Genomic DNA, 242,817 nt, shown 5'->3' with positions numbered 1-242,817 from the left:
GAATCATTTACTTGTCCAAAGTCATTGAAAGCCTTTTTTCACCAGAATGGTTATTTACAATGAAGTGTACATACCTGCATTGTATTGCTGTTACAAAACTGCACATGCCTTAAAAATAACAATATATAGTAAAGATTATGTCACTGATCTTGAGAGCAAAACTGAATGCTCTCAAAATCATAGATCATATCTAGATTCAGGTGGCTCTAATGTGTTTTTTTTCCTGCTCAAATACACCTGCTTAGATTATATCTAATTTGATTTGTTAGTGATAAGGCATTGTGTTTTATATTAGCAGCTTTTCTGAAGATAAAGATCCCATTAGTGTACTCAAGAACTAGAGGTGAGAAAACAAAACCATTTTTGGAATACATTATTAAGATGACTTGTAGTAATTGATCCATGTGACTGTCAGTAACATTCAACAAATGCACTTTTTGTAATTGAGGGCAGACTGCAAGATGTCTAAAAAGGACATTTAGAACACGGCTTTCAAATACAGGTATAATACCAGTGGGTCATTATAGCAATTTAGTGAGTTACAACTAGCATTAAAAATTAGAAAATGTCAGAGTCATCTTTTATTGTCTCACAGTCAATACAAGAACTGTTTGTGAGACTTGTTTCTATCATGGATGTAGGAATGTATGTATATGTGACATAAAATATAACTGGGTCATGGTCAAAAATCTTTGAGAGTCAATACCCTATCATGGCACCTAGTGTTGGCAGTTCTTAACTGCATTAGTTAAGTAGGGGCTGCATTGAGGGGTCATATAGTCTTTAGTGGTAAACAGCCTTGGGGATGAATTAAGCACTGCCATTTATTAGCTGTGTGGCATGAGACAAATTTTTTTTTTTTTTTAAGATGGAGTCTCTGTCACCCAGCTGGAGTGCAGTGGTGCAATCTCAGCTCACTGCAACCTCCACCTCCCAGATTCAAGCGATTCTCCAGCCTCAACCTCCAAGTAGCTGAGATTGCAGGCATGCACCACCATGCCCAGCTAATTTTTTATTTTTAGTAGAGACGGGGTTTCACCATGTTGGCCAGGCTGGTCTTGGACTCCTGACCTCAAGTGATCCACCTGCTTCGGCCTCCCAAAGTGCTGGGATTAATTACAAGCATGAGCCACTGTGCCCGGCAAATCTTTTCTATTACGTTTTCTCTGTAGTTAAAAAAAACCTACAGGTTGTCCATGAGTGTTAGATAACGCAGTAAAGCCTTCCTAGTTGCCTCACACATTCATAAAATAAGTAATCAATATCTCAAAACTTTTTATGGTATTCTATATGAAGCAAATTTTAAGGATCTGAAGTTAGAGCAATACAATAACAGTAGGAGACTTCAATATCCCGCTTTCAACAATGGACAGATCATCCAATCAATATGGAAATATTGGACTTAAACTACACTTTAGACCAAATGGACATAGATATATACAGAACATTTCTTCCAACAGCAGAATATATTCTTCTCAAGCACACAGAGAACATTCTCCAGGATAGGTCATTATTAAGCCACAAAACAAGACTTAACTTTAAGAAGATTGAAATCATATCAAATATCTTTTCTGACCTATGGTATGAAATTAGAAATCAATAAGAAATTTCAGAAAATTCAATAATATATGAAAATTAACATGCTTAACTACCAATGGATCAATGAACAAATTAAAAGGCAAATTTAAAATGTCTTGAGACAAAAATGGAAACACCATACCAAACCTTATGGGGTACGGCAAACCAGTTTTATGAGGGAAGTTTATAGTAATATACATTAAAAAAGGACAAAGATCCAAAATAACCTAAATGTCATACCTCAAGACATTAGAAAAGCAATCCCATTACTGGGTATATACCCACAGGATTATAAATCATTCTACTATAAAGACGCATGCACAAGTATGTTTATTGCAGTACTGTTCACAATAGCAAAGGCTTGCAACCACCCCAAATGCCCACCAGTGACAAACTGGATAAAGAAATGTGGCACATATACACTATGGAATACTATGCAGCCATAAAAAAGGATGAGTTCATGTCCTTTGCAGGGACATGGATAAAGCTGGAAACCATCATTCTCAGCAAACTAACACAGGAACCAAACACCGCATGTTCTCATAAGTGGGAGTTGAACCACGAGAACACATGGACACAGGGAAGGGAACAACACACCGGGGCCTGTCGGTGGGTGGGGGGCTAGGGTAGAGAGAGCATTAGGAGAAATACCTAATGTAGATGACGGGTTGATGGGTGCAGCAAACCACCATGGCACGTGTATACCTATGTAACAAACCTGCACATTCTGCACATGTATCTCAGAACTTAAATTATAATAATAATAAAAAAAAGAAAACAAGGACAAACTAAGCCCAGAGTTAGAAGAAAGGAAATAAAGATCAGAGCAGAACATTTTTAAAAAGTTATGGCATTCCAAATATTTTCAAATTGTAATAATTCACAGATGCTGGCAACTATATTATGAAAATTGGATTTTAAACCATGAGTGTATAAAATAACTAATTCATAGAAATATCTAACTGAAAATAACTATAACACTTTAGCAATTTTCAATTTCATTCTATTTTAAGAGTTTCTCCAAAATAGACTAATACATTTTGTAGTTGTTTATGTAAAAAAGAAAACAAGTAGACTATAAAAGCTAGTTATTAAAAGTAGCCAATTTGGATAGACAAGGTCAATTTTTCACAAATACAGTATTTTTTGTGAGCAGTTAATCCTTAGTGAACATTAAATTCAGTTGACTAGCCCCAGGCATCACTTTAGGCATCACCGTATTTAGGCATCTGTTCTTAACAACTAAGACCCATTAAAGAAAAGTCACTCTCTGAAGTAATGTGATGCTTTCTAAATTCTGTCCCATCCCTTTGCAAAATCATTTTATTCAGATAACATTCTACAGGTGTCAAAGGAGGAAATGAGTGAATAGATATCCTCTATTAGCCTGGTTTTGACCATGAATATGTATGTTTAGTTGTGTATCAGGATGCCCATTGAGTGTTAATTTGAAAGAGAAGACTGGGAAACACACCGAGAAGGAATGTGCAGTTACTTTCCATATCTAGTCTGCCTTTCATAGTGAAGCACTCATATCAGGAGTTGCCAGCTCAGGTTCTGGCCACAGAGTTAACTACAATGACACTTAACATCTCTGGCTTTAATGTCATCATGGTAAAAATTCAGAAGGTTTTTCTGCCTCCTAGAAAGAAAAACACAATGGAAAAATAAAAAATCCTGCAAGTTTTTCCAGTATATCCTGATACCTTACAGTAAGGGCATCAGCTATGCATATCACAAAAGTCATTTCAGTTGAATTTAAGGAAATCGAGAATATATTTCTCCTAAGCTAATTCAAATATTCACATCTACTCAGAGTGGCTTCAAACCTTACTTATTCATTAAAGTAATATCGTGCTAGGGACTAGGAATAAAGCATTAAGACATGCCAGGCATCTTCCATCTTAATAGGGCTGAGACAGTGAGTAAATAAACAAAGCAAGATAATTTTTCATTGTGTATGTTCTATAAAGGAAATCAGTATAGTGATGTATTAATAATACAAAGCACTTGGTAACGATCATGGAAGGAGGATTACTTTAGAGCAGAATGGTTCAAGAAAGGGTCTTCAGGGATCAGGGTATGTAGCAGCCAGGGTAAACAGCACTGGCAACTCTTCTTATGGAAAAATAGACAAGTGAGATTAAATTACATTAAATTAAAAAGCATCACACAGCAAAGGAAACAATCAACAGAGTGAAGAAGCAACTTACAGAATGGAAGAACATTTTTGCAAACCACATAGCTGATAAGGATTAATATCCAAAATATATAAAAAGTCAACTCAATGGCAAGAAAACAACCCAATTAAATGGGCAAAAGACCTGAATAGATATTTCTCAAGAGAAGGCAACAGGGATATGAAAAAATGCTCAACATATGAATCATCAGGGCAATGCAAATTAAAACCACAAGGATATGTCACCTCACAGCTGTTAGAATAATCGCTATCGAAAAAGATTAAAGGTAACAAGTGTTGGAGAGGATGTAGAGTGGCCCCTTGTACACTGCTGGTAGGTATGTAAATTAGTACAGCCATTATAAAAAACAGTATAGAGGTTCCTTTAAAAATTAAAAATAGGTTGGGCATGGTGGCTCATGCCTGTAATCTCAGCACTTTGGGAGGTTGAGGCAGGCGGATCACAAGGTCAAGAGATCAAGACCATCCTGGCCAACATGGTGAAATCCCGTATCTACTAAAAATACAATAATTAGCTGGGTGTGATGGCATGCACCTGTAATCCCAGCTACTCAGGAGGCTGAGGCAGGAAAATTGTTTGAACCTGGGAGGCAGAGGTTGCAGTGAGCCAAGATTGCATCACTGCACTCCAGCCTGGCAACAGAGCAAGACTCTGTCTCAAAAAATAAAAATTTTAAAAAAAGGAAAAAGAAAAAGAAAAATAGAACATAGGATCCAGCAATCATACTACTGGTAGGGCTATTTCCAAAGGAAATGACGTCAGCGTGTCAAAGAGATTATCTGTACTCCCATGTTTACTGTAGCACTATTTACAACTTCCAAGATATGGAATCATCCTAAGTGTCCATCAACAGATGAGTGGATAAAGAAAATATGGCATACATACAAAATGGAATGCTATTCAGTCTTAAGGAAATCCTGTCATTTGTGACAACATGGATGAACCTGGAGGACATTATGATAAGCAAAATAAGTCAGGCACAGAAAGACAAATACCACATAATCTCACTTACGTGGTAGAATCTTTAAAAAATATGAACTCATAGAAGTAGAGAGTAGAATGGAGAGGAGATTGGGAAGGTATTGCTCAAAGGGCACGCAATTTCAGTTAAAGGCTAGGCATGGTGGCTCACACCTGTAATCTTAGCACTTTGGGAGGCTGAGGCAGGTGAATCTCCTGAGCTCAGGAGTTTGAGGCCAGCCTGGGCAACATGGCAAAACCCCATCTCTACAAAAAATAAAAAAAAAAATTAGCCAGGTGTGGTGGTGTACACCTGTAGTCCTAGTTACTTGGGAGGCTGAGTTGGGAGGATGGCTTGAGCCCAGGAGGTGGAGGTTGCTGTGAGCCAAGATCATGCCACTGCACTCTAGCCTAGGCAACAAAGCCAGACCCTGTCTCAAAAAAAAAGAAAAATCAGAAGGGAGAAACAAGTTCAAGAGATCTACTGCACATCATGGTGACTACGGTTAATAATAATATATTGGCCATGCACAGTGGCTCATGCCTGTAATCCCAGCATTTTGGAAGGCTGAGGGGGGTGGATTATCTGAGGTCAGGAGTTCTAGACCAGCCTGGTCGATATGGTGAAACCCTGTCTTTACGAAAAATACAAAAATTAGCTGGGTGTGGTGGCAGGCACCTGTAATCCCAGCTACTTGGGAGGCTGAGGCAGGAGAATTGCTTGAACCCAGAAGGCAGAGACTGCAGTGAACTGAGATCGTGCTACTGCACTCCAGCCTGGGCAACAGAGCGAGACTCTGTCTCAAACAATAATAATAATCTACTATATTTTTGAAAATCTCCAAATCTACAGATTTAAAGCAATCCTAACCAAAATCTATGCAGGAATTTTTGTTTTTAAGAAGTCAACAAGCTCTTTAAACACATTTCTTCCCTTTTAATCAGGATTTTTTGGTGTGTCTTCTTGGTTTTCTGAAATAAAAATAGCACACAGATATTCAAGTCACTCTGACTTAGAGCCGAATTTTTTCTATGGTGACCACCCATTGATTGGGGGCCTTTTATTCTCTTTAGGAAGAGAAAACAGCCTGACCAAGTTTATTTGACTTTCAGACCTCTGTGCTAAGGGACCTAAACAATGATCTGTTTTCTTCCTAACAAGTCCTTCAGGGGGTATTTATGTCCAAATATAATAATATTTCCACCAAAATATTTTTAAGGAAGAAGCAGCGTGAGTTGGTTTTATCAAACGAGTTTATTATTCAGAACTTCCTGACAATTTACTTTACCTGGGCATTTTCAAGATTGGCTTTGTGAATAATGAAATTGGAACTAGTGTAATATGCAGCCTCTGTGTGGTGTAATTTGAGAGGCAAGGTGTGGTGTTCCTGCTACGCTAACCTTTTCTTCCTTATTTCTGAATTACATTATTAGAATGTGATATATTACATATTTTGTGATATGGTAAATAGAGAATTGAAGTAGTGAAACTCCTCCCTGTTCTGCCGGTGAGTGATTTGTGTCATTGACCATGTGACACTTTCCTGGGCCTGGATTTTTAACTTGGAACTAAGGTAGCTTCTAACTCCAGAATTCTTTGCTTCTGTAATTCATCAGGCACATCTCAAATAGTTGAGATTTCTTTTCCTGCCCAAATGCTGAGGGAATGGAATCAGAATCCTGCATTTAGTTAGAGGGAAGGAATCAGATACAATTGAGGAACGGGGGCCTTTAAGCTCAGGCGATGCCCCCAGGTGCATGTTGTTAAGTGGGGGGTAGTGACCAAGGAACTGCTGGAACCGAAGTGGGGAGCAACAAAGCCAAGGAAATGGGCCAAAAGCCGGAAAAGTGGACACGAGTGCAAAAAAGCAACACAGGCTGAAGATGAGCATTTTGGCAAAGAGACATTTCATTTGGCTAGTCCTAGCTGAGTCCAGGAAATTTAAGGGGAAAAAAAATGTTCCAAATATTTACTACCAACCAAACTCTGTCAGCTGCTTGAAGGCAAAGTCCATTCATACCTTACTCATTTATTTTGGCTTCCAATACCTAGTACTATCATATACAAGTACTATAGGAGATATATGTTTGACAAGAACTATAAAAATATGATCATCATGATATAATGGTGGTATCCTAGCCTAACCAAGAACCCATTTCAGTTCAAGTTCCTCTCAATTAAATTTGTGAGTTTCTCACTCTCACCACCTCCGTCACCACCACAGGTATCTACATGTCTATTATGTAGGCTTTTAGAACTCTTGCAGTCACATTGCATGGAGTAAGTGGATAATAGGAGGGCAAAAAACAAAGAAATAGAACTGGCCCTGTGGAAAGTGGGCAATCAGCCAGCAAACAGTGTATTCTCAGAGGTCCTGAACATCCAGACAGGGCCTCTTGCAGTGGTCTCTCTCTCTGGACACTGGCCTGCACCCATGGATTAGCTTCTCTCTTGAACCATGTCTTCTAATAATCCCCAGTATTTGGGTTTTGGCATTACCCAACCCCTTTTTTGATCTTCCTTTCTCACCTCCATCATTTCATACCCACCGAACCCCTTCTGCCTTGCAGAAGGTGCTTGGGTTCCTTTGATGCTTATGTTCTAGTCTCTCTCAAGAGTGTCTTCAAAATACTTTAGCCAGGCTACAGAATTTGAATACTTATTTAACCAACAAGATCGTAATTCTAACTTCCAGTAAGCTGACTGTCAAGTTACTAATTTCTGACATTTATTACACTAATTAGCAAAGGCTGTAATGTCAATCAATAATAAAGTTAGAGAAGTGTTTGTGGTAGCTGCCTCGGCATTCCTCTTTAGAATGCTAGCTGACCACTGCTGGGGCATGGATTTTTAATTAGGAAGTACTAAGTGATAAAGAGAAAATCTTAAACGTAGCCAAAGAAAAAGGCATGTTACAGGAAAGAATGACTTCCGATTTATCATAAACTGTATTCTGCAGAAGAAAATCAAATATTTCTGAAGTGCTGGAAGAAAATCAAGTATTTCTTAAGTGCTGGAAGAAAAACACTGTCAACCTAAAAACTTTATCTAGTGAAAATATCTTTCTAAAACAAAGGTGAAACACAGGAGAGGAAAACACATGATCATTTCAATACAGGCAGAAAAACATAAGACAAAATTTAACATTCATTTGTGATTAAAAAATAACTCTCAGCTGACCAGGAAGAGAAGGCACTTAACTTGAAAAGTACATCTGTAAAAAACAAACAAAATGAACACAGCTAACATTATGTTTGCCCCTGAGATCAGAAATAAGACAAAGATGACCACTTTTGCCTCCTCTAGTCATCATTGTACTTGAGATTCTAGCTAGTACAAACAGACAAGATAAAGAAAATTAAAGTTTGCGTGGTGAAAAAGTAGTAAAACTTTTTTTGCAGATGTGATTGATGTTACAAAAATTAAGGAATCTAAAAGTAAGCAACTAAAACTAATAAATAAGTTAGCAAGGTCATAAGATATAAGATCAATATATAAAAATAAATTGTAATTCCACATACTAGCAAACTGTAATTTAAGATATTTATAATAGCATCAAAATTAAGAAATATCTATGGGTACTTTAATAAAATATATAAGATGTGTACACTGTAACCTAAAAAACATGGAGATGTACCATGTCAATGGATGAGAAGGATCAATATTTTTAAGATGTCAATTCTCCCCCAAATAATTCATAGATTCAAAGCAATCTCCTTTGATGGTTTTTGATAACCTTTGCGGAAGTTGCAAAAAAACTTCTGATTTTTTATAAAAAATAATAAGCTGAACCTAAAACTTATATGGAAATATGAAGGATATAAAACAGTCAAAACAATTTTGAAAAAAATAAAGTTGTAGAATTGGCATTAACAGAAAATACTTACTATAAAACTACAGTAATTAAGATAAGGTGGTACTGGCATAAGGACAAATGTACAGATCCTGGAACAGAATAGAGTTCAAAAATAGACCCACTCACACATGCTTATTTTTTTTTTATAAAGTGCCAAAGTTGTTCCATGGAGAAAAACAATCTTTACAACAAATGATGCTGAAACAGTTGTATTATCAATAAATACCAATAAAAGAAAACTCCAATCCTTAATTTATAACATATATAAAAATCAACTCAAAATGGATGGTAGAGCTAAGCAGAAGAGCCAAAATTATACACCTTCTAAAAAATAGGAAAAAGCTTTTACCTCAGATTAGACAAGATGTCTTAGGACACAAAACACTAACAGTTGAATTTGCCTCCTGGCAACTCAAGCCACATCTAGAGAAGCTGATGAGATGCTTGGATGCCTCAACTTTTGCATTATTGAAAAATTCAAACCAAATAAGCCCCAGCTTACACAAAACAACTCTCTCTCCAGCCACACTACTCCACCACATAAAACCCCAAGTCAATTCTCCCTCCCTGTTCTCTCAATCCATTTTTAGACTTGCTTGGGAGCCTGGCCTGCTTTTCTCAGAAGACCTCATTTTATGAATAATAAAATTTTTAAAACCATCTTGAGGTGTATGTGTATATGTATGTGTGTATTTGTGTCATCATTAGCATTGATATCTGAACCAAATTTTGGGTGTGCAGTTCTAACTTCCTCTGTGGAATGACCACAACACTATCTTCCTTCCCATCCTTTGAGACACTAAATATTATTTTATACCTCACTTAATCCTGTAAATACTTATAAGTATCTTGGCCTTTAAACCTAATATTTATCCAACATACTTGAAAAGCATTACTCTGCCAACTAATCCTTCATACAATGTTCACAACTGGGCAGTCACGTCAGTCTTGTGGTTTGTATTTATTTATTTACTTCAGCACAAGCCTACACCCTGTTAAGACCACATCTACCAACTTCCCCATTCATTACAGCATTTGCACAGCCAAGATGGATCATTTTGTTTCTTCTCATGCCTTTCTTGACAGATGTACTTCATCATCTCTTTAGACTTTTCAAAAATGAAGCCCAGAATCATAGAATTATACAGTACCTTGGGGGCAGACTTGAGATTAGTCATTTGAATGTCTGCCTTCTAATTTCAAATCAAGCCACATTTCCCATCGGATATTGTCAACCTGTATATTGTAGAATCTAACCAGTATAGTCTCTTTAAAGACTCATCAACAGACTTATGCTTTAGGGGACACCATTTATATACATTTATATAGAATTCCATATGAATAATACCTCCCTTCGACTGAAAAAAGTGTCCACCTTCCCAGAGTATCTATCACTCGTGAACAAGCTGAAAAAAGAGTCTACCCTAAATTAAAAAGTTATTGCTTTAAAACCTCAGGTGAGTGACTTATCTATGCCAAAGTCAAGATGCACATTGCCAAAAATCACACAGATGAAGTATACAAGTTTCATAAGACTTCTAGAACAGTCATAATTCTTGAATTTTGAATTGGTATCTAAGTCTCAAACTTCTGCAGGGCACTTAGGTATTTGCCTTTTTATTGAAAATGTTTATTAAAATTAAACACTTTTAATACCCAAAGCAAGAATCTCTGAGGAAACTCATATGCCACACCCAAATATAAATAACTCTTCCCCCAATTCTACCACCACCACCACCCCCCCCAACATTTTCTCCATCTCCTGTCAATCATACAGTGAGCTAATCGAGCTGCTTATGTTGCCTGCTAGTCATGGCACTAATGAGATACTTTAGGAATCTTTCTTTTGGGCCCACTCTTTTTCCAGGTCAATTCTGTAGTTCCTAACATGAGAAGATAATTTTTCCCCTTTTTAATAAAAAAAGTATATCAGAAGGGTCAGTTATGCTATCTCATTTGTCCTGCCTTAATTTTTGAAGAAAATTGTGGGTTTAGTTGTGGGCACTAGATCAAATGGAGGGCAGAGAACAGGACCCAGTGTCTATTTCTCCACATCAATGATCTAGAAACGGGAGAAATCCAAGCTAGAGAACACATGTTAAGAAAATGATATATAACACATATAAACTATATTATTGTGAATATATTTTAAAATTTCTTCCAATTGAACAATCTTTTTTTAAAATTTTACAAATATACAGAGATAGAAAGTAAATTAAGTGTTGCTTAGGACTGGGAGAGATAGAAAGGACAGGGGCTGATAGTTAAAAGGAATGGGTTTTCTTCTTGAGGTGATTCTAAAATTGATAGTGGTGATAGTTGCACAACTGAATATACTAAAAGCCACTGAACTGTATACTTTAAATGGGCAAATTGTATGATATCCTATGTGTATGTGAATTATATCTCAATAAAGTTGTCATGCCAAAAAAACAAAACCCTAACAGGCCAGGCACAGTGGCTTATGCCTGGAATCCCAGCATTTTGGGAGGCCAAGGTGGGCGGATCACGAGGTCAAGAGATCGAGACCATCCTGGCCAACATGGCGAAAGCCCGTCTCTACTAAAAATACAAAAATTAGCTAGGTGTGATGGTGCACGCCTGTAGTCCCAGCTGCTTGGGAGGCTGAGGTAGGAGAATCGCTTAATCTTGGGAGGCGGAGGTTGCAATGAACCGAGATCACGCCACTGCACTCCAGCCTGGCTACAGAGTGAGACTCTGTCTCAAAAAAAAACTAACAAAAAAATTGCAATCCAGGGATGGTAATGCCTTTTTCATAGGCCACACACAATTGTTTCCCTCTTCATATGGCAATGATATTATAAAACAATACATAATTCAGTCTTGACTCTAGCAGATTTGTTGAAAGTTCATTTCAATTATTGCTAAGGTGGTGCTTCTAACTGTAGATGGAGGGGCCAGATGGCCATGTGTTTGAGTCATGATCATCTGGACCAGAAAGCACAATCTTACTCATTCATATTTTTCTACTTGGAGCAAAAGATAGACTTTGATTCTGGATGAGATCTACCAGGGTCAAGTAGTGGAAGTATGAGGGTACAGGTCTAGCTGGTGTAGGACTGTAGCACATGGCTGTGACTACTTCATTATCATGCAACCTCTGAGGAGAATATTTGGAGGTTTAGGGAGGGTCATTACAAGTGTAACTTCATGGTAAATTCCTTTGGCAGATCCTAATTTTAGGCCTAAGCGCTGGCCATTTACCTAAATTAATTACAAGGGTCTCTAAGAGAGGAGTTGGAGAGGAAGAGGATGGATTTATTAAGGCTTGTGTTATAGGAAGTTCACAGTTGAACTTGGACATGAGGCAGCCAGTGTGCTTCAGTGGTCCACAGACTGGCCATTTGGAGACATCAATCAAGTAATCCTTTTATCTTGTTTTATAGGTAAGAATAAGGAAGTCTAAATGTAAGAGGTCAGGCCAATGTCACAAGTGATTTAGCAATCACAAGCAAACTTGAGAGATGATTGAATAATGTTATGTGAACTTCTTGCAACCATGGGGAAATCAATTACCCAAGCCTTAGATGTTCCCTTGCCAAGGCAGGGTGGACAGTGTTTAGCCATGTTTATTCACCTGGCACTTGCCTAATGAAAAGGGATGGTTTTAAGAACTATTTGGAAAATGTTTTGGAAAGGATTGCCAAATCCTCGTGCTGGAGGATTATTGGATCAAAGATGCAATTGCTGGTTGAAATGGAGCTCTGAATGGCCTCTGTATGCAGACAGCCAGAGTCTCTGAGAATTGTAAGCCAAAAAAGTAAGAACCTTAAGTCAAAGAAAGGGCAGCTCACCTCTCCACCTCTCAAAGAATAAAATAAAGTACAAAAAAAAAAAAAAAAAAAAGCTTAGAGTTAGACTTATGGAGAATGGAAAAAGTGTTCTCATCTGAGTTGGAAAATGTTCTCACATGGAAGTTTCTACCACATCTGAGAGAGACTAAACCTCCCTCAGCCCTTTCCTTAACCACACTAAGGTACTGTCCATTTACCTCCTTTCCTCTATGACATCAAGGTTCCTGCCTATTCTCCAACTCCAATAGACCATATTTTTTTTTCAAGTGCCAACAACCCAGACTGCTGCTTGGAAGGATAAACACATCTTCATAATCCTAAAAGTAAATACTGTTAATACAAAAGGATTATTAAAATAAGTTCATGTTTTGTTGACCTTGACAAGGTTTCCTATAAGATGATGTCTTTTCGTCTGAAAAGAAGGCACCCTAATAGACCAATAGTAGCAACCTAGGCAAAAATTGGAGTGAAAAATTCGTTACCAGAGTTTACCACCAGATGGAGAGCAAAAAACCTCCAGAAAGGATATAAAAATTACTAATCATGAAGCATCTAAGCACTGGCTATGTGAGTAAATGACATCAGAGCAGTCTCTTGGAGGGGCCTATTTAGTTGGACAAGTGTTCCAGGACTTTAATTTCATTCACAACTATTAAATATTTACTGATACCTCTGCATAACACTGCAAAGCCTCAGGTGCATCAGTCAAGTGTAAAGGGTCTTAAATGTGTTTTCTTGACTGGAGTTCACGGTGTCGCATTAAAAATGAAGATAAGGAGGCTAAGCATAGCTAGTTGCTGGACTGTGTTGAGCTTTATCTGAAAAATTTAACAACAGTGAATAAGGTCCAAAGTGTATAATAGGCACATTTCCCAGAAATAGTAGTAAATCAGTTTTTAAGATAGAGGCCCTGATTATACAACATTTTGCATATCTTGTAATTTCAGGTAGTTTTTATCCCAAGTAACTGGAAAGGTGGAAGAGGAACTCATTATGGATTACTGAGGTGTGAAAATATTATTCCATATTACAATTCCATATTATAAACAACTGGAGTCTTATCCAAGTGAAGAATCAACATTCAACATTAGCTTCTTTACTGGTAAAATCAGATTAGATAATACAGCAGAGCTACCTCTCTTCCTCTCCAAACAAAGACCTTGACTATGATTTACAAACTCACTGGCAGGTGAGAAAACTAAGCAAATAACTAAGACCTTGCTCTAACACTACCATGTACCAAGCATATGTAATTTCCTACCCAAGGTTATAACTCAACTAGTTCATCACAGTCTAGAGAGCACTTATTAGTACAATAAGACATCATGGAAATGTGCAAAAAGGACAAAGTACTGTAGCATCAGTTATGCTTGAGAAACGGGAGAGGGCCCCAAAACTTCTAGGTTATATGAACAACATAATTTACCCAGTTGTATTTGTAATCAAACATATGAGACAGTAGATTTAAAGAGGGACTGAGCAATTCATTAGTAATCTGGGCATGAGGTGGTCACCATCCAGCCTAGATGAAGGCCTTGAAAGGCAGATTAAAAAGAAGAAGAAAGGTTTCTACCATACAATACTAGACATAGATAACAAATCTGTCACAATTATACCCACTTTATGAATCCCAAACCAAGCCACCTCCACAAAGTCTTTGAGTTTGTCCTCTCTTTTACCTACTCAGATACTCTATTCCTCTTCTGAAGTTCCATAGGCTTTATTTCTACCTCTCTTATATTACCTGTCATAGTCTGCCTTGCATCATAGGTATTGCTGTTAAGTTACACATTCCTGGATGGCAGAAATCCATTCTTATATCTCCTCCTGTGCTTCATACATAAGGCTCAATCAATGTATTTTTTTGTGTGTTTAATCAAATAAAGGACAAGTTACTAATAACTTAAGAATTATAAAACTGGGACAGCCTTGGAACCAGGAGTGGCATTAACAGTAAAGATATAAGTCACAAAATCTACCTTCTCTATTCTTACTACATCCTTCTAGAGGAAAATCATAGTCATGCCATGTTAATGCCACAACACATCACAATCCCTTACGGGACCCATTCTCATTGAGACCTTGTGCAGATCAAAGTCCTACCTTCTTTCAGTTTCTGCTCTTCTAAACCATCACTCAAGTTTCTCCAATTCCATTCTCTATTCCCATTCTAGCTAGAATAATCCTAATACTTCATACTTCAAAAATAAATGAGGCCACCACCTGGGAACTCACTTATCTTCCTGTTCTCATTTCTTCACATCCAGATCAGCCAGTTATATCAGGGTTTTACCATGAAAGCTCACTGCTCAGATGTCCAGAGCATGTGTAATTGCTGCTGACTTCAGCTGCTACACTCTGGGTCCCCCTCTGCATCTGCTTTGGGACCAGGCTTCCAGCATGCTGCTCCCAACTGGTGACTGAGAATGGAGGGGACACTTCCATGCCCATTTCTGTGGGACATGTGTCTTCTTTAACTGAAGGTTTTTTCACTCCATAGGCCTTTCTTGGAACTGTGTTACAGCTAGACACATTTCCTACCTGGTCCTTTCTTCCCCTCTCCTTCACAGGTGTCAGACCTCTCCTGAGATCTGAAGGGTCTCCCCACTTTCTCTTTCTCTCTTCTTTATCCTTTACAAGTGTTATCTCAACGAATCTCTTGCACATCTAATCACATCTTCATAGCTGCTTCTTAGAGAAAATGAACTAAACTACTTCTTATTACAAAAGATAATAAGATGAGACTTTTCCCTTTCACCTATACAATTACTCCAGGACTTTGCTCCCTCAATGATCTACTTGGTTGCCTTCATCTTCCCTTGCTGTGGATCTTTCCCTTGAGCCAGCATGTCACTCAAAAAGCCCCAATGAAGAGACAAAAAGGATCACCTTCTAACAACTGACATCTCTTTCCAGATTGTCTAATCCAGACTTGTCTTCCTCTCCTTTATTCTTTTATCAACTAAAATGTGCTCTATGCCCACTCTATTAGTGAAAACGCTCTTCCTAAAATCACCAATGACTGTCTGGTCTTCAGAAGCAAAAGGTAATTTTTAATGCCTTCAATTATTTTTTTAAATTTAATTTCTGGAATACATGTGCAGGATGTGCAGCTTTGTTACATAGGTAAAAGTGTGCCATGGTGGTTTGCTGCACCTATCAACCCATCACCTAGGTATTAAGCCCAGCACACATTAGCTGTTTTTCCTGATACTCTCCCTCTCTTTATCCCCCTCCCCACAACAGGCCTGCTCTCCCTCTCTTTATCCCCCTCCCTACAACAGGTCCCAGTGTGTGTTTTACCCCTCTCTGAGTCTATGAGTTCACATTGTTCGGCTCCCATTTATAAGTGGGAACATGCAGCGTTTGGTTTTCTGTTCCTGCATTAGTTTGCTGAGGATAATGGCTTCCAGCTCCATCCATGTCCCTGCAAAGGACATTATCCCATTCCTTTTTATGGCTGCGTAGTATTCCATGGTGTATGTGTACCACATTTTATCCAGTCTATCGTTGATGGGCATTTGGGTTGATTCTATGTCTTTGCTATTGTGAATAGCGCTGCAATGAACATACACGTGCATGTATCTCTATAATAGAATGATTTTTATTCCTTTGGGTACACATCCAGTAATGTGATTGCTGGGTCAAATGGTATTTCTGGTTCTAGATCTCTGAGAAATTGCCACATTGTCTTCCACAATGGTTGAACCAATTTACATTCCCACCAACAGTGTAAAAGCATTCCTATTTCTCCACAGCCTCACCAGCATCTGCTGTCTCTTGACTTTTTAATAATCGCCATTCTGACTGGCATGAGATGGTATATCATTGTGGCTTTGATTCCCATTTCTCTAATGATCGGTGATGTTGAGCCTTTTTTCATGTTTGTTGTTAAAGCCTTCGATTATATAGTGTCTGTTCTATTTAACATTACTGATCAGGCTCCTCCTGCCCCCATAAAGGCTTTCTCCTTCCATGGCCCCCATGACACCAAGTGCTGTTGGTCTTCTTTCTGCTCTGATGGTGCTTCTCAGCCTTCTTCACTGCAATGTCTTCTTCTGTTCACCCCAAACATCCAAGCACAGTTTACGCTTGACACCTCCTCTTCAACTCAATGCAATTTTCCTGAGGGATCTCATCCACTCCCATGGTTTGACCACTTATATGCTGATATTTACTAGCACTATATATGTGTGTGGTGGCTTGTAAATTTGATCTAATTGGCTGTGAAGTAGATGTCAGACAGTGACTTCAAAGCTGTCATGTCCACATCTGAACCTGTTTCTTCTTTACCTGCATGAGCTCCTATCCTTGGTTTCCTGTCTCAGTTGTCAGGAGAGTAAAGACAAACATGCAAATCACCCTTATTCTGTCCCTCTAAAAATTAGGAAGTGCGTGGATAGTAGTTTCTAACGTAAAATTCTGAGCTTGGTTCTCCATATCTCAATTTCAGGTGATGATGTCCTATCTACAAAGGACAGGACAACCAGAAAGAATTTGGCAAGAGAAAAGCAGAAAAATAAAAAATTGGGTGTAATAACACTTAAAGTTGGAAGGACCATGTGGTCACTCCTCTGCCTTTTGACAGATATGGAAATAGTATTCTTATCCCCAGTTTCCAGATGCATAGCTTGGACCCAAAGTGATTAACGTAAAGCTACCTACCAAGTCTGTTGTAAAGAGAAACCGAGGCCTACGATGCTAATGCAGTGCACCTCATTCTGCACTGACAGAGGGTACAGAAGTCACTGTTTAGCTGTGGAGGATATGTTCCAAGACCCCCAATGGATGCCTCAAATGGAATATAGTTCTGAACCCTATATACGTTTTTTCTATACATACATACCTATGATAAAATTTAGTTTGTAAGTCAGGCACAGTAAGAGTTAACAACACTAATAATAAAATAGAAAGTGTATAGCAATATACTTTAGTAACAAGTATGTTAATGTTCTCTCTCTCTCTCTCATTGTATTATACTCACCTATTTTCAGAGCCCAGTTGATCTCACATTACTGAAATCATGGAAAGCGAAACCATGGATAAGGAGGATCTTCTGTAAATGCGAGAGACGTCAGGTCTTGCAGCAGAGGCTGCTCCACAGTAATGGGGCACAGAGATACCCGTCACATGTCATCCTCACGCCATGCATCTCTGAGCTCAGGGCATAATCTCAAATATCATCTGACAGTGTGGCATGTGTATCAACAAATCAAAGGACAACCTAATCTCTTCTGCTTGTCACCAATGTGACAGGGAGCAATGGTGTCTCCCTGGATAATAGACCACGAGACCACCAACCATTTGGGGTGACAGGCCATTTGGGGCAAGTCATCCTCCCAATATGAGCATCATATAAACATCTATGAGCATCATTTCACACCAGAGAAATTTCACTGTCTGCAAGGGAAGAGAGTTCCGGCTGCCTTAAACTTGGCACAACAGAGCTCAGAAAATTTTGAGCAATCTGACTAAACATAATGATTCCATTGGGATATTGGAGAGCATGCTGAAGTCATTACAGATTCAATTTTTTTTTTTTTCCAGACAGAGTCTCGCTCTGTCGCCCAGGCTGGAGTGCAGCGGTGCGATCTCGGCTCACTGCAAGCTCCGCCTCCCGGGTTCAAGCAATTCTCTGCCTCAGCCTCCCAAGTAGCTGGGATTACAGGCGCCCGCCACCATGCCCAGCTAAATTTTTTGTATTCTTTTTTAGTAGAGATGGGGTTTCACCGTGTTAGCCAGGATGGTCTCAATTTCCTGACCTCGTGATCCGCCCACCTCGGCCTCCCAAAGTGCTGGGATTACAAGCGTGAGCCACTGCGCCTGGCCTACAGATTCAATTTTTAAAAGCTTATCAGATCACAACAATATTGTATAGTGGGCTTGTAGCAGAGTCTAGAATTAGTCCTTTTTGAAGAACAACACCTAGGCCAACCATGCAAATAAGCACTTTAAACTCACTAATCCTCAGAATAAGAAATTTACAATATTTTCTTCCACAGTGGATAATGATATCAAGTACTGACATTCTACAATATAGAAGGCCCTGTGACCATTTCATCTGATTTAATCTTTACTACAACACTATGGGAGTTATTGTTTGCATTTGAGGAAAATAAAGACCATGTAGATTAATTTTCCAAAGCCACACAAAACTTGTTCTACCAGGAAGGGACAAGGCAGGAGTTAAAATTCAGGTATTTCTGACCTCAAAGATCTTGTTCTTCCACTATGTTCCATGATAGACTGCAAAACGATAATTATCCTTTTGTTGATGCTCCAATCACTGGCTTAAGTTTAATTTTAGCTGACTACCACCATGCTGGAGAATGTCCTTGCCACCTCTCCCCAACTCGCACATGTACAAAAAGTTCAGAAGTGACATGGGAAGTATTTTCCTTACTTAGCCAGTCCAAATGTTTAGCTACCTCTGCTCAGTAGACAACAAAGGTATATCTTCACATTGAGATATTTTGGTTGGACAGGAATTTGGGGCTAAGGACACTCTAGGGTTACAAAATTAGGTACCATTCTCTCCAAACCCATCTCTATGTAACCACTGTATCTTCCTATATTTTCTTCCTTTGCTCATAGAAACCTACTCAAATGTAGGTACACACCAAAATGATAGAAGACAGACACTTTTTAAGATACAGAACATTTGTTCAACTTTGAGAAACTATGTTCAAGGAACTGCCTTTCCTTAAAGTATAATTCCACGTGTTTTGACAGTTGTGTACACCTGTGAAACTACCAGCAAAATTAAGATTTAAAACACTTACATCACCTCACGGTGGGTGTTTTTGTTGTTTTTCTGTTTTGTTTTGTTTTGTTTTGTTGGAGACGGAGTCTCGCTCTGTCTCCCAGGCTGGAGTGCAGTAGCAAGATCTCAGTTTACTGCAAGCTCCGCCCCCCCGGGTTCAAAGGATTCTCCTGCCTCAGCTTCCCAAGTAGGTGGGACTACAGGCCTGCGCCACCACGCCCGGATAATTTTTGCATTTTTAGTAGAGACAGGGTTTCACCATGTTGGCCAGACTGCTCTCGAACTCCTGACCTCAAATGATCTGCCTGCCTCCCAATGTGCTGGGATTATAGGCGAGAGCCACTGCACCCAGCCACCACGGTGAGTTCTTAAAAATAATTTTATATTTTGTGTATTATACTTTATTTACATATTATTTATGTAGGTCAATTTACCATTCGAAATATAAATTGTGGACATTTTTCTAAGTCAACAACAAATATAGCTCCCACACATTATTTTAATAGCTAAATTCATGTCCATTTATACATACACCATAAATTATTCATCTGTTTTCTTAACAATGGACTGTTTCCAGGTGTTTCTGGTTATTTTTGGTTACTTTTGCTATTGTAGTCAAGGCCACAGTAAAATATTTATGCTCTAAATTTAAGTATCTGTAATTTTGTTTCTGTAGGATAAATTCCTAGAAATTATTTTGCTATGTGTAAGGCCATCGACATTTTTAAATTGTGACCTGTAAAATTTGTAGAGACATCCTCTAACTCTATGCACCTTAGAACGTTCATCACTTCCTCCTCTCACATTGGGTAATGCTATACCATAGAAAATAGCAGGCGCCAGCAAGCTATGGACAGAGACTCTTTCTTCTAGTACTTTCAGGAAGTTCACAGTACCAGGAAGGACCACAGGGGCCTTCCTGACACTGCGCTGCCTCCCTGTTTTCCTTTGTCTCCTACAGGGCATCTTCTGGCTTACTAGGTTTCAACTGTCCTCCTTTCTTTTCTCCAACACACCACAGCTAGAGCTTTCCAATTTTCTTTTTCCAATTTTTGCTTCTACTTGAAAATATCTTCCAAGATCTTTACAAGGCTGGCGATTTCTAGTCATTCACATATGAGTGAAAACATCGTCTTCTCGGTGAAGCCTCTCTACATGCTAGCTACCCAATGAATGACCTTCCTTCCTACCCCCCTCTCCATCATGCCATGTCTACTTCATAGCACTTTCCACTCTCTGAATACCACAGGCTCTGTAGTCAAAATCCCACCCAAGCGTGACCTCTTCTCCACCCGTTGTCCCCTACAGTCCAGTACTCACACTGTCGCCAGAGGGTCTCCCTTTAAAATTCAAGTACATTCATGTTGCTCTCCTGCTCAAAACCCTCTGCTTGCTTTCCCATAGTACTTGGAGTAACAGCTCTTGTCATGGTTTACCAGGATGTTTGAGCCCCAGGCTACCACTCAATCCCTTTCTCTGTCCTGATTCACATCAAGAGGCCTCACTGGCCTCCTGTTCTTCCCAAATACACCAGGAACTTGCTCTCTTCAAGGTCTTTGTATCTGCAGTTCCTCCCACCAGAACACTAAACCCAAACATTCACAAGACTCATTCCCTGGCTTCCTTCAGAGCTCAGATGAAAAGACACAAAGCTCTCTGACCCTGCAACCATTTGCCCTGCCTCTTACTTCCTGATAGCACTTATCACTAGCTAATGTTATTTGTTTGTGTACTTATCTACTCATTTATGCATTATCTCCCTACCAATAGAACGTAAGTTCTATGAAGACATGGACTTTACTCTTTTCACCTTTTCATTCTCAGTGACTGTCACTTGGTCAGTTCTCAATATTGCTTTGAGAGCACAAATGAAATTGTACTTGTTTATCACTCTCCCAGCTAGAACATAAACATCCCGTAAACAGGGACCTTGTCCCTCTGGTTCATTATTTTGGCCCCAGTACTGCTCAGGACACATGATAGACTTTTAATCTGTATTTGTTAAATTAACAAATGAATAAATATAAACATGGAGCTGATGGAGCTTGGGACATAGTGGTGATTATTTATGTCTAAGTATTTATTTGAATCACATTTAGTTTTATTTAAATGGATTTATTATATTTAGAGGCAAACCTTCAAGACTACTTGCACAGAGGTGAATAGTATGCCCCAAATTCATGTCTATCCAAACTTGTGAATATGGCCTTACTTGGAAATAGGGTCTTTGCAAATTTAATCGTATCAACATGAGGCCACACTGGATGAAGGTATCCTTAAGGATAATAAGAGAGAAATTCAGCCACACAGAAGGAGAGTGCCATGTGATGGAGGCAGAGATTCAAAGGATACATTTACAAGCCAAGGAACACCAAAGATTACCAGCAACCACCAGAAGCTAAGAAACAGGAAATAATCCCCCACTAGAGCCTTCAGAGAGAGCATGGCCTTGCTAATATCTTGATTTCAGACTTCCAGAACTTTCAAAACTGTGAGAGAATAACTGCTTTTTAATCCATCTAGATTGTGGTCCCTTGTCACAACAGCCCAGGAAGCTAATACACTATCTCTTTTTAAAATGCTGTTAATCGAAATATATAATGGTGCCAATGTTGAAAGGATGCTAAGGAGTTTAATCATGAGCTGGAAGTTCCTCCATTTTGAATGTTGGAGATTCTGTAAATAACAAGATTGTTCAGGTCAAGGAACTAGCCATGAGCTTGTCTGGCCTGTTGGACCTTTGTCTGAAGAAATTTGAAGTTATTTCCCCATGCCAGGTAATGTGTGCTCAGTTGAACAGCAGATGAGGTGAGCAAGCACACGTTGCTATGGCCTCTACTGACAGGAAGCCAAGAACATAAAAGGCATTGAGCCATAGGAATATATTCTGAGACAGCCTTCAAGAAAGTTAAAACTTACGTAAGTGTAACAAGAAACATGCCTAGACAGGTATAACACTCACTAAACAGCATTCCCTAAGGGATGAGGATTATGTGGCCTACACTCATTGGGTACCAAAATCTTAATTGAGATAGTCAGTTGAGGTTATAGATATATATCATGAACAATACCTGAAGGAGTTCTTTACTCCAAGAAATTATGAAAACATAAGAATTGAGAATTAAAACCTACACTATGGCAAAATTTTATACATATAAAATACTCCCATATCCGCCCCACCCTCCCTCTGCCCCAGCAAATTTAGGAGGATTAATTAAGAGAGAACTTTAAGGGCTGAGCGTGGTGGCTCACACCTGTAATCCCAGCACTTTGGGAGGCCAAGGCAGGTAGATCCCTTGAGTCCAGGAGTTTGAGACCAGCCTGGACAACATGGCAAAACCCCATCTCTACTAAAAATACAAAAAAAAAAAAAAAAGCCTAGTGTGGCAGCACATACCTGTGGTCCTAGCTACTCAGGAGGCTGAGGTGGGAGAATAACCTAAGCCCGGGAAGTTGAGCCTGCAGTGATTGCACCACTGCATTCCAGCCTGGATGATGGAGACCCTGTCTCAAAAAAAAAAAAAAAAAAAAAGAGAGAGAGAGAGAACTTTGAGGCCCACTGGGGTAAAGAAGGCTGGATGGCTGAATCCCAGGAGAGAATAGGAATAATGTTCATGTCTCTTGAATACTTAAAGATATTTTTTGATATTGCAGAAGGATGGAGGAAGAGAAAACAATTTCTTGCCTATTCTAGAGGCAGAGCAAGTTTTACTCCCTTCTGGGAATTTCTGCTCAAATATAGGAGAAAGGAAAAAGTGGAAAAGGCCACAGCTCCCATTATAGAAGTTGATGATTCTATTGTGTCAATCAATATGGAATTGATATGTTTCTTCAGCAAAAATGGTCAAATATTACCTGTTTCATACGGCTCAAACTTGTAAGTTCTGCCTGGACTTTTCTGGGAGGTTCCTTCCCTCTCTGCTTCTTCTGGTGGGAGGAATAACTTCCACGTTGAATTCAAAGTGAGTAGGATTCTTCATTATACGTAATTCTATTAAACAAGTCCCTTGATTCAGAGCCTGGTAGTTTAATTCCTTCACCTTTTTATGCCTACACTTGTGGCAGGACACATTAGCAGAACTCAGGAATAGTTAATTTTAGAAATGAAGATGCCCGAATCAAACCTAGGAAATGGCATTTCTTTGTATTTTTCTCTAATTTGTATATGACTTTGTTTTTAATATAAATTATGTTTATGGTATTATTTTAATTAAAATGACCCTTTTCGTTTTAGAAGCAAAATGGATTTTTTTAATTCACTCCTAGCTGTCCTCCTAGCAAGCCTAAACAATGCCACTGTCCACCTGGAGCTGTACTCCAAAGATAGACAGAGGTAGAGAGAGGTCATTTCCTCATACATCTAGCTACACTCTGTCTTAGTCCATTTTGTGCTGCTATAAATAAGCAAAATACCTGAGAGTGGGTAATTTGTAAAGAATAGAAATTTATTTCTTACAGTTCTGCAGGCTAAGTCCAAGGCTGAGGGGCACACATTTAACAAGGGTCTTCTTGCTGAGTCATCCCATGGGAGAAGGCAGAAGGGCAAGAGAGCATGTCTGTTGCAGAAGAGAAGAGGGGAATTGGGGAACTCATCTTTTTATCAGGAACTCACTCCCTGGCTGATTAACCTACTCCCATTATAATGACATTAACCCAGTAACAAGGAATGGAGCCCTCAAGACCTAATCAGCTCAGCTGTTAAAGCTCCCACTTCTCAGTGCTGTTGCAGTGGGGATTAAGTTTCCAATAAGCTTTAGGGAACACATTCAAACCACAGCACCTACATTAACCTAATCCAGTGATGCAAAGTCACACTGGCCTGATGGTTTGTCAGAGGAAATCAAACTGGTTTTGAAAATAAGAAGTAGTTTGGCATAGCTGTTTTGTTATTGTTGTCTTCATAGCAAAAATAGCTTGAAAGCAGTAACCCATTTGGCTTGAGGGAAAAAGGAGACAACTTTCTAGACTCTGAGAAGATGTGCTAAAGAGCATTGGATAGAAATCAAGTATAAACAGCATCCAAGAAATACTTGCAGGACAGTTGCTTATTTTGCATTTATTAATATTCTGCCAGCCTGTCAGCTTAAGAGCAGTCATTTCCTGAGCTGCTCTACATGGCTACTCTGAAGAAAAACTCATCCATTCTGAGAAACTATGCAGGTTTGCCCTCCTTCTCCATGCTGCTTTCTGGACTCAAAGAGCTCAAAGGATCCAGGGCAATAATATTTCAAGAGGATCCCAGCACACATTCCTTTGGGGCCTCCCATGTTTGCCATGGGTTTTTATAACCCAGACAGCAAGAGCTGTGAAAAGAAAATTTAGTGAGAACTGACAAGATAATTTAATGGAAGTTCTTCCAACAAATAGGATATATCTTCAAATAAAAGAACCAAGCCCCTCTGAAAAACAAATGAACACCAATATAAAAGCCAAGGTCAGAAGTAGAGCCAAAAAGTTTGTGTGTGTGTGTGTGTGTGTGTGTGTGTGTGTGTGTGTGTGTGTGTGTGTTTTAAATGCTGAGAAGATAAACATGATGCCAGCTGGTTATGTTGACCTGGTCTCCTTCATAGGTGTATTGTCACTTTTGTTTTAATTTAAACATTATCCCAGCCTCTTCCCACAGCAGAGTGAAATAAAATATAATCACCATATTTTATGTGTCTTTCCTAGAATTGATTCCAGGTTTATATGGGAACTTTAAGGTTTGTATTAAGCACGTATTACTGAATATTAGCTTTTTTGCCTTTTTTAAGACAGAGTCTGGCTCTGTTGCCCAGGCTGGAGTGCAGTGGCATGATCTCAGCTCACTGCAACCTCCGTTTCCTAGGTTCAAGCAGTTCTCCTGCCTCAGCCTCCGAGTAGCTGGGATTATAGGCGAACACCACCACACCTAGCTAATTTTTTGTATTTTTAGTAGAGATGGGGTTTCACCATATTGGCCAGGCAGGTCTTGAACTCCTGGCCTCAAGAGATCTGCCTGCCTTGGCCTCCCAAAGTGCTGGGATTACAGACGTGAGCCACCATGCCCAGCCAGGTTTTTTTTGTTTTGTTTTGTTGTTTTTTTTTTAACCTCAAAGGATAAAATATTGTAATAAAAGACTATTTAAACGTACAAAAATTCCCTAAAACAAATGCAAAGTATAAATAAAAGCCTTAAGTGCCTTTGATTGAAATTAATTTTCATTCACTTTTTAAAAATGAGTCCAGCTTTCTCCAAGGATTCAACCCAAGGGTAATTTGTTACAAATTACATTGATCTTATCATGGAAAAGAATTAGAAATGATTCTTGATGCTGACAGAATAGTGTTCATCCCTATTCTAAACATACTTGTTTTTAAAAATTGTAAGGCTCTCATGTTATATTCATGTGATCCAAATCTCTGAAGCCTTTTGATGTCAGTGAACTGAACTCTTGGGTGAAATAAAGTTTATTTTCTACATGTTAGTTTTGGTAGTTGCTATCAGGTACTTCAGTTACAGAGTTAATGAAATGAGGTTGAATTTGAACTGTATATTGCATTGCTCCAAAGCCTAACACACAAATCACCTTTCTGTTTTCTCTAACTCTGCTGTCTGAAGCCCAGGCAGCCCCAAGCTATGAAGGTTACTGATTATATTGAAAGGTGAGTGGATTTGACTTAAAATAACCAACTTTAAAGAGCAACACACATTCACATCACCCGTCTTTTTTGTGATTGGAGAACAGTATTCAGACTTTCTTTTCAGACTTGATGTTCACTTGTTTTGATATTGCTGTTGACTGGAGTTGAGTCAATGCTGAAAATACTGAAAATCCCATTGGAGATGGTTAAAAACATACCTCTGCACAGAGGCTTGGCCCAGGAAAACCTTTAGGATTGCCTGGAATTCTTGAAGTTTGTATGTGCAGTTGTAGAATCTTTGCTACTAAAAAGTAGGAGATTGATATATAAACCATCTGCTTTCTAGGAACTAAAAATCCTGAAATGCCTTTCATTTAGTCAAACTTGATCATTTTAAAAGAAAAATAGAACTGAGTGCAGCACTATGAAACCCTATTTGAATAGCATGAAAGGGACTTATTTGGCTATAGAACCACACAAGAAAACTTTTCTACATTCTGTCATGGAGGCAGGGGTGGTGTATGAGCACGTGTACACAGCCAGAAGATGGGGGCATTTCTGTGACTTGTGGAAGGACCAGAGGAGGTATCAGAAATCAGTGTGAGGAAGTGAGGGGATTACCTCACACAACACTCTGCAGGAGTGACCAGCTGCAGGAGGAGTCACTCGCTGCCAGCATATGGATTCTTTTTGAGGATGGTGATTCAAATGGGCTCATCCCTGCCTGCATTGTCACGAGCCATGAGTAAAACATAAATCTGTTACGCTAGCCACAGTGAATTGAAGCAAAGATTGAGGCCCCTTTATAAACAGGATCATATCCTTTCGCAAAAAAATGCACACATGCTCAGACCCTCATTCTGGCACAAAATCCCGGGGCAGCGGGCAGGGTATGAATCCCTGAAGCCTCAGTTAAAACTCCTAATGCTGGAAAAGCTGACCATCACAGAAGCGACTTGGTAACCATGTCCAGTTGTAGAGCATTATAGTGAGAGATCAAAAGCCGACCCAATTGTGCACTCTCCATTGTGTGAGGGAAACAAAAGGAAGACAAATTACCTGCCTGCCCTTTGATTGGAGGTAAGAGGTCTGTTGTGTGTTATTCCAGCTCTGAAGCCCTGGGACCAGGGGGAATTGAACAGTGATGAGGAAGTTTCCCATCCTTCCCCTCCTACCTACTATTTGAACAATAAACTCCTATCATTGCAGGTGATGGGTATAGGATTCCTTCTTGTGACCTTGAAGAGCCCAGCTAATTCAACTGCCAGGATGTGAGGCAGGATGTCCCGCTGGGGTTACTCAACAAACTGAGAAAGCCAGACTCTCCCTCCCTACCTCCTCCCCGTAGCTTCACAGCAAAGATGGGACCAGCCCACATGCCAGCCCTTATCCTAGATACTGATTGTCTTTATTGCAAAAACCTCTTGTTTGCTTCTTATTGTAGGCATAGAAGTAGGTGGTTTCTGGGTAACTGAACTCTGAAATGAGTAATCCAGTAACTTGGAAAACAAGTGTCAACAAACATTGCCCAATAAAAGGCTATGAAGGTAGGAAATTGCATCTCAATTAGAACCTAGACAGACTCCTGGAATTTTCCAGATGTCCTTCAGTGCACAATGTTTTTGAAAAGAATATTTGTCAAGATAAGTAACAACCAAAAATCACATAGGTCATAGGAAATAGAAATATCATGGTGATTCATAAAGATCAGGTCTAAAGGGCATTCAGGACACCACTGTTCCCCTACATATACCCAGTCTCACATCCGTGATACATAACATTAAGAGGGAATGAGGATTGTTTACGATTTGGATCAATGTTCAAATCAAAAGGAGATTCCATAAAGAGGTTTTATGGAGAGAGCCTTGAAGAAAATGGATAATCATTTTTCCAGGATAAATTGTCTTAAGACAGAGGATTAAGACAGGATTCTTGGCCAGGCACTGTGGCTCACACTTGTAAACCCAGCACTTTGGGAGGCTGAGGCAGGTGGATCATGAGGTCAGGAGTTCAAGACCAGCCTGGCCAACATGGCGAGACCCTGTCTCTACTAAAAACACAAAATTAGCTGGGCGTAGTGGTGTACACCTGTAATACCAGCTACTCGGGAGGCTGAGGCAGGAGAATTGCTTGAACCCAGGAGGCGGAGGTTGCAGTGAGCCGAGATCATACCACTGCACTCCAGCCTGGGCAACAGAGCTAAAATCCATCTCAAAACAAAACAAAACAAAATAGAGTAAACAAACAAAAACAAGATTCTCTTTCATTTCTCATTTCTGGAATCGATAATTTTATGGAAAGTTTCAAGGAAGGGTTAAGGGAAGGCCAAGCAATTTTCTCAGCTGGATTATGGGGAAATTATTTTCTGTCTGCAGAAGAAACATGATCTCTGAAAAGTGATGTTAGATAACCTGTAGTTGCTTGGGTAGAAAACACTGAAGCTATCTGGAGTTGTTTGCTCTCCAGTATCCATAAAGCAGCAGTTTTCGTAACAAGAAGCCTGCCTCTTCAAGCCAGACCTTGGCACTTGAGCTCTCATCTCCTTAGTACCTCACACATCCCACAATGGGCTCTCATCTCTCAAACCTTCTCAATTTCCCCAAACTATCTCCTTGTGCCCTCCAGAGTCATAACCTTCTCAGCAAAACTTCCTGCATCTTTAAACAGTTCTTTCACCACATGGTCCTAATGAAAACCTGGCTGCCTTTGGGGAACACAGTTTTTCCAGAGGCCTTCTCAAGCAGGCTGCTTTCCTCCCCCAATATCTTTGATAAGCAGACATGGAGGTAGAGGATGATGGCCTCCTTGCTCCTTATTGTCACTTCCACACATTGTATCTCCCTCCCCGACAAATGCCCCTTTCTGAAGTTCTGACCTCAGACTCTACCACCAGACTACACTGGCCCTTCTTTGCATAGTCATGTCAATTTGTTGGGGTTATGCAACAAAATTTGCTACTAAATTTGCTTCATTTGTTCAACGAAGCAAATGAATTGCTGAATTTTACCTCCAGGTTCACTGTCACCCTCCTGCCATCACTCTTAGAGATTTTAATATCAATGTAAATAATTCTTCCAATACCATGACCTCTCAGTCCAACAGCCTCTTCTCCTCCACGGTGCCTCCACTTCCCACTCCCATATAACACCCTGACTTTGTCATTACCATCACCTGCATCTCATCAGTGATCAATTGCAAGCATTCTATTCTCCAGTCATCTCCTTCCCTCTCTTATCTCCAAAAACAGTGAAACCCCACAAAATTCAGAATCCAAACTACCTTTCCAATATTCCCTTCCTATTCCATGTCCTAATATCTCTTCTCACCTAGTTTATATTACATGATCATAATTAGTCTACACTTGGCATCTCTCCTCAACTCCCTCATCCCCTCTCTGTCATACTTGCTAGGCATAACCCCAAACTTAGTTAAATCCAGTTCTCCCCCTATTGCATTACTATACCTGTGTAGCTGAAGTAGTTAAAAATATGACCATCCTCACCAGCTCCTCTTCAAATTCATGAATTTCACTTCACATAAGGTATTTCCTGCTATCTGACTACCTTTCTGCCTGTCTCTGCTTTATTCATTCCCATCTCTTCTTTCAGAGCTCCCCAATTCATGTGTCAAACAGAACCAGGACGCCAGAAGATATTACTTTCTTTAGCCATCTGGGCAAATGGCAACCAGAACCCCTGAGCCATTTGCCTCCTGCCCCAGTAAACTTGGCCAGGGATCCAAATCCCCTCCTAGTTGTCACTCAAATATTCTCATTTTTTATGTGTGCCATGGCTTTAAAATGTTGGGGGAAACTGTCTTAAGTGACAGTTCATATGTTATTCCCCTTAAATCTCCAGTACCTTCTTTCCCATCCTCATTCTTAATTAATGACATTCTTCCCTTTACATTGATAACAACTGAGTCAATTGAAAGAAAACTTAAAATTTTCTATCCCCACATCTACCAAGCTACCTTTTCTCCTACTTCTAGGAGTGACTTTCCATCCTCCTCACAAAAGGTGATCCTTTCTCTTGTTCCAAGGGTTCCTTCCCTCTCAACTATTCAGGGTACCCTGGAATGACTCTCAATTCTCCCCTGTTCTGCTGTGGGCGGATATACCCAAACTTAGAAGCTGAAGCTGAAGGAAGAGTCTGATGTATCCAGTTTCTTGGAAAGAAACATTTAATAGAGACTTAAAAACAGAAGCCATGTCTGTATCTCAGTGGCAGTGAGACAAGATGCTGGATCTCCACACTCTTACTTTCCATACCCCGGGCTTATACACCATAGGGAAAGGATATATATGTGCTTCAGAAGGGATGTATAGAACAATTGATTAAGGGCAGGATTTATGGTAAGTACATGCTCTTACACAAGGAACAGTAGATAAAATAGAAATCTTAGAGGCATTCCCAGAAAAGGGGTTAATCAGAAGTCAAAATTGTGAATTAGCCTCCAAGACAGAGTTGCTTTGGCCTCCACATACCCCCAGCTCCACCAAATGCCCCACCCCTTAATTTGTTATCTATATATCCACTATGCCAGTAGGATGTTATTTCTCTCATCTTTTTTGTGTTTTGAGATGGGGTCTCACTCCATTTCCCAGGCTGGAGTGCAGTGTCGTGATCAGAGCTTGCTGCAACCTCAACCACCGGGGCCTAAGCAATCCTCCCACCGCAGCCTCCTGAGTAGCTGGGACCACAGGCACATGCCATCATGCCTGGCTAATTTTTTTTTTAAGTTTGTAGAAATGGGGTCTCAAATTCCTGGGTTCTAGCAATTCTCCCAAGCCTCCCAAAGTGCTAGGATTATAGACATGAGCCACCGTGCCCAGAACTTTTACCTGCCTTGAGTTTCCCATCCACTTACCTCCCCTTTCTCTCCTTTCCTTTAGAAAAAACTCATGAAGGTCTATCCTCAGTCTCTAACGTTTCTCTTCCCAATATCTTGAATCCTATTAAAATGCTCTTACAGAAGTAACAAATGACATTCATATTTCTATATCCAGTGGTAAACTAGCATTCCTCATTTTAATTGAGCTACGCATTTAACTCCCTCTTTCTTGAAACACATTCTTAACTTGGATTTGAACACTATTCTCTCTAAATTCCCCTTTCCTATATCATCTCAGTCTCCAGCTCTTTTCCAAGGCCTCCAGAGATAGATTGTCTCAGGTTCTCAGTCTTTCTCTTCTACATTCATTCATACCCTAGATAATCTAATTTAGGAATCCTCAAACTCTAAAGTACCTACAGATCACCTGGGATCATGACAATATCCTGATACTGACTCAGCAGTTCCGAGGTAGGGTCTGAGAGTCTTCAGTTCTAACAAGCTCCCAGGTGATGTTGATGGTGCAAGTAACAAGAATCTAGTTCACACTCGTTGTGTTAAATACAATCTCCATTTTGATGACTTTTATAATTCTGTCTCCACTCTGAATCTTTTTCCTGAACTTCAGACTCAGATTCAACTGCTTGCTTGTCATTCCACCAAGATGTCTCAAACTTAATGTCTAAAATGCCCTAAATCCTTCCCATCCCACCAACTTCTCCTTCATTCTTCCCAGTCTCATCCTTAAAACTCCTCAGACTGAAATCTTTCACATCATCCTTGAGTCCTCTCCTTCTACACTATATACAATTCATCAGCAAATCTGGATGCTTCTGTTCCCAAGATAAATGCAGAATCTGACCACCTCTCAGATATACCTTAGTTGCCATCTTAGTCCAAGCCGCTGTGGTCTCTCACCAGGACTATTACAATAGACTCCTAACTGGTCTCCCTGCTTCCATGCTCCACACTTTTCAGTCTGGTGTCAGTACAGCATCAGAGTCACCCTGCTATAATGTGCCTCCAATCACATCACTCTTCACTCAAAACTCCGAAGTTTTCCCTTATGACTTAAAGTAAAAGCCAGGGCTCTTACAGAGGCCCATATCATCTAAACCTCTTTTTCCCCAAGATTCACAGCACTTCCTTGCTGCTCCTCCAACATCCCAACCATGATTCTGCCTTTACATTTGCTCTTCCCTTTGCTTCAAACACTGTTCAAGACACCCACACAGCTGACTTCCTCACTTCCTTCATGTTTCTGCTCAATTGCCACCATACTAATGACTTTTTGATGATGTTACAGCAAATAATCTAATTCTCTGCTTTTTCTCTTTAGTTACCATCTGCTATATATTTTTCACATTTACTTACTTTTGTCCTCATCCACCAGAATGTAAGCTCCATGACACTGAGAACTTTGCCTTGTTTGCTGCCGAGTTCTTAGCACCTAGAACACATAGACGACCCTCAATTTGTTGAATGTCTGATTAAGAATTCTCGCTTGATGTCTCCTCCTCTTTTTTAATGAGCACCTCTGAAGTACCCTCAGGTGCCAGGCACCAGCCTACCGTTCTTGTCTCTGCTGACAGGCTTCAGTCTCCCCGGTCAAACTCCTGCCAGGCACCCCTGGTTTCCTGAGCATCGCAGTTCTTTCAGCCAGCCTGAAAAACCCAATAAAAAAATCCGTGCTTCTCAACTGGCTGCATATTAGAATCACCTGGGATGCCTTTCAAGCTATCAGTGACCTAACCCCATCTTCCAAGATTCTTCTTTAATTGATTTTGGATGGAGCCTTGCACCAGTGTTTTCTCAAAATCTCCAGATTTTCGTCATGGTCATCCAGGTGCTTATATCTTCCATAAGCAGACCCTAAGGGCTGACAGATGGAAACACTGTTGATATACAAATATATTCCAGCTGAAAGGATTCAGAATATGTCATTTCAGAACATGCCACTTCGGCATATTGATCATTTTGAGCTAAAAGAAACTGAGAATCAGCCAATACAGGAAAAGCTCTTTACCGACTTCTCCACTACATAAAATAAAATTCCCCCTTTTGTAAAGGAAATTTATATCTATAAAGGAAATGATCATGAGTAAAATGTCTGTACCATGAAGAGAACTACTCTTTGGAAACATCTTTATCACCTGAGATACTTTTATCTGCACAACAAGGCAACGTTTATTGATCATACATTTCCTCTCCTCGCCTTCCCAAAATTTGCCTCCACAACCCCCCAAAAGCCCCAAACCCTTATCCCTTTCTGTAGCTCAGGATAATATATAGGTCTCAATCATCTGGCTGCTTCCTTGAGTCTTACATTTTTGTGGGACTCCCATGTATACACACATAATTAAAGTTGATTTTCTCCTATTAATCTGTCTTATCTCAATTTAATTTGTAAACTAGCAAAATAAACTAAATGGGTAAGAAGTATGCAATTTTTCCTCCCCGACACTGCCAATGGTAAGAATTTCCCATGCCCTTTCCTTTTAGAATAAATGTTCTAGGCCAACCTTCCCCAAAACACAGGACATAAATGGCACAAGAAAATACGGTTATGTAGACAAATCAATTGAGAAACATTACACATGATATTCCACTCTTACAGAGTCAAAATGCACCTTTGCATACTAGAAACCTTGAGAGGTCCTGCAGTAACCTATAGTAGCCCACTAAACAGATCAAGAAACTGCAGATTTAAGACAATCTCACCCCTTGTTATTACACCTTTACAGACTTTGGGGTGTGTGAGATAGAATCACTTTGACATTAGCAAGACTATTAAAAAATCAAACACAGAGGCATAAGCCTGAATCTTAGTAGTGCTAGAAAAAATGAGCTTTATCCTGCTGTGAGCATTCTGTTTTTCTCAGTAGATTTCTGCAGTTTCAGATCCCACGGGGAAGTACAGCAGGGCTGGTTGACTCTCTACAGAGAGGAAAATGTAACTAGGAAGTAGTTATCTGACTCCCTGTGTGGGGCACTGTAAAATGACTTCCCTCTGATTAAAAATGAGCTAAGTTTTCCAATAAGTATATAAACTTTCTAAAGGTTCCAAATCTGGGAGTGCTGTGTAATTTCTGGGAAGATCCTTACCCTCTCTAAGCCTCTTAGTTCTTAGAACCTCCTTCACAGAGATTGTGTGAAGAACAAAATGAGAATTATACATAAAAGTTTCAGTCAATAATTTAAATAAGAGTTGTTTCAAAGAGTCATCCTGGAGGTAAAAGATCAGAAAAACTGAAAAATTCAGGAATTAATACTAAGCTAAAAGACAATTTCTAGAACAGCAAGGTGAGGAACTCTGTGGACCAACTACCCATCAAAATAACCATTACTGGTAACAATTATCAATCATTTAAAGTCTCTGAAAATGGCCCTAAGCACATACAGCAAAAGCAGCAGCGTTTATTCCAGAAAATATACTAATCTCAGTAAGAACAAAAGTTTATGGCACTTCAGTCACAAGCTGCTCCCTCTTCCCTCCCCCAACTTGGTGTGATAGAAGCTCTACTCCAGGCTGATGTGGCCAAGATGATGGCATTCCCTCTCCCTTGAGTTTACAGCCTGGAACTGTACTATCACCCTGGGAAGTGCAGGTCAATAGCATTTCTTATCCCCTCAAGCCCCAGCTCTTGTGTTGTAGTGGCTAAATTCCAGATGAGTGAAACTAAGAGGTCAGGGGCTCCCTTCCTGCCTGCAATCCCCCTTTGTCTTGATCTATTTTGTACTGCTATAACAGAATGCCACAGCTGGGGTAATTTATAAAGAACACACATTTGTTGGCTTACAGTTCTGGAGGCTGGGAATTCCAGTATCAAGGGGTCAGCATCTGGTGAGGGTTTTCGTGCAGTGTCATCTCATGGCAGAAGGCAAAAGGGCCAAAAGAGAGCAAGAAAGAGAGAGAAGGGGGCCAAACTTGTCCTTTTATAATGAACTCACTGCCGTAATGGCATTAATCCATTCATGAAAGCAGAGCCCTCATAGCCTAATCACCTCTAAAAGGTTCCCCCCTTTTCTCTCTTCCCATCTCTGGGCCCTTCCACCCTCTGCTATAGGTTGACCTAGCAGGAATGCCTGTCAGATGCCCCAGAGGAGGTGACATCAGCAAAAATCATTACCTTAAACAAACTCTTGGAGATATTTTACAACATTGAAGTCACGAAGGATACAATGTTGGAAGCTGGTCCTAAATTAGAAAGGAGTATGACAACTTGCCCAGGCATAGAAAAGATGCTTTCTTCATATTGCAAGTTACATAACCAAAAGAAACCAAGTATTGCTCAAACTACTCTTGATAAGTACTTTAAAAGAAACATTTTAATTCTCAGTGTTTCTAATGTTTTAAATTACTTACTAAATGTTTCACTATTTTTGTGTCCCTATTGTTTATAACCAACAGTAAGAAAGTTTTAAATTTTTAATATTTTTAAAGGTCATGGAACAATTTTTCCCCCATTAATTATTTAAATTATCTTGCATGGTGATTTTCATAGTGCCATATTAATGTGCAACATGAGGACTACCTATATTTGGGAAAAAACTGACAATGACATTTATACATGGAGTGAATATTTGAGGATATTAAAGATGACTGTTTTTCTAGTTCTGGTAAAGGTAATATGGATCAGTTTCAAAAGAAAAAGAATGATAGAGAAAGCCGTGTCTTTTAGAGACACATAGAGCTAAAGTTATATGCTGTTTGGATTTGCACAAAATAATATAGGAGGGAAGCATGAGGGAGCATAGATGAAATAAGATTGACTGTGAGCTGATAACTATTGAAGTTCAGTGACAGCGGTGTGAAGTTTATTATATTCTATGTCTATTTTTGTATCTACTTGAAATTTTAAACAATTAAAATTTTAATCGACCAGAAAATGTAAAAGAATGTAATGGTTGTCTCAGGCTCACTTGGAGTGTTTAACTTCTGTGGCTCAATAGCCTGTCAACATTGCTTGGTTCAAATGCAAATGCTTGGTGTGAGCTCCAAGCAGGAAGGAAGCTGTGTTTGTGTAAGGACACACTGGCTCCTGGTTTGGCTCCCCAAGGACACTGGAGTATCTGACCCAATTGGGAGATAAGAGAAAATAAAAATCAAATCATAATTTTTTCCTTACAAGAGGATTGCCTATGATGACAAATTTGCTCACACAACTTCTCTTTTAGAATATGAATAAGCCCATGGCACCTGCTGCCAATGAAAAGGCAAAGGAGAAGAGAGATAATTATATTTAAAATAGTCTTATTTTCAATTAGCTTATAGAACATTGACAAAAATTATGGCCAATGAATTGTGGCCAAATGTATTGATCCTTTCTTTTAATAAAACAGAGAAAGTTTATTTCTTTATATTATAATTTTTAGTAAATTATGACTTAAATTTCATAAGGATTAATTGCAAGGTAGATTTTTAAATTTCTTCTATAAGTATTTGTGTCAATATTTGTCAATTCAGTTTTGGTTTCATTTATCAGCACATCTGCCATTGCTGATAAAGATTGCTCCTTCTATTATTCCATCAGTGACAAAGGTGAATGGGAAAGAAGAGAGTTAAAGAGCAATTTGTGCCCCAAAACTATTCAGGCTTAACTTCTACTTTTCAAAATGGCTTAAAGATAAAATGTCGGCCGGGCGCGGTGGCTCACGCCTGTAATCCCAGCACTTTGGGAGGCCGAGGCGGGCGGATCACGAGGTCAGGAGATCGAGACCATCCTGGCTAACACGGTGAAACCCCGTCTCTACTAAAAATACAAAAAATTAGCCGGGCGTGGTAGCGGGCGCCTGTAGTCCCAGCTACTCGGGAGGCTGAGGCAGGAGAATGGCGTGAACCCGGGAGGCGGAGCTTGCAGTGAGCCGAGATCGCGCCACTGCACTCCAGCCTGGGCGACAGAGCGAGACTCCGTCTCAAAAAAAAAAAAAAAAAAAAGATAAAATGTCTTTGAGATTCACTTACATTAGTATGTGAGGCTCTGTACTCATTTCTGTTGTTGGCATTGGCTGTCTTAACAATAAAACCAAATCTCCACAAGGTGGCAGTTTTTGAAGATACAATTGTACTTTGTGTACAGATTCTGTACTTCAATGAATAGAAGATGTATTGGAACTGAATCATAACTTTTGATCCAAGTAGCTTTTTAGAATTAAGGCCAGCATTAGCATATTCACTTAAAAGTTGTTGACCACCTTTCATAATGTTCTTAACCATTTTACAACTAGAGAAACTGAAGCAGATTATTTCCCTGACGCCTTCACGGGACTTGAGACAGGGGTGCCTCATTTACCCATCCCGCCCCGTCTACCCCTTGTGGGAGGGAGCGTGCGAATGAATAAGTGCAGGAACCAGAACGAGCGAGTGCAGGAACCAGCCAACCGCTTTCAGGTGCCGGCAGTAGCAAACTCTGTGCGGGCCCAGCAGCCGCATCCAGGTAGGAGTGCCTGAGAGCCAGAAGGCCCAGAGGGTGTGTTGCAGTGCTCTTTCAGCTCTGCCGTCTGCGGAAGGCTTAAGTGTTAACAGCTCAGTGAGCTCTTTGCCTTTTCATGTGAGGTAGCTGCCCTCCACCAGCAAGGGCAAACAGCCAGTGTGACAGCCTTTTGTATCCATACTCGTGGCCTCCAAGCTCTTGTCTGGCGTCCAGAAAAAATGAGGTCACATGAACGAATTGAAGGATGGTAAATGAGGGATTTTATTGCTGATGAAAGTGGCTTTCAGTGGGAAATAGAGCTGAACAGGGGACAGGGCAGATAGGTAATCTTCCCCTGAAGTCTTGCCTTCTCCTGTCAGATTCTTCTCCAAAGTATGCTGTCAAGCTGTCGCTCTGAAGTCAAGCCACTTCTCTCCAATGTCCAGTTATAGTCCCATGTACCAACTGAGTCTGGGGTTTTTATAGGCAAAGGATGGGGGTGGAGCAGGCCACGGGTAGTTTAGAAAAAGGCAACATTCGAGTGGGAAAACAGGGATAGAAGTTCTCACTTTCGGTGGCAGTTTCAGGTTTTTCGGATTGAGGGTGGGGTTTCACCAGGGACCCGCCCTTTTCTGCCTAGAATTTCTCTGCCCCCTGTCCCTATCAATACTGAGTGATTAAAGAGCAATTGAATATTCCCACTGTATGGAATTAAGGATAAACCCAAAATTTTGCCAAGACCTCTCCTTTCTCTGAGAAAGTACACAGGTATTGAGTCCCCGCGCCCTGTCAACTGACAATGACTTGGGTCTCTTAGCTCTACACACTGGGAACAGCTTCTAATTCCTAACCTAACAATTTGGAGTTCTCATGCTCCAATGTATTTGTCTTGCATTTGTAGGTTTTTTCACTGTATTTTTAAATAGGGAATTGTGATTGTCCACACCTGTTTTAACAGGTCAAACAGGTTTTTATATTGAGCTCTTTAAACCTCATTTTAAATTGTCTTCCACATAGTATTTGAGGTTCTTTCTTTAGTGAAGTACTAAAATATTTACCTTGGGGGTTTTATTAGCCTTTCACTCGAATAGGTAACAATTTCCCAACCATGGAAGGTCCCTGGTTACTGGAAGGAAGCGTATTCATTTCAGGTTTTGGCTTTTTTTCCTCATAATGAAGATAAACAAAGTGAAACAACTAGGAAATAAGAAAGTGTGTGTCAGATAGCAGTGGGCATAGACAGGGACAAGTAAAGCCCCAAAATCAAGACTTCAATACAGAAAACGAATAAAAATAGAAAGTCTGTGGCTAAAATAGTTTATTTTATTTTTTTAAATGGGAAAGAGGAAAGAAAATCTGATATGAGGAAAAATCAAGTGTCGGGATATATATAAGCTAATATATAAATGAAATGAATACCTGAAATGTTAAAAGGGACAGAAGCTAGAAATTTGTAATTTAAGGTACTTGCACTAATATGAAATGGAATATTGTTATTTAAAGGCACATGGATCACTTGTAAATGTTTATTGCAAACTGTAGGGCAACCACTAAAAAAGTTTAAAAAAAGAAGAATTGCTATGTTAAGAAGGTGAGAAAATAGAATCCTGTAAAATGCTCAATAAAAGTTAAAAAGGCAAAAAAATGGGGAAAGTAAAAATAGGAATAAAGAACAAAGGAAACAAACAGAAAACAGGAATAAATATGGTAGATATTAATCCAATTATATCAATAATCATTTTAAATGTCAAGGGCTAAAAAACAAAGATTGTGAGAGTGAATCAAAAAGCAAGACTTACATGATGTCTATAAGAAACCTAGTTAAATTTAAAGCCCCAGGTAGATTAATAAAGGGATGGATAAAGTTATACCATGCTAACAAAAGAAATCCAGTAAAGGAACTCAACAACAAGACACAACCTGATCAAAACACGGGCCAAAGACCTTAACAGATGCCTTGCCAAAAAAGATACACGGCTGGCAAATAAGCATATGAAAACATACTCCACATCATGTCATCAGGGAAATGCAAATTGAAATAACAATGAGATACCACCACAAAACTATTAGAATGGCCAAATTCTAAAACACCGACAACACCAAATGCTGGCAATGATAAGGAGCAACCACAACTCCCATTCGTTACTGGTGGGACTGCAAAATCGTACAGCCACTTTGAAGACAGTTTGGCAGTTTCTTACAAAACTAAACATCTTTTACTATATGATCCAACAATTGAACTCCTTGGTACTTACCCAAAGAAATTAAAACTTGTATTTACACAAAAACCCACACACAGATGTTTCAGCAGCTTTATTGAAAATTGCCAAAACGTTGAAGCAACCAAGATGTCCTTTAGTAGGTCAATGAATAAACTGTGGTACATCTGACAATAGAATATAATTCAGCACTAAAAAGAAATGAGCTATCAAGCCATGAAAAGATACGGAGGAAACTTAAATGCATATTACTAAGTGAAAGAAGCCAATCTGAAAAGGCCACATACTGCGTAATTCTAAGTAGATGACATTCTGGTAAAGGCAAAACTATGGAGACAATAAAAAGGTCAGTGGTTGCCAAAAGTTAGGGGAGAAAGGGGAATGAATACGCAGAACACAAAGTATTTTTTGGGCAGTGAAACTACCCTGTAAGATACTGTAATGGCAGTTAACTTGTCATTACACATTTGTCCAAACCCATGAAATGTAAAATACCAATAATGAACCCTAATATAAACTATTGTGTTTGGGCAATAATAATGTGTCAATGTAGGTTCATTGGTTGTGTTAAGGAAAAAGTGACTGAGGCAGGTGTCTTAATCGATAGAGGTTTGTTTAGCCAAAGTTTGCAGATGCACCCAGGAAGAACACAAGCCAGAGGAGCATCTGTGACCTGTGCTTTTCCAAAGAGGGTTTGGGAACTTTAATATTTAAAGAGTAAAGTGCAAACACAGAGAAGGAAAAGAGGATAGAGGGTAGGCAGTGAGGCAAATGGTTCTATTCAGGTGAGGCTTTGGTTAGTGTTCAGTAAATCCAAATTTTATAGGTAAAAAGAGGGAGTAGAGGAAAAGTCAATTATGTGTTCATTGCAGGGTAGACAGCGCGATGATTTCTGGTCTTGCCCGCATCCTGTGCCTATGAAGACAAGCTGGTAATTGACATCATCAGGGTGAAATTCAACATAACTCAGTTTTAGGGCTATTTTATAGGAGGGATATGTATCCTAAAAGATAGGGTCTCACAAGGATTTTCCTTGGGCACAATTGTGAGGGAGGTCATTTGGGGAGATATGTGGCCTTCTATCATTGTGGGAACCTGGTTTATGGATGAGGCTATCACACAAGATTGTGAAGTTACGGCTGTTAGGGAACAAAAGAAGGCAATATTGAGTAATTCAGCTCTGAAGCTTAACTTGCCCTTTGGCATAGTGAGCTTGGGGTCTTGAAATTCTATTTGCTTTCACAGTTGTAACAAATGTACTACTTTAGTGTGGGATGTTGAATGGGGGAGGCTATCATGTATGGAGAAGTTATATGTGAACTCTCCATACTTTTTGTTCAATTTTGATGGGAACCTAAAACTGCCCTAAAAAAAATAAAGTTTAGTAATTTTAAAAAAAGAACTAGACTAGAACACGCTCTGAGACTGCCCTCTTGGGGTTACGTGTGAAAACAAACCTCTCCAAGAAAGAGAACACAGGGCTGGAGGGCCTGGCATTCAGTAGGGATCTGCAGTCCGTCCACCACATGCTAGCAACTGCACATTTCATGAAGAAGCTCAACAAGGAAGAAAAAAAGGAACTAAAGAAGCCTCATCAATTAAAAAGAGGGATTTGGACAAAGAAAATCCATGCAGGTGCCAACGCAGAAATAGTATTTTCGTTGATGAAGATTTTTAACTTATCAAGAGCTATGAGATAGCTACCACTTTTTGAATAAGCTTTAAAAGAAATAGATGGACACTTGCAGAATATAAATCTTTTGTGTTCTATAAGCCTCCATTTAAAAATAAAAATAACTTCAAACATATCCTAAGTAATGAAAGCAGGGACATGAAGAAACATTTGTACACCCACATTTATAGAAGCATTATTCACTATATCCAAAAAGTGGAAGCAAACCAAGTAGCCAGTGATGGATGAATGGGTGAGGAAAAATGTGGTACATATTTATAGAGTGGTCCCCCTATCCAAGGTTTTGCCTTCTGTGGTTTCAGTTACCTGTGGCACAGTATAATGAGATATTTAGAGAAAGAGAGAGACCACATTTGTATCGCTCGTGTCATAATATATTGTTATAATTGTTCTATTTTATGATTATTGTTGTTAATCTATTACTGTGCTTAATTTATAAATTAAATGTTATCATATGTATGTGTGTATGTATAGGAATAAACACAGTAATCAGGTTCAGTGCTATCAGTGATTTCAGGCATCCATTGGGGGTCTTGGAACATATTCCCCAAGGATAAGGGGGGACTACTCTATAATGAATATTATTCAACCTTAAGAAGGAAGAAAATTGACCCATGTTGCAACATGGATGAGGCTTGAAGACATTATGCTAGATGAAATAAGCACAAAAATACAAATACTGTATGATCCCACTCCTAGGTCCTTCGAGTAGTCAAAATCAGAGACAGAAAGTAAAATGGTGGTTGCCAGGCATTAGAGGAAAGATAAATGGGGGATTATTGACTAACGGGTAAAAAGAGTTTCAGTTTTGCAAGAAAAAAATTCTGTGGAAGGATGATGGTGATATTTGCACAACCAAGTGAATGTACATAATGACACTGAACTGAACTTTAAAATGGTTAAAATGGAAAATTTTATGTTATGTATATTTTACCATAGTTTAAACAGATAACTAAAAATGTGTGTTCTAATTCATGTGAATTCTCAAAAAAGGCTATATCTAAAAGACAGATTCATGTTTCATGTTCCATGAAGCTTAGAAATTGGAGAGACTGATGAAACATGACAAGTGAACGCATCTGAAAACAACGAAGTTTCACACAAATGTATGGATTTTATTGACAAGTGATATTTTCTTACAGTAATAAATATAATGCAGTCTTCTTAAGAGTCAGTTTGGAGTTGAGAAGGCAGTGTACCCTTGATGGAAACAGTCAGACTGGTGGTACCATCTTCTTCAGAACTGCATCTAAGAGGCTGTGCTGGCTGGGAATCATACAGCTGTGGGCAACAATTGCATCATCCCCAAGGCTTCCCTCCAGACCTAAAGGTGATTCATGGCCCCTGGTTAATATCACCCTAGGTTCTCCCCTGTCCCAGTTTTAACATAATATTTCATAAAAATAGCTAGTGCCATAAAAAGTCAACATTTCAAATATAAAAATTATTTTATACAAATGTAATTCATAATCATTCTTTTAAAATACAGCATTGTTATATATGTTTGAAACATTATTAAAATAAATATTTCCTAGAGAAAAAATTTTGCTTCACAAAATTATAAAACAGAAGCATATAAAACTAATTCATGATTGGTGCTTCTTCAGTGTGTCTCTCATTCTCTCTTAGTGTAGACAGCATGAAGTACATACATCTAGCCTGAAAACATACCACCATCACCCTATACATCTAAATGCTTGGACTTCATGTGTGTCTACCCACAGTGCCCATGGCCTATCTACTTACACACCCTCTACCTGGAGCTTCTGTGGAAAGAAGGGCTGTCCTGTGACAATTTGCACTAACATACTTTTCCAGCTAACCTCTAGTTCAGAGGTCTGTGAGCTTGTCACTTTCTGGAGTTTGGGAAAAGGCATATCAACTTCTTCATCAAGGGAACCATCCTGTCCCCTGTGAAAGACTATAACAGCCCTTTTCCCAGGTAAGGGATGTATTGTGATTATCTGAAATATTGAGATTTTTGGTAGACCTGGACAATACTAACCCTGATTTCCAGGATCTGGAAGTTCTCTTTCCTGACTGCTCACTAGATGTTAAATGGGGCATATTTTGATGTGCAGTCTTGTGGTTCCTGTGGTATTCTAATACTTGCTTGGAAATGAGATAGTTGGAATGCTTAGCAAACAATATAGTTGTGTTTCTAAACATCATGGGGAGAGGAGAGAAAAAGGAATACAAGCTTACATAAACCGCTGAAGTTTCCAGTTATCATTACTTAATCATAACCCTAAGAAGTATGATTTCAGTTCTTCTCCAACACTACAAATTGACGAGTTTCACTAGACAATAAGCTGATCAACTAGGCTGATTGACATTTAGAGCTGCCTTTCCAATTACTAGCACATGGCAAGGGTTTTCAGGAAAATCTGGCTTGCAAAACACAAGTGGTAAATCTTCAAGGATTTGAAGTACCTTTCACACAATTTGACTATTGCCAGGAAGCCATTTATCAAGACCCATATCAGTGTCCTCAATTCCCCTTACCAAATGTTTCTTTTTTAAAAAAAAACTTAATTCATCCTTGTTTTCTGAGGCAGAGGTTAACTGTTTCACGAGCTCCAATTCCATGAGGTGACTGTCCCACGAGCTCCAATTCCATGAGCAAATGTCCCATGTCAACATTTATGCTGCTCTCTAAAGCCTTGTATCTTGCACCTCTTCTTCTGTCTCCTCTTTCAGAGCAGCAATTTGGGGCTTAGACTTGCACTTGCTTGAGTTCCGGTGGGGAAAGAGCTTCACCCTGTCGGAGGGGCTGATGGCTTGCCGGAAGAGGCTCCTCTCGTTCAGCAGTTTCTGGATGGAATCGTACTGCCGCACTTTGTTCTCTTCTATGACCTAGGGAAATGGCTGTTAGTGAGATCTGGGACAGAAGGCAGGTCAGACCAGAGCAGGGACAGAAACTGGCACAGGCTCAAAGGAAAATAAAAGTCAAAGAATGCAATGTCCAGAGCCTTGCATTTTGAACAATCAGGTATGTCACATTTAACTGCTGTGTCCTTTTGCTCTAAGGAGGTTCTACCATCTGTGAAATTAGTTGTGATTTTCTACTCAGCAGCTGGAAGATTCTTCAGGGAGGTTTAGTAGAACTGAAGTTGCTTTGAAAACAAAATATTAGGTCCCTTATAAATTACCTAGAAAATGAGTGTAAGTCTACAGCACCATAAAGAGTTGAGCCTCTTCCACAGTGATCTGAAGCTTAAGAATTCCAAATTGGTCAGGATGTGCCTGAGTTTAATACACCTCCTTGGCTTGTTCAGGTTGAGCAAATCCAAGATCAGACAATAGAGGACTTTACTTAGATTCTTGAACTTGTCCATGGCAGGGCAAGAGGTTGTGAGTCTGCCCCCCTAATTTGTTACTTCAAGCTTAGTGATAATCATGGTAATAACAAGCCTTCAGCAAGGAAACCATTTACCTCCAGGAGGCTCAAAAGCCTGAACAGAAATGACGTGATACATCATCCTCAGAACTTCCTTGTGACTAAACCATAGGGAATTTGTAAACATCACTTGAAAGAAGCTGTGACAGTTTTGTTTTGTTTTAATAAAGACAGATGGGGCCTCACTATGTTGCCTGGGCTGGTCTTGAATTCCTGGCCTCAAGTAATCCCCCCACCTCAGCCTCCCAAAGTATTGGGATTACAGACGTAAGCCACTGTGCCTGGCCATGTGACAGTTTTTTTTAAGAACAGTGAGAAGGTGGTTGAGAAAGGTACTACCTGAACCCAAATCATGGCTAGAAAAATGAAATGTGCCTCTCAACTTTGTCATTAATACCATAAATCAGACTGTAAGACAACTAGGCCTGTCCCAGACCACATCCATGGGACATTTAGTTATTGAAAGAATCATAGGGACCTTTTTTAAAATCTTAAACAGTAGAGTATTTTGTATGACTTGGTCCCCAAATAAAGGGCTCAAAAAGTATATATATCCTATTTATAAATGTAACTTAGTAATATGCTGCCATTTTAGATTAACTGTATTTCAACCTCACCACATGGCTCAGATCAAAGAGAAAAACTTGTGCAGCTATTTTGAGTAAAGCTGGATGGCTGTATGACACATATTTTTGAAAAGAACTTGTACATTGTTGCAATTTGCAGGAACTATCACATGTGAGATTGTTATCAAGAATTACAAGGGAAATGAGATCTTAAGTAAAATTATAAAGACTCACCAAAAATTGTTGGCATTCCAGCATTGCTTCTATCCTGTGTTCACAGAGAATTACTGTGCAATCAGCAAATGCTTGTTTTAGAGTTCTTCTAATTATTTGGTATGTTCTAGAAAAGAAAGAAAATACCACACATAATATCACAGAACAGTAATGATCTGTATTTACCTTGATAATATGTCCATTGTTCTATTAATTTATCTCTTTAAATTACTTCTTTCTTTAAGTTCTTTTCACATAATGTTGATATAGCGTTAGCCACAATCAGCTTTTCAACCATGGGGTAGACTCTAAGTATCCATAAATAAACAGGACAAATATTTCAAAGAAACTTTAATAAATGAGTACATTTTTCATTATGTAGAATCACCAGTACTTCTTTATTTGGGGCTATAAACATGCTTATGGTATAAATGGGATACAAAGGCAAATCATGAGGATCAGATTAGGCCCATGTATTTAAAAGCTTCATCATGTGTTGACAAGGGGGAAGAGTTTGTATGAAACTAAAAACTATCTTCGGAAGAAAACACAAGACTCTTAGCAAGGAAATATGCATTTATGCTCATTTCCACTGGGCAATTATTTCATATCTTGGGGGAGACCCCCACACGCAGACATGACAGCCTAATAGAAATATGTGTCACCATGAAGCAGGCATAATGATTCTGTTCCCACTGTGCTATTAAGTAACAGAACATCTGAAACTCACACTGGATCCAAATGAGCACTGGGTTCATCAAGCAGCAAGATCTTCGCCTTACTGAGAACAGATCTAGCCAAGCACATCAACTGCTTGTGGCCATGGCTTAGGACACAGCCCCCATCCACAAGGACAAAGTCAAGCTTCCCAGGAAACTGTTCTATCACAGATCTGAGCCCAACCTGCAGTTAGAGAAGATAGTTCAGATACCACAGAGTTAAAAACACTCAAGCAGTTGACATTCTAAAAATAAACACAGGAGTTCTGAAAGCTTATGTTTTTCATACCAATCCCTCTACCCCCACTACCTGCCACCATTTGAATTTGATTGAGCAAAAGTCTATTTACAACCTTGACAGCTCAAAAGAATCAGTCTATAACTTGTTTTATCTTTGTACTTCATTCATTAGGAAACTTTCAATGAGTGTCTATTACGTGCCAGGTATCCCAAAAAGTAGTAAGAAAACAATACGTGGCACATGGCTCTTGTGAGGCTCAGCGTTTATAAAGGTGTACATAAATTATTCCAACACAACTGAATGCATGCTGGAAAAGATAATATGTATACATTGCAGATATGCCCTCTAGTATGACATCTTATGTAGACAGAAGATAGAATGTAGCATAAAGGATGGAGGTATGACATCATCCTTGGTGCTACCTCCCATCTTCTACTCTGTCATGATTGAGGACAAAAGATAGCATAAAATAATCAACTGTGGGGTTTTTTAAATTACATATGGAAAATTGCTATTCATCTCTTGAATTCATAAAAACTAACTGTAACAAATAGATAAAACTATGAAGTAAAAAATACTGGAGTTAAAATAGTGGTATAACACTAGGAGACATAAAGCCTCTTAGATATTGGGGTAGAATATGAGGGCTGTATTAGGGTCAAAGGCTTTTTTTTTAAGCTAGACAGTAAAAGTAAAGTTTGAAAATGCAAATGAGATATAGAAACCCATTCTATAAAAATATGACAAAGTTATTGAAGTATTGGATCTTATCAATTATTCAAATAAATGTGCATTAAATGTTTATTTTTGGCAAGTACTCCTGAGTGTATGAAGGCCAAAGAGATATACAGATGATTGTCTCCTGCCCTTGAGAAGTCTAGAATTTAGTATGAGGAGGTAAGATGGGCTCCACCTGACTGTAATATAGAATGAGATAATGGCTCAGAAAGAATCTTATGATTTCAGAGATAAATTCAGAAATGGCCCATAATACTGTGTTTGTTCACAAAAAATTAACTGTGTGCCCATCACATGACCAGGAGATTTTAAGCCTCTTTGATATTGGGGTAGAATATGAAAGTTGTGTTAGGACCAATGGCTTTTTTTTTTTTTTTTTAGCTGGACAAGAAACAAACAAGCAAAAAACATTTGAAAGTATATTGCAGATGATACTCCTTTCCTTGGTTGGTTTCTCATTAAAGTAATCTCACCTTGTAGAAATTCATTAAAGTTTGAGAAGAGTTTCTGGTATGGCAGGAAATGTAAACACATTTATTAGACAAGGGGGACCACTCTGATGTATTCCCAAAGACTCAAACATAAAACTTAGAAATACAAGTGCTGAGAATATGAATAAAGGGCACTGGGCAGGGAGTTAGAGGACCTGTGTCTTTCTTTGTGCCTTCAACTTTTTTATTGTTTCAGTCTATGAAGTTGCTATGGTCTATCTTTTTTAAAAAACAAAAACAAAATCCCTCCCTTGTTTCTGGGTTCTCCTTTAGCTATCATTCAACATCTGCCCATTTAGTCATCTAGAAATCTCAAGAAATTAATGTGTATCTGTCGTCTCTACTGCTTCCTACCACAAGAATTTTTCTTTCTTAAAACATCTATTCCTTGGCTTAAGAGAAACCACACACTCTATGGCCATTTCTTCCTATTGTCATGTGTGAACAACTCTCCCTGTTCCTGCCCCCTTGAATATTAGTCTTTGTCATTTCCAACTCTCCAGACTCTCCTCTGAGATCCCAGTCATTTTCAGGGTATTGATGACCACCTATAAGTTAATAATTTTCAAATGTTTATCTCCATCCCTAGAATTCTTCCAACTACTTTTTAAATCATTCTCCTCCTTACCAACTCTATTATAGTGACCCCAGTCTGGGTCATCATCATCTCTTAAGCATCATCCTACAAATCTCAGTTAGTCAAATTGCAAGTCCACCATACAAACACCCCAGGGATCTTCCTAAGATGTAGGTTTGACCATATCATTTCTGTTTTAAATCCTATGGTAGTTCTCCTCCTGGTGGAATAAAATCTAAGATCTCTCACCTGGTGTATGAGGCATCCAAATGGAGCCCCCTTCACTCTTATTCCCAGCAGAACCAAACATCTTGTAGTTCCCTGAACACCTTGATGCTCTCAAGTGATGCCATTGCTGAACCTGACATATCCTTCTGAATATCCCTGATCATCTCTTAAGCCATTCAACCAGGCACCTAGTGATAGTAGTATTTGTGCAAGTTCCCTTGTTAGACTGTAAGCTTCTTGAGGGTAAAAATGTGCTCTTCAGCTCTGTGTTCCTAATGCCAGTCCTGGGTAACTGTCAACCTCAACAATTCATTCATTTATCAAACAGGTACTGAGCTCCTAGAATGTGGGTGGCCAAACAAAACAGAGTTTTGATGAATGATAAATGAATCAAAACTTGAGGATGAATGAATGACTGAGCACTGGCTTAAGCTCTGCCATTGTAAAATGTTATCTAAGACATATCACTTTGCATGTGAGTATTCAAGATGCTATAAATTTCTCACAAAATCAAATTATAAAATTAAAATTTCCCTAACACTGATAGAAATGTTAGTACTTTAGATCAATCAGCAGTATTTGAGGGTTTTTTTTTTTTTTCCAGTAAAATTAACCAGCAAGAAAAGGTCTGGCTTAAGACTGCAGCTCTAGAGTCAAACACAATCAGCTTTGAATCTGCCCTCCTCAGCTCATTTGCTGATGATATCAGGCGCATTATTTTAAGTCTCATTTATCTCATATGTAAAAAAATGGAGAAAATAATAATATTGATGTCAAAGGGTTGTTACAAGGATTACCAGAGATAATTTGTGGAAAGCGGCTCCCACAGAATATGGCACATGGTAAGTACCTAATGTACAGTAATTATTAGTATTATTGGAGCCTGGGCAACTCCAAGGACATGGGCTCAGGAACTGAAACACTACCTTTGTGTGACAACAGCTTTGTAAAAATTTTCCTTCACAAGTTGCCTTGGGAACTAAGCTAGCAGGAAGTACTGCAATACTGCGAAGTTAGTGATGGCCATAGTAACAGGGTGGAGATTTTGGTCAGAATGCAGTATGCTCCCTCTAGATTCACACCAGTCATATACTAAGTTCCTAAGGCCGTACTAGGAAAGCTATTTGACTGTCTTAGACTTTGCACTTGTGGCAAAGAGCTGAGCAAAGTATGTTTTTCCCCAGATGAAATTCTTTATTAGAAGTAAACAATTACATAAATTTATATATAACTGTCAATATTTAGAGAACAGAATTTTTAAAATGAATGACACTAAGACTGACCAACACAGGGGACATTTTGCAATATTCCTATCTCACTGTTTTATTCACTGTGAAGTATAGTAAAAAGCTTTTTAGAATCATCTTCATTAGAGAAATGTCAACATAGTTAATAAAACTTAAAATTGAAGTCAGTAAATATTTAAGAAATTTATTAAGTATCTATTTTCTGCCAGACATGCTAATAGGTTTTGGTGAGATAATGGAAAGCAAGATAGATTAGTAATTGTTTTTGAAAAGTACAAAGTTATTGTTACCAATCACATGTGCTGATAAGAATTCTCCTACGGATCTTTTGGATGTAAATGACTGCTTAGTCATATATTCTTTCAACTGGCTCTTAATGAGAGTTTATTAAATTCTAGGTACTCTGACAGACCCCAGATTCAAAGATGAGTAACAGGAGGCTCTGCCTTAAAGGAAATTATGGTCCAAAAGGGGAGAAAAATAGTAAGTGGAAAATTACTGTTCAAAGAGATAAGCACTATGGGCAAAAAACAAACAAACAGGAAATTGCTAGAGATCATCTGATTTAGTGATCTGTGGCAGCAGAATCCTTTGTCCTTTAAATATGTAGATATATGTATATATATGTGTGTGTATATATATATATACACACACACACACACATATATATTCCCAATATAATCTTTCTTTCTTCCTTTTTGAGACAGAATCTTGCTCTATTGCCCAGGCTGGAGTGCAGTGGTGCAATCTAGGCTCACTGCAACCTCCGACTCCCAGGTTCAAACAATTCTCCTGCCTCAGCCTCCCAAGTAGCTGGGATTACAGTGCCTGCCACCATGCCCAGCTAATTTTTGTATTTTAGTGGAGAGGGGATTTCTACATGTTGGCCAGGCTGGTCTCGAACTCTTGACCTCAGGTGATCCAACCGCCTCGGCCTCCCAAAGTGCTAGGATTACAAGTGTGAGCCACTGCGTCCTGCCCCCAATATAATCTTGTTAATACTATCATTAGAAACCATTTTTCAATAAATTAAAAAAAGTACAAACTTTAGCTCAGTCCTGTCCAAACTAAGAAGACTTCAAAATTACTAGAATCTAAAGTTTTCTAATGATTTTCATTACAACCTAGCATTAAAAATAAATAAATGAAAACATCAACAGTTTGTAGATATAAAGAACTTTAGGAAAAAGAATTTGCCAGCTTCAGGCTGATGAGCTAATAAATAGTATGTACTTCCCAAACTGCTGTGAAAAAAGAAGAAATTTTGTTTTGTAACACGTTAAACTAAAAAAAAAAAATGTCTAAGAGTTTGTAAAGGATTCAAAATGTTGACTTTTGCTATTGCCGTATTCTGGAATGTTATTATGGAGCAGGAGTTTGCTCTTGTGACAGAGAAACATGAAAAAAAATCATAAAAGTGAATTGTGGTTTTACTGAATAATCCATAAGTGGCAGTTATAAAAATAGATACAGTCAACTCCTTTTGATACTCTGTTTGCTACTCTGTAGATTTTTCAGGGTAAATTTTCAACTTAAAAGGCCACTATTTCTGCTATTTAGCTTGTTTTCTAAAATAACTAACCTTACTATCAATGAGTAAGGATGGAAACTATTTTATAAGTATTGAAAAAGCAAACAATTACCCAAAAAGCCTTCAGTCCAAAATCAACAGACATTGTACTTAGATTACGGACAACCCTGAGATAGCCCACAGGGGTGATGCAGCTCTGCTTCTGCATCTGCCAGCTGTCCCAGTCAAGGCCCTCAGACATCTCAAGGCTCTGAGTCCTCATTCTAAAGTGAGGATGGTAATACCTGCTGTGTATCAATCACAAGGCTATTTCCATGATCTATTACATATGAAATGAAAGAACTCCTTATTCATTCAGCCAATATTTATTGAATACCATCCATGTATGCAAGACTACTCTAGGCACTGGAAATACAACAATTAATAGGATATAATCCCTGACCTCCAGGAACTTCCACTCCAGTGGGGGACATGGACAAGTTAAAAAGTAAATCTCCAGCCAGAGTGAGAAATGCTATGAAAGGGGTGGAGTTATAGGGTACACCTAGGAAACCGAGACCTGGAGTGTCAAGGCAGATTTTTGGAAAGAAGTGATGTGTAAGGAGAGGCCTGAAAGATGGTAGAAGGAGGCAGTGAAGGGCTGGGGGAGTTTCCCAGGTAGAGAACAGCAAGTGAACAAAAAAGCCTCTGCAGAACAGAAAGCACATGTGCTTTAGAGAACCAAAGAAATTCAGTATAACTGAATCATGGGAAGTAAGGGGAAGTTGGGCAGTGAGTGTAGAAAGCCAAACAAAGACAAAATCATGAAGGACCTGGTAAGCCACCTTAAGCAGTGTGGACTTAGTCCAGAAGGCATTAAGGAGCCATATGAAGGGAAGAAACAAGTGATCAGATGTGGGGTTTGGAAAGATCACCAGAGCTGCAAAGAGCAGAATGAACTATTGGGGGTCAATGAGGGAAATGAGCCAGGAACCTCAGAAATTTGTGCAAGGGTTAATAGTGGTGTCAGGTGGAAATGAAGAAAAGTGAATATATTTCAGATACTCCCCAGGGACAGCATTGACAGGATGTGACATGTGGGTACCCGTGGAGGAACTTGAGAGTGAAAGATGAGTCCCAGGTCTTGGCCTTGGGAAACTGGAGGGTGGGATGCCATTCAGTGGAATTAGGAACACAGGACAGGTATGTGGTGGGGCAGGGAAGGAACTCACTTATTGACATAAGGTGCTTTTCATGTGCTGAGATATCAGGTGGAAAGCTCTGGGAATAGGCAGATAATGGAGGTCATCAAAATAGAGATATTAATTAAAGCCAAAAGGACACATTAAATTTCCCAGGGAAACTAAGTAAAGTGAGACAAGAACTAGGATTCTGTCGGACACCATTTAAAGGATGACCAAGTGAAGTCCAGATTAAAAAAACATGATTATAGTTACTTTTACTTAGTACCCATATTTGCCAGGCACTGCGCTGGGCCCATTTTACATGTAAACTTGAAAAGTCACAACAATCCTACCAATTTATTGGGCCACAATGCCAGAAGTCTTTTTTTTTTTTCTCTTGGGATTCAGTTTCTTTTGAAATTCTCTTTGGTCTACACAGCTGGTAATTTCAGTTTGGCACCAATCTTGGAGAGAAGCTGTCTGGGCCTAAGCTGTTTTGGGATGGGTAAATTAAACTATCCAAGTTCTAGATTTTAGAAACTCTCTTTCCTTCCCTTGGACTTGCTTTAAATTCCTCCATCAAATGATAGGCAGACTGCCATGGTAAAGGTGTGGACCCAGGAAATAAGGAAAAAGGAGGCTCTCTGGACCAGCTTTTGTTCTAAGCCTTCCAGCTAGTAACTAGGTACAAGTCATGGCTTCATGAGATACAGTCCAGATCAGCAAGGATAAGATTCTACACTGGACTTGGAAGCCAAGTCCAAGCTAGAAATAAAGCATTTCTTGGCCTGGAATTATCACTGTATATATTTTTAATTTCCATTTGGGATAATGGGGAATTATGTAGGAGGTGCTGTTGGGATAAGATTCAGGTGTCTGGCTATTTGTCATTACTCTCTTCATTTACCTCTAGAGATACTAGTCATGGCAAGGACAAAGAGAGGACTCAGTGAGATGACATACATCCTGGTTTGCCCCGGAAAGTCCTGCTTTGCACTTTTGTCATAATGTCCTGTCCAGTTTAGTGTTTGACACACCCAAAAATGTCCTGTTTGGACAAATTATATTATCAGCTGTATTAGACTAAAGTCTAGGCCTTGTGACTTTGAAACCCAAATGCCTTTTCTGCTTCTCTAGGCTGATACTTGCTTGTTTGTTTGTATGCTGCTAGCAGGCTTACTCATCAAAAACCTATCACTACTAATCAAAAAAGCACACTACTACTCAACAAAAACTTAGCACTACTACTCAAAGCACTCATGACATTAAAGTTAGACTAACATCATCATCTTTGCGAATGGTAAATTATAAAAAAGGAGAACAGTAAAAGTATATACCTAAATATGAACTGATGAAATAAAAACCTAAACAGGTAAAAATTTTGCATTGTATTAGTATTTAAAATCATAACCACAGGTTCTAAGATTTTAGATTATATTTATGATCCTGCTTTCCTGTAAATTTTATTTTGATTTGGCAATACTTGCAGATTTTATAAAGGCTAATGTCTTCCCTCCCAAGTTTCCCTCCCATTGCATTGTGTTACTATAGTGCATTCTCTGAAGTCATATCAAAGATCTTAAAATGTGTCACTTGCAATTTAGTTAATGTTTTCTTTAAAGCGCCTGTGTTTGTTGGGTAATAAGGAAACTTTGATAATGAAAACGGTTAATCTAAGTACATTTTATTAGGGGCATGTTAAGGTTGGGCACTCAACGGTTAAGTGTTTAACACTCACAGGCATTTCAAAGCTCCTGGCAGGGTCCACTGTGAAGGGAGGCAGAAAAGGGAAGAACATTTGGCATAAACAGAAATTGGGCTAAAAGGACCAAAAGTGCTAATAGTGGAATACAGTTGTTCTCTAAAAAGACCTTTGAGGCTCAACATTTTAGGTCCCCTGATCCTATTTTGCCACAATCCAGACCTTTGGACTTAAGTTTAATAAAACAAAATAATTTATGTTCCCTTTTCTTTAATATAATGCTTATTTTTTAAAATTATAAGTTTATAGCTAGAGTATTCTGTTAAAGAAATCCAGAATTTCGAGAATTTCTCCAGCTCTCCTCCCCACCAAATTCCTTTGTATAATGCCCTCAAGTATAATGAACCACCTGTTGGATAAACATAAGGTGTTGTTTAGAAAATTTTATTCCATTTTAGTTAATATATTTCCTATATAATGTCCTAATGGCTTCGAAGGATGGCATATGCCTCATCTAGGTCATATGGCATTTTGCCCGGCAGTGCTCACAGCCACATACCCAAAGGCAGACGATTCCTGGCGACTTCGAAAGAAAACTATTGTCATTTGCAGGTGTTCTAGAATGAGCATCACTGTTTTGTGCTAAACCTGTTTCCCAGAGAAGTATATCAAGTCAAACCAAAGCCTCCTTCTTGTAGTGGAGAGCTTCAGAACTCAGATAGGGAGTAGATGAGAAGGTGTGGAGAGATGATACTTTATACTGGGAATAATCCCAGTATAGTAGAGTCGCCTAGGTCTCTTCTAATTCATGTTTCATTGACGCAAATTGATTAGGAAAGGACGAAGTAGTGCTACCTATGGGGTTTGCTATAAACTGAAAGCTTCTGTCCCCCTGCCAAAGTCATATGTTGAAATCCTAACTTCAAAGATGCTGGTATTAGGAGGTGGGGCCTTTGGGAGGTGATTTAGGTCATGAGGGCTCTACCCTAAACCCATGATTTGGATTAGTGCCCTTATAAAAGACATCCCAGAGAGCTAGCCTGCCCACTCTTCTGCCATGTAACAACACAGTGAGAACACAGCCATCTGTGAGGAAGCAGGCCTTCACCAGACACAAAATCAGCTGGCACCAGATTTTGAACTTCCCAGCCTCCACAACTGTGAAAAATAAATTTTACTGTTGTTTCTAAGACATCTGGTCTATGGTATTTTGTTGTAGTAGCCCCAATGGACTAAGACAGAATATTGGTACTGGGATCTGGGTACTGCTGTAACAAATACTCAATGTGGAAGCAGCTTTGGAACCAGGTAATGAGTAGAGGCTGGAAGAGTTTTCAGGTACATGCTAGAAAAAGCCTACATTGCTGTGAATGGACAATTAAAGGCCATTCTGGTGAGGGCTCCAGAGAGGAGGAGAGCTGTAGAGAAAGCTACTATCTTCTTACCGAATACCTAAGTGGTCATGAGCTGAATGTTCCCAGAAATATGGACGGTAAAGGCCAATCTGATGGGTTTTCAGATGGAAATGAGGAACATGTTATTGGACAATGGAGGAAAAGCTATCCTTCTTGTAAAATGTCAAAGAACTTGGCTGAGCTGTTTGTGTCCTAGTGTTTTGTGGAAGGCAGAACTTGAAAGCAATGAAATTGAATGTTTAACTGAGGAAATATCCAAGCAAAGTTGAAGGAGCAGCTTAGTTACTCTTGACTGCTCATAGTAAAATTCAAGATGAGAAATGACTTTAAAATGGAATTATTGATCAAAAGGGAAGCAGAACTTCAAAATTTGGAAAATTCTCAGCCTATCCATATTGTGAAAGATGAGAAAGCCTGCTCAGGAGAGAATACAAAGGGTGTGGCCAAATTTGATAAGTAAATTACTATGGACTAGCCATCTCAACAGAAACTAGGTGCTATGCATTCAGACAGTGGGGATATTAGTCAGCCACCTAAACAGAAGCCAGAATTTATATTCCAAGACAATGGAAGAATGACTCCAAAGCCATTTGGAGATCTTCCAAGCTGCCTTTCCCATCATAGTTCAGAGTGCAGAGGCCTGGGGTAGGGAAGAAAGATTTCAAAGGAGGGGCTACAACTGCCCCGTGCCACCTCACATTGCAGACTTCACATTGCCACCTCACACTGCAGTCTTTGCTCCTGTATTAGCACATTTTCACACTGCTGTAAAGAGACTGGGTAATTTATAAAGAAAAGAGGTTTAATTGACTCACAGTTCCACATGGCTGGGAAGGCCTCAGGAAACTTACAATCATTGCGGAAGGGAAGGAGTTATGTCTTACATGGTGACAGGCAAGAAAGAGGGTGCAAGAGCAGGGAAAACTGCCTTATGAAACCATTGGATCTCGTGAGAACTCACTCACTATCACATGAACAGCATAGGAAAACCATGCCCATGATCCAGTCACCTCTCACCAGGTCTCTCCCTCAACACATGGAGATTATGGAGATTATAATTCAAGACAAGATTTGGGTGGGGACACACTCAAACCATATCAGCTCCCCATACTCCATTGCCATACATCTCCACCACCCTAGGTATAGCTCTAGCAGACCCCAGCACTCATGCATTACACTCAGCAAAACTGTAGGGGGATGGCTGCCTCCACCTAGATTTCAAGAACCCAGAGAGTCACAGGACCCAGGTAGAGGCCCAGGGGTGAGGTCACCACATAGAGCCCACATTAGGGCAATGCCCAGTGGAGCTATGAAGGCTGGGCCACCTATGCAATCCCAGACCAGTAGAACCACCAGGCATGCAATTGCACACTCAGGGAGCCATAGGTGTGGGATTGGAGCACAGACCTGCCACAAAGAATGAGACACTCAAATCCATGAGGATAGAGCCTCCACCCCGGTGTGTCCAGAGGTAAGACACCACCCCAGTGAGCCTGGAGGCAAAGCAAAGGAAATTATTCTCAAGCCTTAAAGTGTTAGACTTATAGAGACCTGTCACTCCTTTTTTCTTTTCTATTTCTCTTTTTTGAAATGGGACTGTCTAGCCTGTGCCTGTTTCACCATTTTATTTTGAAAGTACATAATAGGTTTGATTTCACAGTTTCATACTTGGAGAGCAATCTGCCTAAAGAGGAATCACACCTTAAGTCCCACTCTACCTAACTTAGCTGTTTGTGCTGATTTAGCTGATATTTAGATGAAACCTTGGACTTTAGCCTTGTAAGTTGATGCTGGAACAAGTTAAGACTTTGGGGGCTATTGGGATGGAATGAATGTATTTTGCATGTGAAGAAGACATGAACTTTGGAGGTCAGGAGTGAAATGCTATGGTCTAAATATTTGTGTCCCCCCCCACCTCCTCAAATTCATATGTTAAAATCCTAACCCCCAAGGTGATAGTATTAGAATGTAGGACATGTGGGAGGTGATTAGGTCATGAGAACAAAGCCCTCATGATGGGATTAGTGCCATTGTAAAAGAGACACCAGAGAGGTCTTGCCCTTTCCATTATGTGAGGACACAGCAAGAAAGCACCATCAATGAACCAGGAAGTATGCTCTCACGAGACAGCAAACCTGCTGGCACCTTGATCTTTGACTTCTCAGCCTCCAAAGATTGCTTATAAGCAGCTCAGTCTTTGGTATTTTATTTTAGCAGCCTAAATGGACCAAGATAGGGCCTGATGGTTGGAGCCATACCAGTGAGGAGAGAAGTAGGCTCAGTCAAAAGTACTTGTCGCGCCAGGTATTTTAGGGTACTCCATTTTGAAGTTGTGCACAGAAATACATGCACACAAAGTGTGTAGAATGATCTTAGCCATATCAACCATTTGTGTTGGTATGAGTTACCTCTTTCAAAATCATTTCAGTTAGGGGTAGGTCCAGTCAAAAGTACCTGTTGCTCCAGGTATGTTAGGGTACTCCATTTTAAAGTTGTGCACACACATACATGCACACAAAGTGTGTAGAATGATGTCAGCTATATCAGCCATTTGTGTTGGTATGAGTTACCCCTTTCAAAATCATTTCAGTTAGCAGCCTTACCTCATCTGCAACTTTCCATATTTCTTGATCACTCCACTGTTCATAGGGATCCAAGTTTTTTCTAAATGTTCCAGAAAAGATAAATACTTTCTATAGCAAAAAAGAAAAGAAGAAGAAAGTATGAATAACCTAAATATCTTTTTATTTTTCCCTTATTGTATTGTAAAACATTTCAAGTAGAAAAATTATTTTAAAATAAGAAACACCCATGTACTTACCATCAAGTTCTCTCAAATTTTAATATTTTATCATGTCTGCTTTGTATCATTCTTTTAAGAAACAAATACTACAGCAATATTTGGAGTCCCTTGTGAACATTTTTCTAATCCCAATGTCTTTAGAATAAAGAAATTGAGATAATTGTTAATTGTAGAATATTAAAAAATTTTATTCCTAGCAATATTCCTTATTATAAGCAAATGTAATATAAAAGTAAAAAGTAGAAAAACCCAGTAAGTTTATGAGTTATAATTAACCTGTTAGAACAAATTCCTAGTTTGTTAATGTATTTCCCTGGATTCCTCTGATAAGCCTGCTTCCTAAGGGATTTTGAAATTTCTTTAACTTATGCTTATTCAAATACACATTTATCTCATCTATAAACCAAGGCACAACTCTACTTATCTGATCAGACAGGCACAAGAGAGAGCCTCAACTTAGAAATCAGTGGAAGAGCAGAAGTCAAATAATTGTTTAACTGAATGCATGTTCCTGGTAAGGAACAAAATGACAATCTAATTCCCTGCATGGAGCATTGCACAGCTGTTACCCTGAAACATCTACTTACCAGATCACCGTCTACTTAATTCTGCCTATATTATTTTAAAATGTCTTAAAAGAAAATCACTGTCTCATTGGGGAATGTCGGTGCAATAGCAATAATAATACTTAGTTCTCTGTGCCTGGGGTGAATTGAAAATAATATTTTTGATATTAACATTTAGAATTTTTTTTTACCCTTTTTTCTTTTGCCTTTGGTTAATAACATCCACTAAAGGGAATTAAGAATGAAATTTCTTGAAGTGTAGTTTTTACCAATTGCCTTGAAATGAGACTATTTAGTGGCCATCTGGTCCACAAGGAACCACACAAGTCAAGTCAATTCCCAATTAATGGTGTCTGTGTCTCTCAGGCAGATGGAGAGTATCCTCAGCAAGGCAGCCAAGTTTACTGAGGATCATGTTAGAAATTTCATACCCCGGGGCATAACTGATGACTTAAAGAAAAAGTTGTTGTCAAATGTCTCAGAAACTCTCTAGAGAGGTCAGCTAGGACCTCCATGCTGATATTTCTCAACCTACATCAAAATCACCTTCCTGAAAGGTACCTACATTGCTTTACAGAGGGAATATAAGAGATGAGCATATGACTCATAGGATCATAAGATATGTGAGGGATATGTTTGTGTATCCACCTCCAAACTTCTATGTAAATAAAAGTAATTTCTGAATAAACTGAAGAGAGTAGACAAAGGTCATTATTGGAGAATTCTGAAAAACTAAAGAGAATTAAACAAGAAGCAGTGCTGAGAACTTGAGTCAGTTCATTATTTAAGCAATTGGATTTATTTAGTATATAAAGTTAAAAAGCCTTGCCAATAGAATTTTTCCATTTGCTTTTTTAAATATATTTTTCATTTTATATTGTGGTTCTTTAAATAAAAGGTTTCTAGCATTATTGAGAAGAACAGGAAATGATAATTGTAAGGGTTAACAAAGTATCAAACAATATATTACCTGCTACAGAACAGTTATCTCCTCCAAAAGGATGGGACACATATCTCCCATTTATGGCAGACTTATCATGAACCATGTCCTGGGACAGGCTCATTCTATATGTTATCTCTTTCAATCTTCATGTCAACCTCATGAGGTAAATCCTATTACGTACATGAAGAAACAGCAGGTTGGAGAAGGTGAGTGACTTGTCCAAGGTCACTTAGCTAGGAGACAGTAGGAGCTGGAATTCAAACACAGGAGTGTTTGTCTCTAAACCTGTGCTCCTCATCACCACAGCAAAATGGCTCAAATCCTTTGTGGACCATTTTTTCCTTCCTATTTAAAGCTCAGGAAAGATTAAAGGTTGGGCAGCAGCAGCCTAATGGGTACATAAAGAGCCCATCAGTACTCAGCAGCATATTCTTTATTTAAACAATTATCCATCCCTCTAGCCACAGGCTCAGTTCCTGGAGAGATTAGCTTCCTCTTCCTATGCAGGACCTGAGTCGAAGCGTTTCATATGGGCTACAGCCTCATTATAACTTTCAAGGAGACTCACACATCCAATGGAAGCACACAATTTGAAACGGAATAATGGCATTATCATGGAGGACTGCGGGAGGATGGTAGGGGGAAGGCCAAAGATGTTACGGCATCAACACTGACACAGAGTTATGAAAGGCAATGTGGCTTGCAAAGATGTTGTAGTAATGCAGTTCTGGCCTGGAAGGTATGTCTACAAACAGGAACCCAGCCTCTTTGTTCTTCCATGTTTTATGAAATGGGGAAATGCTACCTTTCTTCTCAAAGCTACTCTACCCCTAGGCTTTCCCATCTCAGTGTATGGTACCTTCATTTCCTCAATCCAGAAACTTGGGAGTCATTCATGACTTATCTTTCTCCCTGATCTTCCCAAATAAAATTAATTATCAGTCCTATCTGGAGCAGGGCAAGAGCCTCCTAATTGATTTCTTCCCTTTCACTCTTGCATCTCTACCCATCCATTCGCATTCAGCAATCAAAGCAATTCACTACAACAGAAATTAGAACATTTCATTGACCTTTTAACAAACCTTCAAAGGTTTTCCACTACACTCAGGCCTTTAAGATGGCCTACACGACCCTACATGGTTTAGCCCCTCCTACTTCTCTGACTCATTTAGTGCCCTTCTCCATTCTCTTCTCTTTCTTCCTGCCACCACACTAGCTTTCTTTCACTCCCTCAGCTTCTTCACACATTGGATTCCTCTTGCTTGGGAATCTCATTCCCTACCTTCTTCCCATGGCCAACTGCTTTCTTTAGGTTTCAAATTAAATATCACTTCCTCAGCGGTATCTTTCCTGATCCTCAATACCAAATAAAATCTCCCAACATATGGTCTCATAATACTCACACTCTGCTTTCATAGCTTACAGTGAGTATTAAGATTATATGTGCATTTGTGAGCATTTTGTTTTTAACATCCATCTCTCCTACTAGGCCATAACTGCTGCATACCCTGTCCTTAGCAAAAGCTGTGTTCATAATATATGCTCAATAAATTCTTCCTGAATAAATAAATGGACTGATATGAAAATAGGAAGTAAAATACAAAAACATCAAACTCAGAGTTCAGCACATGTTGTTTTTCTTCCTTCTGAAAGAACAGCTATTACAACCTAGTATTTTGTTTTGGCTCAGAAAAAAAAAAAATATATATATATATACACACACACTATATATATATATGTACAGATATATGTATGTATGTATATGTACATATGTATGTATGTATATATACATATGTATATATACACACAGATATGTGTGTATATATCGATATACATGTATATATATATCTAGATGTGTGTAGATATATATATCTCTACTGCCATATATATATACACACACACATATACACACACACACACACACACACCCCATGTATAATTCTATTAAAATGTGGCCAAATATTTATCAGTATCACAATCTTTAAAGAAATAATACTAACAACCCATTAAAATTTTGATCGTTCTTTATAATTGCTTGGGAAATGGTGGGTCTTTTACTCATAATACTATAGTCTAATAGTTTATATAAAATATCTATCAAAGTATATTGATATATATTAAATTTAGCTAAAATAGATACACATATATTCAACATTATGAAGAAAGAAAGCTGTTGGTTGAAATTAGACATCCCAAAGTTTTAAGTGTGGTGAATTTGATACCATTCAGAAATTCTGTAGGTCTTTTGTCTACAGTTTACTGTCTAGTGTTAGATACTGAAGTAAGCACTCTAATTGAAAAAAAAAATTTAACTGAACAAACTGGTTCAGTTAGAATTCAATTTCATACAATTAGGTATTTCATTCCTGTATTACAAATAGTACCTGGCACTCTCTTGCTTCCAGGGGTGCCAGTGGGTGTCTTAGTTCTGTTTTCTAAACTGTTTGAACTTTCCACAAACTCATCTCCAAATTTGAAAGGTCTTTGGAGGTCACCCAAGTCCTTTTCTCTGGTTTACAAATGAAACAGTCAAGGCCCTGAGAAGTTACGTGGTTTGCCCAATGTGGTACACTCGGACTGACTGTGCAGCAAAAAATATACCTGAAACTATCAATCACACAATGGCCCTTTATCTCTCTTTTAAGAAACTTCACCAATAGGAAAGTTAGGATGTGCAAATATCTGATATTTATTTAATGCCATATATGTCATAAAGAGCACTTCTTGAGACCCAGAGAAAAATAAGAGCACCATTACTCACCCGGTGACAAACCTTTTTGCTACAGCTTGACTCCTCAACTCAACTCAGTGGCAACACGTGAGGCTATATTGAGTTCTCAGGGTTGCTCATGTATATTTCACTGCAACAGGCATTATGCTTTAGCATTGGATGTCAAACAAAAAACAATAAAGCAGTTTGGCTGGTGTGGTGACTGGATGTAATATAAATTACATAAGTGGGAAGTGTGACTGTTTTTCTTTAAGCATACAGTGCTGTTTGGCTTTGGCTCAGAAGGGAAATATATATCTGTGTGTGTGTGTGTGTGCGTGTATATATGCACACACTCACACAGTAGGTAGGTAAATAATGTGTACATATATATACACATATATAAATACATATATATACATATATACATATATATAAATACTGTGTGTGTGTATATATATATACACACTCCATGTATAGTTCTATCAAAATGTGGCCCAAATGCTTATAAATATCACAGTGGTTTGGACGTCCCTTTTTGACAATGTCTGCAACATTTTCTTATAAATTCAATCTGTATAATAAAAATCTGTTCAATGTGAACAAATCAAGATCCTAAGTTTATGGTAGAGAATGTTTAAAAATAAGTATTGGCCAGGCACTGTTACTCATGTCTGAATTCCCAGTGCTTTGGGAGGCCAAGGTGGGAGGATCACTTGAGGCCAGGAGTTTAAGACCAGCCTGTAGAACATAGTAAGACCATGTCTTAAAAAAAAAAATTTTTTTTTTTTTGTATTAGCTGGTGGTATGGTTTGGATCTGTGTCTCTGCCCAAATCTCATGTTGAATTGTAATTCCCAGTGTTGGAGGCAGGGCCTGGTGGGAGGTAACTGGATCATGGGGGTGGATTTCTCATGAACGGTATAGCACCATCCTCTTGGCGCTGTTCTCATGATAGTGATTGAGTTCTCATGAGATCTGCTCATTTCAAAGTGTGTGGCACCTCCTCCCTCACTTTGTCTTGCTCCTCATTCGTCATGTAACATGCCTGCTTCTTATTTGCCTTCCGCCATGATTGAAAACTTCCTGAGGCCTCCTCAGAAGCAGATGCTGCTATGCTTCCCGTACAGCCTGAAGAACCGTGAGCCAGTTACATTTATTTTCTTTATAAATTACCCAGTTTCCGGTATTTCTTTATAGCAATGAAAGGATGGACTAATACAGCTGGGCATGGTAGTGTGGGCCTGTAATCCACCTACCCAAGAGACTGAGGTGGGAGGATCACTGGAGCCCTGGAGTTCAAGGTAACACACTCAAGCCTAGGTGACAGTGCAAGACTCTGTCTCCAAAAAAGTGTTGCTTTGTTTTCAAGAATATCTATTAGTTAGAACAAAGTAGCTATAATTAGATGAATAAAATATTCCTCAGTCAAAAATATTTAAGGTTTGTAACAAATATAGAATAATTTTGTAATATTTACATATATTTGCATATAAATGATTGCATGTAAAATATCCAAATTATTGTTTCCTCTAAAATTACTTAATGCTTTACAACCTTTTTATACTACAACTTTTTAGTATATACATTTTCAGAGATAGCATAAAAGAAAATACTTTCCTGGTCTGACCAAATAATCAAAAATTTCACATTTTTAGGCTCAGAAATAATAAAATTGCATTGTACCTACTTCCATACCAATTATTTTTCTCTCCTCCCTTAAGTTCAGCACTCCACCCCTACTGTCCTTATATTACTCCAGACTCATCACTTCATAGCTGGAGAGTTTCCTAGCTCATGTCCCTGCCTCTCCTGCCACCTACACCCCATGCCATCAGCAGCAGCAGTGTCCTCCACCACCCTTTCACCAGCCTCTTCCTCACTCAAAAAGGCCCAACCCATTCCTCGTGAAGCCATGTTGGCACTTGTCAAGTATTAACTTCTTTTTCCTAATACTCCCTAATTTGTGGCCTCCTCTGACCTTTTGCCCCTCAACTTTTTCTAGTTCTCATCTTAGTACTTATCCATAATCTCCCTGTCTGGCATCCTGGAATACCCTCTCCACATCCTCATGCCCCCACATTTCTAAAATCTACAAGCTTTATGACCCTTTATGAACCGCCTTAATTATCACTTTCTTTGTGAAACTATATTCTTTTGTTCACTTCTATGGTATATACCTCCAATATTATACTAAGATGGGGACATTATTTCTTTTGCTCAAGGAACTATAAAAAATAATAACAACCACCACAGCACAGCATATTGTACTTACTATGTGCCAGGGAGGAGTACTAGTTATTAACTCATTTAATCCTCACAAAAACACAATGAATTAGTTACTACCATTATACTCATTTTACAGACAAGAAAACAGACGCACAGAGAAATCAAATAACTTGCCTAAGATTACACAGACTAAAATCCAGATACTGATGGAACCACAGTCTCCTGTTACAGAAATCAAGCATTTAGTGATTCAGCACAAAACAACGTACATTGAATTCTTATCAAGTTATTGTGTTATGCACTCTATAAGGGACAGAAAACTTAGTAAGAAAAAATCTGTTTTATCTAGCATTTCTATTACATTCTTTATCTAGCCTGCTTTAATTGGTGATGATTTTGTGTTTAAACCTTACTTTCTTAACTAGGATACCTGCAAGTATTTACAATGCTAAGTGGAAATTAAACAAATACAAGGATTACTCTAATATAAGATATATTAGAAGTGCCAGGTTTACAAACAAGGCTCCAAATCCCATGTGGGACTGGAATGTGGGGGTGGAATGTTGGGATTAGTCAAAAACCCCAAATTCACACAATGTTAATGTTGCTTTGAAAAGTCTAATTTGTATGACTCATATAATGGAGGGATGCAAGGGAAAAGATGAGGAAGGCACTGCAGTAGGAGTAGAAAAAAAGGAAGGATCACTGATGTTGGGGAGTAGCAACAACAGGGCTTGGGAGCTGGCCTTTCATAATTACCCACATCACACTCCCTAACTAGCCCATGCCTTGACCCATGACTATATTTAATCACCTATATTTAATTTATCATTTTGGTTAAATCCTTTCTTCCTTTGATCTCTGACTTATGACAATGAGTGTAATTTTGAACTTTTCATTTGAAGCTCATAGGTTGGATTGGGACCTCACTGTAACAGATCAAGGACAAGTGCTATGTATACCTTTTATGTAACCACAGAAGTTATCATACTTATAATGTTAAGCATGTAGGAGTTTAATAATTAATTATTAAGTTGTTAATTATTATAAAATGAGTGAGAACTGCTACACTGCTGAATCATCATTCAAATCTACAAACACTTGTTTTGGTCGCATTTGATATCTCCCAGAGCAAAAGACGCCCCAACTTTGAGGTGGGAGTTATGTGTGGACATAGATTCTTTTCAGATCATAAAGACTCATTGCAAGAATAGGCCTAATCATTTCCTCAGAATAGTTTGTCACCTTTCAAACTTGTAACTGAAGATTTAGACATACATTTAAAAATATTTTTTCTGTTTTTTATGAATTATGTGCTTAACACAATTCAAGGCTAATAAACCATTTTAGATCTTGTTGTTCTAATTGCCTCAACCAATGGGGCTCTCATGATTAGCCTCATTGTCTCCTCTTCATGACCTCACAGCTCACAGGTAACACAGAACAAATTAAAGGAGGCTCCACCTTGAAATTTACACAATAGTCTTCCAAGCTGGCGCATTCTCCAAGATCGCTGTCTAGCTACAGGAGGGAAGAACATTAATAAAACAAAACAAAACACCTGCAAGGACCTGCCAAAACTAATGACATGTTGTGATTCCACAGCTGATGTCTCAGGATCACTATGAGAAAAAGAGGGGAAATTTCTTGTTCAAAGTTCCTGTTTCATATGTCTGAAAACAAATGATCCATTGATACAGAGATCTCTAATGTCTCAGTGTCAGAGATCTTCAGAACTATGCCCTTGCAAAGTCTCGGAGTTGGAAGGAAGAAAAAAACGGAAAAGCAAACAAACATAATTTTCTTTGGATTTTTAATTCCTTCTTCCTTTTTTTTTTCTTTTTAAACTTTAGGACAGGATAAAATTACTTAATTTGAACTTTCAAAGAAAAGTTAGGAAAATAAAAGCATCTCTTGGTTTCGACATCAAAAATGTATGAGAAGTTTGCCCTCTTTTGCTCTTTCTTGGACATTCACATAATGTTCAAAATTTGTCACAAAGAAGAAATAGCATATTCTGTTTACAGACATCTTTGTGATACTGAGAGCCAGCCCCAGAAACCAGCATCATAAACACATATATGAGAAGCATCGATATCAAGATCATCCAGCATTTCTGAAGGAATCTCTGAACGTATTTTTTTTTGTTTGGTTTATATAATGCTAGAAACCATAGAAGAGAGGAAATGAAAAAAAAAAAAAGACAAACTTGGGAGACTCACTTTGGCAGAAAGAAAAGATAAAGAATTTTCAAAACTCTGGCCCACTTGGTTTTCCTCCATGTCTTGCATATATACGTTCCTACGTCAAACATGCAATAAAACAAAACCTCTCTACTACATAGTAGATAAACTAAAGGATTCCCAGTGAAACTGAAATTAATTTTTAGGGCTTGGCTTATTCTAATGGGCAAATTTGTGTGAACAAGAACAATAAAAACCAAAAAATTCACTATTTTTCATTAAAAATGGGACCACAAGACTTAGGTTCTACTGAATAACAACACTTCTCTATCAACCAGTTCTTTTTCGCTTTTCAACATTTTTATTTTGCCTAATGCTATCACCTTGGGATACTTGTATTTCCAGTGTTTCTTTATTTTTAGATCATCTGACAATCCCTTTTTTCTTTCTGAAGAAACAATACTGTTTTCAAAACTCCAACCAGGATAAAGCTTCTGGCAACATGACAAAGTCTAGACAAATAAATTAAAAGCACCAGTTGAGCAGTTACAATATTTAGTGCCTCATTAGTTGAAAGGAGCAAATGTTCCACAAGGTAATCTGTTAAGAAATACAAGCTTTTTTTTTCAGTCTAGATTTATAGTCAGTCTACCTGGAGGTGCTCCTGGCATTTTAATTTTGTGTAAAAAGTAGAGTAGTATTAGCAAGAACTATGGTAGTGGAATGCATTCAGTGTCCATTAGCACAAAGGGAGAAAAGTGATCATTAAATGTGAATATACCCGGAAAGACTAGAGAAAATACCAGCAAAAATTCAGTAAATGCTGTCCAGATTTGGTCCCAGTAAAGACATTTCTTGGTTTCCATTTATATCACTTTAAACTGGAACTGTTGCTATTTTTCTCATATACAAGAAGTGCTCTTACACAGTAACACATTCTAATTCATAGAATGATACTAAGGCAATGAGACTAGAGATCCTTTGTGACCAAATCAGAGTGACATTAAAAAAAAAAATAGTTACAGACTAATCTGACATTGTTCATCCCATCCAAATAACAAAAAACAATCACTACACTTTCTATTTTCAATTCCACTACCTCATGATTCCAAGTGTTTGTTATTTCAGGAGCATCTGTTATGTCCCGCAAAGCATTTCTCAACCTGGCGATTGCTAACTTGGAGGTCAGGCCACTGAAGCAGGAACAAAAAAGAGCTGTTAAAAAACAAAAGCCCAAGGCTCCCACTGTAAATTTGGTCTTCTGAAAAACACTATCAAAGCTATGAACATTTCAATAACCAGAATTTGAGAATTCCAAACTTTTAGAGACATCTTTTCTGCCTATGAGAAAACTGCACTGGAGAAAAAAGACAGCAATGCATAACAAATATATTTTGCAGAGTAATATGAATTTCTTGAGTACAAGTATCAAATAGCAGTAAAAAATATAATTTAGTTGCCTTTTTTCTGGCTAAGTCCTTTTGCTCACCTGCGGTATCACTCCAAAGGCTTTCCTCCACTGTTGCAAAGTTATTGAATCCCAAGACACACCATCGATCTGGATTTCTCCTTCAGTGTTCAGTAGTCTCAAAAAAGCTGATAACAAAGTACTCTTCCCTGATCCAGTTCTTCCCAAGAGGCCCACCTATAAGGTAAAAGTGATGGGATCACTTCTGTGACATATAGGTACCATGCCATAAACATAATTCAGTATTGTACTTCAATAAAAACCATTGGAATATTTTATCCTGTCACCAGTGGAAGATTTTCACTTATTCATTCAAACCTTGTTGCACACTTTCAATCCTGACCAATGTTGATATATGGAGACAAACAACCTTGGAACAGAATAGAGAAACTGGCCATAAGGAATTGGACCCCTGATGCAGACTTCCTTTATCACTGACCTTTACTAATGACAAAAAGATTGAAAATGCCCATTTTGCATAAAGGAAAAGCAAAGAGTGTCTTCATGCACATCATCTCTAAACATAGGCTCAAGCCAGAAGCAGAGACCTGCAATTTGATCTAGTACCCAAAGTGGATACGACTTAAAAATTAATCTGAAATAGTTCTAATATTTAGATGTTGACCCTAATAAATTAATTTGGTCAAGTTCAAGCCTGGCAATAAACAATGATATGTTCAGGCAGCAGTATATTCCCAGAGAAGGCAGGTTGGGCGAAGGCCTTACCACTCCTCAGTGAATGAGTACTTTGGACAGTTGTCAAATCACATTCTGACATTCACCCGGATTGGCGAGAAGGGAATTTCAGGAAGCAAAATGTATAGTAAGGAAAAGAAAGAAAATTATTCTTGTTACCTAAACACCATAAGAACATAGCATAGACGTGAGAGCACCATGCACTGCACGAGGAGATCAAGTGCTAGAGGTGACCCACAGAGAGCCCCAACTCTGTGTTCTGATGTCAGCTTAGATGCCAGAACTTGAGGAGGGTGCTTTGAGCAAGGTAGAACACCACTGCAGTCATTAACTGACCACTGAAAAAACTGGCTGACAGTTAGTGGCACTGAATAAATGGTTGTTTCCTTCTCCTTACATAATTTGTTTTTAAGTCATTTGGCCTTTATATACCATAACTGAGCAAATGGTCTTTTAGTATAATGCTTTTCAATCTGTAGTGAAGGACAGTTTTGTTTTCTTTTTAAATTTCTAATTCACTACATATCAATACTTCAAAAATATATAATAAAAATGAACTTCTAAATATTCACTCTCAATTTCTATACTATGTCATCATAGACAAGTAAGTTTGTAAATCAGAACCAGTGAAGGGACCACAATAAATGTTTTAGAGTACATAACAACCCTTAATAAGAATAATTTATTGAACACTATTTGCAATCTGGTAATAAACTAGGTCTTTGGGATAAGCTGATAAGCAATAATGACACAGTTGACCCCCTATCCATCGTAAGAACTCTACAATGAGATTTTCACAAATGTTTGTTCTCAGACAACTGAGAAAATCAGATCAATCAAATGTTAAGTACAATACCCTGTTGAATTTCTTCATATTATTAATCACAGTCAGTACTTTTTTTATTTTTTCTTGATTATTGCTTTTGTTTGTACCAAAAATATAAGTTCAACAAGGACAGGGGAGTCTATCTTGTTTTGCATTGAATTCTTAGCACCTGGCTTACCCAAAGTGCCCCATAAATATTTATTTGAATTGACTAAGGGATAGCCAGATGGAAGAATGGATGGATTTATGAGCAGATGAATGAACTTATGTAATTTAGCTGATCTAACAAATAATGGATTTAATCAATTTTGTTCAATTGCTAGATAAACTCCTAATTTTAAAATATTGTGGAATTTCAATGCACATTTTCATTTATGAATCAGCTCATGTTGCACAAACACATTCATCATGTGTCATGATTTTTCTAACACAATAGTAAAGTGTTGTATAAGCAACTTGAATATGCCCAGTGCAGGTGAGGTACAGGGGAATAAAAGAAAGGAAAGTTCAATAGGTGAAAGTAATTTGCTATAAAGTCATATCAAGAATTTTGGTAAGAAGTGCTTGAGGTCTAAATCCTTGTTATCATTAGTCAGATTTCTAATGAGGATTAGATAAATGTCCATGTTCCCTTTTCTTCAGAAACAAATACTAAAATTTTTAGAGAACTCAGTTTTTAGGTTGGGAAAGACTGGATGAAGAGGCAATTTGTAAATCTTTGGTTTAGCTTTAAAGGTTTTAGCTATTACTCTGGTTTCCTTATATCATTGAACTGCTGGTAATGCATGATATCTGACACATTTTTCAAAGGCAAGGAATCACTGGTTTGTACCCAACAAAGTCTTCTTGTTTATATAATTGGCACATAATAATTAGTTTCCGGGATTTGTTTTTCCAGGCTTCTCAGTGATCTGTTGAATAAGGCTAGAGTACTTCCCGCAAATAAGCTTTTAAGACATACCCTAAATCTAAGTCAGTGTTTTCTAATAACTTCAATGCACCTCCTCCCTGAGAATGTTGGATCAAGATAAATCAAAATAATATGTTGAAAGTTAAACAGTGTTGAATTTGGTGCTAGCTGTAATTGCATTGTACCATGAATAGAACATTCCTTTCAGGGTGTCTTACTCGCCATTTTAATACTGCAACAGATGGAAGACTCTTGTAATTATTTTTCATTACCTTGTGGTCTCCAGAAATCAAGATGACAAGTCAACTGAAATTTAGATCCACAAGGTGATTATAATTGAATCTTTTACGTGTTCATATATCTCTATTAATTATTAATGAAACATAGTATTGAGAATATGCTGCTTATACCCACTGAATGATTCAACTACTTTACACCAATGTTTATCAAGATAGAAAATGGGATATGTGTTTAACAAAGCAAACAAGTATTTAGGTGTTTGTGCTGATATGATTTGAATCCTTGATATTCTTATAAATTATTTCTGAAATTTCTGTATTTTCAAGAGACTACAAATGGAGAAAGCAGTTAAGTTCATCCAAAAGTATAGACCTTAAAGTACTATCAAATATCTATTTAATCAGAGGACTATCCAGTACTGTGATATATACAATATACCATCTGAGGAATTTTGATTAAGTCCAGATTTATCATGAAGAATCTGACTCCAAATTAAGTTCCCAGTAGGCATTTTGAGAGGAAAAAGAAAAGACAAAAAGGATGAGATATTCTAGTTGTGGGAAGGTGCTCTGGCTATTACAATTTAGATAAAAAGTCAAAAGGTTTTAAGAAAAAACTATTTGAGATTAAAAAGAAAAATGGATTTTAAAAGTAAAGGTTGTGAAATAGCTGCTACATTTTTCATGCATTGAAAATAAAAACTTGTAAAGTATAGGTTCTTTAAATTAAAGGTCTCAGTTGAGAGCAAAGAAAGTAATACCACATCTTTTTCATAAAGTAATTGCTATGGACAAAGTGTTTTCACATGAAGACTGAATAATTTTTCTGCACAGAATATTTATTCTTTTCACCTCTTCACCATAACCAACAACATAGAAATCCATTAAAAATTAAACGAGATGCCCACTTAAGTCCTAAATTTCAACTGCTTTTTTCCCCCCCAAGAAGGGCAGCCTAAAGCTGAGCTGGCAGTGTTTTGGGATATCCAAAAATATTACTAGTATACTAAATTTGAGTTGACTTCTTAATTCAGCACATAAGAAGTATGTTTGGAGCATCTTGTGATAGTTTGCGAGATGCTGTTATAAGTTCTAAAGGCAAGGCAGTAGAATTTATATTCTTCAGAGACTGCTCAGAATAAAATTTTTGTTTTATTTTATTTTTTTATTTTTATTATTTATTTGTTTATTTATTTATTTATTTATTTATTTTTGAGATGGAGTTTTGCTCTTGTCACCCAGGCTGGAGTGCAGTGGCACGATCTCAGCTCACTGCAACCTCCACCTCCCAGGTTCAAGTGATTCTCATGCCTTAGCTTCCCTAGTAGCTGGGATTACAGATGGCCACCACCATGCCCAGCTAATTTTTGTATTTTTTGCAGGCACAGGGTTTTACCATGTTGACCAGGCTGGTCTTGAACTCCTGACCCCAAGTGATCCGCCTGTCTTGGCCTCCCAAAGTGCTGGAATTACAGGCGTGAGCAGAACGACATTTTAAGAATCAATTCCTATTCTAAGGAAGCATATAACCTAGAAGTAGATATAAGCTATGCATTCACTTATTTAAAATGTATTAAGATAGGTAACATGCTAAACAAAGGGATAAAAAAAAATAAAAAAAAAACAGGACTTCCAGATTCTGATCTGGTTTGTAGAAATTCTGTAAGTGGTTGGCTTCATCGTAACAAGTAAAAAGCAGAGCACACTGAAAAATCAACAACTTTTCTTAGATCTGTCAGAGAAGTGAGGTCACAGGGCAAACCACTGCCCCCCAGAATGGGAGACAGGCAAGTAGGTACAGAGAATCACAACTTACAAAACAGAAACCAATAAGCAGAAACCTCTGAGAGAACCAGTAGTAGGGTAGGAAAACCTAAACTGTAAGTGAAAAATTGCTGGAGATACAGTGTGCATGATGTGAGAGCAAGAAAATTCCAAGTGGGTCCAAGTCACTGGCCGACTTCTATACTTTTATGAATTTTGCCTATAGGATGCTTAGCAGGTTCTCACAGTGAAGATCAGAGAAAAAAAGGGAAAAGTAACCATTTTCAAATATGCCAGAGCATTCATTTTTTTTTTTGAGACGGAGTCTTGCTCTGTCACCCAGACTAGACTGCAGTGGCACAATCTTGGGTCACTGTAATCTCCACTTACTGGGTTCAAGCAGTTCTCCTGCCTCAGCCTCCTGAGTAGCTGGGATTATAGGTGTGTGCCACCACACCTGGCTGATTTTTGTATTTTTAGTAGAGACGGGGTTTCACCATGTTGGCCAGGCTGGTCTCGAACTCCTGACCTCAGGTGATCCACCTGCCTCAGCCTCCCAAAGTGCTGGGATTACAGGCGTGAGCCACCGCACCTGGCCCCAGAGCATTCTATTCTTATAACAAGGCCTGCCCTCAAAAGAGACTATTTTACCATGCCTAAGCTATCAGGGTTTTTTCAGAGCCTGACCTAGGGGAAGGGAAATACTCAACTCCCGCTCACACTAGTCACTATGTCCTACCAAAAGGGGTGAAAAAAGACTTCACAAGTGCTTCCAAGCTGCAGGCACACAGGCTCACTAAAAGACTAAAACCTAATCATAGGACTACAGAATACTTCCCTCACCCTCTGCTACACCTACCAGTACATTACTAAAGGCCTATTTACTACAGTTCCTTTTACCCAGCACATCATGTCCACCTTTCAATAAAAAATTACAAGGCTTACTAAAAGGCAAAAAAAAAAAAAAAAAAAAAAAAACACCATTTGAAAACACAGAGAAAGCATCAGAACCACAGTCAGATATGACAGGGATGTTGGAATTAACAGATCAGGAATTTAAAACAACTATGATTAACATGCTAAAGGCAGGGCATGGTGGCTCACACCTATAATCCCAGCAATTTGGGAGGCTAAGGTGGGCAGATCACTTGAGGTTAGGAGTTCAAGACCCGCCTGGCCAACATGATAAAACCCCATCTCTACTAAAAATACAAAAATTACTCAGGCATGGTGGCAGGCACCTGTAATCCCAGCTACTTGGGAGGCTGAGGCAGGAGAATCACTTGAACCCAGGAGGCAGAGGTTGCAGTGAGCCAAGATCACACCACTGCACTCCAGCCTGGGCAACAGTGAGACTCCACCTCAAAAAGAAAAAAAAAAAAAAAGCTAAAGGTTTTCATGGAAAAAGTAGGCAACATGCAAGAACAGATGAAAAGCAGAAGAGAAATGGAGATTCAAAGACGGAATCAAAAGAAATTCTATAGGTCAAAAATTCTGTAATAAAAATGTAAAATGCCTTTGATGGACTCATTGGTAGACTGAACACAGCTGAAGAAAGAATCTCTGAGCTTGAGAATATGTCAATAGAAACTTCCAACACTGAAATGCAAAGGAAAAAAAAACTGAAAAAAACAGAATATCCAAAACAGCAGGATGACTACAAAAACTGTAACATACATGTAATGGGAATACCAGAAGGAGAATAAAGGAAAAAAAAGAACAGAAGAAATATTTGAAGCAATAATGACTGAGAATTTTTCCAAATTAGTGTCAGATACCATACCACATATCCAAGAAACTCAGAGAAAACCAAGCAGAATAATGCCAAAAAAAAATCCGACACAAAGGCATATCATGTTCAAAAAGAAAGGCATATCATGTTCAAAAAGAAAGGCATATCATGTTCATAAAGAAAAAATATTGATAGAAGCCAGAGGAAAAAACATCTTACCTATAGAAAGGCAAAGATAAGAATTATATCTAACTTCTCAGAAACAATGCAAGCAAGAAGGCAGTGGAATGAAATATTTAAGGGTTTGAGGGGAAGAAATCACCAATCTAGAGTTCTGTGCCCTGTGGAATTATTCTTCAAAAGTCAAGAAGAAATAAAGTCTCTATCAGACAAACAAAAATTGGGGAAAATTGTTGTCAGTAGGTCTGGCTGGTAAGAAATGTTCAAAGAAGCTGAAGAGAGAAAAGGAAAATTATACAGGTCAGAAACTTGGATCTACATAAAGAAAGAAAGTGTATTAGAGAATGAATAAATGAAGGTATTTGATTTTATAATAAAATTAGAACTTCTATTTTTCTTACTCTTAATTGATTTAACAGATAACAGTTTTTTCAAAATAATTTCATCAATATATTCAATCATAAATATGATAATGTATATACTTAGGTATACCCATATATGTAAGTGAACTAAATTATAGCTATAATACAAGAGACTGGAAGGTGGAACTGGGAGTGTTTTATTATTAAAAGGTACTTGCACTACACATGAAATTATTTAGTATTATTTGAAAATGGACTTAGATTAGTTGTAAATGTATATTGCAAACTCTAGGGGCAACCACTAAAAAATGTTTTTTTAAAGAAGAATTACTATGCTAAGAAAAGAAAATGGAAACATATAAAATGCTCGATTAAAACCACAATGGAAAGAAAAAGAGTAGACAATAAAAATATAAACAAAGAACAAGTAGTGTAACAGACAGAAAACAGTAATAAATATAGTAGATGTTTATCAAACTATATCAATAATCACTTAAAATATCAATAGTCCAAATATACCAATTAAAAGACAAAGACTGTCAAAGTGGATCGAAAAACAACTCTGAACTATTTGCTGTCTACAAGAAACCCACTTTAAATTTAAAACCACATATAAACTAAAAGTAAGGGGGATAAAGAAAGTTAAGTCATTTTAACACCAACCAAAAGAGACCTGGAGAGGCTATATTTCTTTCAGAGAGAACAGACATCAGGGCGAGGAAATAATGAGGGGCATTATATGAGGATAAATGGGTCATGCTCCAAAAGACATACCAATTCTTCATGTGTATGTTTCTAGCAACAAAGTATCAAAAGACATGAAGCAGAAGTTGATAAAACTGTAACAAGAAATAGAATATTCACTACTAGAGTTGGAGACTTCAGTGTTCCTCTGCAAAGAATGGACAGATCTAGCAGGTGGAAAGTCAGTAAGGCCATAGTTGAATTCAACAGCACCATCAATCAACTGGACATAATTGATGTCTATAGACTACCTCATTCAAATATAGCAGAATACACAGTCTTCCAAAGCTTACGTGGAACATTCACCAAGATAGACCACATTCTGGGCCATAAATCACACCTTAACAAATTTTATAAAAATTAAACTTATACAATATATGCTCTCAGACCACAATGGAATTAAACTAGAAATCAATAACAGAAAGATAGCTAGAAAATTTTTTAAAATGGTGATTAAACAACACACTTCTAAGTAACACATGGGTCAAAAGAGAAATATCAAGAGAAATTTAAAAATATTTCAGACTAAATGAACATGAAAATACAACTCATGAATATTTGTGAGATGCAGAAAAAGCAGTGCTTAGAGGGAAATTTACATCATTGAATGCATAAGAATGCAAAAGGATCTTAACAATATAAGCTTCCACCTTGGATAACTAGCAAAAGAAGATCAAATTAAATCAAATGTAAGCATAATTTAAAAATCATGAAATTGAAATCATGAAATCAACAGAGAAAATCAATAAAACAAAAAGTTGGTTCATCAAAAACATCAAAAATAGAGATATCTCTAGCCTGGCTAACAAAGCAAAATAAAAGATGTGACACAAATTGCTAATATCAATAAAATAAAAAAGGGGACATCACTACAGATCCCTTGAACATTAAAAGGATAATAAAAGAATACTATGAATAACTCTACGTTGACATATTTGATAACCTAAATGAAATAGACCAATTCCTTGAAAGACAATCTGCTAAAACTCGCATGAGAAAAAATAGGTAATCTGAATAGGCCTATATCTATTTTAAAATAATTAATGACCTTCCAAAACAGAAAGCACCAGGTCCAGATGGGTTCACTGGTGAATTCCACAAAATATTTAAAGTAGAAATTTTACTAATTCTCTGCAATCTCTTCTCAAATGTAAAAGCAGAGGAAATACTCCCTAACTCATGAATAGGAAGCTTCAACATTGTCAAGATGTCAGTCCTTCCCAACTCCATCTATAGATTCAAGCCAATCACAATCAAAATCCCAGCTAGTTATTTTGCATACATTGGCAAACTGATTCTTAAGTACATAAAGAGAGGCAAAAGACCCAGAATAGCCAACACTGTATCAAAAGAGAAGAAAAAAGTCAGATAACTGAAACTACTCAAGTTTCATGGGTTTAGCTTATAGTTGAATTAAAAGATTGAGGGAGGACAACACAAATACCTTCAGTTTCCCAACTCTGTGCTCAAAGGTTCTCTTTAACTCCACTTATCTCCTTTCCTCCTATCTTGGAAAAGATAGTTTTCTCCTCAGTGCAGAGGAAAATGCCTCCATATTGCATTTGCTATGACCATCCCCCACAGAGCAGTGCTCTTGCTTTCTACTCCCTGCCACCAACACTAGTGTTCTACATAGCTTCTTATTTCAGTAACCACCCATTCCCTAACCTTTTGCAACTGGTCTTTTACCATCGCTCCTTTATACCTAATGGTGTTCTTTTTCATTTTCCTTTCTTTTTTCTTTTTCTTTTTTTTTTTTTTTTTTTTTTGAGACAGTGTCTCACTCTGTCATCCAGGCTGTAGTGGTGCCATCACAGCTCGCTGCAGCCTTAATCTCCTGGGCTCAAGCGATCCTCCTGCCTCAGTCTCCTAAGTAGCTGGGCCTATAGGCACACAACACACGCCCACCTAATTTTTGTGATTTTTGTGGAGACAGCATTTTGCCATGTTGCCCAGGCTTGTCTAGAACTCCAGGGCTCAAGTGATCCTCCCACTATGTCCTCTCAAAGTGCTCGATTACAAGCATGAGCCACCACACCCAGCCCTAATGGCCTTCTTAAACAAGGGAGGGCTTTCATGCTTGGGCAAGAATGCATCAGCATGGTCAGGAAGTTGTGCTGAAACTCAGACCCCGTTCACACCCTCAGAATTTTTAATTCTTTGTTGGGGCCCAAGAATGAACATTTCTCATAAGTTCTTACGTGGTACAGGTGATGCTGGTTCAAGGACCACACTTTGAGAAGCCCTGCTCTTAAAGATGACCAAAGACCACTAAAAAAAGAAAACAAACTGTTTTCCCTATCCTACTGACAATACTTCTGACACCAACAATGTGGGTTTTCGACACCAAGCAATGCTGACAACTGTCTGTTATTAGCATAGACCCCACAGGATAAGGGCTCATTCCTGTAAGACTGCCTCCCAACACACTTCAAATGCCAATGGCAAGCCCAGATTGTCATCTGTGCTTCTGACTGTGCATCTGTAAATTGCACGTATCCATGAACTCTTTAGGTTTGATAATTTGCTAGAATGGCTCACAGAACTCAGGGTAACAGTTTACTTACTAGGTTACCAGTTTATTATAAACGGATACCTCTCAAGAACAGCCAGATGGGAGAGATGCATAGCAAAATGAATGTGGGAAGGGGAACAGAGATTCTGTGCTCTCTCTGGAATACCACCTTCTGAGCACCTCAATGTCTTCACCAGCCTGGAGGCTCTCCAAAAAAGTTCCAGTTAAGGCTTATCGGGTGGCTTCATTACATAGGCATGGTTGATTAAATCACTGGCCATTGTTGATTGTACACAATTTTCAGCCACTCATCCCACCCTGGAGGTCAAGGGGGGAAGATGAAAGTTTCAACCCATCCCCCTGACAACCAGCCTTTCCCCACTCCTGTCTTTAGGGACTTCCCAAAAGCCACCTCATAAATAGAAACTGGGGTATGGTTGATAGGGGCTTGATATGAATAACAAAGGATGTTATTCACCTGTATTTCTCTAGAGCTATTTCAGGAACTAGGGGGGGAAACATATAACAAAAGATGCTCCTTTAGCTCTTATCACTTAGGAAATTCCAAGGGTTTTAGCTCTGTACCAGGAACCAAATAGCACCTAATAGCAAAATCTACCTGGATTATCTGAGTTTTCGACTATATTGCTTTAGCTCTCCAAATCCAAAATTGGAGGTTGGGCACAGTGCCTCATGCCTGTAATCCTAGCACTTTGGGAGGATGAGGTGGGAGGATCACTTGAGGCCAGGAGTTTGAGACCAGCCTGGGCAACATAGTGAGACCCTGTCTCTGTATTTATATAGATAAAAAAGAAAAAAAATCCACAATCTCTTATCTATCTTGCTCCAATCTTGTCTCCCATTACTTCCTTTGGCATCCCCCAACCTGACTGAACCAGTCACTGTTTTCTGTGCATGCCCCTTGCCTCATGTTATGCCCTTTGCCTGGAGCACCCTTTCCCACCCACTGAGACAGCCAAATGCCTAGGCAGATAAAAAAATAAAAGGGTCCCAGAGAATCTCCGAACCACCCCTCAAGTGTTTACATCAGATGCTTTTGCACAGATGAGGGAACCTGCCCAAGGCTTGTCTGGGCATGCCCACCATGGACTGGAGCCCCACATGCACACTAAGGGGAAGTGGGTGGAGCCATGGGGAATTTGCACCTTATGCAGGGGAGAAGCCCGATCTCTTCAGTTCCTTTGTGGTGGCCTGGGATTCAATCTGTGAGCAAGACTCCATCTCGATTTGCTGAGTTTTCTTTTTTTCCTTTTTGCCCAATAAAATCCTGCTCTACTCATGCTTCAATGTATCTGTGTGCCTAAATTTTCCGGATCATGTGACAAGAACCCGGGTTTTTAATTGAACTAAGGAGCAAAATTCTGCAACACCACCTTTACTTGTTCAAATACACAGCTCAGTTCTCAAAGCTTCATTCTAAATGCCACTTCCTGTATAAAACCTTCTCTTAATAGCCTAACTCTCCGCCAACTGATACTAACTGCTTCCTCCTCTGAATTCCCATAGCATTTACCTGGATATCTCTTATTCAAGGGCATTTCAAGGATTTTGGGGGCCCAAAGCTTGTAAATTTGGAGGGAGGGCTCTTTTCAAGAATAAAGATTATAGAATTATAAATACAAAATTAGATACAGGGCCTTCAAAGTTGGCTCAGGCAAATGAAGGTCTGTGAAACTTAAGCTTTGTTATTGCCACAATAAATCTGCCTCAGGTTTCAGTGGATCTTACGTTTTCCCTTTTAGATTATCATCTCCTGGGACAGAAACTTTCTCTCTTCCCCTGCCCCATGTTTTCTGTTCTTCCACCTTTAAAGAGGAGCAATGGTATCTGGGTTTAAGATCCCTGCTTCCTTACTCACTTAATTGAACCTCAGTTTCCTCCATTGTGGAAAATAAAAGCAATCATTTCTGCCTTTAGAGTTATAATAAGATCAAATGTAATAGCAAATAAAAAAGTGTTTAAACAGTACTTAGGATATGATAAGCTCTCAATAAATATTAGAGTCCCTCTTTGGATGTGTCAAACAAAAATTATAGGAAGTCATTGTTTTAGATTAAGCTCTCTCATGAGGCCTCAACAGACCAGACTAAAAGTAAAAATGGAATCACCCATGTTCACCAAAGCAAAACTCAGTTGTTATCCGGCCTTCCAAGAAATCAAGAAAGAAGACAGCCTGATTTCCCAAACAAGTCAGTTTCAAACTTCAATCTTAAAGTTTCCTCTGTTTTAATTCTTAATCCAATGTTAACCAATCAGTGACTTTTCTATTATTCTGTCTCCTTGTCCCCACCTTTCAAGAAAAGTAACTTTGAAATGACCAATTCTCTTATTGTTCTTTGTTTCTGCTTCCTTTGGCCCTTTTTTTGGGTCTATAAAGCCAAGCTCCTTTGCTCAACTTATTGGAACACTTATTCCAATTTGTGAAATGAAGGACTGTCCAAATCTAGAATAGAAAATAAAGCTGACTGAGGTCTTTAAACTAAATTTGTTGTCATTTTGTCTTTTGACAAATGGCACAATCCATAGCCTTATGTGAGTAATTTCCAATTCCCCCAAAGTACCTAGAGAGTGCCTTGCAGTGAATAGTTACTGAACACGCATGGCCTATTTTGTATATACAGGTTCAGAGAAAATGAAATACCTAAGCATATTACTTCTTTCTCATTTTGCTACATCTCTAATTACTAATCTCACATCAGGGAAACTTCCTATACTAATGAGGACTCCACAAATTCTATTACTTTACTAGGGCTTGCTTGAATTTAATTTAGTGGACAAATGAGCATCAGCAAAGCAAAGGGGTGGCAGGATGTCAGGAGGAGAGAAAGTCAATTTATCAAGGCTTTCTACCAGGTTTATACCAACCTATTCTGGCTATTGTTTATAATAATGATATCACTTTTGGCATTCATCTTGGCGACCCCAGGAAAAAACACTTTCAGCTACCTATGGTATTCACTGATATGAATACCTATGGTGTTCTGTTTTAAGCCATTTCACATGATACACAGGGACTTTTTGCACATCCTATATATATGTTTTCACAGAATTTGTACAATGCATTAAATGTTTATCAAATATTCTAAAATCCATGGGCAAAATCAAACTCATATATTCTGAAACTCATGAGCAAAACTGTTTCTATGTCAGTGTTAGTAACGGTGACCTAACATCTTTACTAACTGTATCTCTCTATATATTTTTGTATCTGTGTTTGCAATTAACCACAGAGAGATAAAGTTTTAAAATTCAGTTTGCAATTCAGTTTTCAGCTCCCTTTTATTTTATCTAAAAAATATCAATCAAAATATATAATACTCTTGTCTAGATTTATAGAGCAGTCCAGAATAGGGATTTGAAGGCAATTAAGAAATATGTTTATGGAGCCTGAAGTATATGGATAATGACCATCCCTGTCTCCAAGAATCAATTCCAGAAATCAGTATATATTAAGTTCCTTCTATGTGTTCAGCCCAGTGCTGGGATCCATAAGAAGGATTTCAAAATAATGTCAATTACTCATGCTTAATAAATATAGTAAATAACTAGGAAAAAATAATCTATATCTGAATTAAAACTTCAAAGAAAAACAAAACAAACAAACTGAAAAAAGCTAGAAAAAAAGTATCACTTGTTTGGCAGAATGGAACTTAGATAAAATTTAAGACAATAGATGGAGTCAGCAATAAGATATTTTTGGAAGATATTTTCAAGATGGGAAATCTAAAACATGTTACAATTTTGATTTATTTAATGGCTTCTTTAGTTATTAACCTAGCAATTAATTAGATATTCTGCAAGTACAATCACATTTAAAATAAACCCATTATATAGGTTCAGGACTCTGCAAATTAAATTTCATATTAAAAATAATGACTCCATATAATAAAACATGTGTGTTTAATATTGATTCTACTGTACAATAATAATGTTACAAATAGATTCTGCTAACACATTGCTTCAGGCTACTGGGATTCACTTACTGAACACAGTCTAACAAAGCAAGCAGTGTTCAAATCTCACCCTCTGGCCAGGACTTATTGAGAAGGAAATGTTCTCTAATATGGCATTTCCACCTTCTGTGTATTTTGCTGTGAGATCTTTGACAGTCATTTGGCCCCCTGAGGGCCAGATGTAATCTTTCTTCACGTGTGAATTCTCAATAATCATAACTTTCGAGAGTTGGCCATTCTTGTATGGTTTGGTTGACTTGGTAGGTTTACCTTCTGTTGGCATGTCAATGAACTTAAAGACTCGGCTCACAGATCGCATCTGAAATAAAAATAACAACATTTTTGTTTTTAAGAATGGCAGACAATTTCACAATTAGTTTGATGCTTCCTAAAAAATAACTTGTAAAATGCAACACTTGCTACTTGTCACTTGGTTATTTGTCGGGCTTTTCAATGAACTAACAGGAAATAATTGGATATAATTAAAAGTTTAACTGAAGAGAAATAACCAGGACTTATATAAATGGGCTCTGTATAGGCCTGTTTATTTTTGTGATCACCTAATTCTCAGTTATGTAAGCCACACATAAATAACCAAACTATTCTCAAGGGAATAGATGACATCAAAGAGAAAATTTATTTCTACTATGAGCAGCACTGCACAATGCTGTATAACCGGTATATTATAATAAAATGTACCACACCTCAAAACCACTGCTGAAGATTCTTCTCTTTCTCTCGAACTACCTTAGTAACTAACTATAATTTTATGTGTCAACCAGGTGGTTAAGTGAACTCTTCAGGATTAGACAATTTTAAACAACTTTGCTATAATTTTTAAACAATTTAAGTCATTAGCATATATCTGCAGTTAAATAATTACACTTTTAATATAAATTACTTAAATATTGATTTTTAGTGCTAAGGAAAATATAATTGCATATAAGGGTTATATTTGAAATTAAATATTTATCTGCTTTATAAATCTATTCATGTAACATTTAGTAAAGTTTATCTTTAATGCATATAGAAATAAAAGGACTCGATAATTTTTAAAGGTGTTCAATTTTTTTAAAAAAAAACACATACATCTCTGAATAATTATGACTTACGGGAATTTGGAATGTGATTTTAAAAACAACTTGGCATATAATAAGTACCCAATATATATTTGAACAATAAATGAATAAAGGAATGAATATACTAATGAGTAAATAAATATAAATGAATAAAAAGAAAGAATTTGAAGACTGAATTCACTCAACTTCTATTTTTAAAAGATATCATCTTTGATCCTGTGGCTCAATCCTTCCCAGATATTAGTAGCTGATTAGACACAATTTTACTGCTCTTATTTTTAGTCTTACTAGTAATTATTGATGCTGGCTTTATTCAGTCAAAAACTTAACTAGCTTTCCTTTACAATATTAACACATCGTCTTATTTACACCAAACGTTTAGACTTCAAAAATTATTCTTTTTGGAAAAAAATGTGGGCAAAAGTGTATTTGCTTCTGTTATTTCTATTTTTCATTATCAAAAGGTGAAATGGGAACAATTCTTTATCTTTAATATGGAATGATTGGTGGATAAAGCAGAGGAGTTTAGAGATAGATCCTTAATTGAACTTTAAAATTCCATCTTAGCAATTCTAACTGTATTGCCTGTTTTCCCATGCCATTGATCAAGCCTGCACTGTTTGTGAAGTTCTTTTTTCACTCTAGTGATTCTGTGCTTCAGTTTCCTTCATCTTGAAAATATCTTCAAATTGTCTTCAGCAATTATTCAAGATTCAAGAAAATAATCCTTTGAAGTCAAGCCCACTGCTAACGGATGTGAAAAGGACCCAAAGCCCACAACCTAAATAATGATAGAGAAAGTAAAAGGCATATAGTCATGATTGTTCCACATGTAATATTTTAAATTCTGAATTATGAGTTACTTTCAGGGGTAGCTAACTCTTGACTCAGTCATTCTTGATTAACTTTGAATTAAAATACACTCACACTGTCAATAATTTTCATAGAGAGCTGCTAGTCTATAATAAGGTCTGGGAGATAAAATTACAACTACTATTGAGATGAAGCTGCCAGAGTTGTAGTTAAAATGCATTTAAAATATCTTATTGTATTTATCCTGCATAAGAATAGTATCCCTCTCTTGAAATAATTGAAGGGTATACACAAATGTAGATTAACTGTATAAAGTTGAGACTTGATATTTTTGCATGTTAATTCTATACACAATTCTAAACTTATATTTTATTAAGCAAGATAGGAAAGACACTATATAACAAAAATCCTTCACATTTTAATACTTCCAAACAATCTATAAAACATTTAACTGTTGCTATCTAAATGACTCAAAATTACACATAGTAGTATTAGAAAATAAGGACTTTCAAAACCACTATTTTGGTAGCACTGGAATGTAACATACAATGTTTTCTGTTTAGGACTTGTGTTTGAGCATTGCAAATTACATTCTCCATTAGTGAAGCTCACCATAGAGGGTGAATCCAGAACTTCTAATGTCAAATGTGACAAATGGAATGTACCAATCAAATTTAGAAAATGTAACTTTCCAACTCATTGTCTTTCTTACAGTATAGCTGCTTAATGTGACTCTAAGACAGCCTATTATAACTCCCCACAGCATGCCCAAATATGCATAGGCAAGAACATGTGATTTAATCTTAAGACTGGGCACTCATTCACAGCATATGAGCAGACAGTCATTCAATTCAGTGGGTGAGAACATTTTCTGACAGGAAGAAAAAGTGGCTTGTGCAGACACTTTCACCAGGGTCAGTTGTGCAGCCACTGAAATGCCATTACTGAATAGATGTGGACAGCTAACATTATGAATTACTAACCAATTCCTTGTAGTCGTGGGCTTTCCACCTTGGATATTCTACCTCCAGTACCTCTGGAAGGAGAGGCCACATCAGAACCAGAGCAGAACAAATCAATTCTGATCATTTAAGTTTCAAAAACTGGCTTTTGAAACTCAAGTCAGATATGGATCATTTGAAAATTTTGAGCCATGTGAATATTGGCCATTAAGCGCCAAAAGCCAAAGCCTAAGGACTCAAAACATAGTGTCTATGCAAAAACAGTAGCCATAGACAAAAATTATGATGGATTAGAAGCAGTCACTCTCCTCACCCCATAAATGGGGTCCATAAATGGGGATAACAAGAGGTTTTAGATACCAGGTCCTCTAAGAAAAGTTCTGCCTTGCAACCAAATCCTGGTTCTATCCTCAAGTAGATTTGGGGAATTTTAGAACAAAGGAGGCCTGTGCCTGAATTCCAAGGCAAAGCCCAGGAAATACTCATGCCATAGTGAAGCTTCCTGTGCCTTGCATGACATGGGAGCAGTAGAGTGAACATGGTTGCTTGGAATGTCTATGCACAGATGGCTTGATATAGCTTCAGATTTGAATCTTTTTACCCCTCAGGGGCATGGAAGAAGCTGAAGAAGGGTCAGCAAGTGAGAGCTCACAGTTAGAACAAGGACAGACTCCATCTACCTGGACCATGCCCCTCTAGGTCACATAGGAACATCAGTGCCTCAGAGACAGTGAGCACGGACAAAAGATGATGTAGGGCAACACACTCCTTAATCCCTAATATCATGGCATTCTGTAAACTCCACTTAGAACCCAGCAAAATCTCTGAATTCAATGATATTATTTCTTTCACTCAGTGGAATGCGTGCTCAAATAGAAAATAAACTCAATCACAGAAAAAGTAAAGTCATATTTCTTGTACACTTAATTTCATAGTCAAAGATTCATAGCTGCTACCAGGGGTAGATTCAGGTTTTGTGGAGCCTGAAGCTTAAGTAATTTGGGGAACTCTTAAAAAAAAAAGAATCCAAATCCAAACTATGCATATAAAATTAAGTATAGGGCCTTCAAAGGAGTTCCTGCACGTGAGAGGACCTGTGGCTTATGTCTCATAGGCTTCATGTTAAACAAATTCTGCCTATTATAGTAACCTCGTTCAAAGCGTTCCTTGTTATAGTCAAACAATGGACAGTTCAAAACATCCCTCCCCATCTAGTGGTTAGTACCATGCAGTCACTTAATAAATCTTTGTTAATAATAAATGAATTCATTATTCTACCTCCTATGCAGAAAGCAGTGTCTGTGCAGTAAGAATGACAGTGCTGCAGGTCTACATTAGCAAGTAGTCCAGGCTGCAATTTTACCCCTCAGCGCCTCAGCCTCAAAATATTCATTGCTATTTGGATGAGACGGAAGTTACAACCTATTGAACTATTTTTAGTCTCATCTATTTGTTTTCATTGAGCTTTTAACCTCACTTAACCTTTTCTCTCATTTAGAGTGCCTATTAAACATTTTCACCTGATACATAAAAACTACTGTGCCATTGTAGCTACCTAGATTGTGCTGGATAGAAATTCATATTCAGCAATTATCAGAATGACTGGATTGGCAAACTCCTTAACCCCAGCCTGCTGCTTCCTGTGCACAGAAAAGAGTTGTCCAAGGAGGATCAAGGGATATCTCTGTCTAGAGCAGCAAGCTGGCCTGCCAGCAGCAAAGTCTCATGATAGCCAACACCCACTTCGGTAGGAGCACTTTTCTTAGACTTTGAGAAATAGAAGATGAAGCCAAAATGAGACCCAACCAATGACACAATGAACCCCATTCTTCATTTGTGGGGAAGAATACTTGACATAAGTTGTGCAGACCTCTGTACATTAGAGTTTAGCCCAAATTTGACGGGATTTTTTCTTAAGGATCATGATCTGGTTTAAATTATTGGTTTCATTATTTAATTTTATTATTCTCCAAAACCTCTTCTGAGCCCCTTGAGAAGGGGTCAATCCTTAAAACTGGACCTCACTATCTTTATAAAAATGTTTAAAGTTACTAACCTAAGCATTAGAAGAACAAAGTGTTTTGGAATTATGACAGTCTTGACAAAAAGACAGCTTCACAGCCTGATCTCAGCCTTACTTTATAAGGGATGCATTTAAGCCAAGAAGAAAACAATTCTTGATTTTCCTTGTCACTTTGTGTGACAAAGAGGGAAGAGGAGGCTTACAGGCTTTTTCTAGAATAAGTCAAGAAGCCAGACTCCTCTCCCTCACAAAAATATTTGTTCTATTTCCTTTCATCCTTTTGGTTGTTCAGAAGCCAGCACATCAAGATTAGGCATTAACACCCAAACTATGTGCCATCATACCCCAAAAGTCATAATAGAAAATACATTTCACACACCTGAGACTTGGCTGGCAACACTATAAAGAGACTTCATAACTGATAGTTATAGAAGGATTGCAAGAAATAAATATGACGAGAGTCATCTAGAAAACTGGCACAATGTAAAAAAGTCACACAGTTTACAGGAAAAATTTTCTAAGTATGAAGTACATAAAAGGGGAGATTTAGGGCTTTTAAATCATAAATCCTTCCCAGTAGGCAAAAACTATGCTTTTCAATACTCTCTAACACAGACCTGACACCCAAGACCAAGGCAGATCCATTAGCATAATCTTTAGGCCATGAACATAAACTTAAGAGATAATAGCAAGAAAACAGACTCTGCCCAAAACATGTTCTTGAAACTCTGGTCTATGTTTCCACATCTATTACTTACATGACTAGAGCACATAAAAAGTCAGTCAAATGCCATGTTGCTATAAATTATTAACAGCATAAATGAGTTATTTATATTATACTATAAACCTAGCCCTTTAGTATATTATTACAGCTTGCTCTCTACAGAAATGGTTTACATATTTTAACCTGTGTCAAATCACTTGAGAAGTCAGTGTCACTTTTTCTATCAGAAGTGACAGAGATGGTGATCTTCACAAAACAGAAACAAAATCTATTTGCAACATGACAAAAGGCATATCCCAAGTTAACACCAACGTTTCAAAATATGCTGGTGCCCATTTCAATAACTAAGAACTTTGGTAAACATGGTACTAAGTGTGTCAATGGGCAAAGGAAGACTCAAACTTACTCTTCCATGTAAAAGGTCGGACATCACTCATCAAATCTATTACTTACTCTGGAGCTTAATTACAATCTAGCTTGGTGAATGCAATTGGATCTATGTAGCTTCCACTGAAAATATTTCAAAAGAATTTGCAAAAAGAGGAATCCAAAACAACAAATCAAAATACCTTCTCACAGTTTTCACTATTTTAATATGATTTTTCTCTAAGCATCTTAATTTTGCAATATTGTGTCTTCCCCAAAGTACTCTGTCATTAAGCCTCATCCTTTACATGTCTTGTAGAGATTTATGTATGTATCATTGATTGATACAGGACAAAAATCATTTGCTGGTGGTCCATCAATTCAAAAGGAAATTCTATGACATAGACCAGGAGTCAGCAAAACTATGGCCCACAGGACACATCTAGCTACTCCCATTAGTTTACATATTATGTACAGCTGCTTTGCTCTACAAAGACTGAGTTGAGTTGTCATAAAGACGATACAGCCCACAAAGCTGAAAATATTTACTATCTTAGCATTTATAGAAAAAGTTTGCTGAGCCCTCTGCTATGACTCACAGAAAATCAGAGCTAAAATGAGTCTTAGCATGTAGTTCAGTGGTTCACAAGTCTTGCTTGATACACACTAGAATCACCTGGAGCACTTTTAAAATTACAAACATCATGCTCAGTCACCCTGCCCCCTACCAAGAGAAATGACTTCACTGGTCTTAGTGGACCCTGAGTAATCTGTGTTTTTGCTTTCTTTTGTTTTGTTTTGTTTGTGATGGAGTCTCACCCTGTCACCAGGCTGGAGTGCAGTGGAGCTATCTCAGCTCCCTGCAACCTCCATCTCCCCGGTTCAATCGATTCTCCTGCCTCAGCCTCCCCAGTAGCTGGGAGGCATGTGCCATCATGCCTGGCTAATTTTTGTATTTTTAGTAGATACAGGGTTTTGCCATGTTGACCAGCTTGGTCTTCAACTCCTATTCTCAAGTGATCCACCTGCCCCAGCCTCTCAAAGTGCTGGGATTACAGGCATGAGCCACCGCACCTGGCTACTCTGTGTTTTTATAAAGATTCTGCATGTGCTACTAGGATGAGAACTTGTGATCTAATCCATTCCTTCATTGCAAAAATGAGATTATCTAAACCCTGGAAGTAAAATGATGGGCACAAAGACCAGTGAATTTTCTAAACTTTTCAACCTTTTTTTTTGTTTGTTTGTTTTTAACATTCCAGTAATCCCTTAGGGTTCTTATTAAACCTCTTCTACTAATTCAAGACTCTAGAACATCATAATGGCATTTTCTTTGTTAGTTCTAGTAACACACTGGTTCAGAGTTCTTTGATCAGCTCTGACAATTGCAGCAGTGAATAACTTAATCAATGGACTCTAGCATTCAGGGACAGTAGCAGAAATGTGATTCCTATAAGGATGTGGAATAATCCCTGCCTACATGCTAATCAAGAGTTGAAAATTTTCATGGGAAAAAGATCCAGAAGAGAGAGATTGTCAAAGCTTGAAGGAACCTTAGAAAACTTCTCATCAAACTGTTTCATTTTACAAATGAGAAAAATAAGACCCTCAAGGAGGCTAGGACTTGCCCAAGGCCACACATGGCAAGGCCAGAGTAGAATGCAGGGCTCTTATCACAGACACTCTACAGGATGAAATGAGAAGAGATGGATGGAAAGAAGTCTTGAGACAGAGGTCATGAGAGGAAAATATACCAGAAAAATTTGTGAAAACAGAAAAATAAGGATAGACATGATCAAGAAACCATTAAAAGGAGACCAAAAAAAAATTGAAGAAATGACTCCTCCCCTCAGATTCTTACAGCAAAAACTACTTTCGGTACAAGAAAATTAGGCATTAGGAGTAATGCAGAAAAGCCAGGTTCCCCTTTTCTCCACACATCAGGCTTCTTGTTGGTCATGGTACAATCAGTCACTTGATCTTTACTGGAACCCAAAACAAACACAGGCAATAAAAGGACAAAGGAGAAACCGAGGGAGTTTGTATTGACAGAAAACTCTTCTCAGATTGCATCAATCTTGGAAGAACTTTCTAGAGCCTCACTAACAGAAATCTATCCACAAGCCTTGCAGATTCATTGCCTTCCCTGCTCACCCTGGTGGCTTTCTTATTCTTATGTTATTAGAAACACACAGTTGAACAGGGTAGACAGCTAATGGAAACAAGGATGGTTTATCTGCTGCTTCACTTGGACAATTAAAGAAACAGAATAATATTCACATGCTCAGAATTAGGCAGCAGGAGTAAGGCAGAAAAGCCAGGTTCCCCTTTTCTCTACACATCAGACTTCCTGTTGATCATTGTACAATCAGTCACTTGATCAACAAAACAAGCAGTAAAAGACAAAAAGTAGTCTTTTAGTTGTGCTATGTGATAGTTGTGAAACAAACTGAATTGTCAATGGCTTCTTTCCAACAATGTGATTATGAGTGTGAGTAATTTATCAATCGCTAGATGGCTTGGTATGGTTCATTTTGAAGCATCACCTTGTCACCCTTTCTAGATCCTATTTATTTAATCTTTATTTTTTCATACAGATAGGAATCTTTAGTGCTTATTTAAGCTACATAATGCTTAAGTAGCTAAGAATAGGAGAAAGACAAGACTTATGTTACTAAAAATGGAAGGCATCTTATGAGTACAAAGAAAATAAACCAGCACATAACTTTGTTTTGGAGGAAAAGATGTAAGATAATTGCTTTAGCAATAACAACTATAAATTCATATAGTATTTGAGGTATGGAGTTTTAAAAAATTAACACTTTTCTTTTCACCCCATCTATAGAATGGTATGAGAAATATAATTGAAATGAATAGAGATAGATAGCCACAATTTATGTTAAATAAAGAGTGAAATAGTAATAGAAATAAACAATTTTTAAAACATTGAGATATCTATTGAAATAACTGGAAATCCCCTAACATGGGGTGTTCCAATAGGAATTATTAAATTAGATTCTGATAATTTTACTATTTTTTAAATTGCAGGGGTGATTCACAAACTATTAAACTATATTATTCATAAAGTGACAATGTTCAGATGACTTTTTATCCAACCTGCCAAATAGGGCCAGACACATTAGTAAGTAGAATAGAAGCTTTGTCCTGTTTGAATAGTCTCCTGAGACCCTGGGTATATTTTAAGGAGATACTGAACGGAAACTCATGCCTTAAAATGTCAAGCCTACTGAAAGATATTCTATAATTGTGTTTTATGAACATATGATGGTGTCAAGATGATAGTTGGATACATCATTTAGAGAGCAGGATAGAGGTCTAAACTAGAGACACAAATTTATGATTCATCAAGAGATGGTTTATTTTCTTTGTGTGTGTGTGTGTGTGAGATGGAGTCTCCTCTATTGCTCAGGCTGGAGTGCAGTGGCAGGATCTCGGCTCACTGAAACCTCCACCTCCCAGGTTCAAGCGATTCTTGTGCCTCAGCCTCTCAAGTAGCTGGGTGCATGCCACCACGGCCAGGTAATTTTTGTATTTTTAGGAGAGACGGGGTTTCACCACGTTGGCCAGGCTGGTCTCAAACTCCCGACCTCAAGTAATTCGCCTGCCTCGGCCTTCCAAGATTCATCAAGATATGGTTTCTGAAACATGGGTTTAGAAAATAACAGCTAGAGAGTGTCAGTAGAACAGGGCTGAGATATAGCTGATGTTTAGAGATCTGAAAGAGAGAAGGGGCCAGGAAAAGGGACCAAGGAAGAGCCAGAGAGGTAGAAGGAAAATGAAGTGGGAGTAGTGTCATGGAAGCAAGAGAGAAAGTATCACAAGAAGAATAATTTGTCCATGGCATAAATACTGCTGGAGCTGTTAAGGGAGACAAGGAAATTGGCTCTGGCAAGATGTTGATCCTGAGTTATGGGGCTGATGGAAATAAAATGAAGTAGGTTGTGGAAAGAATGGGTTGAGGAGAACAATGAAATGAAAGTGGATTGAGAAAAAAATGGAAGTAGATTGAGGAAAAGATGGAAAGTGGTCCTTTCTCAAATATTTTGCTATATGTAGGTCAAAGAAATGGCGTAGTAGCTGGAGATCAAGGGAAAGTATTTTTATGCTAATGAGAAAGATCCCACAAAGAGGGAGGTATTGCATATTACTTGCTCCTGAATATAGGAGCAAGAACACAGGCAGAAGGTGGTGCATGAGGAGAGGTGCAGTAGGCTGGTACAACTGGTGGAGAGAAATGAGAAAATTCTTCCTGGTTGCATCAATTTTTTTTTTTTAGATTTTTAAAAAAAGATATAATAAAGTCACTGGCTGCAAGGGTTGGAATTATTGGAGCACCTGAGAAGGGAGAAGGAAGAAGAAGGTGGGAAAAAGCTATCTTAGGGAATATGATAAGGAATTTCGTAGGAAAATCTAATAAAAAAGGTTGTTGTACAGTTTCGTGTACCAATATTTCAGATATGTGATCATAAACACAATGCAACTTGAGGTTAAATGTTATCTAAACATTACCTTTATTAGTTGAGAGCTAAAGAAAGCTAGGCACTTGGGCATAAGCACCAGGTGGAAGGTTAAAAAAAAAAAAAGCCACACTGTCATTTTTATAACTTCAGAATTCTGTTGACATTTGACTCTGTGTTTTTGTCTAAACTAGGCCAGATGGGTAAATAAACTATTCTTTCCAAGTATAAACATTTTTTTCTGAAAGACTAAAAGCATACATCAAACTAAACACCTTGTTTACTCCATTGTAAACTCAACTGTAAATTCAGCTAACAATTCAGTAAGTAAAATGACAACACTGAGTTTTTACTTCAGAAGTCACAAGGACCTTTAGGATTAACATCATATAAACGTAAAATTTGAGGGCATAGTCCTATCTATTTCCTACTCTCAACATATGCTGAGGTGAAAACAAAAAAGTTACTGTATAAGTTTAGCAATGGCATGGGTAACAGCACTATGATGGGAATCATTAACCAGATAAATGCCCATAAACACCCAGGAAAGGCTACTTGTGCTGTTTGGCAGGGAAATCACTCACATATTAGCTTTGATATTCAAACAAAAGAATGTGATTTTTTAAATGTGATCAAATGCAAATATTGATATTTTTCATAGACTGTATTATAACACAATAGGTCCTTGCAAAGATCCTTCAATGCCACAAGATGAAAGGCACGATATCAAAGCACAGGTCACAAAGCCAGGATGCACATGTGAAAAACTAGAGGAATGAAAATACCTTACAGAAACTTTCATGGAGATTGAACATGCAGAATAGAAATGCACCAAACAGAGGTTTTGACATCAATGTGTAGAGGCTACTATGTAAACCAAGAAAATTAATACAGCAAAGAGAAAGGAATTGTACACACCCATGGTGAAAAGATATTTTTAGGTAAAGAAACATGTAAGTGCATGAGGAGCTTAAATGTAAAGTCAAAGTTGTAGAAAGTTGGGCAAAGAATTAAATAGATGTAAGCACAATATTTATTTAATATTCTCCTGCTGTTTTCCAACAGAAACATTTCTATACATTTATGAGACCCAACTCCAAAAGCATACTGGAATGGAATTAAAGACTGAACTACAGAAGCTAAAGAGAGCTGATCAAACTAAAAAAAAAAGTTAAAGGTAAAGAAACCAACTTTAGTATAAATCATGTTCCAATTAAATTACAGCTCATTGGGTTATGAAAATGCTTGAAGAAAATAAGAAGACACATGGACCAGAAGAGAGCATTAAAAGGGTTTTCTTTTTCCTGGAGATATTTTTTATAATGATGTTTGTTCTGACAGGAGTTGATCATACAAATTTTATAGCTGAATAAATGTGTGTGGTTTGGGAACATGAACACTGTCTCAGAGAACAAGGAAAGAAACTTAAGCAAAAAGTATAATTTTAAAAAGAGTATAATAATAGTGTTGCACAGTCATTCCTAACTTGGGTTTCTAAACCATCTACAAAAGCAGTGGGGAATGAATAATTTTAAATACAGTAGTACAAAAATACTTTAAAAATTCAATGATGAAGCTATCCAGACCAACCATATAGTCTGACTGAAAAATATGCATTTGATTTTTTAAACAAAAATGAGTAAATGTGCATCATTTCCTTTAATTTCTCAGTCCCGCTGCAATGGGATTTGTGCCCCTGATATGGTATTAGCACAAAGGCATTACTATAATATTAATGGCTCTGCATTCTAGAAAACCAAAACAAGAGAAATAACACAACTAAAATGTGGTCTTTGTACACACTAATAAAGTATACAAATGTGTGGCAATATTTATCAAGCAGAAAGACAGAAGGCAATGATAAACACTTTAGGAATAAGAAAGGTGCTATCACTAAATAATGTGAAAAAAATTTAAATAATAGTATGAAAATGTTATGCTGCTAAATTTGAGAACCCAAGATAAGGAAGGAGTTCTTAATCAAGATACCAAAAGCACAAAACATAAAGGAAAAGACAATAAATTGAACTTTATTAAACTTAAAAGCTTCTTTTCATCAAAAGACTCTATAAGCCAAGCCACTGACTGAGGGATTATGTTTGAAATGTATAGAGCTGATGATCAATCCATAATTCATAAACTCCTACAAATTAATTAAGGAAGAAAAAACTAGGTGACAAATGAGTAATCAACATGAATAAGAAATTAATGTAAGAGAACAGCAAAAGCCAATAATTATGTATGCAGCTTCCCTATATTTTTAGTAATCACTTCACATCTACCAGACACCAAGTGTTGTTGAAGATACATAGCTATGAGAACTCTTGTACTCTCTTGATGGGGATATATATCAGTACAACAGACTTGAGGACAATTTGGCACCACTCAGTTAAGCATGGGTGAATCCTATGACCCAGCAATACAACCCCTAGGTATTTCTCCTAGAAAATCCTGAATAAGGAAACGGGTGAAAGAATGCTCACTGCAGTATTAGATCTTCATAGTGGCTATCTATGAGAAGGAAAGAAGAGATAAGGATTTAATGACAGATACACAGTGACCCTCAATTTATCTGTAATGTTTTATTTCTTAAGCTCAATATACGGTATATAGTTCTTCCTCATGCTATTACTCATACTTTTTTACTTGTCTGAATTTTTTTCATAAAAGTTAAAAAGATGATAAGACTTACCAAGCTATCCACATCTATGCTGGAGTTTACAGCCCACTGCAATGTACTCATGATATTCATGGCTAAAGTCAGGATAATACCAACTCTTCCTTCTCCTTCTCCTATAGATGCACAAAAGACGTAAATGAACCTCATGTTATTTCTCTCTTCTGTGAACGACTTTATTCACACTTCTCCTAGGGCACATATCACATTAAATTTACATTTCAATTTTATGCTAATTTTAACAATTTTTAAATCTCAGTTCATCACAGCATCTACTAATAGAATAATGCTCTGCATATAGTAAGTATTCAACCAGGATTTTAAGTCAAAGAGCGATTGAATATTAGGAAAGTGTTGCCCTTTTTAAAAAATGTTACTGGTATTGGAGGTGTTGTTGGTAATGGGTAGGTACCATATTTGTCTCTTCTACTATTATTCTATAAGTAATAACGGTAACAAATATTAGAATGGGCAATGGGGAAAAGAGATCCTGTATCCAGATGAGCTGCTTTACAAAGAGACCAAAAGCAGGGGAAGAGTGTCCAAACAGCATCTGCAAGATGTTTAGGTGTGCTCTATGCCTTTGCAAGGAGGACCTTTGCTAATTGCATGCTATTGGGAAGTAAGTGGACTTAGAATTTCACCGGACAGTCAGAAAACTAACAGTTCTGCCATTTGGAAAGAGAAAAGATTACCCTCTATGCAAAAAAAAAAAAAAAAAAAAAAAAAAAAAGATTACTGTACCTGGGAAGAACAATACTTAAGTGTTTAATTACAATAAATTTTTTTTAGGGCTAAAAAGGACCGCTAATTAAAATTCATGTGTTCAGTATTATGGCCATAAAAATTCTCTAAGAGGAATGTTCTTAAATTATTATAAAGTTAGACTATCAAGTCCCAATCAAGAGTTCTTACATCTGTAATGCATGATAAAATTGTCAAAAGATTCTACAATTGGGAGAAATAATTCATCTTATTATTAATTGAAATTTTTGTTTCTGCAATTCCTCTAACAGAAGGCATAATATACACAGCATATATCTGCATGTAGTATTAAATTATTTTCATATAGGTAAGATTTATCTAGACCCCAATATATTACTGTTCTGAAGGTTAAGCTGAGAAGATAAAATTTTAATAATAAGTAAGATAACATTTATTTAGTATTTACCATGGACCAGGCACTATACTAAGTGTTTTGGACAAATTATTACATTTACTATTCACCCCACACCTATGGAATAGGTAATATTATTGTGTCTATTTACACTTGAGGAAAATGAGGGGCTTAGATAGTTAATTAATGTTTGCAAGTTAACACAGCTGAAGACCAATTGAGCCAGGGATAATAATAGCTGGGTGGACAACATCCACTCTGGCTGAGCATCTGATTTGATTGGTAAGTTCTGTACTATAATGATTGTTAAATGTTTTGATTATTGCCCCTAATAAATCAAGACTCAATCACACTCAACCATGTTATAGCATGTGTTATATTGGTTTGAATTAATTATTAACAAATCTTCATTTATGTAATTCAGCCTTATTTGATCTTATTTTCAAATAACTTAAAAGAATGTTTTAAAGTTGCTTAAAATTACAGTACTGATGAGGAGTAGTACATTTGCCTGCCCATGTATATTCCTTTCATAGAGTCATTCCCCCTGCCCTAGCTGAGAGAACAACAAAGGTGGTGAACCCACTATCCTCATAGCAGCAGAGTAGACTGCAGTTGGACCCCTGAGCCAAAAGGAAGCTGTTTTCTGTTCTCTCCAGGACTTTGAGTTTGTACAGAGGAACTCTCCTGTAAATTCAGGAGGCCAGAATGGAGACACTACATAAAGTCAATGTGGCATAGCCCTGGTAGACCAGAAAAACCAGTCTTCAGAGAGAGAAAGAAATGAAGCAACCACAAAAAGGAATGGACCCAGGACAGATATAGACTCAAGAAGAAGAGCTGCAGCTGACTCTCTTGTGCCTGTTGCAGCTTCTTTAAGAGTCGAATGGCACCACCTTCTCGGTGTTCCATGAGGCCTTTCTGTAACTCCAGCAAATGCCTGCTTTTGGTTTGAGTAGAATTCTGTTCCTACAATCAAATGATCCTACAGATTTGGCATTGATTTGGCATTTGCTCTGCCAGTATTCACTGTCACATATAAGAAGTTATTTCAACACTTATCATAAATACTCAGAAATTCAAATTCTTAAATTAGAGAAACAAATTTACCTACATAGATTTTTATTTTACTTATTATGAAATACTTTGTTTTTCACTAAAGATCCTAAAATCAATCCAGAACATTTGTATTTGAAAAACATGGCACTTTCTTTTCTTCTTTTTCTTTTGAAAAATGTGACACTGTCTTTCTTTTCTGTGACAGTTTTTCTTTGTGTAAAACTCACAATTAGATAACAAATTTTATCTAGTAGAGATTTAAAAAAAACAAAACTTACCGACAAGAGGAACTCTGTGTGTGTGTGTGTGTGTGTGTGTGTAAATGCGGATGTTTCATTTCCCCTCTTTAGGAATCTATTAATTTTGAAGCTAGGACCCTTCACCAATATGAGTATGAAGAGGTGACATATTTCCCCTTCAATCACAGAATTGCTATCTGACAATCTGTGTGCATCGGTTTTTAAAACTGTGAAAACAGGGATAATACTATCTATATATATCCAATTTCAAGGAAATTATTTGTTTAACAATAAAACAATGGAAATTCAAAGAAATCACTTGTTCAATAATAAACCAACAAATTTGTTAATTATTAAACTCTAAAGATATCAAAAATTGATAACCTATAAGAATGCAGCATTTTATTCATTGAAAATTTTTTACTTAAATGCTTAGCTAAAGTTAATGAGTTCATAGTACCTGTTGTTAAAATGGAAATGAAGGTAACAGCAATGAAGAAGATGACAAAAATCATTTCTATTCTCATTTGGAACCAGCGCAGTGTTGACAGGTACAAGAACCAGTTGGCAGTATGTAAATTCAGAGCTTTGTGGAACAGAGTTTCAAAGTAAGGCTGCCGTCCGAAGGCACGAAGTGTCCATAGTCCTTTTAAGCTTGTAACAAGATGAGTGAAAATTGGACTCCTGCCTGTGAAATATTTCCATAGAAAACATTGCAAATAACATAAACACAAAATGTAATTTCATAATATCTTGTACCTGAAAAAGACTAAATTAGAGTAATCATATCACAAATGTCATTGGTTAAAAAGCTTTTTTTCACACTGGTGCCATTCTTTGAATAGATATGATTTGTTATTTTATTAATGAGTTACCCTCCTTTTTTACTTGGCTACCAGAGATGGGAACTTAAAAAATTACCACCAATATTTATTCCTCTTTCTTGGCTACCACTGGGAGTTTTCTGGCTAATTCTAAATTAATTATTACTAAAAAAATTTTCTTTTAAGACAATTTTTTCAAGTATCTAAATTAAGGAAGTTTATGTGACTTGATTTAGCTAATAATCTACAAAGCAGAAATATACTGAAAAAGTATTGCCTGAAAATGCACCCACACTAAGGCTGTCACTGCAAAATGTGATTCCCTAACAGCTCAAGTAGAGTTTGGGGGCACACGAAATGGCAGCTCCAACACATGAAGAAAGGGTGTCTGAAGACAACAAGCCAAAGGGACAAATTTGGTCAAGTATCATTTGGGAACCCAGAGAAACCTTTAGTAATAGCAGCACTATCCTTGTTTAATTTGACTGATATAAGTTTATTATAAATGAATGTCCTGTACACCAACTGTGGTAAGATTCTATATACCTATTTTAAAACCAAAATGAAGTCACATGGTCATTAATTAAGAAAAAAAATCCATGTGTACTTTGTAATATAGTTTCCTTTTATATACACATGCATGTAGAAAAAAATTATTGTTATATGATGTAAAAGTTTAAAAGCAGAATTTTTAAAAGTAGATTAACAATAAAGAATCTCAAATAGCTCTTATAGCTTTTTTACAAGATGAGTATCGCACATTCACTGTCATACCTTCAGATTCCAGTTGTTTGAGTTGCTGTGAGGTTTGGAGGAAATATGCTCTCAACATAATAAAAGCCACTATCACTGGCACTGTTGCAACAAAGATGTAAGGTTGTAAAACTGCGACAACTGCTATAGCTCCAATCACAATTAATAACAACTGTAAGATCAAATAAAACATGTTGGTGAGTAAACGTTTTCACATTGCAAAGTGGACAAAGTGTGTCAGTGATTTATTTCTTTTTTTTTTTGCATACTTTAAACACCTCAAACTTTATTTATTTTTTTTTTTATTATACTTTAAGTTTTAGGGTACATGTGCACATTGTGCAGGTTAGTTACATATGTATACATGTGCCATGCTGGTGCACTGCACCCACTAACTCGTCATCTAGCATTAGGTATATCTCCCAATGCTATCCCTCCCCCCTCCCCCACCCCACAACAGTCCCCAGAGTGTGATATTCCCCTTCCTGTGTCCATGTGATCTCATTGTTCAATTCCCACCTACGAGTGAGAATATGCGGTGTTTGGTTTTTTGTTCTTGCGGTAGTTTACTGAGAATGATGTTTTCCAATTTCAACCATGTCCCTACAAAGGACATGAACTCATCATTTTTTATGGCTGCATAGTGTTCCATGGTGTATATGTGCCACATTTTCTTAATCCAGTCTATCAGTGTTGGACTTAGTACTCTCCCCATTCTATTCCTAGTCAGAAAGTAGCCATTTGCAAGTACATTTTTCATAGGCTCTATGAAAATTTTAAAAATTGTTTAGGTCGCTGATAACATTTTTGAAGTTTGAAAACATGGTGTTCTTTGATCTTTGGATATTTTCATTTCCCAGACACTTTAAAGTATTGCATGATAAATACATTTTAAGTGAATATTAATTTAAAATAAACTATTTTTAAATAATTTTAGTATGAAGGTGAATCTTAGGATTTATTTTGGTTAGACAATTTTTGAAAGCTGGGCATTCATCTTGGAGTCTTTTGATTCAGAAAGTTCTGCTTGAAATACAAGCTTGTCATTTAGGCAAGCTATCTAACCTTTCGCAGCATATTTTCTCATGCTTAACATTGAAATAAATCATACTTAATAAATTTCTATATTTCTACATTACACCAAATACATACATTTTTAAAAGGTACAAAGTCCACTAACACTTACTTCACAATAATCCATTTGAATAAAGTATAAATAAAGTAACTGTCAGCAGAAAGGATTAAAAAAAACCACTTTATAATATCCATATGCTATTCAGTGAGCCAGTTCTCTACCCGTTTCCATAAGTGACACATGTATTTTCAACTGATATAACTTTAGAACTGAAAGGGACCGTTATCAGGTTTATATTCCCCATTCTACAAGTGACAAATCTGAGACCCTTCAAGATAAGTGTCTGCTCAAGGTAAAATAGTGGGAATCTGTAGAAAATAACCAAGATTTTCAATTTTCACTATACAGTGCTCCAATCCGGAAAGCAAATTTGTCAGAACATTGTCAAAGTTAGAAAATAGAATGAAGATTACATGAGGTATCAAAATACTCAAACTCAAAGAAGCAAAGAACAGAACCATGGGTAACAGGACAGGGGAGAGAGGGAAATGGGGAGATACTAATCAACAGGTATAAAATTTCAGTAGTGCAAAATGAATAAGTTCCAGAGATCTGCTGTGCAACATTTACCCATGGTGAACAATATTGTATTTTACACATAAAAATCTGTTAAGAGGGTAAATCTCATGTTAAGTGGACTTGCCACAATAAAATTCAAATTTTAAAAAGAGAAAAATAATAGAAAATAGAGTGAACAGAGACTTTTTTAAAAAAAAAAGAAAATTTATAGGTATGCTTTATTTTGTGCAACAGATCTGCTTCTGAAATGTCATGAATAGAATGAAATTTCATTTGTTTGAAATTAAGTATAACCAGAGGTAAAACATAAGTATAACCAGAGGAGCTCACAATTTAAAGGACCCCTGTGATTAATTATTTAACAAAATCAAAATTAACCAAATTTGTACTGTATTTGGATTGTCATATATTATGCTTCCTTAATATGAGACTCTCTTACAAATAAAATGAGTAAATTAATATAAAAGACCTCTGCCTAATCACTTGTGAAACAACAACAAATGAATCTTAGCATTAAAAGTTGAACAGGGCCTGGTGCAGTGGCTTACACCTATAATTCCAGCTCTTTAAGAGGCTGAGGCAGGTGGATCACTTGAGGTCAGGAGTTCAGGAGTTCAAGACCAGCCTGGCCAACGTGGTGAAACCCCATCTCTAGTAATAATACAAAAATTATCCAGGCATGGTGGTGCGCGCCTGTAATCCCAGCTACTCTGGAGGCTGATGCGAGAGAATCGCTTGAACCCAGGAGGTGGAGGTTGCAGTCAGCCAAGATTGCATCACTGCACTCCAGCCTGGGCAACAGAGTGAGACTCCATCCCAATTAAAAAAAAAATTGAGCAGAAATGATTCAAACTGGCATAAAAGAAAAAATTTGAGAGCCATCACATATGTCAAAAATGTTAATTTATAAAATGACTATTTAAAAATTAACCCTTCCAGAGGAGTTCTGAAGTGAGCCTCAAATAATTATCAAGAGGCACCATTGGCAAATACTTTCACAATCAAGTTAAGAGGTTCACATTCCAGTTTTTATCTGATGTAATAATATTATATTTGGGACCAGTTATTACACTCTTAACATGAAAAACAAATGTCAGCATTTAGTGACTCAGGACATGTTTCTTTGAATGCATGAATTCAACGCATGGATTTAAATATTCCATCAGCTGCTTCTAAGTTATATCTTTAAACAAAACAACTGAAGGATATCCAAAATGCCAAAGTTCACTTGGGACAGTAAATATATTTGTTTGTGTCAATCATTTCAGATGAGGCAAACTGACAGTCTGGTTTTTCTGCACCTGCCAATGTTGGTTATATATACATACTTATGTGATAATCCTTCTTTTGTTTTATATGTTCAATCAAATACAGTATTATTATTTTGCAGGGGTAGGGAAAGAGCAAGAGCGGACAATGACTCATCCCAACATGGGCAACATCCTATTCCAACTGTTTCTCCAAGGAGATCACTGAGACTGTGGCATTTGCTCTCTGGAGCTTGACCTAAACCAGTCAGGAAGCTCAGGAAGCTGTGCTTAAACCTGGTCCAACAACCACAGCTTACAACACTCCTTAAATCCTGTCACTTATGGAGACCTAATGTTCCAAGGTCACTTTCACCTCCTCCACTCCCCTTTTCTTCTCCACTCTCACCACCAATCAGTCACCCCAACCCAAAGAGTCAGCCTCTGAGCCAGCCTGCCCTGGAGGCCTATTCACATCTATCACTCAGGGACAGCCCTCATAAAACCCTAGATTTTTCTTTCCCCTCTCTTTTGTTCTAAAACTTATCTTTGCTTCTGTCCCTTCCTTATGGTCCTTACTGTGGGGGAATGGGCTAGCTAATCTGTGCCAAAGTGTTCATGGGTGAGGCTAGTTTCAAGTGTAACCCACCCAGGGAATCCATCTTCATTCTAATAATACAGGCCTTTTGGGGGGAGGTTGGCTTCCATCAAATAGTGATGCCAATGCCAAAATGTCACACTTTGTGGCCAGTGATTTTGGGAATAAATTTTGTGCCTCTCAAATCACTCCCAAGTAGACAGCTATTACATCTAAATGTGGGATTGCCTCAGGTTTGGGCCAGGTAAGCAGTTCTGACTTATTATTGAATTTACTAAACTTATGTCTATTTTGAAGGCTTTGGATAATTACAAAATTAATGCAATAGACAGGACTTCAACCCTCAATCAAATAAAAAATTAAAACAAAATCACATTTGCTTTTGTTATTTTTTTTTAATAATACAGACATACTTAACGGTACTTATTTTTACATACCTGGATGAAGTCAAATATGGTAAGAGGCAGAAGGTCATCCAAAATTGCTATATCTTTGGAGAATCTATTAAGAATCCCACCTATAATATACAAGATGACAAATTCCTCAAAAAACACTAATTTTTTAAAGATATATCAATATATTCAATACTAAGTTTGGATCACAGTAGACGCATTCAGAACCCAAATAAGAATTAGCAAATAGAATCAGATAGACTTAGAAATTTTTGTTTCTTTCCAAACATTCTAAATAATTATGTGTTCAAGTTATTGTCTTTTACTTTTAAACCTTTTAAAAAGTTTCAGATTCTTGTAAGATTCAAGTAACGACCAATGTCTCTGAAATAGCTTTTACTATAAATTATGTCAGGAATAGGTGGGTACTCATCCTGCTTTACAATCTTACTTTTGCAACCTTGCATTTAATGACAACTTACTGTTGTCATCATTTCCCTTCCATTTGTATTCCATAACATAGGGGTCTCCTTCTCCTCTGACTTCCATACCTTTTTGACATACCTCTACCAAAACCCTGGCTGTTCTCTCTCCCTGCCTGCCCCACTGTCTTGCCTCCTTTGTCATACTCTCTTTCTGCCCTCTTCGCGGACAATCTACATTTAAACCTGTCATCTGAATCACGGATTCACATTTGTAAGGTTGACAACTTGTTGCTTCAATTAAAAAAGGTTATATACAAGTGTCCACTTTGTACCAGGCATAATGCTAGGCACTGAAATTACTGAGGTGAATAAGCCATGCTCCTTGCCCTTGAGGAATTCATTGTCTAGACAGGAATTAAACAAACAATTAGATAAAATGTAACATAATACTGTACAAATAAAGTGATATTGAATCTTATCATTTACCCCCCATAAACTGCAGGATAAAGTCCAAAATTCCTAGTTTAATATTTAATACCTTGCATAATTTGGCCTCAACCCACCTACCTAGTACAAGCTTCCTCTGCTCAAATATCCTGTTTCAGCCAAACTGGTCTATTCTTTAAACACACTCTACACTTTCCTACCTCCCTGCTTTCCCCATGCGGTTCCCTCCACCTGAAACCCCTTTCCCCTCAGCTCTCATTGTCAAAATCTATGTTTCCTCCCTTTCTCAACTCAAATGCCCCTGCTGCAAGAAAGCATCAGTGTTTCCTCCAGCTGGGATTAATCTCTTCCTCCTCTGGACATACTTGATACATCTTGTTTGCACCTCTGTTATAATGACTATATGCATGTCTTATATCACAGGAACTTATAAACATATCATAACTCTTTTTCTAGGTTATAAATTGCTAGAGGTCAGTGGGCTCATGCCACATTTATTTTGTATCACCCATACCCCAAGCAAAAAGGCCTTATATGTAGGAATTATTTAACACATATTTATTAATACATTCTTTAGCATATTTAATTAAACATATTTGTATATTTTCATGATAATCAAAAATTGAAAAAATAGCCATTGATATTTATAAACGGTGTTTAGAAAATGAAATTTGCTTTGGTGGAAAGAAAAAACCATCCTGGTGCTTATTATATTTCAAATGGTTTGGAACCAACTATGAACAGTGTTAAAGGGAATGAGGAGCTTGGAAAAGAAGAGGTGGAATGGCCAGTGCACCCTCTGTGGGAACAAAACCCCACAGAAGGGAACCACGGGGAACTTATATTGATTTCCCATTGGCTATGTAGCAGGCAAGTAAATTGCCTTGTTTCATTCTCACAAAGATCTTCTGAAATATTCTTTTCCTCACTTAACAGGTGAGGAGGCCAAGGCTCAGAAGAATCACTTGCCCATGATCACTGCTCTTATAGCGCCAACTCAGAGCTCAGGCAATGCTCATGTTCTTTCCACTGTGCCTCATCGCTCATGTCTGACTCTTCTAGAAATGTGGGCAAATCCCCTGCCTTCTGTGGGTCTCAGATTTCCATAAAAAATAAAATCAATGGATCAACTTAATTAGACATCTTGAGTCTAAAATTCTTAGCTCCAAAACAGAGGATGGTGATGAGTATATGCAAATGAGGCAATATTTCAGCAACACACACGGGCTTCAGAATAAATATCAAGATCTTCCTACATGTTAATAACACTGAAATTTTGTTACCCAGAAAATATGATGGGTTTTTCTTATCTTGAGTTTTTTAGATTTCTGAAAATTTTAGTCTTGGAATTTATTTCTTGCTTTATATCAAATGTTTCTGTGTCAACTCCTCCTCTCACCTGTGACCTTCTCCAGGGCAAGAACTGTGCCTTACTCATCTTTTCATACCACAAATGCCTCAACAGAGAAAGTGCTCACAGGTTGCTATGAAAAAACTTGGGGAAATCCTTATTAACCTCAGTCTTTAAGTGCAAATTTGTCTAATGAGGAATCAACATAATTGATTTCTTTCAAAGTACCTTATTAGTTTTTAAAATTTTTAGTACCTTTATTCTGCTACTCTGACTTTCTATTACTTCAAATATGATGATATAAAAATAGTTTTAAAATACATTTGGGATCCCCCTACCATATAACTTTGAGCAGTTACATGAAATTAGATTATTCTACCCCATCAAAAGACTTAATCAATAGAAAAAATATATTTTCCTTGATCACTTCAAATCTCCTGCCCTTTTGAGCAATACTATATATTGGCAACAAGATGCCCAGAAGAGAGCTAGACCAAATATTTGAAAAGAGAGGTATGACTGACCCATTAGGGCCTTCTTGTTCTGCTACAGTCCCACCAACATCACATTCTTACAAACCAAGCTACTCTAGTTATCTAACACAGAGATATTAGGAGCAACAATATATGATAACCTATAATATCTGAGACATGTGCATGCCAGTCAAATGGAGGTTCAACAAAGGGCACATGCCTCTGTGCAAAAGCCAGCACTGCCATTAGAAAACCAACAAAACCACAGGCCCTATTGATGGTGGATCAGCAGTTTCATTTCTTAGACCTAGAAAAGTACCTGCTTTCAACGTGTTGAGGGTTGACATAGGTGCTTGAAGAACAGAATGTAACATTTTGTGGTGTAAAATTTTCGACACTGTGATTAGAGTATGCACCAGTGGTAGACCTCTGAAGAATCCCATAGCAAGCAAAGTGTCGGCTACTCCCACGTAAATGTAAAACACATAATACGAACTGGTGCTGGTGATAATCACTGCATAGCTGTTATTTCTACTATGAGTACTATTCCCTTTGTCTTGAAGAGGAGTGCTGTAAAGCAAAAGGGAAATTGTTATTTGGCAGCCAAAGTTACTTACTGAATTTCCAATACATGTAAATGGAACTAAACTTGAGTCTAAATAAATACAATATTTTGCATTAGAAGAGCATGCACCCTTAACCTCAAAATCATACTATTATTGCAAGAAAATAGATATGTTTTCTCACTATTGATAGAGATTGAGTTGTTCTTTATTAAATTAAAATATTTGAAGAAAACCCTAAATATATAATGTTATTTCAAATATTTCTATTGTGTTTCACAGAAACTGAACAGAACTATATTCTTTAGAAACTGCAGGAGCTGCACATGCTCACAATTTATTCATTTTATTTTATTTTATTTTAGATATAGGATCTCACTATATTGTCCAGGCTGGAGTGCGGTGGCTACTCACAATGATACAACACTACAGCCCTGAACTCCTGGGCTCAAGTGATCCTCCTGCGTCAGCCTGTGGAGGAGCTAGGACTACAGGAATGTGTCAACTCACCCAACTAATGTTCATCATTTAAACAAAAAACCTTATCTTTCCACTACCATAATGCTTGGGAGAAATGAAACAAATACAAACATAGTGGATTACAATATTTAATCAACAGAAATAAAACACAATCTACACAATAGGACATGGAATACTCACTTTCCAAGGAGCCACAGCACAACCAAAGAAGCAGCCACCTGGAATGGAACAAGACACCGTTGATTTTTTTTCTAACATCTTCACCTATTCCTCCCATGCCCACATCTAAATTCACATCACACCATTTGATGTGTGTACCAATATCAATGTACACACAATTTCATCTTCCTTTGCTTTGTGTTCCTGGGTCCAGCAGCTGTACTAGGTGTTCTAAGTACTATTATTTGTGATGAGACCACATTAAGTTAATGGAATTCAAATTTCACTGAAGTAAATTCTCTGCCATTTCTCTCCTTTACTCAACAGAAACTACTGAACCTCACAAGAAAGCCAAGATCACAGCTGAATGTTTTAAATAATAAACATTTTTTAAAGAAACTAATCTCAGCCTGCTGGCAGATAATTAATCTGTTTGCTATAAATAATTTTATTAGCCATTCAATGATTATAGGAGACTAATACTTGTGAAATCAATTAATTATTGGAAAAGGTGAGATTAATATTAATGGAAATGAATTATGAGTTTCAGGCCAGGCACAGTGGCTCACACTTGTAATACCAACACTTTGGGAGGCCAAGGCAGGCAGATCACTTGAGGCCAGGAGTTTCAGGCCAGCCTGGCCAATGTGGCAAAACTCATCTCTACTAGAAATACCAAAAAATATTAGCCAGGCCTGGTGGTGTACACCTGTGATCCCAACTACTCAGGTGGCCGAGGCACCAGAATTGCTTGAACACAGAAGGTAGAGGTTGCAGTGAGCCAAGATCACACCACTGCTGCACTCCAGACTGGACGACAGAGTGAGATTGTCTTAAAAAAAAAAGTTTCAACAGTGTAAAAAGTCACAGTTTATGAATAAAGATAAGGTACATTCAGGTTAAAACATATTATTGGTACTAGGACTACACAGAATCTCTATAGCTTTCTCAAGGTGGAAACATTTGGCTAAGGAACAAATGTTCTGCACCATATATAAACAAACAAAAAACCTTTTTAAACAACTGTGATTTTTGTAGTTCTTTTTATATTTAGATCATCTGTGCTCTGTTCTATTTCAATTTGGCATTCCATTCTCATAAACCATGTAGAGAAATTTAATCTTGTGTTGATACTATCACAATTGGAATATTAGAAATGACACTGAAATTATACAATTAGCCAAATAATACCTTTACCACAGAATGAAACAGAAAAAACAAACAGTTGTGAGTAAAACAATTTTGGAAATGAACACAGAATAAAAACAAATAGGAGAAAAACAAATATGCTTGGAATAAGATATCAACAAGTCTTATTTTATATCTGAATTTGCCTTAAATATTTAACAGTACTTAAGTTTATATTTAAAAAAACCTTATGGGGAACACTTAAATTAAGAAATTACATTAGGAAGTACTATAATGAGGTATATAAGTTTTAGTTAAATTCACATATCAGATAGTATAACGATGAAAAATCTAATGGCATTTTTCTCACTTTCCTACTTTTCTTCATTGTACACAGAGCTTCTATGCACTGTATCAGTAAAAACTATCCTTGTTTCCTTGAAATTCAAGTTAATTCAAAATGAAAAGAAACCCAGAAATTATCTAGCTATTTCAAAAGTCTTTGTTCTAGCACAAAAGTGTATTTCCTAAGAATAATCGAATTACTCAGGATCCTAGATAAGGGTGTACATTCTAAGTCACTCTTTATTTGGCTATTATTATGTTTTGTTATTACATTTCCTCTTTGTTCTAACTAGAGGAGTGTTAATAATGCTGGCATTGCCAACATTCTTTGAAGGTGAGTAAATCTCAGAAATAATTATAATATTTACTAATGGAAAAATAACCAAAGTGATGTTCAAAGACTGGTCTAGTCATCATAATATAAAATTATTTCCTCACTGTTTCCACATAGAACTACCAACCTAAACTGCTTCTATTGACTAGAACAAAATATTTTCAAGGACTTAACATAATACTTAAAAAAAATATTTGGTGTATATAGAAGCAATTGAGTAAGCAAGTTCTGTCATTTCATTTCCAAAATGCTTTGAGGTTATAAAGTTTATGCAGTTTATGATAGAGTGACAGTCGTAGGTGATTATGGTAAAAAGGAAAAATATTTTTATTTTCCATTTTCTCAGGGCTTTAAGAATCATTCCATACCACATAGAAAACAGTGTGCTTAATACCCAGATTTCAATGCTTCACAAGTCAAATGACACCCTAAAACATAAACCAACTGTCATAAAGCTGCCCTAAAATAATTACTATTAGTCAATAGCAGCAGTGGTATTATGGGAATATACTACATATCTACTGTACTAATAATGTAAAGCCCCTCAGGGATTTCTAATCAGCAAACAGAAGGGAAGACATAAAGAAACAGGATACAGCAGTTCTATGACATATTCTTAACAATCATAGAATGAAAGCATTAAACAGGATCTTCAGATATTCCAGTCAACAACAAGACTCTCTAGTTGTTTTCAAAAGAACCAGGAAACTGCTTCCTAATGTATTATTTTCATTTCTTCTCCATCTAGTTAATGATGCACTGCCAAGCAGGGGTTCTAAGAATTAACATAATAGATTTTTTTTGCCTATTTATTTGGTGCTAATATCTAAGAACTTACAAAAGATACTGCCCTATAGTAGGGAAAATGTTACCAAATACAAAAGTAGAGTCACTCTCTTTCCAAAATGGTAAGTGCTAACAAACTGAATAGACCAAATTAATTTTTTTTCAGTTTAATAGCTTTGAAGAAATTTTTTAAAAGACTACATATTTCATATTGCAAAAGGGAAGCATATTTTACCTAACCTATAAAAAAAAATAAATCTAAATTGAAATATGACCCTTAGGAAAACTAAAAATAGACAAATCACTTACACCAAGGAATAAATGTATCTTAACCTTTCTTTAGGTTCTCTGGTCATGAGTAGAAGGCTCTCAATTGGATTTAAAAGAACTAAACTGTCATCCTGGATTAGCAGTTGTACCAGAATGTGACGTGCTCATGAGACATTTCAATGGTAATGAGAAATGGGCACACTGGTATCATAAAGGAGCTTAGTCTAAAAGAAAAACTATGTAAATTTTGATTCAAAGAAGGCAATAGAATTGTGAACACTGGTGAATGAATTGTTTAGTTGTATAATTGTGCACATACTTTTAAAAAATTACTATTTTTCTACTATCACCAAGTTTTTATTATTCAAAATTTTGAGAGCCAGTTAACTGGCAAGGTCTAGAGAATACTGGCCAAAACTATTCATCATATATTACATTATTTCTTTCCCAGAAAAGGGCAATATCAATTGTTTTGTCCACTAAAAGGTAATTTTTTGCAATAATTGTGACAGTTCAATAAATAATAGATATTTATATGGTATTTATATTCTCTGTTGTAATTTAGTTTCTTTCCCTAAAGGACCACTGTTTTCTTGGTTTAGTGAGCTAATAATATTATACACATGTGAAGCAGATCAACACTTAATTAATTAAGTATATACCATTTTAAAGGTGCATAAGTTCAACTCCATGGAGCTGCATGAGACAAAGGTCCTATAAATTTACAGAAATCACTACCACATTCAGATAAGTTGAAGACAATCAAGTAATGTGATCTTTCAAGGCAGAGGTTCAAATCATTAACAATTATAAAGGGTTGGTTAAGATTAAATGGGCACAGACTGAGTTTTATTCACATTCATGTTGGTCATTTGGCATGACTGGCAGACATTAATGTGGTAAATTTTAAATATATTTTAATGCAATATTTATTACTCATGTAAAAATAATAAATTACCCAATCTCGTATTTTTGTTAAAGTATAAAAGGAATTATTAAAATTTTCATTATATTGCTGTCATGAACTTGTTCACCTCATACTATCTCAAGTTTTATAATAATGAGAATTAAGGATATTAATGATAACAGCAACAAACCTTGCTCATTATGTAGCAAGCCCTACATTAAGTGTTTTATAATCATGATGTATTTTAAACCACAAAATGGCCTATGTAGCTGTACTATTAAAATCTCCATTGTATAAATGAGAAAATGGGCCCAGCGAGTTTTAACTAACTTGCTCAGTTTCATGGTGTTAATAGAACAGAGTTAGAATTTACACCCTGAGTAGTCGGAGTCCAGAGTTGGCACTATGCTACACTGCATCTTGCATCAAGCCTCCATTTGGTTTGTTTATTTACAACAGCAGGGCAAATAACATGTATTACCACACTCAGAGATCAAATGGAAACAAATGGTTTATTGGTACAGTAGTACACACAAATTTTTGGTACATATGTTTAGATATTTCTTGACCATTCAGATGTTATTGGACCATGGTGGAGTGATCAGATGTTACTGGACCATGGTGGAGTGATGACACTTTACAAATATCATCAAGCCTTCTTAATTGAGGTTAGCAACAGCCCAACAATAAGAAAAATGTATAGTTGTAAGTTTGGGTCTCAGTTATTTACACATTTATACTTCCTTAGGAGAGGTGGTTCTTTTTCTGGGTCATTTATTCTCTGAAGGTAGCATGGGCCTTGAGTTTAGATTTAGGTTTTATATTAGGACATACCCAGGGGTGTCCTCTAGAATAAATATCTGCAGTAATCATTCACAAGCTGAATCCAAGCCACAGATGTGTTTTGTTGTGCCCATATGGTGTTCATTCGTTTGTTTTTATTTAATCAACTACCCGTATTTTAAAATAGGAAATAATTACCCAAAAAAAGCTGGATCTCTGTCTTATCCTGATACATAAAAAGATCTGGGAAACCTGATCTCCAGTTCCCTCATGGGAAGCCCTTAGCTGGTTCTGAGTGACAGCTGCCTTCTATAGATAACTGAAGAACAAATGCTCTCCATTCAGCCTCCCAGCCACATCACCCACTGATGCTCCCTGCCAGGCCCTTTTAAGCATTTATGTGGCTGCTCATGATCCATAGAAAAGCCTCATCCACTGCTTCAGGCGCCTCTTGTGTCGATGAGGATCTGAACTTGTGGCCTACCATGCAATTTTCATTCTGCCCACCCCCCCTTTTTTTTTTAACTTGGTGATGTGAAGAACAGTAGTGGCTTGGTAAAGAAACCACAATGGGGACATTGAAGACAACAAAATTTCTGTAAGCAAGTGTGTGATTTGAATCTCTAAAACGGTTGTCTAAAATGAATGCTAAGCCACTAATATATACTTTTAATCTCATTCTGTGAAGAAATCTTCATTTAAACAGTAATTGCCTGCATATTTAATAATAAAATATCTAGAGCAGCTGTGTCCAACCTTTTGAATAAGAGAACAATTTTGCTTATTGGTGGTGGCACATATCACAAAGATTACGCATGGACTTTTTTCTTTTCTTTAGCTCATCTGCCATAGTAAGTGTGTCTTATGTGTGGCCCAAGACAACTCTTTTCTTCTTCCAATGTGGCCCAGGGAAACCACAGGGTTGGACATCCATTTTCTGCAGTCAAATTGTGTCCGGAATTGGTGGGTTCTTGGTCTCATTGACTTCGAGAATGAAGCCAAGGACCCTTGCAGTGAGTGTTACAGTTCTTAAAGGCCGTGTGTCCTGAGTTTGTTCCCTCTGATGTTCGGATGTGTTAGGAGTTTCTTTCTTCTGGTGGGTTCGTGATCTCGCTGGCTTCAGGAGTGAAGCTGCAGACCTTCCCAGTGAGTGTTACAGCTCATAAACGCAATGCGGACCCAAAGAGTGAGCAGTAGCAAAATTTATTGCAAAGAGCAAAAGAACAAAGCTTCTACAGACCCCAGCAGGTTGCCACTTCTGGCTCAGGCAGCCTGCTTTTATTCTCTTATCTGGCCCCACCCACATCCTGCTGATTGGTCCATTTTACAGAGAGCAGATTGGTTTGTTTTACAGAGAGCTGATTGGTCCGTTTTGACAGGGTGCTGATTGGTGCGTTTACAATCCCTGAGCTAGACACAAAAGTTCTCCACCTCCTCACTAGATTAGCTAGATACAAAGTGTCCATTGGTGTATTTACAAACCCTGAGCTAGACACAGAGTGCTGATTGGTGTATTTACAAACCTTGAGCTAGATACAGAGTGCCGATTGGTATATTTACAATCCCTTAGCTAGACATAAAGGTTCTCCAAGTCTCCACCAGATTAACTAGATACAGAGTGCTGATTGGTGCATTCACAAACCCTGAGCTAGACACAGGGTGCTGATTGGTGTGTTTACAAACCTTGAGCTAGATACAGAGTGCTGATTGGTGTATTTACAATCCCTTAGCTAGACATAAAGATCCTCCAAGTCCCCACCAGACTCAGAAGCCCAGCTGGCTTCACCCAGTGGATCCCGCACTGGGGCTGCAGGTGGAGCTGCCTGCCAGCCCCGCGCCCTGCACCCGCACTCCTTAGCCCTTGGGCAGTCTATGGGACTGGGCGCCATGGAGCAGGGGGCAGTGCTCGTTAGGAGGCTTGGGCCACGCAGGAGCCCACTGCAGCGGCAGGTGGAGGGGAGGCTCAGGCATGGCAGGCTGCAGGTCCCGAGCCCTGCCCCGCAGGGAGGCAGCTAAGGCCCAGTGAGAAATTGAGCACAGCAGCTGCTGGCCCAGGTGCTAAGCCCCTCACTGCCTGGGGCTCGCGGGGCCGGCCGGCTGCTCCGAGTGCGGGGCCTGCCGAGCCCACGCCCACCCAGAACTCGCGCTGGCCCACAAGGGCACCTGCAGCCCCAGTTCCCCCAGCGCCTCTCCCTCCACACCTCCCCGCAAGCTGAGGGAGCCGGCTTTGGCCTTGGCCAGCCCAGAAAGGGGCTCCCACAGTGCAGCGGAGGGCTGAAGGGCTCCTCACGCATAGCCAGAGTGGGCGTCAAGGTCAAGGAGGCCCCGAGAGCGAGCGAGGGCTGCGAGGACTGCCAGCATGCTGTCACCTCTCAGAATGAATTCAAAATTTAGTACAGATTTGCTTTGAGTGTTTTTGTTGTTGCTGTTTATTTATTTACTTATTTATTTATTTAGAGATAGGGTCTCTCTCTGGCACCCAGGCTGGAATGCAATGGCACAATCACAGCTCAGGGCAGCCTTGACCTCCCAGGCTCAAGCGATTCTCCCACCTCAGCCTCCTTAGTTAATGGTAGCATACAGGCACACACCACCATGCCCAGCTAATTTTTTAATTATTTTGTAGATACGGTGTCTCACTGTGTTGCCCAGGCTGGTCTTGACCCCTGGGCTCAAGCAATCCTCCCCTCTCAGTCTCCTAAAATTCTGGGATTACAGGCATGAACCACCATGCCTGGCCTTTAATTTCAATCCAAATAAAAGCCTTCTATTTTCAGTTTTTTAATCTCTTAACATTTATTATAAAATCTATTAAAAACTCTTATCTTTATATTTAAATATATTTTATATGTAATATGAAATAATAAAATATCAACAGTGATTCTAATTGTTTAATTTCAATCCAAATAAAAGCCTTCTACTTTGAGCTTTTGAATCTCTTAACCTTTATTATTAAAAATCTATTAAAAACTCTTCTTATATTTGTATTTAAATATATTTTATATGTAATATGAAATAATAAAATATCAGTAGTGGTTCTACTTGTTGACTTTTCAGAAGCTAAGAACTATATGAATCTATACCATTATATACTGTAAAATCACAAATATATGTAATATATACATATATACATATAGTGATATATGTGTGTATATATGCATACTTATACATGTATACATGTATGTGTATATATACATATTTATGTGTGTGCATATATATGTATACATCCCCAAACTATCTTAATTTAACTTTAAATCCAGTAATACTTTACAATAGAACATTCTTACCTCTGCCAGAAAAATCACTAAGCACCAAATTAGCACAAAAATTAAGCTCTTGTGGACAGTAATATATCGAAGGTATGTGTTCCATGTAGTCACTGCTGGTATGCTCTCCATATCATCAAAAAAGCACTCCTGAATAAAAGAATTATGGCTATTACAATAAGACAGTACAGTTTCATGCCACCATTGTGGTTTTATTTTTAATATATGAAAATAAAAGAATAGTATTACTTGAATCTAAGTGTATTTTAACAAATATAAATCATTATAAATGCCATGTATGATGTCATTCTATAGCCAGAATAATGTCTACTGGAGCAACACAGCTTTATTAAAAATGAGAAACATCATAATTTTTCAAAATTCTAAAAATGTATCACTGATTATATAACTGTATTATTATTGGACAATTTTACCATTAAAGGCTTAACAGTGGCATACCTTTTATCAAATGAATGATACCATCTAAATGAAGTTTCCCAGAACTCTCTTTGATTTAACCTGTTTCTTCAGGGGTCCATGGACAAGTACAGTTCAGTATACTTCTAGCTATAAAGGTCTTCCAATAGACTGAAAGCCCATTTGTGTTTGAACATTTCTTAGTAACTTAGGACTTTCTCTCTTTCCAGCTGTGATTTAAATTACATAATTCTCATCCTAGGCATATTCCTCTAGAAATCTTTGTCTTTTGGCATAGAAATACATTTCAAAAATTTGAAAAAGAGAGATTCCAGACAGTCCAAAGGAAAAAGAGTTTTGTTTCTCACAAAATCAACAAAACTCATGGGAAAGTGCTATGAATCACAAAGAAGGGCTCCTATGGAATTGGGATATAGTGCACTGGTTAGGAGTATGCATTTTTTGAGTCAGACAGATCTGGATTTGAAACCAACCTCCACCATTAACATCCTAGGAGCCGCTTGAATTCAAGCATGTTGCTGAACTCTGAACTTTAGTTTCCTTATCTGCAAATGTGAAAAATTTTAAATACCTTCCAGGGTAGTTGTGGGGACTAAATATATGCCACCTAGCACTAGATGCAATCCATTAATAGAAACTATTATTAGTCAAGGATATCATTCTTTACAACTAAATTTTTAGGCTCAGGATTGAGAAATTCATTTAGATTGATATTAAACTATATAGATGGGCTGGGCGCAGTAGCTCAGGCTGGACGTGGTGGCACATGCCTGTAATCCCAGCACTTTGGGAGGCTGAGGTGGGTGGATCACAAGGTCAGGAGTTCAAGACCAGCCTGGCCAACATGATGAAACCCCTTCTCTACTAAAAATACAAAAATTAGCTCGGCATGGTGGTGCATGCCTGTAATCTCAGCTACTCAGGAGGCTGAGGCAGGAGATTAGCTTGAACCCAGGAGGCAGAGGTTGCAGTGAGCCGAGGTTGCACCATTGCACTCCAGCCTAGGTGACAGAGCAAGACTCCATCTCAAACAAACAAACAAACACACAAAAAAACACTATATAGATGAATTATCGTTTAGGAAACCTTCATAAAGTATAGAAATACTAAAATTACACACTTTAGGGATCTATTTTATTCCCTCATTTTACAAAGAAGGAAACTTCTGCCTACAGATGTTAATGGCTTGTGTCTTGTCAAAGGTCACATTATTCACAAATGATCTATACTATTAAACATATCAATTCATTACAACCCTGCCCATGGCTCATTTCATCCAAGGCATTAAGTTTTCTACTAAAACAACAAAAACTCTCCTTTTCATATTATTTCCTGTTTTAAAAATAAAATGCTTTTATTCTTAAAACGTAATAGAACAAAATTTCTGTCTGAAGATTGGCACTAGTACATGTTAAGCTTATATACATTCTCTAAAAGAAATCTTTTCAGAAACCCAATGTATAAAGCAAACTCACAAGATAAAAAAAAGCCCACACTAGCTAAATTCAGGCAAGACTGATATACAAACCAGAATGTGAGTTAGTCCTATCAAGAGGCTAAATGTTTATATACCTTATATATGCTACTTCCATACAGATTATTTTGCGAGCTATAAATAATGAAAGCTACTATTTATTTATACAGTTATTTATACTGCACCTCTTCCCACAGAGGGTTCAAGATGGTAATAAAGCAAATGCTTTCTAACTTATAGTCACAGTTATCACTGGCTTAGTAGAGGACCGAAAACTAAATCCTTTCCCATTTTATGGGAAGAGATATGTCCATTGCAAAAAGAAATCATTTGTTATTTTACATTTTAACGTTGCTTGTATAATTAATGAACTTCATACTTTCTGAGTTTTAAGATACACCTTATCCTAATCCTATGATTTTAGTAAATTTTGTTACATGCTACATATTGCATTCTACTCAATTGCACTCTGTGGGGTGAAATACCCCCAAGCGATGTATACCTACCTTTAAGTCTTCTTCGTTAATTTCTTCACTTATTTCCAAGCCAGTTTCTTGAGATAACCTTCTTGAATATATATCCAGTTCAGTCAAGTTTGCCTGAGGGGCCAGTGACACTTTTCGTGTGGATGCTGTTGTCTTTCGGTGAATGTTCTGACCTTGGTTAACTGAGTGTGTCATCAGGTTCAGAACAGACTGCCTCCTTCGTGCCTGAAGCGTGGGGCCAGTGCTGATCACGCTGATGCGAGGCAGTATCGCCTCTCCCTGCTCAGAATCTGGTACTAAGGACAGCCTTCTCTCTAAAGGCTCATCAGAATCCTCTTCGATGCCATTCATTTGTAAGGGAGTCTTTTGCACAATGGAAAATTTTCGTATAGAGTTGATTGGATTGAGAATAGAATTCTTCCTTTTTTCCCCAAACTCTCCAGTCTGTTTAAAAGATTGTTTTTTTGTTTCTGTCCAGGAGACAGGAGCATCTCCTTCTAATGAGAAACGGCGTAAGGTCTCAGTTAGGATTGAATTTCTTCTTTCTGCACTAAATTGGTCGAAAGAATCACATCCCATGAGTTTTGAGCTAAAGTCTGGCCGTAGATTTTGGAGTTCTGAAAATGTCCCATAAAAATAGCTGCTACCTTCATGCAAAATTAATATTTTGTCAGCTTTCTTTAAATGTTCCATTTTAGAAGTGACCAAAATCCTAGTTTTGTTAGCCATCAGTTTACAGACACAGCTTTAAGATATAAAAAGATATAAATATCAATTTTATAAATACTTTATTGCAATATGTCTCGTATTTTAGCATTTTGTTAATGTTTTATTGCATATAATCTCTATCATACAATTTTATTATATTTTAAATGATTCTATAAGTACTCTGTAGTAATTAAATTGGTACCTTGTGAATTCTGATAGCATGAAATAACACGCTATATTGAAAAGTTGCATGCTAACAGACTGAGAATGAAATTAAATTTCCTATATTAAGTAGATATTTGACTTTGAGCAAATCATTTATCCTCTGGGTCTCTCAGTTTATTTATCTAGAAAATGAGGAAATTATTAGATGATCTTTAAGGTCGCTAGAGATTTGTACTTCATTTCTTTTAAATGTCAGAGCTTTGTTGCTCTTTAAATTTTCTATTAATTTCTTTTTTACATTTTAGGTTGACCACCAATTTATTTCTCAAGTGTTTACATTAAGACTAATCTGTTTCACTAAAAATAAAACAGCAATAATAACAACTGAGAATTCGATAATTAATTTGACTCTCCTCAAATAGAATTTTAATCTATTCTAGAAGTAAATCCTGACTAGAATCATCTAAGACATATCAGTTTTTTTAGGCATTAAAATGTCATATATCATATAGAAAGACACATTGTTCTAGATTATACTGTAACACACTAACACAATACAAATGTAGTAAAGTTTATATTGATAGAAGTTACTTTTCACAATCTCAGGGTTGAAAAGATAGTATCTTGGATATTAAATTTAACTAAATTCTAAGAAAGGTACTTCTAGGAACAACCCAGCCATTTTATATACATATACATCTTTATTGCTTAAAATCTTTATTTTTAGAAGAGTATAATAACTGTTCTCCTAATAAACTACTTGATAGTCCATTAAATCATTTTGAAACTTTGAAATCAAGCCATATAACTGACTGTCTGTCTGTCTAGAGAATTTCATGCACATTGGTCCCTAACAGGAGTTCCAAGGAAATATAAGTCCTGAGCTCTGTGTGACTGAGGAGGAGATCTCCAAGGAAGTATTGAGGTAGATGAGTAGTCTAAGCATTCACCTATATTAAACCAGTAAAACACTTAGCATATATATTTTCTTAAGAAGGTTACTATCTAAGGAGAAGACAGAATAAAATACTAACACAAAAAGTAAATAAAAATGTTAAGTATAATAATAATTAAAGTAATATATATCACAAGGCAATGATACTGCAAAAACTACATAGATAGCAATTGCTATAACAGTATAGCAATGAGAGAAACTGGTTTAGCATGAGGCGGTGAGAAAAGGTTTTAATGGAAGTAATCTTGAATCCTGGCCCAGTAGGGCAGATCACATTTGAGTTAATACCATGCTACATTCTGCCATACCAACAATGGTGAACATATTTCTCAAGAGGTAAAATGCAATCTATGATGGGAGAGTCTGTCTTTCTTTTATTTTAGCATGAGCATTATAAGTAAGGTATTCAAAGAACATACCTTTCAAATATTTCTTTTTCTGTTAAAACATCTAGGTATCCAAAAGGAGAGTCTAATAAATACAAATCAGCATCTTTGTATACTGCTCTAAAAAGAAAATGGAAATTAAATTACATTTCCTCTCTATTTCCTGGTCTTTTAGTGTAGATGATTTGCCTTAAACAGTTCACTACATGCATTACAATATGGTCACCACATCGATTCACTGAAATAACACTATTCTCAAAAGTGGTGCAGAAGTAGCACTTTTATACATGTTTTTACTATGGTAGATTATTTTAAATGAGGAATAAAGGAATAAGTTGCAGAAGATTTTTATCACTTTTCACAACATTCCAAGAACTGCTGAAGTGATTTTGCTAACTGTAAGTGGCATAAACTAGCAAAAGTCACAAACTGAACTTTACCATAGCATACACTTTAAAATATTACCTTAAAAAATATTTTAACAATAGTATCTATTTAGAGGCAAGTACCATGCTATGTGCTCAAAATACAATGGCAAAAATTATACAGTTCCTGCCCTTGAAGATGTTGGGTTTTGGTGAGGACACCAAAAAGAAAATAAACTATTCCAAACTGTAAAATGTCAGAGACAGCTAATAAATTACATTACTTATGTGAAATTATTTTTAAAATGTTTTTCTAAGTGTTAACCACTATCAACAAATTGATAGCAGTGCTGCCACAACTGTATAATTGATATTGCATTTTGTTCCTTGTAGTTTCAGTCTCTATATCATATTCATAAAAGTTCCAAATAAGGAAAGTATGAGTAAGTCACAACAAAATGTATATCCATATTATTTTACTATTTAGCTAAAATATGAAACTATAAGCAAGTAAAATCTACATTGAGTTGACCTTAGAACAGTAATAAAGATGAAGACACAGTTCCCATATTAATAGAAATGAGATAATTTCTTCATAACATTTAAATTTTTCAGGTGTGATTGTTAGTAACCTTACTTATATCTCAAGTACATAGGATTCTCTGTTTATACATGTAATTGTTGGTACTTCTGTAATAAAGAAAATTGTATTCAGCACACAATTAAGAAATTTTTAAAGCCAATTTAAAATTTTTTTAAATAACCAATAGCAAAACTTTAAAAGTCTAAAACAACCTTTATAGTGTAACTTATTTTTGAAGACAGTATGCAAGAGCTACATAATGGATCCCATCAAAATGTACACAGTTTCTTCCCCACACTCTGTTCTTAATTCTCTCCCTCACATCTATGACAAGTTTCTTATGAGATTAGAAATAAGAAATTCATCATCCAAAACTGGACAACACATTACACATTCTGATCAGAATAAGAATAGACAATTATTTTTAGTTCCTCAAAGTGTGTGCACCTTACAGCAAAACCAAATCTTAAACTGATAACACAAACTCAGTTCTATGGTGGATGTCTAGAAGCCATATACTCTATCTCATCTAAATTTGTGGAATGCTTAGAATAAGTCTTACTTTGGCTCACAGATAAAAACAATCAGCTTCCATTTATTTAGAAGCCTGTGAATTATCCGTATCTATTGATTTATTGCCTTACAGTGTATTTCCAAGATCAAAGCATGGTTTAATGTAAAGAATCAAAAGGACCTGGTTCAAATTGTGACTCTACCATTTTCCTGTATGGCTTTTGGCAAGTTAACATCTAACAGCCTCAATTATCTTATGATCTCTTCTGTAAAGCAGGGAGAACAATTCTTACTTTGCAGAGCTGTAAGGGGATTACATACACACAAAAGTACACACATGACTAGAATACTACCAGGCAATTGCAGGCGCTCAGTTAGGGTTAGTTTCCTGTCTCAGCTTTTGGAAAGCAACGGAAAGTAAGGGAAAGGAGCCAAAACATCAATGAGTCAATGTGATTTCTTGTTAACGACTTTGGCAACAAAGTGAGAAGAATTTTGTTCAGATAAAGCTTGAGAAACATTTGACATCAGAGTCACCAATAATTGTTTAAACTGAAAGTTACAGTTTAACCACAAAGCTCTCTCCTTGACATACATTATCTATATTTACATCTCTTTGACAGCTTTAAAATGCTTGGACCAAGAGTCTTTCTACTAAGGGACCTCCTCCCCCAACAATGTTAATGCATTTGTCCTGTTTATTTTAAATATTATAGATTTTAAGCCAAGTGACATCATTTGCCTTCCTATTTTGTTATGAAAATTATGATGAAAAATTTTGAAAATGTATGTTTATCTATACCAAGAAGCCTAAAGCTGGTGTGTACATTGGAGTGGCAGGGTCTATGATGGAACTAACAGATATTTACATCTTCTCTGTCCAGTATTATGCAGAATCCTAGAGTTTTCCATTTGTAGTAAACTATACTAGGAGGCAAACAAATACACTGACACCAAGATACGGGCACAGATTCTGAGTAACCATAATCTCTACCAAATCTGGATATTATACCATTATTTATAGTTCTTAAATGTGATTCTTAACCCACTAGCCATAAAACCCCAGGATTTTTTCAATTCCAGAAACAGAATATAAAGCAATAGGGAAATGTCTGTAATTTTTTTACATGAATGACATTTACAGCAAATGCTTGCTAGACCAATAATTAGTTATTCACCTTGCTAAAGAAATTCTTGCTCGTTGACCTCCACTCAGTGTGATTCCACCTTCTCCAAGAACTATATTGTCTTTCTCTGCAAACTTGGAGATGTCCTATTACCAAAAATAGAAAATTAGAGAGTCACTTTTAGTATGCTCAATCTGAATTTGAAAGGCACATCTTCCTTCTAATGTAATCATATATCACACTATTGCTTTAACCACAGTTGAAATTTTGAACATTGCATCTCCATTATTTCAAATGCAATTTATTTAGTTGGTCAAAAACAACATTGCTGAAATTTTAGATGTAAATTTTTCTGTAATTTTTAAAATGTCATGAATGATCATTAAATAATAATTATAAAATACCAAAAATTAAAATATGTGTATATTTATGGGTATGTAAATATGTGTAGATCATCCATAGGTCCATTTTACAAATTCAAATGTTATCAACATACTAAAATGTACTTTTCTCCAATGTAAGTTCACTCTTTTCAAAAGAAATCTCCCAAAATGAACAAACCTCCTAAGAAGAGAAACTAAAAGAACATTATTCACACCCCTGCAGGATCTAAGTATCTTCACTGGGCTTCCATGGGTCCAAGGCAATTCCTTTCCATGCTTCTGTCACCTATCCTCTCAACTAAAACAGCTTTCTTCCTCGTCCATCCTCAGCACCTCATTCTCATGACCTCTCTCCATTCATTCTGCCCCTCCTGTCATCCTTTCTCCCAGGTAATGAATATTTCTGTGGTAACAATCATTCTAGGCATTGTAAAAGAAGACTGGAATTTATGCAAAATAGTCCTTGACTCCTAGGCATTGTATGTCTAATTTAGAAGGTAAGTCATAATCCTGGAGAAAGCTACATACTATCCCAAAGATTTAACTAACCATTTTAAGATAGTTTATAAAACAGTTCACAATTAATTGGCAAATTAATTTTGTACATAACAGAAGTATACAATAGATAGAATACCCTAGAGGCTTTCAAACCGATGGGATTTGGTCTGAGACTTCAAGAATGTGAAGAGTTAGATAGGTAGTAAACTCTCGCCTTAAAAAAAAAAAAGGCTCTCTCCCTTTTCTCCTCCCATCCTTGTACATTCGTTTCCACCTCCTCCTTCCTCCCCTCTACTAAAACTTCTCTTCCATATGCTTCTTCCTTCTTCTTTCACAATCCAGAAATAATCCAATATTATCTATATCTAAAGTGTCAAAGTGGTTACTTCTGTTATTCATTTGTTCCATTTATCTACCATATGGACATAAATAGGACTTCACATTGCAAAACTCCAAATGCACAAAGTAAATAGATTAATAAGTAGTAATTTATATTAAGAACCATTTGGTGGTTCCTGTTGGCTGGAATCATGCTAGCTGCTGCCCTCAAGGAACTGTTGCTATCAACATTTCTGATCTAGAGTAACAAAAGGCCTGTGAAAAAAATGCTGACATGTTGGAGGAGATGTAGTAGGACTCAGTGGACTCGGCTACTTAGGCACAGGAGAAGTAAAATATAGAGAGGTCGTTAATACCCATAAGCACTGCTTATGAGAAGGACCTTCAGTGGTTATGAGACATGTAAAACATAGGTCTTTATTTCTTTCTACCTGGCCTAAATGAGCATGCTTTTGTTCAACTCATGAACTGGACCACATACCTAGGATTCCATCCAAATAACAAGAATTGCAGTGGATTTCACTCATAATTTAGAAGTTAGACTTCACACCTAATTTAGAAGGTAATAAGGTAATTTAGAGGTGTTCATGCAAGTGCTCCTTTAGTGAGGCTGAAGATTTCAGTTTTACAGCAATTACAAAACAGCTCGTGTGTGTATTTCTTCTCTCCTGCCTCACATTTTTCCTTTTTCAAATCGTATTCTCTTTTTAAAAACTAAATCTGGTTGGGCATAGTGGCTCACTTATAATCTCAGCACTTCAGGATGCTGGGTGGGAGAAATGCTTGAGATTGGAAGTTTGAGACCAGCCTGGGCAACATAGCAAGACCCATCTCTACACAATTTTTTTTCTTTTAAATTAGCTGGGCATGATAGCATGCACCTGTAGCCCCAGCTACTCAGGAGGGTGAGGCAGGAGGATTGCTTGAACCCAGGAATTCGAGGCTACAGCGAGCTATGATCACACCACTGCACTGCAGCCTGGATGACAGAGCAAGACTCAATATCTAAAAAACAAAACAAAACAAACAAACAAAAAACACTTAAATCTTTTGGAGAAAAAAAGAGAATGAAGAGAATGGTTTGCTTTTGCCTTGTATGAATAGATTCACTGTAGGCTTTTGGAAAAGAGGCAAATTTTCTAATACGTTATTAAAAAGCAGGAGGTTGCTAGAATTATTACAGTTTTCCATTGTTTTTTTCAAATTTGAACTCAACATTGTATTAATTAAATTGGTTAAAATTTCAAAATATTTTTAAGTATTAAAAATAAGTAGTTATCTTGACAGTACGATTATAACACAGTTGACTATAGAAAATAGATTATTGATTTAGAGAGTATAGAATCCTAGCCCAGTGCAGGCAATTAATGAAGATTTATGGAAAGAAGGAAAAGAGACAGGGAAGGGAAGTTAATCAAATATTAAGTTAAAAATAAAGTACATAGAAGAAAATAAATAAATGTGTGCAGAGGAGAAAAAGAAAGAAAATTGGAGAAGCAAAAATTGTCAGAAGTAGAAGTAGATATCTATATATTAAAAAGTCAAAAAGATAATAGCGGGAAAAAAGGACAAGAATACTGAAGGGGACAGTAAGAAACAGATAGAAGATAAGGAACTACAGTCTATACTTTAGAAAATGTCCCTGCTGACAACAACCAAGCTGAGAATCAAATCAAGAACTCAATCCCTTTTACAACAGCTGCAAAAACAAAACAAAACAAAACAAAAACTAAAATACATGAAAATATACTTAACCAAGGAGGTTAAAGATCTCTACAAGGAAAACTACAAAATGCTGCTCAAAGAAATCACAGGTGACACAAACAAATGGAAACACATCCCATGCTCATGGATGGGTAGAATCAATACTATGAAAATGACCATACTGCCAAAAGCAATCTACAAATTCAATACAATTCCCATCAAAATATCATCATAATTCTTCACAGAACTAGAAAAAATCCTAAAATTCATATGGAACTAAAAAAGAGTCCACATAGCTAAAGGAATACTAAGCAAAAAGAACAAATCTGGAGGCATCATATTACCCGACTTCAAATTATACTACAAGGCTATAGTTACTAAAACAGCCTGGTACTGGTACACAAATAGGCAAGTAGACAATGGAACAGAATAGAGAACCCAGAAATAAAGCCAAATACTTAAAGTCAACTGATCTTTGACAAAGCATACAAAAACATAAAGTGGGGACAGGATACCCTATCTAATAAATGGTGCTGGGAAAACTGGCAAGCCACATGTAGAAGAATGAAACTGGATCCTCAATGCTCACCTTATACAAAAATTAACTCAAGATGAATCAAAGACTTAAATCTAAGACCAGAAAACATAAGCATTCTAGAAGATAACATTGGAAAAACTCTTATAGTCATTGGTTTAGGTAAAAAGTTCATGACTAAGATCCCAAAAGCAAATAAAACAGAAACAAAAATAAATAGATGGGAAATAATTAAACTGAAAAGCTTTTGCACAGCAAAATAAATAATTAGCATGGTAAACAGACAACCTACAGAGTGGGAAAGAATATTCATAAACTATGCATCCGATAAAGGACTAGTATCCAGGATCTACAAGGAACTCAAACAAATCAGCAAGAAAAAAAAACAAATAATTCCATCAAAAAGTGGGCAAAGGACAGAATAGATAATTCTCAAGATATACAAACAAATAACAAACACAGGAAAAAATGCTCAACATCACTGATTATCAGGGAAATGCAAATTAAAACCACAATGAGATACCATCTTACTCCTGCAAGAATAGCCACAATTAAAAAGTCAAAAAATAATAGATGTTGGCATGGATGTGCTGAAAATGGAACAGTTTTACACTGCTGGTGGGGTTGTAAACTAGTACAACCACTGTGGAAAACAGTATGGAGATTCCTTAAAGAACTAAAAGGAGAACTACCATTCAATCCAGCAGTCCCACTGCTGGGTATCTACCCAAAGGAAAAGAAGTCATTATATGGGGGAAAAAAAAAGCACACTCATGTTTACAGCAGTACAATTCATAATTGCGAAAATATGGGTCCAACCTAAATGCCTATCAATCAACAAGTGGATAAAGAAAATGTGGCATATATACACCATGGAATACTATTCAGCCAAAAAACGGAATGAAATAATGGCATTTGCAGCAACTTGAATGGAGCTAGAGACAATTTATTCTAAATGAAGTAACTCAGGAATGGAAAACCAAATATCGCATGTTCTCACTTACAAGTGGGAGCTAAGCGATGAGGCCGCAAAGGCATAATAATTATATAATGTGCTTTGGGGACGATAAAGGAAGGGTGGGGCGGGGAGGGATAAAAGACTACATATTGGGTACAGTGCACACTGCTCAGGTGATGGGTATATCAAAATCTCAGAAATCACCACTAAAGCACTTATCCATGTAACCAAAAACCGCCTGTAGCCCAAAAACTATTGAATTAAATTTTTAAAAAAGAAAAAGAAAATATCCCTTCTGGATTTAAATGTCCAAAGACTACAAATGCAATTTCATTATACCAATTTTTTAAGACAATAATTAAGAGGCTGTTTCAGTCAAATTTCTATCTTAGGTGTCTATAACATTTATATTTTAAACAAGTCAAGGAAATAGGAGGAGGGAGAATGGAAATAAAGTATTCGCCTCCTTCTTTCCCATATGAATAAGGTGAAAAAATATTAGAGAAAGAGATCAGAAGAGTTCATGTGAACTCAGGCTTTGCACACTCAGATCGAATGGAATATCAAATTCCTCCAAAGACCAGAAACAGCCCTCCTTTTAGTCTTATCATTCTTCAAATCCAACTTAAAGCTTGTTGAGGAAAAGGAGAAAATGCTTTAAGAAAATGAGGGATTTAGGGAAGGAATTGCTAATAGTTTCTTGGTACCATGTTACTCTGTCCATTTCAATTATAACCACAAGCTACTCTGATTCTTTTTTTATTTTAAGAGTAGTGTTGCGTTTCCCAGTGCCTGGTCTTTTCAACACTTTGAGTCAGTAAGCCATGGTATGCATTCCAGGAGGGCCCAGGCCTCCCTGGGGAGATGGCTGATAAGAGACAGTACTCTCCTCCCCCTTGTCCCAGATTAGAGGGAATGGGATTCCTCAGGGTGAAACCTTCCCCCATACTTGGGAGATCTTCCAGGTTGCGTGTACCCTGGGAAAAATGCCATAAAGAAATGCATCCAAGTGTCCTTTCTCCTGAGTCACTGCTGAGTTGAAATCTGAATTATGTTTGTAAAATTCATTTTGAGAGCTATCAGATGTCATGTAAACTATGCTTGTAGTGGTTGCTCAATAAGTAACAAAGCTGGAATATTGAATTGGATAATGTGAGACCCAGAATTTGAACCCTGGTCTGTCTGGCTTATTGTGAAATCTCAGTTACTTAACAGCTCTCTGACTCAATTCCTCTAACAAAAACCTGGGTCAAATAATAGTTTATGTTTCATAAAGAGTGCTAGCTATGAAAATTAAGAAAGTGGCATTTATAAAGTAATTCTATAAATATAAAGCAATGAGATAAAATGTAACAATCCAAGTGGACTTTTTTTTAATTCTAAAATAAAACTTGGCTGGACATGGTGGCTCAAGCCTGTAATACTGGCACTTTGGGAGGTCAAGGCAGGTGAATCGCTTGAGCCCAGGAGTTCAAGACCAGCCTGGGCAACATAGTGAAACCCTGTCCCCACAAAAAATGCAAAATTTAGCCAGGTATGGTGGCACACACCTGTAGTAGTCCTAGCTACTCTGGAGATTGAGAGGTGGGAGGATCGCTTGAGCCCAGGAGGTCAAGGCTGCAATGAACCGTGATCACTCCATTGCACTCCAGCCTGGGTGACAGAGTAAGATCTTGTCTCAAAAAATAAATAAAGTAAAATAAAATAAAACTTTAAACAAAATACAAAACATGAGTAGTAACATTAGTCAAAGAGCAAAATGACCTGTTTTTTAGCCCTGTCTCCATTACTGGACTAACAGCTTTGAGGAAGTCTTTTCTGGCCCTAACTTGTCCATCTATAAAATGGGTATAATAATATCTTCCTTTAACAGTTGTAAAAATTTGAAGTAATTTAATATAAAGGGCTGGCCCATAATATACACTCAAACATTGGTAACTCTCATAATTTTGTAATGAGATATTTATCAATGATCTATATATGACATTCATTTCCATTTATCCTTGAATAGAGTGTTTACCTGATGTGATAATATGCCCCATTCTACCATTACAAAAAAAAAGCAGATTTTTAAGGCCTGATCACGTAGCTTTTATTAGCATATCATCATAAGGTATGTACAAGAGATGATGTACACAAAAAGCACTGGACTTAGAATCAGAAGCTCAAGTCCCAGGTTTGCATGACCTTGCCAGATGTACTATTGTTGAAGTTGGTATGTATGTAGCCATGTGATTTTAAACTAAAGGCTAGGATTCTTAAGGGTGAGGTCAAGGTAGACATGATGTTCCCAGACAAGATCTTGGCTTCTTTCACCTTCCAAGCACGACCACACTAGAGATGACCAATTAATTTTATTTTACATTGCTAAATTGTACTATGATATTTTTATTCATCTTATTACCTTATAAATGAATTGAGGGAGGATATACAAGTTCTTTACCTTGTCTTTTCTGAGAAAATGTATCTTGCTTTTAGGATGACTAATCGTTTATTTGAAATTTCCACTAGAATATGTTTCAGCAGTAAAAACAAACAAGAATATCTTTAAATCCCCACACTTGTTGCTAATTGAATAACATACTACTGAATGAAAAATACCTAGATACATAAATATTTTAATAATCAACCCCACAGTAACCTTCTCGATAAGTCAATATCAGGATACTGTAAGAAAGTAGATTTATGAAACCTGCCTTCAAGCACTTCTGTGCTTGAATTCACTTGCTCACATTTATTTGCAGTCTGGACTAGACTAGACTGAAAGTGTAAGCTTTTGTAGTTCATAAATACGTTTATTAGATGCTATGTGATTTACCCTGGCATTTACTATCCACACCCCTCCTCATAAAAATGACCTACCAACAATATCATTGCACATAAATCTCTATGATTTTGTGATCTTATTTTTCTAAGACATACCCTCATGAATGGGATGGCTAGGTCAAAAGTATGCGTTTTCTTTATTTTTAAAAGATATTGTCAGGTTCCTTTACGAAACAACCAAAAGAATTATATTTATATTAGCAAGTTTTGAAAGTACCCTTTTCCCCATAATCACCACCACCAACAGATATTAATATAATCACACCTCAATTTTTGCTAATTTGCCATTTTAATTTGTATTTTCCTTAATACCTATGAAATTGTAAATACTGGCCATCTGAATTGTTCTCCTGTGAAATGCCTATTTTTTTTGAAGTCTGTGTCATACATTCATTTTTATTTGTATGTAATAGATGTTAAAAACCTTTTTTGCTGCATATGTTAAAAAACATTTTTTCTTTTCTCTTTTTCTTTTACACTATCCATAGACCATCTATCACGTGCACAGTTAACATTTCATGAAATCATTATATCTGCTTGAAATTGGAATTCCTGTATTTGTTTGCTATCTTTTTTTCTTCTAGTATTTCAAGTGACAAATTCCTATATTTGTTGAAAAGTACTACCCAACCTTCAGGTTATACATTGAGTATCCTACATTTCTTTTCAAATATTATTGCTTTTTAATTAAAAAATTTAATCAAGGTATAATTTATGGTTATATTTGGTATGAGACATGAATCTAACCTCATTTTCTTTTACTTGGATAGCAAGCATGATTTATTAAATTAATATTTTTATACTGAATTCATTTAGCATCTATCATATATCATTTTCTCATATTTCCTAAGATCCATTTCTGGCTTTTCTGTTTGGTTCCTCTGATCCATTTTTTTATGCCTGTATTAACATTGTGCTAGGTTTTTTGGCACTTTGGTTTTTTTTTTTTTAATGGCTCTAATATCTAACAACGCATAAATCTTATTCATAAATTTCTTGACTCTCTTTGGTCATTTAGTCTTCCATATAATAACAAATATTAACAATACTAATAACATAAATAATAAGAAGAATAGCTAATGGATATTTGTGCTTACTATATGTCAGGCACTGTTTTAAGCATATCTATAAGAAAAGATGAATGTTATCCCAAAGATAACATAGCTAATAGATGATAGAGCCAGGATTCTAACTAAGGCAATTTGTCTACAAAGCATGCACTCTTAACTATTCTTTATTTTTTCTTCTTAGGTGAAATTTAAGTTCCAATTAACAAAATTTCAAAACCAACCTCATTGGGATGTATTTATAATTTTATTAAATGTGCATATATTTGGAGAGGGTTCACTTTTTAAGATGCAAAATTTTATTAAAAATTATGATCTTTCTATTCATCCAGATCTTATTTTATATACTTCAATAACGGTTTATTCAATTGAATTTTCTCCATATATGTCTTATAAATTTCTTAGTAGATTTATGTCTTAATATTTTATGGTTTGCTACTATTATGAATCAAATAGTTATTAGTTTTCCATTTTAATTCCTAAAGGGTTATTGCAAGTAGAAAAAAAGCTACATTTTCTATATTTATCTCTTATCCAGCCATCTTATCATATAGCTAACATGTTTAGTCAGACATATTCAATAGCAACTTTGTTGAAGTATGACTTTGAAAGAAGAAGCAAAGCAACTGTTAAAAAAAAAAGTTTGACTGAGAGAAGAGTTATATTAGAAGGGTTTAATATATATCTTAAATTTTTAACAGAAATTTAGATATCTTCATTAGTGGAACTTAAATATTTGGCTATTCGGTTGTGTTAAATTTAGCTTAAAAGAGAGATTTTCAGAATTACTTCAAAAAGATCTAAACTGACAGGAAAATGAAGATGTTTCAAGCATTAGACAAGATTTTACCCTTAGAAATGCTCTCCTCAATAATATTTAATGGCCTATAAAATGTGAGTTTCATTTATAAATATAGTACATCTAACCAGAATTTACCACAGCTGCTATCCAAAATACCAATTACAACTGACCCTTGGACAACGCCCTTGGACAACATGAGGGTTGGGGTGCTGACTCCCCATGCAGTCGAACATCCACATATAACTTGTAACTACCAAAAACTTAACTAGCAATAGTCTACTGTTGACCAGAAGCCTTACCGATAACATAAGCAGTCAATTAACACATACTTGGTATGTTATATGTATTATATACTATATTATTACAATAAAGCAAGCTAGAGAAAAGAAAATGTTATTAAGAAAACCATGGGGAAAAAGAAATGTATGTACTATTCATTAAGTGGAGGTGAATCTTCATAAAGGTCTTTGTCCTCATAGTTTTCATGTTGAGTCAGCTGAGGAGGAAGAGCAAGGGGAGGAGTTGGCCTTGTTGCCTTAGGGGTGGCAGAAATGGAAAAAAAAAATACGTGTAAGTGGACCTGCATAGTTCAAACCCGTGTTGTTCAAAGGTCAACTGTACAATAACTTGGCTATATACACATATACATTTGAATATACATACATATATGTACATGTATATACACATATATGCAAGTGTATATATGTATATGTGCATGCATGTGTCCTATATAGCCATATATATGTACATGTGAATGTATTCATAGAGCTTGATTCCTATCATTCACTATTATGGTGCTAAGATAGACTTGGTATCCTGCATAAGTAAAAGGGGATGATTATTTTCTTTCTGAACTAGGTTACTACTTCTTATCAAAAAAGTAAAACACATGTGGAAGATATGGAATTCATAAGAATTCATTTGCCCCACTTTCCAAAGATTTATCATTTTCAATCCTGTTACATAATAACAATGGTTATGTATTATGTTATGTAACATGTTCAACTGCATGGGGAATCAGCACCCCTAACCTCCACATTGTCCAAGGGTCAATTGTATTGGTATTTTGCATAGCAGCTGTGGTAAATTCTTGTTAGATGTACTGTATTTGCAAATGAAAGTCACATTTTATAGGCCATTAAATAATACTGAGGAAAGCATTGCTAAAGGTAATAACAATGGTTATTATGTTATGTAACAGGATTGAAGATGATAAATCAAGAATGCTTATCATATATCCCATGACTGCAAAATTCAGGAAAGCCCCTTTTTTCCTCAGTTAATAAAGAATATCTTGGTCAAAGAATAACTGTAAAACAGTAGACTGTGTGATCCACTTTAAACAATTCAAGTTGTTCATCATTCAAGCTGATCATGTCACGCTTCTGCTTAAAACAACACAAAACAAAAAATATTGGATCCATGTGAACTTCAGAATAAAGTCCAAACTTTAAAAAATGGCATAAAAAGACATTCCCTAGCTTATTTCTTCAGCCTCACCTCCCAGCACTCCTCTATATCCACCTTACCCTTCAGCCACATTGAAGTTTTATAGTTCTCCAAACTCACCATGACTTCCATCACTTTGTGTTTTCACATTTCCTGTTCCCTTTGTCTAAAATGCCTGTCCTCTATTTCATCTGGCAAACTCTTTCAAGATCAATAAAAATTTAATTTCCACTGTAAAGTCTCCAATGACTTCTCTGACAGTCATGCCTTTCTGTTCTCGTGTCATCCATTTTCTTATCTGTTGACATATCTCTACCTTCAAAGACTGTGAGCTTCTCAAAGGCAAGGAGAGGAGTGTGATTTGCTCTATGCTTTGGGAGCCAGGGCAAGCTTAATTATTGCAGGCAATATGTTCCAAGCAGTGAGTGAAGTACTTTAGATAACAGAGACAATTAAGGTATAGCCTCTCATTTCAAGAGCTTACAATCTAGTGAGGGTATAGAGGACAACTTAATGAAAGAGCTGGCTTCTGAGCTGCACTTTTGCTTCATGCATAGGAGATCTGTTGTATCTTCCTCTGCCCAGTCTTACTGATCCTAGCCCTCACTTGTCTTTATGGCCAGCTTGAGACACTATGATGCCTCACCAGAGGAAATTCTCTAATCCTAAGTAATAAAAAAGTTAAATAATAAAGTTATTGTTATTTCAAAAGTAGATACTGATGTGAGATTTAAAAAGTAGATGATAGAATAAATACAGTTGTGCCTTGGCATCTGTGGGGAATTGGTTCCAGGACTCTCTGTGGATACCAAAATCCATGAATGCTCAAAACCCTTATATAAATGGGGTAGTATTTGCATGTAACATATGCACATCTTCCTGTATACTTTAAATCATCTCTAGATTACTTACAATACCTAATACAATGTAAATGCTATATAAATAGTTGTTATACTATATTGTTTAGGGAATAATGACAAGCAAAATGTATGTACATGTTCAATTCTGACGCTTTTCTAAATATTTTCTATCTGTGGTTGATTGAATCCATGGATTCGAAACTCAAAGATACAAATGGCCAACTCTTCCATAAAGAAACACATGCATAGATCGGAACCTAGAAAAAATATGTCAGAATGACAATAGGGGAAGGAGGGACTACTAAAAAAATTATCTTGGGACAAATGGCTTTCCAATGGAAAACAATAAAATTAGATTCTTAACTTACACAATATACAAAAATTAATTCTAATGATTGCAACTTTCAAACTTTTGGCAATATAGAATAATATATTTATGAATTCTGCTAGAAAAGATGTGTTAAAGAGAAGACACAAAAATATAAACCATAAAGAAAAATATGGATAAAAGTGACCACATAAAAATTTTAAAACTCTCTACAACAAAAGATCCCACTCTAGAGAATGGTAATGCAATGTATAGAACTGTGTTAGTCCAGGACCTGCAGGTTGCAAATAGCAAAATAGTATTAAATGTGCAAGGATTTATTAGGGGAAATATTTGTATAAAAGGAAATAAGGAGAGAGGCAGAGAAGGCTACGAGACCTCAATGTAAATTCAATCCCCTAGTAAAGGAAAGAAGGGTAGAAGGCTGGATGGAAGATGTTAGAACACTGAGCAGTCTAAGGAAGGTTTGGCAAAGTCATTTATGAGCCAAAAATCAGCCACTAAAGAAGTCTCGTATCTCCCAAATACACATCTGCTTTAGTATCCCAGCTGTACTCATTCATTCACGTGCAAGGAGAAATCTTGAGACAAACTCAGTGAAGGATTTTAATACACAGCATCTGGGGCTCTCATTCAATCACATTCCCTCTAGCAAGGCCTCTGTAAGGCACATCTCATGGCCACCACAATAACTTACCAAAAAGATAATTGGCAAAGGATATGAAATCAGAATGACTAACAAACATGAAAATATATAGCATCTTACAAGTAATTGGGGAATTCCAAATTAGAACTAGAGGTAGAACAATAGAGATTCTGATTTACAAATCAGAATGGCAAGAATTAATATGTCTGTTTATAATAAGAACTTTCAAAGATTTGAGGAAATGGGAACTTTCATAAGTGGCTGGTGGTACTATAAATTGTATGGCTATTTCAAAGGGCAAATTGGCAGTATCTAGTGAAATTTAAAATGTGTGTATGTATCATATGACCACACAATTCACCTATAGATATATATGTCAGAAAAGTCTCTTGAATGTGTGCAAAAGAGAAAAATTCAAAGATTTTCATTGCAGTATTGAGTAAAATCCTGGAAGAATCTAAATGTCCATCAGGAACAGAAGGTATAAATAAAATGTGACACATTATGGGTACAAAACAACAATGAAAAAAGAATGAAATAGAATTCTACATACCAGCAGCATAGCTAGATCTCAAAAAGATAACCGTAGCCAAGAAGGCAAATTAAAGAAGAATGTGCACAAATTATGCAATTTATGTAAATTTTAAAGCCACACACAAAAAAGCTACTAAATATTGTTCATAGATAACTATATGTATATATGGGTGTAAATTTATGGGAATGGATTGGAATAGTACATGTCAAATTCATAATAGCGATTGTCTAAAGCTGGGGGTTTTGTGAAAGAATGATGGTAAGAAGAATGGGGTAAAAAGTCCTACTTAGAATTTGTCTTCGCCCCTATCAAGGCAGTTAAGAAAATAGGAATGTTGTCATATGAAAGTTTTCTGTCTATAATAGATGCTAGAAATACAGATTACCTTTAAAAGTGTGAAAATAAAAGATTCCCACATCTGAGAAGATTTGATGTTCTGAGCTAATGTATTTGGCCTCCTTTTCTGGACTGAAACATTTATATAAAGAGAAATGTGTACATTTGGATAACTTTAATAATAATTGTTTCAGAGATCATAATATGAAGCTGCTGAATCTGGAATAAAATAAAATAGTGGGGGTAGGATGAGGAGAATTGTAATTAAGTTCATTATTTTAAAACAAAATACATTAATAATACCAATATCCTGCTATTAATGTCTGTACCTGTTCTGATTTATTGTTCATTTGTAACCACATTATTAGTGTTTGGCTTTCTCTATTTGATTTAACATAAAACACTTCATTTTGTATGCACTGTTAAACATTTATCTTTGCTGATTACTAAGAGCACTCAAATCTGGTAATATATTTATCTTAAGGGTGTTGGTTTTCCAGCCTTCACAGTAGATCTTCCCTTCCGTGAAAGTATAATCTAAAAAAAATTAATTCCACTTGGTGCTATCATAATTTTTTAAAAAAGCAGTATGAGAGCCTGTGCTGCTTATCAGAGAAGCCTTACAGACAGGGACAAATTCTACTTCACTTTGTTCATGCTACAACTTCCTTCGAGTTCCCTTGGAGTTATCCACAAAAATTGTTGTGGGAAATCATTCATTGGAATTAAGATGCTGGGTATGAATTGACCTGTTACATAAAAATTACTGAGATTTAAAAACAATGAAAACCTTAGTCTTAAATCAAATATAGAGTTTTAATATTGTGTTCAATTAATTTTCTTGTTGAAAGGGCCCTGAAAAACCTTTCTTTCAAACCATCCTCCACTGCCATTTCCATTTTTAATAATTTTCTCAGCATGGTTTAATCTACGATAAAAAGTCAAATTGTTTGGATCATTAGTTCTTAATATGTGGTCCTTGGACCAATTTCAGAATCACCTGGGGAGTTTATTTAAAAATGCTTCACCTACTCTTACTCAGGAGAATTTGGACAGGGTAATCTATCTGCATTTTGACCTGTGATTACTATGTGTACTAATGTTTGAGCTACTCATCTAGATACTTGTTTTTTGGCTGATTTCCTTTACAACAAGCTGGTCAGAAAGGCAAATGTCAGCTTCAAAGGATTCTGTGCATACAACACATTGGGTCTGTTTGAGATTGTAAAGCACTTGAGAATACTTAGATAAAGAGTACTAGAGAGGGTCAAAGTAATATAATAAGTGTGCAATAAAGATTAACTTACTTTATTATTAAGGAGTGCATAACAACATATCCAATGTGATATATGCACTTTTCACATAAATGTTTATAATTTTATTTTTTTTAAGTGCTTACATTATTCAACTGGACCAAACAAACCAGAAGTTTTTAAGGAGTAATTGCTAATATAAAGCTTATTAACTCTGATTTGCACATACAACAGGGCAATGATATAGGGTGTTGCTATATTGACAGAAAGAGAGAGAGAGAGCAAGAGAGAGAGAGAGAGAGAGAGAAAGGGTGGAGTGTTATATTTAATGGTCCTGTGTAATTTTGCAATATTTACTGAGTACATTTGAGCTTCCTGTGACTTTGTAGATAGGAAAATACCATAAGCCCTTTTTTAATGGCTGGCTTATTACTCTTTATAACAACCTTGACAATATAGATTCTTGTGGTAAGGGAGGAGGGTAAGAAGCTTGGTTGGGTAAAGGAAACATGAACTTTAGAGGTAATGCCATTCAATAAAGCATGTCATTAACACTAAATCATTGGGTGGTTAGTGTCATTGTTATTAATATTTGATAATTACTAAGCACTTGTGCTTTATGCACAAGGAAAATGGAAAAGGGGGGAATAAGTGTGGTAGAAGCAGAGGGAACACGTAGAAAGAACAGAGGAAGGGAAGAGTAGAGTGTGTGAGAGAACGTAAGAGAGCCAAGAGAGTATTATAAAGAGAGAGAGAATGAAGTAACATTTTTGTATACAGCTACTATACATGTGAACGTGTAGCTGAGAGTGTTACATGGCCCTGTATGATATATATCAACATAATTCAACTTCCACAGCAGAAAACAGATACTAAATAATTCAGAAATTAAAATTGGGGTTCTGTTTTTTTAGGAAAGATCGTTTGTTGACCTAAGTCAAACATGATTACAAATAGCTGTATATAGAAATATTGGCTAAAGATTAATCACCACTAGAAAGCATGAGAACTAAGAATCTTCAATCAGCTTAAAAAATAAAAAGGGGCCAGGTGCGGTGACTTACACCTGTAATTCCAGCACTTTGGGAGGCCAAGCCAGGCAGATCACCTGAGGTCAGGAGTTCCAGACCAACTTGGCCAACATGGCAAAACCCCATTTCTACTAAAAATACAAAAATTAGCTGGACCTGGTGGCAGGTGCCTGTAGTCCCAGCTACTCAGGAGGCTGAGGCAGGAGAATCGCTTGAACCCGGGAGGCAGAGGTTGGAGTGAGCCAAGATCATGCCACTGCACTCCAGCCTGGACAACAGAGCAAGACTCCGTCTCAAAAAATAAAAAATAAAAAAATAATAAAAAAAGGTTTTTCCTTCACTGATAGGAACTGACCAAATATACAGCAGAAAACTCAAATTCAAATGCAATTTTTACTACACCCAACAAAAAGTACAAAAAGCACTAATATAATGGATGTTACAGATTTTGTCACTAATATCAAACACTTAATATTCAGTTTTATATATAATATATATGTGTGAAGTTGTAAGTATATGTAACTCTGTTTAATATCTTTATGTCTCTTTAATGTTTATTTCTGTATGTGTGCAGATCTGCATTTGTTTTTGAAAACTAATAACTCAAGCATTTTTAAAAGAATGGCTATAGAATGCAGTGATTTAAGGTGTTTGGCGTAGGTTCGGAAGTAATATTGGAGAAGATACCTGAAACAAACAAACTATTTTATTTTTCTTATTCTGGCTCTACTTTAAACTCATCTAGCTATAGATTTCTGGATTCCAGATTTGAGAGTCTCTCAAATGGCCCTTAAAAAGTCTGGTTTCTGAAAGCTTTTTAGATGATTTTGATTCAACTGGTCTAAGAATTGGCATTTAGCAGCTGCTAATTCCTTAACTATCTCCTCTAAGTCTGACCACTTAGAAATGCCCAAATGCTGCCTAAAATGCTAGAATAAATCCAACCCGTGAAAAAAACTCTTTTCTCAGTACTTCATTGCTATATTATTGTGCTATCTTGAAATCTGTTCCTGCTCTGGATTTCCTAACATGTTTTCCAGCTCCCTAGTAAGTCAGTCTTCTGCTTTGTAATTTAGATCTTAGGAGCTGGCCTTCATACTTACCTACCCATTACTTCTGAAGTTCCTACCAGATCGTTATTCTGACAAGAGCTGGCTTTATAACACAAGCTTCTCATCTTCCCTTTTGCTGACTGTCCACCACCTGGACTTCCATAGTTTAAATTGGATATTATGAGGCATGAAGAGATTCTTTCCCAAGGGGAGAAGAAAAAGACGAAGATAATTTGGGAGAAGATCTGGAAAAAATTTCCTGACTTATTTAAATTTCAAGTGTGTTAGAATAGTTGGTTTTCCCAAATATACACTTACTTAGGATTATGGTGAAAGCATCATTTACACAAAAATAAATATCCTGCAAATATTTTTCAAAATTATGTCATAGAATTCTCAATATCATTAGTTCACTAATCTTTGGTATCATAATCTCCTTTACAAATAGAAAATTTATAGTCTTGATAGTTTAATAATACTGCTACACCATAATTAAATTAACTAGTATGAAGTTTTAACTTAAAGTCGTTGGTGTCCAAAGAACAAATCATTAGTGTCTGAGATAGAATTTCTTTTCTAATATGAACACTAATAGGGCATAGCAAAAAGATAAGTAGTTAGATTTGGATTGTATTGCTGGTCCCACCAATTATGAGACATGTGATCTTAAACAAGTCTCTTAAACATTCCCTCTTTTTACTTTAAAATGTGAATAACAATATTTCATAAACTTCTAACCACAACATTTTCATTATCCCCTTCCAGTTTGCATATTGACAATAGATGAAAATTCCTAAAATATTGTTTGGGCTATAGCACTTCCCCATAAAGAAAAGCAACTGCAGAAGACACAATTCCTTTCCTTCCAGGCCCTTTCCTGTGCTACAAAGTCTAGAATACTAAGCACTACGCTTCCCAAACTCTTCTATAGCTAGAATGCTGTAAAATAATTGGATTTCGCTGGTTACATGGCACATGAAAGTTAGTGGAGGACCTTCTGTCTTTCTGCCTCTTTTTTTGTTTTTCGGGTTTTTTGTTTTGTGTTTTTTTTGTTTGTTTTTTTATTTTGAAGTAAGGAGATGGACACCTTCACCTTCATAAGGTGGATGGCTCTATAGTAATAATGTGATGAGTACTATACTGGAACCGTAAACCAAGAGAAATGGCAGCATGGATGAAGGAGTAGCTTATGACACCAGGAGAGGAGAGAATGAAGAGGTCCATGAAAGCACTTTCCCTGGCACTCTATACATCACCCTAATTTTTATTGTTAATGCTGAAACATCATATTATTGACTTTTTAACCTATTTATAATCTGTCTTCTCAAAGTAGAATGTAAGTTACACGAGAGTACAAACTGGCTTGCTTATCACTGTGTCCTCTGTTTGTAGAATGATGCTTGCCACACAGCAGTAACTCAATTAAGTATTTTTGAATGAATGACTAAATATGAATTCGCTCAACTTCCCATTACATCCTACCTCATATTTGCATCCACACACATTACCTGTATTCATCCTACTCTAGAAAAGGGTCCCCACTACCTGTTTGAGTCTTATCCTCCAAACATGTTCTATGGTTTCTGTCTCCTTTTTCTATAAGTCACCCCTTTTCTCTTCTGTACTGAAATTTCAAATGCTCCCTCTCCTCAGGCTCCCTCATACTGTTATTTAGTCATGCCCATTGTTGTTTTAATTTACTTTTCTTTCATTATATATCAGATTGAGCACATTTGTATATGTTGAATGCTTTGAATATTTTTAATTCATTTTCTTGGATTTTTGATTATCAGGTTATCATCTCTTTATTATTGATTTGCATAAGTTTTTGTAAGATTAAGGACCTTGATCCAATGGGTACTTAGGAATCTTACTTGTCCTCTCCAAAGCGGATACCATTATTGAGCATTGCGTATCATTTAAAATGTTCTCTCTTCTTCCCTTCCATAATGCAATACTCTTGAAAGTTTTCCCTCCTGGCTCTTAGTCTCCTCCTTGGTGTCCTTCACAGCCCCTCTTTTCTCTGAATACCTCTTAAGTATTGAAATTCCTTGGAAATCTGTCCTCAGTCCAGTCTTCTTATACTACACTCACCGTTGGTGATATCACCCACTCCTGTGACTTCATTTACAACCCATATACTGAAGAATACCTGAAGTCTGTTTCCAGCCCAAACATCTCTTCTAAGCTCTAGATCCAGACAGATTCCCTTGGAAGTTCCCTGGTCACCTCAGCATTTCCAAAAGGGAACACATTGTTTTCACCCTACCAACCTGCCTCGGCAGATAGTACTACTATCCACCCAACTGACCAAGATGGAAACTTGGCATGGGGAGGAGAGACGAATGGGAAGATGTTGGTCAAAGAGTACAAAGTTTTAGTTAGGCAGGATGAATGAGTCCTGGAGCTCTATTGTACAGTGTGGCCACTATAGTTGGTAACAAATATAATCTATACTTGAAAATTGCTAAGAGAGTAGAGCCTGATGTTCTCACTGCATACACACAAAATGTTAATTATGTGAGTGATGGATATGTTAATGAGCTTGACTATGGCAGTCATTTCACAAGGTATACATAAATCAAAACATCATGTTGTAAATGACATATACCTACAATTGTTGCCCATTATACCTTAATAAGGCTGAAAAAATATTTAAAAATAAATAAGTTAAATTATTTTTAAAAATTGGCATCATCTTTGACATCTTTTTTCCCCTTCTATAGCAAATAGTGACCAAGTCCATCCATTCAATCTTCTAATTATCCACTGGGAAGAAATTTACTCCTTCCTACCTGGCAAGTCATTATCATCCCTCACCTAAAGCCCTGCGACAGCCTCCTAAATTATCTCCCTGCCACCAGCCTTACCGCTCCTCCAATACTCCATACTTCATGTTGCAGTCAATGACAATCTTTGTAAAATGCAAATCTGATCACATGACCACTCTCAAATTTAATGCCATTCAGTGAGTCCCATGGCCCCCCAGTGTAAAGTTCAGTCTTCTTACTGGAGCATATAAAGGTCTGGATATAACTGTCCTCTCCCAATTCAGATCTCACAATATACCCCTTTCTTTCCAGACTCCAACCTTACTGTAATACTTACAGCTTCCCCAAAGGGCAAAGTGCTCTCTTGGGTCCAGGCTCATTTCATTCTACATCCCAGCCACACAGAAGTGACTATAGTTCCCCAATGCAATGAATGTTCTCTCTTGGCATCAGGCCTCGTACATTTTGTTCTCCTTCTGGAATGTTCTCCCTGTTGTTCACTCAGATGACTCCTGTTTATCCATCCTCTCTCAGCTTAAATGTCACTTCCTCCAGGGAAATCTTTCCTGACCTTCTAAGAACAGATTAAATGCTACTTCTCTAGACTTACATAAGAACCCTATATTAACCAATATCATCTAACTTACCAAACTGTACTGGTTTTCATCTTCTCTACTAGAATGAAAGCTCCTTGAGGACAGGGATTGTGTCTCTGTCATCAAATATGTTCCTAGAGTTTGGCCCAGTCCCTAGTTCAAAGTTTGCACTCATAAGTATTTACCGAATGATATCTTTGCCCCCCAAATATCTGTAAATCATAAACTCGTTACAAATACGAACTCCTGTTATACTTGCAGGCAACATCCCTGGTGCCAAACACAATGTGTCCATACTAGGAACTCAACAAATATTTATTGAAATCTATTTCTTTAATTTATAAAATCTAATTCAAGGATAACTAAACCTGGTAAATAAAAAGTAGGTATTAATGTCTTGATTCTGAAATATAATAATGGGAATACAATCTGCCATTTCAAGAGCTGTTTTGTCTAGAGAATACTTGTACTCAATTTTTAGAAATACCAACATTCCCTTCCTGAAAGGTCTTCATGAACATTTTTCTATGGCTATAGAGTCAGAAGCCTAGTAACATGATCATCTGCAGATGGAAATATTCAGCCAGAGATTTCTGAGGTTCCTTCTATGTCTAAGGTACCATTAAAAAATAAGTGTAAGATTTCTCTTGACCTCCTTAAATTAAACATCTGTTCAATATAGAAAATGCTAAGAGTGTAGAGTCGAGAATCTCAATTCTTCAAGAGGGTTGAAACATCGGGCATATATATGTCATGATACAGTATGGCTTTTATCTTTGGAAAACAATGAATTTTTACTTTGTGTTTTAATATGAAAACATGGCTTAAGTGTCTTAATTTTATTATCTATTCAGAGGATAGTTTGCTCCTAGACAGCTGTAATTATATTTGTATATTACTGTTCCATTGACTGGCCCAAATCTTACTGGGAGGGACAGACTTAGGGCTATTTTGGTTTTAGAGACATAAGAACTCTAATTTGTTAAGCTAGTAATTTGTTCCAGAATTGTGATTAACTTCTAAAACCTAGCTCACACTTTTGGAATTCAGCACATTTTCACTTTGACTGCAAACTCTGGGTGAAGTTGTCACTAAATAAATGGAAAGTGAGGATTTAATGACCAGTTCATGAAAGGTGCTTAGCACAGTACTGATGGGTATGTTCTGTTCACAGATGTTAGCTAGCATTTATTTTCAAGTTCCAGGGCTCAAATGAAATGAAATAGCAGTTTAGTTTACAAAATGCTGTGGCATTCCTGTTTGGTTCTGGTTCAATAGTTTTATTTTTTTTAAAAAAAAAGTTATTGCTTCATATTACAGTAAATAAGTGTCAGTACTTTGAAGCTTAATTACCTATCAGGAGAAAATTACAGGTAGTTCAAGGTACAGTCATTTAGTGATGTTTATTCTTGTTTAAGGGACATAATTCAATGTGTTTCAAATATATGTTTTATTTTATTTTTGAGACAGAGTCTCACTCTGTCACCCAGGCTAGAGTGCAGTGGCGCAATCTCAGCTCACAGCAACCTCCGCCTTCTGGGTTCAAGCTATTCTCATGCCTCAGCCTCCCAAGTAGCTTGGACTACAGACGTGCACCACCACGCCTGGCTAGTGTGTGTGTGTGTGTGTGTGTGTGTGTTTTAGTAGGCTGGTCTTGAACTCCTGGCCTCCTGTGATCCACCCACCTCCGCCTCCCAAAGTGCTATTATTACAGGCATGAGGCACCACACCTGGCCTCAAATACCTGTTTCAGATGTCCATTATATCTTGGCTACTGAATGCAAATGTTAATTCCTATGGTACTTCTTTATTTTCAGTTCTCCCAACTGAACATTCATAAATTCTCCTACAGTGGTGGATTGACCATTCAAAGGCTAAGTTTCAAGTTCTTACAGGTTAGTTTTTACCAGACCTGGAAAGCAGGAGGTCAAATTCAAATTTAATCAGTCATGTGATATCTGCATGATAGAGTTTATTTTCCAGAACAGTCATTAACTCATTTATTTGCTTACTTCCCTCCCAAGCTTTTTCATACTTCTTGCCAATTTCCCTCCCAAGTATTTTTTTCTTTCAGTAAATTCTTCTCAGCTTCCCTCCCAATTTTTTTCTTCTAGTGGCTTAAATATGAAAACTGCCAAGCAGAGTTTAGAAACTACATCCAGATTTTACCTTCTTCAACTTACACTGTAAATAAATTTTTATTATAATGCATATGTAATGGCTGTCATGACAGACGCTTAGTTAATGAAGACCATTACATGGTTCCAAAAGTATCACAACAACTTTGTGGAGACCAATTATATATCCTAAAGCTCTGACCTCCTTCTCACTCTCCCCACCCCAACCCTCCACCCCGCACCCCTTATAAAAGCCAATTACTTCTCCAAACTCAGGTACATTTATAAAACAGTGAGTTGCTGGGTAAAGACAGTCCAATTACTCACTACTCAAACACTGGCCTGCCTAGAATTCTCCTCCTGTCAGCCATGGGACTACGTGGTAGACTACGGTATTGTCAAGTGCAGGAGAAGTGGTAGTCTGGAAATTAAAAAGGCAAGAGAACAGTGTACTCTGTCCCCCTTTTAATAACAAAATACAATTATAATCTCATAAGGGATAAGTAAATTAACTAGGGCTTAATTGTGTTGATTTCTCCTTTTAAACTAGCAAAGTCTCCAGTGCTGTTTACAATAGCTACAAATATTTAGGAGATCCTAAAGGTGGTTTGGACACAGGGGAAGAAAAATGGTAGGATAAGTTAATGGGCACAGGGATACATAATAGTATTTTCAAATAAGTGTCACTTTGCCTAGAAATTCATTCTTCTATAATCTCGTTTTAAAGTAGGATATGTAAAACAGGACATGGAGCTGTTTATGAAAGAGGAGGACTGAAGGTGAAGAATCTGAACCTGACTTCTCACTCATGGCTGTACATTACAAGTTTTCTATCAACACAGAACTATCTCCATGCCTTTCCCTGTGATAACGTCTTTAAGCTATCTCACTGAGTGAATAATTTGCAAAAACAAACTGAAATCAGAAAACTATGTGAAATATGTTGTGCATGCTTTCTCCTATCCAGACAAATTTACACTTACCTGTCTGCTCCTATGACACTGAGCATCATTACATACGCAAGTGCTTTGCAGACATTAGAGTTGAACAAAAACACAAAAATGAGGAAGATAATATTCTGTTCTCATCTCCAGTTCCAAGTCTAGATGTAATATATTAAGAAACAGATCAACTTTGGCAGTCAAGATGAAAATATACTGAATCATGAATGTTTGCATTTGGTGATCGGGGCTTCATAGAGAACATATTGAGGGATTCTTGTGCTGGCACCAGCTGCTTAACCATCAAGGATTCTGTAGGTATTTCAAGTTCTTATGATCAAAACTCCTCCACACTTAAAAATAAGGGGCACCTTCATTTGGCACACAGACATTATACTGTATTGAATTCTTATTGACCTTTTCAAAGGTGAGAACACTTATTTAACAACAATACCAAAAACACAAAAAGAAACTCTTAGGTCACTGAAAATAGGGGACACTTTTGATTTTGACTGTCAAGATAACCAAGCACTTTCAGTTACTTTTGTCTGTTACTCCCAGCAATCACGTGCTGTCATGTAATCATCTGCTCAATGTCTGAGACTGTGAGACAGAACAACATTTGCTGAGCAAACTTTTTGCAACTGACATGCCTACTTCAAAACACTTTTGAAACAGTCATCCAACAAGAGTTTAAAACTCTCTCAATGTGCTACGTGGAGTATACCAAAATAAAGATTTTGGAGTTGATATTTTCAAGGAATTGACCATGCAGTTGTATAGAAAATAACATGTATGAAACATTCAGCATAGAGAAGAAAACAGCATATACTAAGTTATTTATTGTATTCATTACATTTGCTTAAAATTCATTACATCCATTACATTTTTTTAAAATACAAGAAATGTAGGAAATACCTGGGTGATTTTTTCTATTATGAGATGACTAAGGAAGCCTAAATCAGTTCCAAAAGTCAGCAGGACAAAAAAGGGAACAGGGACTCAGGGATACTTTGAAATAAAAATCTGAATGTTTTATTTGACACTTAGGCAAAGAAGAAGCATAAATTGTTTATTTTTTAAATGGAGCTTATTGTCAACAATTATTTATTAAACCTCACCTAGTGGCATCCTCCACTAGTACTTTGTTAGCAAAAGCTGTCATCCCTCTGTCTTGATCAGATGTCTCAATTCTAAGTAATCCACCTCTGCATTCTTCCTTCCTAACCCCATAGCATTTCTACCTGTCTTCCCTCCCAATTTCTCTTATGCATGGAGTCCTTAATCTTAAGCCGGTTTCTCTCCTCTTCTAATTTCTTGAAGAAAAAAAATCACTCTTTCCTGAAGGATCATTTTTCCTGATGCCTTGTCTGATGGATGCAAATAGTACATAAAAATGACATTTCTTATCTTCCCAGAATTCCTCTATGTAACTCCTGTCTCTTCCTGTCCATCATGACCATATCTGGATTCCTGAAATGGCTTCCTATTAGTCTTTCTCCTTGTAGTCAGATATAGCAAATAGTACCATCAACAATAATAATAATAGCTGTTTTATTTTCTATTATATATGCCAGAAGAATCCACAAAACTCTACAAAATAGGCAGTATTATCCCCATATTGCAGAGGATAAAACTTAAGACATAGCAAGGTTAAGTAACTTTCTTCAGTAACCTAGGTCTGTCAGCTTTCAAAATCTATGTTCTTTCTGCTATTCACAAAGCTTCTAATCATGTCCACCTTAATTCTGCTCCTCACTATCACAGTCAGTGATATATCTACATTTCCAAGCTGATTACATCATTCCCCTGATGAAAGCTCTCCACAACCAAATTCCTGAGACTGGTATACAAGGCCTCCATGACATGGCCTTCTGGCTTATTTACACTCTGGTTCTGTCTGGTTCTATGCTGATGATACCCTGCACCAACCAAGTAGTTTCATGTCCTGTGTTTCTGTTCATACAATTTCCTCTGTCCAAAATACATTTTTGTCTTTGACTCAGCCTTCAAGGCACCTGCTTTTAGAGATCCTGAACTGTCTAGCCAGGCTAAAAGCCATCAGCTAGGCTTTTGTAGTGCCCTAAGGGTACCTCTAGCTCAGCACTTCATATTGAAATGGTCTCTTTCCCCCAATCAGCCTACAAGTTCTTTGACAAAGACAATAAAGTTGTCATTTCATACCCACCATGCTCACTACACAGTGAATAGTGTCTGGCTAAGATACTCACACAAGTAATTTTTATGTGTCTGAAAGGGACATAAAGTGGAATCACTTCCCCAACCCAATTGCCATTTCCTGAGCATGGAGCCAATGTGCCCACAGTTCAAACCTTCAGGATCTTATGCTGTTTTCTTCCACACGATATACCAACTTCTGTAAATTGTGTCACACAGAACTACCGTATTTATAAGTGACCATCTTTATAATTATCTTTTATACCACTTTGTCAACATGAAAATTCATATTGATGCTTTTTCATAATACTTTGGCTTCATGGCTTTCCTTCTCCTTAATTATACCAACCTCCATCTTTTCTGCACAGTAGTCACTAATAAGAACTGTCTCTCAGGGGTATTTCTCCTATGTCATGTTTTCTAACAGTATTCTTCACCTCAAAGGGAGGCATAAGTAGAAGAAATACTATCAGTAGTAGAAATACTATTTCTAACAGTTTTCTTTACCTCAAAGGGAGATAATACAAGCTAGTCTCTACTGAATGGCCACTTTGTACAAGACGTTGTGTTAGGTACTTTACATGTACATCTCATTTAATCTTCTCAACAAGCCAGTGACCATTTACTCATTAATCTCCCACTTATTCACATCAATCTAATCTTCACTCTACTTTATTGGCAGCTCTTAATCAAAATATTCCTTCAAGGCCCTAAGTTTCATTCTTGTCACCCTTAGAATTGCATGGTGAATCATTCCATCAGAGGACATCAGCCTTGTGCCTCTTTGTGTAAGGAGGTTACTCCTCACATTATTCAGACCCAGATAGAGTCCATGCTACCTCCTTTTACTCCTGTAAAAATGCCTCTATTACATCACTAATTCGATTTGTTATTGATATGTCAATCTTTCCCACTAGTCCACAAATTCCCAAAGTATATGATTCATGTTCTACACATATTTTCATCTCCAGCTCCTAGTACACTGTATAAAATAAAGCAAGTCTTAATAAATATTTGCTGAATAATGATTCCTTACCTTATTCTTCTTTAGAAGCTTATTTAGGCACAAAAAACCCTATTATATTATTTCATTTATGTGAAATGTCCAAAAGAGACAAATTTATAGAGACGGAAAGTAGATGGGTGATTGTTTAAAGCTGGAATGGGGGAGACTTAGCTACAAAGGAATGGTAATTGGATGCTAATAGGCACAGGATTTCTTTTCAAGAGGCCAAAAATATGGTGATGATAATACAACCCTGTGAATATGCTAAAAAAACACTGAATTGTACACTTCAAAAATAATTTTAAGGCTGCCTATGCAATCAGAAAAAAAAAAGATGTTCTTCCTCTTCTCCTTTTTTCATTATTTTTAACAACCCTATTGATATATGATTCACATACCACACACTCCTTCATTATTAACACAGGGGACTCTGCTATAAACCCTTCAGAAAAATAGACTATGTCTTATTCAATTTGGTATTCCCAGGACCTAGCACAGTGTTTAGAAATTAGTAAATGCTCATTTTGAGAATGAGAGACCCACAGTACTAAATTTATTACTAGTAATATACTTAAGCTATATTTTGGCTAAATATACTTTTAAAGGTTGACTTGAGGAAATCAAACCACCATTTATAAATTAATTCCTATGGGAAAACACATACTTAACACACACAAAAAAAGTCTGTAAGGCACCTTCCGAAACTTTTCCACTCGTAAGTAAATAAAGCCCATGATTTATCTTGTAAGGCACTACCACTGCTGCAACCTAGTCCCCTCCTAGACAAATATCTGTGTCCGCTAGAAACACTCAGATTTTTTTGTAACAAATCCAGATTTTTCCAACCTCCAGGTTATGAAATACTATTCCTGGAAGAAGGCCTTTTGAGGAATGAAGTATATCCTCTTTGAGGTAAGTCCAAAACTTTTGCAGGTAGCTTTTCTTTTCATTATGCTCTCAAAGTGTATAAAAAATAAGAATGGGGCTCTAAAAAAAAAACTGTTGAATGACTGGGTATATACAAGGAAAGCCATTCATGTAAGCATGCAACCCTTTTTATAAGAATTGCCATTTCTATCTAATCCACGGTTTGCCCTTTTCCATTTTTTTGGATACTGTATTTTAAGCTACATTTTACTTTCTCTGAAATTTTTTTCATAAAAGATTATATAAAGGAATTGCAAATGCCAACTATCAAAGATATTGCTTTTGAATCAGAAACACTATTTGGAGTATACTGCCAATAAACTTCATAGTAACATATTCCCTGCCCTAACATTTACAGCAATAACTACTGAACCCACCATCACACAATTTACATAGTGAACAGCACAAGATCCATATACTGGTTTCTCTTGGAATACTTCATGTAATTTTCAGATAATTAGCTCATTCTCCAATATTGTTGTGAAATGAGTAATGACATCATCTTCATTTTGCCTCTGCATCAAAGAATTGCAGTCACTAGAAGTTATATGGTATTTGTTCAAAGCCAGGGATACAATATCATCACAATTTTACCCCTCTAATTCTCTGCTGGCAGATCAATGCTCATTCCATTAGGCTATAGTATTATTAAAATTATTAAAATAATCTTAATAATTTTTGGAGTATATTTTTAAAGATGCATATTTTGTGGTATCTTTTAAAAAGATACCACATATCATTTATATGCATGCCATATAAATAACCATTGAGGACGTTTGTCTCACTAATGAGTGAACAAAATTCTCTCCATTTCATAAAATGCATTTATTGTGATCAAATGAACCCATTATTTAAAAAATAAATTGCATTTATTTCATGTGTTTGCAAGCTTCTTAAAGCATAGGTCATGTGTTTTATTAATTGATCCATTCACAGTAGCTTACCCATAGAGGAAACATAAATATATGTAGACTAACCGATTGAATATGGAGCCAAATATATAATTGGGTAGTGTGAAGGGTTCATATGCATAATCAAAAAGTTTTCACATAGTTTCTCACCTCTTCTAGTTGGCATGCTTTGATGACGCTTCTGTATCTATATTCATCATAGGAAACACCAAAGATGATATTTTCTTTAATGGTGCCAGGCATAATCCAGGAAAACTGAGAACAGAATGAAATTCTTCCACTGTGCTTAATTTTACCCTCTGAAGGCTCCAGTTCTCCCATAATCATCATTAGAAGTGAAGTCTGGAAATAAAACCCATCATTATTAGGTCATTATCAAATCACGCTCAGGATTCACTTGCCCCCAATTATCATCCTAAGCAGAAGTGTATATTCTTATTTGTAAAGATTCTATTAACTCATTTGATTCAAAATATTTAAAATACTTCCTGTTTCAGGTACTCTGCTATGCACAAAAGATACAAGGGAAAGTAAAAGAGACAATTACAATACAGTGTGACAAGTATTATGATAGAGGTTCACAGAGAAGGGGCACATGATTCAGATAGTTGGAATAGGTTTGAAGGAAGAATGGGAAAGGTTAGTAACAGCTAACAGTTGCTAAGTGCTCACTCTGTGTCGAGTGCTGTTCTATGTGCTTTAACTATATTAATTTATTTAATCTTCACAGAAATCCTACAAAGTAGATTCATTATCTTCATATTATTAGGTACAGATTAAGTAATAGAGACATATTCAGGTAATATTGTTCCCATGAGCCTTTCTTGGAGTATAAAGTCATTTAAGAGATGATAGTACAAAAGGACTATCAGTGAACAAAGATTTATATAACTGTGAACAAAAATTAAAACTAATGGCAGAATTCGAGTTGAAAAACAAAGTTTAAATATGTTATATGTCCTGACAATAAGAAAAGTTAGAAGTAAAAACCAAATAAACAAACAAAGGAAATGGGGTATAAGTGTGGAGTGTAAAGGAAATTTGCTGATTGCTTTATTAAGAAAAGCTGAAAGTCAAAAGGTATCACTTAAAGGTAATAAATAGAGTAATAGAAGCATAAGCAGATTTAACAATACAAAGATAAATCTGAAAAAAGATACTACTACTGACTAAAACTGAGTAGAAGGAAAGGAGGTAGCAGAGGAAGAAAAAGCACTGATTTTATTTATTTATTTATTTATTTATTTAGAGACAGAGTCTCACTCTGTCGCCCAGGCTAGAGTGCAGTGGCGCGATCCCGGCTCACTGCAAGTTCTGCCTCCTGGGTTCACGCCATTCTCCTGCCTCAGCCTCCCGAGTAGCTGGGACTACAGGCACCCGCCACCACGCCTGGCTAATTTTTTGTATTTTTAGTAGAGACGGAGTTTCACTGTGTTAGCCAGGATGGTCTTGATCTCCTAACCTCAAAAAAGCACTGATTTTATCAGAGCTCATATTAGTGAACTAGAGTCACATAGAATGAAAAATTTAACATAAAGTTATTAGTATTAAGTATAGCCACTGGAACACAAATATAGACTTTTTAAAAAACCATAATACACACATATACACACACACTCACAGATACACATAGCCTACAGACAATACAGTGACTTCATAATAAAGGAAAGAAAAACATAAAACAAAACATAATAAGACAGCTCAGATGAAACAAATTTACAAAATTAGTAAATAAAAATCAAAAGGAGGTGATAGTTGCACAACTATGTGAGTATACTTTATGCCACAGAGCTATGCCCTTAAAAATGGTCAAAATGATAAATTTTATGTTATGTACATTTCACCAGAATTATTTTTTATAAAAATCTTTTTTAACAAATTCCAAAGTATATAAGCTAATCTATTCAAAAAATATTTGTGGAGGACATACTTGAAATAAAAGTATATAAGTCAGTTTTATTTTTCAATTGGCTTAACCCATCTATTAAGAGGAAAAGACTTCAGGTGAAATTAAAGACAAACCTAACTTTATGCTAACTAAAAGAGACACACCTAAAGCAAAGAATGCATAAAGGTTGAAAATGGAACTTAAAACTGTAAATACAAACAAAGAAACAAAAAAAGGACTATAATTTTCATGTTAGACATATGCAGGCCCAAATACATTCAATGAAAAAGAAAAGGCTCTTTATAATGCTAAAGTGTAATTATAAGTATCTATATATTAAATTTAAAAAGCAATATTCTTGAAGCAAAAATTACAGAACCTATAAGGAATAACAGGGAGAAACGTATGTAATAGAAGCCTTTAATTCAACTTTATCTGTTAATGACAAAGCAAGTAGAAAAAAGATAAGTGAAGATGTAGAAGACCTAAATATCATGAATAATGATGTACATTTAATATCTGAATTGAACTCTAATCTATTAATAGAAACTACACAAATATATTCTTTTATGTGGTCAGAGAGCAAGTACAAATATTGACTATTTACTGGATACACAAAAATGATAAAAATTCCAAGCAGTAGAAATAATTTGAACAACATTCTTGGAAAACAAAGAAAATTTGTTTTCTTTCTGGAAAATGTTAAACTTTCCCTTAGGATATCTTAGGTCAAAGAGGAAACAAATATAAATCAAAGCTACAGATTTTCTAGAAAACAATGTAATGGAAACACTATATATCAGAATCCATAATATACAGCTAAAGTTATTACCCAGAGGAAAATGCACAGCTTTTTAAAAAAGCGTCAAACATCTAACTCAAAAACTAGAAAAACAACAAAAAAGGAGAAGAAAAATAGAATAATTAATAAAGATAAAATTATAAATTAATGAGTTACAATACAACAGAACCGTTAAACTAATAAGTAAATCTAAAAGCTAATTCATGGAAAGCTTGTTTGGTTTTAGTAGAAACCTAATCAGGAAGAAAAGTATCAATAAAGGAGTTGCAAAAATACGATATAAGAAATGAAACAAATAAAACATAGAGAAAACTCATAAGGGACTGCTTGGAAAAAAAATTCAAAACAGGTAACTCCAGTGCTATTTAAACAGAATCAGGGGAAAAGAAGACAAGTTTCCAAATTTTTTTTATTGGGTAACAATAATATTAATGGCTGTGCACAGTGGCTCATGCCTGTAATCCCAACACTTTGGGAGGCCGAGGCAGGCAGATCATGAGGTCAAGAGATCAATACCATCCTGGCCAACATGGTGAAACCCCATCTCTACTAAAAATACAAAAATTAGCTGAGTGTGGTTGTGCGTGCCTGTAGTCCCAGCTACTTGGGAGGGTGAGGCAGGAGAATTGCTTGAGCCCGGGAGGCAGAGGTTGCAGTGAGCCGAGATCGCACCACTGTGCTCCAGCCTGGTGACAGTAAGACTCTGTCTCAAAAATAATAATAATATTAATAACAAAATCTTATAGAGATTACTTGGAAATATAGATTTAATCTTATTTATGAATATAAATACAAAAAAATTAAATAATATACCATTGACCCTTTATCAACATGAAGGTTAGGGGTGCCAACCCACTGTATAGTCAAAAATCCACATATAATTTTTGACTCCACAAAAACTTAACTACTAATAGCCTATTGTTGAGTGGAAACCTTACAGATAACATAAACAGTCAATTAACACATATTTCATATTTTGTATTTTGCAAAAAGTGCAAGACTTCACACCTGCTGGCATAGCTGCACTGATGGTTTCACATTTTCTTTTCTTTTGTTACAACAGTCTTTATACTGGGTTCATTTATCTCAAAATTGCAGGCAACTGTAGCTGCAGACCTCAATATATGGTAAATACCAAGCAATTCAACTTCTTTTCTTGTACTGTTACAGCTTTTCCGTGCATCACTAGTGGCACTTTGTATGGATTGCTTGATGTTATTCAAGGTTTATGGCATTGCACTAAACATGATGAAAAATATGCGAGAACCACTAGAGATCACTTTTTACTGCAATATGCAATTTACTGGAGAGAGAACTGCTCACATGGAGATGATTAGCATCACGTGGTGTTTTAAATGGCTATCCACAATGCTTGAGCTTACCGTAATAGCAACAGGAAGTGGCTTCCAAATTATTACAGTAGTACCATATGTACTACAATTAGTTTTATGCCATTATGATTTAATACTACATTTTTATGTTTATTTACATTTCTCTTTACTGTGAATGGTGCCAGGTAGAGTAGGTGTTATTGTGTGTTAAGTTTTGTTAAATTTTAACTTTTTATAATAGATTGTGTATATTTTACAGTAGCAAATGATAAAATAGGCTAGTATCTATATATATTTTATGCATTCATGGCATATCTTACTTTTTCTTAATTTTCTCGATATTTCTAGGCTAGACAGTTTGTGAGTTTTTTCAAATTGTCAAAAAACCCCAAAAATTTTCCAATGTATTAATTGAGAAAAAATTCACAAATAAGTGGACCCATGCAGTTCAAGCCTGTATTGTTTAAGGGTCAATTGTATTAGCAAGTGTACTCCAGGAGTATATCAAAAGAATAAGGCATCAATGGTTGTCTGTATTTGGTCTTTTCTTTCCTCTTATTCTTTCTAATTTCATTCTGGTCAAGTTTGACCTTCTCTACTATTGCTTTCATTAAGTCGTGAGTTATCTCCGTATTTCAAAAGACACCGGTTAATTATAACAGTTTCATCTTACTTGATGAATGAGCACTTGACCTAGTTGATAACACCCTTCTGCTTGACATCAGTTGGGTTCCGGGATATCACATTCATTCACTAGCTTTGTCTTCTCAGACTTTTATTTTATTGGGTTTTCTTCACCCACCTCCTTAACCTCTAATACTTAGAATGCCCTTAGGCTAACCCCTACACCCCTTTCTCTTCTTATAAACCCTCTTTCCTTTAGAATCTTATCCAGCCCCATCTTCACACTACCAGCCCCCTCTTCCTTGAAACTTGACTTGTACATCCAACTAACCTCTCTATTTGGATGTCAAATAGGCATTTCAAACTTAATATCCCCAAACCAAACTCCATCCAAAACCTGTTTCTCCCATTATCATTCTAGTAAACGGCACCTTTATCCTTCCAGTTACTCAGTCCAGAAAGCTTGGAATCATCTTTGACTCCTCTGTGACTTTTCTCATATGCCATTGTTCAACTTATCCATTAATTCTATTGGATCTTCCTTCAAAGCATGTTCTGAATCTGATCACTTCCTACTATACTACTTCCACCACTACCTGGATCAAGCCACCATCATCACTTGCCTGAATTGGCACAATAGACTCCTAACTCATCTCCTTGCTTCCTCCCTTGTCTCCCTACAGAATAGCCTAAAAACATTAGCCAAAGTGGCCCTGTTACTTCTGTTTAAAACTCTCCAGTGGCCTCTAATCTCACCCAGAGAAATAAGCCTTAGTCTTTACGAGCACTTTATGGTTTACCCCCTACCTCCACCGCCGATTACTTCTCTGACAGTATTCTACCCTCCCTGTCTTACTCTATGCCAGCCTCAGTGACCTCCTTACTGTTCTTCAAACCAGACAGGTATAGTCAGTCCCATCTGAAAGCTTTGCACTTGCTTCACCTGCTACTTGGAAGACTCTTACCAGAGTCTGCATTCCCTAATCCCTCATCTCCTGCAAGTCTTTGTTCAAATGTTACCTTTCAATGTTTAAAGGCCACTTATATTTTTATTTTTGATGAGATATCTATTCAATCCTTTGTACATTTTCCTAATGAGTTGGTGATATTTTTCATTATGATTCTAGGATCACTTTATATAGAGAGAAATTCCTCCTGTGTATAAGTTGAAATGATATTTTACACTACTTATAATAAAAGAAATGCAAGTTAAGAATACATTGACATACTATTTTCCCTATAAGATGAGAAACTTTTTAAATTAGATAATATCATCTGTTAGTAATGCTGTGGGGAAATCAGCACTCTATTTAGAGTGTATGGCATGAGTACGAATTGGTACAAATTTCAGGGAAGGACATTTGACGACATCTACCAAAATCACAAGTACACAAATGCTTGACCATTTATAGGAAGCCTACTGATACAATTGCAGATGTGCTAAATGATATGTATATAAAGTTATTTGTAGCGTTGTTCTTTGTGTTAACAAAATATTGGAAACAACCCAAATGTCAATCAATAGTGATTCATTATATCATAGAATATCCATCCATATGATAGAATACTATGCATCTATTTAAATGTGTGTGCATGTGTGTGTGTGTGTGTGTGTGTCCTTGTTCAGGCTGCTATAACAAAATACCATGAACTGTGTGGCTTATAAACAACAGGAATTTATTTCTCACAGTTCTGGAGGCTGGGAAGTCCAAGATCAAGGTGCCAGCAGATTTGGGTCTGCTAAGAGACTCCTGATTCCTGGATAGCCAGCTGTCTTCCTGCTGTGTTCTCACATGGCAGAAAGGGGTGAGGGTCTCTCTAAGGGGTGAGGGTCTCTCTAAGGTTTCTTTTATAAAGACACTAATCTCATTTACTAAAGACTTCACCCTCATGGACTAATCACCTCCCAAAGGCCCCACCCTGCAATACCATCACCTTGGGAATTAGGATTTCAACATATGAATGGCAGGGGAGAGACAGAAATATTCAGCAGTCTGAACATATGTGCAAGTCCTCTGTGCTTTGAATATGGAAAGTTGTCCAAGATAGTGGGAAAAGCAAGAAACAAAACTCTGCATATTGTTACATAAAAAGAGAGGTGGGGAACAATAAAAAATATATATTGATTACATATAGAGAGAGAAACATCTCTGGAAAGATACTAAAAAAAATTACCTGGATTGGCTACCTTGGTTGGATGAGGGAATGTAGGAGAATGGAAAATGGACAGATGAGAGACAGTAAAGAAAGGAATAATTTCCAACTTTTTATATATTTTAATTTTCATTTTTAAATTTTAATAAATAATATCACCTGAAATATATTCAGAAGAAAGGAAGGTCATGTAACAGATATCTTTTTGATGTTTGTTTCAGTAAATTTTACAATTCTTATTACATGGGAAAAAATCTGAATTACCTCATTTCTATATAAAATTCCTTTGTACAAAATTAAACCTAGAAGTGATATTTTCACATAGTACAGCTTTATAAACCTAAACACAATATAGCTCTGATAATCCAGGTTAAATATATATATATGCATATTGGACCAGACACAGTGGCTCATGCCTATAAACCCAGCACTTTGGGAGGCTGAAGCAGAAAGGTCAATTGAGCCCAGGAGTTCAAGGTTACAGTGAGCTATGATCACACCACTGAAGTTCAGCCTGGGTGACAGAGTAAGACCTAATCTCTAAAAAGAATAAAATTTTAAAAATTAAATAAAATAAATCATGTGTAGTGTCATATATATATGTGTGTGTGTATATATATATATTCAATGATGTTTTTAACTTCATATCTCTCAAAATTCCAAAATATTGATAAAACTATTTGCAGACATGTATTCTGTATAAAAAGCAAGCAAAAACGTGAGCTAATAGCTTATTCTATACATATGAGTCCCAGTTATTACAAGAATAAGCTAAAACTCCGTACCATAGTGAGGCAATGATCAATAATAGAGACAAGGTGGTGTCAGGAATTGTCAGCAACAGCACTGCTTCAGCTGTGATGCAGACAACAGAAGGACTGAAACTCCCCACACACTGGTGAGATGCCATAAGCCAGCTTTCAGTCAAGGGCGTCCAGTGATGCAAAATTCTATACTAATATTGCTTCACTAAAATAATTCAAGGAAGTTTCATAAGTGCAAGACATTTAATGTAGACTAGAACAACTACCAACAAAAATCTATTTCCTAAAGATATTCAGTTAAATTTCTATAATATACCTGTCAAGTGCTAGGCACTTGTTGACAGTCCTTGGAATATAAAAATAAAGAAGACATGATCCTTTTGCAGCCTAGATGATTATTAATAGGGGAGAGTGACAAAAGTCAACAACGTTATTACTTTATCAGTAAAGTAACAAAGTAACAGAAAATCTAGAAATATAAAATATACCCAAAATTTCAGAGATAACAACTTGATAAATTTATCCTTCCAGACACACATATATACATACATATGATTTTATGAAAAATGGATCATAATGTACATACATTTTGTAACTTGTACATAACATTTTGTAACTCTTTATTCATTTAAGAGTATATCATATACATCCGTCACAGTCATTCTTTAACAAACCTTTTGTTGGCTGAATAACATGCCATTATAGAACTACACCAAAATTTATCTAATCAAACCCCTATTATTCAACATTTATAGGGCTCCCCCCACCCAATTTTTGGCTCCTGAAAGCAGTGTTATAATGAAGAGCTTTACATAAGATCTCTGCAAACATATTTGGGTAAGTTATAGAAGTAGAAGAACTATTAGGTTATCTTTTAAGCTTCTGATACAAATTACCAAATTGTATTGAGTGGGTAAGATTTAACTTAAAATGTTAATATTTTCAATTATTCAATCTTATATTTTAGCTAGATCTTTTGTCCAAAAAAAACTATAAATTGTTCCATTCCTAATACTACTAAAAGGCAGCCTCCTAGACTGAGTTGGTAAACTCCGTTTCTCAGAAGTGTTTAAATATTCCCAAGGGACCACTGCCTTCCTCTAACTCTGCCTTCATAGCTGCTTTTCATAAGCTACAACTGCACTGTCAGCCAGTAATTATCTGCTCATCAATTTTTAATAAAACTGCCTGAAATTTAATTGCCAGTAAGTCTTGGAATTTGTAATTCCAAAGCTATTTTTGCACATCTATCATAGAATTGATCTTGAAGACATACGCAGAATTAATTTTAAAAATTCTATGAAACACAATTACTACCTTTTCATAAATAAACATCCTTGTTTAGATCATTGCTAACTTATTTAGTATCAGCCCCTCCTATGGTATAATTTTTAAATAGTGAACACTGCTAGTAATAATATACAAGATATAGAAGAAAAATAATAACATTTTAAGAAAGAAAATGTTTTTGTAAGAAAAAATGCACAATTCCAGCTATTTTGTTTTAAAAGCTGTTTCGTATGTAGGAAAACAACTGGAGAGAGAAACAACCAAATTGTATTATTAGCATTGCGAACACCAATTTTTTTTATTTTTATTTTTGAGCCTATCACCTAGGCTAGGGTACAGTGGTGCAATCATGGCTCACTGCAGCCTCCACCTCTCAGGCTCAGGTGATCCTCCCACCTCAGCCTCCCAAGTAGCTGGGACTACAGGCACACACCACCACACCCAGCTATTTTCTTTTGTTTGTATTTTTTGTAGAGGTGGGGTTTGCCATGTTGCCCACGCTGGTCTCAAACTCCTGGACTCAAGCAATTCACCTGCCTCTGCCTCCAAAAGTGCTAGGATTACAAGTGTGAGCCACTGCACCCAGCCTGACACCAAATTTATTGAGTGGAAATTTTTTGTGGCATTTTGTTTCCCAATTCTCATATTCAATTCTTCAAAATATGGTTCTCCTCATCTTAGATATTGATAAATAATTGCCTTTCAGGAGTCTTTCTTAATTTCTATTTTCATTAACATTTTTACCTACAGCAGCAGCACTGCTTCCCTCTTACTTACTTCCTTCTTTTCTTCCTTCCTCCTACTTCCTTTCTTCCTCATTTCCTTCTTTCTTCCTTCCTCTCTTTCTTTTTCTGTTTGTCTTAGATTATTCGGTATAATTCTAGAAAGTATTTTGAAAAGCTTCAAGAGACCACTAAACTTTTTCTCACATTTCTACAAAGTACCACAGCTAAAATGACAATCAAATGGGAACAAGGAACCATTTTATAGACTTCTGAAGCAAATACCTATTGCCCTTTAGCCCATTCTAATACTAGAAAGCTCTTTATCATCTCTAATTTGATTCTTTCATGTCTTTAAATTTATTTCCTCAATAGTTAAAAGAGAGCAAGTGTTTACCATTATCTACACAATGGGTTATATTCTTGAAGATCACTACAAAGTCTTCTCCTGACAATAAAGTTTTGGTCCTTTTGCTGTTTTTTCTTTCTAATCTACTATTTTTTCAGATGTATCTCCAAATATGCCAGGTTAAGTTGTTCTTAGGGTGGGATATGGAGAAGAGGATGACCACTGAATAAATTAACATTCCTATGTATTTCCTCAAAAAACTATCCCACTAAATAATTTTTCCTTATAATATATCATAAGCGAATCTAAATCTATTCTGAAAATTCTAATGTTAACAAAAATGGGGACCTTTTGCTTATGTGGTTACTAAGGCAAAATGTAAGTCATGATTTTCCTGGACCAGCTCTGAAAAAATGTCTGTTCTGGTTAAGAATGGATAAAATGGATGATTTGTTTATTCAATAAAGTTATTGAATGCTCGCCATGTGCAAGATACAGTGTTGAATGTGGTGCAAAATATAAAGATGTGGAAGAAAAAACCACTGAAAATAATACGAGGAAATAAAAAACTAGAGTAAATTATCAGTGGAACAATTTCTATTATACAAGACACTACACCCATACATTCTCCTAATGCTCATGTAAGAATTTCTCCAAAAATACCTTCCAGCACTACAAACTAGAAAAAAAAAGAGACATGAATACCAAATTAAGTTCTTAATAGTGAAGAACAAAAGAACTACCTTGCCTGCTCCAGTGGATCCAGCAACCGCCAACAACTGTCCTCTTTCTATCTTGAAATTAATATCTTTCAGGACAGGAGTACCAAGAAGTGAGAAATTACTGAAGAAGAGGCTGTCATCACCATTAGAAGTTTTTCTATTGTTATTGTTTTGTTTTGCTTTCTCAAATAATTCCCCAAATCCCTGTTAAAAAAAAACACACACACACACATCAAAAATAAAAGATGAGTTTGTCAGATATTTTCAATAGATGCTTGTTTTATGTACAATTAGTTTGAAAAGCACATGGCCCATGATCCATTACACTGTATACATTATTACTTTATAGTACATAATTATATAGCATACGGTTTCTAGAGGACATGATCTAAAACTAAGATATTTGCCCATTATCAAGTTAAAGATTTTTTAATTTCAGTAAAGACTGAATACATACATGAATACATACACATACACACACACACACACACACACCCTCTTCTCCTATAAGCGGGGTACATAAACACTATTATTTAATCTTCAGCATTAACATGAGATAGATTTTATAATCCTCCTCTTTCAAAGCTGTAGACTGTGACTCAGCAGTTAAATGACTAAAGTCACACAGCTTTAAAGTCACTACCCAAATCTGAATTCTACTCCATCACACTGGTAGCACCCTCCTCTGAGAAGCTCAAAGCATTTCTTTAAGTAATTATTGTTGAATATAAATATGAAGAGATTGCCAGATAATTCAAATGAATTCATTTCACAAAAGTAGCTACGAAGAAGTAATTCCCTTTTAAAAATTCCTTGCCTCACTATTGCCCCCGTGGGAAGCTTTAGCATAGTGGTCTTCAAATCAAAGTAAACAGTCCTAAAGAATGATCAGGAAGAAGCAGATGCACTTTGTTTTAAGGGACTCTATTAACTCTCTCCTAAAATTAACCTGCCTGAGAACCTATCATTTCTCCTGACCTACTTCCCTCTCATGAGTCCTTCCCTCATTTTATACAGACAGCCTTCTCACTTACCATGCAAGGGAGTATAGTACTAGTCTTATTACGTTGCACTTTCTGGAGTAGGAAAACCTCTGGGACTCAAACAAAGGGACCATGAGAGAATGACTTTTTCTTGAAAGAGGCTCCCATAAAAGCAAAGGCAGAAATACTGAAGGAGGCAGTATTTTATTTCACCCAGATTTCAAACCTAAGGCAATCTACGTGTCCTATCTATTCTTAGAGTCAAATTGCAGAAATAAGTAGGGGAATAAGGCATTTTAATTAACAAATTATTTAATTATTTTAATTTTAATCATTTAATTAATTAATAATAGTTATTACTTATCTGTATTTTAAAGTCAGACTTTTCCTGACAGAAAGCAAGTTATATTTAGCTGATTGACTTGACAATAAGAACCAATTTTATAAATTAATTTCTTTTCCATAAATTGAATGCACTGAAACTGCAGCTTCAGGGTTTTGAAGAAATCCATGTATAGCATACTTAAGCAGTATAAAATACATAAGAAACTACATTATTTGCCACCACTTAAAACTATGTTGAAATATTTATAAGTTAACTTAAAAGTGTGTCAGGGGTACATAGGTTTTCAAAATTCTTTTAAGGCATATATAAACAATCATGCTTGAAGACTACTGCTTTTAGTTTTTTATTATATGGGTAGCTAACAATGAAAGTATTTTAAAATGAGACAAAGGCATTTGTTATTCCCTTATTCATTTATTTATCTCATAAATATTTATTGAGTATAATCTCTGTGTTAGAAACTACTTCAAACATCCTACATGGGAGAATGACAAACGAATTAATATTGCAATGTGCTTGGTGCTACAATTGAAATCACACCACGTCATATGGCAGTACATTCAAGAGAACAACCGACTCACCCTTGACCAAATAAATGACATACATGCTAGGCTATGAAGGATGTAAGTAGGATTTCACAGGACTAAGAAATGGTTATAGGTGTTCCGGGAAGATGGATCTGCATGCACAATGATTTAGGCACAAAGGAACAAAATATATCTCAGGAATGGTGTGAGTGGCTGGATCAGATGTATATGGCAAGGTGACAAAGGCTATTAACCTAAAAGTTGTGAGTATCATGCTTAGAAGTGGGACTTTTATCCAATAAGCACTTGTACCAGTGGAAGACTGTTGTTACTAATAACTTTTATTTCTGATTACAGAAGACACATTTCAAGAAATTTGGAAAACATAGAAAACCAGAAATGAGAAAAGAGAAATCACCTGTAGTTGTACCACTGAGAACTATGTTTAACATTTCAATGGATATCACTCCACACATTTATATTTATATTTACATTTAATAAATATGTATATTTACATATACTAAAAATCATATATACAGGTCAGCTGCAATGACTCATGCCTGTAATCCCTGCACTTGGGGTGTCCAAGGCAGGAGGATTGTTTGAGAACAGGAGTTCAAGACCAGCCTGGGAAACGTAGTGAGACCCTGTCTCTACAAAAAAATTAAAAATTAGGTAGGTGGCCAGGCGTGGTGGCTCACACCTGTAATCCCAGCACTTTGGGAGGCCGAGGTGAGTGGATCACGAGGTCAGGAGTTCAAGACAAGCCTGGCCAAGATGGTGAAACCCCGTCTCTACGAAAAATACAAAAATTAGCTGGGCACAGTGGCAGGCACCTGTAATCCCAGCTACTCAGGAGGCTGAGGCAGGAGAATTACTTGAACCCGGGCAGCAGAGGTTCCAGTGAGCCAAGATCGCACCACTGCACTCCAGCCTGGGTGACAGAGTGAGACTCTGTCTCAAAAAATAAAATAAAATAAAATAAAATAAAATAAAATAAAATTAGCTAGGCATGGTGGTGTGTGTCTGTAGCCCTAGCTACTCAGTAGGCTAAGGCAGGAGGATCACTTGAGCCCAAGTTCAAGGTTACAGTGAGCTATGATTGTGCCACTGCACTCCAGCCCACGTGATAGAGCAAGACTCTATCTCTTAAAGAAAAAAAAAATCATATATGTGATTTAAAAAAAATAATAAGTGATGATATGCTGAGTGAGAAAGGGCTTTGGAGTCACAGAAGCCTAGCCTGACATTTTAGCTCTGCCCTAGCTAGTTGTGTAACCATGCTTGAGTTACTTAAACTGTCTAAGCCTCAGCTTCCTAATATGTTAATAGGAATGTTACTTACTCTCAGGTTTGGAGCAAGGGAGGAGTCGTATATAACTCACCAGGGACTTGCCTCTCAGGGATGCTATCAAAGGAGACAGAGAATACACTAAAATGAGTGCGTTTATGAAGCTTGGGAAGTGATGAACAAGAACCTTGAGGTACACGCAGGAAATTTGGAAACATATGTATGAAGTTCAAGGAAGAAACTGAAGCCAGAGATGCGCATTTGAGAGTCATCAGCACGTTGGTTATCACTTGAGCCTGAGAGAGGTCACCCACGGAGAACATAAAAAGCCAGAAGGAGGCTGATATGGTTTGGCTATGTCCTCACCCAAATCTCATCTTGAATTATAGCTCCCATAATTCCCATGTGTTGTGGGAGGGACCCAGTGGGAGATAATTGAATCATGGGGGAGGGTCTTGCCCATCCTATTCTCGTGATAGTGAAGAAGTCTCACAAGACCTGGTGGTTTTACAAAGGGAAGTTTCCCTGCACAAGTTCTATGCTCTTATCTGCCTCCATGTGAGACATGCCTTTCATCATCCACCATGATTGTGAGGCCTCCCCAGCCACATGGAACTGTGAGTCCCTCAAACCCCTTTCTTCTGTAAATTGCCCATTCTTGGGTATGTCTTTATCAGCAACGTGAAAACAGACTAACACAGAGGCCTAGGTGGGGACCCACTGGCCCATCATCACTTAAGTGGCAAGCACGGCAGACTTGGAAGTCATGGTCTGAGGCCAAAATAATCTGGAAAGAACGGTTCACTGAAGCTAAATTAAATGATAAATTCCACAAGAGTATAACAGTTTTAATAGATTGGTGATAGCAGAATCTATGTTGTAGTGGGGAGAAGTCCACAAAAAGTGAAGAAGTGAGAACAGCCTTGACAGCAAAGGGAAGAAGAGTGATAAGGTTTTGGGCATGAGGTTGCGTGAGCAAAAGTCAGGAAAGAAATTGTTTGACTTGAAAATATTTAAACATGAGAAGGAGTCAGTTGACAAAAGATGTTGAAGCTTCTGGAGGAAGAATAATTGCTGGTCCCCTGTTCTGAGAAGATGAAGCAAAATAGAATAGTTCAGACAAGGGTAAGAAGAAGTATACATCTTTCTCTTAGACACAAAAGAAGAAAAAGATAATTCCAAAGGTGAAGAGAGAAGTTGGAAACATTCAAATATGACGGTGGCCTCTATTTTCTCTATTGTGGGAGACAAGGCTATCTACTGGGGGTGAACAGATCCTGAGAAAAGATGGGAATTTTGTGAATGTGATAAAAATCTGGAATAGCCTTTAGGGAAATGGTAAAGGAAATTAAAGACAAATGAAAGGATTTCCCAAGAAGGATTATAGACCCATATAAGGTTTAAACAATAAATGTATAAAACTTACAGTTGACTAGAGTCAACAGATAGCACTACTGTTACCCAGATAGCACTTCCTTCTCCAAAATTGATAAAGTAAGTGTTAAGTGTTCTGTAGGAAAAAGAAAAATCACCAAAAGGAAAAGGGAATTGAGAGTGCAGCTGAGAGAATGAAATTATTGTTCTTCGAATAAGCAGAGGTTAAATCAGGAGGAGTTCAAAAGGAAGAATTAAAGAGACTAGAAATCCTGATGAAATGGAAAGGCAGTAAATGTAGAATTAAAAGACTCAAACAGTTGGAAGATTAGGAAATTCCAAGCTGAGAAAGAGATTTCAGAGTGCAACATTTCCAAAGTGAGGTAAGTCCAGGTGCTAACAAAACTCAGGATATGACTAAGAGAGAAAGCTTCTGAAGAAGTCACTACAAAATATAAGTTCTAAGTACAGTATTGGAAGACTTGTTTATATGGACATTGAAGTCGCAAACAGGAAGTTTAACAAGCATCACCATCATAAGTAAATGCCATCAAGGGGTGCCCAGAGTTTAGGTGACAAAGACTGGAGGAGGAGGATGCCACCAGATGGAAGACAACAGTTTAGTGAAAGGGCTCTAGCCTATGACATTTGGGACTAAAATCCATTTTCAGTCCTTGCCAGTTGTGTGAGCTGAGCCAAGTCCCTAAACTTTTTGAAGCCTCCATTTTATTATTGGTGAAATGAAAATATTAATTTTATTTAGGTCATAGAAATGCTGTGAGAATTAAGTGGGACAAAACATATAAAGTGCTTATCCTAGTGCCTGGCACATAGTAAGGGCTCAAGCATGCTACCTATTTGATTAGATGGAGTGAGACACGAATTGAGGGTTTTTGCACCAGAGTAGGAAAATAATGACCTGAAAGTAGTAGAAAATGTCAAACTGCATATTTTTCCTTCATGCCTACAAAGACACTTGAAATTCCTAAAATCAAAGTAAAATAAATCTGATCCACAAACTTTTCTACAAAACAATTTTGCTAGGCAGATGGGAATTACTCTTACTATATCTTTAAAAAATGAAGTAAAATGAAGCGCTGGTGCTCAAGTTACTTATATCAATGAATCCAAAGTATGACATTAAGAAAGATTTTAGACCTAGGACATTGGTTTTATACCTCCTACCTTTACACAACCCATGTAAGTGAGAAGAAACTAAAACTTCAACAGGTGTGCTCAATAATCAAATATTGCACTTCAGAGACTAAAAATCATTGATAATATTTTTTATGTGGAGCAGTATGATAGAATTTGTAACAGTGGATGAAAATAGGTTTAAAATGGTAGAAAACAATACACTGGTATATCTCTCTCGCATCCTTTTATCGGCTGGTATATATAAAGCACTTTAGACTGGAACTTGCAATCAGAGAAGCTAATGTTTATTGAGGAACCACTGTGTGCATGGTACTCTGATGAATGTTTTACCTAAATTCTCTCCTTCAGTCTTCACAACAAACTTGCAAGGTAAATATTAATATTCTCCATTTTACACATGGAGAGCCAGAGGGCCCACAAAGTTAAGTAACTTGACTTAGATTACACAGAAAGTAAATGGCAGAGCCAGGATTCAAACCCAGCTCCAAAACTTATGATCTCTGTATTATTTCCTGATCTGTTATGTGAAACAAATTGTATGACTTAAAAATAAAAAAAGCTTTCATATTGCATTTAATATTCCTCCACTTCTTTTTATTTTTATTTTCATTTTTTTTTCTTTTTCAGACAGAGTCTCGCCTTGTTGCCCAGGCTGGAGTGCAGTGGCGTGATCTCAGCTCACTGCAACCTCCGCCTCCCAGGTTCAAGTGATTCTCCTGCCTCAGCCTCCCGAGCAGCTGGGACTACAGCATCTGCCACCATGCCCAGTTAATTTTTTGTATTTTTAGTAGAGACCGGGTTTTACCATGTTGGCCAGGCTGGTCTTGAACTCCTGACCTCAGGTGATCCACCCGCCTTGGTCTCCCAAAGTGCTGGGATTACAAGCATGAGCACCTGGCCATTCCTCTACTTCTTAATCTAGAAAATAAGTGAGTGATCCTCCTTCCAGTTCTACCCGTTATATCATCATTCTAATTTTATTCGCCATTAGGATGAAATCCATATTCACAAAGAAGAAAACAGTTAGGTGTTTAGAGCAAACAATTTTTTAAAAATTCTGACCTCCTCCCAGAAGGCTGTTACATTCTCCATCACTACTTCTGTAGTCGTTAAGTTATATTCCAATGTCTTATATTCTTGCTTTTGTAAGAAATCCTATTTATAAAAGAGAGCAAAAACATATTATAGAACCAGAATAGCATTAATGCATTATTACATCTACTTTATACTCTCATGGTGCTACATCTTATATATGAATTTTAATAATGAAATAGTAATTATTTCTTAATAAAATAATTTTATTAGTGTTCTAAAGTTAATTTGCCAAGCACTAGGATTCATCATATTTGAAATATACTCTCTAAACATATGATATTTTATAAAACTTTTTATACATTAGATTTAACATACAACTGATTCTTCCTTGTACTATTACATGCTAACCTCAGTGATGAATTTACAAAGCAACCCTGAATTACCCACTAATGTGCCTTAATCCAACATTGGACGGAGAAAAAAATGAATGTCTTCATCTTAATAGCACGCTCCTTATTAAGGGCCTCATTAGCATCACTTCTGTGGGTTAAGGAAGCATGTGAAGGTATATAACTAGTTTTAAGGCATCAAACTGTGATTATAAAAGAAGGGCTCTATTAGAGACTCCAAATCAGTTTCCCTAGGGAAGGTAGGAGCATAAGGAAGAATTAAGTCCACGCATCCTGAAGTCTTGGCCATAAGAAATAATGAAAAAGCCTGGTCCTTGCCTTGCTTCTTCATTTTCTTCTCTGCTCCTCTCTACCTCTCTTTTGGTTTCTCTCATTTTCTCCCAGTTTGGTTTTCTAGATCTGTTTCTCTGTCTCTATGCTCCCATTCAGTGACTCTCCCCAGATCTGTTTCTTCTCCTTTCTTTCTCTCTCTCTCTCTCTATTTCTCTCTCAATGGGTTAACAGAAGACAAGATGATTCCCAGAGCTACTTACTATGATTCAGAGCTAGATTCACCACTTTGTCTAAATCACAGATCTCAAACTCACTTAGTCTCAGGACCAAATAGGTGATATAATTAAGGAATGGGACTGAGAAGAGAGCATGATGAACAGGAGAGGGCAGGTGCTCTGTGAGCAGGGAGCTGTCACAGCTTGTGGAAAAGGAGGACGCAGTTGACTAGTTATTCCAATTCTTCAAAAGAGGCTGCACACATGAGTGTGTGTGTTTATGTGTGTGTGTGTGTGAGACATCTCCCAATTTTTAATTGCTGGCAACCAATACAAACTTTTTTAATGAAAGGTTAAATAAGACAGGTCTAGGAGCCAAAATTAGTTCTATGGGACACCATTTGCAACCTCTGGCCTAGATTAAATAATGCCAGAACTACCTAAGAGTGGCTCACCCTTCTCTCTCATTTTTATTTCTGTCACAGTGACTTATTTTCTGGGTTAAATATTTAAATAAACAGCAAAAAAAGCATAATAAGTATTTATTTGCTTCTTAATCATATACAAGTTTATCCAATTAGCTTTGTATAAATTGAGTCTTATCATCTGAAAACTTTAGAATTTCTCAAAGCTGCTAGCTACATCAGTATTATTGGGATTTTAAGGTAATTTGGCATAAAATGCCACTCTCATCCACCATACTGTCCAGAGAAATGCTAGGAAAAGTTTAAGGTGAACATTCCTAGTATTAGCTGGCAACTTTTATAACTTCCTAGTGAAGGAAATTTCTTTTTCTATCTTTTCGCACATTTTTGCAAAGTTCATTAGAACTGATCTATTGACTGATTATTTAAATCATAGTATATAATGCAGCATTATGGTACATTACCTGTATTTTGTTTATTGCTCCAAGAGAGTCATACCATGTTTGTACAGCCCAGGGAAATTGCCGAGTGACCGCCATGCGCAGAACAATGCAGAATGAGATGGTGGTGAATATTTTCCGGAGGATGATTCCTTTGATTAGTGCATAGGGAAGCACAGATAAAAACACCACAAAGAACCCTGAGAAGAAGAAGGCTGAGCTATTGAAGTATCTCACATAGGCTGCCTTCCGAGTCAGTTTCAGTTCTGTTCTATAAAACACAATAACAATAAAATTCAGGATGTTATTTTATTTTTCAAATATCAGGGATCTTGGAATGTAAGATCTGGGCATGGTCTCTAGAGTCTTTCTGCCTATATTTTTAACCTGGCTCCACATCATGTGACCTGTGTGACCTTGGGCATGTTATTTAATCTCTCTGGGCCTCAATTACCTTATATGAAAAGATAACAATGAAAGTACCAGTGTTTTGCACATAATACTTGTAAATATTATTTTTAAATTATAATTAATAATTTGCTATTAACATTATTATGACATTATTTTTAAACCTTTACTTCATTATTAACTTGTAAGATTAGTTAGACTAATCATTTTTTGCTTGTTGGTTGGTTGGTGTTTTAAGTAATTAAGTATGGAAATGAGAACAACATTGCAAGATTTATAAAGGAAAAAGACAATTCTGTGATTGTCTAATGGATTAGCACTTTGGAAATTCTAACTTGGCTTTGAGGAACATTGAAAATAACATATAAGCTACAGAGAAGTGGTTCTTAAGCCTTGGCATGTGTAAAAATCACCTGAGATGCTTTTTAAATATACAGTCTCAAGCCTGCCTCTTAGAGATACTGACTGAATGAGTCTCAGTAGGTTTCCAGGATTTGCGTTTGAAACAAAAAAAAAACCCAAGTGGTTCTTTTAATTCAAGTTGCAGGTGGGTTTTGAAAAATTATGACAGTAGATACTACATCCTCTCTGTCTCATTTCAATATAATTATTTGCAATCACATTACACTATACGTTCAATCTTCTAGTCTGAAATGCAAATGGAAATTACTTTTTTTAATACATATGTGAGGCTTCAGTGCTCCATCAGACAGAAAACAGGGAGTGCAGAGGACAACACTGCCTTCAGCTCGGTCCCAGTCTTCCCGAAGCCATCCAAATTGGAGTCACTTGTGATCCTCCCCACCCAGCTCTTGCCCAAGGAAAGGTCAACCAGGATACAGAGAGAGGGCTCTGGTGAAAGGGGGCAACAGCTGTGCCATGGCATAGTGCATGTGGGTACCTGGCATTTGGGCATTAGTTCTTCTTCCTTGTATAATTCAGAAAAGCTATTCTCATTCTCAAGTGCAGAACTAAGAGGGACTCTTTTTTTCCATTTTTAGCCTGAAAAGTAAAATGTAATCTGAGCACATTGATGAAGAAAATGGAATTTAATGTGCCCAACCCGGACTGCAATTCCGTCTATTTAGGTCTAATGTTTACCGATTTCAGTAACTTGACACTGAAGACAGATTATGATTTTGACATCCCACCTGGCTTTGAATCCTGGTTCTGCCAGTTACAGCTATGCCATCTTAAGCAAGTCACTCTTCCCTCTAACTTTACAGAATCTACCTCTATAGAAGGAAAACATGTCATCTCCTTTGTGGAGTTGTTGCCAAGATTAAATAGCACAGTAGAGGTCTATATTTGAATTTACAATGTGTGTCCTTTCTCCTCAACAAGAAAAGGAATAACATGGACTAGGCTGGTATTTATAAAATGATAGGAAACACTTTTTATAAAAATGTTAAATTTGTTGAACTGTTGTTGAAATATATTAACTAGAGCTGAGAAAAATGGGAAGAATAGGTACTATAAGAAAAAAAAATGGATCCAAGAACATTTGTAAGAATCACCCAGAAAGTAGATTCTCCATAATATAATTGCTAACATTTTATGAGTCATAAAAATATTATATCAGTTTGTTATTTTTAAAATTGAAAGTGACTTTATTACTAAAGAGCAATAAAAGAGTGGATTTTCAGAGAGCTTTGCACAGCCTTTTGACCAGTACAACAGTGGCCCAGGCTGAAGTAATCACTCCTTTGATGTGAATTCTGCCAATCTCTTCCAGAACATTATATTTGCTCTCTTGAGTAGGAGCAACTCTTGCTGTCCCATATTTACGTCAACACTTCTAGCCTTTTCGAGTGACAATTTCATGCCAGATTATACAGGTTACAACCAAACATTCGCTATATGTCAAAGAGAAATTCCAAGTAAGAGGGATAGATTTCATCTTTTGAGGAAGAGGGAACAATAACAACAAAAAACAAAGTAAAATCAGCACCAAGAATGACCCAGCCATGAGTTTATCATGAGTTTGAGAAAACCAGACCCTCTGATATCCTTGTCATCACCCTTGCTATATATGTGTTTGCAGGCAGAGGAGTAATGCAGAGAGCAAGTGTGATGGAGCACTCAGCAAGTGTGATGGAGCACTCACTTGTTAATGAGAAAAACAACATCTACCAATTGAACAATTCCCCCAAGAACTTGTTTTCTGGAAAGAAAATGCAATTCCTTTCCTGGATTTATCTTGAAAGGCATAACAAAAACAGGTGAGCAATAATGTTTGGGAAATAAATACTCTTTTACTCTTTCTATTTACATGGCAAAGGACTTAATATTTCAGCATTTCTTTTGTTGTTACAATCACACACCTGCAGCTCAGTTACCATTGTATACTGGACTCAGCAGCCTGAATTCCTCATAACCCATATTGACACCATCCAAAATGGTACATCTCTTTTTAGTATATTTTTCCCTGTGAAATTCCCATGTGCTGAAATTATTTGTTCCTTGAACAGTGTATCAACTTTCACTGAGTCTCCTAGAACCTTTTTTGATTGGAGTTTGTAGAACATGGAGCTCAACTGAAGAAAAATGGTCTCATTGCTACAGAAATGCTGTAGTTTATATTTTGCCCAAATTTATCTCAGTAATCATATCTCAGTCTGTGCTGTACTTTCTTTGTTGGATACAATCTTTACTAATCAGTGAAAGGTTATATGAGGTGAAAGAACACTAGAGATAGGTGCCAAGTACTGATTCTATCTCAGGAGGTAGCTTTCATTACTTGAACTGACTTCACTTCAAGTGGAGGATTTATAGGAACCCAATCTGTGAATATTATCCTATGTCATTCCCGAGTTAAGGAAGAGCAAACATATTCTAACCAAATACAATTTTTTTCATGTTTAATATACCATAACACATAAATTAAGATATAATAATAGAGAATCATTTATTTGGTTCAGAATTGTGTACTCTCCCAGTTCCATGTGAGTTACCAATCAGCCTTCAGTATCTTGATAATTGTTTTAACGAAATAAATGTATTGAGCAGCAGTGAACATATGTAGGAAATTCTTTAATAACGTATCAGTATAATATACTTGCAGCACAAAATAACACCCTGGACCAACTACATAAAACTATAGCCCATGAAAGTGAATTTGTGCAACTAATGCATGAATATTGACAGAACTTAAATGCAATCATTTGATTGTCAGAAACATCAAATATGAGGTGGAAGTCTACCATGATAAACATATTTTTAAAAAATTAAGGACAGAATTACTAACAATATTGAAATTATTGGAACAACTTACTGTCTTAGGTTTTCAATCATTTTTTCCATTGCTTCTTCCCAGCAGTATGCCTTAACAGATTGGATATTTTCAATCATTTCTGAGGTAATCACAAGTCTTTCACTGATCTTCCCAGCTCTCTGATCTCTGTAAATCAATCAATCAATCAATCAATCTAATAGTAAAAACAAGTCAAATTATCTATTAAGAATTGCTCAAGGTTTTAAGTCATATTTCTTTTATTCAACAGATGGGCATTTATTTTATTATCAAATAGATGGTAACAAAAATAATAACTACTGTTTGGTAAATGCCTCCTATGTGCCAGACGCTGTACAGACTCATTCCATATGCTATCTCTATCCCTTATGACAGCCTATGAGCGGTGGGTATCTCTATTTTAGAGATGAAAAAAGCAAAGACTCAGTGAGGTGAAGTGGCTTGACTAAGGTCACATAACTAGTAAGCATGCAATCTGGGATTCAAACAAAGTGCTATTTGACTCCAAAACTTAGATACTTTCTGTCATACTCTAGCTGACAAACTCAAGCCCTTTATCGTAAGCAGTGACTTGTGTAAGTCATTCATTCACTCATATTAGTTATTCTGTAACATAAAGTAACTAAGGCTCTGGTGTGATGATCCATAAACCAGAGTAGTAAAAGCTAATAAACTCTACACAAAAATTAGGTATTCCCTTTAATTCACATAAATGTTTTATCCTTTTTTTACCTGTTGTATAATCTACAAAAATGAACTGAATCAACATATTTATAAAGAAATTCTAGAGACCGACAAGCAAAAAATGTACCATTGATACAGAAAGTAATATTTACACCATCTTAAAAAGTATTTTTTAGGCCGGGCGCGGTAGCTCATGCCTGTAATATCAGTACTTTGGGAGGCCGAGGTGGGCGGATCACCTGAGGTCAGGCATTCGAGACCAGCCTGGGCAACCTGGTGAAACCCTGTCTCTACTAAAATACAAAAATTAGCTGGGTGTGGTGGCATGCGCCTCTAATCCCAGCTACTCCGGAGGCTGAGGCAGGAGAATTGCTTGAGCCTGCGAGGCAGAAGTTGCAGTGCAGTGAGCCGAGATCGTGCCACTGCACTCCAGCCTGGGTGACAGATCTAGACTCTGTCTCAAAAAAAAAAAAAAAAATTTAATGACACTGAAGATCACTGTTCTATGCATAGAGCAGTCCTGGTTTTACTAAAGTGGGCTTTTTGAAAACATAATTTTTAAAACTTTCAAGCTATGAAAATAGGTTGCTACCTGTACTTCATCATCATTCTCCCTAGCCCAGCCTGAAAAAGGGCAAGGACTATCAGGAAACCAAGTCCACAGAAGGCAGATGCCTGTAACAACTCCCAGATTAGCCCCATGAGGAGTGCCACTTGCAAAGGAGCGATCCACACGAAATGTGCCAATGCAAGTCCCTGGAAAATAAAAGCACAGCAAAAACAGGTGTCATTGTATCTTCCACCCCTAGAAACTAACAATCATATATGAAAGAAAGCAAGTAAAAGGAGCTTATATGATCAAACACTTCGTGGTTCTGAGCACACTAAAATCTAGGTAATCATTACATGGAGCACATAGCAATGTGCTTAAACATTCTACACATAGAATCGGTTTTCCCAAAAAACAAATTTCAAGTCAGTGCATTTTTAAGCATATTTTTATTCAGTGGAATTGAGATTGGACATCTTAAGTATCATGTCCAGGTTTTAAGTAACTTACTTCTTTTTGCATAAAGCAAGAACCACAGCATAGAACATGAGAGAACAAAGAACTCTCTCCAGGGACTTAATCCACACAACCACACTCTGTCATTTGACAGAGACATTTAGAATAAATATTTGCTCAATTCAACAGTAATTAATTTTGTACCAGCTGTGGGTCCAATGCTGTTTTAAGTAATGGATATGCAAAGATAAACAAAACACATTATCTGTCCCAAGGACCTTGAATTTATTTTTCACATAAGACAACCCAGAACAAGAATTGCTCAGGTATCATATCCGGCCAAAGTACATAACAGATTTAAAGTTTTAAAAAGAAGCAAGGTCTGATAAGAATTAAGTTTTGAAAAATCTTATTAACAACAGGCTAAGGTGCCTTTGAGTTGGGTGGTTCTACCAGACCCCAGAATGGTGCTCTGCTATACAATTGACCTTTCTTAGTTTCCAGAATAGGGAAGCTAGAGCTGAGCAAGACTTAACCACTAATTACTATTATCTGACCCAGGAAAACTCCGCCTTTCCAGTTGTATAATTTATAACAATAGTGCCTAAAAGATTAAATCAATAGGTACATACTTCATCAAATTTGTTCAGGTTGTTGGAAAGGAGACTAACAAGTTGTCCAATACTTATTTTATCTAGAACACGGCTTGACAGCTTTAAAGTCTAAAAGAAAAATGGAAAGTTAGATAATTTCAACAAACAAAATACAAATATATTATAAGTAAAATTATAATATGACTGAGTAATTCAGTTATTATGCACTCATTATTAAGTAAAGGTAATGAAAATTATATTCTATTCATCTAGCTTACTATCTTCTCAGGTTCATAAATGTTTCTTTCAACAGTCAATATTATACTGGCATGCTTCTAGTTGTTTTATTTCCCAGCATCTAGACAGAAATAATTATTTTTTCTCCTCACAATGAGAATGATATTATACTTAAATACCCATTTATATTGTGCGGGAGTTTTTTGTTTTGTTTTAAAAGATAGAGCTAAAGGCAGTGAAATTTGAAATTAAGCCTTGGCCTTGAATTTTTCATGTAGTCCTATACTAACTCTTTTGAATAAAATTACTTTTAAGTCAATAAAAGTATATGATGAATAACTGAATAATTAATACTTTTGTAAAAAAGTTTATTAATACAAAATTCTTAAATTTTACAAAGAAAAATGCAATGCTATATGAAACATAGTTAAGCAGGTAAATTATTTTTTATCTACTTATTTATCTACCAATTAAATTTACTTAATTAAAATTATAAAGTTGACAAATTAATTATGATTATGGAAAACCAGAGTCATACTTTGCCTATAAAACTGAAGAATTGATTTGCTATTAGATCACTTTGACTGGGAATTATCTAATATTAGTTTCAAGTGAATCCCTCACATATTTGTTGAGCATTTAGTAAATGAAAATCACTCTACTTGATGCCTCGGGGATTATTAAGATTTATTAAAACACAATCCCTTCTTCAAGGCGACCTAGTATATAAATAACTAAATATAATATGATAGATGAGTTAAGGAAGTAGAAAGTAATAGGGTAGTTAAAAGAAAGTTAAAACTCCTGGTTAGAAAAATCTGGAAGGATTTTCTTGAGGAGTTAGAATTTGAGATGGTGTAGAATAATAAATAGTGTATAGACAAGCAGAGAAAAGAAGGAATCAAGGCAGTTAATTCCAAAACATTATCAGAGCAATATGAAGTGGGGGAAATCCACTGAGCTAAATTGCACATAACTTAGTAACAGGCTTAGTCTCGAGTGACTTTGAGTTCTGCACAAGGCTTAATATAGAGCTGTGTGCACAGTAAGGACTCAATGAATATTTTTATTAATTTAGTTATCTCTGCATTCTTGAAAAGTATAGGCAAAGCTCAAGTTTGTTTGTATTTAAATTCATTATTTAAAGTAAAATGTTGCAGAATTTGGAACAAAGCAGAGAAGAGCTCTATTACAAACTTTGGAACATTGTAGGAAAGGTCCCACATATCCTGGCCATGAGGACGAAACAGGTCAGATATGGGAAAGCATGAGACCTGGGAAAAGTAAACACAAGGTTCACTTTAGGGAGCAAACCAAAGCCACACGGAGATGGGATTGCCTCCTTTGGTGATGATGCCATTGTAGGCCAATAAGTGTGGCTAGAGAGATGAAGCAAACTGGGCAAGAACACAGATATGCAACATTGAGAAAGGAAGACAAATACAATACCACCTAACTTTTTATCAATGCATCTGGGTCTGAAAGCACCTATATCCTGTATTTGTGCTAAATGTTACATATGGACATGTTTACAAACTAACCTGCCCCTTATTTGATCTCTACACCCGTTTAGCCCATGCCTGTCTCTTCCCGCATTACAGTCTGACCACTAAATATCAGTACTCTATTGTCCCTAGTGGTTGGACAACCCTCCAGTTTAGAGATCGTGATTTACCTATTTTAGAAATTTTGAAGCAGTGTTCACACCATGTTCTGTACTTTTTAAATCTTAGTTTACTTATCCATAAGATAGGGATAATAGTACCTACCATTAATAGTTGTGCAGAAGATCAAATGAGATAGTGTACCCAATCGCTTAAAAGCTTGTCATGCACATCCTGAGCTATTATCATTATGATAACAAGCACTTTCTATAAACATTTATTAAACTGAATTCAACCTTCTCTGATATGCCAACTGTGTAGATTCCACATTCCAAATGATATCTAACAATGTCTTCACTTAGGTAAAATGTTCAGATTGAAATAAAACATTTGTTGACTTATCACATGTTTTGCTGGTACTTGTGAACTGATGAGATTGTAGCTGAGGTGATAACTGTGGACTCCGGTTTTTTGTTTTTTTGTTTTTTACTTCTGCCTTCATAAAAGGCTTCTTTGAACAATAAAGTATGGTTATCAAGGTTTTACAACACAATTGACCTTGCAGGTATATCTTGGAAGTGTTATGGGTTATTTGCTAGAGGCAGATTTCAGATCTATGCTCTTAAAAGCCAAGTATTTAACATATAACATTTTTACATTGATAAAAGAAAAGAGAGAAGAAGGGTAAAGCAATATCCAAATAAGTCCCTCAAAAACAGCTTTTTATAATGACTTTGCAGATCCAAGTTAGTAACACATGGTAGTGAATCAGGATGATGCAAGCACATGCCTTTGAAACAACCTTGAATTGTGGTTGTAAGGTAGCTAAATGTTAATTAGAATTCACCTAAATGATGCCTCGGCAACTTGGTCTCTTGTCTGGACAATACATGCAGAAAAGCAGAGTAGGTTCTTATGGGTTCAATGCACGTGCTGTTCCAAAAACTTTAAATTTGTAGGGCTCATAGGATGATAAAAATCCAACTCAAAATAAGGCAGTGGATACTACTACTTATGACAACCAGTTAAGGTGAAAACTTTTGTTGTTTGGGTTATCATTAACAATCATATATTATACTCTTCTTGCTGAACATAAAGATATGTGGCATTTTACTATAAGATGATATTTTTGTCAATTGCTTTTATGTAGGCTGTGTGAGTCATCTTAACAGGAAACCATGGATTCCAAAAAAATGATAACATGATTAGGAGAAAAAAAAAAACTACAACAGAGGCAGTTTACAGAAGATACTCAATAATTATCAGTTTAAGTCAATTAAATTATCAAGGATAATTAAGAGCATTAATTATTCCTGCCATTTATTTAATAGGCATATTAAATTAATTTCAGCATTTATCCCTTACTTGTACCAGCTCACTACCTAATTTATGACATTAAAACATGTACGATACAGAATATATGTGCCATGAGGCCTGTGCAAGGAAGTATTACCTTCTTATAAATCAAACTAAACATAGCTATTCTCATCTGCATTCCAATGTGATGAAGGCCAAAAATGGCTGGGTGTAGGAGCAGTGTCCTCACAATAAAGAGAAGGCATAAGCCTATGCCTAGATAAATCGCGATAGAGCGTTCCTCCTTGTTATCCGGGTCATAGGAAGCTATGATTCTTCCCAGTAAGAGAGGCTGTACTGCTTTGGTGACTTCCTGCAAAAGGGGAAAAACAGAGAAATTAAATTTCATTTATTTCTCATAAAATACCCTGAGAATTTCAACACAAGACTTTTCATCTTTAGAGGAGACTTAAAATGAGTTTATATAGAGGGTCATACCATATGTGAAACTCTTAGCACTATTTTCAATATCTTGGTACTTTGAAATAAGATTTGGGATTTGTTATAGCAAAAGTCAGTGGGAGACAAGTTTACATATGAGGTATTTTAAGTTAAACAGTGAATAGTGGCCATAAAATAAAAAGTATAGTTTCTGAAATGGTTTGTTAATTAGTAACATCTACATAGCACTTAACAGTTTCCAAAGCATTTCCCTTTTTTATTTTTCATAACAACTTTCAGTATCAGAGTAGGCTTTTTTTTTGTTTACTATAGAGACTTTCTTTGCTACAGAGTAGGCATTATTATTTTCACATGGCAGATGAAGAAACTGAGGCCAAACAGACCAAGTGACCTGATGTAATTTCAAACTAGAACTTTCAAAAGTGTTTTGTGCAATGGCATTATTTTCAGAATGAACTTAGCTTCTCAAGGCAACTACATAAAGCAGAGCTGGCAATGGGAGGGAGGAGCACACCAGCACTAGTCGTATTTAAAATCAGCCACTTCCAATGCTAGTCCCTTCTCAGTCAGCAATAGGAATGGACTTTGGGGAAGGAGTTTTGCCAGCAGCCTCAACCTCAGGCCAGATTCCAATGACTCCTGGACTCCTCAAAGGCCCGTGAGTCAATGAGAGAGAGCGGAAGTTATGTTTTCTCAAATATACCTCATCAGGGTCCTCAATCGACTACTAAACCAAATTGTCCATCGAATTTATTACCACTTCTCCTGAATATACAGGAATAGATCTGAATCCAGGGATTTTGAACTCAGGAGGTCTAATTCTTACCCATCTTGTTACATTGACTTCAAAAGGGAAGGACACATAATTCCTCATTTTGTTTTATAATGATTTAGTAAAATAGGGATCAGAGGGTAACCCTGAAAGGAAATGATGCTATGATAATTGGTTCCATTTAAAATATATATTTCCAAGAAAGACTGCAGCCTACCCCTGGTATTGCCAAGCATTATTCTGCCTCATCCCTTAATTTGAGGGGTTTTTTTCCATTTTCTACAATGTACTTTCTAAACCTCAAGTATCCAATACCTCCAGCCCCATCATTCTCAATAGATGACCATGCTTTCTACATCAATGTCATCCCCACAAGAAACCCTAACCCATATAGAGCTGTCATTGATTGAGTAGCTTTGTGTAGCTGCTCATTCTGTGCTTTATATACAATGTTTTATTTTGAATTAACTATGTCAACCAAGGCTCTGAATGCAAGAAAACATTCAAACTTTTAAAAAGTTTCCAAACTAATCACAAACCTGGAATATTATAGTTCTCTCATCTCATATAGCCACATTTCAAATGTGAGTTTGAATGATAGCAGACAGGCAGGTGCTAAAAAGAAAATTGCCAACCTCCTACCCAAATATTACATGTTAACTGTTTGCTATATCTACTGAAATATTTTTGAAAAGTAAGTACACAAATGACTGCATAGTGTATATTATTTTATGTATGTTTTGTACTTCTATTACATATATGTTCATCTTTAGAATATATATCAAAGAAGAATGGTTTTTGAGGTTTTTAAATTTTATATAAATAACATCCTACTGTGCTTTTTACAACTTTTTAAAAACTTAACACTGTGTTTTTCACATTTATCCCTATCGATACTTGTATAACCAACTCATTTATTCTAAGCACTGCCTAACATGCCACCCTGTGAATAAATCGGGATATTTGCCCATTGCCATACATTGGAGCAGTTGTGTTGTTTTTCACTCCTAAGCTACTGCAGTCAGTGAAAGTGCTGCCCTGGATGTTTTTTACAAAGTTCCATATGTATTTGCCAACCTTTCTCTAGATTCGAGGATTTTTTTTTCAAAATAACTTTTTTAAATTAGGAAAATGTACAATTAAGGTAAATCTTGGATTTAAAATTATAAATATATCTGCATTACAAACATAATTGCTCATAGTATGCTTACAATGGTAATATTTAATCCTTAAAATTATTTTAGATCAATATTTTACCCCAGAATTGTTCTATATTATGTTGTTTTTCATAGACAAATGTCAATACCATCAATTTACTTTGATTTGGTTTTTTTTTTTTTTTCATGACTAGTGGGTTTGTACTTGGCCAAAATGCTCTCTTGAGTTGCAGTCAAGGCCACTGGATTTACATGTGCTATCTATGTTAGAAGTATCACATGTGGTCATGAAGCAGAGAGCAAGGGGCATTATTTACCATGCATACCAGAGAAAGCATCATTTCTTGTTCACTGTAAGACAATAACGGGAAAGGTATGACCTGTGAACACTGCTTATAAAGTCATTCTTTATATTATGATTAGCATAAACACATTTCTCCCCTTTCAGAACTCATTTATCTGCTAATATATATCTATACAGACATATGATAAATACAGAAAGACTGGATAGACTATCTCAAAGAATATAGAACTACTGATAAACAATACATTGCAAAGCAAGTATGCAAATATTTTAAAAAGTAACTTGTGTCTATAGGATGCTAAAAAGAAGCTTCTGAGAAAAAAAGAGAAATATTTTAGCAACCAAGCTAAATTTTAGCACAGAATTTTTCAAGTTAGAAGTGTAAAGACTTGTATAAGATTTTTTTCTTTTGAGTAATGTGAAATAAAATCTCTTCCACTGGATTTCTCCATTATATTTTCCAGATCACAATAGACTTTTCCCTACCACAATAGACTTATTTGTTAAATTTTTATTCAGTTGTAATTTACAACAAAACACAATTAAAATGTGTATTAATTTGAGTGGAATGCCTTTTTTAAAAATTCAGAGACAGGGGCCGGGCGCGGTGGCTCACGCCTGTAATCCCAGCACTTTGGGAGGCCGAGGCAGGCGGATCACGAGGTCAGGAGATCGAGACCATCCTGGCTAACACGGTGAAACCCCGTCTCTACTAAAAATACAAAAAATTTAGCCCGGCGTGGAGGCGGGCGCCTGTAGTCCTAGCTACTCGGGAGGCTGAGGCAGGAGAATGGCGTGAACCCAGGAGGCGGAGCTTGCAGTGAGTGGAGATCGCGCCACTGCACTTCAGCCTGGGCGACAGAGCAAGACTCTGTCTCAAAAAAAAAAAACAAAAAACAAAACAAAACAAAAATTCAGAGATAGTCTTGCTTTGTTGCTCGGGCTGGAGTGCAAGGGCTATTCATAGGTGCCATCACAACACACTACAGCCTCAAATCCATAGATCAACAGATCCTCCTGCTTTAGCCTCTCAAGTAGCTGGGATTACAGGCTCATGCCACCATACCTGGTTTGTAATACCTATTTTACATGTCATTACTGAGTTTGTTGTCATCTTTCCTCAACCGAAGAGGACATAGTCATCCTTTGAACAACAGTAGCTATTTCACAAAGAACTGGTAGCATTACTCTGGAAGGGCATGTTTACAAACTAAAATGCAGTTTATTTTCGGTATGAAAAATTCTAATAATAAGATCATCTGCAAACAGCAAACCAACATAAACCTCACCACCACATGGAGCTGTTACCATTCAAGGACAAAATTAGCACTCCGAAACCCCACCCCTTCTATAGTTTTCCCTAATCTGTTTTAAGCATCATGTTCTTTAATATTTACAATGGAACCATTTACAGATATCACCTGATTTTTTTTTATTTGGAAAAAACACTGGTAACTGATACCTAGCTTAATCTATGAAGTGCAATCCTTCACAAAAATTATCCCCAGAATGACTGGGAGAAACATAGTCCCTATATTCTTGGTACAAGAAAGCTGACTGTACTCCGTTACTCAGAGTATTTTCAGAGACACAGGAAGTGTCCTGATTTGCTACCACATGAAATAGTACAAGCAAACTTAGGCTTGCATGTAAGAAGAAGGAATGTATAATTATTTGGATATTTAATAAAATAGTTTATTACTCTGTATCAGACACAGATCAAGATGGAATTCACTTAATGGCTCACTTCAATAATAGAAGAAGCCTGATACCAATGTGTAAGCCAGCGTGATGGTGAAATACACACTGAATTCAAAATCGTGAATTCCAAATTCTTATCCAGCACATTACCTACATTGGCTGTGTTATTTTAGTCCCTTCCGTGCTCTGGACAGTTTTCCTCACTGATAAACTAAGAGGTGGAGAAAGCTAATTGTGATGTCCCCTCCAGTGCTAACATCTCTGATTATATGATCTGAGTCTGCAGAGTCCCATGGCAGAGGCCAAGAATTCCTTGGGTAATTGTCCTAGCCCTCATCCTGCCACGACTATGGCTGTTTTCTACTCAGAAGAATGAAAGTCTGAACAGTATGAGTTCAGAAGATCATCTGGGTAGAGGGGCTCAGATTAGAAAACAGCTCAAGTGATTGCACTCCTGGTGGGAATAATTTTGTGACTCAATTTAGATCAGCCTCCCAGGGAAAATTTGGAAGACTAAAAATGTCTCCTATATCTTCTAGGAGTTATATCTCATTTCTCACATGTTCTTCAAGACCAGAGCTTCAAAGTTATTGTAGATGAGTCTAAATTCTTTAACCATTTATGGTTAAAAAAATTGTAATGCATACCTAAGATAGGATCAAATGTTTAGTCTAGAGATAGGAAAGTCTGCTTTTTCTAGATATTCAAACCATGAAGGAAAGTTCAGGTGAAAAAAATAGAAACCTGAACGCATGCTTGTAATTACACTAAATGAATTAAACCCGCAAAACTTTACTTTAAAAATTACAGTTCTGATCCCAAAGCAGGGTTGTTTCTAAGTAGAATGGTCACTTGGAAAACTTCTAAGGCTACACTGTTTTCTATTGTGTGAGGTCACTTAATAAAATCACCATTATCATTTTAACTTCTTTTAAATATACAGTACTTTATATGTCATTATTCCAAGAATACTAGGACAGTTTAATTTTGAGAAATTAATTAAAAGAATACAGAAGAACCTATGATTATCTCAGTAACAACTGAAAAGGAATCTGATAAAATTTCAATATGTTTCCAATAAATGTTCTTAATAAACTTGAATATAAAGATACATTATTAACCTGAAAAAGGATTTCTTCCTCAAAATAACAATCAATGCCATAATTATAAAAGTCTAGATGCATTACATTTAGAGTCAGGAAAAAACAGAATACTAGCTATTACTACCATTTAACATTTTTCTAGAACTTCTAGCTAATACAACTCAACAAGAAAAATGATTGAGGTACAAATATTGGAAAGAAGAAGCAAGAAGTATTATCAGCATAGAATATGATTGTGTAACAAATGTAAATGAATCAAGAATTTAATAGATCGAGGTTTAAAAAATGACTATGCTAAGAAAATAGATTTCTATATATCAAAAATGACATCTAATTAAATGAGTATCCCATTCATAGTAACAATATAACAAAAGATACACTGTAATAGCAATAAGACATATATCTTAAAATATACATCTCACAAAACATTATTGGGACATATTTTAAAAGTCTCAAATAAATGGAGAGTCTTAAAACTTTCTAAAATGAAGAACTTAATGTTGCAAAGATTACATTCCCCTCCAAGTTATTTTATAAGATTAGTGCAATCTTCATCAACATTTAAAGATTTTTTTGGAAGTGAATTTTTAGCACCGTAAGAGTAGGGACTGTCAGTCTCAATTTTTGCAACAATCCTAATACCATGCACAATACCAAGCACAGAATATCCATTCAACAAATATTTGTTGAATCAATGAATAAAATGATTATAAATTTCATTTGGAAGAAAATTCATCAAAAACATTTGAGGAATAAGAATAATGTGTCAGAGGGTTTACATTACTGGATATTAAATCATAAAGCCATAATAATATGTGACATGACAAAGAAATAGACTGATTTATCTCAAAAGTCCAGGAACATGTCCAAGCACATGTAATACTTTAATATATTATAAAATACGGCATTTTAATTCAGTGGAGAAAGAGATCATGCAATAAATGATGGACAAACTGGATACTCATCTTTTTGAAATTAGATTTCTACCTCATACATGCATCACAATGAATTCTAAATAGGGTAGATATTTAAATGTAAAAGATGAAGTAATAAAAACATAGATGCATGCTTACATAATATTTGGGTGGCATGGGCCTTTATAAAAGAATAATGTCAAAGCAGAAAACAAAGAAAAAGATATATAGATTTGCCAGCAAATTTTTCAAAAATTAAAGCTTTTAATTGTAAAAAAAAAAAAAAACTCACTAGAAACAAAATTACAAGGCAATTGACAGGCTAGGGAAAATATTCTCTCATGTATCAAGAAAGACAAATACACCAAAATAAAAACACACAAAGAACATGAAAGGCAATTCACACACACAAAAAGAAATATAAATGCATAATTAATATACAAAAACAGATTAAACTCACCAGGAACCAAAAGTAATGCAAATGAAAATAATAATATGCTCTTTTTCACTTGGAATTTTTAAAACTTTATTTAAATATCTATTGTTAGGACTGAATTTTCATAGTTTAGTATCAGGAAAGTAAAATAGTAGTGCACCTTTTCTGGAAAGCAATTTATTTGTATTTTTACACTGAGGTAGAGAGTCAAGAACACCTTCTAAGAGTCAGCTTTTAAAGGGGTGTGTACTGAAGGACCTTTTATAGTAGTAAAAAAATGGAGGCAATTTACACACTCAATGATGAGGAACTGATTAAATAAATCATGGTACAGCCATATGATTCATGAAAGTAACTAGGTAGAAAAACATCTAATGACATGGAAAGGCATTCACAACACATTAAAGGGAGAAGCAGATTAATAGCACATTATGTAATGATGACCTCTCCCCTTTATTAAGTATAAATTCCCATGGGAAAAAGCTGGAAGGATTAACATCAAATTTACCAGTAATTATCTGATTATTCTGATTATTAATCAGAAGAAAATAAAAATTTGGATAAAAATTTCATATAACTTACAATAATAAATAAAAAGAAAACATGCATACAAAAAATGGAAGAAAGCAAATACACCTACACTCAGAACCTATCATAGGATACAATGAATGCTGGCTTATATACTAAAGCAAAAGTTTAAGATTTTGCTTTTGGCAGGGTAAAAGTGAGTGTCAATTTTTTGTCTATTTTGATACAGCAGAGTCTGACAATAGTTTTTGGGTTCATACAAATTGCTAAGGAAATCAATTTTTCCATATTCATCATAGAAAATAAAAACATATTCACGCTTAATCCACTGAAGAATTAAGAGGTTTGTTTTTAAATATTTCCTTCATTTTGCCACAATTGTTTATAGTTTTTGCAAAAATACACATATACCACACCTAGAACAGAATCTCAAAAAAAAAATCTACCTTTCTTTTAGATTCAATGACTAATTCAAAATGCTTTGGTTTTGGTATTTTCCTTTTAGTGCTTACTGATTTTATTAATTATTACTGGTAACATCTTCACTAGAAATCTAAGCTATATTCTTCCTATTTTATAAGAAAAAGCCCCTGGATTTGCTGAAATAGCAGCAATAATAGGTTTGGTTCAGATAACACAATAATGAAAGATGTGTTAAAATATTAATTTTAATTTCTAAAGTAATACTAGAATCTAGCTGTCATTTTAAAGCATTAGTAAAATATATTCTTGTGGCTTATAAAAATCAAACTGGTGCTACAAGATTTGCTTATAGCATATATACAGAAATAACTAAATGTAAATAATGAGTATTTGTGCACTTAGGTAGAGAGTCTATTTAAAAATATAGGGACTGGACTGGGTGCAGTGTCTCACGTCTGAAATCCCAGCACTTCGGGAGTCCAAAGCAGTAGGATCGCTTGAGCCCAGGAGTTTGAGACCAGCCTGGGCAACATGATGAGACCCTGTCTCTAAAAATGAAAGGCAGAAAACACACATACATATATATATATGTTTTTATATATGTTTTCTATATGTATATATGTTTATATATATATGTTTGCTATTTTCTAACCTATTATTGCTGCTATATATTTAAGTCTATGAAAGACATATATATACACATATGCATATATTAATAATATATAATATAGCCTATTATATATTATATTATAATCATATATATAAATTATTATATTATTTATAGTGTTATATGTTTATTTAGAATAAATATTACTATATTATTATATAACATATGTTATATACAATTATAATTATAATATATGTTATATTATATATTATAATAATAGGTTAGAGACATATATGTGACATATATATATAGGTTTTACATATATATTCCTTCCATATATTTAAATTGGTGAAAAGGTAATGATGGTCTTTGCCATTACTTTCAATGGTGAAAACCACAATTACTTTTGCACCAACTATATATAGAGTTCCATATATAGAGAGAGCACTTGCTATGTACCAGAATCTATTCTATGTGCTTAATGCATTTAATTCTCACAACAACTCTATAAAACATGTTCTATCCAGCAAAAGAAACTATCATCAGAGTGAACAGGCAACTTACAGAATGGGAGAAAATGTTTGCAATCTATCCACCTGACAAAGGGCTAATATCCAAAATCCACAAGGAACTTAAACAAATTTACAGGAAAAAAACAAACAACCCCATCAAAAAGTGGGCAAAGGATATGAACAGACACTTCTCAAAAGAAGACATTTATGCAGCCAACAAACATAAAAAGAAGCTCATCATCACTAGTCATTAGAGAAATGCAAATCAAAACCACAATGAGATACCATCTCACACCAGTTAGAATGGTGATCATTAAAAAGTCAGGAAACAACAGATGCTGGAGAGGATGTGGAGAAATAGGAATGCTTCTACACTGTTGGTGGGAGTGTAAATTAATTCAACCATTGTGGAAGACAGTGTGGCGATTCCTCAAGGATCTAGAACCAGAAATACCATTTGACCCAGCAATCCCATTACTGGGTACATACCCAAAGGATTATAACTTATTTGACTAGAAAGACATATGCTCATGTATGTTCATTGCTGCAGCGTTCACAATAGCAAAGACTTGGAACCAACCCAAATGTCCACCAATGATAGACTGGATAAAGAAAATGTGGCACATATATACCATGGAATACTATACAGCCATAAAAAAGGATGAGTTCATGTCCTTGCAGGAACATGGATGAAGCTGGAAACCATCATTCTCAGCAAACTAACACAAGAACAGAAAACCAAACACCACATGTTCTCACTCATAAGTGGGAGCTGAACAATGAGAACACATGGACACAAGGAGGGGAACATCACACACAGGGGCCTGTGAGGGGGTGGGGAGCAAGGGGAGGGATAGCATTAGGAGAAATACCTAATGTAGATGATGGGCTGATGGGTGCAGCAAACCGCCATTGCAATCGCCATCTAAATTGCAAACATTTTCTCCCATTCCATAAGTTGCCTGTTCACTCTGATAATAGTTTCTTTTGCTGGATAGAACATGTTTTATAGAGTTGTTGATACCTATGTAACAAATCTGCACATTCTGCACATGTATCCCAGAACTTAAAGTATAATAATAAAAAATAAAAGAAAAAAGAAAAAGAAAAAATGTGCTATCATTATCTCCACTTTACAATAATGAAATTGAGATGAAGAGAATTTAAGTAACCTACCCAAAATCACATGGCTAGTAGCTGGCAAAACTGTGATTTGATAACTTAAAGAGTGTCATTGGATTGTTGGTAACTCAAAAGGTAAGTGTTTGAGGGGATGGATCCCATTCTCCATGATGTGCTTATTTCACATTGCATGCCTATATGAAAACATCACATGTACCCCATAAATATATACACCTATTATGTACCCACAAAAATTAAAAATAAAAATAAACAAAAACTAATATTTGAACTAGACAGTTAGACTCCAAAGTCCCCTCCCCACCGCCACCCTCACTGATAACCCTAAATCAAAAACAAACTGTTATAACACAACCTGGTTACTTATCAGTCGCTCATCAGTTCACACATTGTTATCAGTTCAACATGACCTAGCAAATTAAGTTATAAGCTAGTATCACTGTAATTTAAGATAAATATCATTTATCTAGGCCCCATCTTATATACACATAATTTAAAAGATGGAAGTGACGGTAAAGATGGTATACTGTACTATAGCTATACTATACAGTTTCCCTCAGTTGTACAATTAAGGAAACTGAGGTCCAGACAAGTGTTTTTATTTGCTTAAGATCATAAAATAAGTTTATGTTATCAGTGCATAAAGCAGATCCCAGCAGAGTTAACAAAAAAAAATGCTGAACCTTTGGAAACAATGCATACTTAGTGCATCATATATATTTTACTTTGTTTCACCATGTCATATTCATTAGTCATTAAGGATACTAGTTAGCTAAAAGAATGCAAGATGCACCATATTCCTACAAAGGAATGAAAGAACTAATATCTCATCATCTCATATCCAGTCTAAGTTGCAAAACCATTATCACAAGCAATTTCTAATTTGAAAATAGATTTGGTTCCAAAATTTCACAAATAAGAACAAGAAATGAATTTTGTTTACACCAACAACAGGCAGCAGAGAGGCAAATCAAGAATGAACTCCCATTCACAATCACTACAAAGAGAACAAAATACCTAGGAACACAGCTAACAAAGGATGTGAAGGACCTCTTTAAGGAGAACTACAAACCACTGCTCAAGGAAATAAGAGAGAACACAAACAAATGGAAAAAGTGCCGTCTTCACGGATAGAAAGAATCAATATTGTGAACATGGCTATACCGCCCAAAGTAATTTATAATTTCAATGCTATTCCCATCAAACTACCATTGACATTCTTCACAGAAGAAAAAAAATTATTTTAAATTTCATATGGAATCAAAGAAGACTCCATATAGCCAAGACAATCCTAAGCAAAAAGAACAAAGCTGGAGGCATCACGCTACCAGACTTCAAAATATACTACAAGGCTACGGTAACCAAAACAGCATGGGACTGGTATGATAACAGACATATAGACCAATGGTGCAGAACAGAGACCTCAGAAATAACACCACACATCTACAACCATCTGATCTTCGACAAATCTGACAAAAACAAGCAATGAGGAAAAGATCTCCTATTCAGTAAATGGTGGTGGGAAAACTGCCTACCCATTATGCATAAAACTGAAACTGGACCCCTTTCTTATACCTTATACAAAAATTAACTCAAGATGTATTAAAGACTTAAACGTAAAACCCAAGAAGAAAACCTATGCAATACCATTCAGGACATAGGCACGGGCAAAGACTTCACGAGGAAAATGCCAAAAGCAATTGCAAAAAAAGCCAAAATTGACAAATGGGATCTAATTAAACTAAAGAGCTTCTGTACAGCAAAAGAACCTATCATCAGAGTGAACAGGCAACCTACAGAATGGGAGAAAATTTTTGCAATCTATCCATCTGACAAAGGTCTAATTTCCAGAATTTACAAGGCACTTAAACAAATTCACAAGAAAAAAAAAACCCTATTAAGGTGGGCAAAGGATATGAACAGACACTTCACAAAAGACATTTACATGGCCAACAAACATATTTTAAGAATCTCAGCATCACTGATCATCAGATAAATGCAAATCAAAACCACAATGAGATACCATCTCATGCCAGTCAGAATAGCAGTTATTAAAATGTTAGGAAACAATAGATGCTGGTGAGGCTGTGGAGAAATAGGAACGCTTTTACACTGTTAGTGGGAGTGTAAATTAGTTCAACCATTGTGGAAGACAGTGTGGCGATTCCTCAAGTATCTAGAACCAGAAATGCCATTTGACCCAGCAATCTCATTACTGGGTATATACCCAAAGTAATATAAATCATTCTACTATAAAGACACATGCACATATATGTTTACTGCAGAACTATTTACAATAGCAAAGACATGGAACCAACCCAAATGCCCATCAATGACAGACTGGATAAAGAAAATGTGGTACATATACATCATGGAATACTATGCAGCCATAAAAAGGAATGAGATCATGTCCTTTGCAGGGACATGGATGAAGCTGGAAACTATCATCCTCAGCAAATTAACACAGGAACAGAAAATCAAACACCATGTGTTCTCACTCGTAAAAGGGAGTTGAACATTGAGAACAGGTGGACCCAGAGAGGGGAACAACATACACCAGGGCCTGTTGGGAAGTAAGGAGTAGGGGAGGGAACTTAGAGGATGGGTCAATAGGTGCAACAAACTACCATGGCACATTATACCTATGTAACAAACCTGCATGTTCCGCACATGTAACTCGTTGTTGGATTTTTTTTTTAGAAGAAGAAATAAAAAAAAAATTAAACTAAACAGTTCTTCCTATGGATACCACTCTCCAATTTCCTCACCTTAGATCTAGCAAAAGTCAAATCATTAAGTGATCATGCTGATGCCTGTCTACAAGTAGTTCTCAACCTTGGCTATATAATTAGAATCGCTTGGGGAACATTTCAAGAATGATAGTGTCCCAGGTTTTATCCCAGACCAATTAAATTACATTTTCTGGGATAGGGCAGAGTTGCATCATGGGAACTAAGGGGAAGATGTACAATGCAGTAGGCAGCACAAGAAAGTGCATCTGTGTTAGAGATGGAGTTTAGGATGGGGTAAAATATTCAGGACATAGGAGATTGTGGGGAGTGCAGTGTCACTCTAGGGTTAGAGAAGCAGCTAGATAAGGGGGTGAGACAGAAAGATGAGAAAGGAATTCTACATGGCAGACATTTAGAAGATTTGCTGGAGATAGCAGTCCCTAGATAGCCAATCACAGGAAGAGATATACATAAATCAAAGTGCCTAAGCCACAGGCTCTCTATGCACAGAATTCCCGAGAGAACACCATCCCTTCTTTAGGGAAGTAAATAAAAATAGTTTACCCCCACATATATTTCATTCACATATTTTGAAATGGTTGCCACAGGCCCAGCAGACAGAAGTGGACCTGCAAAGCTGTATTTTGTGGGAGAAATTTGCATCTGTAGAAAATGCGTTAGTGCAGCCAGGCTCTCCCTTTCTAGACCTTTTTTTTTTTTTTTCAAATCTAGGAGAGATTAACTGAGAATCTGACACCTGCCAAGGTCTGAAAAGAAACATTCACCATCTATTTTCTCTGTGGGCTGCCAAGGATTTAGCTACAAAACAAGACCTCCTTTGCTACCCAAGTCTCTTCCTTTCTCCCTCTCATAACCTGTCTTGCCACTGAAACCTGTTTTACAAAGATCCAAACCCCCATTCTTTCTGTAACCTCAAGATGGTATACAAGCTTCCATACTGCACTGAGAGGGTAGGTCTTCATCCTGAAGGCTCCCATGTATACATGTCAAATACATTTATGTGCCTTTCCTCTTACCAATCTGCCTCCTGTCAGTAATATTTCAGCAAACCTTTAGGGGGCCAAAGACCTTAGCCCCGTATTAGCAGTAGGCTTGTATTCAAATGCCTACCCAATGTTTTCATCCAAACATAAGGGACAGAGATCCTCCTTTGCCATATAGACTGTAGTCTGCAACATGAGTACCAGGACTTCTCCTGTATGTCCTTTAATTTTGTGAGGTTTAATGAAAAAAGGTAGTCTGACCTAGGCTGCACTGACATATGCCTCAATTTGTTGGTAGAAATATGCCCAGAGCTGCCTAGGAATCAAGAGTATTTTGAATGAACGCTTGTGAATTTCTTATCATAATAAATGCATTGTATAATCATATTCTCTCACCAATCTTCTTGTGAGAGCTTCCTTTACTTGGCTTCCCTCAAACTATCCTTGAGTGACTCTCACATTCAGGTTTTCAACAGTTTCTCTTCCATGCTAGGAGTCTTTTTTTATTTTTTATTTTTTTTGAGATGGAGTCTCGCTCTGTCACCCAGGCTGGAGTGCAGTGGTGCGATCTCGGCTCACTGCAACCTCTGCCTCCCGGGTTCAAGCTATTCTCCTGCCTCAGCCTCCCAAGTAGCTGGGACCACAGGTGCCCGCCACCACGCCACCACACCTGGCTGATTTTTGTACTTTTAGTAGAGACAGGGTTTCACCATATTGGCCAGGCTGGTCTCAAACTCCTGACCTTGTGATTTGCCCACCTCGGCCTCCCAAAGTGCTGGGATTACAGGTGTGAGCCCCTGTGCCCGGACTTGCTAGGAGTCTTAAATGTTAAAGACAATGTTGCATCTATCTGGCTGCTGAGTCAGATGAAGAAAAAACAAGTGCATAGTTAATGGTGAGAAGTCATAGCTAATAATATTTAAAACTACAGCAGTACTTCAGAAAGATGAGCTCCTTCATGATGGCACCTCCTTTTTTTTAACCTTTCACAGTTAACAGCAAATTTTATAGTACTTTTCTCTATCAGTCCTGAAACCAACCAAATATTTTCATGCCACAACTATCATTGTTTAGAGGGACTAAGAATGTGTAGAGATTCTGAAAGTATGACCATCTATTTCTAAGAGAAGTGTTACAGTAGTTTCAAGAATCCCTGGCTCATTTATCCTTGCTCAGTGAAAGAAAAGAAGAAATACCCATAAAGAATACTATAAATAGGAAGGCACTGGTGTAAGTTATGTAAAACGACAGAGAAAATGTAGAGAAATACTATAATGGCTAAATTTTCTCCCCCTCTTTTATTCTTATAAGAGACAAAAAGAATGAAATCAAGAGATCAGATATCCTGAAAAAACTGCAATAATCTAAATGGCCACTATGGTTATCTAAATTATTTAAGACCTAACAATTTGCAAATTTCTCACTATTTAAAATTGCATGGTGTCAGCGTGGTTTTTTCTCTATGACAAGGGTGAAAAACCTGCAGCCTCATCACACTTGTGCCATTCCCAATATAAATATTCTTCTCTCTGCCTTCTCACCTACACATTTCAGCTGCTTCTTCCCCCAGGATCCTTTACTCACCAATATTCCATTGGTTATCAGTAGGAGTTGAGATGGTGGAAACACGCTTTCCCCTTCAAAGGTGCTGCTAGTTCCAAAGCTGTAGCCTCGGGCTCAGGAGTACCTTTCCACTCACCCCCATGCATGGATAATTAATATGCCATGAAGGGCTTTTACGATCTCTTTTGCTGGGATATTTTTAAGCTTGAGAAGTTTAAGAACAATTTAGTCTTTCTCCATACATACTCCATTCTCCTATCCCTTTTTTTGTCTATAGGTTTGGCCCTTAGCATGACTGGTTCTTGGGTGGATTTCATACAGTTCCTCCCCCAGGTATAAGTAAGTGAGAAGATCTCGTTGATTCCTGTCCTGAAGAAAGTTTCAGATTTGCCCCTGAAGTGACCCTGGAAGAATCCTCAGCCTTCAAGCTCTGTAGCCTGTATCTCCTGAGAAGACGCAGAGAAGCTCAGCAGAACCAAGGCTGGTTACTAGAGTCACCATTCTGTTGAGTACCTAAATACAATCATTATAATTATAATTATATATTAATAGCAATCATAATCTGGTATGGTGAAAGGGTCAAAGGCTTTGGAGCTAAAGAGACTGGGATATCTCTCAAATTTATCATATGTGTAACTTTGGGAAAGTTACTTAATTTGCCTCACGCTCAACTTCCTATTATATAAATTAGAGATAATTTTCGCTCCATGGAGTTACTAGGAAAATTAAGTAAAATAATCTGCATAAAGACCTTCATATTGAACTGGAACAGATTAGTTACTCAATAAATATTAAATTCTTCTATATCATGTTTATTTTTTGGCATGTACCAGACCAAAAAAAATTCTATAGATATGTCCATGTATCATACAAACTTTGACATTTAGGTGGGTGTTTTTGCATACATGAAACTACTATGTTGGTGGGATCTAGAGAAATAAATTATTTTACAAGCCAAGCAGAGCATAGAAAGGGGCCTTCTAATTAGACCCCTCTTCCAGCTTCTACTCAGTAGTGCTTAGGTTAATCAATAGAAGCAGCATGCAATGGAGAACACAACCAGGAGAAATTTTGAGTTTCACTGAAATCTTGGCCATGACATAACAATTACTTGAAATATCATTCACTTCAATCCAACAATCACTTATTGAAAATGTTATATACTTACATGATTTATATGATAGGATCAGAGTGAACTGTACTCCATACCCTGATTCGAAGCAACCAGCAAAACTTATTTTCTAAAAATTACATCAAATAGAATCAGAAGCTGTGAATAAAATTGTTTCTCAAAGCTCTGGGTGGTGCTCTGATTGAGAAAAATCATCCCAAAGGTAACTTAAAAGTCATTTAATTATCCAGCTACCTCATTTAAATTTACTAATAAAATACTTTTTACCGCCAAATGCCCAAATGGTTTCAGATTTCCATAAGAATATATATTATGGATCTATTATTTCAAAAGTCAGAAAAATTTCTTCTAGGAAATTATCAAGAGCATTAGACAACATTCTGGACCTAAGTGTAGTCATCTTTGTTAAGATAAGTTTTAAATGTATTTTTCATGGGGGTGTATGAACTGAAATTTTTTAAGCAATGTAACACAAATGGCATTTCTCTGGGAGACACTGTTTAACTCCCTGAGGCATAAAGACCAATATAAACACAAGTCAATCCATATGATAAGTAAACGCCCCAAAGCAAATACTGTGCACAGCTTTAACAAGAAGATTAAACAAGTCTTGAATCTGTCTCCTTTTATAGGTTACAACCAAGGATTCAAATAATGCTTTCATGATGTAGAAAATAATAAATCAGAGTCACATTGGACAGCAACTGGGGAACATACAAGGCACTTAAACACCACAAAGCCTGGATTTTCAGGTGTGCAACTTTTCACACTGATGAGATGTAAGATATTAAGAAAATATATTGCAAGAGAACTTTAAATTTTTAGTATTATTTATTTAGTATTTAAAGCTGCTATACTTTAAATTTTTAGTGTTTTTCTTTGAAACAATTTACCATGCAGATATGATTTCAAAATATTACAAACATTCATATATGTAATTAGCTGCATTTGACCTAATTCTGCTGACATTGTCTCCTGACATTCTCCTGTTGAATACAGCAAAATAAAGGCACCAGTAATCTCATGTACTAGTAAGATAATGTGATTTGGAATCATAACAGGAAATAATTTTTTAAGCAAGCAATTTATTTTGCTGAGCCCATTGAGATTGTAAATTGCCACCTGTGTTCCAGGACATTTTAGTTCCAAAGGATTTTTACTTATCCTTACTAGAGTTTTAGGTGGTTTCTTAGTGTTTGGAGTTGGATTCATCCTTTACATTTTTACACCTATTCACCAGATTTCGTAGTCTTTTAATAATCACAAAAATGAATATAGTTATGTGATACATAATGAATGTACAAATGAGATCCTTACCCCTAAATATAAAAAGATTCCATAGAACATAAATCTCCAGAAAAAACATCGCCGAAGGGCGTTAATGAGTTTAGGATTTTTCTTTGAAGCCAGCTCTCTATCCCATTCTCTGCAAAAGAATAAAAAGTGGGACAAATAAGTTGCATGTGCAAATATTTTAGTTGTCCTATTTCCCTTAACATAGCTTGATTCACACAAGTATATCCAAGGAGATTAACCCAAGTATTATAGAGACAAAATCTCATGGAGACCATACAACACCAAACACTCAGCCAGATATTTGGCAGAATTCAATGCTCTGCCATATATCACTGTGCAGGGAATTGATTTCATGAAAAGGCCACATTGTATGTGTTAAAGAAAAGTGTTGGGCTTCTAAAAAACAATGAAAAGGGTGGACAAATAAAGTAAGGCTTTTACGAATGCTAATTGCTGTGCTTAGAACAAGGTGGAAAAAATAAACACACAAACATTCTACATTTTTCCCTTATACCTTGATCTTTATTGGTTTAGAACTGTGGCAGATTTACAAGATTTCACTGTCAAATCAAAAACAAGTTAAAATGTCAGGTGGCTTTTTCTGTGATTTAACATGAGAAAAATCTGTTAGACTTTGTTTTTAAAAGTAGAGGCATAAACTATCATTAAACTTCATTTTCAACTACTAAAATCATTTATTAGAGTAAAGGCCTTTGAAAAATGAGAACAAGATCAAATTATATATTTTCTATTATAGTAAGAATAGACATTAAATAGTCTGAAAACTGGCTGAAATCTAGTAAACTTTCTGTTTTCTTTTAAATACTATAGGAACACCAGCTGATTGTATTTATTAAGTTATTGCCACTGATTTCTGTTAATGAAAGCCTTTTTTCTCTTCACAAAGGAATAAAATATCTCTAAATATTATCATCTTAATTTTCAAACTGTACAGAGATGAAAAATTTCATGAACCACAAGGAAGAACTAGGTAAACAATTAGACAAAGGCTTTACGTTTCATCAGTGGTTATTCCCATTACTGTCAAGTTACCATAAGTAAACATGGCTCTAAATCACTCTAAAGGAGTAATAGGCCGGGGCAGTGGCTCACGCCACTAATCCCAACACTTTGGGAGGCCAAGGCAGGCAGATCACTTGAGGTCAGGAGTTCAAGACCAGCCTGGCCAGCATAGCAAAACCCCATCTCTACAAAAATTAGCCAGGCATGGTGGTGCACGCCTGTAGTCCCAGCTACTCAGGAGACTGAGATTCGCTTGAACCCAGGAGGCAGAGTTTGCAGTGAGCTGAGATCACACCATTACACTCCAGCCTGGGTGACACAGCAAGACTCTGTCTCAAAAACAAACAACACAAACAAACAAAAAACATAGAGGAGTGATATACAGCTGAGATTTGAAGACAAGCCTGGCAATCTCTAAGCATGGATCTTGGCATCCCCTAGAAGCTTGCTAATGAGAGCCCTTCTATAAAGCCTAATTACCTTTTCCCATCTATTTCCCTCCCCACACGCTTCTCCACCTTTCTCTCGCACACAGAGCTAACCTCCCATCCATAACATTTGGTTACTCAGAGTAAGAAGCTAAATATGGAGCGGACTCACCTTCTCCATCAAAGGAGAAATGGATCAGATGGGAAAGCCAAGGAAGGGGTGTGTACATAAACCAACAAAATGGGTTCAATGTGAAAAAGTGGTCCACACCGAAGTAATGTAGAAAGGTGTTGTTATATTTCATAAGAGGTCTCTAGTGACCCTGGGCAATGTAGTTTTAGGAACATGGTGGAAACCATACTTCAGGAGCTGAGATGTAAATGAAAGTGAAGTAGAGAGACCAGGAGAGCAGAGAATGTTAGCTATGAAAGAAAAAATAGAATGGGGTAGTTACCTGAGCAGAAGGCAAGGTCGGGGAATTTCTTTAATGGGTGAAACTTGAACAACTTGGTGCCACAAATTGTTAGCACCAAGAGTAGGTGATGTGGTTCTAGTAGGACCACATACCAGGCCCAGATCAGAAGGGAAGAAGTTTTATTCTTAAAAAGTTCATATCCTGACTACAATCTTGGAACGGATGTGTGGTTTGCACACTGCAGTTATGTAGAGGATTCAATCCATGGTCACAAAATTGAGCCAGATAGGTTAATGTTCTTCAACCATCTGGCAACCACTTGAGGGCCATGGTCACAAGGCAGTTATGAAATGTGAAGCCAGGGTCACTTCCCAAGGGTGCAGAGGTACAAAGTACCAAAAATGGTATGTCACTCTTCCAAAGTATTTCAATAAATTTCAAATACCAATTTTATAAGAAAAGAAGTAATAGGGTGAAGAGATACAAAAATAAAACAAAACAAAAATAATAGAATGTATGGGTTTGTACTGGCATAGCATTGTTGAATTGAAGTAAAATAGGTATATTTTTTAAATTGAATCAACATGGGGGATACAGTGAAAACTGGAAAGAAAAAAATGTTAAGCCAGATAATTCTGCAAATTCAGATTCATGTTCTCTATCTGGCCATAAATACAAATGTATCACATTTTTCAATTAACCCAGCCCTACTCTGATTAATCATTCCCTCAGCATCCAATTAAAACTTAGATATTCAAAGCTGGGCACAGTGGCTCACACCTATAATCCCAGCATTTTGGGAGGCCAAGGTGGGCAGATCACTTGAGGTCAGGAGTTCAAGACCAGCCTGGCCAACATGGCGAAACTCCACATCTACTAAAATATAAAAATTAGCCAGGCGTTGTGGCGGGTGCCTGTAAACCCAGCTACTCGAGAGGCTGAGGCAGGAGAATCACTTGAACCCGGGAGACAAAGTTTGCAGTGAGCCAAAATTGTACCATTACACTCCAGCCTGGGCAACAGAGCAAGACTCTGTCTCAAAAACAACAGCAACAACAACAACAACAAACATTTAGATATTCAATACCCATTATATTATTTTGAACTTGTCAATATACCTGCAATGGATTATGTTTATATATTTTATCTCTCCAGCAATGCTACAGGTTTCTATGTAATGCTAGCCACTTCACATTCCATCATGGATTCATTCAACAAATATTTGTTGAGTATATACCATATGCCAGGCCCTATTCTAGGCACTTGGGGATACATCATAAACAAAAGAGATCGAACCCAATAAAAAATAAAAAACAAAACAAAGTATCCCTACCTCATGGCATTTGCACACACCAAGTGTTCAATAATAGAAGCTGGCCCTTGATCTTAGAAGTGTGAATCTGCTACTCCCACTAGCTTAATTCTTTGAATAAAATCAATAAAAATAAAGTTTAATATCTTACTTTGCCTTCAAAATGCCAAAAAAAGGAAATGAATTTAATTAAAAGAAACAAATTGCAAGTCAACTCAATGTTTTTACTTTGGTGCAATAATTTAGTAGCTATGTCTTATTTTTTATCCCCCTTCACTCTCCCTTTTATCTGGCATCAGGCCTGTGCTGTTGGCACGAGACTCAGCCTAGCTCATTCTAGACTATGAGTGGCCCAAGGGGTAAGCACTGTGACTCAAGAGTCTCTGGGATTTTTCACATTTAGCCAAGGACAAAGGGCTCCTTCTTTCGTGGTCCTTAAAGATAGGAGCAAAGAGTTCTAACCAGGGACCCACTTTATGTAGAAAGCTGGTCCGGTCTGAGAAAATAAAACCAGCATAAGGCAAATGCCACCAGGTGGCATTTGAGTCCTTGGTCCCATTGAGTTCCTAAGGCCAGTTCTCCACCTAGGTCTTCACACAGTTCAGGCTTCATGAGCCAATAAATTCGTTCTTTTTATTTACTTAAGCTAGTAAATTGGGTTTCTGTCACTGGCAATCAAAAGGGTCCTAACCTTTTGATTGGAAAGGAAACTGAGAGATTCTTTATGGGGGGGACTACCATTCCTAGAGAGCAAGGCAATACAGACCTCAGCTGGAATCATGGCTCCATCATTCATTAACTGGCAAAGTATATTATCTCTCTGAGCCTCAGTTTGCTTTTCTGTAAAATAGAGATAATAATGCTTTCCACTCAGAGTGGCTGAGAGGAGATATTCTACCTGGCATGTAACAGGTACTCAAAAATATACAATTTTTACATTTGTTTGATAACCAGTAGCCATTACCTTAAGACTTCCCAGGGAGTACATTTGTATTCAAATATAAAGGTTTTGAAAGCAAATATACACAATTTACTTCATAATGGTGTTACTTTAGTTTTCACAAAATCCATCTCATGGTCTCTAATAAGACAAATTCCCTGAAACCAAATGTGTATTTTTCAGGAAAAAAAATCATTTCTTAGGAAACTGATTATTTTTCTTTTATGATTTTATTGTTTAATGATTTCAGTCAACATTTCAGTGTGAAAATGAGATGTTCTTTTTTTTTTTTTTTTTTTTTTTTTTGAGAGAGAGAGGGTTTTGCTCTGTCACCCAGGCCAGAGTGCAGTGGCACAATCATAGCTCACTGCAACCTCAAACTCCTGGGCTCAAGTAATCCTCCTGCTTCAGCCTCCTGAGTAGCTGGGAATACAAGCATGCACTACCATTCCCAGCTAACTTTTTTATTTTGTGTAGAGATAAGATCTTGCTATGTTGCCCAGGCTGGTATCAAACTCCTGGTCTCAAGCAATCCTCTCATCTTGGCCTCCCAAGTAGTTGGGATTACAGGCATTAGCCATCATACTTGGCTCCTATTTTTAAATATAAGAATTAAACTTACAATATATTTGCTTTCTCTTCTCTAAATAATTAATAATATGAATTTCTCTCTTCAACTAAACAATGTATATGAACATACCTTTCCAATTTTTCAGATAGATTGTCAGCAGAATCAACAGAAGGGATTTGGTATATGTCTGACAATTCCAGGCGCTGTCTGTATCCTTTCCTCAAAATTGGTCTGGTCCAGCTAAAATAAAGAGAGGAGGAACAGATATTCACTTGATTTGCTCTCCATACAGATTTGGAATCTGATACTATTCAAATTTTCTGGCATATGGAAAATTATGCACATGTAAATATGAGAATAAAATAAGTCAATTTCTATAAATACCAGGCTTCATCTCTTACAGGCTACACCTGTATAAAACATCAATATTTCTGAACTAATGTGACTGTCACTTTGTCAAAGGGATTGGGAATAATAGTATGGTTTTTCCCAGGGAAAAAACAAACTGCTAAACATTCCATATTTAAATTATTCTTTAAAAAATAACTGCCCCCAAATAATCATATACTAGCAGTTTATAGCAAATTACTGAAGTCCAGCCTCTTCCATTTCAAATATAAAAAAACTCTGAATAAGACATGCACTTAATCAACATTTAATCAACAGCCTTATATAATTTTGTTACTGTAGCATGCATACTCAGTAATGAGCTATTCATTGAAAGAATGACTATAGCCAGAGAGTTAGTGATTAGTTTCTATCAATTTGTTGACTTAATTATCATGTCTGAATCATTACCTGAGGGTAGGATCATAACTTTCTTATGTTTTGTCTCCTCACTCCATAGCAGCTACACTCATCTGCCCTCTAGGCATCAATAAATAATAATTTATAATGGAAATTAGTAAAGTTGGCATGGGAAATCACTATGCAGGATACCCTAGTGATTTTCAAAAATATTGTTTCTAACTGTTGAGGATAAGGCAGAATAATCTTCATAAAGATAGGAAAATCTAGAAAGAAGAAAGTAGAAGAGGAGGCAGAAGAAGGATTGTGAAATCAATCATGTACAAAGAGAAATTTCTAAATAAAATTCGAGAGCATGAGAGCTTTCTCAGGTAAAATTGAATATATTTATTAAAGAAAGGAATTGAACTGGGATTTAGTGAGTCCCAAACCTATGCTTTTCCCCTCAGCATCTTTCTTTTCTCTGGAGAGTTCTAAAATTTGTGTCATTCAGACCTTATTTGGTAATGTATCAAAATGCATGTTAAAGCACCAAAATTCAAAAGGGAGTGCTTTAGCAATATCTGAGAAGCAAGATAAATTCATTATAGAAAAGATATTCTAGCAAAGCCATTCAGAACAAAAAGAGAAAGGGCTATGCCAAATGCAAACGTTTTGACACTGTTCTGGGGCAAAACTTTGCCGGTGGCCCTCATATCCAACCTCACTGCTCCCACCCAGGTCCTTCTTTATACTTCCTTGGTCTGGAACTTCTTCAGTAGGCGCCTGCCCTGGGTTCTCGATATCTCTACAACTTGTCCTTCATTAAAACTTAACTGAATTAGGGCTCTAAGGTTAAGTAACTTCATCAATTATTCCTTAACTAAGATATTAATAAGTGAGTATGGTTTACTATGTCATATTTTTTCCATTAATTTGCAATATCCGCATTTTAACAAGAGCTGTCTTTAACAAAGAGCAATAATTAGGTTTACCCTTCATTGCCCAGTCTGATTCATTTGTAATTTTTCCTGGAGAGCAATAAAGAAAATAGTTGAGGCCAGTCTGAATACAGCAGGAAAATGAATGCCATGATCATCAGTGGACATCGTCTGAGAAAGTGATGGCACACCCACCTGGTGCATACTATCCCAGTATCTAACACAAAGAACAGAAGGAAAGTCGAACATACAGGTGGCAATTAGGCTGTAAAAAAATCTGGGACAGCAATTTATGATATAATTTAGATTATGAGCCCTTGTAAACTAAAGTCAAGAAGTGAAAAGGTGAAGTAAGTGTTTACTACTAATAAAAAACCGTGTATTTAGCGCTTTCCAAAGTGCCTTCATAAACATGAGCAGGTTGTGGTTTTCATTTGAAAATCTTCTTAAATGGGTAGAACTAAAAGGGATCATTGCTCAATTTTATTGATAAAGAGATGGAGGCTTAGAGATGCTAAACTTTACTAAATGGCAAAGCCTAGGTCTTTCCACATTCTTTTGACTTCATTCATTCTTTTACCACGTTCAACTTTCCCTATTTAAGAAAATTTGGTATGCTGGGTTGTGCTAGACAGACAGCTGGGAGAAGAGCCTGAAAGCAGGAAGAACAAAAGATAGCAGACTGCATGTAGTGGTGTTGCATGCAGGCAAATATTTAACAATCCCCTCTCTGGAAAACAAAAACTGACTTACGGCATTTGCCAATTTCTATGATATAAATACTCTCATCGTCACCATTTTAAAGCAACCAAATATAAAGTCATTGAACACAGAGTTGGGAAGGGATACACAGTTCCATATTAGAATATAGTACAATGAAAGTGCAATAGAATATAGTCCACCTTTCAAATACAATGAAGGCAAATAACGTTAATAGCATAAATAATAGTAAAATGTAAAATAATTAGGTAGTGATAATTTTTGTTTTTTTGTTTGTTTGTTTGCTTTTTGTTTTTTGTTTTTTTTGGTTTTTTTTTTTTTTTTTTTTTTGAGACAGAGTTTCACTCTTGTTGCCCAGGCTGGAGCAATCTCAGCAATCTCAGCTCACCACAACCTCCACCTCCTGGGTTCAAGCAATTCTCCTGCCTCAGCCTCCAGAGTAGCTGGGATTACAGGCATGCAACACCATGCCCGGCTATTTTTTTATATTTTTAGTAGAGACAGGGTTTCTCCATGTTGGTCAGGTTGGTCTCGAACCCCTGACTTCAGGCAATCCACCTGCCTTGGTCTCCCAAAGTGCTGAGATTACAGACGTGAGCCAGTGTGCCCAGCCAACTTTTGAGTTTTTAATACTTTTGTTTTAATATAATTTATTTAATTATAAGTTGAAATAATTTAATTTTTAATAATGGCCATGTTTAACAATTAGCTCACAAATTTTCTGAAAATTTAAAAATCAGCTCAGCTGGAAAGAGCTAAGTGCAGCAGATCACTTACTGCCAGATGTTTGAAAGGCTTAGAATGAGGGTAATGGCACTGTGTGTGGATGGAAAAAGAACCTGTAGAACATTTAGTAAAAAGGAAAATGTGCTCCCACTATTAATAAATTCTGCATTTTCAATATGTTTGAAATTATTAAAATATGACACTATATTTACAAATGAGCAGAATTTCACTATCTGTCAATACCATACCAAAAAAAGGCATTTTCAAGAAATGTAAAAATAAATCTCCTCAATCTCTTTTAAAAAATATAAACGTAACTCTTTTGGTCCTTATTTACAACCCAGTGACCTTTCCCATAAATGGCCAGTTCAGTTCAAAGTAACACAATTTGTGAGCTGCTTTTATAAAAAGCTTCCTGTGTTATCTGTGCCCATTTTAATAAGTTATGTTACACCATGACACATCGTTTTGATTAGCAAGAATGCCAGAGCCTAGCATCATCAAACCAAACAAATTCAGTAATATAAAGACTTAAGTTCACCATCTATAATTATTAGTATCACTTAGTATTTCCTGGAAGATTCACTACAATAAACCTCTATTTATATCCTGAAATACAAATTGGGTTTAAGGTAAATTATGATAACTAAAATCCATTAAGCTTATGCTGCCCAACAATGACCACAGAGTCATCTTAAGGAAATATTTTATTTTGTGAGGTTAAATCAATAAAATTGAATGAAAAATATGTCCCATCAGGCCAGGCGCGGTGGCTCATGCCTGTAATCCCAGCACTTTGGGAGGCCGAGGTGGGTGGATCACCTGAGGTAAGGAGTTCGAGACCAGCCTGACCAACATGGAGAAACCCCATCTCTACTAAAAATACAAAAAAAATTAGCCAGGCATGGGGGCACATGCCTGTAATCCCAGCTACTCGGGAGGCTGAGGCGGGAGAATTGCTTGAACCTGGGAGGCGGAGGTTGCGGTGAGCCGAGATTGTGCCATTGCACTCCAGCCTGGGCAACAAGAGGAAAACTCCGTCTCAAAAAAAAAAAAAGCAAGGAAGAAAATTATGTCCCATCAAAGAATTCTCCATGCCTACCTCAAGCCAGTCTTAGAAATACAAAAAAAAACCAGACATCTATACTTAGACACTTTATGAAATATTAGTTAGTGCAAAACTCCAGCCACCCTTTCTTTTGAAAAACACTGAGTATATTAAACCTAGAATGTTTAAATGCACAGTAAGGACTTTTCAGCATTTCTTCCACTAGAAATCAGTGATCATCCAGGTGTTTCATGAGACAAAGCAGACACACCTGGAATAACCAAAAAGCAATAAACTCGGCTCTGCCTTTCACTTGGGCCTGCTGTCTTCTCCTCTCACCTCTAGTTCATCTTATCCTTCTCTTTCATTCATAACCTCCATTCATAGCCACTACATATTGACGACAGACTTTTACATTGGTCTACTTAGAAATTTTGTTCAAAGCTCTGGCTATTTCTTTCTTTCTTATTGTCCTTTGTTTGTTTGTTTGTTTGTTTTTGTAGAGATAGGATCTCACCAGCCTGCCCAAGCTGGTTGCAAATTCCTGGGCTTAAGAGATCCTCCTGCCTTGGCCTCCCAAAGTCCTGGAATTACAGGCATGAGCCACCACCACGCCCAGCCTAGTTCTGACTATTTCTAACAGAAGCTAATTAATCATTCACTATGGGATAGCAAACAGAGATCCCTAAGGCATACAGATTTTACTATGTATAAGTTTTAAACTAACTTTGAAAAAAAAGTCTAGCATCCTAGATACACTGTTCTGTTCACTTAACTATAAGAGATTTCAGATTTTATTGAGGAAAAGCCCTATCACTTGATTTTTTAAACACACACACACACACACACACACATACAGATGAAACTATAGTAAATTTCATTTCTTAGGACAAAAATTCCAATTTTTGTATAGAGTGACTTGTAATTCCTTATAAAAAAAGAACTTGCCAATTATAATCACTATTAAAGCTTTGATTTTCATAACATATCCTCCTAAAGTCATATAATTAAAGCTTATACTCATTTTTCGATCTGACATTTGCCTTTTATTAATCCAACAGACGCATCTGACATTTTCATCTGCCAAAACTTCAGATGAAGGTCATGGATATCAGATCTTTTCAAGTCAAAATGATTTTTAGTGTAGAAAACAATCATGCTTCCATGTATTTAACATTACTTTTTATTTGACTAGGCAAATAAAATAAAATGTAATAAAATAAAATAGCAAATTCAAACCACTAATTGCATGACACTTCTCCCAAATACTGACATACTAATACACTTAAAGACTAATAGCCTTTTTCCTTTTTGCATGAAATAATTAACACTTGAGGAATTAATAGCAATTACTCTAGTTTGTGTAGACAAATTCAAATACATTAGATAATTTACGATCATCCAATGTATTTGCCATGAGTTTGAAATAGGCCACACAATCTGGATAGTCCTAACCAAAAAAAAAAAAAAACAAATGTTGAAGACAGGCAGAGGAAAGAGGGGACTCATTGGAAAAGATTGTGATCATAAATCCCAAACTTCTAGAGCACAGCTCTACCACTTTGCTTTAGTTATTTTGATAAGTGACTATGATGGGGAGGATTGATTTGAGACTAAAACTCATCTAGTGTCTATAAGGATATTTTTCTAAAATCATAAATAACATTTTGAATGTCACATTTATTTTATCCAATTTAGATTCAGAGTTATTTAGTCAGATGTATTTTTCTCAAAGAATCATAGTAAAAGTAAGACTTGACAAAGTGACACTATCCAGCTCTCTAAAGTCCTGTGTAAAACTTGTAGGCTTCAAGAATTCAATTTAAAATCGCAGTATTGGGGTCAAGTTACTAATTTCCCCTCCTCTGATTCCACAAGGTATTTAGCAGTGTTTGCTTCTTCTCCATAAAATGGTGAATTTATAAGCAATAATCACTTGGTCAGCTTAATCAACTTTAGGGAGTATATGCTCGCTAAAGACAAGCCTTGTGTATATTTGAGTTAATTGTTCATGAGGCTTAATTTTACCAAGGGACTTGTAGAAGTTCTTTTTCTTTCTCTAGGTAGGTAAACACCATTAAAGTGGTCAATTAATTTCAGAAGCTCTGGAGAACTAATTATTTGCTGCTAAACAAAAGACTACAAACCAATACTGAAAAATCTTCTGGAGGTCCAGGATTTACAACCATACAGGCACTCTAATGGAAATTAATTCGCTAACTTCGTACCTAATGAATCCAAACATTAAATAGAAAATTGATCTACCCATTTCATGCAATGCTTCTAAACTATAAACATTATTAGGAACAGATGTATATTAAGAAAATATCAAAAAAGATATTTTCTTTTTTGCTTCTCTATATTCTCTAATGTTTAACAATAGCATGCATAACTTTGGAAGGAAAGAATTCTTTTTCATTAAAGAAAAGGTATGTGTAATTATAATGCATTAATTGCTATGGGTAACTATTAATGTAAATTTTCTGGCCAAATATGTTCTAACTTCATGATTTTCATATAATGCTCACTATCAATATTAATTTTCTATAAAATCACTTTTTCTTTCTCAACATGGTTGTCTCACACATGGTTTCTTTCTCAACAAGGTAATATTTCAACTTGAAGAATACGAATCCCCAGTCACCTGATGCCTACTACAAATCTGTTATTGAAAAAAACTGAACTAAAGATTTTAAGAAGAAAACACAGCCCTAGCTTGTAACCTTGTCTCTATTATTTCCCAGTGATATCACCTTGGAAAAAGCTCTGAAGATCTCTCAGCTACAGTTCCTGCTGGAGATAATAACTACCATGACCACTATTCCTGATGTTCATGAGAGCCAAATTCAATGTTGTCTACAAAGCATTATGTCTGTACATTATTACATGCTTCTTCATATCAACTGCTTGGCTTTGGTTTAATTTTCAAAGCACCAGAATTTATTATTGGGATTATAACAATAATGATAGCTAACATTAGTATTCATTACCATAGACCTGCATAATTCTAAATATTTCACATACATTATTTCATCTGATCCCCACAACAATTCAAGAGGTAGGTCTTGGTAATATCTCCAACTTACAGTTGAGAAACTGAGGCTAAGGAAGCTTAATTAGTTAATTTGTCAAGGGCAGAGTTAGAATTTTAAAATTAGGATTGTGACACCAAAGCCTACACATGTATCCAATTTGCCATATTACAACTAATTTTTTAAAGTAGCATACACTTAGATACAACACCAGAAGCACAAACAGCAATAACAAAAAATAAATTGGAAATTATCAAAATTAAATACTTTTGTGCTTCAAAGGACACCATCAAGAAAATGAAAAGAAAATCCACAAACATTAGCAAAAAAAGAAAAAAAGAAAAAGAAAAAAAAAACTCACAATGAAATACCACTTCATGCCCAGTAGGATGGCTGCAATTTTTAAGAGTAGATAATAGTAAGTGTTGCAAATATGTGGAGAAATTGAAACCCTCACACAATGGTGGAAGGAATTTAAAATGATGCAGCCACTTTGGAAAACAGTTTGAAAAATCCTCAAAATATTAAACATAAAGTTACTATATGGCCCATCCATTACACTCGTAGGTATATGCCCAAAAGAAAGGAAAATGGATGTCTGCACAAAAACTTGTACACAAATGTTCATAGCACCATTATTTATAATAGACAAGAATTAGGAACAATCGAAATATCTATTAACTGGGGAAAGGATAAATAAAATACATATTCTTACAAGTGGAATATTATTCAACAATAAAAAGAATGATACAAGCCAGGTGCTGTGGCTCACACCTATAATCCCAGCACTTTAGGATGCTGTGGGAGGAGGACCACTTGAGCCCTGGAGTTTGAGAGCAGCCTAGACAACATAACAAGACCCTGTCTCTAAAGAAAATTATAAATTAGACAGTCATGTGGTGCAAGCCTGTAGTCTCAGCTACTCGGGAGACTGAGGTGGGAGGACCGCTTTCGCCTATGACTTCAAAGCTATAGTGACCCATGATCATGCCACTGCACATTCCAACCTGGGCAACAGAGCAAGGCCCTGTCTCTAAAAAAATAAAAAAGAATGATGCACTGATACACGCTACAACAGGGATGAATCTTTGAAAAAAAATGCTAAGTGAAATAAGCCAGTCACAAAAGAACACTTTGTTCTATTTACATAAAATTTCCAGAAGAGGCAAATCTATAGAGATGGAAAGTACATTTGTAGTTATCTAGGGCGAGCAGGGGGATTTGGAATAAGGAATGACTGCTAATAGGAATGGAGTTTCTTTTTACAGTGATGAAAGTGTTCTAAAATTGGTTATGGTGATAGGCAACTTTTTGAAGATACTAAAAAATCATTGGATTGTATGCTTTAAATGGGTAAGTTGTTTTGAATATGAATTATATCTCAATAAAGGTATTATTAAGAACAACAGCATACAGAAATCAACTGTCAGTGTTAATTTTAGAAAGTTTTACTAAACATTTGATTTTTCACTCCTAGAACTGGTGAAATCAAAATTTTCATTATCCTGACTTTGATACACTAAAGTCCTTCAAATATGTTAATGGCTGGGTGGCTACAGCAAGTGATTTAAGATTTCATGCATATTTCATGAGATCTAAGGACTGGTGACATGCACCATGAGTTGTGTAAATTGTTTGTTTTCTGTCCTCTAGAAGCAAGGAACTTAACTTCTGGGACAACTATGAATTTATGACTTCAGATAAAAGTTGTAAGAGCAATAGTATCGTAAAGAAACCAAGGAATGTGTACCATTGGCATTGAAAGGCCACTTCTAACAGCTGTATCTAATTCACTCACATGACTTGGATTTCAAAGACTCAAGCACTTGAGAGGCAATAATAAGTAATGCTACAAAAAAAAATCCCGCCCATCTTGAAACATAACAGAGGAAACAAAGCATTGTGATTTATAGTTGATGCCCATCTACTTTAGAGAAGCATCCTCAGAGTGCCTTTCCAGGATTTTGGTTTGATTTTTATTCTATCTGGGAATGAAGCCACTAACAAGAGCCACAAAACTGTAGCTGGAACAACTGGCTAGAAAGAAGAATGATTAACTACCCTATAAATTGCTGCATCCTGTATAAGTTCACATTTAGGAGCTCTTTATTCACAAGACAAGGGATGCCATTGCTCTCTAATTTAGGATTTTTATTTCCATTGGCAATAAAAATATATTTGAAACCAAGAAAATAAGGAAGAGGGGAAATGGATTGGCCTTAAGATTTTATAGTAGAAATGCCACTGGGTTACTGGCTGGCATTTTTAAAGCTTAAAGAAACTTGTGCAACTGTCAAAACGTCATCACGGTTACTGTTAGACAATCACATTTTAGAGAACAGAAGCAGAGAAACAGTTTTAAGTATGTCCATTTGTAGCTGAGAGGGAAAAAGGAAAACAAGTTCCACCTCTCTTTGGCCTAATATAGGAACAAAATAGAAATCACATGAGTGATATAAGGATATCTCCCACATGATATATTGATTTAACTTTGCTGGTATTTATTTTATAATTATTCCATTTATTTGGTATTTCCTCTCTTTTTCTAGACCTCAAAATCCCTTATTGAGGCTCTTTGTTCACCTAGCTTGTTCAGATACCATCACTAGGACCCAAAGTAAATACTCTCTACTAGGTTTCTCTGTCCTTTGACAGAAATACCCATATTTTTCCGAGCCATCGTTGTTATTCTGGAATTAACTCAAGATCTGGAATTAAAGTACTTGATTTTTCTTTGCTAAAGTGTTTATTGAAAGATGGAGGTGACATTTCTCTTTGGGGACATAAATCCTCTGATAAGCTCTGGGTTATAGAGTCAGGAATCTGCCTGGCATGAACCACTACAGGCAAAGCGCATGCTAGACATCCTTATGACTTTCAACAACCAAATGATGTAATGACCTCTCACTATGTGTACAGAAAAACCACTATTTATTAAATCCTTTCTAACACTAGCTTGCAAGTTACTGCCTTGAATCGACTTTCCCCAAAATTAAAAAAAAATACTGTGTAATTCCACCTGATATAGTTTGGGGATTTTTGTTTCTTCACTGGTGAAATAGAGACTAGAAGTGACCTCAGAAATGTTCTAAGATGAAGATGATTAAGAATTAATACTCCAAGGATAATACTGAAACTGACGCTGCATCACAATGACAAAGCTGGTGATTTTTAAAATTCAGTTGTGATAAAGTTGGTCTCTAGGATTCTGCCTGAAATCACCTAAACAGATAAAAATGATCAGTCAATTCTGGAATTTTTCTCTTCTGTCTTAATCTTCCCTTCACCTTCATTTGTTTATGTTCTCTGCTCTGTTATACAGGTATGTTATGGCTACACATGATTATTTCTCAGAAGGATTCAAAGAACATCATGGCATTGGATTCAGACTTCCCAGTGGCAGCTGATTTCCCACTTTCAAACTAAACATGGAATTGGGTTCTTGGTGGCATTTTAACCCTTTTTTTCTTCCACTGTTATTACTTAACCCTCAAGAAAACAAATTGCTAAGTACTGCAAATTAAAAAGGAAAGTTAGCATCTTCTTTACTTCTCTTTTTGGGGAGCAGTATGTAGACACAATTGTATGACTCAAGATTTAAGTTTCATCCTGTTCTTGAGTTTGAGGACCAATACTAATGCTACTTTCATTTTCTTCAAGCTTTATTATCACTGGGAGGGAGATCAATAGCAAAGCTTGAGAGAGGCAGGATTGGACAGCATCCCCAGATTAACAATCCCCCATTCCCACAGTGAATCCCAGAAGGAAGGAGCAAGACAGAGGGAGAGAACATAGACAACAATTGGCTCAAGGTTTACCAAGGAATTAATAAGACTCTACCTCAAAAGCCTTGCTTTAAATCCCTTTTACTTAATATTTACATTTTTTTTTCATAAAAGCAACATATACCTAAGTAAAGGTCTGCAAAAACACTTAAGTTGCTATTTTTTCCAATAGCAAAACATACAGTAATAGATAATTGATTCATTAACCAATCCTAATAAGCAATTTAAGAATTCAAAATGTTCATCTTTGCAATCAGGTCATTAAAAGCACAAATGATGATAATTTGGAGAAAATCATTTTTATAGGCATTTCAGAATTTTTTTGACCTCAAAATGTTATAATCTCTTGCTTCCATTAACACTCTAGGAAAATGAACTTTAAAGGAAACGCTGTGCCAGACTTTCTTCTTTTTGAACTCTGCAGGAGCTCCCGCTGAATGAAACTATTGATTTATTAGGTGGCTCTTAATTTTTAAAAATATTATCCTATTACCATCACTGGGCATGGCATTCTTTGGTTCAACCACATCACACTGAAAAAAAAAATGGTAACTTCCTTAAAATAAAACCTAACCTCTATTTCCAAGAAACCTCAAATGCACTGAAATAGTCACACATAAATTATGTATGTGTGAGCCTCTCTGAAGTCTAGATTAATTCCCCATGGTGTGCTCTATTCTATCCTGTACTTCTTCTACCTGAGCCTTTACCACAAAATGTGTATTAACTTGTCTGCCAATGCCCCATGTTTCCAAGCACCCTAGACTGTAAGGTCCACAAGAAGAAACACCTTATAGATCTTGTGTTTTTTTTAAACTACTGTATCCCCTGTGCCCAGCATGGAACATGGCACATAACTGAGATTACAATTTGTTTGCTAATTTCTTTCCCTCAGAAGACTAACTTCTTGAGGACAAGGCAGGTGTAATATTTATCTTTTATCTCCATCATGTTGTTCAGTGCCTGGAACAGAGCAGAAATTGAACAAATTAATGGGTCAATCAATTAATTACACAAACATGATATGTTTAGAGCCCACATGAGGACACTGATTGCAAATAGGTATTGCTTAGCTGTTACTCTTGGTCAAATATATTAAAAGCCAAAAAAAAAAGGTCAAAACATTTTTCAATTCTATAGTAAATGCAATGCAAATGTGAGGGTGCCTATACTTGTTCAGGGACCATTCTTTAATAATGTTTCTTCTCTTTTTCTGAGTCCTAAAGATGATCATCCTAAAACTTCCAGCCAACATTATTTAATTGTCCTCAATAAAATGTTTTTATATGCAACCTTCTCCATTATCAAAATATTCTTCCTAAGTTTGGCCTTCATCCTATTTTTAGTGGACATGTACCAAAATTTCATAAATGGAAAGTCATTCTTCAGTCCTCTCAAGAGCAAAAGGTCCTTTTTCTTATGACCTTCTTGGATTGTTCCTGTATCATATCACTTAACATCCTCTGCAATGTCTCCATGCTATTTATGGACCACTATACATGAGGTATATATGGCTTTCAAAAGGTTTCATCGATTAACTCCCTACATGTATATACTTTATGGTCTCAAATTACTTCCATATCACATTCTGCTCCTAAAGACTGTTATCGATTGTTATAGGTTGAATTGTGTTTCCCCAAAAAAAGGTATGTTTGAGTCCTAACCCCCGGTACCTAAGGATGTGACCTTATTTAGAGATAGGATCTTTACAGAGGTAATAACATTCCAGTGAGGTCACTAAAGTAGACCCTAATCCAATATGACTGGTATCCTTATATTAATAGTAAAGAAGTTTGGACACAGAGACAGGCACACAGGGAGAATGCCATGTGAAGATGAAAACAGAGATCAGAGTGATGCCTCTGTAAGTCAAAGAATGCCAAGGATTTCTAGCAAACCACCAGAAGGTAGGGGAAAGGCATGGAATAGACTCTTCCTCATGGCCCTTAGAAGAAAAACCTGCCAACACCTTGATCTTGTACTTCTAGTCTTCAAAACCATAAGATAATAAATTCCTGTTATTTAAGCCACCAAATTTGTGGTATTTTGTTATGGTAGCCCTAGCAAACTAATACACTGGCCCTAATCAACAGAGAAATTCCACGTTAGGATGATGCACACAAGGGGACAAACAAAGGTGATACTTTTGAGTATTTAAGATACAGTCATGCACTGCATGACATTTCAGTCTACAGCAGACTGCATATACAATGGTGGTCCCATGAGATCACTACATAGTATTTTTATTGCACCTTTTCTGTGTTTAGACATGTTCCGATATGCAAATACCACTGTGTTACAACTGCCTGCAGTATTCAGTATAGTAACAAGCCGTACAGGTTTGTAGCCTAGAAGCAAAAGACTATGTCATATTGCCTAGGTGTGTAGTAGGCTATACGACATCTAGGCTTGTGTAGGTATACTCTATAGTATTCTCACAATGATAAAATTGCCTAAGGACATATTACCCAGAACGCATTCCCATTGTTAACTGACATATGCCTGTAAATTTAAAAGCTAGAGATAAAAGTCAATGGCAAAGAAAGCCGACAGATGTGGAATTGGGAAGGGGCATTTGTAGGAGTGTGACCTTCATAATTCAGAGAAAGCACTGGGTCTAATTCATAGGAAAGGAGGGATAAATTTAGAGAAGAGAGGTACTTTCTCAGAGCCCAGACAGAAAGATGAAAAGGTGCTAATTATAATAATCCTATTGTTGCTGATAACAGTGCTTACCATTTATTAAAGACACCCTATGTCTGGCATTATTTGCTATCACTTAATGCATAGAAAGTGCTTACAGAGAGTGATGGTTAATTTTATGTGTCAACTGGGTGGGTGTTTTTGGATGAGATTAACATTTAAATCAGTAAACTTTGGGTAAAGCAGATTGCCCTCCCTAATAAAGGTGAACTTCATCCAATCAGTTGAAGGCCAGTATAGAACAAAAAGGCTGGCCTCCCAGAGAAGGATGAAATTCCCCAACAGACTGCCTTCGGACTCAAACTGGAACATTGACTCTCCTGGGTTTCCTGCCAGCTGACCCATACTGCAGATTTTGGACTTGTTAGCCATCATAATCATGTAAGTCAATTCCTTATAATAAATTGTGTGTGTGTGTGTGTGTGTGTGTGTGTGTGTGTATCATTGGTTCTACTTCTCTGGAGAACCTTGACTAATATGCAGAGTAAATACTCAATGAATTTTTGATATCATAATAATACTGTGCCATGTAAAGATAAGGATAACTCATTGTACTGATGAGAGTAGCTGAGGTTCAGAGAGATTAAGTAAATTGCCTAAGATCACATTGTTAATAAGTGACAGAGTTAGGATTCCAGCCAGGTCTGTCTGATTCCAAAGTACATGCTTCTTCCATCATATATTGCTACCTGACAGTTGACAATGAAGATAAAGATGAAGTAGAATATGAGATCATTTTCTAAGGATACAAATGGCTGGAATGAGGGACACAAAGGAAGATCACGAACAACCAAGATGCGGGAAGAATTAAGTCAGTGGTTTTCACACTGTGAGCCCCAATACCTAGTGTTCTCTAGAAATATTTCAGTGAATTCACCAACTTCTGATTTGAAATGTATGTATTTTAAAATATTATTTTATAGATAGGAACCAAGAAAATCACACATTCTCAAATGTAGGACTATATGTTAATTTTAGCACACTAGATTGATCCGAACATGATCCTGGGCTGTCAGGCTTGTTTAGTATTCACTATGTAGGAAAGCTTCTGCTGACATCTCCTTGAACATACTTAAACCTGTTATGATCTGTTATTGGTTATCTCTGCACTGCATTAGTGAGCATGTCACTACACCATATGTGGGCCAAGCTCAGTTAACAGCCCATCATATCTTTGACATACCTGTTTGCATGAGGTTTCATCACAGCATAACAGAGTTGTACAACACTCAGGGAACAATAATAAGCCACATATGATATATCATGGTTTTATAATACTTTATCATGCGTACTTGCTTTAAGGTGATATTGGTTATAGAATTTACCATCAATTTAACAATAGCCTTTCCAAAAAGAAGCACTACATTAACTATACACAGTTTTTAGAAATTAACAATATTACGTACTTATTCATGCAATCACCTACCACTTTCTTCTTCAGCATCGTAATTAAAGTTTTAGTCTAAGCGTTCTTCATATTCAGAGCAAAAATATTCTTCTGAGTCACTCTCAGCCTTTCAGAGCTATGAATAGAGTTACAGTGACAAACTGCATTCATAACACCTTCACCTGTAGGACAGGCAGTATAATTTCAAGGCATAATAAAGTGCTGAGCTTAGGTGACTTCTACTTTAATTACATTGCTTAGTATGTCAGACAAACTTCAGACTAAATATTACCTGTTTTTTTTTCAAAACTAGATCACAAAGTAATTTATCCCAAGAAATTTCAAGCAACAAACTAAATTTATTTAATAGTCAACCTTGTGGGATGCAACCAATGCAAATAATTCAGCTGAGGTCACAGGAGTATATATACCTTTATGTATTGCTAAGTTCCCATATTACAACTTATTCCTGGGCCTGGTGGCTGACAAGTTTCTTTTGACATCAATTATAAAAGGCATCTCGATTTCAGAAACGCAACACTGTGAAAAACACAAGCATGTAGGATCAAGAAAATTACATATAAATGTTATATAAAATCACTGTAGCCTTTACTTTAGAGCACTAGGTTAACTGTTTCTTTGTATTTATGGGAGAGTTATTATCTTTTATTGTCACTGCTATTTGTATACACTGCGGTCCCATGGAAAATTTTATTTGAAAATTGATTATAGTATTGTTTTTTTAAAAAATTGTGAAAAACATTGCCCTGGGAAAATGCAAGACACAAGATAGATAAGATAGGGGCTTTGTCTTGAAGGACACATTAAAAGATGCATATTCCAAAAAAAGAGGCAATGAAATGGTCAACAGAGGCTTATAAGTCAAAAATTATTCTGGACAATAATCTAATAACTGTTAAGCTACCATTTTCTTCTGAAAAGTCCATTTTGCATGTCTAAATGTTTCACTTACTTTTAAAATTATTCAGTTATAAAAGACTTAAAATTTTTTCTAGATTTTATTTTAAACTTAGAAAGACTAAAAACTGTATCTTTTAAAGCATATTGCAATAGAATTTAAATAAAGAATATTTTGCAACATGTAAAAGTTATATGAAATTCAAATTTTAATGTTCATAATAAAGTTTAATTGAAACACAGCCATGCTCATTTGTTTGCATATTGTCTATTGCAGAGACTTATGTGACCCACAAAGTTGAAAATATTTACTATCTAGCCCTTTACACAAAAAAGTATAGCAATTGGTCTTTGGTCAAAAAAGTGATGCTTTTGTGTTGGTATTGTTGTTTTAATTTCTAGAGTTTATAGAGATGTTTAAAATAAATAAAACGTACAAAGGGAGCCCCCTATATAGCTTCTCCACCTTGCTTCCTCTAGAACTGTGGTTGCTAATCCCAGCCAATATAGGCTTCATTTTCTTGTCACACCCATAACCAATGCTGGACTCTAAGGTTTGGCCCTTGAATCACCTCTTAACACAGCTGTCAGTACCCCTGGGATTCTGCCTATAATGCTTAATTTTCACATATTTGTCTGACTGGTACCAAATGAAATTCTAGAGTCCCTTTTTGAAATTATTAAGCCTTCACTAGGCATTTGGGAGTAGATGTGAAGTCAGGTAGGAGGTAGTTGCACCTCTGTAGGCCATGCTAAGAAAGAGAACTCTGCATATTTAACAAAGCTCAAAGTTTTAACATAAAACAAGGATACATAACCTTTTCAAAAGTAATGAAAACCTTCTTTTAACACACACAGAAACCTCATCATAGTAGGTGAGCTCCTATTTTTATTCAATCACTGGAGACAATATCTGAAGTCCCAAGCAGATTTTCATATCACATTGAATTTCTATGATCTCTCATACGTTGTGTCCCATGATGTGAAAAGCACTGCCTAAAGGAGTGAAGTTATCAGGAGGTTCAGACATCAGTTAGCAGGTTATATAGGAGGGTTATATAGGAGAGTTGTAAGTATAATTTCTAAGTAGAATTTAACCAGTACTGTCCCTAGAACTCAGCTGCTTCTTCCTAACACTCTCAGGTCACACTATGCTACAATAAGGCCAAACAAGTGGGCACTCTACATATTTATAAAACTGTCACCTCAGACATCTTATATCTCTGACCTAAGACTAAGCTCTAAATCACTTTAATACATTTTCAAATAACCATATTACCTAACCCTGAGCCATATACATCTTTTCCGTTTCTGGTTTTGAGAGAAGTAGAGTCACATAGGTCTGCACTCCTACTCCATGCCTTCTTCTCCGATTAAATTTTCTCATTCAATAAGCAGCACCACTGTCCCCTCTATTATCCAAATCAACAAATATAGATGTTATCCTTAACTCTTCTCTTTCCTTCACCTTCAACTACTAATTGATTACCAAACCAGTTGATTTTACCTCCTAAATGTCTTTCAAATCTCTCTCTCTCTCTCCCCGCCCCCTCCCCCCCACCCCACCCACCTCCACCATGGCCACTCTTTCAGCTCATCTTTTCTTTTACAAAACTGCAACAGTATATGAACTGATTATGTCCCTCTCCTGTTTAAAAGCCATGGCTTTTCACTTCCAGTATGATAAAGCCCAAACAAAGCCTACAAAGCCCCCTTACGAGCTGGCCCCTGCTAGAGTTTCCAGACCCATCTCCCACAAATCTCTGTCACACATTTTATGTTCCCGTCATAGGGAACTTCTCAGGATACTTTGAAGGTGCCATGCTTACTTATCCTGTCAGTCTTCCACACTATCTGTTTAAATTTTTCCTAGCCCATCCCTACCCTCTTTGGATAATTCTATTGAATAACCTCCTTTAGGTGTGAATACAAAAGACACTTCCCCCAGCAAGCCTTCCTTGACCAGCCTTAGACTGGGTTAAGTGCCCCAGTTGAGTACTTCTATGAAGCCCTCAAGAAAGCTGGGTTTCAGATAATTTGTTCCATAAAGGCAGCAACAATTTCCTTCTTGGCCACCTCTACCTTCTTAACGTCTCACATAGAATACAGAATATGAATGAGGTCATCTTCCAAGTTACCCAGAATCATGACCTACAAAGGAAGTACTGCTGTATCTCAGCTCCTTGGAGCAAGCTATGGGAGAGTTTTCTGGCTATATCCAGGCATAGCTTCAGGCCTGAGAGTCCTAATAATCCTACGGACCTAGCAAAAATCTTCATTTCCTTACCCCATGAGCAAGAAATTAGCAAGCATGCTATCCTACAAAGGCTAAGGCAGAAGGGACACAAGAAAACTTCGATGGAATAATTGTTCTAAGCATTAAAAATCTGCCCACAGTCCCACTTGCTTTGACCCCTTTTTATCAAAATGACGCCAGCACTGCAGGACTGTTGAATGTCATCGATCTACAATAGACACAGGTCTCTAGGGTTGATCACCATGAACTCATTAACATCACAAAAAAATCTTTATTAAATTGTTCCATGGAAGAGTCTAGAAATGGTCTGAATATCATACTAAACAAATTAGAAAAGGCCCTGACATCCAGAGCTTTACAATTTGAAATCATAATTTATGTCAAAAGATAATAAGTTAACAGAGCTGCACAGAAAAATAGCAAAGTTGACAAGCCTTGCAACTTGAATACAGCTGTGAAAAACTCTGAAAAAAGATTTTTCAGAGCTCTGTAGGAATGTAATTCTCTACATCAAGCAATCTAAGAGTAAATTAAATTTTTACAAGCTTCTTGCTAAAAGAAGCCTAAGCTCTTTGCTGACACAAAGCCCTACGGTAAAGCCACTTTGTAATGCTAATTTCACACTGAAACAACTATGTGGTAAATTGATTCTAGAGCTCTGAAGAGAACCAATAGAAATAGCAATGTTTTCCTCCAGGATAATGCACTTGACATATTTGTAAATTAATCTTTCTACAAGATCTCCAAACAACTTGATCTTTATCATAGTCTGTTTTCCCCTTTTGACCTCATTGCATCTCAGAGGTTTTTCTCCAGGAAGATGCCCTACACAGATGCAGCAGGATCAAAATTGCCAAAATTGCTGCTGAGTCAGAGATGTTTTTAACGTTTTGACAACCAACACATAACTGCATGCTAAATAGTTAACACCCTTCCTGATGGTTTTGCAATACTATACTTATATAGTAGCTCTATCACACTGAAATTATAGACTCTTGTGAAATGACACTAGCAATAATAATGCATTTTATAGCAGTACTCACTCAAGGACCTTTAAACAAGTGTTAACATTTATGTATTGAATATTATTACACTAAGTTCCACTCCCTCCCATAAAACATAAATGGAAAACTGGAAAACCGTGATTTCCCTAGTGTAACAGTTAGCTCTGAGGGATATTTTGACTGTCACATCAAACATAAAATATTGATGAAGTAGCTAAGAAAAATAGATTCCACTTCTCTCTTTAGCAAGGAATTAAATATTAAAACTACACTATTCCTTATAAGTATATAAGAATATTACTTGAATCAAGTGATTAATAATTTAACTAGCATATAAAAAACTATAGGAATAAACTTCAAAACAAAGGAGAACTTTTTAAAATTTGCAAAATTAACTAAAAGAAACAATTATATAATTATATATACAAAGATACTTTACATATACAAAGATATTTTATATATAAATAAATGTAATTATAATTTTTGTCATATATCAGGTACAGGAGGTACTTTTAGAACTCTGAGAGTTAAGCTAATCAAAATTAATACAAAATTAACACAGATTCCCAGCTGAAAAATCTCAACTGTGTAATAACAAAACATGGTCAGCAAAAGGAAGATAAATAGAAAAGACTATTGAGGGACTGGTGTAGAAAGTCAACATTTGTTAGTGTTCAGATAACATTGTTCAAGACAGAAGGGCTCCTATCCCAGAGGTGGGCCCCTCCAATTCCTATAGGATGTAAAGCCAAGAGAGAATATGGAAACCCTGGGCTGTCCTCATTGATGGCATTTGCCCATGGATTGACTAAATGGACTCATGGTAATCGGGAATGCTTGGCAGTTGTATATCACAATATAACTGTTCAACACATATTGGCCTTTGTTTTATGCATCTATTTTATTTTGATTTGGATAACCTAAGGTTTTTCTGATAGACAAACCTGAGATAATGCGTATGTATTGATCAGACCTAGACTAAACCCTTGTTTGGGTAGCCAACTGGTCTTCCTTGGCAACACTTTTACAAACACCCTCAACAAACTGCAAAAATATTTATGGCTTAGCCATAATTTTAGCTTTCCTCACAAATTGCAAACATGGAAATAAAATGTAAATACAAAATCATCATGATGAATTTTTAATAGTGTATCATAATTTATATAACCAAATAAGTGTGGTCCCATTCAAAATGGTCATCTTTATAAATCTTTCATAGTATAATTTTAATTATACTTCCATTGCTCAAAGCACTTATATTTCTCTTCATTAAGCACTGTCTTTAGGCTGACAGGGTGAGGTGGCTTACGCCTGTAATCCCAGCACTTTGGGAGACTGAGTGGGAGGATAACTTGAGGCCAGGAGCTCCAAGAGCAGCCTGGGCAACATAGTGAGATACTGTCTCTATATAACTTAAAAAAAAAAAATTTAGCCAGGCATGGTGGTACACACCTGTACACCTGAAGACCCAGCTACTCATGAGGCAAGATGGAAGGCTCACTTGAGCCCAGGAGGTGGAGGTTGCAGTGAGTTATGATTGTGTCACTGCACTCTAGCCTGGGCAACAGAGTGAGACTGTCTTTTAAAAATAAACAAACAAAAGAATTGTCTTTAAAGTTTGCAATGCATTTTTTTTTTAATGAAAACACCTAAAATTAGGTAGCACTTGGCTGTTAACAAAGGAAATTATGATGAAAAATCTTTATATTTTCAGAGTGAATTTGATTTTGTGATACAGTCAAAAGTCACTTGGAAGCAAGTCCAAGAGACCAGACTGGGTAATATAATTTTTAATCTAAAGCAAGCTATGAATATAAAACAATAACTATAAAATAATGTGGCTAATATATACTTATGAGAAGAAATTTATGTATTATTTAGAAAGGCAATTTCATAATAAGAGACCCAAAATTATTTTGATCAAAGGCAAATGTTTAGAATACGAGTGTGGTTTTTATTAGATAGCTATTTTGAACCACCATACCTATTCTGATATATAAATTCAGGTGTATTTGTTTGTTTTAAAATATCTCATTACTTTGTGTTTAATAATTACAAAAGTATCTCAAATTATCTTACTGTTAAACTCGAGACTTAGACTATGTGATTCTTTGCTGAATTTCCACCTTAGATCCTAACAATATTTTACTCTTTGGTCTTACTTGAGACTAACTGCAGAGTTTACAGGAGACCCCACATCCCTTGTAAGAAATCAGTGGCACTGTATACTTGGATTCTATGGGGTTCCCACAATTCCTCAGTATAGACCTAGACATAGCACAGATATCACGACGAAAATTCAAGTTATGTCACGTGACACATGGTTTGATATACACTCTTACAACTAAACGAAATATGAAAAATTCAGGGCATGAGAGAAGAGACAGAGAGGAACAAACTGAATAACTACCTTAAAAGTTGTGAGAAAATGTAAATTTAAAAAATTTTCCCAAATTAAATAGCACAATCTCTGTTGCTGACCATTTATAAATCAATCCCACTTGTATATGAATTATAAATTATATGCTAATATATCACTTCTAGTTTAAAAATAGCTTCCTATTTCATAAATGTTATTTTCATAAAAGTTTCAGTTTAATGTACTTGTTTGCTGTGATAGTCATGAACTACCTGAATTTTTCATGGTGAAATTCTCTCTTAGATTATGTTTATTATATATATATATATATATATGGATTATGATAGTTCAGATGTTCTTCAAATTTTATACTTGATGTGAAATCCACACAAAATTAAGAAAGTAAGAAATAACTTAGATTTTTTTCCAAACTTTTTTGGTTTTCCAATGAAAAAACCTAGACATATAAAGAGATATTCAATACAATCTATAACTCATACCATAATAATTTTACTCTTTTATGACTCTCAAACTGAAGGGATCCTATTCAGAAAGTTAAATTCTAAGGCATTTAACAACATACAATAGAAACATGTGGAGTGTTTCCTGTATATCTGGTAAGGCCATGTGAAACACAATTTTTCATAAATTAAATTCTCATACAGGCCCACTCATTGCATATCCAGATTGAGAGTTACAAAATTATACTCAAAGATGAATTGAGCATCTTATATTAACAAGGTGCATGTACTGTGATGAATGTGAAAATATGGTAATCCAAAATAATAGCAGTTAACATTAGGCTAACTTTTCACATTCATTTTCTCAAGGGATTAACCCCTATGACAGTCTCCAAATTTTAAAGGTCAAGTCACACACAGAGATGTTAAGGGACCTGCCTCAGGCAACAGAGCTACTAAACAGTAGATGTAGGATCTGAATCAAAATAATCTGACTCCAAAGCCTACCACTTTGAAAACTAAGCAATACTGCCTAACTTAATGCAGAAAATATGTTTTTTACACTTTTAGAATTGCAGTCCAGAAGGCCAGAAGGAAGTTTGTAATCATTGGTATTTTAGGTGATTGTCAGTTCCTATAAATAGTAGGAACTTAACTTTTAAAAACATACCTATTCTTAAAGCACCTTATGAAATATTTTGGAGAACAGAAATGAGTATGCTCTTAACACACTTAGCAGCCTTTGTAATACATTTTCTTTGCAAACCAGCCTGATAGCATTTTTAAACCTATATTAAATGTGTCAGGTGATTTGTAAAAAGAAAATTATATAAAAACCCACTTTGACAGATCAATAGTAAGCTATTTTAAAGTTCATTAGTATTTAGAACTATCCATGAAATATTCATTCTTCTGAAAACTGCATTTTTAGACTGATTGGCATTTAGGTTCCTCAAAGTTCTCTGCTAAAAAAGTCTATAATTTATGCCAATTAACATTTTGACTTTATAAGGAGTAGGAAAACAGATCAATAGATAAGCGGATTTTATAGGTGGAGTAACAAAAGGTGGATAACATCAACACAAAAAGATAATTCCAAAGAGTAAAGTCCTTCTCTCTCATCCACAGGGAGGAGCTCTCCTTCAAGGGCCAACAGTCTCTCCTTAGCCCCGGAGTTCCAGGATTAACTGCACATGCAGAGAACTAAACATAAGAGAGATGTGAAAGCTAAATTCCTTCCCCCCTACACACATTTATGAGCTATTTATAACATATTTGACTTTTTTGATACCTCAGTATGCTTATTCATTGGGTAATTATCTGTCAAGTAATGTCCCGAGAGAGCAGTACCTATTCATTCATTCACACCAGTATAACAACAGGAACAAAGTAGATGCAATATGCAAAGAACATTTCAAATATGAAGTGCTACATCTAACAACACTTTGCCTAAGATTCCGAACTTAGACGCTATTTTAAAAAATCTCATTAAAGTTTGCAAGCTTCTGTGGCTCATCACATTAGGCTATGAATACAATTTATTAAATGTCAGTTGGATATAACTTCTGTATCTATTCCTATGGCTTTTAAAATTTATAGCTTGTGAAGTAACATTTTTCAAAATAAATATTTCAACAAATTTGCTTTCAATTTTTAAAGAATCATTTACTTGTGACAAATATTAGATATATCCAGTCTCATAACAATAAATACTTTAAGTACATATTTTCTACCTACCCCAAAATTTTTGTTGGCTGAATTCAGTCAAGAAATGTTTTCTGAGCACTTACTACATGCAGGCATGGCACCTGTATGTGCCAAGAAGACAATCAAGTGTCCAAGGCATGAAGGGGGAAAACCAATAAACCATACTTAGGTATTTATTAACAAGTATTTTTAGTTTCTTAGAAAAATGAAATAAAACAACTGCATAGTAGCGTACTTGAGTCTTGAGATTCTAACTTTTCAGTTGCAAGTAGATGTGGCTCTCTATTCAATCAGCTTCAGTTCATTCTTCCATCTCTTCTTAATGCTTTCTGTTTTATTCTACAATACCCACATTTTCTTTCAAAACAATGAATGATAGCGCACCTTTTTTAAAACTGCTTATTCCTTTACCCCAAACCCAGCCCATACACACGCCCTCCTCTTTCGTGGGCACGTGTCTTTCCGAAGCTCGGTTGGCCACCCTCTCACCTGAAAAAAAGTTTGGAGACAACGCTGGCCTTTTCCAGAGGCGACCTCTGCATGGTCTCTCGGGCGCTGGGGTCCCTGCTAGGGCCGTCTGGGCTCAAGCTCCTAATGCCAAAGACCTACTACTCTGGGTGCCTGCCGCTCAACCCTTTTTCTCTGACCTGCTGTGATGTCATTTGCTTCCAATTCCCCCTACCCACCCCTACTCCGCACACCACCCCTTCCTTTTGCTCTTTCCCCCGCCTTCACTGCCCAGGTTAAAAGCCGAGTGCTGCCTGGTCCGGCCCCAAATTTGCTCTAGCGGCTTTCTCCACCCACTACGCACCCCCGCCAGCACCCCGCCCGCTCCTTCCTCCTCTCCTCCTTCGCTCCCTCGCCGCACCGCACCTCCCTTTCCCGATTCTGACTCCCAGCCTCCCTCCCTCGCGCGCGCTCCTTCCAGGTCCATGTCCTTACCGCCCAGCACCAGGCCCATCCCGCAGGTGGGCGACAGTCGCGGCCGCTCTTTAGGTCCAGTTGGCAACGCTGGAGGACAGAAGAAGCCACCGGCGGGAGAACCGGCTCCCCGGAGAGCTTCCTAGACCCTCCTTCGCGTCAGGGTCCGCGAGACCCAGGACCCGCTGCCACCAGCTTCCCCGGAGCCTGCCTTCCTCCTCTTCCTCCTTTTCCCGATGATCCTAGTTGGGTTCCTGTTACGTTTGCAAGGTGCATTTTGAAAAGGGAAGGAAAATGTGCTTTTCGTATATCAAAATACAGCCTTAGAGAGCCGAAAAGTTCCGCGGCAGCGTGGGTCTGATGCATTTACCTTAGCGCTTCCTTTGCGTGTCGGAGAAAAGAACCAAGCTTTATTAGTTTCAGGTTTAGGTGAGTGAACTCCAAGGGTGGCACAGAAATCTTAGGACACGTACTGAAAGAGAAAAAAAAAAATCTGCAAGGAGGTAAGAGGAGATAATGCTTTGCGTAATTACCGGCCCAGGATGTGTTCCTTGTCTATCCTTTTTAGCCCAGTGCGCATTTTTAAGGAAGGCTTTGGAGTGTTTTAGCGATAATGACAAGGAACAATGTAAACTAACCCGCCCTCCTATAGATTTCCTAGTCTCAGTCAGCAAAACATCTTGACTAATCCACCGAAAGGAATCCAAGCAGTCTTTGAAGCGAAGGTAACGTGTTAACTTTGACCTGACTCAGAGAAACGCCATCTTCAACTCTCTGAGGGGCATCTGGGCATTCCCAGGCGTCGGCGCCTGCCTTCTGAGAATTTTGTGTAGGATTGCCTGTGTCTCTGACGGTTTTTAAAGAGCCAACCCTCTAATCCCTGAACGCTACTGTGTAAAAGCAAGCACACATTGTGTTTGAATTGAAAAATTCAAAGGAAAGTAAAAATTTTGGCCTGATTACTTTATTGCCGACACATCTAAGGCAAGGGTCTTGTGAATTATCTTGTTGTTGACTTGTGGTCACCCAAATACAGTACAAATAAAATGTGCATTTCATGACGGAAAGACAAGAACCTGTGTTGAAAATAAAGAATGTGTTCAGCAGGTTTTCATAGCTCTGCTTTGCCCTTCAGTGGGCAAAAGCATACCTTTTTTTCTTGATATTGTAAAGTAAGATTTAGAAACATTTAATCTTTATTATCCTAAATTTGAATAGTAGAGAAAAGAGCAAAGAGATAAACCACATTGCATTAAGTTAGACACCAGGAAAGAACTTCAGCATTTTTAACTCACCATCCACTCTGTTGTTTGAAATCCTCTACCTGTGTTTTCATCTCTCCATTATGACAAAAAATTGTGAGACTCTGTCTTCACTATTGACTTTCCCAGACATGTGATTGAACTCACCACATCCACTTCCCCATTCCCAATCTGTTGTTTGGTTTATAACTGTTAGTGTGGTCCATCAAATATAATACATGCATTTTGAAATAAATTAATAGTTAGTTCTTCTTTGTTATCAACAAGCAAGTGAAAATAAAGGGATTAAGAATTAAGCTCCAAAGAGGATCATAGAAGCTGACCAAGGAATATGGCTGGAGGAGACTCCAAATATTTTTCAGTCAATCTCCTTCTGGAAAAAGTGAAACAGTTACTTGAGTTCTTACTATTTGCCAGACATTATTCATATAACCCTTACAACAACCATGTAAATAGGTGTTATTATCTTCAGTTTTCAGTTGAGTAAGCAAACAAGAAAAGTTAAGTAAATGCCTATAATGATAGAGCTAAGATTCAAACCTGAGTCTAGTTCTAAACCATTACTCCTATCACTGTGTAATACTGCTTCTAATCAAATCATCCCTCATGTATTTATATAATGTCACTTATATATCAACATAGTCTTTTTCCTCATATTAGTTTCATGAAATAATAACTTCTAGACCTGTTTAACAATGAAACAGGAAAGCAGAAATCTAGAAACCAAGTAGCCAAACTAAGTAGCCACTGGAGTGACATACTTTTAATGAATTACATTTAACTATAACATTGCATTTTAAGCATGTACACACACATGTACATAGGAAGACCACAGATTTTTATCATAAAACATTACAGCCCAAATTTGTTTTGGTAGAAATAAAACTTTACCATTATTCAGAGCTTTAACACAGTTAGCAAGCATGTCCAAATGCACTAATTGCGACATGATATTCAGGATTTGCATCTAGGTACATACATAATGTGGGAATGAGGACTTATCCACCAGAAAATTGTTCAAATGTGGCTTAAGGTCATGATTGAAATCCTAAACGTATCTCTGAAATGTCAGGAACAGGAAAGAGATTAATGGGCCAGGGTGATAGTAGGTGAAACAGTGAAGCTCTTCTTTCATGCTGCTCAATGATAGCTCATATCATTTTATAACAATTTTATAATACCTTATGGTTGTTGGTCACTTACCATATATGCCAATTATTATGACAAATACACAGCCTAATTTGCTTTTTTAAATCTTTACAACACCTTCATGGGACAGGAAACTTCTTCATTCACTATATATTACAGATAATGAACCTGAGGAAAAACAAGCTTCATGTTTTCCCAAGCAAGTTGCACAATTAATAATAAAAGAGGAAACTGGGATTTAAACCTAAACAATCTGTGGCCAGAGCCCAAGCATTTAATGACTGACTACACATACTTCCCCTATAGAATGTCCTAATGCAAGAACTGACCTTAAATATAGAAGACTGGGTGGCCATTTCTGTGGCATCATTTTAAAGGTATATTAAAAAGAAGAGCAAGGAGGAGTAGGAGAAAAGGAAGCCAACATTTATTTAATACCTACTTTGTGTTCAGCAGCAATGTGCTGGGTGCTTCTTACAAATGATCTCAATATATGAAAGATTATAAGTGATAACTTTCTCGTCAAAGATTAGTCACCCTGCCAGGTTTCACCATTAGAAATCATGAGAGTGAACTTTCACAATACTTTACTTATCCATCATGTTCAACTTAATTTGAGAGTGTTTCTCAGATTCTCTCCTGAGTAGACTTTAATAGTGATAAGTGGGTAGCAATCACAAGTACACTAAAACCTGAAAATGTGGAAGAAGAAAAGAAATAGTCATTCCTATCGGGAAGAAAAGCTCGTTAAAAAAAACAAGGTCTCTTCAGCTTCATATATGTAGTCTGGTTGTGCTTATAAGTTTATCTAAGCTAGAAGGGTAAGAACAGCCACAGCTCTTCAACAGTGGGCCACAGTGATTACCTAGGATGTAAACACACATTACAGTCTTACAAAGATGTTTCAGGACTTGAAAGAGGTGTCCTGGGACATGACTAGGCCAGATTCTAGTTTACTTTTACTGCTTCCAAAATAATGTTTGGTCTGACAATTCTGTTTATAAACACACACGCACACCAACTTCTATTTACATACATTCATAACCCCTCTTCCCTACAACCTCCTTGGAGGCACGAATTGCATCTTATGTTTTCCTTTGAATTCACCCCTTATTTTGTAATACAGTATATACACTCAAACAACCGTTTTCTCTTGGGGTTACTGACCTAATAGTTGAATGTCATTCTAAAGGGGATATTTGAAGATGCTCAAAAGATGAATGTTTACTATTAATTTTTCACCAAGCAAGAGCTTGGGTGCTAAAGCAGATGTACAGAATAAGGCAGTATCTCCATCCTTCAAAATTTAGAATCCACTGATGGACATCAACATTCTCTGAACATGACAGAGTATAGTGGAAATAGCCCGTGCTAAAGCAATAAAGAACTAGGTTTTCAATCCTGGCACCACACTTAGCTCTGTGACCTTAAGTAAGCTACTTAACTTTTCTGTCTTTTGTTTCCTTGCCTGAAAGTGAGGTTAAATACACCCACCTTGGTCAGGTGCCAAGGCTCATGCCTGTAATCCCAGCACTTTGAGAAGCTGAGGCAGGAGGATTGCTTGAGCTCAGGAGTTTGAGATCAGCCTGGGCAACACAGTAAGACCTTGTCTCTACAAAAAATAAAAAAAATAGCCAGGTGTGGTGGTGCATGCTTCTGATCTCAGCTACTTGGGAGGCTGAGGCAGGTGGATGGCTTGAGCCTGGGAGATCGAGGCTGCAGTGAGCTGTGATCATGCCACTGCACTCCAGCTTAGGTGACAGAGTAAGACCTTATCTCAAAAAAAAAAAAAAATCACCTCATAGGGTTGTTGAACAGATTAAGTTAGGGTCTCTCTACCTCAGTACTACTGACATTTGGGTGTGGATAATTCTTTGATGTGGGGGTTGCCCTTGTACTGTGGAATGTTCAGCAGTATCTCTAGCTTCTATTCACTGGATGCTCGTAGGACCACATACATCCTAGGTTGTGACAGATAGATCTGGAGATCCAGGACTATCTCCAGAGATTGCCAAATATGTTGGGGAGAGAGGTACAAAGTTGTCCCCAGTTGAGAACCACTGGATGAAATAAATTAAATGTGATACATATATCAGACATAAAGCACTTAGAACCCAAAAAACACTTAATAAATATTAGAAATTATCATTACATACCACTGGTTATAAATTAGAAATTTGTATAGGATTGCAAAATGGAATGCTACAGAAAACTGAACTCTCTAAAAGCTATCAGAATTCTCAGGAACACTGGAATTTCTCATTCCTTAAGAAATTGTTGGTATTTGAACTAAATGTAAAGGGGTAAAACAAGTACTCTTGCAATTGTAAAATCATTTTTATTTAGAGGCAAACTTCTATTTTTATATGGTGAAAATGTCCCTTTGCATTGAAATAACATTTTAAAGCTCTGTTGTTTGGTTGCTCTAATTTTCAGCTCATCAACAGTGGTGTATTTGTAACTGTGTCCAGATGGAATTTGGCACCCTGATGGGTCTTCTGTAGCTTAAAGGTAGTTTCTCATTAAGGAAGTCTTAAAGATCTTCAAGCTGTACAAAACGGGAGCTTATTAATGCTGCTAATGAACTGAAATAATTATGAACTATATCAAAAATACCACTTTGTCATAAATGTAAAAGCTACCAAATCCTGTAAGATTTTCTAAAGCTACCATTCATGAAATGTTTTATGGTTTTTATGGGTTCTCTTCTCATATTCCTGCTGAAGCTTTTCTAGAAACAAGGGAATTCATAACACAGATTAAATTTTCATTGGTGATATCATGCTAAAGGCCAGATGCCATCTATAGAATTAGATATTATAAATTTGAATTCTAAAAAGAAAAGTAGTGATATTTTTTCTGAGATGAGTTCTGTGATAATTTACATGCTACATAGAAGAGTTATATTTAGAAAGGCAGGGGTGCATAGTAAATAGAACAGTGAATTATTTATTTATAACTGTTTCCCTCTAAATAGATAATTAGTAATCAAAACAGTAAAACAGGGCATTTGAAATAATAAGAGAGACATGATAGAAAAATTTTATTGCACATGGGCACTAACAGCAATTCTGAAAGTCTTGGCTGTCAAAGCCCAGTCCATTGTATTATTCTCATAATCTGATATCTGAGAAAAGGCAATATGTAAGTTCACCTGGAAAGAAAAATCATCTTCCCTCCACCCCATTCATGGAAGAGTTTGCTGTTTAGAGACTTATATCACTGAGTGGTATCATGGACAGTATTTTCAGCTATAATTTTCTCAAAAACATTTATTTTATGGTCATTTCTTATATCAGTCTATGATCAAAAACCAAGGACGGGACATGAAGTCACTTAAAGAAGGCTTGTTGACCTGGAAAACTAAAATTCAAGAATTCACAGGTTTAGGGACTCCTTTCTGATTTGCTTTAACTTCCACTATATAGAAAGAGTCTATGAAATCTCATTGTTTTAGGGTCATTTATTGATCTTCAAGTTCAATGTGATTGGTGAAACTACAGTGATTAATCTGTATGGTCAAAAGGACAGCCAATTCCCAGTTCGGTGACTATGGCTCACTGGCCTCCACAGCCTGCATCCTTGTGTCTGAGACAGTGACTGGCATCTCCTCGCTTCAAAGGCTGTTGAGAGGCAACACTGATGAAGTGATGGCAAAATACTTTGGAACTCTTGTCTACATGTGCAAAAATTATATTTAAAGACATGTATGAAAATTGCCTAAGTCCTTTCTAGAACAAAGTATATCATGCTAATGAAGCAAAATCAAATTGATAAATTTGTATCATGTTTTTCACCCAAAAAAAATTAACTTACAAAGTTTTACCTAAAAATATAATTTTTCAAAAAAAGCAGATTAAGTTTAGTATGGTACCATCTTTGTAAGAAAAAAATGTCTGTTATGTATACTTGTTTGTTGTTTAAATTACATTATGTGCCTCAGGAAAGACCCTATAAAGTTAGTACATTTTATTATTAACATCCCAATTTAAAAATGAAGAAACTGAGGTACAGAAGGTCAAATGTCATGCCCAAATTCAAGAAAGAGTGCCAGAATCTGAATAAACCCAGTTGTCTGGCTCCAGAGCTGAGTAGTTAATCGCTGTGATCTCTGTGTAACTAGACCACATAGAACTCTTTTGTTTAATTAAGAGAAGGTGCCTTATATAATTTATGTTCCTGCTTCTCTGTTTAGGTGAAAACAAGGACTTATCACAAACTAGACTTGTATTTTTTTCTTCATTTCTTCTGAATTTATTGAATGGACCCTCTTCATTAGAGGAATGAAAAGTATGCAGGTGTCTAGGAGGAGAAGAAAGAAGAACAAGCTCTTTTCTGTGGCTTGACAAAGACTACTTCTATTTCTTTTGAGATTCAGTGTAGTTAGAATCTGTTTGGTGTGTTGAGATGACCCCAACTGAAGTATGCAAACAGAAATACCAAAGATCCCAAGGAGAACACATTACATCATAAGAGAGAAGTTTAATGCCAACACCTACTATGTGGTGGGAGATGGGTTCTTGTTTCTGCAGCTGAAACTGGAAGCTTGTCTTTACTCACCCATCCTTAGGTGCTAGGTGGGCTTTGGAAACTACTATAGCAACTTTGGAAGTCCAAGAATAAAGTATTCCTGGCCGATATTAAGGCTGGGAGAATGAGTTTCATCTTCCAGGAACTGCTGTGACCTGTGCAGGGATCTGTTCCAACAGGGTGATAATAGTAGCAATAGACTGGGATGCATCTGACTCTGTGGGAGGACCTATTTTCATCAGTGACACAATGCTGTGGTGACAGAGGCTCTTGCAGCAGAAAATGGGGTGGGGCATGTGACAATGGACTAGTCAGATCCTTCATATTCTCCTTTTTCTAGTGTTTAGAAACAGAAATTACCTCTTTGAACCAAGAAAACTTGGAGTTCTTGGACAATTAGGGGTAGAAAAAGTTCTTTAGAAAAAGTTTCTGGGCTTCTTGCTAACTTCAATGTTTTAAACATTTAAAGTTAAGAAGAGATGTGACCTTATTTGTACTCCAAAAACTCGGTAAAAGGAGACCTACAGGTCACATATACATGTTTGCATAAGCATTGAAAAAAGCCTGGAAGGATGTATGTCATAATTATGTCAAAAATTTATAAACTTTTAAAATATTTATCTTTCAAAATAAAGAATTGCATCTTGGAAAGTAAAGTGACTTTCTGATTCCATTCCACAAATGTTTTTGGAAAGCTTATAGTGTTCCATCTCTGTGCCAGGCAGTGGACATAGTAAACAAGACAGGATTCTGCTACAACTTCCAACGAGCTTCTTAGAACTAAATTTTACTACAACTCTGACAAAGCAAAGCATTACTTCTCTGAGCCCAAAGAAAATTACCGGCATCATTGTCTCTTGTATTTATTCTGACTTTCCTCAGCCCTGCAAAATCTACAGTAACTCCCTAGTCTCCTTCGATTTCCCTTTTTTATACTTACTCAGGCCTACATTTTTCCCCCATTCCTGTTTTAAGACTGAAAAAAAAATCTTCTCAAGAGTCATTATAGTTACAAAGATGCCCTGTTGGGAATAGAAGACAAACACTTTCTTCATGTAACTTTCAATGTTAATTAGATCCCTCTACTGTTCATTAGCAGTTAATATTCTTATAAATCTTTTAAGTTGTATTATCTTGCATAAGTGCCAAAGTTCCACTGCACTTTACTTTTTACATGTTAAGAGCATTAATTTTGGCTGGGCGCAGTGGCTCACGCCTGTAATCCCAGCACTTTGGGAGGCTGAGGCAGGTGGATCACCTGAGGTCAGGAGTTCGAAACCAGCCTGGCCAACATGGTGAAACCTCGTCTCTACTAAAAATACAAAAATTAGCTGGGTGTGGTGGCGGGCGCCTGTAATCCCAGCTACTCAGGAGGCTGAGGCAGGAGAATCGCTTGAACCTGGGAGGCAGAGGTTGCAGTGAGCCAAGATCACGCCATTGCACTCCAGCCTGGGCAACAGGAGCAAAACTCCATCTAAAAAAAAAGCATTAATTTTTTAAATGCAAATTTAAAATCTAAAAATTTTAAATTTTTAACACTCATTTTGGCTTTTTTTTTCTTAACAAAAGGTACTAGGCAACTAAAAAATGAAAGTGCCTCACTCAGTTCTGTTTCTCTAAGAGGAAACTCAAACTCCCACTCAAACTCCCTACTCATCTCAAAGGCCAGGCTAAGACATGTGAGGTATAAGAGCAGGTTCTTAAGCCCCTGTCAATGCAGATTCCTTACCCAAAGCAAAGCAGGAACTTCACTTCTCATGCCCCTCATGTCAGACGACCTGCATGCCCTCAACACTAATGGGGAACAGAAACCTTCATCCTTTCTGCACCTGCCTCATGCTTGGCACTGTGGGAACCCCAGCGACTGAAAGCTCCCTGGACAACAGCCAAGCCGTGGTGGAACACCCAGTCCCATGCTGCAGGCTCATCGCCAGCCACCAAGCCAGCCATCGGCTGTGATTGCACTGCTATGTTTTCAAGACCCAGTTTGGTCATGATTCTAATTGTCTTTAGGAATTCTTTTTGTTAATTACTTATCCAATAACAAAGCAAATGCCTCTTGGAATTATTTACTGCTCTAAAATGGGGCAGGGGAAAAACCTATTTGATTATTACATTCTATCCTACTTGCCTTGAAGAAAGGAAAGAGGAAAAAAAAGTTGATGTGAAATAAACATCTGGGAAAAACTATATACTTGTATCCGATCACCTAAATATGTTCTCATACAAACAACAATGAATTTGAGGCTTGTAACACTTTGGATAATTCAAGAAAGATGGACTATTTCCTGTAATCTGTTTCTATAATCACTCATTATTAAATTTAAGACATACTTTCCTTTAGCTCTGTAGGTAAACATACCTTAGATCATCTCATTTTAAAATATATTTTCTATCAGACAGCACCACATAGGGCTTTAGAACTCTTCCACTGAGTGTGATCTAAGGTTTCATCATTTATAAAATGGTGGGAAGAACAGCTTCCATTACACAGGGCTGTAGTGGGAATTAAATGAGTTAATATAAAAGAAAAAAATTTAGCGCACTGATTGACATAGGATAAGTGCTCAATAAATTGTGTGTATCAAATTTTACATCCTCACATTAATGATTCACTGAATATTGAACTGACTCTTCCATGATTTTTCTCATGAAATAATAGAATGTGTATCATATAATTCATTATGATTTTTTAAAATGATTATCTTCTCAACCAGTTTTATTGTGCTTATTTACTCCATTCCAAAATAAAGGAATATAAAACTCAACAATAAGAAAACAATCAGCCGGGCATAGTGGCTCACGCCTATCCTACTTGTAATCCTAGCCTGTAATCCTAGCTTTGGGAGGCCAAGACGGGCAGATCATCTATGGTCAGGAGTTTAAGACCAGCCTGACCAACATGGTGAAACCTCGTCTCCACCAAAAATACAAAAAAATTAGCCAGGCGTGGTGGCAGGCGCCTGTAGTCCCAGCTACTCGGGAGTCTGAGGTACGAAAATCACTTGAACCCAGAAGGCAGAGCTTGCAGTGAGCCGAGATGGCGCCACTGCACTCCAGCCTGGCTAAAGAGCGAGACTCCGTCTCAAAAGAAAAAAAGAAAAAGAAAAAGAAAACAATCAACCCAGTTTAAAAAAAGTAAGCAAAACATCCGAACAGACACATACTAAAGAAGATATACAAATGGGAAACAAACATATGAAAAGAAATCCACCATCAGTTGTCATTAGGGTATTACAAATTAAAACGACAATGAGATACCATCACTCACCTTTTAGAATGGCTAAAACCCAAAAAACTGACAATACTGGATTACTGGCAGGAGTTGCTGGTGGCACAATGGTACAGCCACTTTAAAATACAGTTTGGCAGTTTCTTGCAAAGCTAAATATAGTCTTACTATACTATCTAGCAGTCATGTTCCAAGGTATATTGATATACTTCAATCAGCGAATGGATAAACAAACTGTGGTATATTTCTATGATAGAATACTACCCAGCAGTAAAAAGTAATGAACTACAAGCCACATAAGGACATGGATGAATGTTAAATGCATATTGCTAACAAAATAAGCCAGGGTGAAAAGTCTACATATTGTATGATTTCAATTATATGCATTCTGGAAGAGACACAGCTCCATGATAAACAGATCAGTGGTTGCCAGGAGTTTGGGAAAGGAGGGGAAGGGTTGAATAGGCAAAGGACAAGGGATATTTTTAGGGCAGTGAAACGATTCTGTATGACATTGTAATGATGGGTACATGACACTTTGTATTTGTCAAAACCTATAGAACTTTACAGCACAAAGAATAAACCTTGATGTATATGAATTTAAAAAATAATAATTTAGGAGATTGGAGAGGAGGGAACCCTAAAGTGGAATACAGACCGCAAAAAAAGAATCTGTGTTACTAACATATGAAACAACTTCACTAGGAGGAGTATGAGTGAAATGTTCTGGACTAAGCAACTTCGGAAATGAGTAGAGTCAGTAAAACTAAAGATAGAAGAACTTACATAAGCACCACTCTAGTTGACAAAGTTGTATCCCACAGGGCTATATGTAATAATTCTGAAACCACTGTATACATAAACTGGAAATGAGAAATTAGGTAAGCAGATAGTAGGTGGTGGAAGACAGATTTTTCACGGTTTGAAATAGGAAGTTACAGATAAGCAAGAGGAAGAGGCTAGAATAATCTATACAGTAATTGATTAGAATTGAAGACACCATATGAACTCATATTTAGCTTAATAAAGATACAGATGTTACATATCGAAATAATCATAGATGTATGTGTACACATAGGTTAATATACACACATATATTTCTTTGCTCTGTCAGCTGAGAAAGAACCTAAAAATAACGACATCTCAATAGCAACCACCATACCACAGTGCCCAGACCTTAGTTTCTAACACCATTCTCCAGTAAAAGGAACACTGACTTTAGTTAATACTAATGTATCAATATTGGTTCGCTAATTGTGACAAATGTAACATACTAATTTAAGATGTTAAAGTAAGAGAAACTGGGAGGGGGTTGTACAGAACCTCTTTGTAGTATCGTCATAATTTTTCTGTAAATTTTTATTTAAAAAAAGTTTTTTTATTTACTGACATTTGGCACATTTTCTTTTTTTTTTTTTTTTTGAGACGGAGTCTCGCTGTGTCTCCCAGGTTGGAGTGCAGTGGCGCGATCTCGGCTCACTGCAAGCTCCGCCTCCCGGGTTCACGCCATTCTCCTGCCTCAGCCTCCCAAGTTGGCGGGACTACAGGCGTCCGCCAACACGCCCGGCTAATTTTTTGTAATTTTAGTAGAAACGGGGTTTCACCGTGTTAGCCAAGATGGTCTCGATCTCCTGACCTCGTGATCCGCCCGTCTCGGCCTCCCAAAGTGCTAGGATTACAGGCGTGAGCCACCGCGCCCGGCCGACATTTGGCACATTTTCTATGCAATAACAAGTTACTAACAATTTAAACCTTTAACAATTTTAATACTTAATATCTCAAGCCCAGTGAGACCCCTTTATGTCATTTTAGCACTATCAAAATTAATACTCTTCATATTTTTTTTCAATTAGATATTTCTCTTGCAAGGGTGACCATGAGATCTAGGGCTTACAGCATGAACTGCCTAAGTCTGAAAAACTAGCTTCAAGTTGGGTTACTCTGTGACTTAAAAAAACACATTTTATGCCCAGTGGGATTTATTTTTCAGTGGGAAATAAATCATGTAAAAAATAATAAATATTTCTTTAAAAATTTTAAAAAACCACTAAATTTCTTCATCCCAAGAAAGCTCACAGGAAAAAGTAAATCTTCATGTTCTTATGCCAACCCAGGACCATCAAACTGGTCTGCAATTATTCAAAAATCTGTAGCAATTATTAACAGGATGCAATTCATCAACCAAACCAAACTTTCAAGGTAATATTAACTACTGGCTATGAGAGTTGTATGACTTAAAAATAAAAAGTGTTAAATTAAATTTAAAATAAAACATTTACCTATGTAACAAACCTGCACATCCTGCACATGTATCCTGGAACTTAAAGTAAAATTTTTTTTTAATGTAAAAATAAAAAAAGAAAGAAAAAGTGAGTTTGGCCACAGAGTGGTGACAAATTTCTACTCCTATTGTATAGTGTAAAAACACTTGGATTCGAGAAAAACATTACATTAAAAGAGATTCAACCTCAAAGTTCTATTTTCTATTTTCTCTAGGAAAGGATTTTACTTAAATAATTATATTCAATCTGTACCTTTCCATATCTCCACTCATTTTATCCTCTAATTCTTCTATATTTACCATTACTGACTTTCAATTTTAAATATTTAAGTATTATTGCAATGAACTAACAAAGAGGTGTAACATTTCACTCAAAAAAAGCATTTTGGAAGTAGTCAAAGTTGACCATTAATAGTTTTTACATCCTTACTGAAAAACTTTTAGTAAAACATGTTTTGAAAGTAAAATATTTTTATTTGTAGAACAACTAATACATGGAATGCAGTGGCATAAACAAGGCTCACTATAGCTTCAACCTTCTAAGGTCAAGCAATCTTCCTGCTTCAGCCTCTCGTGTATCTGGGATCACAGGTGCACACCACCATGCCTGGCTATGATTTTTATTTTTTGTAGATACAGGGCCTCACTTTGTTGCCCAGTCTGGTCCCAAACTCCTGGGCTCCAGCAGTCATCCTACCTCAGCATCCTGAAGTGCTGGGATTACAGGTGTGAGCCACTGCACCTGGCCAGAACAACTAATATTTTAAGTCACTGAAGCATGAAACATGGATCTTTGTTGCTGTCTTGTTTTCCAATCTGAAGCAAACCCACGATATATCCAGGATAAGCAAAATGCAAGAAATTGATTTGTATTAAGTCTCTAATATGCTAAGCCTTTTATGTGGTTGTTATTCCCCATTTAATGCTCTCAATATACTTATGAAATAATTATTACTACACATACTATTTTACTCTTGAGTAAAATAAGATTCCAAAGAATCTTTAACACACCTGCCTCACATCTAGTATTGGTAGTCCTGAATTAGGTCTAACCAATCCCATGACCACACTTTTTCACTATATTGTTGTAGGGTAAAATATCAATAAATCAAAATCATTGAGAATAGGAAATTGTAAAATTAATTTTCTTTAAATTTGTAACAAGAGACCTCAAACTGACACACACAAAAAAAAGGTTGTTTTGGTTTTTTTGTTGTTGTTTTTCTTTTTTTTTTTTCTTTTTCTTTTCTTTTCTTTTTTTTTTTTTTTTTTTTGGAGATGGAGTCTCGGTCTGTCGCCCAGGCTAGAGTGCAGTGGCGCGATCTCAGGTCACTGCAATCTCTGCCTCCTAGTTTCAAGCAATTCCTTACTTCAGCCTCCCCAGTAGTTGGGATTACAGGTGCCCACCACCACGCCTGGCTAATTTTTGTATTTTTTGTAGAGACGGGGTTTCACCATCTTGGCCAGGCTGGTCTTAAACTCCTGACCTCGTGATCCACCCACCTTGGCCTCCCAAAGTGTTGGGATTACAGGCGTGAGCCACCAGAAAGGTTTTCTACTGTGTAACACTTGTGAAATAATTTGAACTGAAAACTTCAACTGGCTTCTTGATTTTTGGCATTTAGCAAAAGACACTGTATGGTTTGTTCCCTTGAGTCCCAAGAGAGTTATATTATAATGCAAATAGTAAGAAAGGAGTGAATAAAGAAGCAAAACCCTCTTACCTTTTCAACACTCAGGAGAAGTCCAGTTGATGGGGCACCTCTCATTCAAAAGTTCAGGCTAAGACCTCAAATCATTGTCCAACACCTGTGGTTGGCAGAAAGAGTGAAGGATAAATTATGGATGTGGAGGGTAATGGAAGTTTTGCTGGGCTTCAGTATGAAATTCCATGTGGTTATATATATAAATCAAGCCACGTAGTGGGTTTTGTTTTATAATATTGCACATAAATATTAAAATTTATAGTCCTTCCAAATAAGATAAATTTTAAATTTTCATTGGAGACTTTGACATGGTTGGGACTATGTTGCATGTTTCACAATTACAAAATTAACAGGATTTTGTCCACAAATAAGTGTGTATTTTCAGATGCCTGTTGGACATATACATGCCTACTGAACTGAAAAGTACTGGGCAGTATTAAAACTATCCTTTCAGGCATATTTTTTGTTTGTTTGTTTTTTGATACAGGGTCTCACTCTATCGTGCAGGCTGGAGTGTAGTGGTGTGATCTCAGGCCACTGCAACCTCGACTTCCCCGGCTCAAGCAATCCTCCCACCTGAGTCTCCTGGGTAGCTGGGACTACAGGCACGTGCCACCACACCCAGCTAATTTTGTTTATTTTTTGCAGAGATGAGGTCTCTCAATGTTGCTCAGGCTGGTCTCAAACTCCTGGGCTCAAGCGATCCTCCCGCCTCGGCCTCCCAAAGTGCTGGGAGTACAAGAATGGGCCACCGTGCCCAGCCTCAGGCATATTTTTGTATGTACAAACTGTCTTCTTGAAATTTTTCCTTAAGTTTTATGAAACTGTCCTCACCTTTTTGCATAAAATCCTATTTTTATCACATCTGCATATTGATATTCAGTTTTCCCAAGGTTAAGTTCTATTGTGATTTATTTAAAATGCTTTCGTGCGCTTTAGTTAAAAACAAATTGTAGGTTAACAAAATGCTTTTTACTTTTGGTGAATATAAAAATTTGTGGATAAAAATGAGAATACGAAAGAGGTGTGAGGATGGGTTATTCAAATTACAACTTACTTCCAGTCATAGAAAAACCTTTAGTGCTATTATGGATTTTTAAATGTTTTTAACATGTGATACATTTTAAATAAGTGTAAATAAATTAACATTTAAAATAATAAATTTCACAAATAACTTCATCTTTCAAGTTTTTCTGTATTAAATTATGTATCTCTTACAAGTGATTCTTGCAGAGGACATTTCAGGAGCACATGCATTTAGTATAATTTAATTAATTCAAACTTCATCACCCCTTATGTCCAATCCATCTCTATCCTTGCTCCTTGAATCAACCCTGCTCCTTGAAAAAGCATCAAATCTCTCAGTTGCATGGAGGTAGGAGAAAAACTTGATGCCTAATGTTTAAACAACCAAATTTCCTTTCTTACTGCTGAATTATAACAACTCATTTCTTGTTCTCCTTTTCACTATAAAATAATTTTATAGGAAAGGTTGGGCAAAGTAGGGCTTGAAACATATCATTCTACTAATTAGTCTAAGGGAATGAGATTATATCATAAAAAAATCTAAATACATACATGTCAAAAAAATAAACAATGGTAATTCTTATGATGAGTTCTTACTCCCAGGTGTGCTAATTTATATGCTCTATACTAGAAAGAGAATTACAAAGATACATAATTCATGTATTTATGCTCCTCAGGTATCCCATACCTCTAACTATGCAAAATTAAGCTATATTGTCCAATAACAAAGAATGATTGAGTATTCATATCAGTTTGCACTCTTATGGTAATGATTTCTAAATACATTGAAGTGACAGAATTCTTCATTTTCCACCTGTAGGCTAGTTTTGAAAAATAAATTATACTAATTCTTATGAAGCATTCATCTTTGTTACTAACTCAGGAGAGTCATGGAGAATACAATTTGACTTTTCATGTGCCTCATAGTGCAGGGAAATACATAACTAGTTAATCAGGTAGTAAAAATGAGTATTTTTTTTTTGAAAAGTGTCTGTTCATATCCTTCACCCACTTTTTGATGGGGCTGTTTGTTTTTTTCTTGTAAATTTGTTTAAGTTCCTTATAGATTCTGGATATTAGCCCTTTGTCAGATGGATAGACTGCAAAAATTTTCTCCCATTCTGTAGGTTGCCTGTTCACTCTGATGATAGTTTCTTTTGCTGTAAAGAAGTTCTTAATTTGATCCCATTTGTCAATTTTGGCTTTTGTTGCCATTGCTTTTGGTGTTTTAGTCATGAAGTCTTTGCCCATGCCTATGTCTTGAATGGTATTGCCTAGGTTATCTTCTAGGGTTTTTATGGTTTTAGGTCTTAACGTTTAAGTATTTAATCCATCTTGACTTAATTTTTTTATAAGGTGTAAGGAAGGGGTCCAGTTTCAGTTTTCTGCATATGGCTAGCCAGTTTTCCCAACACCATTTATTAAAGAGGGAATCCTTTCCCCATTGCTTCTGTCAGGTTTGTCAAAGATCAGATGGTTGTGGATATGTGGTGTTATTTCTGAGGCCTCTGTCCTGTTCCATGGGTCTATATATCCATTTTGGTACCAGTACCATGCTGTTTTGGTTACTGTAGCCTTGTAGTATAGTTTGAAGTCAGATAGCATGATGCCTCCAGCTTTGTTCTTTTTGCTAAGGATTGTCTTGGCTAGATGGGCTCTCTTTTGGTTCCATATGAAATTTAAACTAGTTTTTCCTAATTCTGTAAAGAAAGTCAACAGTAGCTTGATGGGAATATCATTGAATCTACAAATTACTTTGGGCAGTATGGCCATTTTCAAGATATTGATTCTTCCTATCCATGAGCATAATATTTTTCCATTTGTTTGTGTCCTCTCTTATTTCCTTGAGCAGTGGTTTGTAGTTCTCCTTGAAGAGGTCCTTCACATCCCTTGTTAAGTTGTATCCCTAGGTATTTTATTCTCTTTGGAGCAATCGTGAATGGGAATTCACTCATGATTTGGCTGTTTGTCTATTATTGGTGTATAGGAATGCTTGTGATTTTTGCACATTGATTTTGTATTCTGAGACTTTGCTGAAGTTGCTTATCAGCTTAAGGAGTTTTGTGGCTGAGACGATGGGGTTTTCTAAATATACAATCATGTCATCTGCAAACAGAGACAATTTGACTTCCTCTCTTCCTATTTGGATACTCATTATTATGCAGAGAACAAACATGGAAAAAAACCTCATCATCATTGGTCATTAGAGAAGTGCAAATCAAAACCACAATGAGATACCATCTCATGCCAGTTAGAATGGTGATTCTACTCTGTTGT

General features: G+C 36.6%; 1 protein-coding gene and 1 long non-coding RNA gene across 2 annotated transcripts; one reads left to right on the top strand and one right to left on the bottom strand.

The window, feature by feature from the left end:
* Positions 1 to 42,033: 42,033 nt before the first annotated feature.
* On the bottom strand, positions 42,034 to 225,107 carry CFTR (CF transmembrane conductance regulator). Its single transcript, NM_001079917.1, is given in 27 exon segments — positions 42,034 to 43,791; positions 45,136 to 45,241; positions 45,845 to 46,017; positions 57,770 to 57,859; positions 68,089 to 68,244; positions 82,080 to 82,328; positions 95,147 to 95,247; positions 98,007 to 98,234; positions 99,145 to 99,295; positions 103,060 to 103,139; positions 106,030 to 106,280; positions 106,934 to 106,971; positions 114,753 to 114,881; positions 117,150 to 117,873; positions 119,376 to 119,462; positions 121,982 to 122,076; positions 150,130 to 150,321; positions 160,647 to 160,829; positions 167,367 to 167,459; positions 169,127 to 169,373; positions 172,785 to 172,910; positions 174,040 to 174,203; positions 175,086 to 175,175; positions 178,341 to 178,556; positions 195,991 to 196,099; positions 200,789 to 200,899; positions 224,923 to 225,107. Coding segments are annotated over 27 exon segments (4,443 nt in total). The 5' UTR covers positions 224,976 to 225,107; the 3' UTR covers positions 42,034 to 43,590.
* LOC112209805 (uncharacterized) lies at positions 145,111 to 166,954 on the top strand. Its single transcript, XR_002944726.1, has 3 exons — positions 145,111 to 145,271; positions 148,994 to 149,053; positions 166,936 to 166,954. It is a non-coding gene; the product is annotated as an uncharacterized LOC112209805 (long non-coding RNA).
* Positions 225,108 to 242,817: the final 17,710 nt, after the last annotated feature.

The sequence above is a fragment of the Pan troglodytes genome, chromosome 6 (genome assembly GCF_028858775.2).
Source record: "Pan troglodytes isolate AG18354 chromosome 6, NHGRI_mPanTro3-v2.0_pri, whole genome shotgun sequence".
Lineage (NCBI taxonomy): Eukaryota > Metazoa > Chordata > Mammalia > Primates > Hominidae > Pan > Pan troglodytes.
Note: the sequence above shows the minus strand (reverse complement) of the source record. Positions and strands in the feature narration are given on the sequence as shown.